Source organism: Canis lupus, chromosome 14 (genome assembly GCF_048164855.1).
Source record: "Canis lupus baileyi chromosome 14, mCanLup2.hap1, whole genome shotgun sequence".
Taxonomy (NCBI): domain Eukaryota; kingdom Metazoa; phylum Chordata; class Mammalia; order Carnivora; family Canidae; genus Canis; species Canis lupus.
Genome location: NC_132851.1, coordinates 36,193,088 through 36,407,399, shown reverse-complemented (window position 1 = coordinate 36,407,399; position 214,312 = coordinate 36,193,088). Strand labels below are relative to the sequence as shown.

At 45.7% G+C, this 214,312-nt stretch overlaps 5 long non-coding RNA genes across 7 annotated transcripts; 2 read left to right on the top strand and 3 right to left on the bottom strand.

Annotated features, from left to right (window-relative positions):
- The first annotated feature begins 21,009 nt into the window (after positions 1 to 21,009).
- Positions 21,010 to 30,254, top strand: LOC140603896 (uncharacterized). 3 transcript variants are annotated; one of them, XR_012006904.1, is made up of 4 exons: positions 21,010 to 21,085; positions 21,295 to 21,875; positions 27,750 to 28,011; positions 28,644 to 30,254. It is a non-coding gene; the product is annotated as an uncharacterized lncRNA (long non-coding RNA). The 3 variants fall into 3 exon arrangements; XR_012006903.1 differs by having other exon boundaries at positions 21,025 to 21,410; XR_012006902.1 differs by having other exon boundaries at positions 21,025 to 21,875.
- A 7,803-nt stretch (positions 30,255 to 38,057) lies between these two features.
- Positions 38,058 to 44,729, bottom strand: LOC140603436 (uncharacterized). The gene is made up of 4 exons (XR_012006421.1): positions 44,564 to 44,729; positions 41,237 to 41,415; positions 40,354 to 40,628; positions 38,058 to 38,150 (listed from the first exon to the last, which is right to left on the bottom strand). It is a non-coding gene; the product is annotated as an uncharacterized lncRNA (long non-coding RNA).
- LOC140603435 (uncharacterized) lies at positions 40,344 to 99,964 on the top strand. Its single transcript, XR_012006420.1, has 3 exons — positions 40,344 to 40,456; positions 98,361 to 98,521; positions 98,748 to 99,964. It is a non-coding gene; the product is annotated as an uncharacterized lncRNA (long non-coding RNA).
- Positions 76,355 to 115,590, bottom strand: LOC140603437 (uncharacterized). Its single transcript, XR_012006422.1, has 3 exons — positions 115,421 to 115,590; positions 85,384 to 85,602; positions 76,355 to 76,449 (listed from the first exon to the last, which is right to left on the bottom strand). It is a non-coding gene; the product is annotated as an uncharacterized lncRNA (long non-coding RNA).
- A 68,740-nt stretch (positions 115,591 to 184,330) lies between these two features.
- LOC140603434 (uncharacterized) lies at positions 184,331 to 189,439 on the bottom strand. The gene is made up of 4 exons (XR_012006419.1): positions 189,327 to 189,439; positions 188,667 to 188,965; positions 184,589 to 184,678; positions 184,331 to 184,509 (listed from the first exon to the last, which is right to left on the bottom strand). It is a non-coding gene; the product is annotated as an uncharacterized lncRNA (long non-coding RNA).
- Positions 189,440 to 214,312: the final 24,873 nt, after the last annotated feature.

The window sequence follows — 214,312 nt, the reverse complement described above, 5'->3', positions numbered from 1 at the left end:
AGTCTCAGCCCTTCTTCATTCAGAGGCTGGTTCCCTGACTAAAATAGCTGTGTAAAGTGTCCTTCTGTTTAAATGTTTCCAGGGACAGGAAAAAAACATTCCATATTCTATATTTCCAGAATTGACTGTTCTTTATGGCAGTAAGGATTGTAGGGTGAAGTTCTTTCTGTTCAGTGATGACCACCAACTTGAGCATTGGAAGCAATGTAGACCCTCATGCTCCCAGATCCCTCCTGGTTCTCGGTCCTTGGCTACTGCTCAGCCCACCTAAGGGCAGTCAGTGAGTCTCCTCTTCCAAAGCTAAATATCCTTGTTTACGCTTGAGGTCTTCAGGGCACGGTGGTGAACCTTGGTTTGCTTCCTTTGGGATATCTCGCCTTTTCTCAGATGGCCCTGGTGGTTCCCAACTCTGGTCTCCAGCCAAGGAGTCCTCCACGCACCCCAGTAAGGTGCTCTCATGGGGTGTCAGCGAATCGACAGCCTCCAGGGTCCCTTCCTCCTGATGAAATAGGGCTGGGGCATCTGCATCCAGAGAGCTGGCCCCCTGAGATGGCTTAGTCAGCAGGAGAATCCTCAAAAGCCAAGAGGAAGCTTTAGTCTGAGTCCACCTCCCTGAGCTCCCTCACTTTTGGGGGAGGAGACAAAGGGGCCAGGAAGGGGGAACACCAAAATCTCAGATTAGCCTGCCAGGCCCTCGGTCTTCCCATGTGATTCTCCACCTGCCATCTTCCTGGCTGTGTGGTCACCGCTGTTGCTTGTACCCCGCAGGTCCCTCCATGTCTCAGGCCAGGTCTCCGCTCCTTGCACAGCCGATGACTTCTTTCCCCAGTCCGGTTTCTCAGCCCCCTTCTTGTAGGTGGCAGCACCCCTCAGTGAGGGGGACAAGTCACTCTAGATTGTTGGGACACAGATTTCAGCTTCAGTCAGGGCCACGGCCCACCGGAATCCCAGGGGAGTGCCTGGCCACCCAGTTCTAGAAAGCAGCATACCTCACAGGTCCTTAAAGAGCTTTCGGACTCCCACTTGAACGTTTTCCAGCTTAAGGGATCTCCATCCATTCACGTCACCAAAGATGGGAGGAAGGTGGGCAGTGGCACGGATCATCCTAAACAGGCCTGGGTGCTTTCTAGAGACCTTCCCTTTTTCACCACCCCCATGCCAGCTGGAAGGTGCTATCGTGCCACGGGACCGTTGGACTCTTGTGTACCTAGAAGTGAGCCCACCGTCTGGGTTTTGAGGTGCATGGTTAGCCCCAAAGCTGGAGTCGGGTCTCTTCTTCCCACCCACAGCACTCCGTCTTGAAACCCAGGCAGCAGACCCTTCAGTGCAGCGGGCTGCCTGGTGCTCTCTGAAGCATCTGTTGTGTTCCTGCCGTGCATCACTGATTGGGAGGTGCCGCTTGCCCTTGGCCGTGAGCACAGCAGGTCGTTTGCAGCCCAGAAACCTTGCCCTGGGAGAGGAAGCAGATGGACCCACACTGCTGCCTGGGAGGCCCGCCTTTGCAGGTGCTCAGACCCCATCTACAGAAAGGGGAGAGGGACTGCAGAATTTGGCTCGCCGCAGCTTCTCTGCACGCGGGGCCTTCAGTGGGGGAATGTCTGGACAGCAGCTCAGAAGCCCACAGTGAGGTCTAGGAGGTCACTTTTCTCTGCCTCACTTGATCCGAAAGCCTCACGGATCCCGATTCCTAGCAACGCTCACCAGCAGCTGGAAGCTGGAGAGAACGGGTTAGAGGCATTCATTTGTCTGTGCACATGGAGTCGGAGAGGGAGGTGAGAGAGCAAACAATGATCAGAGGAGAAAAACCACCTGCCGCTGAGGTCCATGGCCCTGTTTCTTTCTGCAGTTTTTAAAAATAATCGGCCCTAATTAAGCTACCAGTTACGGGCATCCAGAGAGGTGCAAGGTCTGAGGCCTGTGCTGGAACATGTCCATTCTATTAGTGTGATGGGGTACCGTCCTCTGAGGTGCGCTAGTGCCTGTGGCTTCACCCCAAAAGGGGTGCAGACAGGGGGCCTGTCCTGGGGAGCCTGCGGCTAGGACTCTAACAGGAGTTTCTTCCAGAGTCCTGGCTTACCTGGGGGTGTGTCCGGGGTCCCAGACAAGGAAGGGTTGGTAGGGCCATGCCTCCTGCCTCCCTGGGCCCCCAGAAGTCCTCTCCCCTCCCTGGCCTCTGTTGTGGTCCCACGACACATGGGATGGGGTGGAGGTGGGGGAGGTTCAGGAATTTGACCCATGAAGACATTTGGCCTGGATGTTCCAATCAGTGGGTACTTTTGAAGGTTGGGCTACCAGGAATACCAGAGACCATTTCATTTGGCAGGGTGCTGGGGAGATGGAGGGAGAGGGGGCAAGCAGTGGTGCCAAGAACAGAGCATCATCACATGATGATGGGTTGCCCAGAGCCCTGGGCGTAAATCCATTCTGGATGGCCCTTTCTTGATGACAGCTTGGGACATGCCGCTGTGGGGAAATCCTATTCCCATGATTCAGGGGGAAATCCTGTTTCCATGATTCTCCCCCCACCAACTTTGGAAAATTGTAGATTCAAGCAAAGTTGCAAGAAGAGTAGGATAAATCTCTGTATACCTATCACCCAAACCCCCCACCAGCCTGTAGCACTTTGTCACACTTGCTTGACCCTCCTCCCACCCCAAGGTACTTGGAGGATGAAGTGGGGTCTGCAGCTTTTAGGTGGTTCAGCCAAAGCAAAAAAGTGATCTCCTGGGGCCAAGAGCATCCTAGAGAACAGCGCCACAGACACTGCAGGAAATTCAGCATTCATGCAATATCATTATCTAAAATATAGTCCGCATTCACATCTTCCCAGCTGTGCTCCCAGAATGTCCTCCAGAGCTTTCTTGTGAATCCAAGAGACAAGGTCACCTCCACCTTACTCATCTGGTTGCCCCAGATTACTCCAATCTAGGATCTTCTTTCTTGCCATTCATGTCTTTCAGATGCTGCCCCTTTGAGGGGTCCAGGCCCCTTGTCTTGGGGGGGGTACCCCATGCTCTGCTTCTCTCTGGTTTCCTCATCTTGGAGACGTTAGGCAGGACCACATGGTGATGTGGTGTCACCAATTGATGTATTTGAGGTATTTGGCTTTCTCGAGCCCTCTCTGGTTGCCTCCCACTGTAGATACATGGGTTACACTAAATGTCACTCTCCTCTGTTGGAGAAATGAGTGGAAGGTCCTAGGGAGGTGTCCACGAGACCCTGGGTGCCGGGTCTCATTGCCAGAGCTGAACACTCTGCTATTCCTGACTCTACGATCTTTTCCCTAAACACCTGTGGGGCCGACCCAGCTATAAGTAGACGTAAGGCACAGAGCTGGGCTTCCGTGGCCTACGAAGCTGGCCGGCAGGGCTGAGCCGGTAGGCTTGCCGTGGGACCCCTGCAGGCTGGCTGGGGCGCTCTGGCCCCCGGCAGCTCCTCAATGGGCCTTTCCTCGCATTAATAATCCTAAAACCGTAACCGGCTGTCGTGGCCGTGCTCTTGGCCATCAAGGACCACAATCGGGACCTCTGTCTTGGACAGATTTGCACTGGCAAGTTCTGGGGCATGGAGTTTCAGTTCTGATAACACAGAGCAGCGTTCCCACCCCCACCCCCACCCCACCCCCCCGGCTGGGGCTAAGCAACCTTTCATCTTAATCAAGAAAAGACCCCCGTGCGGCTTCTCTGAGCCCCCGGCCGCCCGGAAAGTCCCCCTGCTATTGTCCATCATGGAGATGGAGAGGGGAGCTCCCCACTCCTCCACCCAAGGCCCCTGATGCACTCAGGGATGCCTTCCTCGGGGCTCTCCTGTTGTGTCACACGAGGACATCCTGGGAAGCACACCCTGATGGCTCTGCCTCGGGAGCGGTCAGCGCTGGGCAGCGCCCAGAGGGGGATAAAGGCAACCAGAGTCCTAGCTGCCTGCCTGGGTGGCCTGGGTGGCCTAGGTGGCCATGCGTATCTTAACTTCAGTACAGGCGATTGCCCCATCCCTGGAGCTCAACGCCCGTCCACGTGCTGAAAATCCATCACCCACTGTTGGCGATCCAGGGGCACTTGGCTGCTGGAGTTGAGTGTGCCGCGTGCCACAGGCCGCGAGCTGCCCACAGCCGGCCTTTTCCCGTTAAAGTGGGTAGTTGGTACATCTTCAAGCTCCAGAAGCGAGCTTGTGACATTGCACCCTGTCACCCTGCATGGGGAGGGGGCCCTGTGATGGGAACGTCACCAGGAGCCAGGTCAGTGCCACGTTGTCCTGCTAGGTGAGGCTGGGTGGTGAGTGCCAGGGACCCCCAGCCTCAGCTCCACACCCGCCTGGCATGGGCTCGGGGGCCCTGGGCCCGAGACAAAGGCAGGCGCCCCCGGTCTCCATGGGGGCAGCGTGTGGGGTGGAAGCTGCTCAGGCTGTGGCACCTCGCACACCTGAGACCGGTGGGTGCTAGCTTTGCCCCTCTGAGGCTCAGTTTCCCCAGCTTTCAGTTAGAGGTTATAAATAAGCCCTCCCGCACGGAGTGGCTGCGGGGATCGTGGGAGACGACCGTGACTGGGCACCTGGTCCGTGGCAGGTGCTGCGCTGGTGTTCTCAGGCGTGTCTGCAGTTCTCAGGCCAGCTCCAGGGCTCCTACAGGTTCCTGCCTGGCGTTTGACTCAAAATGAAACCATGGAAAGGAGGGGATTGCATCTGGCCGAGGAACTTGGCTTGGTGGAGGAAGTAGCTTTTGGAAATCTCTCAGGGGAACCTTGACGGAGCAAGTGGGTGCTGTTTTAGGCGGAGACAGAGAGTGCGCCGAGGCACCGAGTGTGGACATGGCGGAGCAGGATCAGTGGAACCCTGCCACAGGCCACACCTGACAGGTGGCGGCGACCGTCCAGGCCTTTGACAAGCTCATCATATTCTAAGTCGTTCTAGTCATTCTCATGCTCAAGAACCTTCTCTGGCTCCCCGTTACCCACACAGTTAAGTTTCTTTCAAGGCCCTTCCCTCTCACACCTAGCTTCCGTGGAGGACCTGTCCATCCAGACGTCTCTACCTGGGGTCTCCAGTCATGACAGCACTCCAGAGAGATCCTGGAGTCTCACCAAACCTGAATCCTCCGGAGTCTTATTGTTTAGGTGGAGTTGATGGGTGTGTGTGTGTATTGTTTGAGTCTTCTGGATGTTAGCTAGGATTTGCACAGGGGAACATTTCTGGATAAGGTCCGCTGGGTCTTTCACTTGAGCATCTGGCGACTTGTCCTGATGAACAGATACCAAAGATTAGCAGGGAGCTAACAAAAAATGTTGTCTAACTGTTGGGCTCTCTTGGCACAAGGATGTGCCGGTTTCCGATCTATTCTACGAACAACAGATTCCGTGACTGCCTGTGACCAGGGGCTGCACTAAGACCCCACGGGAGCTTTGATGGCTGGTCAGGGCTCCTGCCCTTATTCCATGTTTCTCCCCTGGATGCTGAGGGCAGGGTGTCAGCAGAAGAGCCAGGGGTGTCTGCTGTCGTGAGCGCTGGAGGCTCAGGTCTGTTCTTTAGACCTTTCCTCCTACTGAGGTGTCTGGGGTTTGCACAGGAGGTATGGCCAAGGTCAAGGAGTGGCATCCAGTGTGGACCTCTCCCCCCACCCCCCACCCCCCATCCAGGCAATGCAATGCGGCTTTTGATTTTGACATGAGGCCTCTGGGTGATGGAGGCTGAGGGGGCCCGGGCTGGGTGGAAAGCAGCCAAGCCTAGGAAATGTGGGTTGAACCAGGATTCAAACCTTGCCTTTGTAATTTGCTGTGTGGCCCAGGACAATTCACTTCACTTCTCTGGGTCTGAGTTTCTTCCTTGTGGCCCAGGTCCCCACCCTTACCCCACCCCGGACCAAGTCTGCCTCATTCTCTGCCACCAGCTCCAGCCCGGGGAGGACTGGCTGGGCTGACGTCAACCAGCATCTGGACGTATTTACTCAGACACCTTCTGTTGCAGGTGACTCTTCCCCAATTAGATTTTTTAACAGCATATGGCTCCTTAATTAACCAGTAGCTTCTTGCAGTGGGTCTCTGCTTAGTTTCCTTGACTGTGCAAGGCGCCCTAGCTGCGCAAGGTACATCTTCTAAAGAGAGCGAGACTGAGGCTAGGGGAGCCAGGGACTCTGTATCTGCAGCACTTACCTGCCCCTATGAGAAGATGGGTTTGCCGCCCCCACCTCCAGGAATTGCCTTCCCATTAATCCTGAAACCCCAAGTCCTGCCCCTCCATCCACCTCTCCTCTTTCCTCCTGCGTGCCAGGCTTGTCCTTACATCACAGTTCTCTATGCTTCCTGGGAGGATTCAAGGCTGCATCCCCTACCTGCAGAAGCCACTGGCTCGGGTCAGTGTCTGGCCAGCCTCGTGCCAGGCCCCATCTGACTCAGGGCCCCCATCTTTGCTCCACTGGGGCTGAGCTATGATGGGTGGATCTTAGGCCTGCGTGCAGAGCGGCACTCTGAGAATGAAGCCCTGACTTCTGCTGCTTGTCCACACTTATGCAGGTGGGACACGGGGAGACTGGGCTCAGAGGGGACATTGCTGGAAAGGGATCCAGGGCTCAGACTGCACACTTCTGGCCCTTCTTCCCCAGGCTCTGTGCTAAGGCTCACAGGGAACCCTGCTTACCACGAGAAAGGGACACTGGGGGATGGCCTCGGGAGGTGGCAGGAGGGGAGGCCACTTCCAGGCAAATGGGATCAGGGGTCTTCATGATGGAGGAGGCAGCGTTGCACAGGGGCAGGCAATGGGCAGGAGAAAGTTCCAGGCCCTCAGGAAGAATATGTACTGAATTTACCAGTAGCTCATGTTGTTTCTGGAAGCCCAGCTCTGTGCAAGTCACCAGGGACAAAAAGCCTGAGAGGAGAGAACGGGACTCCAAGGTGCAGGCCTCTAGAATGGCTACAGGGCCCCTTGCACAGGGCCCAAGGCCCAGCTCTGGGAGATGGATGAACCCTGGTTGAAGCCCCTCCATTGTCTGCTCTGTCACCCATGGGGGAGGGAAGGGAAGGGAAGGGAGGGAAGGGAAGAGAGGGGAAGGGAGGGCACCCTCCCTGGGGGGTGGACCTGAGAATGGCTTGGAGGACAACTAACGTTCGAATCGGTCATCCTGGTGGACATGCCCCATCTGCCTGGGCCTTTGTCTCCCCATCTGTGAAAGAAGGATCTGGAAGGGTGGGATTCTTTCAGAAGGACCAGAGGTAGAAAACCCTATAGGGTAGATGTGGCCTAGGTTCTGGTGCTCCCTGGGACACATGGGCATGGCTTTCCTGCCTGGTGACCGTGGGCTCCAGCACAGGAGGAATCAGGGCAGGAAAGGGGGAGAGGAGGCCGTGCCCGAGGGCGAGGGAACCACTCGGGGAAGCTTCTGTTCTTCACTCTCCCGTCACTCCTGGATCCCAACCGTAGCCTCTCCTCCAGAGGTCCCAGTTCGTGTTTGTGGAAACCTCTAGCATCCAGAGAGCAGGTCTTGGTTTTGTGAAGTTTAGCCATCAGCCCCGGTCTCAGCTTCACCTCCTCCAGCTCCTCAGCACTGGGGGGGGGGGGGGGGGGGGGGGGGCTGGTGGCCTTGGGGTCCCTGCCTTCCCCATTGTAATCAGGCCATGTGGCCTCAGGCAAGTCACCTCTTACCCTCTTCTGTGAAGGAGATGGCCAGGTGAGAAACAGGTGTCCCCAGAGAAGTACGGCAAAGATAACGTGTCATTATGTCTGGGGCTCTTGGTTGAGATTTTGGTGGGGGGGTGGGGGGGGGTGGGGGGGCAGGCTTGCAGGAGGGGGAAGGGCCAAGAGCTCCTGACAAAGGGTCTCTGACCTGGGCCAGCTCCTCGAAGCTAGGGACAGCACATTTTCCAGGTACAGCTCTGTAGTACCTCACCCCGATGCATCGTGTCTCCACCCGCTTCCTCCAACCCTTCTGTTGATGGGCTCTCCTCTGTGGCCCCGTCTCTCAGTTCCCAATGGACCAGATGCTTGGTGATGGTGTGGGTGGGATGTCTCCCTGGGGACCCAAAGCCCACCATTTCCCTCCCACCTCCGACACACCCCGTGGAAAGTCTCACCTTTCCTAACCTGGGAGGATGGAGCAGCTACGAGATGGGAGCTGCAGCCGTGGTGGGCCTGGTGGCTCCTGAGGCTCCTCCGTGTGGCGGGGCCTGCTGCTTATTTCCAAGGCACACGGGGCACTGTGGTGAATGGGGCCGTCGCGGTCCCCAGCCCCGAAGGCCAAGCTCCAACGTACCACGTGCCTCCAAGATGCCCAAAGCCTAGAAACTGAGTCAGGTGAGCAGCTATGGGGATCAGAACATGCCTCAGCAATCCCTACAGTTTTGTGAGCAGAATTTTCAGAGTTGGGTAGGGAAAAAAAAAAAAAAAAAAAACACAATGAAAGGGAAATTGTGATATTGGGAACCCAGTGAAGCAGAACCCACAATTACCAAGATTTCTCTATAATTTGATGGCTCCTCAGAGACTCACACACTCCTGAAAAAGGCTAATTATATATTTGTTTATTCAGCCTACAAATAGCATTTTGACAGCCATTTGGGGCCGGAAGGGACCTCCAGAGGTCACGTCAGCCCACCACCCTCCACTTTATCAGAAATCTCCGTGGAGTAGATAATGCACTGGATTAGGTGAAACTATTGGTGCCACCCACCGAGCAAGCTTTAGACTGGGGAGACTGGCTTCCCCCCAAATGAGGCGGTCTCCGTGCCCATGAATATGCGTCGGGTGTGGGGTGGGGGGAGGTTTGCAACTAAAGCATCAGACAGAGGCTTTCAGGGAGGAGGAGGATTTAAACCACTGATCTGGTTAACAAGGAGGAAGAATTTCTAGTCTGTTCCCAGCAGGCCAAGAAATTACAGATGCTCCCTCTAAGATGTACAATTTTTAACGTCAGCCAACTGTGTGTCCTTGAACCTCAAAACTGCAACAAGACAAGAAGCATCATCTGTGACCCTACGCGTAGGATAGTTAAGCTTGAATTAGTTCCACGCTCACACGCATTGACACGATGGGCATAGACGCACAGGGAGCGCTCTCTGGGGTGGGGGTGGGGGGGTGGGCGCACAGAGATGCGGATCCTCACGTATTCATCCGGGGTGGGGGTGTGTGTGTGTGTGTGTGCTCGTGCTGACTGGGTATCTGGATTATTTTCTTTGTCGGCATTGCTGGACACTTTCACGTCTGCGTGGCAAGAGGACGTGGGTCTGGTCCTGAGGGCGTGGATGCGGCTGGAGGCCCTCCAGAGCGCTTGCAGGGGAGGGTGTGGGAATTCGGGACGTTTCTACCAGAAGCCGGGGCAGCTCGGCCTCGCTGCGGGTGGATGGGATGGCTCGTCCCAGAGCCCCAAAGCTGGGACCTCCCTTCCCGCCCCCCGGTGGGGGTTTGGGATTGGACCACAAGCCTCACTGCGGTCCAGGCGTCGGACCCGTGGTGAGAAGCCACCCCAGCTTGGGCAAAACCAGTGATTCCAACCAGACCACAGTGAACCAAATTCAAAGAAGCCTACTGTTTTCCTTTTCCTGTGTTTCCCTTTTGTTGATCTTCTCCGGCCTTCTCCGCCTGTGGGGAGGGCGCCTTCACAAATGGCCTTAGCATGCCGTTCTGAAGTTTAACAGAATGAGACAACCATCAAATGAAATCAGAGGTATTTATTATCACAGCTTACCTGAAGAATGACAAACAAAACTGTATCACCAATGTTTACAAGTCCAAGTAGACATCCAGCCCGTGTAAAATATGTAATTTATGCAAGGGATTGCATCTTTCTTTTGTAACGAATGCACTAAGCAACCCTGTATATATTTTACAATGTCTTTACAGAAAAAAAAATCATTTACTGTAGTGTTGTAAAATAATGCACTTTTCTAATTTTTTCATTAAAATCTCTATGGCACGTTTGCAAATGTGTCTTGGTCTTCCTTCACTGAGAAAGCTGCATCCCGAGTCCCCTGGATGCAGCTTCCCCCACCCCACCCATCAGCCACCTTCCCACACCTTTCTGGAGCGAGGGGAGCGGGGCCTGAACCAGGCAGCCCTCTTGCTTAAGGAGCCTTTTTGCCTAAAAACCCCAACTGCACCGAGACCTGGTTTGCCAGTTTTTGTTTTTCTCTCCTGGCTGAAGAACCTTAGTTCAGAACACCAGACGGCCCCTTCATCCTTTCACACCTGCTGTCCCACAGTGGAAGGCAGAAGGACAGACAGGTAACAGGCGCTCAGGCTTCACTCGAGGGCGAGGGCACAATCTGCTCCTGGTGACCTGTAGTAGCTGCTCCGAGGTGAGGGGCCTCCCGACTTCACTCGTGTTCCAGAGGCACAGACATCATGCAACTTGCCCGGGGATGCCAGGGTCAGAGCTTCCCGGCGGAGGTGGGGGGCGGAGGGACTTGGCTCTCAGGTTTGGGCATCACACTCACCGGTGGGGGAGCAGCTCCTGAAAACACAGATTGCCCAGCCCCCACCCTCAGTGTGGGTCCAGGATGGCCCGAGAGCATGTGCGTCTAACAAGGCCTTGGGATGTCGATGCTGCTGGTTGGGGCGGGGGCTCCCTCCCCTGCCTTGACCCCAGACAGGGGTCCCAATTCTGAGATGCAGTGGAGATTCTGGCCAAAAGCACATTCTGGCCACGGGGGGAGCCCCACAGAGCCAGGCTCCTTTCTGCCTGCCTTGTAGGAAACGTGCCCATCCCTGGCACGCCTGCTGCCCTCTGCCCTCTGGCTTCCCCGGTGCTTGCCAGAGGCTCGTGTAGGAAACATACGGACCCTGGTGAGAACCCAAGCTCTTGGTGGCTCACATCGCATTACTACGGTCTGTCCCCCAAACGAACACCTCGTTTCAGGAGCTGAGGCTTCTAAGCCAGGGGTCAGCAAACGTTTTTGCAGAAAGAGCCAGCTGGCACATAGTTTAGACTTCATGCAATAGGCCAACGCTGCCGGTGTGGCAGGAGGGCAGCCAGAGGTGCGGGGGGATTTTCCAGAGGGCACACAGCTAGAACATGGCAGAACTGGGTCACGAATCCAGGCAGCCTGGCTCCGGAATCTGTCCTTGTAACCCTTCTGTGGCTCAGAGGGTCAACCGGAAAAATAAATATGGGATTAGAGCACCCCAAGACTCAGGGACCCAATGAGATGCAGCTCCCTTTATCTGGCAGGGTCCTGTAGGGGCTCCTGAGTTGATGTGGGGCTTGGGCCTGAGCCAGGAAGTTTCCTCGATGAGGAAGCCTGGGTCCCCTGGGCCTTGCAAGGAATCAGTAAAGGGACCTAAGGGATTATGTCCAGAAAGCCTTCACTGATAGAGACCGAAATTTGAATTTCATGTCGTTTTCATGGTACCGAAATATTCTCTTTTAATAACAAAGTCATTCTGAGCTGGTGGGCCATGCAGAAATGCTCGTTAACCCCGCAGTGATCTGTGTAAGAAGTCAGGGAGGAAGCCAGGGTTTGAAGGCTATCGGGGGCCAGTGGCCCCTGCTTTTCCACTAGCACAGGGGCTGGCATCAGTTCAGGGGTCGGAGGAGTCCTTATTTTATCCACCCTTCTTGGCCTCCCACTTCTTGGGAGAGCTCAGATTATTAGCCCAGCCCTCCCCCCTGGCCCTCGCCCTGTGCTTCCTTTACTTTTTCTCTGTGCCAACCACACCTTCCACCCTGACGAGGGCCCAAACCCAGGTGAGGGCCAGATGCAGCAACCCTCACCCCCGAGGAGGGGGCAGGGGCCCGAATCCTGCACCGTGCAGGCAACCTGCTCATACCTGGTCTCCATGTCCTGCCTTCACAAGGCTATGAGATGACGGGACACAACACCTGTCAGAGGGGCTGTGCTATAGGTCGTTGATGTTTTTAGAGACGAGGAGCTCGCCTCACCCTCCAGGGCCTCAGTGTGCGGCAACAGGCCTCCACCTGCTGTGGGTCCCAGCATCTGCTGGCGCACATGTGTTCTCCGACATGAAGATGGTTAGCTGTGGATCCCCCCTTTCCTTTCCATCTCACAGTGGTCCTAACACTAGCACCTGTGTTCCCACTCGCCAGCTCCTGTGGCCACGTGGACCGCGGTAGGCAGCTCAGACATCAGGTGTGCAACAGGAACTCCTGACCGTCCACTCCCCACTGCTCAGGTCCCTGCTCATCTCACAGTGCTCCTCTAGGTCACCTGGATCCTTCTGGCCATTCAGGCTAAAGAAACTTGGGACTTCTTCACTCTTTCTACCCTCAATCCTACCCCCTAAAAGATCCTGTTGGCTCTTCAACATTTGTCCAGAAGCTGGCTGCTCCTTACCCCCAAAGTCCTGGTCCGCAGTGCCAGGTGGAGCCTGGACTACCGTGTCATCCACCCCTCCCCCACCTCCACCTCCCCTCCACTCTGCTCCATCACCTCTTCTGGCCCCTCTCTCCAGCCTGATTTTTCCTAGGGCCCGATCACCTGCCATCCCATTATATATTTTGCACCTTTGCTATGTGTCCATCCTCCCCACCACCCCCCCACATGAATGCCGGCCCCAGCAGGCAGGGACTAGGGACCCAGGGCAGGCCTGATTCTTGGCCTGTGGCCCAAGGCAGAGCTCCATGGGAGGCATTTTCTACCCCCCCGTGGAACGAGGAGATTAGCGCCTCCCGAGAACAGTGTATGTGTGCCAGGGTCTGGAAGGGGGCCTGTAACACGGGCAGGACCCCTTTCCTGGCTTTGTTATTGAAGCGGATCCCTGCACAGCTCAGAGGGATGCCCAGAGCAGTGGCCTAGAGGAAGTGGCTTGAGTTGTGGTTAAGAAGTGGAGGAGTCAGGACTTCTTCTACGCACCTGCTTGGAGCTTGCAGCGCAGTGAGAACACTGGGGTTCCCACTCCTGCTCCAGGTGCCTCCCCCCCCCCCCCGCCCACCTTTGCTCTCAGCTGCTTGGCATTAGGGTGCCGTGCTCCTGACTTAACTGGACTTCAGGTGTAGCCCCCATAGGTACAGGACAGGGACTTCAGAGCCTATTCAGGCAATCCATTCAGCAGCACTAATCATTGTGGTTGTCATTGTGCACTTGTTAAAAATGACCATTCAAGTTACAATTAAGTTCTATGTGTTTTTCTGTTTCTGTATCACATGGTTAGATCTTCACCAAGTCGTCGGGCTTATTTAGGATAGCTTGATATTAAGTATAGATATATGAAATATTCACTTTGAGGCTCCCTGAAGAGGACCCCGAAGGCAAGAGCAGTTCTACGCCAGGGCGACTGGAGACCAAGGTGACAAGGAGGCCCTCGGACTCCTGACTGGGGCAATAGGCCACAGCGTAAAGAATGGGAGATTCTGAGGTCTCGTTCTCTCTTCCCACAGATAAGAAATCCCATCATCCAAAGCCACAGGGTGGATGTTCCAGATTGCAGGGGCTGGATTGCAAGCAAGCTGCTTCTGTGGGCACCTCTGTGTGTCCTCCAGAACAAGGAGTAAAAACTTCATTTTATGATGATTAATAACTCTTTCAAGAGGGCTGGATAAGTCAGCACTGCCACTCAGCGTCTCGGTGTCCTTGGACACGTTTCCCAGTGGCACGTGGGCAGGGGGACACTATTAAGAATGTAATTGTCACCACTTAGTAGAGGCGTGTGCTGGGCACCACGTGCAAGATTTTATTTTTTTATTATTTTTTTGAAATCGAGGGAGGGCTCGATACTTTGTCATTTGTGTCTTTCTCATTATTTGTCACCTTTAAGAAAAACTTAGAGAAGCTTAAAGTTCACAGCAAAATGGAGAGGAAGGTAGAGAGAGGTCCCCTGTGATCTTGCCCACCCCCCACCCCAAGCCTCCCCATGATCGGCATCCCCCGCTGGAGTGAACCTACACAGACACCTCAGTAACACCCAGAGCCCAAAGTCTACGGTAGGGCTCACTCTTGGTGGCGGACGTTCCATGGGTTTGGACAGAGTGTCACACATAGGTTTGCTGCCCTAGAACCCTCCGAGGCTCCACCAATCCACCAAATGCTTTTTGTGTAAATAACAGCATTTCTCAAAGTGTTCCACGGAATGCTAGCTCTGTAAGGGGTTCCTCCCAACCCCCCCCCCCCAATAGGTTACATGCCCACTAGGTTCTAGGTTGCTTTCCTGGAGACTCACGGCCCACCAGGCCCCAACTTCTCACAGCCTTTATTGTCCTGAAGAGACTTTTGAGCCCTGTTATCCCAGTGACTCTTGAGCACATCTGACCAGGGAGCCCTCTGCCCCCAGCAAGCCTGCTCACGGGCACTACAGCCCCGTGCAAGCACACCCTGGTGGTCAGCCGTGCGGTGCACACTCCTCCTAGCCTCCCCTACCCTCCAGGCACACAATAGGATGCCTCTTGCTGGTCCCCGGGGTGAGTGGATTCCTAGGACTAGCTCTGGCCAATGCATCATGAGGGAAGGGACATGGGTCACTTCCCAGCTGGACCACTGACTGTCAGTATGAGAACTTCCAGACCTTTTTCATGCTGACAGGTTTCAAGAGTGACTGCTGAGTCTGGTTCCTGAAGTGAGGTGAGGCATAGACTTCCCAGCTGGCCAGTGGTGGACACAAAATGAAGAAAAGCACCTTTCAGTGACTAAGATGCTGGGATTGGGATAATCCCAACTGGTCCACGTTTCCCAGGACCCTCATTCTTAGGACATTTAGCATCTGGCACATGGTTGCGCTCAATCATTCGTCACGTTAGCGACGGGTCCGTAGCATCTTCCTGGGGATAGGTGCATGCAATGAAATCTCACTTTGGGTCTTATTGGGTCTTACTTGTCTGAGTCCAGCATTGCCCACTCCAGTCCCATCCCCATCCCAGCAATTCATTCTCTAATACACCTAACTCCTGGGCATGTCCAGCACCTTCTGACACCTGGGAGGGGGGCACTTTGGAGGCTGGCGACTCTCTCTACGAAGAAGTCAAGCAGCCACTTTTCTGAGTCCTCAGCTTCCTTAAACCATTTGTATGTAGCAGAAGGTGACTGGGACACACTGGCTGTGGATGAAAATCCAGACCTTGGTTTCCATGATGGGTCTAGAGCTGCTGGTGGGGGAGGACAAGCGGAGCCATAGCCATGATGCCGGGCCCACCAAGCTCTCGTGAGAGCCCGAGTTGTTTATCTGAAGAGAGATGCAAGCTGTCTGGCTGGAGCTCCAGGCGCCAGGGCTCAGGCGAAGCCTGGACGGCCTTTGCACGGCCCAGCTGCGCAGTTGGGGGGTTTAGCAGCTTGGCAGTCGAGCTCCCCCCGAGCTCACGTCCACGGGCCTGGCAGTCCCTGTCTACTCAGCCCCGGGCAGCCCAAGCACAATGTGGAGAAACAAACCCAAAGAGCTCAGAGCACGGGGGTCCCGCAGGGTGTCCCCCCCAGTGGGACAGGGTCAGCTCCCCCGCTCCACACCCACAGCGTCGGGTGGAAATGCGCTTACCCCCCTACATACTGCGGGTTTCTCATGCATAAAACTGGGCTCTCTTGAGGAATTATTAACATCTCCCTGTGAGCCAGGTACCCACTGCGATAATGTATGGAATGCTCGTCGGCAGCGCTAGCATGTGCCAGCCGGGTTCTGAGACGCTGCTCTCTGCGGCCGTTACTGCAGCCCAGCCGTGTGCACTCCACGCACGCACCCTGGGCCGTCTAACTGTGCTGTCCGCCTACCGTGCGGGAGTGGCTTCTGGGGTGCTTATTTGCCCTGTGCCCCCTTTGGCCCCTCCTTCTGGTAGCCGTCCAGTCTCGAGCAAGTCTCCTGCTACAGAGCTGCTGTGCAGAAGGGAGGCCAGGTCCCCCTTGGGGGTTGGGAGGGGTGGGGAGATCCTGCGACACCACCACCAATTGATACTATTAGTCTTCCTCCGAGCCCTCCCTGAAGGGACCTATGGCCATTTACCAGGGTGACTGTGGGAATGGGGGTGATCGGACTTTTGGGGAATGACTGGTCCTTGGCTCCGAGCTGACCCTAATTCCAGAAGACCCAAAGTGTCACGTGGCCCACCACCAGAGTAGGGGCTGGTGGAGGTCAGGTGGTCAGTGTGGTCTGGCTCAGTCTCCCCATGGGCCCTCCCAAGGTACCCTGTGTTGCTTAAGTTCTGGAATACACGATTGGGATAGCCGTGCTCAGCAGCACCCCCAACACTGGAAACAGACCTTGCCCCCAGCCACAGGCTGGCTCGGCCTCCAAGCTGCGCTGATTAGAGCACCACGTCCCCCGGGCCACCAGGGTCACTGCTCCAGGAATGAACAGGTGACCCACAGCAGCCAATCAGAGCCCTCCTTCCCCTCCCCGGACAGGAACTGGCCACCAGCTGTGGGGTGGGGCCTCTCCCAGGCTCATCCTACAAAGCCTGAGAGTATAAGTTCTGAATCAAGTGGTGTCTGAGGCCAGTCCACTCCTGCCCTTTCTCCTGATGAGGTCGACAGCTTTCAATAAGCCAGTGACACAGGCTCTAGCATCCCAAGTCAGAGGCTGAGCTGGGGGGCTTCTCGCTTCTTCTCTCCCTACCTTTGTGTCCATGGAAACCAACCTGTGGTTTCCATCTAGATTTGTCCTGTGAGGAGCTCGGTTGTGAAGTCTGGAATTTGAGGGGGGGGGGGGGCGGGAGCATTTATTCCATTTGCCCTGTGGAGACTCTAGAGTCTGGGTGGTTTCTAAAACAAGGGTCCCAACCTCAGCCTGGTGTGGCCTTCTCCACATAGTCCCTGGTTTTTCAGGTTCTAAATTCCCACTGGCCCGGGGGGTGGTAACAGGGCCCTGCCATTCACCCCTGCACTATCCTTTATGGTTTTCTTCTAATGCATTTTCAAAAACTCAGCGGAGTAAAGTATTCTCAAATCATCCAACGTAGGTGGTCTCTCCCTCCCGGTGGACCCTGCCTGCTGCACACACTACATGATCGCCATCCTCAGACAACTCTGCCTTAAGTCGTCAAAAGGTCAGGAGATCCTCTCATCGTGAGGGCTGGGCACACGTCTCTGGCCCGGCCATGGCCTTGGGAAAGCCGACGTAGGCCACCTAGGAAAGGAAGGCGATCGCTCAGGACAGGAGCCGGCAGTGGTTCTGTTGCTCTGCATGGTGTCGGGTACTCCTGACGCCAGGTCTCCCATGGGGACGAGCCCAAGAACCCTTCAACAAGTGAGGATGGCCCTCTTCTAGAGCAGAGCTCTTGTGTTCACGGCGTACTTTAATGGTTCGCTCTGGACCAAGTATTTGTGTCTCCCCTAGATTTGTAGGCTCAAACCTAGCTCCTCAGTGATGGTATCAAGAGGCGGAACATTTGGGAGGTGATTAGGCTGTGAGGATGGAGCCCTCACAAATGAGATTTGGTGACCTTACCAACGAGACCCCCCCCTTATACTTTTTGCCAAGTGGGGACATAGTGAGAAGACAGCTGTCCGTGAACCATGAATTGGGCTCTTGATCTTGGACCTCCAGCGTCCAGAACCATGACAAATAGGTTTCTGTGGTTGAGAAGCCCCCCGCCCCCCTAGGTGGGGAGATTCTGTGATGACCACTCAAGTGGGATGACATGGGCCATCCAACAGGGGCTCAACCTCTGCTAGAAACAAATCTGGATTTAAGATTCTTTTTTTTCCCCCTCGATTTAAGTGTTAAGGAATCACAGCAGGCCTTACAAAGAAAGGCACCAATCTTAAGTGTTCGACTTGAACCATCACAGACCGAACCACCCACGTCACCGAAGTCCGAAGTCCAGAAGCAGAATAGGACGGGCACGGACTCCCCAATGCCTGACCTCGGGTTGCGTGGTTTAGGTTTTCAATCAGCAATAGCCACACCTCAGCTAGAGCTCGTGGGCTGTGATGCTGCTACTGCACAAAACTTATTTAGGTTTTATATAAATGGAACCATGAGTGTGGACTTGCTCGTGTCTGCTTTTGTTTACACCCAAACCTTGCCCACGTCGCTGTCACAGGGCACTCTAGGAGCGTGCCAGTCCATCGTAGTCGGACAGTCTTTCTAGTTATCGGCTGCTATTGGTTATGCAGGTATGAACATTCTGGAATGGGTCTTGGCTTACAAGAGCAGGGGGATGGCTGCACCACTGGAAGCATCTACGAAGGGACAGTATGCTTATCCCTATCAGTTTTCCAGAGTCCCACAGCCCCACCCACACATGAGGTCCAGCTCCTACGGTGAGCCTCTGGCGTCCACAACACATGTATCATGCCTACACCCTGCAGCCTGATGGATGCGGCTGCCGGGACTGGGAGTAGGTCCAGGGGAGCAGGGATGGAACTTGGATGTGGATCCGCCCTGATGTAGGGTCGACAGGGATCCTGCACAGCAGCTCACCACGTGGCGGGCTGAACTACAAGTCGAGTCACAGCTCTCGGCTTCGTCAAGTGACATTAGGGCTCCACCCAAGCTCCCACAGTTATCTGGGTCTGTCACTCTGGCTTCCTATAGTTCATTCAGTCTCTGGGAGAGAGAACCTGGTGGGGCAAGCTCGGTTTGGGTTTATACATCTGGGGCCAGCATTATGGTGCCCACTTAGGGGTGAGTCAGGGTGGCCTATGGTAGAGAAAATTTCTGCTCCAGGAAAAACAGTACAGGTTTGTGCAGAGATGACTACACTCGTCCTGCTTTCTCTATGAAAGGTTTACTACCCCCCCCATATCCCCATTAATAATCATGGTCACTGTGTCTTCTCATTTTCTTCTTGGAGCCTCCGTCCTACACCCCACCTCCCGTCCTTCCACCAAGATTTGTTCTTTCATAACGCGGCCAACCATCTGTCCAGGTCATGCGGCCACGTTTCCTGCAAGAGTGGCATCTGTTCTCTGCTAAGAGAGAGGCAAAGAGGCGGAGGTTGGGAGCAGAGGAGCAGCCAGTGGAGCAGGTGCAGGGAGGACTTGGGTCACATCAATACTCATCTGTAAAATGGGAATCAGGCTTCCCCAGCCTGTGTAGCATGGCTGTTAAATTGAGACTCGGCCCAGTGGGCAGAGATCTGATGAGCAGATGGCACTTTCCAATAAAAAAAAGGCAAATTCACCCTTTCCTTTGCACGGATACAGTCACTGGCCACTGAAGCGCAGATTGGTGAGGGTCAGCCTTATTTCCACTCCCGTGTGCCACCTTGGTCCAGCTTGCCTGTGCAGTGCACAACAGGTTCAACTGCACGTAGCCGCCTTCATTGTTCCATATCCCAGGTAAAATAGAACATGCCAAGGGCCATACAGGGAAGGGCTAAACCAGAGATCCTAGTGCTCACCCAGTGCTCAATCCCAAACAGGCCAAAAATATTGAACTAGAGTATATGCTGCAGTCATGCTTAGCATGTGGCTACTCCCTTATGTACAAAATCATGCATTTGAGTTTTCAGTAAGGTGAGCTCAGTTTTGAGCTATTTTTTTCCCCCACTTAATTCATTGAAGAAATAGTTACTAAGAGTCTGTTAATACCAGGTAGACACTACGGGTACCGGGGAGCCCTAAGTGAACATTAGACACAAAGACACCTGCGGGAAGCTTACAGGTAACACTGGATGAGAAATAATGTCAGAGAAGTGATGCCATTCGTTTGAAGGTGTGGTCAGGGAACGGAGGAGGAGAGGGCTGGAGCTGGGGTGCTCGGAGGCTGATGGGAGGCGGTGGCCTGTGTGAGTGGCGCTCAGGGCAGATCTTACGGGAAAGGTGAGCTTGAGGGAGGACTGGGGCCAGCCAGGTCAGCCAGTGCTGGCTCTCCCTGCCCTTGCACGGACCTGGAGTTGCCACAGGATGCACAAGGTTAAGGAGAAGCAATTGGATTCCTCTCCCGCAGGGTCCCGGCTGACAGAACTAGCATGGCCGCGGGCTGGGGTCTGTGGGGCAGAGGGGGGTGGGATGGTAATGCGTAGCCCTACAGCCCCCTGCACCTCTCTCTGCCCCTGTAGATGGTGGGGGGATCTGCCCTCACTCCCCTGGGTAGTGCCAACTCAGACCCACTGGTAGATCGGGGGTGGAGAAGGACCCTGAGGGATGGGGTGTTGACCTTGGACACACAGGACACACATCACCCTGAGGCGGCACCCGGGCCCTGCCCTGCCCTCCCAGAAGGTCCAGCTGCCTTGCTGCTAGCCACTCAGCTTCAGGAAGGTCGGCCCCCTCCAGCTCCGGTCTGAGGTGGCAGGGGGAGGTCAGCTCTGGTTGCTCCCCTTGGAAGCACCCCCCCACCTGGCAGGGTGGCTTCACGGGCAGCAGCACCGAGGTTTCCACCCAGCACTGGTGGGGCCAGCCCAGCTCCAGGCTTCAGTGTCAGGATCAACTTGGGTTTTCTGCTCTTCTTGGCCAGCATTTCTCCTAGGCCCTGTGCCAGGGAGCCAAGGTCCCAGGCCTGGGGCGAGATGGAGTCCAGTGAGGAGAGAAGGAAGAAGGGGCCTGGAGTCCCAGCTCAGAGCAGATGGCAGCGGCTTGCATAGCCGCTCTGTGTACCATGAGGTCCCCACAGAACCATCAGAGAAACAAGCCGGCTCGCCTGGCCTCTCGTGTTGTCCCGTTGCCATGACAATGCCCCAGTGCAGCACCAGGAATAGACAGTTTCTGAAGGGGGAGTGGGTGGCATCTTGTAAAAGGTGTTAGCAGGTGGGGGGAGGGGATTTTCCCGGAGGGATTCTCTGAGTGGGCACAGGGCCTGCTCCCTCAAGTTGCAGGGCTATCCTCCAACCCCATCTTCCAGTAGCAGTGGCTGCTCCTCCATTCTTGGGATAAACATCCACCACCTGCACGGTGTAGGTTGCAGTGCTGGGTATGATGGGGGAGCCAGGTACGAAGTCCCTGGGACACATGGTGGGGGGCATAACCAGTGTCCTCTTATCCTGGGCCTTGTGACCTCTCCCGGTTTGAGCAGATGCATAGGGCTTGGGGTCAGATGGGCCTGGGTCTCCACCGCTTGTTGAGCAAGTCCCAGGCAAGTCCCTCAACCTCTCAGAGGCTCAGGTGCTGGACCAGAGCAGAACCAGGAAGACTGAGGCATGAAGAGATTTATCTCAAGGAGTTGGTTTACACAATTGTGAGGTCACAACTCTGGCTCAGCAAGTCTAGAATCCATGGGGGGGTGGGGGGGAGCCACCAGGAAGGACAGACTGGTATTCTCCATTGCAGGCTGGTGCCGCTGTCCACGGCTGGTGGGTCTTCCTTGGGGACATCACCCAGTTATGGCCTTTCATTACACCTACAAAATCCCTTCCCAGCAGCACCTGGATTAGGGTTTGGCTGAGTGGGAACTGGAGCCACGTTGACCACAGGTGGCTCCTCCATAGAATGGAGCTAGTAGAGGCTTTTGGGAAGCTTGCTATGTGCTGTATGGGAGGTTTTCATTCTGGCCTCATACTAGGGATCAGAACAGAGTGGTAACTGCCACAGCCCTCGCAGAATGCTCTCCGGATGCCAGGCACCTTCTCAACACTTCCAATCCTAACCATGCCCCATCTGGCACATGAAGATCAGAAGGTACCTGTCAAAGACGGGAGTCAGTCAAGTTACCTAATCCTAAGCTCTTCCAGAAACCAGCAGGGTCCAGAAGTCAATATTTTATGGCAGGTGCTCTGCTAGGCTTTACATGGAGAACAGGTGGGACAGGAGGGACTTCAAGGTGAGGAGAGTGGAGTAGAGGGACGTGTTCACCTACCCCTGTCATTTGGCAGACAGGTTGCAGGCCCCTGTCCCCTCGCCACAGCCCTCGATACCCTTCCCCTATACAGCAGACATCGTTAGCCTCGTGTGATCGCCGAGGACACGGAGAGTGGGTAAGGCAAGGAGTCACTCCTAGGTCTGTGTGGCTTGGAGGCCCATCCCCTGTCGGCTACTCACAACCTTGGAAGAAGTACAAGTTTGGCTTTGGGTTCTTGCACTCAAGCTCCGAGGCTGGGTTCTGGGACAACTTCCTTCTGGAAATGTGTGCTGGCCGTTCCCCAGGTTTGTTTGCCACGTACCCTTCTCTGCTCTGTGCCAGGGGGCCGGCCACCCTGTGGACTGCATCCCCTGGGCTCCTGTGGGGGGACATGTGGGGTGGTAGGACTGAGTGGGCACAGGGCCTGCTCCCTCAAGTTGCAGGGCTATCCCTGCAGTGGTAGGACAGTGGTAGGACATGGAGGGTGGGGAGAGAACAGGATGTAGGCTGACCCCTGAGCACACCCTGCCTGGCCGTGGAATGGTGGTGGTCTCCAGTAGCCCCCCTGCCCCCAGGCCCTCCGAGGCCCCAGAATGGAAAAGATGTCCCCGCAATCAGACCCTGGTCTTCCATCTGCATTAATGGCTCCTTTGCTGGACTCCAAGGAAACCATTGGCTGTTTAGTCCATCCCCTACTGGAGCCCCATGGACAGGATAGGTGGACCTGGGACCCACCTAAAAAATAGAAGATGTGAGACAGGAACGGAGGCAGGGGGCAAGCAGGGCCACTCTGGCCTCTGCAGAGGGACAACAGGTTTCATGAGCCTTTGAAAGGATTGCTGGGTCTGGCCCCACTGGTGTTGTGGGAGACAGCAGACGTCATTCCGGTTAGCCCGTGACTTCCCGGATTTTCAGCACTGAATGTCCTTCATCCTGGGACCCCCCAGTCCCTGGCCGATGGGCACCCATGGAACCCCAGGGCGAAGTCACCTAGGTTTACCATGCAGGATGCTCCATGGCCTCAGCACTCTGGGAGATGCCCAAACAGGTCACCAGGTCCAGGCTCTGGGGAGGAGGGGAGAGCCACTTGGGCCCTCCTGTCCCTGTGCCCTCTTCCCGACCCTGTCGTACTTTGGGGAGCTCACAGCCTAGAAATACCATTTCCCCCTCACCCCAATGATTCCCTCTGAAAGCCTGGCTGAGTCTAATTGCTTGACAGATTGCACCCCCAGGGCCCAGCACAATTACTGAACATTTAATAATAATTAAAATAGGAGATAAGCGCTCCTCCTCTGCACCTCTCGGTAGGGTCTGTATTTCCCGAGGCACGCTTAATTATTATAATGACAATGTCAACTCACAAGCCACCTCCTCTTAGAGGCCTGGCAGGAAAGAGTGAGCAGAAGCCTATATTTAATCAGTGATGCCAGGCAGGGGATTGGGGCCGCACAGTCCTGCCTTTGCACACATTGTTCCCTTTGCCTAGACATCCCTCACCTCATCGACAATAAATCTGGTGTCTGCTTTCACTGGCTCAACAAACAACCTATTGAGTATCACTGTACCAGGCAGCCTTCAGGAGCCGGGCAGGCAGCTCAGAACCAAACCAGCAGCACAGAAGTAGTAGCACCAGGGCCCACCCTGAGCCTGTCACCCTCCCCCTGCCCCTAGGTGAACCAGAGCAATCAGAATGAGGTCATGCAGCTAAACCTCTCCTAGGGGCTCAGGCCCTGAGGTCTGAAGGGGACTTGAAAGACTGGCAAACTCTGCTTACCTAGCATCGGCTCCTGAGATTTGAGAGGTTACTGATCACTGCTCTAAGTCAAAGCTTCTTGAATCAGACTGAGTGACACAGTAGTACATGCCTTCTCTGGTTGATGACAATGCACCACCACCAGCCAATGAGAAGCCATCAATAGGTTTTTGCCCTGAGCCTTTGCCAGGAACCCTGTGAGGCCTGGCCCAACCTCCGACATGCTCCTCCTGGCTCTCTGCACCCCGGCTGCAATCTTCTCTTGGCACCTTCAGGGCACCCGGTCTTCTCCTACTCTAGGATCTGGGCCCTGTTTTTTGGTCCACATGGAACATACCCTCCTGGGGCCTGGTCAACCCCTACCCATCCTTCAGGTCTCAGAGGGCTTCCTTGACCACGCCCTCCCACTCCCTCAAAAAATGGTTTCCTTCTTGTACTGTTATGCTGTGATCTGTCATAACACTCATTTGGTTAATATCTTCTCATAAATGTTCATAAGTGGACAACATGCCCTGCTCCCGAGAGCGGAATCTGACTTCTCATCACCAGGGCCCTGTGCTCAGCATCAGAGTGCCCATCACGCAGAGGGCACTGAATGTTTGTGGATTCAAATGGCTAAATGAAAAAAGTAGGACTTCCTTTCAGAAGAGAAGAATAGATATTTGGGGAATCGTCCTTTATGGCAAACCATTTTCTCTTACTTCATCCACCCCTGAACTTATATAGCAAACACGTCGGTGGCACTAACTAGGTGTTGGGCCTGTTCCAAGTGCTTTATATACATTATCTGCTTTAATTGCCACCATCTGAAGCAGGTACTATTATCATCCCCAATCTGGGGCACAGAAAGCTTAAATAATCCTCAATAACAGAAGGTACCGAGATAGTCCGGGTGGTCGAAGACAGTAGGGAGTTTCTTTAGATCTTGAATTCAGGGACCTACAATAACGGAGAGAAGCCTCTTCCAGTCTGTAGACAAAGCCAGGAATCCATCCAATTTTGCTCGAGTATCTGACTTCTTCAGGAGTTCAGAGGTCTTTACAGACACCAGTTTTAGACGTTTTTGTTTACAAAAAGACAAAGCAAAAAATAATCATTGAGTTGTAGATCTCACGTGTTTGCTTTGGGTAGAAATAGATCCTCATAAGCACTAGGTTTCCTCAATTGTACCTTGATTAAAATGTGATTGAAACTATAAACCACAATATTCACCTCAGTTAATGAGAATATCTTCAAACTTTCATAATGAAGCTGTTGACACAAAGCACCGAGTTAGCCAGTGAATAGCTTAGTTTAGAAAGGACCCAGCAAATATTTACATAATAGTGTCCAAAACATTTAAGCTATACTTGTTCTATTTTAAGAGGGTTTGAAGGAAAATTATTTTCAATTTAGGATGGCATACTGGCAAAACTAACAATCTCGTGGGACAACAAAGACATTTTCAGACAAAAATGAGCCCAGGATCTTTCCAACAATGGAAGTAGGTCTCTTGTAGTGACTATGCTCAAAATTTTGTTTGATGCATCCCTAGTCAACCCAGGCTGCTTGGTACCCAGCAGTAAGTCATTCTGTATCTTCACCTTTACGTGTGTCACGTCTGGTGTCCCTAATCTCACTTTCACTATGTGCTCCATTGCTTTGTTGGAACAGACCCTGTGGGAGCTTTCTGCAAAATTGTTCCATGAGAGGTAAGTTTTGAGACTTCTTTCCGTATAAAAGTCTTGACTTTAACATTTTGAATAGGAATAGAATTTGCTTGGAAATTATTTTCCTTAAATTCTTAAAGGTGTTGCTCTAGAATTTTTCTTCTAATGTTGCTGTTAAGAAATCTAAAGGCCTTCTAATATCCAATCCTGTAGGTGAGTTTGTTTTCCTCTGGAAATGCACGGTCTGTTGTTCTATATTCTCATATAGAGATAAATATGTGCGAGGGACTTAGCAAATCCTTGAAGTCTAACAAAGTGTGTCTTTGATTTCTGGAAAAAACGTCTTAAAAACTTATCTAATACCCTTTTCTGGCTTCCCTTTCTGGGTCTCTTACTGTTCACATTTTCTACTTTCCGGGTGGTCTTTTACTATTTGCATATCTTTCATTATTCAGCTCTTTGTTCTTTGCTTACTTCTTGGAGATTTCCTTAACCATCTGAGAGCCCTCCCATTGAAATTTTTTTGTGTCCAAATTTTTCAGATCCCAAGAGTTCATTTTTGTTCTCTAACATTTTCCACTTTAAAAAAAAAAAAGCATCCCACTTTATGTCATGAATGCAGCATCTTTGAGGATATTAATTTTCCCCAAATCTCTTCCTACTTTGTCTCAGTGATTTCAATATTGGTTTTTTTCCTGCTTGTTTGTTTTGGCCTCTGCTTTTTGTTGGACGTTTCTCTCAGATTTCTGGTTACCTCTGCTTGTCTGTTAATGTTTCAGGGTAGGGAATGATGAGCCGATGGGGTCTCTGAGCACAGGGTGGGCAGAACTAGAAGGATCCCCTTATGGAGGGGGTCCCTGAGGCTAGTCAGAGCTCCTGGGCTGTACACTTTCTAACTCATGCCTGAGGAAGGAGGTTAGGCTGCCACTGCTTGGGAGCAGAGAGGGGGAAAAAGGCAGAAACAGCTCACGTTCCATGTGTGCATGAGCACTTATCACCCTGGTTTTCTAACGGTACTTCTGTCCCTAAGTGATCAGGGGTCATCTAGCTTAGAGATCCAGTTTGACTCACTCATTCCAGCAAATAAACCTTCAGTCTTCCACCAGAGAGAAGGGAGAGAGGCCATCAGGGGCCGGGGCTTCCAGGGCTGCTTCTAAACAGCAATCACTGAATCCTCCATATCTGAGCCTCCATTTCCACCTCTAGATGTACACAGTGTCACTGACCTTGGAGTCTTCTGTGGATTCCGTGGTGTATGTCTGGTTGGCTCCTGGTTTTGCCTACTGTCTGCTTAGTATCCAACTTCCTCACAGAAGGAAGTACTGCTATCCTGGCTGCTTCCTGAGATCTGTGGCTGTCTATTCCTCTTCGCCTGGATTAGAGCTTAAAAAAAAAAATTATATATATATCCTTTTCTGCAGTTTTAGTGGAGATTCAAGGGAGAAAAGAACCAGAGACATCTGTAATATGCTGTCTTTAAGAGGGACAATGTCTCAGGTGGAAGATTCTCAGAACACACTCCTATTGCCCTGTCTCCGCCCAGGTCACACAGCCAGCTGTGTAACTGTCTTTGTCCTTGTCCTTTCTCTCTTCTAGGCCTCAGAGTATCTGATTTTTTCACTCCTTTGTCCACATGAGGAGATTAGCACTGGTATGCTCTGAGTCTCTCACAAATCCATGCTGATAAAAGCTGTAGTTTCTGATGGGAATCAAGACGACAGGTGTGTGTGGAGGAAGGGCTAGGTCATGTGACGGGACTTTAAAAATTTGGAAGAGAAAGCAGGAATGGTGTGGGCTGAGGGCCAAAGTCCTCTTAGAGTATGATAGCCAGTAGTGGAAGGTCAGCACACGGCAAGTAAAGCTTTCTGGATAAGGCCTCCCAATGGGGCCAGGCCCAGGGATGGCCAAGTGGAAAGCCCAGAGCAAGGCCAACTCCTCCATGCTCAGGTGGGGGCTGGGCCTACAGGGACAGCATCTTCTTCATATACACCCCAGATACCACTGGCTGAGGGAAAGTAGGAATGGGGGGCTGCAGGAAACAGACCATGAAAGAAAAAGGATTGCATGAGGTTTGAGGGAAAATACTGGTGACAAGGAAGAAGCATTGGACAGAGAAAACCTTAAGATCATGAGTAGATCTGACCAAGTTTTGGTCGACTTAATGAGGAGCTCCAGAGCAAAGATGGCTGGTTGGAGAAGTGGTGTTGGACATAGCCAGGCCATGGTACCTCCCATTGCTTAGTCATTGGCTGCTGGCTGCCTGGGAAGAATGAAGCCTCAGACCAAAAGAGATGGATCCCAAAAGCACTAACAGCTGGGAGCTGCTGGGGGAACAGCACTATTTATAGCTGGCTGTCCACTTCTTGCTTGAAGGGAGAGCTGGGGTTGCAGCTCCACGGCTCAGGAGATGGCCTTAATCCTCATTCCCTGATTACCTAACCCAGAGGGGAGGGCAAGGCTTCCCAAAGCCCTGCATGTTCATATTGTCAGGACTGGGACAGCACAGTGCAAAGGCTTAAGGACCTTTCAAGGAGGGAGTAATGCCCAATGGGTGATCCTCCATTACACTGGTGGTCTTTCCCCTCAGGCAGACCAATGCCCAAATTCAAGACAGCATTCAAAGAGGTCCTGGAAATAGCCCAGAAAAAAGATATTTTTATAGGCCTGCCAGGAAAATGAAGCAGGGGCTGGGATGGAGAAGGCTTAGGGGCGCAATGCTCACTAAAGTCGTCTCCAATGGCAAATATACTCTGTGCCAGGTACTTTGTGTTTTACAGGCACACCATCTCTACCATTCCTGCGATATTCTCACATGGCGTGGGAGAGACCCGGATCAACCAGGTTGTCGGGTGGGCAGAGCTCGGATGAATTATCAGGAACTATGAAGGTCCACACTTAGATGGAGGACACCTTCCAGCTTCTTTTCTGCTAGGCCCCTTGCCCGAGTAAACCCCCGCTTCCACAATGTTGCTCGAGGATTCCAAAACCAGAAGGCATGTTCCGCCTGGACAGACATGGAACTTTCTTCTGCTTTGACAGGTTGTACTCAAATGCATGGTCTACATGATGTCACCCACATCCCTTCTTGAGTTCAGACACGGTAGCAGGTTCTGTTCCCACTGAGCACAGACCGTGCTTGGCCAGGCATTGACCCCAGTGGTCTCTTCCACTCACTGGAGATGACTTTAAGGGGTACTTGGATGCCCAGTGCTCCATGTTCCCAGGGAGTTCAGTCCTCCTGTGGCAGAAGATCTGCTCGGCACGATCTTAGATGGATTTTTTTAGTTGATTGACCCATCCCTTGGGTTTTTAAGAGTTTTTATTTTATTTTTTATTTTAGAGAGTGTGCAAGAGAGGGAGTGAGCACACACATGAGCAGGGGGAGGGGTAGAGAGGGAAGCAGGCTCCCCACTGAGTAGGGAGCCTGACATGGGGCTTGATCCCAGGACCCCAGGATCATGACCCGAGCTGAAGGCAGATGCTTAACCGACCGAGTCACCTAGGTACCCTCCCGCCCCCTTGGATTCTTATTGACAGGGGTTGAAAAGGCCAGTTTGTAGAGGCTTAAGGCCTCTCAAAGCCATTCATGAACAGGTCCTAGAAAGACACTTGCTACTCCAATCTCTCATCAGCTCTGTACAGTGTTCACAAAGTCCTGCCCTCTCTCATAGGGGAGACCCAGCTACTCCTTGTGGAGGCCCCTGGATGCCTCAGCCTGGAGGATGGTGGAAATGGCAGATGCAGCTGGTGACACAGGCCCCTAGGCACTGTGGGAAGAGGTGGTGGCTTCTCGGCTGGCCCATCCAAATCCATGACAACCCTAGCTCTGTGCCAGGGACACATGCTCATTCACCAAACTTCAAAGAAGTCAGGTCCGAGCCTGACCCCGACACCTGTCTGGCCACCAGATGACGAGGCTAGAAACTCAGGATTTTTTTTTTTTTTTAAACCACTCAACATAAAAGCCTTGGGTTTTTATTATTTTTGTTCTCCTCTCAATACATTCCTGGAAACACAGGAAAGCAAAGGCTGGATGCATGCTGTTGTTCTGAGGCAACACCCGTCAGTCACATAGGAGTGCAGGCTTGGTGGCGGCGGTGGTGGGGTGCTCCGGGGCGGCTCAGTCATCAAGAGTCAGATGCTCAGCTTTCTGGCCACAAGCTTTATGTGGGGCTCTGTGCTCAGCAGGCAATCTGCTTGAGATTCTCCTTCTCGCTCCCTTTCAAATAAATCAATTTTTAAAACTTTAGGGAAGTGCAAGCTTGGGAGACAGACCTGGACTCCAATCCTGGACCCCCTTTGTGGTCTTGTACCTGGAAGATGGGGGTAGGGGGGCTTACTCCTATGATAACCTCACTAGGAAGAGCCTGACCCTGTGCCTGGCCGATGGGGGAACATTTGGCTTTATCTTCAGCTGCAGGGATTGGTCCGCTGCTCCCCAGAACAGCAAGCCCAGGCTGGCCAATGTGGGGAATGAACCAGGATGCATGTGAAGACTTAATACCAGTCTACCTAATTGAGTTTCCTGGACTCTAGATCAGTGGTTCCCATGGGAGCTAAATTGGCCTCAGTTGAGATATTTGACCATTTTTAGTTGGCACAGCTCCCAGAGTGGGAGTTGGCAGGAAGTTGTTAACTGGCATCTAGTGGGGAGCAATCAGAGATGCTAAGCACCCTATAATGCACAGCACAGGCTCCTCTACCGCCCCCACCTCCTCCACATACTGTTCTAGAATGTCAATACCAAATTGTGACACCAGGCTCTGGAAGATACCTGATTGACAGGTGTAATCACAGCTATTATTTATCGAGCATCTACTATATAGGAGACACTTTACATACAGCATCTCCACTTGGACAAGCCCCCAAGTCTGGAATTAACTGCCTGCACTCTGGGAGGAGGAAACCCAGCAGAGTGGCCATCAAGCTCCTTATGGCTCCCTTTGTCAAGGGCACAGATGCAGAGGGAAGTCGGGCTGATGCCAAAGCCCGCGCGTTTGATGCCTACACTGCTGGGCACACGAGCCACACAGACCTGCTCACAAAGCTGTGGTGTGGGCTGTGTTAGGAATCTGGTAGTAAGGAGCTGCTGGAGAGAAGAACAGGCAACTTGGTGCCTAACACAATGAGTGGAGGGAGGGGAATGCCCTTGGGACAGGAAGAGTCTCATTTAAATCTTTGCATGCGGGGAATATAAAAAAAGATAGTGAAACGGATTATAGGGGCAAGGAGAGAAAATGAGTGGGAAATATGAGAGGCAGACAAAAAATGAGACTCCTAACTCTGGGAAACGAACAGGGGGTGGTGGTAGGGGAGGTGGGTGGGAAGATGAGGTGACTGGGTACGGAGCGGGGGGACTGGATGGGATGAGCACTGGGTGTTATATGTTGGCAAATCGAACTCCAATAAAGAAATCTACAAAAATTAAAAAAAAAAAACCATTGCATGAACAATTTCATGTGATCCAAAATTCAAAAAGGTACAAGAGAATTCAATAAAAAGTTTCTCTTCCATTCCTGTCCCCCACCGACCAACCGGGTCCCCAGCCACACAGGCAGTCAGTTCAGCTAGTTTCTAATGCATCTTTCTAGAAATAAGGTATTCGAAAGTTCTATTTCTTTTGTAATTTTTCTATAGTGAACATGTATTGCTTGCTTAATGAAGCTAAGCCGACAGAAGCCAAGAGAATAAAACCTATCCCCAGAAAAAGTCCCCAACACATGCTCTGGCTTTCTATTCATTAGGTCTATAGAGAACTCACTCTACCTATGGTTAGGAAAATTTGGTATGGTAGAGACTTTCCTTAGCAAGGCAGGAAACCCAGAAGCTGTACAGTAAGGACAATTTGACTCAAGAGTTTAAAATTTTGAGTAATAATAAGCACTATAAAGTTAAAACACAAATAGCAGCCTGAGGGAATGTTCGTCCTTTTAATAACAATGAGCCAGAGTCTTCTGTAACCCACAGGGAAGATGAAAGTTAGCATCCTTAATATGCAGGTGGCTCACTTTCCTGTCCTGCTCATAAGATCTTCAGCACACCAGGCTTATTAGAATTTTTCCTAAATGTTCTGCAAACAGATTCATTATTCATGTTTACTCTTATACTTAAATCTTTGCATTTTCACATTTGTACATTTAAGCCTTTAACTCAGAGCTCACTTTCGCACACGGTGTGCTCTAGGCGGCCTCGAGTGCGCTCTTCCAGATGGGAACCCGTTACACCAGCAACTGTCACAAACCGGGCAGTCCTTTCCCCAGTGAGTTGAAATGCAGCCTTCATCCTAGGGTGAGCTTCCAAAGGTACATTAGTCAGGACAACAAGACAGTATTAGGACAATTTCAGGAAAAGGTAAGTCATGATGCTCACAGATGTGGAGATGAAACCTTGAATATTTTCACTAAATGAGAAAAATGGAGGCGGCCTGCTATGGACAGTTTGAGAAGAATTCAAAGAACACTCACATTTACAGATCAGAAACAGTGCAGGGAACATGCACATCGTGCAGAAATGGTGTTTTGGGGAGGGTGGGGGCTTATTTGCATTTCACAGAATTATTTTGTCTTTTTAGAGGTCGACAAATTTGGGGTTGTCCAACAGCTCCCATGAAGTCAGAATCCAACTCAGAGGGAGTGCTATGGATATAACCTTTCATTTCCCACTGAGGCATACATTCCCCCTGCCCCAGTGTCTCTCTACTTTCACTCTTAAGTGTACCTTAAAGGGATTCTTGATTACAGAGTAAGGCTGGTCTCATTAGTTCCAACCTGATTATGCACATAGGTGCACCGAGGGGAGTCACCTACCTTATAGGCCTGAAGTTTACTTTTTTTTCTTACCACATTCACGTAAATAGTCTCAGATTGGACACAACAGTCCAGTCCTCAAGAACTCTGAGGAGCGTTCAGGGGTTTGGAGAACAAAGAAAACACCCCGGACACAATGCTCTGGGTCAAAATTACTCTCATTTGCAAAACAGAAGCATAGTTGTATTTCTCTGAGACCATTGCTCCCAAGTGCAGTCTCAACAGACTAGTAACTTTAAAACAAAGTAGTTAGCACATTCACAGAGACAATGAGGTGGAGGGTAATAGAACTGCCGGCCGTATGCCAGCATTTTATCTATCAGAGCTCATGAATACGCATAACACAGCTTTTGCTATATTCCTTATACAACTTCTCAGCGTCAAAGACGAACATATTTTTAACAGACTCAAAGATATAGCCTCTCTGTAGCATATAAAATAAGCTTAGTAATGCCTTTGTCATGATTCTATTTTACTTAGAAAGCATCCAGGCACCCAGGGAGTTCATTAACTCAGTAGAAGACCAAGGTTTTACATCATCTAAAGATCTTGAAGTCATTTGAGTTGACAAAATACAAAATAAAGTGTTGAAATACAATATCATCATAACGATTCAGGTTAAAAGTGTATAGTCTACTCGTGTATATTAAGTTGCTATAGGTTTCCTGCTCAAAAGAGCCATTATTCCTCCATGATTAAGATCATGTAAAATGTAAACATTATACTTAACACTAATAAATCCAAGCTATAGCTTTTTGAGTTGAAAATATTAGTCTTTGCTGAAGATTAAGTTATGGGAACTTAAATTCTTAAAATATTTGGTTTGGCTTTTTAAAAGTAGCTTGGAGATGTACATAAGAAAATTCAGTGTTCCATGTATAATGCAATTTTGAGTATTTATAGTTATGTAAAAAAAAAAAAAAAAAAAAATCAAGTTTTGGACCATTTCCATCACCCCTAAAAGCAATTACTTCCATCAGCCCCAGGCAACCACTAATCTTTGTCTCCCGTTGCTTTGCCCATTGTTCATATTAATAAGCATGTAAGTTTGCCTTTGTGTTTGGCTTCCTTCATCAAGCATGATGTTTTAGGTTCACCAAGTCATGGCATGGATCAAGCCATCCTTCCCCTTTATTGCTCACTGCATTCCATTGTATGGATAACCAGAGTGTTTCACATATTCATCAGGTGATGGACACCTGGGATGTTTCAGCTTTGAGGCTATTATAAATATACTATGAACATTCATGTAAGTTCTTATGTGGATAGAAGTTTCTCTCAGGTAGACACCTAGGAGTGGAATTGCTGAGTCACAGGTAACTCTGGAAAAGAGTTTGTGTTGAAGATTGAGAACCTGCCAAAGTGGCCTTGCCATTTTATTTTCCCGCCAGCAAAAGTAGGAGAATTCCAGTGTTTCTATGTTATCTGACTTTTGGAATTTCAACTATTCTGGTGAGTGTGAAGTGGTATCTCTGTGGCTTTGTTTTGCATTACTCTAAAGAGGATTTGGGGCAGATTTTCATGTGCTTATTGACCATGTGTACATATGCTTGGGAGAAATGTCTTAAGTCCATTGTCCATCTTCGAGTTGTCTTTGTTGAGTTCAAGAGTTCTTTATGTAATCTAGATACAAGTCCCTATTCTCAGACCATAGGGTTTGCGAACTTTTTTTCCTCTAGACTATGGATGGTCTATTTACAGAGTTGGTTTTGTAATAGGGATGGTTTAAGGAACTTTTAGATTCAGCATATTTGATGTATTGTCATTTTCTCATTTTCTCAGAATTAGGAGTATTCTATTCATGAGTGCTTTTTTAGGTTGGAGATAATCAGAAAAGAGCTCATTTGCTTTGAGATGCTTTATATTATTATATTAATATAGTTTATTAATATCATTTGGACATAGAAGAACATTACTACTTAGAGGTAAAAGGCTTTCTGAATTACAGACATATAGGGAGCTTAGAATTCTGTAATTTTAGTCACGGGTCAAGGGTAAACAGACCCACAAAACTTACCAGTCTGAATATTAAAGAGATGTTCTCCTTCCTGGTGGGCACACAATTACCAATTGAGATCAAAATAGGCAAAGACTAACAAGATTCTCTGCCTTCTCTCATTCAATAGAGCATAATCTCTATAAAGCATTTGTCAATTTATCACGATCACTCAATGGTGAGATCATAAAACCAAGTTTCCAATCATTGCTACTAGTAAGAAGTTGCTTATAAAGGCCACAAATATCCAATCATGAAATGGGCAAAAGACATGAAGAGAAATCTCACAGAGGAAGACCTAGACATGGCCAACACGCACTTGAGAAAATGCTCTGCATCACTTGCCATCAGGGAAATACAAATCAAAACCACAATGAGATACCACCTCACACCAGTGAGAATGGGGAAAATTAACAAGGCAGGAAACCACAAATGTTGGAGAGAATGCGGAGAAAAGGGAACCCTCTTACACTGTTGGTGGGAATGCGAACTGGCACAGCCACTCTGGAAAACTGTGTGGAGGTTCCTCAAAGAGTTAAAAATAGACCTGCCCTACGACCCAGCAATTGCACTGTTGGGGATTTACCCCAAAAATATAGATGCAATGAAACGCCAGGACACCTGCACCCCGATGTTTCTAGCAGCAATGGCCACAATAGCCAAACTGTGGAAGGAGCCTCGGTGTCCATCCAAAGATGAATGGATAAAGAAGCTGTGGTTTATGTATACAATGGAATATTACTCAGCCATTAGAAACGACAAATACCCACCATTTGCTTCAACATGGATGGAACTGGAGAGTATTATGCTGAGTGAAGTAAGTCAATCGGAGAAGGACAGACATTATATGTTCTCATTCATTTGGGGAATATAATAGTGAAAGGGAATCTAAGGGAAGGGAGAAGAAATGTGTGGGAAGTATCAGAAAGGGAGACAGAACATAAAGACTCCTAACTCTGGGAAATGAACTAGGGGTGGTGGAAGGGGAAGAGGGCGGGGGGTAGGGGTGAATGGGTACTGAGGGGGCAGTTGATGGGATGAGCACTGGGTGTTATTCTGTATGTTGGTAAATTGGAACACCAATAAAAAATAAATTAAAATAAAGGCCACAAATAAGCCAAAAAAGCAAAACAGAGAGGAAAATTAAAATTAGAAGAACAGCGATGTTTTATTGCCGTTTTGGATTTAGCCATGTGACCTAAGAGACAGATGGGCTAAAATAGCCCATGAGGGGCATTTCTCTGGTGGAGTTTAAAAGGACTGTGAGGTGTGTCCATCGGGCATCCTGGTGGAAGGCCTCAAATTGTTTAACTTTTTAGTCTGAATCAGAATTCTCATAAAGGTGAATACACATTATTCATCGAATGAATGGAGAAACTGGTGAGGTATTACAACTTGTTCAAAAGAGGGGGAAAAAAAGAAAATAAGCCTAGACCTAGTTGTGGATCAGGATGTTGAAATGAACGTATAAGTGGAGACCCAAGTTTTGCCCAAACCTGGGGCTGACGGCAGAGGGGAGGTTGAGTCCTTTCAGAGCCTTAGTAACCTCAGTGAAGAATAGCTCCCCTCTAGAATCAGCAGATGGAGTGTGTGCTGGACAGTGCATATGCATGTTCCTTGGACAACATCTTGCTGTTTCCTCATAGGTTTGTGATAAGTCTTAATATCTGGCAGGGCAAATTCTCCACGAGTCTGTTTATGAATACTCTGAGTTTGAGTATTCATTTGAACATTTGTTCATAAAAATTTCAGTGATTTGATTAAATTTAAGAATTATCCTTGGAATTATGATTGAACACACTATGTTGCATTTATAGGTTTATACCAAGAATTTGATAACAAAACTATAAATCAATTTTCAAAAGTTATGTGCAAGTCATAATTATACATATTCCCATTTAGGGACATAATAGATCTTGTCATTTGTTCAGGGCTAGTTTTAGATCCTCCCAATAAGATTTAGCAACATTTTCCATATTAGTCCTGGACCATTTGACAAATGTCTAGATATCTTAGAGATTTACCACAACTGTGAATGGATTTTTTTCTTCATTTCTAGCTTTTTGTTAATCTAGAGAAAATCTATTTTTGGACACAAGCATGTAAATGTTCTTCACTATAAGACATTAAAGTTAGGTTAAAAAAACAGAAACAAAGCCAAACCCCCAAAATTTCAGTGAGATCTCCAGGTTTTTCTGGATTTATGGTTATGCAGTTATAGTGTCTATAAATAAAGATGGTCTCCCTTTCAAATATTTGTTCTGAGTATTTTTGTTATCTTATGCTTGTTACTACTTCTTACAGTCTTTATATATTAGCAAGTACTATAGCTACCAGAGCTTTGAGATTTTAAGGGCAATTTCATTAAAGCCCAGGACCAGAAGTCCTTTTAATCCTGGTTTAAACAATTTTTGTTAGGAATCACTGCTGACTTGTATGAAATACCAGTTTGATAGCCATTAATCTAGTTTTCATGTAATTCATTGCATTACCAGGTTAGAATTCCTGATGTTGAATTTTTGTATTCTTGGTCTAAAACAGACTAGTTCATTGTCTGGAATGTTGCAAGTTGGCTTCCATGGAAATGGGCTCCAAGATGGAGAATTATATACAGCAAGAACTGATGATCCATCTAGGTCCAGAGCTCCCCACGGGGCTGGAAGTCCAACCTCTCCTGTCCAATACTCTTTCTTCACTCTATCAGAATCGTTGGTTTGAGGCAAGGAGGCTGGTTTGTGCCCCTTACAATCCTGGAGTGGGGGGTGGCGGGGAATGTAACCTTAAACCTTGGTGAAGTAACACTCTTCAGCCAAGGTCAATGCAAAGAGGGACATAGCTGAGAGCCACCACCAGCACTCCCATCAGCTGGAGCAATTCGTCAATGAAAGGGGTGAGATCATAATGGGGCATTATGTCACTACTAAAAATGACATTTTGATGGCTACAGTGTTCTATCATTTACGATCATTATACTATCTATATTTTTGATTCTCAGAAAGTGCACTTAGTAAGGTTCCCTGAGATACAGAAAACTATCAAAGTCCATTTCTGGTATTGGAGATCCTAAATGAGCTCACCTAGGAGGCTGCGCATAAATGAGAAAGGAGACCAAGGAGCAGAGCTTGAGGCTGATGCGTGAAGGCTGGGCAAAGGGAGAGGACACACAGTGAAGAGGCGGGGAAGGGAGGAGGAAAGTAGGAGAGGGGTGTGGAGTTCCAGATGTGCCACCATGGCTGTCATTTTCCCATGTGAGAGGAACATTATGGGGAAATTTTCTTCCTCGCTCCAGATGCTTCCTTCTAGGTAGAGTTCAGTGAACATGAACTCCTGGCTTTGTCCCAGGTCTTCATGCATTTTGCATCAGTGAGAAATTTGAATGGTAAATTTGGGAATAAGTCATGCATGCTCAGTTGGCCCCTTCCTTCTTTGCTCCTCTGGGCACCATCCTTCCAGGGAGAACACCAGGCTCTCCTACACTTCCAGGATGGAGTGGGTGTATTTACTTAACTTGGGACTGTGAAGTAGCAGCTTTGTCACTGACAAAGGCAAAGCTAGAGGTTGTAACTTCTTGTTAGAGCCAGAAGTGTTTGCTGAGCCAGCCATCTTCTGACTCCTTCATTGGCATGCTGCAACCATCTGAAATGGGTGGATAACCAGGTAGGGCGTTATTAGGTGCTCTATCAGAAAGCCCGGGTACAGAAGCCCGGCACTGAGGGGGGTACTTGGCAGGATGAGCACTGGGGATTATGCTATGTTTTGGCAAATTGAACTCCAATTTAAAAAAAGCCCAGTACAGATCTAGTGTGTTTTTCCTACTCTTATAATGAAACTCACTTCAAGCTTCTGTGATAGTAGACTCCAGACTTCTTAGTTTAGTAATGGCAATTTCAGTTCTAGCATATTTGACATTATTATTCTCTGAACAATGGATATCGTCTGAAAACTTAAGTATTGGAATCCCTGGGTGGCTTAGTGGTTTAGCACCCGTCTTTGGCCCAGAGCCTGATCCTGGAGACCCGGGATCGAGTTCCACATCAGGCTCCCTGCATGGAGCCTGCCTGCTTCTCCCTCTGCCCGTGTTTGTCTCTGTCTCATGAATAAGTGACATCTTTGGAAATAAAAGTATTAATACTATGTTTAGCTTGTAGACATGTGGAATTAAGGATTCTATTCATGCATGATCAGATTTACTACTTGCAACAATACTGTGATTTACTGGCTATAAGTAACTCATTTATAGCAATATAATTGGCCAAAATATGGTCGTTTTTTATACTACTTCCCTGTTTGGAAGAAAGGTCTCCAGGAAACCACTTCTAAGCCATACGTGACTGTGCTGGTCTTGCCCCCATCGATGAACAGTAGAAAGCACTGCACTTTATTGTGAAAGACAGTATTAGCAAAGATGAAGGATAACCAGTACTTTAAACCCACTTAAGACAAAACAAATGCCCAACTCTCTCAGACTGGGCTTAAACAAAAAATAAACAACAACAACAAAAGCAAAAACAAAAAACCCCCTCACTTCACCTACATGTTACTTAAAAGGATAAACTACTGAGTTTCTTAGGTCTTTAACCTTCCATTTTGATTTCAGGGCAATACAAACAAAGGTGGCACGGAAAGACTGATTCCAGGCACAGGAAGGGGGAAGAAATGTGTGGGAAATATCAGAAAGGGAGACAGAACGTAAAGACTGCTAACTCTGGGAAACAAACTAGGGGTGTTGGAAGGGGAGGAGGGCGGGGGGTGGGAGTGAATGTGTGACGGGCACTGGGGGTTATTCTGTATGTTAGTAAACTGAACACCAATAAAAAAATGAAATTGCTGTTTTTTATATTGATAAGTGATGATCCAATTTGCAATAAGGAGAAAATAGCTAATGCTAAATTAACACGTTCAGTATACCTAGATTCATAGGAAAGATATACTGGAGCATAGTTAGGCATTCTTAGCGCTCTGAATTTGTGACTGCCTTTCCCAAATTCTATCAAACTAACCAGTCTGATAAGGTAGTGAAGATTCTAGCACTAGTGTCCTCTTGGGAGGAAGACAATGGTTGCAGCAGAAGTTACTGCAGAGTCTGTATTGAAAGGGACATTCCCTTCCCACTCTTATGAATGGAGAACCTCCACAGACCTAGGAAGGCCTCAGGGGGGAAAAAATAGAAGGTTAGCCTGAATGAACAAATATTCAAAGACCTCACGGGAAAAACTTAACATTTGTGAAGTGTTTTTTTTTTTTTTTTTTTTTTTTTAATCGGGAGCAAAAAGAGCCACGTTAGCTTATTGCTTATCTGTTGCTGTGTAATCAAAGCTCATCCCAAAGCTCAGTGACTTAAAACAAGGAGGCATTATGCTCTCTCATGGTCCTGTGGGTTGACTGGTCTCAGCCGGGTGCCCTTGCTTGGGGGGTTGCTGTTGTATCTGTATAGTTGTGATTAGTATAAACCAGAGGCCAGCATAACTGAAGACTCCATAGGTATTCCAGAGTTCTAATCCCCAACGGGTAGCATCGGGCCAGGTAAGTCTTTGCAATGGGGCTGTTCTGGGCAGTACACCTTGCTCAGCAGCATCACTGGCTTTTATCTGCTGGATGCCAGGAGCAAGGTCTTCCACCTTGTATGTGACCAAGACTGTCTCCAGACATAGCCAAATGTCCTGTGTTAGAGATACTAATCCACCTATTTCCCATCCCAATTAACTACAGGGAAGAGTCCTAATGATGTACTCTCCAGTGTGTCAGGCATTGTAATCCTCTACTTATACCCAATCACATATAGCTGACTAGGTTTCAAACTAGAGCCAATCCAATAACTCCTTTGAATCCATAGCTTCCCCCAAAGAAGTCTTTCCACTGGCTCGTGTCTGCAGAGTACACTTAACTACTTCTGGGCTGGTGTCATCCGATTCGAGATTTTATGTTTATACAAAGTGTTCATTTTAATGTGTCAGTTTTTTACCCTAGATTTCCATTCTGAGCATCTGCTTAAGATCGTTTGCAGTAACAAGTATCTTAAAGTTGCATCTAGAAGTAAATCTAGAAGTCCTGTTGCCTTTCCCTCCCTTACTTCCCCCATTCCTTTGCCAGGATTTCCCGGGATCTTCCAAATACGTGGTACATTATCAAACACATTAACGCTTTGGGCAACCAGGGCTTAAAAGGCTTGGATAACTCTGGGAGCTAACATAGAACATGAGCTCACGAGTATTCCACTCAAGTAGCTGAGGCAGTGGGGTATTTGTACACAATGGTCAGACCCAGGCTAGGGTGGCTTCAGGATGTGAATCCTCAGGCATTTTCAGGCCTGTGTGCAAGTAGAGTGGCCTCCAGTGGCCAGGAAAAGCCGTCAGATGAAGACAGAAGGATGGTGGCAGCAACCACACATACAATGGGAAGGACCCCGAGGGGCACTGCTGGCATCTGCTTGTGGTGAAACCTGGAGTCCTCACTGCTGGAAACTGGGGCTAACTAAGCACTTCTGGAACCCTCTGAGGGAACCACTTAGAAGGTGCCATATGAGGCACAGAATAGGAGAATTCTAATATTCCAATCACACTCTGGCCAGAGGGTAATTACCTTAGCAACTCTAGATTGGTGCCTGAGCCAAAGTAGAAGTAGAAGTGGACTCACAGGTCTTCATCCTGGGGGAGAAAGCAAGGTAGATGGTGGTGCAATGGAGGTGAGCAGTTGTTGGGCCACACACGTAGGTAGCTGCTGACACCAGGAGTGTGTGAAGTGGGACAGACTACTAAATCCAATGCCGTACACGTAGGTCTTTTGAAGTCTTTGGGTTCTTTCTTCTACATGAGAGGTTCTGGCATCCTCACTTAATGTAGGCCAACACTGAACTCCTGTTTAGACAAATAATGGATTTACTCCTACTTGAGACTACACAGTCCACCTGAACCTCTATAGTAAGGGCTCTATCACTGATGATCTTGGACCAATGTAATTCCATTTCTTCTTCCCTAGTTTAACACCCTTATAACCTATTCCCATACACACCCTTAGGTTTCAGCTGATAGAATTGCAACTTTGGGTAGTTATGACAGTGTGTAAAAGCTATTGCTCCCTATGCTCCACTATTGTTCCCTTGGTGTGTTTGGATGTAATGGTCTAGGTGTCCACCAATCCTTAATTCCTCTAGAGTCCCCACGAGGTAACTTCCTCAGGTCAAGTCAGTATAGGATCTCTAGGCAAGGGGAGGAGGGGCTGCTTTGACAGAAGTGGCACTCCATGGAATTTGGAGGTTTGTGATTGAGAATAGGATCCTGGAAATTGGAGAGGATTTGAGTGCATTGGCCTTTCACATAAAATCCCTGATGTGAATATGAAGTTTTGTAGTTGTTTTGCCACTTGAAGACTAAAAAACTGAGTTCTTATATACTGACCCTATAGCTGTAAGAGAAGATACATTCTTTTAGGAAAGTCTTAAAAACTCCGATGCTCTGAATCTCACCGGATTTTCAGTGCCTTGCACCAAAAAAGGTCTGAGTGTCATTTTTTGTTCTGGAAGCTCTATCAGTACAATTTGAAGTAGCCACCTCAATTTCTGGCATCAAATGCCATGTAATTCAGGATAGAAAGTCACCAGAATGTTTTCCTGTATGTGAGTCTGATATTTGTTGCTTGAAATACCTACAGTGAGGTATAAGGAACAAGATTAGAGGGACCACATCTTCCAGACTCTCTGCTACAGATAAGTGCTTCTCTCCAGAATTCAAGTCCCCACGAATGTCACTCCAAACTTAACAGCTCTTCCAGAGGGTAACAGAATATGAGAGGATGCCGCTCAAGCTTGCATATTTGGCAAGCGCGCGCACTAGAGGTAAAGAAATGTGTTGTTTCACTTTTCCAGGCTTGCAGAATAGAGTTGCCAGAGTTACCTTGCCTCCGGGGTTCTAGATTTATATTCTGCTAACGAGAAATAGTTATTAGTTATCGAGCCCCCAAGACACAAGGGAGAGCAAAACAAACAACTACCAGCACAAAAATAGTTTTAAGTTTGCTTTGGGGAAAGAAATCAATGACTATGTTCCTGCATTTGTTGGCTTTAAAATGTGGAAATTCTACAGTGGTGGTGGCTGCAGTGGGGAAGGAGGAGATATCCCAATTTTAGCAAGGAAATTGGATAGGAAGAGAACGTTTTTTACTGAAGAACTTTGATCTTGGACTTGGATTTGTTCAAAATATATGTAGAGATAATTGGGTTAAAATTAGTGCGTGGCAATTGCAAAGTTTCAAAAGTAATTGTTTGGAAAGATGCCTTCTCAACAATCAATTATGATACTTAATTGGAGACACGAAATTTCCATTGCTAAATTTGTCAGACAGTTATTTTAGAATCCCTTATTTATAATACGTTTGTATCTTGGCCAAGTTGGATGCTGGAGAAATCTTAGAGTTTCTTCACTATTTACTGAGATCAGTGATTCATGGCTTCCAAGTATCCTAGAATGAATAAACTGATAATCCAATTTTAAATATAAAGGCATAGGCTTTAGCTTAAATTTTTAGTTCTCTTAGGAAAAATTCTTTCCTACAACAATTAGACTTGGACTTAGAAGCTTTTGGGTTCAGCATAAGCAAAAACAAGCGTTTCTAAGCCTTAAACTCGTACTTGAGGCTATGGGTCTTCCAGTGGAAAGGAGGTAGAGGAGGAATGGGCAGTTCAGTTCTCTTTACCTTTCAGAAATCTCAGATTTATGCTATTTAGTAGGTCTTTGATTAAATGGGAAAGAGATTAGAAATATGTAGTGTAATACAAGTGGGAAATTTAAAGTTTCACTGACAGCAACATCTGTCAAACTTGACGACAGCATTGGGGAAAATGTTTTTTTGTAGTAAAGTGCTAATAGGCTTTCATAATTGAATGGCAATTCATGTTTCCCATCTATCTACAAGATTGCTAATGCAAAGTTGAGCTATAGCTATGCTCTACTATGAGCCATATAAAAATATAAATATTATTCAGTAAGAGATTTAGAGGTTTGCACTAAAGTTGAAACAACAGCCAATGATGTAGATTTCAGAATTTGAATTTCTATAAGAAACTCAGGTTTATATACATTACTTCCTTTGTTATTAGAAGTATGTTGATAGACCTTTTGTACATGGTCCTGCCAAAGATGCCATCGGGTTATAGTATTTTTTTGTGGACTTTTACATATTAAACAAGCCTAGTTCACCTGAACTTTGGGTAATTTTTAAGATAGCAACTTTTGCTGATTAAAATTTTTCCATCTTCCCATGTTCCCTCCTCCAGAGGACACTGAGAAATTGTGGTTTAACACCAGAATTTCCTGTGAAAAAAGTAACATATTTGAAATAGTGGATTTTGTTCACGATGTGGGATAATCTGTAGATAACTGTTCCAGAAGCTTCAGAAATGCCAATGTCATTTTTTAAAAAGATTTATTCGGGAGAGACAGGCAGAGGGAGAAGCAGGCTTCCTGTGGGGAGCCCAAATGCAGGACTCGATCCTAGGACCCTGGGATCACACCCTGAGCCAAAGGCAGACGCTCAACTACTGAGCCACTCAGATGCCCCCGCCAAAGTCACTTTTAAAAAAAAATGCAACTTTTGGGACCAAAAGCAACCATCGCAGGAGATCCTTTCTTTGAGGAACATCCTCTGAAAATTTATTCTTCTAGAAGAGCAGTGAGAACACCGGCAGAAAGGTATCAAACTCCCCCCCCCCTCTTTTTTAAAGAGCTTTTGAGATCAAAGGCTTATAACAATCTGAGGAGATTTAAGAAAGCTGGCTCCATCTCAGGGGCAGCAGTGAGCTTCAGTGCATTTTCCCCATCCCCTTCTCTCCCTAGCCTCAAGGTAGCCCAAGCACTGAGAGCTTTACCAGAATGGTGGCTGTGAGGACAGAAGCCACTGGAGGAAATAGTTTGGAGCTTCCCCACAGCCCTATCCAGTTGGGAATTTCACTATTTGGTCTGAAACACCAGAAAGCTCCATTCTCAGGATTGTGACTAATTCCCTACCAGAGTGTTTGTTGATAATCAGTGGCAATTGTGAACCGATATCTGAGGCATTACCAGTTGAGGATAATAAGTTTTTGTTTTTGCATGAGGCTTTAAGAGAAAGGTTTGGGAATGAGAGGTCTATAGGATGATTTTTAAAAGCTCCAAGAGCTTAAGAGCTTCCTGGGAATCTAGATGGTCACACAGGTGAGAGCTGTGGCATACCCAGAGAAGACCCAAGAGGACCCTAATCTCTCACCTCTAGTTGACCTTAGCCCTGTGCTAACAGGAGGCGAAGGCTGAGGAAAAGTTGTACATTGACTGCCACCAGAGCATTGATGGCTTGATCCACCACACAAATATTCACTTAACACGATCTGGAAGACTTATGGGCTCAGGCATTTAAAGAAATCTGTCCAATTATTAGCTGATTGGTGGCTGCACATGACAGCTTAGTGAAGCCTGGCTCAAATAGTGCTTATTTTACAAATTTAATCCAAGGAAGAACAGCAGGCACAGCAACAAAAAAAGCAACAAAACTAGGGGGAGAGGAAGATCTGACTTCCAGTTAACATGTCCAATTGAACAAAAAATTATGAGACTCGCCAGTAAGTATGAACCATATATAAGGAAAAGGTAGCTGACAAACGGTCCCAGAGGAAGCAAAGAGGTCAGACATACTAGATGTCGGCTGTTGTAAATATATTTAAAGACCAAAAAACAGAACAAGAATGAGAACAAGGTTTTCTATTGTGGAAATAAAAGTTAAAAGAACCAAATTATGGAGTTGAGAAATAACTGAAAAAGATTACCCACTGCTGAGCTCTTGGTAAGGTTGTAGAAGCATCAAGCAGACTTGAAGACTGCGACTGAGATTACCCAGTTTAATTCACTCAGTGGAGCTCTAAAGTCTCCAACTATTACTGTCAGAATGTCTATTTCTCCTGAGTTCTAACAGTTTAATATATTTTGTCATTAGAGTTCTAAGTGTATTTTTGCATTGAACTTTTAATGGACATGTTGTGTCCTTATCTCTTATAACCTTTGATTTAAAGCTATTTCGCCTGATATTAGTATAGCCACTCTTGCTCGATTTTGGTTACTATTTCAAAGTGAAAGAATAGAAACTGATTTCGCGCAATCTATTTAGGTCTTTGGATTTAAAGGGATTCTCTTGTAGGTACCATTTAGTTGGACTTAACTCCATTCTGCCAATCTTTTTACTGGGGATTTTCTTTTTAAATATTTGAGAACATCCATAAGAGTGCGCATGAGCATGTGAGTAGGGGGAAGAGCAGAGGGAGAACCTGACGCAGGGCTCCATCCCACAATCCAAGAGATCATGACTTGAACCAGAACCAAACCAAGAGTTGGGTGGCTTAGTTGGTTGAGCATCCAAGTGCCCCTTATTGGAGTTTAGCCTATTCACATTTAAATTAATTACTGATAAGGAGAGACTTGTCGTTTTCCTTTGAGCTTTTTAATTATTTTTTATTGGTGTTCAATTTGCCAACATACAGAACACCTAGTGCTCATCCTGTCAAGTGCCCCCCTCAGTGCCTGTCACCCATTCACCCCCACCCTCCTCTCCTACCACCCCTAGTTCATTTCCCCAGAGTCTTCATGTTCTGTCTCCCTTTCTGATATTTCCTACACATTTCTTCTCCCTTCCCTTCTATTCCCTTTTACTATTATTTATATTCCCCAAATGAATGAGACCATATAATGTTTGTCCTTCTCCGATTGACTTATTTCACTCAGAATACCCTCCAGTTCCATCCACGTTGAAGCAAATGGGGGGTATTTGTCATTTCTAATGGCTGAGGAATATTCCATTGTATACATAAACCACATATTTAGACAGTCTTCAATAAATGGTGCTGGGAAAATTGGACATCCACATACAGAAGAATGAAACTAGACCACTCTCTTGCACCATATACAAAGAAACTCAAAATGGATGAAAGAACTAAATGTGAGACAAGATTCCATCAAGATCCTAGAGAACACAGGCAACACCCTTTTTGAACTCGGCCACAGTAACTTCTTGCACGATACATCCACGAAGGCAAGAGAAACAAAAGCAAAAATGAACTATTGGGACCTCATCAAGATAAGTTTTTGCACAGCAAAGGATACTGTCAACAAAACTCAAAGACAACCTACAGAATGGGAGAAGATATTTGCAAATGACATATCAGATAAAGGGCTAGTTTCCAAGATCTATAAAGAACTTATTAAACTCAACAGCAAAGAAACAATCCAATCACGAAATGGGCAAAAGACATGAAGAGAAATCTCACAGAGGAAGACAGACATGGCCAACACTCACATGAGAAAATGCTCTGCATCACTTGCCACCAGGGAAATACAAATCAAAACCACAATGAGATCCCACCTCACACCAGTGAGAATGGGGAAAATTAACAAGGCAGGAAACCACAAATGGAGAGGATTCAGAGAAAAGGGAACCCTCTTGCACTGTGGATGGGAACGTGAACTGACGCAGCCACTCTGGAGAACTGTGGAGGTTCCTCAGAGTTAAAAATGGACCTGCCCTATGACCCAGCAATTGCACTGCTGGGGATTTACCCCAAAGATACAGATGCAATGAAATGCGAGGACACCTGCACCCAGATGTTTCTAGCAGCAATGTCCACAATAGCCAAACTGGAGCTTTTGATTTTATAGTACAACGTTGGAATTTCTCATTTCCTTTTGTGTTTATTTTGTAATAGTTTTGGGATTACCATGGGGATTAATTTAGCATTCTAGTGATATGACATTCTAATTTGAATTTATACTGGTTTAACTTCAATAGTATACAAAAGTTTTGTTCCCTTTGGGCTGTTCCCCTACTTCCTTTTGGTTGTTGTGGTCACAAAATTACATCTTTAATACTTATCTAGGGGCACACATTGTAATTTAAGCAATGAGTGCATTTATATATGTAGAAAATGTAGAGTCACAAACCATTGTTATAACACTAGCTTTCATAGTTACCCATTCACCTTTAAGATCTTTATAGGACCTTGGGTTACAGTCTAGTGTCCTTTCATTTTATCTTACAGGACAGATCTTGGCTGCAAACTCTAGCTTTTGGCTTTCTGAAAAGGTCTTTATGCCTTTTGGAGGATAGTTTTGCTAGGTATAGGATTCTTGGCTTAGAAATTCAAAAAAGCTGTGAGGAGAAAAGCACTACAAAAGACAAAACAAAACACACACCACCCCACACAAAACTATCAGCCCACTGCTTTTATCTTCTAGTTTTCTGTGGAAAAAAATCTGATCTTATTTTGAACATTGGTTTAAAAAGATATGTACCCGTGTTCATTGCAACCTTACAATAGCCAAGTATGGAAGCAGTCCAAGTGTCCACTGATGATAGCTGAATGGATAAAGATGTATATATACCTAATGGATTATTACTCAACTATAAGAATGGAACATTGCAGTTTAAAACAGCATAGCATTATACTCTAGTTCCATCTAAGTGAAAGGAGTTAGAAAAATATCACAGGATTTTACTCATGAGGAACAAGAGACCCCCCTCCTCTCCAGCCAAAAAAAAAAAAAAAAAAAAAAGTCAGCATTTTTAAATACATAGAACAAACTGGTCATTGCCGGAGGGAAGGTGGGTGGGTAGATAGGTGAAATAAAAGAATTAACATTATGAGCACTGAGAAACCTATGGAATTAAATATTTTATACTTGAAACTAATATGTTAACTATCCTTCAAGTACTGCACATAAATGCTTATAGCAATTTTTTCCAACGGCCAAAAACTGGAAGCAACTATAATATGAAGTAAATGAACAGTGTTCTATCCATACAATAGAATATTACTGAGAAATAAAGGATCAAGCCACAAAAAGGCATGGAGTAACTTTAAGTACATATTGCTAAGTTAAAGAAGCCAACCTTGAAAGGACCATAGGATCCCAATTATAAGATTAAGATACTATAGCTACAGTAAGAATATTAATGGTTTCTAGTTTGGGGGAAGGGAGAGGAAGAGGTGGAAAAGGATTTTGTGGGAAGTGCAACTATTCCATAGGATACTGGTGGATGCATGTTTGTCAAAACCTGTAGAACTTTAAAACAGACAGTAAATCTAGGTACACAAGTCAGAAAGTCACTTGAGAGGTTAGAAGAGCCTGGGCAAGGTAGCAGACAAGAATCTTAGTATAGGTGTATGAAGCCCTCTCTGGAGAGGACAAGGGGAAAGGTCATGACCCAAATACCACAGATGGAGGCTTTAAGGATCAAGGAAAAAGGAACAGCATAGGAATATGCTCTAGTCAAAGTGGTTTCCCATAGGGGTATATGTCACAATCCTAATGCTGCTACACATGTACTAGAAGTGAACAGTTAAATGGACAGTGAGTGGTGGGAGCTATATTTCTCGCCAGATTTCCGGCCACCAGGGTATACAAGACCAAGAGGCAGGGGAGGATAGGCAAGAATGGCACAGACCCTTATATTTCACAGTAGGTTTGTTCATGATTAGCATATTGGAACATGATGAAATAGAGCATGGAAAGCTGAAGGTGTTTGGGGCAAATAATCAGGTCTTCGAGTAGAATTACTGAGATAGGTGGGAATCATGTACAGGCAAAGTTTTAGTTGTTTCCCTTTCCATTTGTCTCCTGGACAACCATGATGGGACGCCTGGGTGGGATGGTGGTTGAATGTCTGTCTTTGGCTCAGGGCGTGATCCTGGAGTCCCAGGATTGAGTTCCACCATCAGGCTCCCTGCATGGAGCCTGCTTCTCCCTCTGCCTATGTCTGTCTGTCTGTGTCTCTCATGAATAAATAAAATACTAAAAGGAAAAAAAGAAAAAAAGGAAAGGGCAACATGTTGTATATCCTGAGTGAGGGCTTAGTAAAATTTAAGATGCCCCAATTATTGAAAATTAGGAGGCCTCCGGTTGATTTCTCTGGTCCTAGGATGCATCCCAGTGCCTGCCTCTCTATATTGCTGATGTTTAAAGTTGGAGTCATGAGCCTATACTTCATAGTCCAGGGTGGTCTTGACCATCCATGTGATCAGTACCAAGGAGATGTGGCAGAGAAGGACAGCTTCTAGGGGGTTAGACTTATCTGAGTCCCTCCCCCCTTGCTGGAACAGAGCCAGCCGTGAAATCACCATCTGTCAGCATAGCCTCTGATCCTAGGTTCTCGTACATATCTAGAGGCATAAATCTGGGTTTGTTATTGGTATTTTTTAAAAATTAAAATGTTGGTTTGAGGAAAGCACTGTGAGAAGCTGCAGAAATCCTATCTTCATTGCCTTATAAAAAATATAGGATGCCAAGTTTAAATGAGAAGTGATTTTTTTTATAGCATGATTATGTCTCGTAATATTTGGGACATTCACTTCTATTAAAACAGCTGTTTTTCTGAAATTCAAGTTTTACTGAGCACTATTTTATCTGGCAACCCTTTTGAAAGTAGATTATGAAACAAGCAAATAAGTCAACAAGTGGAACTTGTAGTTCAGAATAGTGTGGAGTAAAACATGCAGAAACCCATATGACCTTCTGAGTCCAAAGGGCTATGCTAAAATGGACACTTCTATTTAGCATCAAGTATATTGGACATTCTATTAATGTGGACCAAATTTAAGTGAATATAAAGAAAATACAAGCCAGTGAGGTACAGCATGAATTGGTGATCAATTCCCTACAATCAAAAATCTCCACTTGGAATGGGGCTTTTTCATCCTACTAGTCTCTTTCTAGCTTTTAAGTTTGGCTTGGACTCCTTGTCAGGCCACATATCCAGCCTTCTGTTATTTTTTTAAACAAATTCCAAACAGTCAACATAGTACAGTGAGTACGTTCTTTAGGAGGGATATAGCAACATGCAAAAAGCTGGGGATGAAGCTGTGTTCTGTTGGGTGTTAAGTCTGGAAATAAGCAAGTCTGTAGATAACAGGCCTTCAACTCCACAGTAGAACCCTGTAAGCTAGGCTCACTGCATGAAATCAGGGCTGTAGGAAATGCAGGTTTTTTTTTTTTTTTTTTTTTTTTTTTTTTTTTTTTTTTTTTTAGAACTATCACCATGGGGGCCCTTTCAACATTTACACTGAGCCTTAATATACAGGACCTGCCCAGCCATACTCAACCAGTTCCAGTTCTTATTCACTCCAGCTGTTCTCCCTCCCTTACTCTGTCTCATGCTAGAGAGATCACAACACAATGAATCCCCCTCCCATCTAAGTTCAGAGATGGAAGTCAACCTTTTTGTAGGTACTTGAAATACCTACAGGGCTTGTCACAACTGACTAGGCCCCACTCGCAGTTTGATTCAGCAGGTATGGGATAGGGCCCATGAGCCTGCATTTCTAGAACATTCCCAGAAGATGCTGATGCTGGTGGCCTGGGGACCGCATTTTGAGAACCACCACTCTAAGCTTTACCATTCCTGTCAATCCACTTATCTCCAGGGAGGAGATCCTGATCATTTGACTGGTAAGCAATTCGCCTTCAAAAGATCCATTCCATAAACCCTCCTTCCAAGGAGGGCTTCTGGTAGCAACTGCCTTGCATTTATTATCCCAGAAACTTAAGATCATGCAAGTGGTTTATGAAGCAAAGTGCTTCCATAAGGAAGTAACAAGGGAGTGGGGATGAGCAGCATAAGAAAGAGGAAGCCAAGCAAGAATAAGATTTCACATAAAGCGCCATTGTAGTGGCTGTTACTCATGCCCCACATGTACAAAGGGCAGAGTCCAGGAGATATCAGCCACAAGTTTCTAGTTGTCCTCTCCCAGTGGGGTCAGATATTTAGCTCTCCCAGTAATGTGTGAACATTCACATGGAACCAGGGCAACTCATGTGAGCCTTGGCATCCAGATTTTTTTTTTTTAATCGGTGGTAGGCCTGGGATGCCTACTTCTGTGTGTAGTACCTAGCCTTCTCCAGAGGTCAAGCTGATACCTCATGGCCCTAGTCCCCCATAAGTCGCATTGTTAACAGACTGTTTCACGTGGCTCATGGGCTCCAAGTAAATAGCAAACCACTCATGCGGCAGAACATCCCAAGGTGTCAGATTCTTAGGAGCCAGGCAGGGGCCAAACCCTTATTTAGAACATGTAGGGAGTAGACAACTCTGTACTGGGTTAATCTTTCAGTACATCCGTACAATTCCTCAAAGCCGAAGCACTGGTTTGCAGGCAATACTGGTTCCCAGGCCCATGGCAGTATTAATCACAATCCATCCTTTTTATACTTAAAACCCACTTGTTTGAATGGTACACCCCTATAGATAGGTTCAGCCTTAAAGTATACTGCATCAGGGGGTGGTCACTCAAAAGGCTTCCAAGTAGGCATGCCTCCCATTTGTCAGCACTCCCAGTGACCCTATTGTGGTTTTGTATTTCTTCCTGATCCTACACCTCTGGGACTTAGAGTTACTGGTTCCCAAAAGGCACATGCTTGTATCAAGGGACAAGCAAAGACCTACTTTAAAAATGAGCTATGGTTGCTGCCTCAGCCCTCAAGGCTCCTTGAGTTAGCAGGCCAGCAGACAAGGACATCATCTTGACAGAGGTAATTGGCTTTAGTCACCAGGAAGAAGCAGGGTTGCTCTTATACAGTGGGATAGGAGACAACCTATTTGTGGGTTTCTTGGTGATCTGATTTGATGATAAAGTACACAGCATCCAAGCCTGAGAAATACAGGATTTCAGCTCAGGTCCAGGAGAGAGGAGGACCTTGTCATGCCACCAGGGAATCCACCAAAACCCGCAGAGGTATATAAGGGTAAGATAAATCTGGAACAGAGGAAGGGGCCACTATGTACCAGTTGAAACCCCAACAGAACTCCTTCACAGGATTTGTCTTTCCAGTCTTTAGTTTCCTCAGGAAGAAACCTACTTGAATTTAGGGAAACTCCCTCTAGAACTTATTCCAAGAAGTGGCTCTGGGTGATGCAGAGGCTATAGTGGACATGGGTATATGTTACCCACATTCCTCTTTAGATGCAAAGAGCTGGTCTCTCCCCCCACCCCAGCCACTTGAAGTGCTACGTGAGAAAAATTCTGTACTCTATGGGATTGCCTCAAAGATCTACTTAGCTAAGGCCAAGCACCATTCCCAGGGACACATTCCAGTGGAGTTGAGAGCTCTGAATCACCCCAAGATGCTTGAGAGGACCAGGCCTTTATGTTCCTAAGTGATTAACTTCTCCGCCCAGTCCTGCTGGATCACTCCTTTTATAGACCTTGCTCCCAATAGCACTCCATAGTATGCTTTTCTGTATATTCAACTCCCTCTCAAAAGCTGCTTCCTGAAAAGCTCAGTCTACAACAGCTTTCACCGTTAAAGACTATGGCCAGACTACTTCAACCTCCTAAGCTCAGGCTGTAATAATTTCCCCCCAGATAGAGAACCTGTACTCCCAAAAACACTGCATAGAGTGCAGATATCTCCTATTCAGGAATGATCCACAACAGAAGCTACAACAGTGACCAAAGAGGCTTCACCCTGGCATAAGAGAATAAAGGGACCTGGTCTTCAGAGATTCTGGTGTGAAGGAGAAGGAGACCATTACTGCCAAAGAATAGATGGCTCCTGCTGACCAAGCATCTCCAGCCCCCCTCTAAGACCAATACAATTAAAGAGGGGTCAATTGGTTTACTGGAAGTCTACTCTTCATTCTTCAGTCCTGATATTAAATCAGATCTGAAAAGATGGACAGCATCTGACCTTTTTCAGTGTCTGGGGAATTTCCCAGGCAATCTCAGTATGGGTCATGACTGCATCCATCTGATACTGCTATTGAGCCAAAACTTTACTATCAGCTCATTAAGGTTGAGAGTTGAAGCCAGTTCCACCAAAAATCATCTATTATGCACACATAGTCCTGCCAAACACATCTTCTAATACTCCTAGCTGTTCTAGAAGTATGATTATGTGGTTTTAACATCTTGGTTTTACTGATAGATCCTTTGAGTACACAATAGTTCATTCAGATGGATCCTATATAGCTCTCCAGTTGATCTCCCAGAAGACATTTCAAAGTTATGAAATTTAACAAAATTCACCATTTTAAAATATACGATTCCATGGCATTTAGATATCCACAATTTTGTGCAGCCATCACTGCTCTCCAGTTCCATAATGTTTACGTCATCCCTAATAGGGAACCCATACCAATGATTTCTTTACATGGAGTTACGGTCTAATGTCCTTTAAGTCTGAAGGACTGTTTAGGATTTGTGTTTTTTGTATTTTTTGTGGGCTAACTAATGACAGACCTTCTCAGTTTTTATCTGGAAATACTAATCTGACTTTGTTTTGGAGGATAGTTTTGTCAGATATAGAATTCTTTGACAGGGCTTTTTTCTTCCTTCCCTTCAGTACTTTAAGTATTATCCTTCAGCCTTCTGGCCTTCTTAATCTAATAGAGAGTTGTTGATCTTACTGGAGGATACCCTTGTACATGATGAGTGGATTCTGTCCTTGGTCTTGAAAATTTGATAATACATCTTGATACGGATTTGTTTGGGTTTATCCTCCTTGGGCTTCATTGAACTTTTTGAATAGATTTTTTCTTCATCACATTTGGGGGTACTTTGGTCCTATTTCTCAAAATAGTGTTCGTGCTCCTTGCTCTTAGTATGCTTGAGCAAAGAATCAAGCAGGCCTGAAGGTTGACCAGGTATTTCTTATGGTTCCTACATATCTGAGACTGAGATTAGGCTTTCAAGAGATTTCCATGAAGCACTTGCTTGATTCAAGATAGAACAAGACCAATTCTACTACTCACTCCTCTTCATCTGAGGAAGATGCTAACACTTGAGTTTTCCCCTCCCTCTAAAGATACCATTTTAATGCAAAAAGACAGAAAAATCCACCTCTAGCTCTACGATCCATTAGTATCAGCTCCTACTCTGCATTGTGGGCAATATTTAAAGAGGCCTTTTTAATACCTACTACTTCAATCCTTAGTGGAAATACATGGTCAATCCTCCACCATGTTCCTTGAATCCTCCTGTCAAGTTCTATGCACCCTGGGCTGACATCCTGAATCTTCTTTGGAGGCAGCCCTTGGGCTGCAGAACCCACATTGTCTAACATGGTAAGCTTAGAATTAACAGCTCACCAGAGGTACTCTAAGTGACTAATAAGTGTCAGGAGTATACATAACCCATATTTCTCAGTCCAGGATAATTCTGAAGTCTGTTTTATACTAATTCCTAAAACTTTTCTGGAGAATTAGTCTCATTTATCTGCATAGCAGCTGGTTTATTAGGAACCTCCGTGTCCTGCTTGCTGTCACCTCTTTCTATATCACCTCACTGATTTCTTTGCCAGCACTTCTTCCCACTCAAAGTAAGCCCTTGTCTCAAAGTCTTATATCTTAGGACCTGATTAGGGGGGAATCCAGTAGAGACCATGGAATAAATTTTGCTGAAATACAGTAAAACATTTGATGCTGGCTATTGATAGAACTAATGTCTGATCTTTAAGGCAAAAACCTTTCTTCAAGTGTCACATGTGGTGAACTAGGTAGGAAAAGCCAAAGGAAAATTGCTTCTGCTCAAGAGTGTTACCAAAACTCAGGTTTGATTGCAAGTGAATTAGAATGGCATCAGTCATTACTGTAGAAGCAGCAGACTTGGAGTGGAAGGGGCCTACCCCAGCTAAGATTTATTGAGTTTATACAACTTGTATAGAGGCAAAGGGAAGATTTTGAGGGGGAAGGTGTTACAGCTAACCAAAGCCTACTCCTCACAACCCCATTAAGTCATGTTGCCCTCCTAGGCTTCCCTTCACTCTAGAGCAGAAGCCTTGTCCATCTTGTTCACGGATGCATCCCTTACACTTAGTGCCTTGGTAGGTAGATTCATTAGCCATTTGGTTAATTGATCCAAGAAGTCAATTGTGTAGACGACCAGAAATATTAGAACTTCCCAGGGGAAGGGGAATGCTAGACTCCGCATGAAGGTAAAGAGGGACATGGTATCTTTTCACCAGCTTGTGGCAAAACACTGCTTTCAGAAGGCTCCTCACTTACCTGAAAGAGCAAAGATCTAAAACCGGGCATCAAGCAGTGTTGCTTTTGGTAACAGCCACATAGCTAAGCTGATGGCCAGGGAAGGTAGTGTTGAAAGCTTCAGCTGAAGACCTCCAGTGTCAGGTTTGCCTTTGTTTTAGCACATACATACCCAGTCCCCCTCACCTACTTGAGGGGCTGGTATAAGCTATTCCCCATTGGAAGTAAACTCTAGACACGATCATTCGTGTTTGAAGCTCAATGGCTCATTCATGGATTAGATGCTTAAGTGATCAGAAGGTCAGTTGTCGTGGTCTTACATTCATGTGTTCTTAAAGCTCATGTGGCAATCAGACTAAGGCTCCTATAGAAAATTTTACTGTTCCTAGCACTGATCCTCGTATTGTTTTTGTTCTTCCCAATGCTGCATTTTATAAGCAAAAGTATTCAGTGCCATCTATCCTAGTGGCAGAAACTACCCTTAGGGCCAAGCTTGGTCTCTCCCCAAAATGTATTGGTCTACTCATTCACCCTGGAAACAACCTTAGGAGTCCATTAGCTCCACCAACCCCATAAAACAGCATATTATACTAGACTCTGACCTCACAGAAAAGCCTGGATGTTACTGGAAAATTCCTAGAGACCTATATATTCTTAAGTGGCCTGAGACTTAGGTTTCAAAGCCAAAATGTTTTTAATTTGGGATGACACTGGGTTATAGACTTTTTGATAAGACTAATAGTACCACCACCTCTTCAACATTTCAGAATAAGGATGCTAAAGCCTTTAAATATGGTGGTCTTATTCAAGAGTCACATTAACCCATCTTATGGAGTAGGAGGGAGACTGTGGCATACAGGCAGAGGGTTGTATACTATTGTTTGAGAACCACCATTTTGGCAAACATCCCCTGATATCACCCTTATGGACACTGAATTCTAAACTGCTAGTTGCAAAGACCATGAAACCAGAATAGGACCCAGGCTGTGACCATCATAAAAGGACTTTTAGGAATGTCCTCCAATTAAGCTACAGGCAAGGTGTTAGGACCATAGCATTTTCTACTCCATGAGAGAGGGCTTTAGTATATATGATAGTATCCTCTTACCTAAGTGGATCATCTCTAAGATTTTTACTTACGGGCCATTCTCCACTGCTGTAGTTCAAATTTTCAACTAGGAACACAAGACCTCATTCTAGAGTATTTAGACTTGGCATGGGTGATGGCTAACTATGTTCATTTAATTGGGTCACTGGGTGCCTAGATATTTGGTCAAGTATTATTCTGGGGGGTAACCGTAAGCATTTTTGGAGGAGATTAACACAAATTGGTGAAATAAGTAAAGCAGAGTGGATGAAGGCCATTCACACTAAAGAGGGCTGTTAAAGACCTGAGTGTAAAAGACTGACCCTCTCTGGGAGATAATTCTTCCTGCCTTGCCTTCACACAGGGAGGTCAGTTTTTCTGGTTTTGGACTCAGACTGGAACATTGGCTCTTCTTGGATCTTGAGCCTCATGGCCTTATGGATGGGAACCACATGATTAGCTCTCATGGGTATATAGCTTACTAAGTCACCCTGCAGATTTTGGGACTTGTCCACCGCCACAAAATTGCATGATCCAGCTTTTTATCTGATTTATCCCGTTTCCTCAGAGAACCTGAACACAGCAAGTCTAGTTAGTGGCATTTCCCAGGAGTTCAGTTAGCATTCCAGCAGGATGCCCATCACATCATTAGCTTTCAGTCACTTAGTATCCTCCATATCTACTCTATCATCCATGGAGGAGACTTGATAAAACCCCAGGAGGTCATCCTTGTATACAGGTGCAGGAAACTTAGCATCACAATCTGGGAGATTAGCCCAAGTGTACCAGGTCTGTGGTAAATCTAAGGCACAGTTCAATTCTTGATCCTCAGCATCAGGTAGTAAAGGCATTTAGCCTAATGGGGTATGCAGCCTCCCAATTCCTTCTGTACCAGTAACTAGTTGTGTTGCTTTGAGCAAGTCGAGCACCAAGCCCATTTACTCCTCCTAAAGTGGGAGGATGGCTTCTGTATACTTTTGAGTAGAGAGATCTTCTATATTACCTCCTCATACACAAGTTGTCTAGGACCACAGTACTCCCATCACCATGAATCCTACTGAAAGATCCTAAGAAAAAAAGATGGACTAACCAGAATTGTTTGTAAAATTGAGTCTTAGCGGACTGATACTTACTTAAGTCGCATAAGCAAATACTGTCTATAGTGGAGATTGGGTACCAGACTTCAGTACTAAGACAGTGCTTTATGAACATTTATGAAGTTTAGTTGCAGGTTTCCTGGGATCATCAGGAGCTACTGATGGTCTCCTAGGTTATACTGGAGGCTCCATCCACCTCTTGCATCCCAGGCATAGTTAATGAGATCCCTCTAGAGGGATCTAGAGACAAGCTTCATGTTTATTCAGTTACAGCTAAGAACTAGCATCAGGAATTTTATACTTTTACTGGAAGCATCTTGCCTTTCTCAATCCCTGGAAAAATCTGTTCAATATGGGTTTATTTGAATCAAGCAAGTGATACACTGAAGCTTTACATAGAGTTCTACTAGTTAATGAAGGGAGCATCTTCTACCTATCACCGTTTAATCCTCAGAGACCACAAGAACTATTGATTTAACATTCTAGGACAGAGCCTGGCTCTCTATGGGCACTGCAAGGGCAGCTATTTCCCCCTCACTCTGAGGAGGAAATAGAGTTGCTAATTAAAGACCATACTGTATCTCCCCATTTAGGGATCGACAGGACTGCTTATAATCAATAGAGAACTACACGAGGCTTGGCTGTCTAACAATTGCCAGGTTAAAGTAGAGATTAGGGAGTTCAACAAAGAGTATGAAGAGTTTCACTGCTTGGCTCTCCCACGTGTGCACAAGGCTCCACCCCTCCAGTATTTAGCAGCCCTCCACGGCTTCCCCAAGCTCCCTGCCAGGTACTGGTTTCCATGGTGATGTCAAATCCCTCTGTCCCTCTGCTGCTGCTCTTCCTTGCCCTATCCTTTTTAATCTGTAACCCAATTCTCTCCCTGGCTTCCTGAATTGGAGATACTCAAGATATTTCTGAAGGATATATAGGAAGCTTCCAGAAGAAAATAAGGCTCTTCGAAGGGGCAGGGCTCTGGCAGTCCCCTTAGTCTCTGGATCCCCTGAGAGGCTCGCATTCCAGCAGCCCTGCCTGTCATCCCCTTAGGATGAGCAAGTAGTAGCAGAGAGAGGGCAGGAGAGCTGTTAGGGAGACAGCCAGAGAGCTTGGAGGACCAGTTTCCTAAGAAAACAGCCCTTGCTTTTGTGCCCTGCCCTATATTGTTGCTCAACATTAGAAACATGACAAATATAAGGCAATTAAGTGGAATATAGCTATGACTATGTAGAATTAAGTGTTGTAAGGAGGTAAGCTTAAAAAGGAGGATTAAGTTAGAATGCTGCTGTAGTGAACAGGGAGAAGGAGATGGAGACTAATTCAAACCAATCTTTCACCTGTTGCTTAAATCCAAACTCCAGAGGATTAGAATCCAGACTCGGATTAGATTTATGTGCATGGCAAGGTGGAGAGAGGAATCCAGCAGAGTGGTTCCGACCTGGCCATCTTCCCTTTCTGATAGCATTCTGCACCTAGAAGATAGGTAGGTTTGGGGAGAATGCACACTAGATCATTTTTGTGATGGGAGAGATCATGAAACAGGTAGATAAGTATACATGGGTCTGAAGCTCTGTTAAGGCTGGACATTTGCAAGGTGGAAAAGAGATCTATAGGTATTAGGTCACTGCGGCTTTCGTTTTTGTCATCCTGGAGAGAATTCTCCGGATGAACAGAGTCCCGGGGAACAGAACCGTTAAGGAGAACATGGTAGAAAAAGGGGCCAGCAAAGGAGATGAAGCAGCAGCACAGAGGGTGAGGGTACAGAACAATCAGGGGAGAGTACCTAAAGGAGAGCAGAACCCAGGCAAGGAAGCAGCAGGAGGATCAGACTCAAACTTGAAGTACAGGAAGACAAGTGGCACCTCAGCCCTTCATGGAAAGGTCCAGGATGACCTGGTAGGAACTTGGATGTTCCACAACCCACAGAAGGTTCTCCTTGAAGTCCTGTGGTGCTCTAGCCTCCTGATTTAAGAGAAGTCAAAAGACTCACCTAGAGCCTAGAGGAACAGAAGCTCCAACCCAGGGTTTATCAAGAAAACTGACAAGAACATAAAAAAGTGAAAGACCAGGAGAGTCTATATTCTAAAAACATCCAAAAGTATTGGTGAGGGGATAGCCCCTGAAAGACTTTTCTGGAATGCTGTATTCGACATAGAATTCAATGTGCCTTCTAGTTTTAAAAAGCAAGCCTGCCTGGGCTCTGTCCTACAGGGGACAGCTATTAAGAGACCTGGCTGGGGCTGCATGAAAATTCAGGCATGCACCCAACCACCCTCAGCAAAGAAAATCAATGTGGGCTTGACCCGCGGCACTAAGCCTGGAGCCAAGACATGGAATTACACCATTGTTCTAGTCCCAACCCAAGGATTCCTCCCTAGTGCCTGGTCTTGAATTAGGTTTCTTAGTAGTCAAGAAACCAATTGTTTCCAATAATACTCTCAGCAGAGCCCTGAGAACAGGTGTGGAGGCTCGTCTAGGCCTTCTGGCTTTCTGAACCACCATTAGACCGGGCCCCAACCAGCTGTCCCTCTGGCTCCCTGTTAGTTATACTGGAAGCTGGACCCACCTCACTCCATAGCCCAACCCTGGAGTCCTGTGGCATTTCCCTCCCCCCCGCTTACATGATTGGGAAGGAAGTCATGGCATGCTAGGTAAAGATGCCCAGCCTAACTTACTACAGAGGATCTCAAAACCTACAGTTCTACTTCTCTAGGGCCCAATAAAGTCTGAGACACTTTCTTCATGTTCCTGGGAAATCACACCTCTTAAGGTCTGCTCTCTCCCTCCTGAGAGGGGAGGAATTTGAACTGAGAGGGTTTTGAGGTAGGAGGAGACATCCTCAAGCCTTGCCTTCCTGCCCCTCAAGCTTTGTTGGGAACTGGGGAGATGACAAGGGGAAGTGAAGTGCCAGTGATGCAGTAGGAAGCAAGATCTATCCTCTGTGGCTGGCCACTCCGTGCTTCCAGACTGGTCCATATTCTGGTAGCTCATGGAACAGTGAGCACTAGAAACATCTTAACAGATTCAGGTTCTGTTTTTATTAGTAGCATTGTATACTTGAAATAGGAGTTATAGCCTATAATATACAGTTGCATCAAACTTCAGACACATTAAGAAAACAGTGATTTTGAGTAAAAGAGATCACTTAGTCTTTTGTTACAAAGGATACACTCCTCTCCTACATCTCCATCAGCACAAAGGAACCCATCAGAAACTGAAAGCAGGTGGGATGGTTTGAAGAAAAACCATTAGTCACAAAAGACTGAATCATTTTCTTCAACTCCTATCAAATAACATGGTTAGTGTCAATCCAGGGCCTCTAGAAGAGAGGGCCAGGCTCACAAAGGGTCAGAAACATCCTGGGGTCCCCTTCTTACTGGTTATGTAAGGCAGAAAAAGGAGAGGGGGGCCTCACAGCACAACTGAGTCAAGCCTGTACCTCAGGAGCCTAAGTGTCCAGTTTCAAGTTTGGGGGGACCCTTCCCCTCCAGACAGGTTGCTCCTCTAACTTCACCCTCACATCAGTGGTCAGATTCAAGGTACTTCAAGCAATCACCAGAGCTCTAGTGCTGGTGAGGACTCCAGAGGAGCATCAGTTAAGGATACTGCCCCTGTGCGGGGAACAGCTCTCAGAAGAGCCCCATCAGGTTTCATCCATGGCAGCATTTTTCCGTTACTTCAAGACCTAAGAGCATTTGTTCCACCAGATGGTTTACTTCATTTGAGATAGGGCCCTTTGCACCATTTGATTTGGAGGAGGATATATTGTCTAGAAGTTCAAGCAGCAGTTAGAGGCCGTGGCCAAGACGCAGTGGTAGAGAAGTCTGTTTGGGAAGCTATCAGAACCATTCCCAGGATAGTCCTTCTCATCCTGGAACCAGTTCTCCTGGGCTTTTATTCTTCATGCACATGAACTTGCCGCTATCCATGGCAGCTTTAGTCACCAGTGTGGCCTGGTAGCCTTTTCCTCGTGACCTCCTTACTATCAACCAGGTCAGTATTGCTATATCCTAAGGAATCTCTGGCCCAGGCTTAGTTGGAAGTAGAGAAGCCGCTTCTAGCCTCCTAGAACCATCTTGGGATTACAAGACAAAGGACTTTCAGAGCTGATGACACCATCAGGCCTCTTTCCTACTGTTCCCAAATCAGATGCCCATCAACAATTGGAACCCTCCAAATCAGAATCCACTGGGGACATCATGTAAAAAAACAGAGCCTGGGAACACAACACCCTTTGGGATCTAAGATAATTTCTTTTGGCCCACAGTACAAAGGCCTTTCATTCAAAGCTCCAAAAACTTGTGCTTTCCCAACCCTAGATATTAGTTGGCAATGGGAAGATGTGTCACTATTTTGACAAAAAAAAATTAAAATCAAGGGTCTGTTAAGGACAGACAAGGACATTTTGTCCTTGAAGGATACCCAAAGTTGGCCAAGTGAGTTATCCATACTCACTTGGATATATTTGGGGAATAGGTCTGCAGCAGAGCAAGGAGCTAGCTCTGAACCTTTGGGATTTTTGTCACAGGACATGGGAGAAAAGTACCTCTTGCTTAAGAGCCACTAAACACAGATTGGAGCATGTGGTGGGGGCAGAGGTGAGGGTATATGTGGCAAAACCTCGGGTTCATGCTAACAGAGGCCAAACAAGGAGTTCTGGTGACAACATGGTGACAGGTCCTAGAGACCCTGATGATACCAGGAGAGACGGTGGTATTCAGGACCACCAGCGATAGAGCTCTACTACTTTCTAGCAGCTTTCAGGTTCTCCAGTCCAAGCAGCTATGCCATGGCCTTTCTGGAATCCATTTAGAACTCAGCCCTAGGACACTGGACACAGTTAAGAGTTAGAGGGGACCACGGCCTGGCAGAATGGTTCCTTAGAAAAAGGGTCACTATCTTATGCACAATATTGAGATATTGTGAGCTACCTTGGGGGTTGGCTCTAAGGTTTCCTCTCTGGTGGAAGATGCTGAGGAGACAATCCTGGGATCTAGTGGCCAAAGCTTACGCTAGGCCTTTTCAGAGGGTGCTGGCCTGATAGAGCATTGGAACAGCTTCCTGAAGACACAGCTATAGCACTGGCTCAGAGGCAATCCTCTGCAAGGACAGGTATTATCCTCCCGGATGCATGCAAACAGAGGTCTCTAAGGGGCTAGGTCTCTAGGGGAAGGGACGCATGGGTATAGAAACCAAGAGGTTGAAACAGCAGAGCAGCCCCCACCCCCCGTCCCCCGCCTTGACATAACTGACTCGCTGGGGGACTTCGTGCTTCCTGTCCCTGCAACTCTTGCTTCTGCAGGGTTATAATAGATTCTGTTCAAGAATAGCACACTCTTGCCATAGGATCCTGTTGACCTTCCAGTCTTAACTGTTACTGGGGATCTTGGGTTCCTTGTGTCTGAAACCAGCAGGCAAAAAGGGCCACTATTCTGGTAGGGGCATTGGCCCTGATCATCAAAATGCAATAGGGCTTCTGTGATACCAGGCAGCAGGAGTGTATCTAGGGCATGGAATAGTCCTCTTGGATATGTTGTCACACTTGAGTGAAAGAATGACTAGTACAGCAACACCAGCCTGAGAAGGGAGGAGTATCAGGCACTCAGACCTCTCAGGAATGAGAGTTTGAGTCATACCATCAAGTTAGTCACTGAGACCAGGGGAGGTGTGGGTTGGTAAAGAGAATTTAGGATGGATAATGGAGGAGTAAAAGTGAGTGCCAGTTACCCCCGGAGTGCCTGCAGTGATGGACACTAGTTCTTTCTTCCAATCTCCCACTAGGGACTGGGAAGCTGCTCCTCTACACATGTGAAGTGGACTTAAATAGGGCAAGTGAGGGCTAGGGCAGCTATGAAGTATAGGCCTTGCATCTTTAAGGTTTACCTTAAAGGAGAATACTTGTCTGACAGGCTCCAGTGGTCAGTGATTTCAGGAGTCATCCCATCATTTGATTGGATGGTGTATTCTTCATAGGCAGCCCTTGACAGTGATTTTGCAGCTCTACCCCACACTGGACCTCCAGTGGCAGTGCCCTGGAAGTCCCCCATTTGGTTGAAGTGGCCAGATCTGTACTGTGACTGGGCCCTGCTAGGGGGAGGAAGTGGAGGAGGAAATGAAGTGATGGGAGGCCATACACTCCTCTATCTGGTCAAGAACTACAAGCTGACCTAGGTGATGCTTAGCAGGTCTGTTCACTGGGACAAGATTACAGAGATTACACTTTTAGTCCATTGAACAGAGACCAAGTTTGGCAGCCTGTTGTCTCCTTTCTTGTAGGTCAGGATTTGGCCTCTGTGGAGCTGGATATTGTATTTTGGGCACCTTCAGTATCTTCTTAGGAACCCAGATACTATATGGGCAGCCCAGGTGGCTCAGCTGTTTAGCACTTCCTTCAGCCCAGGGCCTGATCCTGGAGATCTGGGATTGAGTCCCATATCAGGCTCCCTACATGGAGCCTACTTCTCCCTCCACCTGTGTTCTCTGCCACTCTCTCATGAATAGAAATACTAAAAAAGATTTTATTCATGAAAGACAGACACAGGCAGAGGGAGAAGTAGGCTCCATGTAGGGAGCCTGATGTGGGACTCGATCCTGGGTCTCCAGGATTCCACCTCGGGCCAAAGGTGGCACTAGATGGCTGAGCCACTGGGGCTGCCCAAATAAAAATCTTAAAAAAAAAAAAAAAGAAAAAGAAAAAGGAGAACCCAAATACTATACCCCATGTCATAGGGTTTCAACTAGCTGTGAAAGTAGGTCAACCTTCAACCGGCCAGCTTGGGGGTGGGGGAGTGGGAGGAACTTAACAGGCCAGCTTGGCACTTGAGAGGGCCAAAAAAAATTCTGAAGTGTGTACAAGATTATCACCAACACACTCTGTATCCTTAGAATAAGCTGTTCCATTAAAGTAGAAGTGTTCACACTGGGAATTGCCCATGAAACAGCTTTCTTTTCAAGAGGGAGTTAACCCTGCTTCCTACAGTGAGCAACTGATGTGCTGGCAGTACACTTGCCGACATGGGTCTAGCTTTGGAAGACTTGACACTTCCTGGCATGGGATTCTGGAGAACTTAGGGAGTGGTCATGAAAGATGCCATGTGGAGACTTGAACTCCAAGGAGATGCCCCAGTCAGAGGTAGTGGGAGGGAGACAGGGCCCTGATCCAAAGGGGAATGTGGGATTTCAAGACCTAGAACACAACAAAACAGAGAAAGGTACAGAGATTTTTCCATATACCTCCTGTCCTACATGTGCATAGGTACCTCCATTATCAGCATCCTCCAATAGGGCTGTAATATCCACATCATCCAATAAAGTTGTAATATTTATAATATTGTAATATCTGGGGATGTTTTAGGTTCATTAAGAGTTCATAGGTCTTCAGGGGTCTACTCTTGGTGGAATAGGATTTTTAGGGTAGTGAAGACATTCTATGACCTAAGTACATGCTGCTGTGTATTTGACATAGGATGTACAATGTCAAGTCTCCATTTTAATTTCCTCCAAGAAGCCTCCTGCCAGCATCCTAGTATTAACTTCCACTGGTCCTTTTCTCTGAAAGGCTTGGACCCTGAGAATCATTTGTTCCCAATGATCTTGATATACAGATTATTTTAGGACAAGGAGATCTGGCAATGCAAGTGTCGGGAAATTCCACCCTCCACTAGAGGCAGGGGAGTTCTTGAATATCTGCTCCTGCAAAGTGTCTTCTAATGATTAGAGGGGACATTCCTCTCCCATTGTAAGGGCTACCCACATTGAGGCATGTGCTATTTTCTTTGGGCTCATGTTTAATACCAGTAGAAATTCAGGTAAGAAATTTAGGAGGTTTTCCTTGGACTACGGTCCTGAGAAAGAACAAGTCTACTTACTGGTAGCTTCCATAATTGATTCCTATTATGGCTGTGCCTGTGATCAGATGCACAGATGCCACAGGAAAACAGCTCTTCAAGTTCTGGGATGTCTGAGAACAGCAACTCTAAGTCTGGTAAGCTGACCTATTTGACTTTTGCTCTGAGTATACAACCCTTCAGAATTCCATCAATCTACTTCATTTCCAAGGCCACTGAATCATCTTTCAGTGCAAGCACCTCTGAGCCTCTCCAAGAAACATTGGCCTACATCCTACTAAATGCTGTGTTAAGACTCCATTTGTGAACAGGTTGGCATGTTTTCTGTGATCAGGTGGGGGATAGACACCTTGCTGTGAGGGGAGTTAAGAGCCTCCAGATTTTTTTGAGTATTAATGAGAGAGAGAGGTACAGAGGGAAAGGCAGAAGCAGGCTCCATGCAGGGAGCTTGAGGCGGGACTTGATTCCAGGTCTCCAGGACCAGGCCCTGGGCTGAAGGCGTTGCTAAACCGCCCAGCCACCCGGGCTGCCCCGAGCTTCCAGATTTCTTAGAGTGGACCAATACCCTTCCAAGGAAGAAAGGAGCATTTCTGGAGAACTTGTGGACGGTCAGGAATTCCAGGAATTGGAGTCACGTTGGCCATGGTCTGAAACTTATCAAGCAGAGGGCAGAGTGACACCTCTTTGGTCTGAGTTTTGGGGAACAGCTCTTCCTAGGCCCTGGTAGGCCCCTTCTTCCTGAGCTCAGGAAAGGGCTAGCAATATGATGCATAGCTAGTGTCACTGCATTTGGTCCCAGGACCTGGTCTTCTCCCATCTCCAAAGATTTCCCCTGACCCTCAGCCACTACCTTTGCTGCCCTCACTGGTTTAGGGGAGAATTAATCCTCATTCCTGAGGAGTCCCCAGTAGACTTATTCTTCTCAGGTTGGATTGCTAAACTTGTCCATTCAGTCACACCTGGGAAAGGGAATACAGTTGTTCAAGTGGATCACTGGGCTACCATACTTCGCCCACTGCCCTCCTCGTATACTGGCAGCTCCACACCTTCACCTGATCAGCCAGGGTCAGCCACCCCTACTGCAGTCATGACTTTTCCTGCCTGTGGGTCCTGGACACAAGGAATCCAAGTTGTCTGGGCTGCAGTCATATCCTAGGATTCAATGGGACCCTTGCTGTGTCCCCTGGCAAGAATGAGCCCTCCCTCCCATCCTTTCCCCCAAGCTCTTCTCTTGGAACTAGGCCTCTAATCCTGCAGAGCCAAGTTTGAGATAGTAAACACAAAGTCCCCCATGGGTCACTGGCAATGGTAGTATTATCACACCTACTTCTACCCTTTAGTTTCTAGACCCATGTTCTCTTTATTGGTATAGACCACCACAGAAGAGTTCTGTTCAGGGTTCTCAATCCTGAAGGATGGCACCCATCCTCACAGATCATTGCTAAACTGATGCTTCAACTGCTTAAATAGCAGGCTAATATTTTGCTTCATTAGGACCAGTCTCTGTGGGGCTATATGCATATGGCATACCTTTAGGTAGGATCTTGGGAACCCACAATCTGATTTTCCCTGGACAGTGTGCTATGAATGCCACTGGGTACCTTTTCCCTCATCGAGCTCTCTACCACCCCTGGGGTTTGCTGGATTATGCAGCTCAAGTTTCACATCAAGGCCATTTGCTCCACAGCCTGGATGTGTTGTAGAGCCCTTTTCAGCTCTCAACCGCAAACAAAGCTGACAGCCTCTTCCAGGTCATCGAGTATGTGGGTTAGAACAGTACATGCCTAGATCTAGAGTATAGCCTCTAGAACCTCATGGTACCGGTCGGGCACTGGGATTCTTTGCAGTTGTAGATGCAAGATGCCATGATTTTTCCTACAAAGGGATGCCCCATTGTGCCTTAAGCTCTTGAATTCTACAAGATTTTGGGAACTTATTTCCAGAAGAACTGGAGTTCGTCTCCTACCCTCTGAGATACATGTGTTTTACCAAGGCCTCCTACATACTAGCCTCTTCTTACTCTGCATGGTCAACATGACACTGAACTGGCTGAGCATCCTGAAGGGAAAAAACAATTATATTGACAGTCCTTCTATAGTATGGACATAACAAGTTTACAGTCTTGGAAAACCATGCATATGGTGGTCAGGCCCAGGAGTTAGGCAAGAGATCTTGAGTATTATGTCCCTTACCCTTTAATCTTTTCTTTTGATGCTAATATTCAGCCAAGTGTGCTGCTTAATATCAGACATGTTCTCTTGATCATTTCTACAGTTCTTTGAACGGGTATGGTTCCTTGACTACGATAGTCAACTGCTCTGACCACTCTGCTTGGGTCAGTATAAGGGTGTGGAATAATCCCCATTGCTAATTAGGGAGCCAAATTCCATGAACACTTCCCCTGCCTTTAACCTAGTCCTGCAGGAAGCATACTTAGGGTTGCCCTGTCCCACTCACTAGTGGGTCCCCGATAGCCTTCACAAGTGCAGGATCTTCCATTCAATTTCTGGACTCCTGTAATAGATTCTCCCCAGCATGCGTACTTCACTGGGCCCCATCGTCCCTTTCTGTGCTGCCAAGGTATTTCATTTAGAACCTCAAGGAAATTTGTTGAGTAAGGTTCTGCCTGGTGAGTTTCTACTGTCCTGGAGGTCTTGGAGTATATTCCAAGAAAGGGACTCCACGTTGACAAGCCCCTTTAATCAAGCAGCTTCACTATCTGGTCCTATGAACTATCCTGGCTCCTAGAGCCACATGTTTAGATGGCTAGCTAGCCATTTTTGGCAGAGACCAGTTCTGGTTCCCCTGCTTTATCTTCTCCTGGACCATACCATAGAAACCTGATAACTTACATCAGAAGAGTGGCTCAGTTTCTTGGCTGTGAAGGCACCACCAAGGAAGCCAAGATGGTCCCACCAGAGGACCCTGGGACAGGTGAGATTCAGTACTATGCTCCAGGAAAGCCTGCTGCAACTTCTACAGATGTTGGCTTTGAGCTCAGCTGCATATCAAGGCCAGAGGATTCCCAGGAGTAGGAATTAAGGATCCTGGAGCCTGTTCCACCACAGAGAATTCGAACTCCTAGGAGGAGCCCAGTTTTTATAATGTTTGGTGCTTCATAACCATGTGGCTGGCTTCCTTGCCAGGATGAGGCTCTTGGCTTTTGGTAACCATAGGTAGAAGTGACTCCTGTGGACATAGAGCCTCAGGAATGGTGTTCCTGCAGCCAGACTGGCCATTCACCTGTTCCTTCTCCCTCCCTGTCCCAGGGGCTAACACTGCCTTATCAGTGCAAGTAAGATTTAGGCTCAGTCTAATCCTGGCTGCGTCAGGGGCCTCTTAGACCCTAGCCTGAGAGCAAGAGCCAGGCTTTGGGGGGGGGGTGCGGGTAGTTGAATATTTAGCCCCTGCATATTTCATAGAACCAGAGAATGCCTAGATCTTCTGTTTCTCAGCCTCAAGCCCTAGCAGGGATATGGAGGATGTACAGGCATTTCAGAAGCCCTAGAAGCATCATCATTTACTTAGGAATGAACATGAATTATGGAGATGAACACTCAGGTCTCCTACTGGCTCTGAGGTTTTCTCCTATTGGAGACTTCTTGGAGGTTTCTCCAAGCTGTGATGAAACCAGGACCCCCAGGTTCATCCAGAACCACACATGAAGGGTTTATTTTTACATGTGAACTGATTTCTTTCAACACTAGTCAGAACTCCGACAAAAAGCCTCCAAGACACAGGAGACCCAGTTAACGTTAGAAAGATAGGAGCATCATGGTAGACCACCACCTCAGCCATGCTGGTGGAGCCCTTACTTTGGGTTCTGTACCCAAGGCCCTGCCTAGCCACATACCCCCACTAGTCCACTCACCCCTGGCTTTTTACTTCCAGTCTCTTTAGCATTCTGCAGCTTTTCTCTTTTGGCAATCTGGACTTTTTCACCATTTCACAATACTAATTTCTACCGAGACCTATACAAGTCAGTTATTTTGTTTAGCACTATACCAAGTTTTCCTTTTTGCTACAAATTAGCAGCATAATCACATCTGAAAGGTTTATAGAAAAAAATAAACCAGAACATAGAATTATAGGAACTTTCTGCATCCTGGGCATAATGAGCCTATGATAGTTCTCTATTTCATGATGTTATACTAAATTTGGAATTTTGAGTTTCTGAAGAGTATTATGATCAGTTGAGAGGCTCTGAGAAAACACTTTAGAAGTTCGGGGGGAAAAATGATCTGTTCCCAAGACAAAGTTATACTTAAGTCCAGATCTATCAACTAAGTGAATCCTACAGATGGATTTTTAGTTGGAGTTGTTAGTCTTAATTTAATTTGAGGCTTAACCTAAAAGGTCTATGTGAGTAAGGTGCTGTTTGGGAGTAACAGCCTATAGGTCTGAGAGTTAAGACAAAGGGTCTTAAAAGAGCCACTTAATTGGTAAGTACTTTAGAAGTTCCTATGATGATCGAGGATTAGGGTTTTCTTGTACACAAATGAATTCCCTGTTTTCAGTAATAGGATAGTAAAGTATGGCTTAATACAATCAGTTGGAAAAGAACTATGGGACGGCCCATGAGATCTTGTTTTTCTGTAAGTGAATAAACGCTAATGTATGAGGAGTTAAGCTATCAGCTTTTGACTTTCAGGTTTCCAGGTATGTTTTTACCTACTTCCCTACCCCCATGTTAGGAAAAAACTTAAACGTATTGAAAAGTTGAAGTTTTAGAGTGCTGCACTACTTAGTCACTACAGTTACCATTTTGATATTTGCTTTGTTATGTATTTTTTTATGTATTTCTGTTACAGGCATCAGCTGCGTTTGCCCTAAGTACATAGAGTAATTAATATGCATGTTCTAGTTCGATATTGGTTTACAGCTTCTTTCCTTTGAAAGAAAAGGCACTTAAGATCTGTGCATCTCATCACAAGGGTGCCATTTAAGCCATGTTGGTAAATGCCTCTACCAGTAACCCAAATCCTGATCACAAAGTCCTCACTACCCCAGAGATCTCCCTTCAAGTCTGCTCTCTTTTCTGTCCTGTGTACAGCTCAGGACATTGAAGACCAAGAGTAGAATTTATATTCTTTCTGGATCATTATTTTATACAACCTCTCGCTTTCACTTCTTTGACTAAATCTATTGGCAGAAGGGTCTTGACCTTCACCAATAGTTCTATCCCTTTAACCTTATAAATTTAACAGGAGCTATTACTCCTCCAAGGCTTGGCCATTCCTGAGGGTGTCTGGGTCTAACAGGACCTGCACCTTGGACCTTCCCTGGTCTCGGCCCATCATACTACTTCAGCATGCCCTAATGTATCTTACTAGTTCAGCTAAGTCCTCTTGTACAAATTTAATCTTGAGACCATAAACTGAGACAACACAAAATAAAGCTGGGTATTTGGGTTGGGTTGTTTTTGAGAAAGATGGCGTAGATATCGCCAGTCATCCTGGATTTTCTCAGGCTAATAACTCCTAAGAATCTGTTCCCTAGCCAGTACACAGACTGGTCAGCTCCATGAACTCAAGTATCAATCACCATGGATGTAGAGGTCCTTTTACATAGCCTTATTTGCCACAGGTGAAGCAAGACCCTAAGTCATTTCAGCTACCAGCTCTTGCAGAATCCGCTTCATTTGAGCCACTATCCGCCCTCCCCCCCCCCATCCCCGCCACAATCCTCCCTTTAGTATTCAACAGCCAGTGACCAAACAGATGTGAGTGTAGAATACCTGCATGCTTTGACCTAAGGCTTTTTTTGGGCTTGGATCCGAGTTCGATCGCTCTTTTGCCCTTGTGTGAGGCTTAACACCCATACATCCTGTCAGGCTATTTATCAATATCTTATGGAAAAATTGAAACAGGACAGAAATACAAGATTCAGGGGAAAATCCTGCTGGTTACGGATACTTGGTCATTGGAAGTTTATCTGCATGTAGGCAACAGGGGTCTTAATGCCCTCATTCCATCATTGTGGGGTGACAAATTTGCTGGTATTCAATAGAACTGCTAGGAGGACCAGCACTATAAATATTCTTTCCATCCCTGTCCCTCTTGTTGGCCTCTCGGTCAACGGAAGAAATAAGACCATCCAGATCCTAACTATTGTAGCAATTCCAATTAGGGAGCTTTCCTGGGAATGTAGCCTGTAGTTAGACTGAAGTCACTCCTACTCCTTAATTGCCAAAGATGTAGAAACATCTGACTTAACAGATGTACAGTTGAATCCTAACCAGAATCTTCAAAGCATCATCCAACTCTAATACAAAGTTATTGGAAACAGAGCTTGTTAGTTCTTATAAAGACCTAGTAGCCAGGGACCTAGGTTACTAAGTGCTATTCATGTTGAAAACTGGTCCAAAAATCCAGCTGGTTCTGTTCTAGAAAACCAGGTGGTTTTTGTTTTTGACCTATTGACTTGTTCTTGACCATATTATAGTTCCAGTGAGAAGCATTTGTACTAGCTCCAATTTCTTTGCCCAACGAAGAACCAAGTATGATGTAATTGCTCAACTATAGCTGGTGAATTTAAACTATATTTTTGGGCCTCTAGACAAGTAGCTTTTTGTTGGAGAGAAGTTACTGACCACTTTCCACTTGTATTATTCCTATCATGGGAATCTATGCTTGTGTATCATGCAGGAGGGAAGTATTGGTCTTAGAAGTTCTCAAATAGCCCATACTTGCCTTAATTTGGAGGTTTTTGGATATCCTTAGGGAAGGACAGTCTACTGGAGGGGAGAGCTTTTTAAATATCTGGAAGTCTAACAATCAGCCCCAATAGAGGGTTAGTAGGGAGCGGGGGGCAGGGGACAGGCAGATTTAAGCCTGGTATCTGCATAGCAGTAGTACCCGACTTGGATACATCCCGTTTTGAGAGTACAAGTATTGTTTATCAGACTTAGCTTCAATCTTGACATTCCAGGTAGGCAGACTGAGTGGATTAGAGCATGTTAAAAAAAAAAAAAAAAATCCTTCCATTTCTGCAATGGTCTATTTGATTCCTTTGAACTTAGCCCACCACTAGCATATATTCCTGATGAACTGGCTTTGGCTGATAGGATTGGAATGAAGTCAGCAGCAGTCCTGATATTGCAAGAGGCTTAAAACTGGAGATCGTATTAATGATAGGAGGGGAATCGGGGAATTGAAGTATTAGAGGAAATCTGTAGAAGGAAGTCTGCCTTCTGAAATGTTTAGAGGTGGTGCTAATTGGCCTGAAGCATAAGGGTAAAGACCATGGTTCTTCCAGAGTGGCTTGAGGCCTAAAATAGAGACCCTGTGTTAAGAACTGTCTTGTTCCCTGGGGAAGACCAGAGGTCCTTGAATGGCCTTACAAGTTCCCCACTAGACTCTGCTCCTGTGGAGAAGGCCCCCCAGCCAGACAACCTTTCCTTGTTAAGGGACTAGGCACAGCTTCTGCTTATCCCTGGGTGTCTGGTTTCCATTCCCTGCTAGCTTATAGAATTAGACAAAACCTAGGACATCTTTCATGGGAACCAGAGAGCACCCACCTCCTTGTCACTACAGAGCCAGCCTTCTACAACTTCTGGTTGTCCCTGTTCCATATGGCCCACATGGCATGTCCTACATACAGTCTAGGTGAGGACACAAGTTTCTGATGTCTGGTTATATCCCCGTAGAGTGGTAATTGTTTACTTGCTCATCCATGGGTGAATAGGAGATTAAAACTGTTATATTCACAGTAGTCATGGTCTGAGACAACACATTCAGGATTGCTTTGTTTTTGCTTAAGGGTCAGAAGATGGGAATGGGGGCCAGAAGGATGAAGATAAGCAAACCAAAGGGTTTTGTACTTTGATAATACTTAGCCGCCGACTATAGTTAGGAGTAAGGAGAGATTCTGGGAAGTATATATTAAAAGAAATTCAGTGTTCTTTCACGGTCTTGAGTAGTCCCTGTTGTCAGCAGCTTAATTTTAGAGTGGTGGCTGGAAGTGACCTACTCCCTGAAGAAGTCCCCTACCAGAAGATTCTAGAATAGAGAAATCAGCATACTTGCTAGGGATCTTGAGAGATGAGCAACAAACCAGCAAAAAAATTTCCTGGGTGATCTTCTGAGCTCCTAGACGCCCTTGCCTGGGCACTGCAGAGGTCTGCAGCCAGGAGATGCCAACAGGCACAGATAAGAAATAGCCCCAAGGAAGAACTCCAGCCAGAAGCCTGAGGCAAGGACACCCAATAGGACAAGAGTGGTTTATTGGCACCTGCCCATTCTTGGTGAGAAGAAAAAAACCCAAACTCTTTTCTGACCATGATGAGCACTACCACAGCAGTTCATGGAAGAAGCTGTTCTCTTTACAGTTATCAGGAGGTGCCCCTCTCCTAGAGTCTGGGGGGCAGCAGCACACTTCTCCCTCCAGCTAACATGGAGGGGATGACTGGAGAGTCTTGCCATCTGGGCAACACACCTGGAGATCGACCAGGAGAGCTCTGCAGGTGCTTAACTGAATTGACATTTGATCCACAGCTCATGAAAGTGATGTACATTCTGGGCTAACTACCTGCTCAAATGGGGGCATAGGCCTGTTTTATAAAAACAGACTTATAAGCCTGATTTCTCAAACAGCCTAAAATTACTCCTACTGAGAGCCAGGAAAATTTCAGCTTGAAGGGGGAAGACAGACAAGAAGTGAACACTGAGAACAGATTAGAACGATCAGAGAAGGGTTGTCAGATGCTCCAGTGAACAGTTATGAACACTTGAAACAAATGGAAGATAGAAAATCTTGAAATAGAAGACGTACATTTCAGTTGGAGAACTATTGGACTTTACCAAGTTATAACTCACTGGCTGGACTCTCCGAATAGAGGACAGAAAATTCATGAACTTGAGGTAGAGCAGAAGTAATCTGTTCAGATTGGGTCAACAGAACCAAGTGGTCTGCAGAACCAGGGCTCCCCTTGATATCATTGAGGTACCCCTACTCTAGCAACATTCAGGAAATTGGGTCAGCCTTAAGCTTCTAGGTCTATTCTCTAGTTCTACAGAGAATTTCATCTCCCAGGAAGATTGTAGAACAGGCAGGTTAAGAAAGTCCCTTCAGGAGAGTTTGACTGTCCTAGGGATACTGTAGTAAGAGCAGGATCATTGGAAAGAACATCTTCCCCAAGCTCCTGGCATCCTGTGTCCCAGTCTTGGTTACAGACCCAAAGACAAGCAGATGGACTTAGTATAGTACTGTCTACCACCTCTACTCAAGGACAGAACAGTGACAGAAATAGCCACATCCTTAGAGGCCTGGGGTAGGCAGTAGGGAAGGAGTCCCTGAGGCAGCCCTGACCATTAAAAGCCCAGCTCTAGGCAAGGGCTTTCCCAAGCTGACCTAGTTCATGGAGCTAGCACCTCTGGCTGGTGAGAGGTCAGAGCTCTACTTGGTCCATGTCAAAAAGCCAGGGGACCTCTGCTTTTTGGGATGGGGTGGTGGTGCTAAGAATCTGGCTGTGCTTCAAGCACATGCAAGGAGGATGCTCTAGGGAGAGATGTTCCTCAGGGTTACTACAGTGGTCAGGGATCTGGTCAGGAGATCCTTTAAGACAAGGGCAAGTTGCTGCCTCTGCGCTAAATGAATTGGAAGATCCAGCACATTGGGTCTTGGAGGGATACTGCTCAGACCTGTGGAACAGTTCACCCTTACAGCTGCTATTTTGGAGTAGGATGCAGAGCCACGGCAGCTTGGCTTCATGCAGGCCAGGATAGGGGTGGCCATGCCACGTAGTATACAACTCAGATAACATGGGAGGATCTAGGGCAGAGAGAATACAATATGGAGCTAATGAAAAGCCCCAGTTGATTGATCACAGATTCCTAGAGAAGCAGCATGCCTAGTCCTGCTAGTTTGATAGTCAATTCCTCTCATGCCAGGGTCCTAGTAGTGATACATGCCTAGAGAGGGGTCACTAAATGCCTGCAACTTTCCAGTGACTGAACTATCAAACTGGACACAAGTAATCACAAGCTCATACTGCATAGGTCAGTACAACAAATTTGAGACCAAGCTAACCCGGAGGTCTAAAAAAAAAAAAAAAAAAAAAAAAAAAAAAAAAAAAAAAAAAAAAAACACAACAAAAACAAAACACTCCAGTTTCACAGGTTACCATCTTGAGTCTGAGGATTATTCCCATTTAATCTCTGGTCCTGGTTTGAACCTTGATCATAAGGCTCATGCTGACTTAGTTTGTGCATGAGCGTCAGGCCTCAGCAGCTCAGCCTGACTTGAAGGCGTTTGAAGAACTTTGGTTAGACTCCATCCTCTGTACATGTTGTGCTGAGGTCTGTCACCTGGGGAGACCTATCAATGTCCTTCAAACCTCGGGGAGGGGTGAGTAAAGCGGTATTTGGGAGGATTCGGTCATTTGACCTAGGCCTGATGCATTCTTTAGAAGAACACAAGTTTGGCCTTGTGTGGCCCTGGAATCTCCTGTGTTAGATGCCTGTCTAGAGGCCCACGGAGAATCTGGTTTCACTGGACATCACCGGGGTTACCAGTGTCCTAGGAGTGGAGTCTATCCTGGTGGTAGCTGGTTTCTGACTAGAAGCCCCCCCCCCCCCCCCCCCCCCCCCCCCACACACACAGACACCATACTTGGTTTGCAGACATGAACTTCCCAGCTTCTTTGGGCTTCTGGCTAAGATTTTTTTTTTTTTTTTTTTTTAAAATGGTATCCACCAACTTCCTTTCCCTCCCTCTGGGGCTACAGGCTCTCTCCCTGAACAGAGGACTTCAGGTCACCTTTTTCTATTTCGCATTGGCTCAGCCTTCTTGGACTCTTCTTGCTAGGGTCACTTGTCACCACAGACTGTTCTCTGGTTAACTTTCCCTTGTCTTGGTTCCCTGTAGGAACCTGTCAATGGTTTCTGGATGTGTGAATTTATAAGAATATTCTTGTTTTGATCATGGTAATAGTTTATACATGTGCCCAAACTCAAGGTATAACAAGCATGTGTAGTTTTTACGTAAGATACACCCGAGGGGAAAAAAAAAAAAAAAAAAAAAAAAAGCCTTCTTTATACCTGACCCCTAAGACCCAACTATCTTGAATTCCAAGGTACTTTTCACGTTAGCCAGTTAAAGACAGCATAGGGCTTAAGAGGCACACTTCTCCTTGACCTTGCCAAGGAAACCAAGGGTTCTTGCAGAACACAAGACTGCTAGGTAGGATGCTCCTACTTCATCTACAGATGATTCAAGCAGTGTCCTGCCCCTAGTGAGCACAGTTATGATGTATGAAGGTCAAGGCCTACACTGCAGACCCAGAAGGGTGATTGGTCAGGTTCCTGAGTGAAAGATGGCTCTCCACTCCATCTCCCTCGATCTTTGGAGTGCTTTCATGTTTGATTGTACCAGGAAACACTGGGCATTTGTGGCTAAAGTTCTTGTTCCCTGATGGTACATTGGGAGGTCCTTTGTTTGGAGTTGTGGTCCATGCTGGTGTTCTAGAACAAGACCACCTAGCATGAGGCGCAAGGAAAGGAGAAGCTCTGAGCAGAATTTAATGAGAATTTAAGCTTTAAGCAGTTTCACTGTCAAAGCTATTTGCTCTTCTTGATCAAGCTTGGTACCTCACTTCACTTTCTTGAACTTCTTTTTCATACCAGCCTCCCTACCTTGAGTATCCAGCAATTGTTCATCCTTCCTGGGGAAAAAAAAAAAAAAAAAAAAACGAAAAAAAAAGTTTTTGGGCCTATTCTCCCTTCCACTGTCATGTACACCCTGGGCCAAGCCACATCTTGATTTCTACATGGTGCTCTTAACTGGTCTCTTCCTCCCCTACCACCCATTTTCTACAACAAGGACTTAAGGCTCTTAATGGCTATTCCCCCCCCGCCCCCACATTGAGTGAAATGTGAATCTAGTGGTGAGCTTTAAGTAGATGACCAAACACAAAGTCCTTGCATGATCTCTGACCTGAGACTTTCCTATGCTTACTTGGCTATATGGTCTACCCCACTGACTAGAGAAGGGGCTCCTTGCTGGTAGAGGCACACTTGCTCCCTTAGAATTACTACTACATTATAGGTACTCCATATTTGTTCATTTAGATTCAGTTTGTCAACATATACTATAACAACCAGTGCTCATTCTATCAAATACCCTCCTCCGTGGCTGTCACAGCTACCCTTATCCTCCCACCCACCCCTCATTCTGCAACCCTTTGTTTCCCAGAGTTAAGAATCTTTCCTGGTTGGTCTCCCTCTAATTCCAACTCCCCTCAGATCCCCTTTCAATCCCTTTCACTATTTCTTATATTCCATGTATGAGTGAAACCATAGGATTTGTCCTTCTGATGGACTTCACTCAGTATAATACCCTCCAGTTCCACCCACACTTTGAAGCAAATGGTGGTTGTCATTTTTAATGGCTGAGTAATATTTCATTGCATATACAGACCACATCTTTATCTAGTCACCTGATGAAGGACATGGAGACTCCTTCCATAGTTTGGCTATTGTGGACATTACTGCTATCGTGGTACAGGTGTCCTGGCATTTCACTACATATCTTTGGGGTAAATGCTCAGTAGTGTAATTGTCGGGTTTTGGGTATTTGACTTCGAGGAACCTCCAGTTTTCCAGAGTAGCTGTACCAGTTTGCATTCCCACCAACAGTGCAAGAGGGTTCCCCTTTCTCCTACCTCCTCTCCAACATTTGTTGTTTCCAGTCTTGTTCATTTTCACCATTCTCGCTGGTGTCAGGTGGTCTCATTGTGGTTTTTGACTTGTGTTTCCCTGATGGCAAATGATAGAGCATTTTTTCCACATGCTCGTTGGCCATGTGTAGGTCTTTGGAGACCTTTCAGGTCTTCTGCCTCTTTCATGACTGGATGGTTTACTTGGGTGTTGAGTTTGATAAGCTCTTTATAGATCTTGGATACTAGCCCTTTATCTGATAGGTCATTTGCAAGTATCTTCTCCCATTCTGTAGGTTGTCTTTTAGTTGGTTTCTTTTGCTGTTCAGAAGCTTTTAGTCTTGAAGTTCCAAGTTCATTTTTGCTTTGGTTTCCCTCACCTTCATTAGATTGGTCTTGCAAGAGGCTGTGGACAAATTCAAAAAGGTTTTTGTCTGTTCTCTAAGATGTTGTATTCTTGTCTCACATTTAGATATTTCAGCCATTTGGAGTTTATCTTTGTGTATGGTGTAAGAATGGTCCAGTTGCATTCTTCTGCATGTGGTGGTCCAATTCTCCCAGCACCATTTTTTGAAGAGTGTCCTTTTTCCAGTGGATATTCTTTCCTGCTTTATCTAGTATTAGTTGACCAGAGTTTAGGGTCCATTTCTGGGTTCTGTTCCACTGATCTAGTGTCTGTTTTTGTGCCAGTGCTATAATGGTCTTAATGATCAGCTTTGTGATACAGCCTGAGATCAGGCATCATGACTCCCCAAGCATTGGTTTTCTTCTAGATTGACTGATTTGTTGGCATATGGTTGCTCATACTTTAAAAGTCTTGTATTTCTTCGGTATTGGTGATCTTTCATTCATGATTCTTTTTAAATAAGGCCAGACAAGAACAAGGACTATTGAAGTGAAAAATTTTAAACTAGTAAAAGGGAAGAAAGGTGGAGTAGATGATAGAGTCTCCCAAAGGGGACCCTAGAGGGTGATCCTCTTGCTTTAGAATGGATTTCATTATATGTTAGAAGATGCTCAACTCCAAATTTAAGTAAACCAGCAATACTCAAACTCAATATCAACTACAAAAATGTAAAGATAAAAGAGGGGGGGGCAGACTGGGAAGAGACTGTAGTCTCACAGAATGAGCCAACATGGTGTTCCAATTGGTTTTGGTGTATCTTGATCCAGGTGTTAGAAGGTATTAACTTTTATCATTGGAAAACAAAATGAGACCCCCCCCCATATTCCATGGGTCTACCAGAATTCAGCTGACTACATTGAAGGGAATCCAGAAGTAAAAGATACATCTAAAACATGTAATTGTAGCAATATGAGAGTCCAAAAGGAAAAAGCTTAGAAACAAGTTGGTAAAATGTAGCTAAGGTGGGAAGAGAAAAATCTTGGGAATTTTTAACTTTATATAAAAACAAGTTGTGATTAATGAAAGAGGGTGGGTTTTTTGTTCAAAATTTATTCGTGAGACACACACAAAGACACAGGCAGAGGGAGAAGCAGACTCCCTGCAAGGAGCCCAGTGTGGGACTCGATCCCAAATCCTGGGATCATGACCTGAGGTGAAGGCAGATGCTCAACTGCTGAGCCATCCAGACATCTCCAACCCTCTACTTCTTTATGCTGTTTTCCCCTTCAGCCCTGGAGCTTTCCAGCGCTGCTTGTCCAGTGAACTTGCTTTTCCTTTATTCTTCTGGTAGTTCTGGGGAGGGGCCTGTTGCACGGATTCTCAGGTGTCTGTGCCTGAGAGGAGATGCCCTGCCTCTTGCCAGGTGCAGGACTCCGTATGAGCCATTTGTCCTGTGATGCCTTTGTTCCCTAGGTCTTGCCCCTTCCTTATGAAAGTCGAAAAGAAAAATGGAGGCAGCCAGATCTCCAGAGCCAAGAGCTCCCTGCGAGTACTGAACCGGGGCCTCCTCGTCCACACTGGTCCAGATGCTCCCGGGGACAGGTGAAGATGCACTGATCTGTACAACTTGCAGGGTGCCCAGTGGCAGGAAAGCTCTTGCTTTCCTGTGCCCTCCGCATTTCCACTGGTCTCCCCGGGGAAATAGGATAGCCAGCTTTGTCCGTTTAGGTGTCCTTGGATCCAGGGCCCTGCGCTCCTGGACCTATGCTCCCAGGGACCCCCCTCTCCCTAAGGGAATGGAGGACAGCCGCCTCCATTGCTGAGCTCTAGGGCAAAGGGAGCTCTGGAGCAGGCCCGTGTAACTGGCAGGCTTCTCCCAAGTGTCCAGGAGGGTTGTGGTGCTCTGGCCCTTTACCGAGATCAGGCCACGATTTGCTATGAGCTTTCCTCCGGGTGCTCCTCCACTAGGGTCTTCAGGAATTTTGAAGCTTCACTGCCCCCTCCCCAAGTCTGCTCTACTTCCCTGCTAAGCACTTTTCAGTCAGGGAAAGCTCAGGCATGGATTTTTTTTTTTTTTTTTTTTTTAAAGTTCCCACTTGCCCATGGCTGAGTTTTCATGCCTGGAAGCTTTTGGGGGCTCCACTTTCACCCAGGCTTGTCATGGTTCCCCTCTTCCACTTTTTTCCCTGCCTTCCTACCTTGTCAGGAGCAAAAACTGTAGTATTCCGGCTGTTTACATCTCAGGTTGAATTCATAGGTGTTCAGGATGTTTTGAAAGTTATTTAGGGAAGTTTGTGGGAGCAGGAGTTGAGGACCCCTACACTTCCCCCATCTTGCCTTGACCACTCTAGGTACTCCATATTTGAATGGACTGGCATCCATTAGTTCTAGGCCACATTGTTTCCCCCTGCACCCCCCCCCCCCACTAGTGTTCTATAGGATACGAATGGGTTTTTCCTTCTACTGAAAATACAAGCAGAAAAGTAGGTCAGTGGGAAACCCTGGTGGCTTTAGCTTTACTGGTTTAGTGGTTTTACACTGGTAAATAAGTCTTAAGTTACCTGCCCAAACATGGTTAGGGCACCAAGCTGGGTTGAGACCCAAGAACCACATACAGAAACCCACTTGTATAGGTAGGTAAAGCCATATTACTAGTTGAACTGGTTGGAAGCCCCACCTGGCCAGGCTTCCTAGAGCTCCAACATCAACCAAATAGGCAAGGACTTGAATGGAAACCTAGGAATTGCTTATTGGGCAATTCCTGAGTAGGTACCAGCCTCCAAGGTATTCTTTGAACCAGTCTAGGCCTAGGAGCCAGAGTCTGGGGAATGAGGTCTAGAGGAAAACAAGCTGAGGGAGTTGTACTGCCTGTGGCTTTCTCTGAACATTTTCAGCTTATTTCCTAGTGTCATTGGAGGCCCGAGTCCCCTTCAGCTCTATACTTCTGTAGACTTCTATAGTCTCTACCATGGTGGTCTTAAACTACTAAACATAGTTCTGAGGATCCAGAGAGCCACTTTTTTTTTTTTTTTTTTTTTTACTACCCACGATGTGCCACATGGACAAGAGTCCTGCTCAGAAGACCGGAGAAAGCAGGATTCCATTTGCTCAGGTTCCTTAGGCTGTACCAGAAGGTCACACAGTCTATTTTAGGACATCACCAGTGAAGCCTTTTCTTTCCGCCTCTGAACACCCTGGTCTTATCAGGCTGCAGACAAGATGAGAGAACACTCGCCATTATCTTGTTCTAGAGGCAGCAGGGATAGTCCTTAAGGAGTGAGGTGGTTAGGATAGTTGCCTTAGGCTCTTTGATCTTCACCTCCATCTTCAGAGGTGGGGACCTGTTGAGCTGGAAGGAAAGGTGACCTCGTTTTCCTTGAAGTATCCCAGGAACCCCTCACTCCCACACCTATTTCTTAGCATGAAACCTCTCCAATGCGTTTCCATCTTGAAAGATATTATACCAAGTCAACAGCAAGGCAGGATTATAGATCTTACTAAGCCTCGGCAAATACATAGGAGTGTTCCAGTTGCTCTATCCACTATCAAGTGAATTACTTTTTGAAAGGCCATTCTGATGTGTTCCCCTCACCACTTCGCATCCCAAAGCCAGGCATGAAGCCTAGAACACGGGTTTTACAGCAGAGTGCATAGAGTGCATTTCTGTACACCAGTTCCCATATTCGACATGACAGCTTGGGGACGGTTACAGTTAGTGCAGCCAACTGAGTGTATGACACTAGAATGGATAAGCCATAGTAAGTTTATAATGAAATACCATACAGTGGTGGAGAACTGCTACAAATAACATGCAGAAGTTTCAGACAAGGGTGAAAAACCACTATATAGAAATGGAGTCCTGTAGTATATGAAGTTCAAAACCATTTGTGTTTTCACTTCTATCACTTGATAAATCTTGCCTTTGATAAGGATCAGAGGCAGCACAAGGAAAATGTCTGGGCTTGTCAGTAATGACTTCATCTTCCTGGAGCAGTTTCATGCAGGGGGTTCACTTTAACACTTCACCAATGCAGTAGAGTAATATTAGAGGAAAACCACTGGAAAGCACATAGAAGTTCAGGCTCAGTCCAAGCTTTGCAAATTTGCCTCTCAAGGTTTTTGCCCAGTTCCCGGTAATTGGGTCTTTGCAATGGGGCCCTGGAGAAGAACATGGCTGGAGATCCGGACTCCCCCCAGGAACCTGCTGGTTACAATGGAAAACACCTTTGGCTGGGCTGACCTCAAGGAAGTGGGGTGGAAAAAAAAAAAAAAAAAAAAAAAAAAAAAAAAGGAAGTGGGGTGGAATTCCTAAGGCTGCCAGAACTATTTTGCAGTGGACTCAGCACTACAGGTTTGTTTCAACAACTTGAAGGAAGACTTGGCCTGTCTTCCTGGAAGAGTGGTCTTGTCTACTAGTTTGCTGAAATCTAGTATTTTTCAGCAGTATTAGGAGCTTGAGAAATTGCTACTAGTTGAAAGAACAGACATCCTATGTGACCACACAGCCGGTCATATTGACGTGATGTGACTCTTTCCTGGACTCTTGTCTGCTTTGGACACTGGTGATGCACCAAGGAGCAACAGTGAGGACTTGTGTTATACCTATCTCCTCAGGCCTTGTGAGCCTGCTTTCTATGGTCCAGAAGGCCCTGCAGGAGGGGGACTCCAAGTTGTTGCAACTTCAAGGTCTATTGGAGCTTGGAGTATAGAGAATGCTACCTCCATGGCCCCCATCCCAGTATAGTCAGCAAGTTGCACTCCTCTGCTCCTAGTCTGCGCAAGACTAGCTCCTATCCACCATGCTCTTCAATTCTGCTCCTACCTTCACCTCCATCCTCTAGCACAGATTCAAAGATCAGTTTTATGTCTGGAACACACTTCCTTACCTCTTTCTCAGCCCCTTGTTTCATGTGCTTTTAGGTCTTTGAGCTTCTGCTCCTTGCATGGATCATGGTAAGAGTGTGAAGGCAGGTCTGTGTGGACCAAAGCCTGGTCACATACGAAGGAGCTCAAGAGGTTCTCCAACCAAGGCCCCCCCCTCAATATATTAGGTTTGAATTTGAAAAAAAGTACTCCATATTCTTAGGGCAGAATATTCAGGGAGATACCATAATAGTGGTTAGGTCATTTGTCTAAGCCCATTAACCATGTACATGAAGAATTAGCCCCAATATTAACTATGGGCTTTGTGGGAGATGTTTGGTCCATGTAGGTCCATTGATGGACAGATGTACCATCTAGTGGTATGTATTCACAGCAAGGGAGGGACACTGCATGTGAGGGAAGCAGAGGGCATGTATGGAAGTCTACAGTTCCACTCAAGTCCTGTGAACTAAAACTGCTCAAGGTAAAAAAGGAAAAAAAAAAAAAGCAATGCCCAAACTATACTCCCAGAACCAGGTATTTAGAAGACTGATCAAACTGACAGGCCTTGCAGCATTTTCTAGATTAGTCTCATTCAACCATCATTGATCACTTCAGTAGAGGGTTCTCTGGAGACCATGTTGGAGAAGGGTCTTGGGCCAGGATTGCCTTGAAGTCTAGTAGTAAAGATCATCAACATCTCCAGTTTTGATCAAGGGTAGTGCCCATCCTCTCTACTATCTAGTCATTCAACCAGGTGAAGTCCAGAACTGAAGGCTCCCGCCCTTATGTGCTGTGACCACTTCCTCGATTAGACCCCAGTCCTGTGGCAGGTAGCCAAGCCATCCCCTAGTCTGGCCTATGTACTGGGTACATGGAGTATGAGACTCTAAGGCATCAGATATCTAAGGTGGGAGCTCTTTTGGTGACAAGAGTTGGCTCTTTCTAAAGCAACGTGGTAGTAGTTCTACAGAGACTTTTACCAAGATAGCATTAAGTCTAGTTATCTGATAGTCCCTTGCTAAAGTTAGAAACATGGAGAACGTTTTGTAGGGAGGATGACTGGAAATGCTAAGTTTCAGTAGCAAAGTTGGTACTCAGGAAAGCCCCCTGGGGAACATCTAGGTACCACTGAATGGCTGCTGGCAGTGCCCTTTGACATGTGGAGCTTCACAGTCAGGATGCCAAGGTAGTTCTTTCCTAGCACCAAAAAACCCTGGTTTCTACTCCAATCCTGGGTTTCACATGCTTTTGGGCATCCAGATTTTAAGTAAAATGTAATATAATAGCCAAGAAGCTAGCATATCTCAAAGATGGTCATCCTTTCAGGTCAGTATCAGGAGTATCATTTGCCAAGCTTGTTCATCTGATACAAGTCACCATGGGCTTAAGTTCACACATGGGCCTAGCTTTCAATCCCTTAAGCTCATTCCCAGGATTCTCCATCAGACATGGATTTTGGAGGATTTGTGGAAGGGGTGGGGGGCCTGCTAGGAGAGGCCACTGTATTTAGAAACCATGGCGGCAGCACCATTGCCCAATTTATAACCCAACATGAAGGGGACACCAGCTCTCCCTCAGCCCCTTCTAACTTCTGAATAGCTCCTAAACCCCAAGACACCAAGAAAACCACCAGTGCGAGGACAGCAGGAACCTAAAGCAGCATCAGTTTTAGGCTTTCTAAACAAGTGTGGGATGGGGAATTGTGGAGATATAGCTGGTTTAAGGAAGATGGTGAATCACACAGAATCCTCCAAGTTTGGAGCACCTAGGAAATTCTAGTAGGGACCAGTAGTAGTAGGTATTACAACACGCTGAATTGCAGCTCAGAAGAGTGCTACTGGAGGAGAGCGGGGGGTAGAGGGCAGGGAGAGCAAGCACCTAGCTGCTAGTTGAAGCTATGAAGTCCTGAGACCAAACCTAGAGCAGGAGTGATAGGGACCAGCTAAAGAACAGCTTGCAAAGGAGACATGAACGAAATAGCTGGAGACTTGTCAATCCCTGGGCCAGGTGTCAGCTGGGCCAGAGTCCCTTTAGACCTAGATCTGCCAGGGAGATTTGAAGAGGTTGAAGTCCATTTGGGAACATTCAGACCCCAGAAATTTAGGAAGGTCTTGCAAACGTGGTAAGGCACTAGTATTAGTGGGGAAATGGTTTTCAGGATAGAGATTCTGGTTTTGTGATAAGCTCCAGGTCTAGAAGGAGTTGAAATCCCTCCAGAAGATGGTGGGGGTGAAGGGTTAGAGAATCCTAGAAAATAGATGCATTTCTTCAGGGCAGAGAACTTCCAGTGAGTGACAGATCCCTTACAGGCTTTCTACAACTGAGAAGTTACCCTTGAGGGACCAGGAGGACCATGAAGGTATTGGCAGAACAGATATGGGGTCCTGGCAGGACTCCCTGAACTCTCAGGCAACCAAGGGCTATTCATCCAACCCAGAAAACTACCGTTTGGATGCACCAGGCACAGGATGGTTTCCAGGTTCACCATGACCTGTACAATCGGAAGTCTTGTCAGCCACACTGGACACGTTTCTCTAGGCACACTAGTACATGAAGTCCCCAGCGAGCCGCTGGTTTCCTGACCTAGTTCTCTGGAGGCAGAAAAGAGAACCCGGGAAAATACTATTAAGGAAAGATCCAAGATTTGTCTGGGTCCCTAAGGTAGAAACTACGGCTCACCCAGAGCCCTGAAGACCTCGGCCTTGATAGAGACTATAGCACAGATTCACCTAGATTTCACCTCTGGAGAACAGGGAGGCCCCGGCGTAGAGTGGTGTCCGGTCCTCCATTCACAGGAAACGGCACAGAATTTAGGGTAGGAGGCAGCCAGCCCTGTTCTGCGGCAGTTGTGCTCCAAACCCTTACTTCAGGCAGGTTGCCTAGGAGGATAATCCCTCCATGCTTTTGATCCCCTGAAAGGGATTGCAGATAGGATCTGCTTCTCGATCCTGGAAGAGAGAAAGATACAAATGGAATGTATTAGGAAGACAAGGGCTTGACCTTTGCAGACTGATCTACAAGGTTAGGGCAATAAGGTTTAGACTTTTTGCTTCTCACCACCAGGATTTTTTTTTTGAGCTCGAGTGACTGATGGAGATACTGCTTTTGACTTATTCAGGTTGAGCAATTACCTTAATACTCTTCATCCCTTCATTCCTTAAGACCTTAAAGCCACCTGTGGCTCTTAAAAGTCAAGAAGGCTACTTCACCAGCTGTGCTAGGAATGGAGGAATCCGTTAGAATAGGGAGTCAGCTTTGTAGGTTTTTCCTGGTTTTCCCCCAGTTTGGAACTTTTCAATGCAGTCAAGGCTGCACAACTTTGGCAGCAGTACTTCCAGCCCATGTTAGTGGGACCACCTCCCCTCGGAGGTCCCTAGTGTTGGGGTCTACTCTTGAACTCCATTCTCAGTACAAGCAGATCTTGTGAAGCCATTTATTCCCCCTGACTGCTTGGCCATAGGCAGTTTGTTTTTTTTTCTTGTAGTTTTAAGAACCAGGTACTTAAAACCCAGCCCAAGAATGGAACAGCAGTCTATCTGTACGTTCCTGATCAGCACTTGTGAGGTAACCTGGTTGATGAAAACCTTGCTGCTCACTCCCTCACCCCCCAGAAGAGATCCTGGCCTAAAGTCTTTTGTTCTGATTTCCTCACCCCACCTTCCTGCCTAGAAGACCATCCCAATTTTGTACAGATCTTCGGAGCAGCTCTCTACTTGTGTGGAATAGCTGCCTATTCATGAATGGCTTAGTAAAGCCAGTTAGACCACATCTTTTGTTGTTTGCTTTATGTATACAGTGGAATATTCCTCAGCCATCAGAGACGACAAATACCCACCATTTGCTTCGATGTGGATGGAACTGGAGGGTATTATGCCGAGTGAAATAAGTCAATCGGAGAAGGACAGACATTATATGGTATCATTCATTTGGGGAATGAAATAGTGAAAGGGAATAAAGGGGAAAGGAGAAAAAAGTGGGAAATATCAGAAAGGGAGACAACATGAGACACTCCTAACTGAGAAACTAGGGGTGGTAGAAAGGGAGGTGGGCAGGGAGTGGGGGTGACTGGGGGACGAGCACTGAGGGGGCAACTTGATGGGAGGAGCACTGGATGTTATGCTAGATGTTGGCAAATTGAACTCCAATAGAAGACAAACAAAAACCCACCAGAAGCTGGGTGAGTTACTCTTAACTAAAGTCCTCATTTGAGGAAGAGCCACAGCTAGGCTCTGGAAGTTAGCTATCAGGATAGAGGGTTTAACAAGATCCCTTCATTTTAAAGCCTGGTCCTGATCACCCTCCATCACAAAAGGTATGCTCATAGTACTACACAGTAGGATACTATGCTCACAAAGAGCCTCATTTTCAGATCTGTCCTGGGATGGCACTGGAGATCTATTGGGCTCAAGTTCGTTTTCTGCTGCCTTGAAAAGCAGCTTCAAGGTATAGTCACCTCCTCCAAAATCCAGCCACAGGGCTAGGCTTTGATGGATACCATGTCATCTGGGACCCAAGCTAAATGACCCAAGCTAAATGCCTGTAGGGATCTATCCATTTAAGTAGATCTTAATTCAAAAGTATCCTCCAAAGCACAGCTGGTACTAATATGGCCACATGCAATATTTGTCAGACTGTCCCCTGACATTAGACCTTAGGGCTATAGTAGAAAGGCCAGCTAGAAGTCAGAGCTCTGGACCCTGATATTAGGGAAAATGCTTTGAGTGTGGTTACTCAGTGGAAGCACCCAGGATTCAGAGCTCCTGTTATTTTTAAGCAGGCAGTTGCCTACTGGGCATACACGCTGGTCACATTTAACTCCACGTTCAATTTAGTCCACACTTAGAGCTTCATACCACTGTCTTATCTGTGGTGCATGTTATGGGAATACTAAATTCTCAGGTCAGGAATCTGAGAGCTCCCCACTTCCCCTCTTCACAAGTAGCAGAGGTAGGGGGTGAGTGTGGTGTCTTGATATAGACTACAGAACCTGGTTCCTTAGCTTGTGTCTAAATCTGGTCAAGTTCATTAGGCACGGACCAAGACCGACCGCAGGATTTGGTAGTGTACAGCTGATAGCCACCCCAACTTCCACAGCTCTCCCAGGGGACTTTAGGATTGGCTAGGACAAACCCTGTAAGACCTGGAAGTTCAGGGATCCTTACTTGGCTTTAAACTTCATTGCCAATCTCCAACCACACCTGTCAGGAAGAACAGGGATGCTCCTATCTGGAGGCTTTTCAATAGGCCCTTGCCTTCTTAGGAAGGCTTTTTTTTTTTTTTAGAAATAGGTTTATTCATGAGAAACAGAGGCAGAGACAAGCAGAGGGAGAAGCAGGCTCCCTGCAAGGAGCCTGATGCAGGGCTCAATCCCTGGATCTGGGACACAGGATCACGCCCAGAGCTGAAGGCAGATACCCAACTACTGAGCCACCCAGTCACCCCCTAATGGAGCCTCTGTCTCGCAGAAAGTAGACCAGAAGTTGCTAACCTTTTCTGCAACCAGCTGTTCACTTTATTGCTGCAGTATAGTCCCAGCCCAGGGTACAACACTGGGTATTTGGGCCAACATTTGCTAGTTTTTACCACTTGAATTCAGTAAAGACTTTCCCCTTTACAAAGTGAATTCTTATTAGATACTAGGCTACACTCAAGCCCAGAACTGTAGAGCCAGAGGAACAGTTCTTGGGAGTCCCTGAAGGTTTTCAAACAGCAGTTAAAGAAAACTCAAGACCAGACAAACCACAGGTAAGGAAAGCAGAAACAAGGGAGCCTGAAACTTCAGGCAAACCCAATCCATGGAGATCTGAGCACATCTAAAGGGCTACCCTGAGTGCAAACTTGCTCAGTCCAGTCTACTCTGCTCCTGTTTGGAGGCCTTCTAAACTTTGCCAGGAGTATAGTCTAGCTGTGATTCATTCATCTGGAGCCCGACCAGATGGATTCATCTTAGAAGCAACCACTATTCTGAAACTGAGTATAGTTCAGGGCAGATCCCCATGTCAGAGGCCCTCAACAAAACCCTGTGTCTAGGAGAGCTGGTTTTGTACTCTAGGATCTGGAAAGTACTCAGTTGGGATTTTCAGAGTATTCTTATGGACCCAATGCTCAAGTATTTTGAGAAGCTCCCCACACCCCCTCTTGGGAGGAGACGGCACAAGCTGCTCTACATCTGAGCCTGTACAAGCGTACCTTGGGTCCTTGCACTTTTAAGAAAAAAAAGTTTGTGGCAACCCTGCACTGAGTAAGTTTATCTGCCATTTCCACTCCCCTCCTGTACCATTTGTCTCTGTAGCACATTTTGATAGTTCATGAGATTTCAGAATTATGATCTGTGATCAGTGACCTTTGAGATTACAATTATGGTTTTAGGTCCCCATGAACCACAACCATAGGATCGGAAACTGATAGGGGTGTTCTGACTGGTCCACCCACCTGGTACTCTCGTCTCTTGTCTGTTCAAGCCTCCCTGAGACCAGATTAAGCCAGTTAATCTACAGTGATTTCAGAGAGATAGAATTCTTCCTTCCACTTGAACACTTCAAGTAAAAAAAAAAAAAACAAGCTTAGTGGAGAAGGTACACTGAATGCCGATAGGCCAAAATCTGGGCCTTGTGACAGTTACACAAGTTGTGAATGCAAAGGAAAAGTTCTTGAAGTTGGTACTTCACCAGGGACCACAGGAAGGTTAAAGCCAGCAGCCTTATTGCAGACATGGATATAAAGTTCGAGTGATCGAGCTAGAGGGTCAAGTCTGGCTCAAAATTCCTTCAAACTAAAGCTTAATCCAGAGCAAGGCCAACTGTCCAGTTTTGTGTGAGTGGAGGGACGCGGGGATGCTCAAGTTTGAGGCCGGCAGAGGTCCGTTCTTGAGGTTCAAGAAGTGGTCTCCATAATAGAAGCACAAGTTGATACAGTAAGTTCTCTAGAAGATCTAGCTAAGATAGTGAAGATTTTCACTATAGCAAGAACAGCCTTGTATCGTAGGACGCCATCTAGGGACTTCTAGTAGATTGAGGTTTGGGGCCAGGAGTTCTGAGAAACAAGCTGTTACTCTTGTTAGGGGCAAATGCAGCTGGTGACTAGATTGAAGCCTGTGTTCCTTGGCCATTCCGAAAGTCCCAGGGCCCTTAGGAATTACGCTAAATCGACCTTGCCTGTGCTCCAACAATGGAGCAACAAAGCCTGGATGGCCGTTAACATGGCTTAGAGTATTTCAAGCTTACTGTTGAGACCTGCTACTCAAAAGATCCTTTTCTAGTTAACTGCTCATTAACAATGCATCTGGTCACTTAAGAGCTGAGGGGGGGCCTACAGAGAGATCGAGGTGTTCACGCTAACAACCTCTATTCTGCAGCCTACAATTGGGGAGTACTTCTGACTTAAGTCCTCTTAGGAAACAGTTTGTAGACAGGGAGCCTGCAGGTGGATCTGGGCAGAGGAAGTTGAAAACCTGGGAAAGGATTCACGGTTCCAGAGGCCATTAACACTCAGGATTCATGGGAAGAGGTCAAAATGTCAACAGGAACAAGAGTTCAGAAGTGGATCCAACCCCCATGGATGATTGAGGGGCTCAGGACATCCGTGGAGGAAGTCCCTTCAGATGTGGTAGAGGCAGAATTAGAAATGGAGCCTGAACATGGGACCACACGGCCATGATCTCGTGCTAGAACTAGTGGAGTAGATGCTGCTCGGGGAGGAGTGAAGAACATGGTTTTTGAGATGGAATCTACTCCTGGCGAGGATGCTGTGAAGACTGTTGAAGTGACAGTTTGAACTCTTCCATAAGCCTACTTGATAAGGTAATAGCAGGGTTCAAGAGGACTAACTTCAATTTTGGAAGTTCTGTGGGTAAAATACTGTGGAACAGCAGCGCATAGCCACAGAGAAATCGTGTGGGAGGAGAGTCCGTTCATGCAGCTGAGTTCATTGTTGTCCCAAAAACTTGCCACAGCCCCCTTCGCCCCAGCAGCCGCCACTCAATCAGTCGGCATCTGTCAGCACTGGGGCAGACACTGCACCAGCAGAAAGACGGACCAGCTGAAGGTTCAGGGGACAGCATTTTGGGGAGATTTAGTTCAGGCATTTTAGGAAAAGTATCGTACACTTAGTAGGCTACAGTGTAGTATAAACGTAGCTCTTACGTGCTCTAGGCAAGCAAGAGGTTCATTTAGCTGCTTTATTGTGGTCTGGAAGAAACCATGGTTATCTGAGGCATGCCTGTCTGAACAGACTTTTCATCTAGGATTACAAGTCGTAGCTCACTGGAGACTAAGGGGGCTGTACGGCAGGCACCTAGAGCCTCTCAAGGCCCACCACAGAGGCCACCTGCCCTTTATAGGGTGGCATCTAGAGCCCCAGCACAGATCTCAGGGGACAGCGTGCAAGTTGCCAGAGAAGTTCACCTCCCAGCTGCACAGGACTTCAGGGAGCAGCCTCAACACCTATACTTTACATGCACTTGATGGTTGCATGAGTGGAGGGTGTAGTATGGCTGAGAAGATCCTTAGGATTGGATCTTAAGGATCCATCTAAGATGGATACATAGAGACTAGAACCGAGCACCTTCTACTCCACATTTCCGAAGGCAAGGTTAAGGCCAAACCACAAAGGCGCTTAGGGGCTTAGCTTTGCAGTAGTCTTCATGGTGTTCCTCTAGGGAGGATCCTAAGCGGTGACCCACCCACTTCATACTGTTTGAGAAGGATTACTTCGGCATGAAGTTAAGGACCACTTTTCTGCACAATGATGGGTGGGGGAAACGGCAGCTTGGACACTATAGTAGGACACCGGGCTGGGAGCAAGGCAGGAGAATCCATAGTGGCTTCCTCTAAGCTCACAAGTGGGACTGCGGCATTCTCTGCACAAGGGGGACCTAAAGGCCTAGCAATGTTTATAATAGGACAGCAAAGCTAGACAACGCTCCATGCAATTTCACTCACTGAGCTACAGGCTTACAAAGGCTTCCGCATCCTCTGCATTTCCCCGTTTCCCACAAGGAACGCCAACATCACCTGCATTTAGAATGAGCCTCATCTGCTGGCCGTTTGTGGCGGTGTTGGGGGCTGCCTTACACAATCCAGCTAGCATACCACTTCCAGCTGGAGGCCCACGCCAGTACCCACAGAAGTGTTGCAGCTAGTGCCCGGACTTTGGGCACACTCCATGTTGAGGTGGGGTCTGTGAAGACCTCAAGAGCTAGCTAGTCCCTATTCCTTGTTTCACAGGTGAGGGCAGCAGCACCAAAGCAAACAAGAAAGCTCAGCTTCACAGGCATAGGAAGGAGTCAGGCTACAACTAGATTCAGGTGGTTCCCGACATCATGAAACAAGATCTAATGAATTGATTAGAACTGGGCCCAAATGCCTTTTCAAACAGACTTGTGCTTTGAGAAAGCCCCAGCTGATAAGACTTTCCCTCCCTCCCGAGGTGAGGATTAGGAGTTCTGTAGGAGAGTGTAAGTGTACAAACAGGTCACTAGAAAAGACAGGAACTAGGATCAGGTCACTTCATCCTTAGGGATTGAAACCTGACTAGAGAAGCAGAACTAGCAAGGAATGTTGAACCCCTGCCAGGTTAAATGGGGAGGGGGGGAAAAGCTTTGGTTTATTTAGTTCTAATGAACTAGTAGCCAGATAACCCTCGGAGAGGAGCAGAGGTCCCTATCCCTCACGAGTTAGAGGTGGCCTTAAGGTTTTCTGGAGGACAGTTACAGCCTATAATGGCCCCCGGCACCCCCCCCCATCATTGCAGGACTGATCCTTGACAACATTAACAAGATTTGAGGAAGAGAGCCTATTTTAGTCACAGCCCAGAAAAGGAACCAGCTTCCTGAAGCTCAAAGATCTTTGCCTGTCTCCATTCTGCTGAGCACCTCCTTAACCTGGTGCCGTGTGGAGCCAGCATGCAAAGGGGTTGAGGGCTTTATCATCGCAAATGCAGATTTAAGAAGCCACCTAGACCTCCAGGACCACAGAAGTAAATGAAGCATCTAGAAGACAATGCCTAGTGCCCAGGGCAGCCAGTCCCGGTACTGGGGAGGGAAGATGCCTGCTGCTCGTGGGTTGGGAGCTCAGGTTCACCTGCTCCACCATCACTAGCGCTTTGTTCTGACCTAGTTAATAATTCCGCTCATGAACGACAGGCACGGATAGCTGCAGACTGCTGTACCGCAGACTCCAGGCTTCCCAACTTCTGACTCAGAGGCTTTGTGAGGCCCTGCCTATGGTTCGCCCACCAACATCGGCTTCCGCGTACCGGGGGTTGCTTTTGAAAGGCTGCTTTAGCATTCCCTCCCAGGCTGGGCCATTAGGGACCCAGCAGGCTCCTTCCCACCCTGTTCTGCTGGGTGAAAGAGAATTTGCCTTAGCCCAAGAGCCAAGGAATTGCTCCTACTATCTTCTTTAGAAAAGGAAAGGTCTTAGAGCAAAGGAGGCCTCAGACATGCCGGTGGAGGTGCGTTCGGACAGGTTTATTGCAGGCTAGAACCTCCTTAGGCTTCAGCAGAGTGAAAGAGAGCAAGAGAAGACAGGAGCTTTCTCAGGAGGAAGGAACCCAGAGAAAGAGCCGACCTTGCCAGCTTGAAAACAAAGACCCAGCAACCCCCCCCCCCCTCCTCCTCCCTCGTGTCAGAGAGCTCCAGCAGCCTGGCTAGGACCACCAGGATCTGACCGCTCAGGGCTGGACCAACAGCTCACACCAGCCAAGATACCCATGGGAGGGAGGAGGCCGCAACCTGCCTCTTTATAGGTCTGCCTTCTCCCCACCCCCGCTATTAGCTGGAAGGACAGCCACCTGTGCCAGCAGCCTCTCACCTGCTCTGCCCCCACCAACCTCCTGTTGGGTTTTGGGGGCTAATGAGGGGCAGCTGGGGTCTTCAGGGTCAGAGACGTGAACACTGTTAAAGCAGGCGGAGAGACTTGGCAACAGTTCTCTGCAGCTCAGCAGCTTACTGTGAACGAGGAAACCACTCTTGGGAGGTCCTCCCTGGCCCCGGGGACAGCCATCGGCGGGGCAGGGGTGGGGTGGATTTTCCTTGGAGAGCTGAGGGTTCAGGTAGGGCACCCAACACATCCCTGTCTGCCTGTGACTGTCCCACTTTTACCACTGGAAGTTCTGTGTGTCCTGGGAGATCTCCTAACCTGGGCAAATTGGGGGTTGGTCATCCTTTTTTTTTTTAATATATATATTTATATTTTTTATTGAAGTTCAATTTGCCAACATACAGTCTAATGCCCAGTGCTCATCTTGTCAAGTAGTCATCCCTGCAGAGGAAGGTACAGTGACTTTCCAGGGTCTGGCCTCCCGTGGTTGGTAGGGCTTGGGCTGGGAGCTGTAAGGGAGGGAACACTTTGCTTTATTTAAACGCCCTTGAGTGTTTCTAAACCACTTAGATTTACAAATCACCCTAGACATATTCCAACTCTGCCTATTTAAAGACCCGAAGCATTTCCTATTACTCTTAATTCAAATTGTTTTAATTTGGGGGTAGAAAGGCTAAGAGTTTTGTGAGATTTGTTAAATGTGTACCTCTGTGTCTTAATTATGAACAAGCTCACCAGTTAGGCCCACGGAAACTTTTTTTAGAAGTCTGATTACCTCCTATTTAATGAGTTAAATGTCAGGTTTTTACTGTTAGGACCCCTTAAAAGATGGCAGGTAGTTCCAAAGGTGAAAACCTACAAACAGAATGTATGATTATAGTTAAGAATTTGGAATCCAATCACTCTATGGTGGTTGTAGGTTTATCTCATTGTATTTATCCTCAGGACTGGTCAGCGCAATGAGTTCAGTGGATTACACGGTTTGGGGTTCGGTTGCCAGTTTTGATGTGAGATCGAAGCTTGAAATTATTTCATTTGTGATGCTTTAATTGATACATGTGTTGATGATTTTCGCTAACACATTTTAAAGTTAATATGTAGACATGTGGCAAATTGTCTATATGTAGTTTAAATAAAAATATTTCAGTATAAATAGCATAAGGTGTTTGTATACCTTTAGTCTACACCCTTGGGGCCTCTAGGTAACTGCAGTCACTTAACAAGATTCTAATCTCTAGAGAGGACCACCAACCTCTTTAAATGCCTTCATCTGTTTCTAAGGGACATTAGAAGTAACTTCAGCACCGTGAGCAATGGCTAAGCCACGTGGCCGGCTTGAAATACTATGTGGATGCCACTGCCGTTGGAGGAACAGGGTCTAAGGACCTCAGGACTGAGTGGCCCATCAGCCCAGCATCTTCCCTGCCCCCTGTGTGGAGAGCAAATTGCGGGGCTAGGTTCTCCTTCCTCAGCCTCTCTGCTTTTAAGGAGGTCTCAAATCCCCTGAAGAGATGAAAGGCTTGGCCCATCCTGCCTTCAAGATACTGCATTTGCTCAGTGAAAATTACACGCCGTTTTTGCAATGCTCGGGGACAAAGTGTAGGGAACTCTCTGAACTTGCAAAAATAGAGTATAGGGCTGCTTGGTGCTGATTGCTAATGCACGCGTGTGTGCTTTGTCAGAATGGGCTCTGAGCCTCATCCTTGTGACACTATTGGGTGCGGGTTGTGAGCGATGGGACGTACCTCCCACCTTTCGCTATTGCCTGATTATTCATTCAGAAACAACAATAAGTAGCTGGCTATCGTGGACTAATCAGATTGCTTGGAGTCATTTCGCAACAGCATTTTCAAAGTCCTGTTCCCCTTCCCCACACATGTGGATGCTCTACGCATTTGCAAAAGAGATGCTTTCTGCAGATGGTTCCTTGTGCCTAGGGCTCAGGGTGATTTAATTCCAGCATTTGCAGAATGAACGAATGGTGCCGCGCCCAGCGGTGTCTGGTTAGGGCAGCTCCCTGTCTGTAAACTCCTATCCCACACATTGGTTGAGCACCTCTTGTGTGCTGGCAGAGGATAGTCCCACTGTGAATAGAAGTGGGTCTGATCAACGCCAATCTCCATGCTCATGGAACTGCCAGTTCAGTGGGAAGAGGTAGACAATAAGCAATGATTTATTTTCTTGCTTGTCTGATGGAGACGGTGCTGCAGAGCAGGTCAGCGGGGGTGTGGCAGGGGTGCATGGTGCAATTTAAAATTGGGTCAAATGTAGAATTATGCGATGGTGGAAGGAGGGCCTGCATCTATTTAGGGGAGAATCATTTAATGGAGGAGGAATTATTGGTGCAAAGGTCCTGGGGTTGGACCCTGCCTGGTTCAAGAAAGAGCCCTGCAGCCAGTTTCTGTACAGAGCTGAAGGGAAGCAATTAGGGAGCGTGGCAAGAGAGGTTATTGCCAGGGGGCCTGGGCCCTTACAAGCCTTTGTCAGAACTTTGGCTTTTCCTTTACGGTGATGGAAAGCCCTAGAAGGGTTTGAGTGACATTTACATTCTTAGACGACAAAAGGCATTTTGAGCATGTGTGAGGTCCCCCAATCAGCAGAATCAGCTAAACCTGGGAGGTTCATAGAAGGGCATATGCACAGACCTCATCCCCGATCTCCCGAATCAGGGACAACCTGCTTTCACCGAGCCCCCCCAAGGGAGGAGACAAAATACAGCACGCCCAGGTAAATTTGAATATGTTTGATAAACAATGAATAATTTTTTATGTAACTATGTCCTCTGCAATGTTGCACACTTATACGAAGAAAGTACTTATTTATCTGAAATTCAAATTTACCCGAGTGGCCTATATTTTTATTTGCTAAACCTGGCAACCCTCCCTCAGATGATTCTGATGCATGCTGATGTCTGAAAAGCACTGTTCTAGAAGCTGTAGCTGACCCACCCCAGGTGCCCTCCGCCTGGGTGGCAGGGTGTCTCCCACCCAGTGAGTGCTGATGGCTGAGGGCCCTTGGCTGCCACCTTCTGTGGGGCATCGCCCCATGGTTGACCAGATCTACACTTGGTCCCTAGCACATGACCAAGACCGCTCTTGTGTCGAGGGCTGATGGCTCTGTTCATGGCTTATTCTTCAGTCCTCCCTGCTGTGGGTCAAGCTAAGGCCAGACTTCACTGAGACCCCATCCTGGCTCTGCTCTGTCTCCTTGCTTATTCTGTGTCCCCTACTTCCCTACGGATTTTTTTTCCCCCTGAGAGAACTCCTTCAGTATTTTGTGAACATCCAAATCCCTTTTGGATTTGGGGGCCATGCCTGAGCTCAAGGGTCACTCTGTCGGCTACTTCGAGGATAGCCTCTTGAAGCAAGTGTGAAGCAGGGAGATGTTGATGTTAACTAACATCTTATTGCACAATCCGGTGGTCTAGAAGGGTGCTGGCAGCAGAGGGGTCAGGTTTGGGGTAAGTTTGCAGGTACAGTCAACTGGACCTGCTGGTGAGTTGGAAGGAGGATGAGAGAAAGACGCCAAGGTGACTCCAGGGATTTTGCCACTTACCACTTCCCCAAGGTGGGTAAGATCAGGAGCGGGGATTTCTGGGAGGAAAGATCCAGATTTTAGCTTTTTTTTTTTTTTTCTTTTACATGGCAAGTTTCAAATACCTTCAGCCCAGGCGAGCAGGTGTATTGAGTCAGATGGGATCACCGGGTTGAGGCCAGGAGAATTTGAGCATTTTCAGTGGGCAAACAGCCATGAATGCCAGCCATATTGTGGGTCAAGGTCACCCATGGCGAAGGGAGGAGGTGTGGTTAGGGAAGTCCAAATCGAGAAGGTGATAACAGATGAAAGGACACGGAAGAGGAGCTGAGAAGGAGGCAGGAGGATAAACCAGGGAAGTGCGCACTCGTGCTGGATGGCAGGTGAAGCAGCTTTGTCTGACGAAGAGAAGAGTCTGGGTAGGTGGCTTCTTACTGTGTGGAGACCACACGTGCTGAAGTTGGCTCGCTCCACCATGTGCACTAGGATGCACTGCCCACCTGCAGGCTTGCACCACCCTCAGTCTCACACACTACTCATGCACTCACATGCTCTCACATCCACATACCACACTACACACACCGTTTACACACTCATGCCCTCATGCCACTTACTCATGCTCTCACATATGGTATATCCTTACACTCACATGCTCTCACACACCATAATTACATTCTCCCCACTTACTCATGCTTTCACTCACCCACATACCACACTACACACTCACATACTGCCTACACACTCACACCCTCATATGCCACACACTCATGTTCTCACCACAGTTACGCATGCTTTCACATTTGGCCACATTACACACACTGCTTACATGCTCACACATTATATACATTGTCTCACACACACACACATTTCTCACACTCTCAATGCTGATGCCCATGCCATGCCCAAGAGCACCTCCTCAGGTGGCAGTGGCAGAGGAGGAGCAGTAACAGGACATCTGGGGGAGAGAGGAGAAAAGGGATGGGGGGCTAGAGGGGGATTGAGTTTTGGAGATGCTCTGCTGCTGCCTTGAAGACCAAGGAAGGAGCCACAAGCCGAGAAATGCCAATGGCTTCCCAAATCTGAAAGAGACAAGGACATGGACTTGACCCTAAAGCCTCCCAAGGGAGGACAGCAGGTGGATCAGTCTGAGAAGAAATTTGCTGTCAGAAGTGCAGATTAGAGTGTTGGGGCCAGGAGCCAAGGAAGGCAGGTGCCTTGGAAAGCTGATAAAGGCAAGGGAGCCCCCAGAAGGAAGGCAGCCTGCCCACACCACAATTCCAGCCCCCAGAGGGTACTAACGGGATTTCTGACCCCCCCAGAACTGTAGGAGCATAATTTTGTTTTGTCTTAAGGAACTAAATTTGGAGTTGTTACAATAACAAAAGGAAGCTGATCCAGGAGGAACAAGATGCATCTCAGAATGTCTTCTCCATCTGAGGGGAAAATGGAGCAGGTGCCCCGAGTCGGGGCGTGAGGCCCATCTCCTGCTCTGCTCCACTGGCTCTGTTCAGAGGTGAGGGCCTCTCCACCGTCTCTAACTGGAGGTACTGCTCCTCCGTGCACGGGCGGGTTGGCAATCTGCCTGAGCCAGGAGCTGTCCTGGACTTTCCCTCCGGAGAGGGCATGAACGTGGTTTGCTTTGTTGTCTTACAAGGTTGGGCCCCAGCTTCTAAGTGGATGCCCTTTGGTGGCTGTTTGATGATTCCCTGTGCTCATAACATAAATTATTTCTGCTTCAGGTATTGCAAAGTTGCACTGCTTCACCTCTGAGGAATTCAGCCTTGGAAAAATAGCCAGAATGCTAATTATCGCCAATTTCTGAGGAGGATTGTCTGTAAAATAACCCAAGAAGACTTTGCCTTCATTAACACATTGTTTCCTCAAGTTTCCAGAGCTCCACAGCATGCAGAGGAATGTGTTTAGGGGCAGATCCGTTTCCTCACTGGTACATGTCTACAGTGATAAAGGGCCCAACGTGGAGCCCACGAGGATTCGGGACACCATGGAAATCCTGCAGATGGCAAGGAAGTCAAGATGGTACCCAAGAGGATCTAGGCTGTAATTCTGCATCCATAAGACCCACCAGTTTGGGGCCTGTGTGTGTTTCCCTTGTCTCTAAGTCAGACTTTTCTCCTCTACAAGGGAGGGATACTGAGTCTCTGAGCACCTCTGCACACTTGTGCAAGGGCAGCAGTGGCATGTGCTGGGCAGCCCTCCCTGTAAGAGGGACTCTGTCTGCGGTCAGCATCCAGCCTCTGCACCTTTAGGACCTGCTTCCCAAACTGTTCCCAATGAAACTGAGCAGGATGGGGAAGCCAGAGCTAACATGTTTCTTGTCCCACGCAGACTGGGTGCTCTGGGTCTGTTGATGGCCCCAGTGAGCCTTTCCCGGAGCCACATGGTGGTGTCTTTCTAGCCAGTGTCCTTTCCTTCCCTGTCTCCTTCCACAGACGTCAGCCTGTACTGCAGTTCGAAAGCCCCACACACTTGCGGGGGGTCCCTCTGCCATCATCCCTCACAGACACTCCCCCTAGAAACCCTGCACATTCCTTCTTAGTGTCTTCTTCCTAGAGACCAGGCCAGCCACACCTGCATGTGGAAGAGTGCATATTTCATCGGCATACAAATCATGAAACTTCATCAGGAGAACGCACCCAGGTCAGCAGCATACAGATTAAGCGAAAGGCCTTATAGTGCCAGGCAAGTCCCCTTGCATCTCTGGACAGTTTCTACCCCCACCCAAGATTAACTGTCATCCTGATAGTTATTTGCATAATCGTGATACTAAAGCCTGAGAAAGAAATTACAAGAAAGAAAAAAAGCAACTAGAAGCCAGTCTCATGAAAATAGATGCAGACTCCTTAACAAATATTAGCAGATTGAATCCAGCCATGTAGCCTTTTTTTTTTTTTATAGCCAATAATACATCTGGAAGCTTGGCATCTCTTGGAACTATTCTCCCATTATAAATAAAATTTGAAAACTTTGCCTTGGACTTGGAGCACTCTCACCAGAGATCTGTGATGGTTGTGATAGCTTCTTGGCTCGTCACCTTGGCCGGGCTGAACAAGTCACCGATCATTCCGTAGAGCACTATTCTAGATGCTGCAGTGAAGGGGTTCTACAGTGTGGCTGAAATCCATTATCAGCTGCCTTTAAATTGGGGGGATTATCTTGAATGGGCCTGACTTAATCAGGGAAGGTCTTAAAAGAATGCTTACACTTTTCCTGGGGGGAGGGAGGGAGGCTCCCATCTGTGCACAGGCCTGTGGGGCTCCAGCTCACCTGTGATCTTCTCTTCCCTGTGGCCTGCCCCACAGCCTTTGCACCTGCTGGGCTGGCCCCCCTCCCTGCCACCTTCCTCTGCCCCTACCCCTCTCCCTCCCTCCTCTCCCCATCTTCCCCTCCCTCTCCTTCTCCTATCCTCTTTTCCATCCTGCCCCCCTATCCTACTGGCTCTGTTTCTCTAATTGTATCTTGACTGATACAATGACTCTGTGGCAGGTGCCAAGTCAATTATTCTCCTTGTAGTTTTTCCAAAGCCTTTGGGCAGATCCTTTTATTTTAGAGAAAGTCAAACCCTGAGTTGCTGGCTTAACAAAGTGGGGTTGTAGAAAGCACTAGCGTCAGCAGAGAGAAGTTCCCAGCCCACCAATTTTACCCACCGAACGTGTGATCACAGACAAGTCACTTAAATTCTCAGGTCTGTCTTTGGTGGCAGGCCCTGAGGGGGTGTTGGCGGAGCCTTCTCTCTAGCACAGCACCTCCCCTGCCCCCGTCAGAGCCTGTCAGAGGACAAAGGGCAGAGAGAGGCAGTTTTGCAATTTTACTTGCTCAGTTCAAGGTTTCAAGGTTGCTCTTTTCTTCGATGAACCTTTCCATTCATCATGTCATTTTGGACTTTTGGCTTTTTGCCCAAGCCAAAAAAGAAAAAAAAAAAAAAAAAAGAGGTTTATTTCTACAAAGGTGAGTAGAGTAGGGATCCGTCTGGGGATGCTAAGTGTGTGTCAATGGCTGGTGACAAATAGCACATTTAACACAATCGATGACAAAGCTCTTGATCTTATTATTTCATACTCTGGATTCACTTCACTTGCTCAGAGTCTCCAGAACATGAATAATGACCCTTTTAGAGTTTAAGTGTCTAACCTTTATTTGGTAAATGAGATTACATAAAGAATCTTAAGGATAACTTAAGGGACAAAGTAGAAATTTTTGACTCGAGCTGGTGACCCAGGAAGGCAACAAGGTCATCACTGCTCCACGCTCCAGTCCTACCTGGATTTCCAGGAACCTGGTCCATCTGGGGTTTTACTCAAGCTGTTCCTCTGGCAGTGTACCTGTCCCTCCACCCCCCTGACTCTGACTTTGGCCAAATGAGTTAACGTCCCCCAGCCTCTGATTAGTCCTCTGTGAGATGCAGAGCTAGGATCGATGATCCCCGTGGTCCCTTCGTTCCAGCTGGGAAATTGGCTGAGCATGAAATCTGAATATGAAATTTCAGCATCACCTTTCTTTGAAAAGTGGAAAACAGAGTAATGAGAAAACTGCTTGGGCTATTATTTGAGAATGAGGGATTGGGAAGATTGATGTGCTTGCCCAGAAGGAAAATAAGCTTGGATGTCGGGTCTGTAAAGTGTACCCTTTATGAAATTGTGAATTTTTCAAGAGGAAGAAGTGATGTGCTCTGGGGCTTGTTGCTTAACTTGAGGCATAGGATGTATTTCTGGCCCCTGGCAGGACAGAGAAAGCAGTGAGGCAGGGTGGCCCGCAGTCCTGTACACACCATTCCAACACATGCACACCTGCACACGCGCACACATGCACGCACGTACACACACACATGCACACATGCGCACACATACTGCACTCCTGCTGTCATGACCATCTTGTTCCGTCCCTTGCCATCTGGGTCGACCCGCTCACCCCTATACTTGACTCTCCATCCCAGCTAGCCCCTTCGTCCTGTTGGCTCACACTCTTCACGTTCAGGCCAAGTGAATGCTGCCTTCTGCCAAGAACCCCAGAAGTAATGGCATAGGGAGTGAGTAAAATGCCAGCTGAGTCTGCAGAGATGTATAAATGGATTTAGATTCAACCACTATTTATCACATACTCACTGGGAGCTGCACTGCGCTGGGATTTTTAAATACACTGCATCGCCACAGCCCTGTAGTTCGGGGTCATGGCTGAATGGTGACACCTCTCCCCCGCCACCCCCACCACCAGAAAGGTATATCCGCATCCTAATCCCCACAACCTGTAAACCTTATCTTATTCAGAGAACGGTTGTTGCAGATGTAATGAAGTTAAGGGTCTCAGGATGAGAGCATCTTGGGTTATCCAGGTGGGCCCTAAACCCAATAAGCGTGTCCTCAGGAAAGGGGGGCAGGGGGACGCACAGAGTGGCCAACAAGGCAGAGAGCACTGAGGGAGCCACCAGCCCAGGAATGCCAGGGGCCTCCAGAAGCCAGGAGAGGTGAGCAACAGGTTTCCCCCGGAGCCTTTGGTGGAAGCATGGCTCTGCCAATACTTGGATTTTTACTCTGGCCCCCGTAGACTAGACTCTCTTGTTTTGAGCCACATGGCTGTGGCGACTTATTACAGCAGCCCTCGGAAGCTAATATTACACAGATGCCCTCCGCGGAGGGCATGACCAACAACAAGCTTAGACGTCATGGGAGTTAGTGGTGTCCTGTTATTTATTTGCAATAGGATCACTTTTCCACGTCCCACTTCTTTCCTGATGGAAATCTGTTTTTCTCTGAGTGGCCGTCCTCCTCTCAAGCTGCCGTGTGCCTCAGGGACAGCCGACCCCACTGGGCTTGTCTTGTTTCTTCTCAATGAACCTAAGGCCTTCCCTGGCTGATGAGTTACCAGGTAAAGGCTGCTCAGCCTTCTGGGAAAGTCGTCTTTGATCCTAACAGTGAAGCAGGAGATGACATTTTTTTTCCCACAAGGTGTCAGTGGATCATATGTGAAGCTTAGAAGGCAATTGTCCTCCAGCTTGAGGGTGAAGTCAACCCTGAAATGACAGAATGGAAGGACTTGGTCCTTGTCACTGCTTAAAGGCACTGAAGCCATGTTACCACTGGACTTGATGATGAGTTGATAAATGTCTTTAGTTTTTATGTTGGTTTGACTAGAGATTCCTTTATGGGCTGCCAGACTCTTCCTGACTGGTCCGAGCCTCCCCACTGGTCTCCCGTCTCCTGTCCTGCTTCTGCTGATCTTCAGGTCAACCCCTGAAGTGACTTTAAGGATCATTGAGGATCCAAGTAATATAGCTGGAAACCAGGCATTGAAGACACCTTTTAGAGATGCAACAAGATGTAAAAGAATTAGTCTCTGGGTCCAGAGAACTGTGTAAATTATCCAGCTGCATTTTATTTTATTTTTAAATATTTTATGTATTTGAGAGAGAGAGAGAGAGAGCAAGCAAGAGAGCACAATCAAGGGTAGCAGCAGAGGGAGAGGGAGAAGCAGGCTCTCCCCATGTGGGGCTGGATCCCAGGACCCCAGGATCATGACCTGAGCCCAAGGCAGATGCTTAACCGACTGAACCACCCAGGTGCCCTGAGGTTCTTTTGACTTGCCATTCTGGACTTTATCTTTATCCAATGACATATAGGCTTAACTCAAGACGGTCTACTTACTAGGAATTGTACAGAAACCACTTAATCTCCCTAATAGCCCAACAAGGCATTAGCTGTTCTCCATGTGGCAAGATTTAGGTTCAGCACTCTGGTGTCTCGTGCAAATTCACATAGCTAATAACTCATGGGTCCCAGAGTCAAGGCCAGGTCTTAGATTCCCAGGGCTTTCTGCTAATTAGCTGAAGTAAATAAGGTCGGTGCTCCTCACTTTCTCATCAGACATTTGCAATTTGTCAAATGTTTTTTTATCTTTCTGAGTATTACTTTATGGGAAAACATTTCAGAAGAATGGAGAGATTTCCATCAAGTTCAGTATTCCACTGAGAAAAATCAGTGAGGACTAATTCAGTATCTAGCTCAGGTTGTGATCTTAAAATGGCGGCTAATAAATCTTGAAAAAGTGTATCTAATGAGGGGCAAATTGAATCCTGGAAATAGCTAGGATTTGGTTCTGTAAATCTTGCTGTTTTTATCTGAGGAAGGGGAAGCTGCCTAGAGTGATTTCTTTTGTCATTGTTCTGCGAAAGCGAATTCCTACAAAAGTGCTTTGCGAATGACAACAAATGTCAAGGGGAGTCACCATGTTGGGGTTTTGAGTGCTTCAGCCACCTGGGACCAGTCAGGAGACAGTTCCTCAAAAAGTTAAAAATTGGGCTACCCAATGATCCAGCATTTGCATTAGTAGGTATTTACCCAAAGGATACAAAAATACAGCTTTGAAGGGGTACATCACCCTGATGTTTATAGCAGCACTATGTATAACAGCCAAATTATGGAAACACCCCAAGTGCCCATAAACTGATGAATGGATAAAGAAGTTATGGTCTATACAGTGGAATATTAGCCCTCAAAAGAATAAATTCTTACCATTTGCAATGATGCCGATGGAGCTAGAGGGTATCACGCTAAGTGAAATAAGTCAGAGAAAGACCAATACCATATGATCTCACTCATATGTGGAATTTAAGAAAACAGATGAACATATGAGGAAGGGGAAAAGAAAAAAAGGAGAGAGAGAAACAAACCATAAGAAACTCTTATTAAGGGCACTTGGGTGGCTTAGTTGGTTAAGTGTCTGTCTTCGGCTCAGGTCATGATCCCAGGACTGGGATCGAGTCCTGCTTCAGGCTCAGTGGGGAGTCTGTTTCTCCCTCTACTCCTCCTGCCTGCTTGTGCTCTCTCTCTCTCTCAAATAAATAAATAAAATCTGAAAAAAATTCTAAAAAAAGAAACTCTTAATGATAGAGAACAAACTGAGGGTTGATGGAGGAAGGTGGGTGGGGGATGGGCTAGATGGGGGATGGGGATTAAGGAGGGCACTTGTGATGAGCACTGGGTGCTGCCTATAAGTGATGAATCATTAAATTCTACCTCTGAAACCAATATTGCACAGTATGTTAACCAAATAAATTTAAATTAAAAAAAAAAAGTGCTCCTGGGTGGCTCAGTTTGTTAAGCGTCTGCCTTTGGCTCAGGTCATGATCTCAGGGTCCTGAGATTGAGTCCCTGAGCAGGGAGACTGCTTCTTTCTCTACTTGTGCTCTCTCTCTCTCTCTCTCCCTGTGTCAAATAAATATATAAAATCTTCTAAAAAATAAGCAAAGAAAGGAGATACTAACCACACACAAGATAAACAGATTTTAATAGAATTGCTAGTTAGGTAAACAAAAGAATAGAAAGGAAGCTGTAAAGTGTACAGAGGTGGCAATTTTAGGGCTTTGGGATCAAAGGCCGAAGGCTAGAATGATTTCCATTAAAATTTAGACATTTACAGGAAGGGTGGCATTGCTCAGAAACTTCTGAGGAAGGGGGTGCCCCACTGGTGCTGGTGGGTCTGAGGGGCTCTGAAGAACCGGTTCTGTGAGTGTTTGGAAAAGCTGCAAAGTGGATCCAACCTCTCCCAAAGGAAGGGAGAGCCCGTCCAGGGTGGGGAAGCCTGGAGCTGCTCTGCTCACAGGAACAGGAAGTAGGCGGGAAGCGCATGGGGAGCCAGCATCCTCGGGCTCCCCCAGCCTGACATTCCTTTCTAGTGTCCCTCCCACCATCTCCAGCGCTTCACAAGGAACCGGCATCACAGAGCAGGGCATTGACTTAATAGTTGGCACTTGGTTCTCATTTCCAAGTCCTGCAAGTTCCCTGAAAAGTAGCTATTGTCATTTCCATTTTATGTTGTCGGAAATCATAGTGAGAGACATTACAACTTTGCTGGAGTTCCGCCAGAATGTTCTAGAACCAGGATTATAATCCACTTGTATTTGACTCTGCAAAATCTCTGAGGGTGAGCTTCTGACTCATTTTACTTCATATTCGATGACAATATTCGATAAATATTTATCACGCTCCTAGATGCCAAGCACTATTATACGGAATGGGGATATGGTGGTGAATAAGTCATCACCCTTCTCCTCTTGGAATTTATAATCTCTATTAAGCATTACAAACACATACACAGAGGCGCGCTACTTATGGTAGGAGTCTCACAATTTTAGGAATTTAGTAACATTTTGAATCTATGTGTAGAAATAAAAATAATGATATTTTACAAATGATGGCAAATAGGAAGGGGATTTTGGAACAAAATATTAGTGGACTCTAAATTCCAAATTTTCAATAGGCTTCTCTGCTATACACTCCATTCCTATAAACTATTTTTTTTAGGTTGTTGAACACTAAACTTGCTCATATTTACTCTTTCTTACTTTTTTCCTCTGATTTCAAAGTACACATGGGGAGAGGCTTCTATTTGTTCTACTCTTTTACTATTTGTTTCTAATTTAATTATATGCAGCAAGAAATGGTGAACTATCAACTCAAATTTGTTGAAACATATTTATAAAGTCTGTGAGGTGGAGTGTGTGTGTGTGTGTATGTTGCAACACTTCTGAATATGTATATTTTATGTATATTTATGTATATTTTACAATAAAATATACCATTATTGTGGATTTGCCCATTTAAAAAATTTTTATTGCAGATACTTTGAGGTTATGTTTTGTGCCCAAAGATGTAAGCAAGGTCCTGCATATGATATATTTTTGGTGGGTAGTTTATTTTATCCTTTTCTTGGGTTGATCCTTTTTATTCTTTTAATATTTTTTCTTTTGGTTCTTTTTTTAAAATCTGATACTAAATGTTACTAAAATAACTTTTTGGGTTATAAGACTGGAAAGCTGTTTTCCATATTCATTGTCAAATGATATCCCTTGAATCAGGAACTAACTCTTAAACAGTGCTTCTATACGTCATGCATGTTCTGAGCACCATTATATACATACACCCACAAGCTCACTCACTACCCACAGCTCCCTGCGTGGCATTATGTTCATGTGGCAGAGCAGGAGACTCAGGCAAGCTATGTCCCAGGCCACACAAAGAAGATGTAGCAGAGCTGGGTGTCACATCCGTGCATCCTAGCTCCAGAGTCGTGCATTTATCCATAATTTTCCACTGTACGTAAAGTATGACTAAGTGGGAATTTGGGGTTGAAAGTTACTTTCCTTTGGCAACTTGAGGATACTAATCCATCTCTGCATCTTTTTTTTTTTTTTTTTTTTTTTTTTGCCAAAAATCTGTCCTCAAAAGGATTTCTTTGTAGGTGAACTAATTCTTTCTGGAAACCTTCTAGGATTTTCTATTTTCTTTAAATTTTAAATCTCTCGAGATATCTATGCCTTTTGTTTAGAATTCAGTGTATCATCTTTTAATGGGAGAGTCTGTGTCTTACAAGAAAAAAAGCCAAACACCTTCACTTCTGGAATGGTTTTGGTTATTATTTCCATTGTCAACATCCATTTCTTGCCTTCTTCTGGCACTATTATCACGTGGGTGTCACAGGCTCCCGATCCAGCCTTTGTGCTTCTTGCCAGGCCCATCACTTTGCAATGCCACGTTGCATTCTGGGTGATTTCCTCAGTGCTATCTTCCCATGCACCACCTGTTTATTCCACTAGGTCTGGCCAGGAGCTCATCCTAATGGGATGACGAAGTCACTTTATTGTGATTTAATTCACATACCACAAATTCAACCCACATGAAAGGTATATGTCAATGTGTTTCAGTAGAGTTGCATGACCACCACAGTTTAACTGGGAGACTTTTTCATCACTCCAAAAGGAAATCTCGTGCCCATTAGCTCTTACTTCCCCATCTCTCTGTTCCTTTCAGCCCTGAATTCCCTTGAGGGGTGCTGATCTTTCTGTCTCTGTACATGGGCTTGTTCTGGACATTCTGAATTAAGGGAAACATAGACTATGTGGCCTTCTGTGTCTGGATCTTTTTACTTAGTATAATGTCTTTAAGATTCATTTATATTGTAACATGAGTTACTACTTCATTCTTTTCACAGCAGAATAATTTTCATTGTCTAAATGTACCACACATTGTTTATCCATTCATCAGTTGATACACATTTGGGCTGTTTCCACTTTGGGGCTGTTATGAATAATGCTGCTATGAACATTCATGCACACACATTTTTTTTTTTTGTGGACTCTTTCAAGTCTTTTGGGCATAGACCTTGCAGTGAAATTGCTGGGTAACACGGTAACTCTGCATTTAACTGTTTGAGCGACTTCCAGCCTGTCTTCCAAAGTGACTGCACTATTTTGTATTCCCACCAGCAGTGTGTGCATCACTCAGTGAGCGCCATGCAATCTCACTGTGGTTGAGATTTGCATTTCTGTAATGACTAATGAGGTTGAGCATCATTTCATATGGTTGTTGGCCATTGGCATGTCTTCTTTGGAGAAATGTCTATTCAAAATTTTTTGTCTGCTTTAAGTGCCCCCCACACATACCTTATGATTGTCTGAGTTTAAAAAAACATTTTAGGTATAAGTCCCTTATGGCTACATGATTTACAAATGTTTTTTCCCCACTCTGGGTTGTCTTTTAATTTTGTGTAGAGTGTCATTTTCAGCACAAAAGTTTTTAATTGTATTGAAATCCAGTTTATTTTTTAACTTGCTGCTTTTCTTTGGTGCTGTATCTAAGAAACCTCTGTCAACCCCCAGGCCATGAAGACTGACTCCTCCTTTTCTTCTAAGAGTTTCATAGTTCTAGTTCCTACATGTAGATCTCTGATCTATTTGGAATTTTGTGGTATGAGGGAGAGGTCATTATGACTATGGTCGTAATGGTGCCATTTGTTGAAAATACAACCTTTCCCTCATTGAATTTTTCTGGCACTTTTGTTGCAAATCAATCAACTGTAAATGTAAACATGTATTCCTGGGCGTTATGTTCCATTTGTTGGCCTACATATCTCCACCTATGCCAGTACAATATCATTTTCATGACTGTACCTTGTAGAATGTTTCAAAATTGTGAATCATCTAACTTTGTTCTTTTTCAACATTGTTTTGGTTATTCTGGGACTTTGGAACTTCTAAATAAGTTTTGGAATTTTCTTACCAATTTCTACAGAATAACCCCAGCTGGGATTTTGAAAAAGATTAAATAGAATCTATAGATTTCTTTGGGGATTATTGTTGTTTTGCCAATATTAGATCTTCTGATCCATGAACACAGGCTTTCACTACATTTATATTGATCTTTAATTATTTTCAACAACACTTTATACTTTTCAGTTTGTAAGTCTTGCACTTCTTTTTAAAAATAATTTTTACACGTTTCAATCTTTTTAACACTATTATGAATGGAATTGCTTTCTTAATTTCACTTTAGGGTTGTTTATTGCTAGTGTATAGAAACAATTAAAGCTTGGGTATTAATCTTGCATCCTGCAAAGTTGCTGACTTCATTTATTAGTTCCAGTGGGTTATTAGTGGATTCCTCCAGATTTTCTATACATAAGACAACATCATTTACAAATAGAGATAGTTTCATGTCTTCCTTTTTTTCTTTTTTCTTGCTTAATTGTCTTGACTAGGACCTCCAGTAAAATGTTGAACAGAAGTATCAAGAGAAGACATGCTTGTCTTGTTCCCGATCTCAGGGGCTAAACATTCAGTCTTTCAGCCTTAAGGATGGTCATAGTGGGTTTCTCACAGACAGACTTTTGTCAGGCTGAGCGGTTTCCTTTGTATTCCTCATTTATTGAGTGTTTTTATTATGAAAGAGCATTGGATAGTTGTCAAATGCTTTTTCTGCATTGAGATGACTGTGTGGTTTTTATTCTTTGTTCTATTAATATAGTGTGTTACAGTGATTGACAAATTATAGCCCTGATAATAGTTTTATCAGTAGGATTTTTAAGCCTATGTTCATGGCCTCGATGTCCCAAACCCAACTGTGGGTCTGAGCAGTGAGGCTCTTCTGGCCTTCCTAGGGGACTGGGAATATTCTTTATTTTTTTTCTTTGGTAGGAGTATTTTATTGTATTTTATTAGGAGTAGTAATTTTTATTTTTTACTTTATTTAAAAATTTTAAAACTTAAATTCAATGTAGTTAACATATACTATATTAATAGTTTTAGGGGTATAATTTAGTGATTCATCAATTACGTATAACACCCAGTGTTCATTCCATCACATGCCTTCCTTAATGCCCATCATCCAGTTACCCTTTCCTCCCACCCACCTCCCCTCCAATTCTCTTAGCTTCTTTTTCGTTGGTGTCCCCAATATCTGAGAACAGGGTTTATGTGCCATATATTTAACCAAAGAAAATAAGGATTTTTGTTCATTTTTTAAAAGTTGTATTCTAATCACCTAGAATAATGAAGGAATGTTGAAACAAATCAATGAAAAATTGAAATTAGGAAAAAAAATGTTAACGTAGATCAGCTGTTCCTGACCTCACTCAGATCTCCTTGTCCTCAGGATTCAGTTTCTTTCTTTGAGCTGAGGAAAATTCTTATATATGGGCTGGCACCATCAGCATGAGTGGTGCTTCTCAGCTCTTGTTTCTGCAGCGATGTCGGGTCTGTTTTACTTCACCTGGGCTCACCTAGACTAAAGGTTTCAAAGTGCTGGATCTCTGTCTGTCCTAGATCCTCTGGAGACATGGAGAGTTTATTTATATGCACAGAAGTGAAGTGATCATCCTGGGGGGTCACGGTGTAGAACAGTGCTTCTCAGAGTGAGTCCTTATACCACACCAGGGAACTGGTTACAGATGCATAGTTGGGATACCCTACCCCAGACCTACCAAAGTTGGGTAGATACCCTACCCCAGACCTACAGGATCAGAATCTGGAGATCTAGGTCTCACAAAGCCCTCCAGGTCTCTCTCCGTGTAGGCCAATGTGTGAGCACCCCTGGGGGAAAGGAAGAGAGGGCCCAAAAAGGCCAGTGAGCTGTTGGAGGTGGAGGCTCTATTTTAAGTCTGGGGAGATGAAACCAGAGAGGAGGAAGAGAAGTTTAGGAAATTAAGAAGGAGGCTGTGGTGACTGTGCATGTGGGCGGGGAGAAAGGAGACAAGAATCGAGATGGTTCTGGTTCCGAGCGGGGGTGACTTGGCAGTGCCATTGGACCAAAATAAGGAACAAGTAAAGGAAGAGGAACAGGTTAGAGAAAGAACAGGATAGGCTGTGTACCTGACTCACCCATATATTTTGGAGTCAGAGGAGCTTGTTGAAAATCCCCAGCAAGCCACTCTGGAGCCGTATGACTCCGCACTGAGTCACTTAAGCTCTCTGAGCCTCTGTTGCTTCAGCTGCATAGAGACTATTAATAGTAACGTCTTTGTGTTGTCTTGAAAATAAAAAAATAAAAAAATAAAGCAAACTGCCGCCTGCAAGAGGTCATGTGAGGTCTAGAACACCGTACATATTTGCCAAGTCTAGAGAGTCAGAAGGAACGGAGGTCAGTTCCCTGACTTACCACTTGTTATTGGGAGCCTTGCTAAGCTCACTAGCACTTCTGGCTTTGGCTTTCTCTTAGGTTACTCGAGGATACTAGAGTCTATCTCCGTCGTTGTTCCAAGAATTAAATGAGGTCACATGTGTAAGCTGCTTAGCATGGAGCCAGGTGCTGGGAAGTGCTCAGTAAATACCAGCCATTATTATGATTACCGAAAGTAACATTGAAGACAGCTTACTTTTAAGTTTACAATATACATTTCCAGAGCTCAAGTTCTTACCGAAGACTCAAGTTTAAGTGGAGTCAGCTTGACACTGACTTTGAGAGTTTTCTTTGGAAGGTAGTAAGACCAGAACACACAGAAAATGCCTCAAAGCCCAAGTTGAGGCCTTTGCGAACAGTGGGAGTCTTCTCTTTTGAGAAGTGTGTATGCTTTTGGATCCTGTGAAATAGGAATGGTAGTGTGAGTACATGAGTTCTATTTTTGGAAGGTATCCGAAAAATGACCCTAACATTAATTATGATTATTTTTTGCCAGAAACAGGTGCAGGAGGGATTGGATCACAGGTCTGCATTGCTGTGGTGGGAGCTGCCTTCCTCCAGAGCTCTGTCCTTGAGGACCCATCCAGAAATCATGCTAAATCATGCTACGCCCATGACATCTGTCGTGGAAATGTTCTGTATCTCTTTCTCTCACCACCATGGTGCTGCTGCTAAAAGTCGCCCAGAGAGCAAAGCTAGAGCCCCTTGTATGAGCTTCTAACAGAACATAATTGTGTCTACAGCCCTGAAATTTTCATTTAAGTTCATTGTTAAGCTGCATTCCCATCAACACCACAAATGCAGCCCTTTATTATTCCTGCTATCTGGCTGTCTCCTGATCCAGAAGAGGCAGGCAACAGGGACTCCCAGTCACCCTGTTGGGGAGCACCGAGTTCTGTTGATGTTCCCAGGAGCCTCTCCCCTCCATCCTGTCCCTTTCTGTAGCCCGGCTGGGCTCTGGCTCTTCTCACCTGGATCCCCAACAGCCATCTCACTGTGTGGCCACCTCCAACACCTCTTCCCTATGAGACACACATAAGGCCGCCAGCAGTTTCTCTGAACCTGGTTCTGATTGGACCACTGCTCCACTGTAATCTCCAGAGGGGGTCTGCACTCCTTGGGGAATCAAACTCAACTTCCCAGAGAGTGTTCTGGGCCCCCAGCAAACTACTTCTCCACTCTCACTTCCCTACGTCCTCTTTTCTTTATCCTCTGCTTCTACCACTCAGATGACTCCATTCTCCCAGAACATCCACTGCCAGAATCAGCTCTGCCCTCTTTCCTTGTCCTTCCACCATCCAGATCCCCACTCTGTCTCTGGGGAGTGTGGCATTCCTACAGGCCTTTGAGTCTTGGCTTAAATGCAGCCTCATCCACAAGGACTCTCCTCATTCCCATCAGCACCACAGTCCTTCTCTGTCTTTACAGTACCAGGGAGAAACCAGATAGGCCATAAAACAGTTACACTCACAGAGTCTCAGCCACTTGCCAAAGCAATCTGGAAACAAGAACCGAATTTCCTTCCACTCCCTATGGCTCACAGCTCTGGTGGCATAGGACCCCTTTACTTGCACAGACCAATTATATCTACATCCTCTTCATTTCAACCTTTACCTCCATTTAGTTTTTTAGTGAATATTGCTATGATGAAGAGTAGCAGTAAAATGGGCCTGTGACACCCACCATCTCCAATGTTCCTCTGTGTAGGGGTGGGGTTCTGATACAGAGCAAGGCTATGTTGGGAAAGCCTGAACCCTACCCAGCCACCTGGTCCCAAGATTCACTCAAACAGACTGGGCTTCTGGATATAAACAAACTGGCTCGTGGATGCAGGACTGTGGTCCAGGCCAGCATCAGAGGGATGAGGGGCATCATTTCTATAAGAGCCAAGTATGCCTGTGCTGGACAGCAATGGTGGGGACATCAGGGAATCAATGCTTAAGAAGGAAGCCCTGCAGGCAAGACAGTGACCCAGCAATGACACTCCAATTGGGTCCAGTGTGGGGTGGTAGGCTGCTCTATGGGCCTTTTGGAGCCAGCCTGATCCGTTTGCCCCCAAGCTGTGGAAAGGGATCCTGAGGCCTGTATACTTGTCTTCATTTAATCTCATAAGGATCCCATAAAGCAGGTGCTGTTGGACACCAGTGCCTTTCTTTCTTTTTTTTTTTTTAAGATTTTATTCATTTATTCATGAGAGACACAGAGAGAGGCAGAGAGATAGGCAGAGGGAGAAGCAGGCTCCCTGTGGGAAGCCTGATGCGGGACTTGATCCCAGGACCCCAGGATCACAAGCTGAGCCAAAGGCAGACACTCAACCACTGAGCCACCCAGGTGCCCCCACCAGTGCCTTTTGAAATCCAGGCCCTGACTCTCCCCACATTCCAGCTCCAACCTCAGGCAAGAACAGGGGTTAAAGGCAGGAAATTAAGGTATAAATTAAACAATAGGCATCTTTCTGGCCCTGACTAATATAAAATATTTAGAGATGAGTAGGCCCGACTCTGCCTGAAATGCAAATGAACAAGCAGAGGTCTGAAGACTTGCCATTTGGTCAGTGCGGTGGGAGCTGGGGAGGGCTCTTCTGCTCTTGGGAAGCAACTTCCTGACTCCAGCGTGGCACTCGTCAGGCGAAGCAGCCAACCGCAGACGCACCAGAAGGGCTGCAATCTGGCCCTGACGTTGCAGAGGTAACTTTGGCACCTCGTTCGCCACTGGCAACGAGATCTGTGTTTGCATGAAAGTGATCCCTTTGCTAACACTCAGTACTTTTCAAAGTCATTTCTCAGTCTTTGAGCCTTATGGCCACTTCTTATCTGAATTAAATGCATACCTGCCTTGTCCATGCCTTCTGGCCTCTGGACGCTGACTCTCTGGGTTGGCATCTGCCTTCCACCAATTCCTTAATGGGAGGACTTGAACAAACTACTTAATCTTTCCTTGTCTCAGTTTTCTCATCAATAAAAATGGGTTTGTTTTAGGAGCACCTGGGTGGCTCAGTGGTTAAGCATCTGTCTTTGGCTCAGGTTGTGATCCACGGGTCATGGGATTAAGTCCAGCATTGGGCTTCCTGCAGGGAGTCTGCTTCTCCCTCTGCCTATGTTGCTGCCTCTCTCTCTGCATCTCTCATGAATAAATAAATAAAATCTTTTTTTTAAGGCTTCTTTTTAGGATTAAATGAGAAAATACAGGGTAAGTGCTTACTGTGATGCCTGGTCTATGGTAAATTTTTAATAAATATCAGCTTTTATTAAGAAGTTTGGATTGGCGTAAAAGTCAACTTGGAAGATGTATCTGGAAACATTTTGCAAACACAAGTATGTAATGAATCCACTACTGTGATTTGTTCTGTTTTCTTCTTCTATAGAGCTGGCCCAGACAGGACAGGTCATGTTTCTATAGCACATACAAAGTACCTGTACGTGGAGAGATGCAGGAACCCACCCTAGGTCACCTGGTATCTGATGGAAGGGTGATTCCTACATTGTGGCAGGTTCTCTCAACACATGACTGTGGGGCCCAGGCATGACACGGCGCCTCCCGAGGGCCTGAATCTCCAAGGCCAGAGGCTGGGTTTGGTGTCCTCCCCCCACATCAGTCATGTCCTACTTTCTCATGGCCTCCTCTGTGCACACCTGGACACACCTATGGCAACAGACCCCAGCCCTTTACCATTTTTCTCAACAAATTAATTCCACTCAAGAGATGTATTGTGGAAAACTTTGCTATGTGTCTGAGAAGTCATTGGGGACGCTTGTATAAAGTAGCTCATAGGTTTTTCCATCTCCCTGGCTCTCTAGCCCTGCACAGGCCCACCTCTGTGATGGCTCTGACACCACAGAGGTGACATTCCTGCCTCCTGCAGCCCCCTGGGAAATGGATTCCAGCCCAACCACCAACCCCCTCCCCGCCTCACCTGGTTGAAAGTGCTTGAGAAAGTCAGGGCTACTAACCTGAGCTCTGCTTCCACACTCTTTGGGTTCAAATCCAGGCTCTTCAGCTTACTAACAGTCTTGACCAGGATGGTGAACTTGTTTGTGCATCTTTTTCCTCATCTGAAAAATGGAAGATTATTTTTTTCTCTGAAAATGGAACCAAAACCTAGTATAGAGGTAGAACCCTGCTTCTCTGTTTCTTCTGCTTGACATTGCACCTCTGCTTTTTATTGAAGACTAGCCGAAATCCCTCCCATAATCTGCTATTACCTTACAAACAGAATTGCATTCCTTCTGCATGACAGACCATGAAAGCAGACACATTCCCATGTTAGGGTAAGTGTAATTAAAATCAGAGAGTCTGCAACTTGTTCTCAAGCATGTAAGTGTTATGTGTTGCAACCACAACCAGAAATCCCAATTTCTGCCTCCTGACTCCAAGGCTAGTGCTCTTTCGTCTAGAGAATATAACACAACAGGCACATTCCCTGCAGCTACTAGATAACTACAGCAGACACACACACACACACATACAGACATATGCACGTACATATACACACCACTCACTTCTACGGGGGATGAGAGGGACCAGTTTTGAGAGTAACAGTCTACTCAGGGTAACACTTCTTACCACTTGAAGTATCTCACTTAAAAGGTAAGTGTTTTGCTTTTGGACTCCTAAGATTCCAACTGGCTCACTTTAGGTCTCAAAGACTTATTTCTCATTCCCTTTTCTGTTGGAAATTTATCAGTTGACTTTGTGTGTGTGTGTGTGTGTGTGTGTGTGTGTGTGTGATGACCTCATGAAAATAATCCACCTTTATTGGACCCATTGGAACTGGGACTAGTCCAAGTGCTTTATTACAAATCAAATTAATCCTCAAAGTACTTTGAGTAGGTATTTTCATCATCCTGATTTTGCAGATTTGGAAAACAAGGCAAAGAACTTTGAAATTCTAGCTTAGGGTCACAGAGCCAGTAAGTGAAGGAACCAGATTCCAAATCCAGGAAGTCTGATCTCGACGACTAAGCAATGTATCCATGATCACTCCCTGAGTGTCAGCTTGATACTGGCTGACATTGTAGTAGATACCTTCATATATTAACTTGGCCACTATACAAAACCCCAGAAGGGTAATGTGCCACTTAGGGCAAAGAGCAGGAATGAAGATGCCATTCTGTCCAAGAGAAGGTCATGGAGAGGCTGTGACCACCACCTGGTCTGGGAGTTCCTCCTTTGGGAATATGCTCTCTGCACCCCAACCCCATGCCAACCCCCATCCCACGGGGCCAGCCCCACAGTGGGACCCATTTTTGGGCACTCCACCTTGAGACAGCACAGTGTTGTTGAGAGAATCTGGATAGCCAACATGGCTGAACCCTGTTAAGGTCTCTGCAACCTGAACATTCCGGCAGGTGGGGTGCAGAGACCTCCTCCTCAGGTGGCGCCCAAGGCAAGCCTGGTAAGTCTCCTTGCTTCTTAAACCTACCACCTACTGATCTGGAGTGGCCCACCTCTTCCATCTATCTCTCCCTGTCCTGCACATGTGGGGGGTGGTTTGGGAACCCACAATTCTGAATGTCTGAAAGAGAGAGAATTTAATGCAGGGCATTGGTCCAGAGGGTCACAGAAAAGCAGATGAATTGGCAGACAATGTTGAGCTAGTCCAGATCCAGTAACACCAGAAACGCACTTCTTTTCAGGTTTTGGAGTGAGGAGGTACTGTTTCTCCATCCCAGGGGCTAACATTCCTTGACAACAGCGGGAACCAGCACGGACACTGCTGGTGGCAGGTTAGCTGTGTAGGAGGCAAAGCCGCTGCGGAAACACTGCCTGAGCTACATCACAGGGGAAGACAAACGTGTGTGATAAGATTGGCTTTTTGTAATCAAACTTTCTCATCTTTGTTACTTTATAATGCACCGGGACCTCCTCCCTTATGGATTATGCAGGCCTCGGATGGCTGTTTGCAAAGCAGTGCAGTGACTTCCAGCCCTGCTATTCTTTGACTCTGGAGAATAGATTCAGGTATGCAGCTGGCAGGAGATGTGCCTCTGCATGTGTTTGTAGGCTGAGCTCTTGATGAAAGATGTGTGGGACTGCATTACCAGGCGCTAAGCAAGCAAATCTCTCTTTGAGCACATTTACTTAGCTTCTGTTTATACCTTTGATAAAGCACAGATTAATCCTATTTGCATACCTCCTCCTTCACTTTGAACATTTGCCAGCATTCATTAAGACCATGTCTTGGAGCTAATGAAAGATCCTTTACTGAATCATCAAAGCTTACAAATATCTTCTTATCAGGTAAGAGGGTCTAGTAGCTCCTCCTCCATCCTTAGGAACAACACCGGCTGCTGTTTAGGCATCGCGTTTACATATATGTTGTTGGAGTGTGCACTGGAGGCGCTGTGTGTGCGTGGCACACGTGGCAGGGGACGTCTCCCTGACCCTAGGATCCATAAAAGATGGGCTCTAGCTCCATGTTGCATGCTCTAGAAACCCCGTACTTAATATTCTATACATTTCCAATGGTGATGTGGGCGGAGTGGGGGGTGGCTATCTTATACCTTCATCTGTTTCTTTGGCTCAAGACTCCTGCTTCTGCTGAGTTAGTTGAGTTGATGCACCACCTGCTGTATTCCTCCTCTCTCTGTTGCCACATGCACACTTGCACACACATAACTGCACAGTATTTATACCTGGTGGCAACTTTCCTGAGATTTTGGGAAGGAGGGAACTTGGTTGCCCTGCAAAGTGCAATCATGACCCAATCCCCTGAGTGTAGGACATGCTCTGGCCAGTCAGCCCGACTTCTCAGTCCCTCCATTCCCCCCCATTCCTTCCTGATGCTCCACACACCCCGCCTTTCCCAAGATTAAGCATTTTCCTTCTTTGTGTGCTTCCTGGACTCTGTACCCCAAGACTTCATGTCGGAATGTTTCCTTCAAGCAGATTTTCAAGGTTTCTATCAGACCAGAGATCCTTTATTTTGGGGTGCCAGCTTGAGGTCCTTCTTCCCACAGATGTTTGCAATCTAGTTGGGGGAAAGGAAAAGTAGAGGCACAGGGATATCTATGGATATTATGGGAGCATTTTTCTCACCTCTATGGAAGAGGGGAGGGGACTCAGAAAACCAGAGGAAGTTCTGTGATGGTGTTGGGTGTAGAGGAGGGACAACTACTCAAGTTTGAGATTGACCATAAATAAACGCAAACATGTTGGAATGGAATAAACGATCTTTCTGAACTCTATTCCACTTATTTTAAGGGAGCTTAATTCTGGTGGAGGAATGGAAGGAGGGAAGAGCAAAGATGGATGTGGGATAATGCACATGTTCTTATGTACATTCTGAGCATATTCACGCACTCCTAGCACAAAGATGAGAACCCTCTGAGGGTGATCATGGTTGACATGGTGAGAAGTGTGAAGCTTAGGGATTAGTTTTGAAAAAAGAGCTGGCAAGACCTGCTGACAGATTGCACATGGGTCAGAGAAGAGAGCAATTAAGGATGGCAACTAAGGTTTTGGCTGAAGTCAACTGGTGGCGCTCATGACCTAATTGGGTGAAACTTTGGGAGGGAGGAATCAGAAGCTGTGCTTCAGCCCTCGGAACTTTGTTTCTACCATGAGATATCTCAATAGATGTTGAGGCACAGAGAAACCGGAGCTCGTACCTTAGCATTTGTATAAATATAAATGATGAGCCCTAGGGCCACCGCCATTCACATGAGGGAGACAATAAGCAAAAGAGTGACCGGAAGGGCAGGAGGAAATATCAAGAGAGCACGGTCTCCCAGAAAATAAATTCAAGCATGCCACATTCAGTTGTGTCAAATGCCGACCAGGGATGGAGTATGATGAGTCTGCAGAGTTGGCCACTGGCAGAGGGGTTCCGTCAGGATGCTGAGGGCAGGAGTTTGAGAAGAGACTCAGAGGTGGAGAAGTGGAGAAATGATCAGAACAGACAATAATGTTGAGTCTTACCGCAAAGAGGGTGTGAAAGTTATCTTTGTCTTCTAGAAATGGTTAAAAATATTAATGATAATTAAGAATCCATCCTTTCATTCTGAAATAATACTTTATGACTTTAATTTTATTTTACTGCTGGGTTTTATTTGCCTGTAATTTATTATGGGCTTTTATAGCAATATTTCAAAGTGAGACTTTGATTTTTTTCTTATGCTATCTTCATGCGGGTTTGGAAACAAGGTTATATACTGGGTTTAAAGCATGTCTGGGAAACGAACAAAGGGTGGTGGAAAGGGAGGTTGGTGGGGGTGATTGGGTGACGGGCACTGAGGGGGGCACTTGATGGGATGAGCACTGGGTGTTATGCTATATGTTGGCAAATTGAACTCCAATAAAAAAATAATAATTAGGGACTCGGTCAATATTTTTTAGCAGCAGTTAAACATACATATATGTATGCATGTATGTAATGGATTTTTCTATATTAATAAATTAAGAGTCTTTAAAAAATGAAGCACGTCTGTACTTCTGTGTTTTAGTCCTGTTTATAAAAGATAAGAATTTTGAAAAAAAATTCAATTACAAACTGCCTTGGCAGAGTACTTTTCCAGAAGTAATTCCGTAGCCACTTTTTTTTTTTTTTTCTAGTTTGGTTCATGGCTACTGTCCTATTCAGGTTTTCTAATTATTTCATTGAATTTATTACATTTTTGTATTCTAAACATGTTTATATTCAGATTTTCTCACAAGGCAACATTTCTTATATTGTAGTCTTCTCTGAGTCCATTGGTATATTTTTAAGGTACAAATTTATAGCTCTTCGAATTTTTGTGTTTTCATCTTTACACTTTTTTCTCTGCAATGTGGCGTGGCTTTGCAAATTTGTTATCCATATCACTTAAGTTATTCTATCCCTTTTTATATTCACTTAGAAATGATTTTAGGGACTCCGGTATGATTCTGAGGATACTTATTGCTGGTTTTCCATTTTTATATCATCCGTGTCTTTCCATGTTGCCTCATTGACTCAACTTGTTTTATCTTTATGGTTTTCTGGTGCTCTTTGCAAAAGGATGTATTTCATTGTACCTTTTGATAATTCCAAACAGCACTCCGGAATTTTCTTCATCGCTGAACTAGATTATTTTCAGGGGAATACTCTGTGGATAACCTTGACTCTCTCTGCTCATTCCATACTTCATAGGACCAACATATATTTTTTTCTCCATATTCATGATGGAATAAAGGTTGGTATTTTTGCAAATTATATTTTTGCCAAAAGAGTGTCCACACAATGGTCCTGTTGGCAGGACCATTGGAGTGATGGTCAGAAACTTCCCAGACCTGCAGCTGGTGTTGGAGTGACCTGTTTCCAGCAAGCAGGCTCTCAGGATGCTGTCTGGGGCACCAAAGCTCCTCTGCCTGACCTTCTCTGCTTACCTTGGCCAGAAACCCATCCCCATGCAGCAGTTCTTTCTTTCTCTCTAAGTAAGACATCTGTCCCGGATTGTGGCTGCCCTAATTATCCTCAGCTCCCATTGAATCTTCCCTCATCAGCCAGTATGGTCCCGAAAAATAGAAGTTTCAGCAGTCTGCCTAGACCCGTGTACTATAAGTCTAGACCACCCCTGGTACTCAAAACTGACCCTGGTTGAGGTGTGTCCCTGATCAATTTCCTGGGTAAAAGAACTCCCATTTTGGTAAAGCCAGCTGTATTATAAAAAGAAAACTAAATCAATATTTGATGACAATATCCTAGTGCAGAAGTCCCTTACACTGATTAAATCCCCCGTGGGGACATCTTAGCACTTACTCTCTACCATGGAGACTTGAATCGTGTTATTTATGGCTAGCGCTTCAACCATCACATAAATATACCAATTCATATCCTACCCCCTACAAGAAGTTTTCCAAGATTACCCTACTCTAATTGCTCATTCCTTAAACCTCTAAATATCTACAGTTTTATTCCCTTAGAGGCGATATTTAAACTGGATATATTAACTTTTGTTTGGCATTCTATAATTTACAGAGCAGATTTTGCATATATTTTAATCTTAACACAGCATCTCTTTTAAGTAAATAGTATAAATCGTATTTTGCATTTGAAGAAACTAATAATGAAGAAATTGCCCAAGTTTATCCAGTTAGTAAACAGCTGAGGGGATAGAAAGAAATAATTTTGCCAGGTTCTGGATTATTAACATTTCTGTTTTGTAAATGAGGATATCGAGACTCATAGAAGTTAAATAAATCACTCAAATAAACACAGATATTTAGTGTGGAAGCCAGACTTTGAATCTTAGTCAGTGTGTGGTCAAAACTCCTGGTCTCTTCTCTGTGTTGGCAAGAACTTGGCTGTGCACGAGGCAGGGCTGGTTTGTATGTCTCTCGTGGATTTGTCTTTTTCTCTCAAAAGAAAAACATAGGAACAAAAGGGCGATATCATTATTATTATTATTACTATTGTTACCACCACCTTCAAGGTGTTATTTTGAGATTTTATTTATTTATTCATGAGAGACACAGAGAGAGGCAGAGACACAGGCAGAGGGAGGAGCAGGCTCCCTGTAGGGAGCCCGATGCCAGACTTGATCCCAGATCCCGGGATCATGCCCTGAGCCAAAGGCAGACGCTCAACCACTGAGCCACCCATGCGTCACACCACTTTCAAGGGTTGACTGAAAAGGCACCCACTCTGGATTTTGTGGGATTCTCCAGGTCAGAAAGAAACACTTGCTCATGGGGCCTCAGGCCCTTTGCACATACACAGCTCTGCGTCTTGAAGCTGAGTCTGTGTGTGATTGTGTACCTGTCTCCTCTGGTGGGCTCCTAGAAATCAGATTCTGTGATTCTTGTCTTAATAGAATACCTCTAACATCTAACATCTCTAGTGCTCATTAAATGTATATTGAGAGGATTTTTATTTATAATTTACAGAGAAGACTTGCACACTTGCCCTATCTTTTAAATGCCAGACTTAAATGGTATTTTGATTGATGCTACCATATATTGGATTTCTGACCACCAATATGATTTCATATATATGAGAGTGTTTTAATTATTCTCAACTTAGATTGTTATTAACAATTAATGAGTTGGCAAAGTTCTTGTAAAAAAATAGACTTGGGCATTGTCCAAAGAAATGTATTCCAGAACTTGGCGTCTGAATATCTTGGACCATTTTTCTATGGTTAAATATTTAAAAAGCCTCTTTGCTTGACTCAGGTTACTCACCTCAGTAGGTAAGGAATTCATCCTGTTTCAGGGCTAAAATATTTTGTTTTGGTCTCTGAATGGTGAACTAAGTATCATGTCTTTTGAGGAGGAGGTATTCATGGAACACACAGTTTTTCTTGTCAGGGATGTAACCTCTTCTGCTTTGTTGAGGTCTTCCAACCCTGTTCTTACTATGGTGCTCCTAACAAATGTGCTGCGATTCCCCAGGAGGGGCAGTACCTTTTACCCATATGCTGGGTTATGTGTCTCCCATATACTCAGCCAGGGAAGATCTTTGCCAAAGCTCTTAATACTCTCCCATGTGTACTTATCAACTGGCATGTGTGCATGTGCATGTGTGTCTACGTATGTGAGCGTGTGGTGTTTGCATCTTTGTGTGTGTGCATGTGTGTGCATATGTGTAAAACACCCTTTGCCCAGTACAGTGCACAATATGTAACGAATCGATAAATATTTGTGGATGAACAAGTGCATAAGCTGTTGAGCATGTTGGGGCCTGAGTGAGTCCCCCATGCATCCAGGTCCTGATTCCCAGAACATGTGAATGTCCCTTCACATGGCAAAAGGGACCCCGGAGAGGTGATGCAGGTAAGGGTCTTGAGACAAGCCATGGTCTTGGACTGTCCCAGGTGGGCCCTGTGTCATCCCAGTGTCCTAACGAAGAAAGGGGAGACATCGTGGTCAGGGGCAGTCATGTGATGGAGGTGCAAGGCCCTAGTGACACGAGGGAGGGGTCAGGAGTGGAGGTGTGGAGGTGGCCCACAGAATTCCCCCACTCAGAGTCTCCAGAAGAAAGCTGTTCTTGCCAACAGCTTGCTTTTAACTCTGTAGGACTCATTTCAGACTGCCCTCCAGAACCGTGAGAGAATGAATCTGTGTCGCTTTAAACCTCTGCGTCTGTAGCATCGGTCACGGTGACAGGTGAATGTGCGATGCTCGTCAGTCTGCTCGTTCCCCAGATCACGCATCTGCTCGTGCTGCTTGCTCCAGCATCATTCTCTCCATCCACTGTCATCCCTCAGGACTGAGTGCGGGGGCACCGTGCAGTTCTCCATCTTCTGAGTTCCCCAAAGACACCTCTCCACCAGGCTCCCCATAGGATGGTCCTAACCTAGAAATTACTTATTTGTTCCGTCCTCTCTCATGTCATTTGCTCTGTTCTGCACTGGATGCTAATCGCTTCTCCTGTGTCCTGCTCAGAGAATCTTTAGCCCAGCAGGCCTGGCACTGCTATCTTGTAAGGGGCTTCCGGAGAGGTTGGTCCTTGGCAGGAGGTGGGGATGCGGACTTTGGGAGGGTCCCCACCACTCCCAGAAGGGAGAAGAGTGACTCCCATGCCTACGCTGTCTGAACAATGTGGTTGATGCTGAACAGATGCTTTCCTTCTGGGCGTCTGCAGTTTGGCGTGAGGCCTGCAGGGTGCCTACACCACCGGCTCCCGGGGGAAGCCGTGGGCAGTGAGCTTCCCAGGTGGACACTTCACACATGTTCACACCTCACTGCCATGGGAATGAGGTGCCTCCACCGAGAGAAAACCCTTGCAGCTTCTACTTGGTTTCCTCTGGATTTTTGCCCCATGTACCTTTCCCCTGTGCTGACTTCGCTTTGGATCCTTTCGCTGTAGTAACGCTGAGCCACGGGGCCAACGGTAAACTGAGTCCCCGGGAATCATCCTGGGGGCTTCTGTCAAGAAGCAAAGTCACAGACGGGGACTGCATCCTGGGCACCCCTACATATCACCCAGCACAGGTTGCAGACAGATACGCAGGCTTCCTCCCTATTCAGTTCACGGAGTGAGGTGTTGTTTTCCACTGGGGGAAAGGCTGGGGCCACTGGGAGGACCAAAGCAGCAGAGGAGGCACAAAAAATCGGGTGTGCTCGACCTCCATCCATGTGCACCTCGCAGAGTCAATATAAAGAGAACAATCTGTCTCATCATCACATACTAAGCACGTCATGCATATTCATGTGCCCACACTTTTGCTTATGCAGTTATTCTGACTGAAATGCTTTCCTCTTTTGGCTCCCATTCTCAGCACTACACCAGAACAGAGCTCACGGGGGCCTCACCCTCTTCCCCACGTTGGAACACTTTACAAAAAAAAAAAAAAATCCTGAGGCTTTGGTGCAGGTTGCATTCAGAGCATTTGCTGACCACACACCATTAACGGATCAGGTTCTCCTGTGGCCCAGAGGTGATGGGAAGTGAGGTCATGGGGAGTCGGGGCAGATGAGGGGCAGCAGGAAAACCGCAAAGCCTGCATGAAGGGAGCTCAGGGTGCCTGGGATGAGCAGTCATCTCCTTGACAAAAATATTTAAAATCATATTGGAGACATTAAAAGCGTATGAGACTAAGCCCAGAAATGAAATGTTTGGGCTCATTTTAGATGAAAGGGGACATATTTTTGCATCTGTTCTTTCCAACTCATTATACTATCTCCCACAAGTTCAACAAATTAAAACCTGGCTTGTTTCCATCTCATTAGGGATCAATTTGCATGAATTATAGGTTTGCATTATTCAAGACTTGTGTTTAATTACAAGAATTGGGAAAGAAAAAAAAATAAAAAGGAAAAGAAGTAATGGAAAAAGTAGCCTTCACCTTTAAGTGCTTTAAGCTGGTTTCTGATCTGGCTTTAGTACCCAAATACGGAAAGTACCTCAGGGTTCAAAGCAGCTGAAGAAGGGAAGAACCGATCCATGAGGTCAACTGCAGTCTTCTCTCCTGTGCATCACCAGCCCCGCCGGTCTCTGGAGGCCTGGGTCAGGTGCCTTGTCCTCAAAGGGTTGCAGAACGGCTGAAAGAAACAAGAGGTTGTGAATTAAGGGGACTTGAATCTGACTCCCAGCCACGCTCCTGTTCTGATGAGCACCGTTCTAGGTGTTTCCACACATGCTACACTATTTCATCCTCCCCACAAGCCTGCAGTATGTGCACCTGGAGGTTTAGAAGGTGAAGTGACTTCCCCAAGATCCCCGGGGCCCAGGTGGGAACCTGTGTCCATGTGCCTGCAGGAGACAGATGTTTGTGCCTCATTCTTAGTAATATAGCCCTCTCCCCCTTCTTGTTCCTATTCTTGCTTCCTTCCTCTTTGCTCCTATATCCCCAACCTCTGTGCCACTGTCCCCTTCTTCTTCCCTCCTTTCAGACGTGGCCTTATCAATAAGAAGAGTAAAGTTGAAACTATCGTCTGTCTACTGGTTACCAGCCAGATGGAAGCAGCAACAAGCTCGTAATAGCAAGGAAGCGTTCCATAGCTTGCTTGCTCTTCAACCTCAGACAAATCAATTATTGAAACTCTCTTAAGTCTCAGATTTTGCACCTATATGTTAGCGTCAAGAAACTGACCTCACAGGGCTTTTGTAAGCAGTGACTGAAATGATATATATAAAATACTTAGCATAGGAACTGCTCAATAAATAATAGTCAGAGCTGATAAGCACAGGATTTCAGCTGATCACTCAAACATTACTGGTAATTGGTACTATCATACTCATTTTACAGACTAAGAAACGGAAATTGAAGGGTGTTTAAGTGATCCAGTATCATGCCCTTAAGTAGATGGTGGGGCAGAGATACAAGGTCAGGCCCACTGGGCTTTGCAGCCTCTGCTTTTCCCATTATTCTTCCTCCATGGGCTTCTGCAGTAGGTTTCTAACAAGACCCAGCCCCTCCTCCTTGTTTGCAGGTGCTTTGTGCTACAACATAAACCTGACTTTATCATCCTTTTCCTCTATGGGCACCCTTTGGTGTAAGGACTAAGGCTGATTTCATACAGTCTCAACTCTAAATTTGGGACCATATTTGTGTGTGTGTGTGTGTGTGTGTGTGTGTGTGTACATTTATACGAGTAGACTTAGTCACAATGAAAATAAACATAAACATCTCTATGGGTCAGAAATCAGAGACACCCTGCCATAAATAAGGAATTGCTATGCAAGCCTACTGCACACATGGGCAATTGTGTGTTCAAACTCTGCAGTGGAACCACTGATATGGGGGACTCAGGGGTAGTACATGATACTGGGAAGCACTGGGTGCTTCAGGATCATTGCGTGAAATAAGGGGCTCCTGGCTGGAGGAGGCTTGCCATTATTATTTTTTTTTCTCCAGGTGCAGTACAGTGTTATTTTTTTAATAATAAATTTATTTTTATTGGTGTTCAATTTGTCAACATACAGAATAACACCCAGTGCTCATCCCGTCAAGTGCCTCCCTCAGTGCCCATCACCCAGTCACCCCCACCCCCCGCCCTCCTCCCCTTCCACCACCCCTAGTTCATTTCCCAGAGTTAGGAGTCTTTATGTTCTGTCTCCCTTTCTGATATTTACCACACATTTCTTCTCCCTTCCCTTAGATTCCCTTTCACTATTATTTATATTCCCCAAATAAATGAGACCATATAATGTTTGTCCTTCTCCGATTGATTTGCTTCACTCAGCATAATACCCTCCAGTTCCATCCACGTTGAAGCAAATGGTAGGTATTTGTCATTTCTAATGGCTGAGTAATATTCCAGTGTATACATAAACCACATCTTCTTTATCCATTCATCTTTCGATGGACACTGAGGCTCCTTTCACAGTTTGGCTATTGTGGACATTGCTGCTAGAAACATCAGGGTGCAGGTGTCCCGGCATTTCGTTGCATCTGTATCTTGGAGGCTTGCCATTAAATAGAGGCATTAAAAACCTGATATCAAGGTCCAAGACTGTGGCAAGAAGGATGCTACTTTTCCAGAGGAGCAGAAATGAACAGAGGCAACCCAAGTCAAGGATTTGAAGAACACCATCCTGACCCACAGACTGAATCTAGTACATCCCTGTGAGATGACAATATTACATGTGGTTTTGCAGTAGGAATCCTAGGAGATCATATGGAGAGACCAATCCTAAGAAACGACTGCTAGAGATACGTAATATGATTTTACATAACATTTTAAAAACCCTAAAAGAAAACAAAAATGAAAGTGTACTTGTTTGGAAGTAAAATGAGAGGAAATCCAAAAGGAAACCTTCTATAAAATTGTGGAGCACTGTATGCCAAAAACAACAGAGGAAAAGTGGGAACAGGTGGATAAAGAACTAAAGCCTTTAGAAATTCTAGGAAAAAAATTTAAATGAATCAAATTAAAAGTCAGCAAATGGAACAACTCTAAAGTGGACATAATCAAAGAGAGACCTAAGGATTGGAAGGTGATTGTGACAAATTCGCCCAGACACAGGGCGAAGTGTAGAATGAAGGGATTTGAAGCAGATGTTACAAGACACTGGGGACACATTGTAGCATAGTCATATGCTCCTGATACTAGTTCCAGAACTAGAAAGTAGGTGGAGTAGCACGTGTAGTAATATCCTAAGAGAAACCATTTCCAAAGTGAAGATAGCCATCAGTCATGCTGAACAGAAGAAAATAAGACCATTCCTAGTCACCCTGTGGTAGAACTTCAGGACATTAGGAATAAATGGAAACTCTTTCAAGTTACCAGATAGAGAAGCAAATATTAGGCACAAAGGAACAATAGTTAGACTTGCTACAGAACTTTTGATCAACTATCCTAGATGTTAGATTAACATCTTCAAAATGTGGAGGGGAAATAAATATCAACCTGGAATATTAAGCCCAATCTACATTATTGTTCCAAAGTTGGGTGAAATGAAGTTGTTTTCAGATATAAAAAGAGAATTTACCTCAGTTTGAATCTTGATGAAGTACCCAGATCTGAAAGGATCTATTTGAGCAGGAAAAGAGATGAATGTAGAAATTTGGCTGGGATACAAGTTAAAATAAAGAGAGAAACCAGTAAACTATGTGGGTAAATGTTACCTTTCAAAAAACATAACAGATAAGAATATCACGTGTTTTTATTTTTATTTTTTTATACAGCAGAGGAAAATGATAGTGGTAATAAGAGTTGCATTAATGCAGATGGGATCTGTGGGATAATTAACACGTGCCAGAGTTCTAGAACTTTTGGTGGGGGAAGAGAGATGGTGAAAAACAGTGACATTGAATAACTTCACAAGTGGTTAGAAAAACGTATATATTTTGAAATCTGAAGAGTAACCATTAATGGAAAAGGCATAGAATCAGTAATCTGTGAGAGTGAAAGACAAACCATAAATCTCTATCAACCCCAGAGAAAGCAGAGAAAGAGAAAGCATACTGATAAAAATAATCAAATGTTATCAGTAATTACAATAAAAGTAAACAGATTGTGCTTATGTATGAAAGGATATTAGATTTGATAAAGAGGAATAAAGTGTATCTATGCCGCTTACGAAAGTCACATCTATGATAAAAGCAGCATGCAAAAATAAATAAAAGTAGTTGAAATTAAAATGATGGAAAATAAAAGAGAGCACATGATGTGATGAGCACAGGGTGTTGTACACAACTGATGAATTATTGAAAACTACATCTGAAACTAATGATATGTTGGGTAATTGAATTTAAATTTAAAAAAAGGAAAATGATGGGAAATAGTATCAAAAAACGAATGTATCAATGCTATTATCAGGTAAAGTGAAAAGGGGTGCTACACAATGATAAAAGGAATAACTTGTCAAGATATAATAATGAATTAGTATGCACATAGTAACACAGCATCCAAATACATATAGCACAGTAAGAGTCAAGGCTTTAATATGGTCCATCACATCCTCTACGCTGTGGCTAAATGGAAACTGTCCAGTTTACTTCTTCCTGCATACTGCATTCTCCACACATATAAATACTTGAATACATTAGGCAGATGTTTTTGCCTATCCCTTAGTGTTCTAGGCCTCTAAATTGTTAGGCCACCAAAAACGCTCAAATCACATCCACTGTGAGAAGATTCCTTTAGCCAAAATACCCTCTCCTTTAAGTAAAAACTTGTTTAGAAGTTGATTTTTTTTTTAATGAACAGATATGGACTTGTCTATTTGTGGCAGGAGAAAAAGACCTCAGTTCACTGGCCCTTGAAAGCCACCTGGGAAGCTCCTCCTGGTCAGGATAGTCCAGAGCCAAGTAAAGACCCATTGATCTAGTTCAAGTCTCTTACTCATGGTTAAACCAAGACCTATAGAGGGAAAGTGAATTTCCCAAGTTCACACGGTGATGTAGATACAGCATGAGGATTAGAAATCCCATTTCTTGCGGCTCAAGGTTCTTTCCTGCCTGTCGTTCTCACCCCAACCCTCAAGGACTGTGAAATATATAGACATTTATAGATGGAAAAGGCCTTGAGCATCATTTCAGCCAGACCCTCATTCTGTAGCTGAGAGCACCAAGGTCCCGAGAAAGGGATCCTTATAGCTCACATCACTTAGCCGTAATCAATTATTGCCACTGGTTTTGGTATAAAACTGCAGAAGCTTCAAGTCTATATAACCTTGTTCACGTACTGAAGTGCAAAGTGACCCTTGCTAGATATTCCTCCTCCCTTTATTGTTTTAAAACATTCCATTATTCTCAATATAAGCCAATATATTTTCATTGTAAGAAATCAACAATGAAGACTTGTATAAGAATCAGAAGCAAAAGTTCCCCTTTATAACTTGTCTCCAAAATGAATTCTTCAACTCAAAGGCAAATGCTATTAATTGTTTTTGAACTTTCCAAACATCACCTCTTGCATTTATGAACACCCTACACATTTACAAACACCCATGCACACACACATGGATGCTCCACATATATGCGGGGTTAATGTCTATTATGTGCTGAATTGTGAACCCCAAAATTCATATGTTGAGGTCCTAACCCCCAATATGTTGGAACATGACTGCATTTGGAGACAGGATCTTCAAAAAGATGATTAAGTCAGAGTGAGGACATTAGGGTGGGCTCTGATCCTGTGTGCCTTTCCTTATAAGAAGAGGAAATTTAGACACAGATCCACACAGAGGGAAGACCACATGAAGAATGGGGGGAAGACATCCATCCACAAGCCAAGAAGAGGGGCCTCAGGAGCAAACACCCTGCCAACACCTTGATCTTGGACTTGTAGACTCCAGACCATGAGACAATAACTTCTGTTGTATGAGCCACCTATCCTGTGGTAGCCCAAGGTGACCAAGACACTGGATTTGGGTTATTCTGGTTCTTCCAACACAGGACAAGTTACTGAGCTTGAGTTTCTACATCTGTAAAATGGAGCAATGATGTCTACTCCTTGAGTTTCTGTAAAGGGTCTTCAACCACACTTTGCAAAGTTCCTTGCATGTAGGAGGTATACTGTCTAGCTGTGGACTCTTTCCCCTATAAAGTGCAAAACTTATCCCTCCCATCAGACATGAAGCCCACTGAGAACAAAGAACGTGTATGAAGGATATCAACATATCCTTCAGTATATCTTGGGTAAGGATTGATACATCAAATACACCAACTACATTTCCAGATCATCTCTTCTAGCACCTGACTTCATACCATGGCACTATTATTTACACTCCCCCTTAACATGCTGATTCCTGAAAAATCATTCCAAGCACTCTCTTTCTGCATAACCCCCAGCTCACTTGCTATGCACTATCTTCTTGGAAAAGCCCCAAACCTGTAAAAGAATTTTTCTCTACTCTGTAAGTCCACAAGGTGGCCAAATATGGCAGGAGGAGTCCAGAACACCATGATCTTATTTAAATTTATGACTGAATCTCTATGATGTGGCCCTTTGTGAAATCCCACAATGGTCCTACCTTCCCTGGTCCTGTCTCCCCAACTTGGGATAATAGCATGCTATGCTTCTCTCTTCAGACCTCCAACATTCCCCACACCCCATCTTCACTCTCAGGTGATGGTCTTGCCTCTTGTTAAAAAAAATAGAAGTGATAAGAAAAGAAACTCCACACGTTTCTGCTCCCACACGTCCCCACCTGTCAGTGTCTGTACCTGCGCCTTCTGCCTTCTTTCCCAGTACCGTAGATAAACTCTCTAAGAAACATTTGGGGGCCAGCCCCCTCTCCCCTGTGCAAGGAGACACCCGCTCTCTCCTACTCAAGGACATGACAGCAGTAACTTTCCACTCCTTTTTTGCAGCATCAATTTCTCCCTGTACCAAGTCATTTTCATGCACACGGAAGCATGCAGTCAGTGACTTCTCCCATCTTAACAACCTAGCATTGGTTTCACTTTTCCTTCCCTGTTCTGCTCCATTTCTGCTCCTGTTTACAGCAAAACTCCCTAAAATAGTTGTGTACTCTTGCTTTTCCAAGTCCTTCCCCTCTTTTTCTCTCTTACGCTCCTACCAACCCTTTGTCATCACCTGCTGAAGACATCACTCTTGAGAATATCAGCATTTGTTCAGGCTGTAAAATCCTTGTGACCACGTGTGCCGTCCACAGCTTAGTGAAACTAAGGGCTGCACTCGACACAGGTGATTTCATCCTTTCCTCCAGGACAACACTTACACTAGTCAGGGTCTTGACAGATGCCGATGAAATACTCATCAGGAATTTTTAAAGAAGCATTTTAATAAATGGACTATTTGGAGAAGTGTGACAGGTAAAGGGATATAGATTCACACGGAGAATAACCACCCCAGGAAGCTATCAGCACTCCTACACCCCACAGGGCAGAGGATGGAAATGTTATTACCAGGACCTGGTTGAGAGTTGGGACCAAGGAAGCGGGAGCTAGGCCCAAAGTTTGGTCATAGAGGGATGCAGTACCCCCTAGAACTGCTTTGAGGAAGGATGGCATGGGAAGAATAAACACCCCCACCTCTCTCTCTGCACCCTCTGATGTCCTGTCAGTGACTCCTACTGGCTAAACCCAAAGGGAAGCCAGAGGGCAAGGAAGCCCAGGGGATGCATCAAGTAGATGACAGTCTTCTGGGCCACGTAACAGCTGGAGAGGACAAAGAATGACAAGGGTGGCGGTAGCAATCAGAAAACAGGCAAAACACTAAATGTTCTTGCTTCTTCTCCTGTCATTGACCACCCCTCCTCTGTCTTCTTTGCTGGGTCTTCCCCACCTAAGAGCTGGACTTCCCCATGATCCAGTGCTCAGACCTCTTCTCTTCCCTCACATTTCCCCCATGACTGTTTCCAGTCTGACAGCCTCTAATAACAGTCTACCTACTAATGACCCTACTTACATTCCAAATGGATCTTTCCTTAGAAACCAACCCTGGTATATCCAACCACCTGCTCAGTATTTGTCTTTGAGTGTCTACTAGGCACCTCCTATTTAGCATATCTAAAATTAAACTCCTGAGCAGCACCCCAAAACCTGTTCCTACAATAATCTTTCCCATCTCATTTAATGGCAACTTGATCTTTCTAGCAGCAAGATCAACAGTCTTGGCATCATTCTGGCTGACATTTTTAATCTCAAATATCCAATTTGTCAGCATATAATTTTTACTCTACCTTCAAGATGGCTCAAGGATCTTGAAGGTAGAGTACTTCCCCTCACCTTGACTGCTAAGACCCTTGGCCAAGCACCATTACTGGTTGCATAGGCTATTGTAATATCCTCTGTGGGGGCTGCTGTGGTGTGCTCCCAAGACCCCTGACCCCTCAGAGCTGAGCTTACACTCCCAGCTACTGATAGGGTTGGTGGCTGAAGACTCTCAGTGGATCTGTCTCTGGAAGTGTCCTCCATGGATGAGAGCTGCTCATCCCAAGTCATATCTTCACTGTGGACTCAGTATGCATCCAGTGACTGGCCGCTCTTGGAAGAAAGGCCCAGCCATCTCATCTTATAATGGACAACACTAAAGGGCCATCCCAACTTCAGAGTGTCATGGATCACATGAGATTTTTTTGCACGTGCACCTCTGTTCAAATCCTCCCTCTGCCAAATCCTACTTTCTTCCCTCCTTGTGTGCATCCCTCCCTTCAAATGTAATCCCCGTATACTTTCCACATGCAAATTTCCATCTTGGAATCCAGGAGGGAAACATATCTAAGATGGTCTTCTCAGAGACCTCTTGCTATCCTTCTTGTCTGCCTGTGGTGTATCCCTAAACACTGTAACACGAGTGCCCTTTTAGAGCTTAAGTAGACACTATGGATAACAGTAGAGCAGTTTCTCAAAAAAATTAAGCATAGAATAACTATATCCAGCAATTCTGTTTCTGGATACATAACCAAAAGAATTGAAAGTACAGTCTTTTTTTTTTTTTTTTTTTTTTTTTTAGGAGAGGGAGAGATTATGGGGGGGTGCAGAGGAAGAGAGAAAATCCTAATCATGCTCCACACCCAGCGCTGAGCCCAACTCAGGGCTCGAATCCATGACCCTGAGATCATGACCTGATCTGAAATCAAGAGTTGGATGCTTAACCAACTGAGCCACCCAGGCACTCTGAAAGCAGCATCTTGAAGAGATATTTGTACACCCATGTTCACAGCAGCACTATTCACAGCAGCTGAAAGGTAGAGCCAACCCAAGTGTCCATTTACAGATGAATCAACAAAATGTAGTTAACCTATACAATGGAAAATAATTCAGCTTTAAAAAGGAGTAATATTCTGACACATTCTACAATAAGGATAAGCTTAAGGACATAATGTTGGCAAAATAAGCCAGTGACAAAACCAAATACTGCATGATTCCACGAGTGCGAGACACCTGGAGTAGTGAAACTGGCAGATACAGAAAATGGAATGGGGATGCCAGGGGCTGGGGGTGGGGGACACAGTGAGGGGTGCTTCATATTCATAGAGTTTTAATTTTGCAAGATTAAATGACTTCTGGAGATGGGCTGCACAACCATGTGAATGCACTTCACGACCACACTGAACTGCACACTTACAAATGGTTAGGACGGTGAATTTTATGTTACATGTATTGTACCACAATTTAAAAATGTAAAAACACAACAAAAATACTAACGTTGGATTATGTCACCCCTACTCAAAATTTTTTAGGGATTCCCCCTTTCACTCAAAGCATGAGCGAAGTCCTCCCAAGCCAAGTCTCCTGGCAATCTGGCCCCAGTTACCTGGACTCTGGTGTCCTCAGCCTTGTGGGCTCCATGAAGACCCTCCAACACGGCTGCCCTGCTGCTCTTCTGAACACCGCCGTTCTGTTTTCCCCCACAGGAACCTCCTTTCCCACTGATTCCCACATCTCCTCACTCCCTCCAAACCAATGCTCAAGTTCACCTTCCCCTTCACGTGGGCTTTTCTTCTCTATTTGATTACAGCTGCCCCTTTCCCAGCACTCCTGACTCCATCCCCAACTTGACACTCCTCCTTAAAACTGAGGATTTTCTCATATGCTTTAAAACTTAACTTATCGTAAGTATGACTGGTCAGCTCTGCCCCTCCTGAACATCTTCTGTAAGGACAGTCATTTTTGCCTCTCCTTTCATGGCTATATCATCAGTGCTGGGAAAGTGGCCAGCACATAGCAAGTGGTCAACAAATATTTGTAGAGTGTGTTGGGAGCTGGCTATGTATCTTGTTAATGAAATAGAATTTGTCTGCTCCTTCTTCATATTTTTAAAATAATTTAAAACAATTTATTTACGAGGGGATCCCTGGGTGGCTCAGCGGTTTGGCGCCTGCCTTTGGCCCAGGGCGTGATCCTGGAGTCCCAGGATTGAGTCCCCTGTTGGGCTCCCGGCATGGAGCCTGCTTCTCCCTCTGCCTGTGTCTCTGCCTCTCTCTCTCTCTCTCTCTATCATTATTAAATAAAAAAAATATTCATGAGAGAAACACAGAGAGAGATAGAGACATAGGCAGAGGGCAAATCAGGCTCCCCATGGGAAGTCCGATGTGGGACTCGATCCAGGGACCCTGGGATCACGACCTGAGCCAGAGGCAGACGCTCAACCACTAAGCCACCCAGGCGTCCCCCCTTCTCCATATTTAGGAGAGTTAAGAAGGATTTTTTAAAAACATGATAGTGTTTGGAATATGTTTTTCTTTCATGGAATTAATTTTGGGAAATATTTAATAAACACGTAGTTTATTTTCAAGAGGGAATGCTCCCGAGGGTGGATGCTTCTGTGCCCAGTGTGAAGATGTTCTTTGATTTTGCTTCATGGGATTGAAAGAACACAGCTTGCGATGCTTTTGCCCCACTTTTGAATGCATTTAGGCTAAGTTCTTGGAAAGGGAGATGTCCTAGTTAGAAAGGCATGAGTGATGTATCTAGCAACATGGGAAGGCTTCCAAAATGAGTGATCCAAGTAGGTCCCCATGAGGTAGAGTGAAGGGAAGAGGTGGCAGGGATGAAGAGCTTTACCTCTTACCTCTGGGCCATTGCAAGACCACAAATCTACTCTTACCCATTCATTCAGCCAATAAGAGCATAGAGGGGACTGCTACTAATAGGGGAGCATTCCAGTCATGCTTTCAAGACTAGAATTCAGTTAAAGGACCCACTGAAGATTGCACCATGATTTCAGCTTATTATATATCTTCCAAGTTGTAGGGCTGAGGGAACAAGGAAGATGAATTATTTATTTTAACTTCAAATTATTGGGCCATTTATTAAAATAACTGTAAAGTCACAATCCATTATGCATTCCAGGTTATTGCATGCAAAGGTGTTAATTGGTTTTCCTGGGTTCAAGGAATTTTACCTCTGTGGCCTCCAGTGTTCAGCCCATGTTTCTGAACTGAAACATCTGCGTTCAGGCTTCATTCAGCTCACAGACCTATGCAAATAGGACTATGCTATTTGCTAAAGTGGGCTATCTTCTTAGTGCAAAGCCTTTCAAGTATGTTGAGTGATAAAATATTACAATTTCATATTTTGCCCCAAATTTGTCCCTTTATAATCTTTTTTTTCTCAAATTCGGATAAAGGAGAAATTTATCTTCTGTGTTTTTTTTCTTTCTTTCTTTCTTTCTTTCTTTCTTTCTTTCTTTCTTTCTTCTTTCTTTCTTTCTTTCTTCTTTCTTTTTTTCTTCTTTTTTTTTTTTTTTTTGCTAATGAAGACATCCAATTTAATTTATCAGTGTTCCAGACCCTTCTGTTGTAGTCAATAAGGATAAATACAGGGAATGAAGATAATGAACAAATCCATCACGCCCCAAAGCTTCCTTGTGTGTCCCTTAGTAAGCTCTCCTTACGTTCTTCCTCATTTTCTCAGGTTCCCAGGCAACCACCAATCTGCTCTGTCATTAGAGAGTAGTGAATTTTTAAAATGGACTCTTGCAGCTTGTACTTCTTTTGTTTGGCTTTCTTCATTCAGCATAACTATTTTGAGATTCTTCTATGTTGTTGAATGTCACAATGCTTATCTCTCTTTGTTCTAAGTGGTATTTCATTGTATGGACATGCTAAAAAGAGTCCATCCATTCGTCTGTTGATGGACATTTGGACTGTTTCTCAGTGTTCACCTATTACAAATAAGGTGGCTAGGGCATTTTGTGTACAAGTGTTTGTGGGGACATATGCTTCCATTTATTTGGGGCCCTGACCTGTGATTAGAATGGATTGTAAAGCGAGCAAATGTTTATCTTTTAAAGAAACAGCCAGACTATCTTCTACAATGATCACACCACTTACTTTCCCACCTGCTGCTTCACTGCCAGGTGGAGGTATAAGTGCAGGATCCTCTCTTAGCTTCCTTCTGATGACACCCAGGATGGGGTCTCATACTTCCTATTGGGTGGAGTTGGGAGTCCTGGCTCCTCACATGGTCAGTGCTGACCAGACAAGGGGAGCTTGTGCCTTGTTCCAAGTGGGAAGGCCATGCCTTCCCTACTTGGCCTTCTCTGAGCCACCACGAGAAGGTGAGAAACTCATCAGATCCTCCAAAGGATGGAAAAGGTTCAGCTTTACTAGTTGGTGGGGGTGGGGCCCCGTTTTTTTCCTGTGTTGATTGCATGGAATCAAGTGGTTATTGTTTAAAAGTTTCTGTCTTGCAGGGCTGCCTCTCTATTGGCCCTTCAGCGAGAGAGAACAGGCTTTCACTGGGGTCATTTTGAGCTATAGCCATTGGTATTTCTGACTTGCCATTTTCTTTGGCTCCAAGTCTGGGATAAATGAGGCAAAGAGAAAACCCAGGGAACTCACCACTATACCATTCCTTGGGTCCCGAGTTTCCTGGATGGTCTACCTTCTTCCCTCTGCTTCTGAGAATCCTGCTTACGCATAAGGTGCAAGCTCTTCAGGAGTCTTAGGGGAGGGATAGGGCAAAGCACATGTTCTCCATCTTCCTGAAAGTGAAAGACTCATTTTGCAGCCTGATTTTAAATTATAATTTTTGATAGTTTTTTTTACTAGCATATATAATCGTGATAGTTAAATGTCTATCATGTATCCTATAACCCCGATATACACATATTAATTCTCAGGTTGAAAAAGCACTATTCTATATCTGGTTTGTTGAGTGTTTTTATCATAAAAGGGTGCTGGGTTTTTGTCTGATGCTTTTCTTGCCTTTGTTGAAGTGATCATATGGTTTTTGTCCTTTGTTCTATTAATATGGTATTTTGTATGTTGAATCCTATATTCTTGGGGTAAATCCCATTTGGTCATGTTGTGTAATCCTTTTTATATGTTGCTGGATTTGGTTTGATGGTAGTTTGTTACGATTTTGCATTTATATTCATAAAGGATATTGCTCTATTGTTTTCTTGCCATGTTGTTTGATTTTTATATTAGGAAAAACTGACTTCATTGAATGACTTGGGAAGTATTCTTTCTTCTACTTTTTGTAAGAGTTTAGGATGAATTGGTTTTACTTCTTTAAATGATTGCTAGCATTCACCAAGAAAGCTGTCTTGTCCTGGCTTCTCTCTGTTGGAAGTGTATCATGCCTGGTTCAGTCTCTTCTTATTATAGGCCTATTCATATTTCTTTTTGTTTTTTTTTTTTTATTGGAGTTTGATTTGCCAACATATAGTATAACACCTGGTGCTCATCCCATCAAGTGCCCCCCTCAGTGCCTGTCACCCAGTCACCCCATCCACCTCCCCTTCCTACTACCCCTTGTTCGTTTCCCAAAGTTAGGAGTCTCTCATGTTGTGCCTCCCTCTCTGATATTTCCCACTCATTTTCTCTCCTTTCCCCTATAATACCTTTCACTATTCCTTATACTCCACGTATATGAGTGAAACCATATGATGATTGTCCTTCTCCGATTGACTTATTTCACTCAGCATAATACCCTTCAGTTTTATTCATGTTGAAGCAAATGGCATCCAGAGAGCACTCCATCCACCCACAGAAGAGTGCTTTCAAGTGTATATTGGCTGAGTAATATTCCATGGCATATATAGACCACAGCTTCTCTATCCATTCATCTTTCGATGGACACCAAGGCTCCTTCCACAATGTGGTTATTGTGGACATTGCTGCCATAAACATTGGGGTGCAGGTGTCCTGCCATTTCACTGCATCTGTATCTTTGGGGTAAATCTCCAGCAGTGCAATTGCTGGGTCTTAGGACAGATCTATTTTTAACTCTTTGAGGAACCTCCACACAGTTTTCCAGAGTAGCTGTACCAGTTCACATTCCCACCAACAGTGCAAAACTACAGAGCAGTTCTGAAGGCCTATTCAGCTTTCTATCTGCTTGAATCAGTAGTAGAGATTTGTCCATTTAGAATTTAGAATCTATCTTTTTAGAAATTGATCCATTTCAGGTAGGATGTTTCATGTGTTAGCATAAACTTTTCGTAGTATTTCCTGATAACCCTTATTTCTGTAAAGTCCACAGTGACATCCTCTCTTTCCCTCCTGGTTTTAGTTATTTGAGCCTTCTGAGTTTTTTCTGGATCAGTCTACATAAAAGTTTGTCATAGTTGTTGATCTTTTCAAAGGACCAGACCTTGGTTTTTCTATCGTTTTTGTATTCTCTATTTCATTCATTTCTGCTCTAATCTAATTTCCTTCCTTTTTCTTGTTTTGGGCTTAGTTTGCTCTTTATTTTGTTAAGGTGAAAAATTAGGTTATACTTGAGACCTCTCCTTGTAAAGACAGCAGTTACAGGAATAAATTTTCCCCTAAGCACTGCTTTGGCTGAATCCGATAAACTTTGGTATGTTGTGTTTTTGTTTTCATTCATCTCCGTGTATTTCCCAATTACCCTTGTGATTTTTTTTGACACCCTGGTTACTTAGGCTTGAACTGTTTGATTTCTATATATTTGTGAAATTCCCGAAATTTCCTTCTGTAACTGATTTCTAATTTCATATAGTTGTGGCCAGAGCACATACTTTGTATGATTTCACTACTTTTAAATTTATTTGGATTTGTTTTATTGCCTAACAAACAGCCTGCCCTGGGCAATATACACTTGAAAGCACTCTTCTGTGGGTGGATGGAGTGCTCTCTGGATGCCATTAGGTTGGGCTCTGGTTTATAGTGGTCAAGCCTTCTCTTCCCACATCGATCTACTGTCTAGTTGTTCTGGACATCACAGCAAGTGTGCTATTAAAATATTCAACTGTTTTTGTTGAATTGCCAATTTCTGCCTTACATCTTGTCCATTTTTGGCTGTGTGTTTTTGGTTTGTTTGCTTTGGTTCTTGTCTTAGTCTCTGCTCTTAACAAGATTTTTCTGAAGATGAGGCTCATAACTATACATTTTTAACACATTCACTGAAGTTTGAGAACCCTAGTTCAAGTGACAATACCTTATTTCAGATGTTGAGTGGAGTGCAGATAAGGGAAAGGGCTTCTTGTTTTGACAGCTGATCCAAGGTTAGCCTAGTGAGCTGCATCAGAAGTGGAATCTGTGCAGTTAAAGGCTCTGCTCTTACCCTGAGAGAATAACCAAACTCCCTTACAGGGCAGCAGAAACACAGAAAAATTATAACAGAAACACAACAAAAACCACAGGAAAACAGTAAAGTTCAAAGTGACAACAGTAACATGATGGATAATGTTATTTTGCAGAAATGAAATATCTGATTTTTGCGTGGAGGACCATGGCCCCTACTGGATAATTTCTGGTGATTTGTGTACCTTTACTTCTCATTGCTATATGGACACTTAATTTCCTCTCATACATCTCATTCTAAACTATCGAAAAACTTTATATAATTCACTCCAATATCATTTTCTTTAACTTGTCCAGACACAAACACATCATTTACATGTTAATCTGCTTTCTTTCATTACCGTGAGACAGTTCAGGCAATATTACTAGCCTCTCAGTGCCAATGACATCATAAATAAAAATGATTATGCCTTGATAATAGGTTCTAGTAGAATATATATTTCAAAAGTATGCCTGCACCCTCATAGTATTTAGTAGGAATAATCTAATCTTAAATATATTCATGTAGTCAAATCTCAAATCAAAACAGAAGAACCCAGTTGAACCAAGAAGTCTTAAGAACAAATGTACAAATGAAAGTATAGCTGATTTACTAACTGTTCTTTGTTTTGGAAAGTCTACATTATAAAATAAGTTTGTTTACATGTTTAAAGGTGGAATGGTTTTAATTAGCATTGGCTACATACAAATCATCCCAAAATGTAGTGGCTTAACATAACATCTTTTGTTGACTTTATGAGTCTGTTGGTCAGTAACTTCTACTGGGCTCAGCTAGGCAGTTCTGCTTATCTATCCAGACCTAGCTCATCTTGACTGGGGCTTGTGAGTCTGTTCAGAAATCTATCCAGAAACTCAGCCAAGTCTCCTGGGGTTCTCTTCCACATAGAATCCCATCCTCCATGAAAGGAAATCAGATCTGTTGCCGTGGGGATTGGTTCTAAGCCTGAAAGGAAGCTTGCATCTCCTCTTGGGGCGCAGGCTCCAGCTGACATGACATCACAGCATTTTACTAACCAAAGCAAGTCCAAGGCCAGGAACAGTCTTCAGTCTTGATGAGAGAGCTGCAAAGAGGTGTGACTTTTTTTCCAACCCAGTCTTCCATGTCTTCCATAGAGGTCTACCTAAGAAGTCTGAACGGTTCTGAGTTCCAGGATAATTTGGACGTGTACATTTTGAATTCTAGATTCTGGATAACTACCTTAAGGATTGGATAACTGGATAACTACCTGGGCAAGACTAAGCCTGCTGCCTGTTTTTTTTTTTTTTTTTAAAGCAAAGTTGTATCGCAGAACCAGATCCTCATCTTCTATCGTCTGTGACGGCTTTCATGCTAGAAAAGCAGAGGTGAATCATCACACCTAAGATGGGATGGCCCACCAAATCTAAATATTTATTATCTGGCCCCTTACAAAAATAAAAGGCTGACCCTTGTTTGAAACCATCATGCAATATTAGGCCTTACATGCATTTTTGTTCATGACCACATTGGTACCAAGTGGCTAGTAAGATCGCATAGCATCTGATTAAACTATTTTCCAGTTTCTACCAGTATCTGTCCAATCTACCTAAGACTACCAGGAAAGTCCTAGCCAGTATTATTTTCCAAAACATTCTGGCTAGTATCCTATGCTTACTTGTTTCCAGATGAACTTCTATTTAGAACATCATTGTGAAGTGTTGCAGTATCACACAAAGATTCAGTTTGGAGTTGTAGAAATGTAAGTTGATTTGAACAGAACTGATAATTGTATGATGTTGAGTGTGCCTGAGAAGAAGTACAGCTCTCTCTTCAAACATGCTGTATGCCCATCAAGAAACCTTTGTCAGATTTTAGTGTGTGGGTTTTTTTTTTTTAATTTTCATTATTTTGTTTGTTTTCAGAGAAGTTGTGTTAATTTATTTTAAGCTTGTTGGGGTAGTTCATCCTTTTTATTGCTCTTATGAGAGAAAAATGTTTTAATGTACTTAATAGTGAATGTTCAGGCACATTAGAAGAAGCCATTAAGAAGCACTTAATGGGGTAATTTAATTAAAGCCAGTTCTCTCAGGCTCTGTGATGCATCCCGTATTTGCTGCTTTTGCATATCTGCATGCATTTGAAAGTAGAAAACTATATACCTCTTAAAAGTATTTAAAAACACACATCTTCCACTGCTCTTGTCATCAAATAGCCACAACTAATTACTACTACTCTCCAAAAACGCCTGTGCATCACTCACCCAGGCTTTTCCTTTCTGCCTGGCACTTACAGCCATTCTCAGTCTACCCTGCAGTCCAGGTTTGCACCTTCTGGTCCTTTTGCTGAAGGTACTCAAAAATTTTTAGTGACTTTTATAGAAGCCCTGTGGTCACCAGTCCCTTTTTGGGCTCCAACTTGGCTGGGGAAGCAGCACCTTCCTTTCCTGTCCTTGGCAGCGATCTCAACGTGGCCTTGACAATGATTTGGAATGACTGGAACCTTGGGGTGGAGGGGATGACAGCCAGGGAATGGGAGAGACAGGGAGGGTGCCACATGTCCCTCCCCACTGTTCCAACATGCCAGCCAGAGCCAGCTTCCCCAGGAACTCTAGCATCAATTTGCAGGCTCTCCCGTCCACACCGCATGCTGGAGCGTGTGGTGGGGACCAAGCTTCCTACTGGACTCTTCCTTCCTCGCGGCTTTGCTTTGAGACATGATGCGGTCTCTGGGTTCCTCTCAGGTGCACTCATTTCCATTTAGCAGATGGTGGTTTCCACTTCGCTGCTTTGTACATTGGCAGCCCAAGTCCACGCTCAGGCCACTCCCAGTATGTCTTTGGCTCAGGGAAAAGGCAAACTGTTGGTGAATAATTTCCTGTGCCTATGCATTGGTAAAGATGCCAAATTATACTCATTTCAAATCATGCTTGTCCATTTTTAAAGGATGGTTTTACTAATTGGACTAGGCAACTCTCAGTTAACCCAATTTTAGTGTAATAAGGAGAGAAATCGGAATTATTGTCATATGTATAAAGATGCTTTCATGGTATTATAGTTGCTCTGTCTTGAGAAGGTGTGATATGGACATGACCGTCCTCTAACAGAACTTGAAGGACATTCTGGGGATCCAAAGAAATACTTCTCCCATGCTGCTCCAAAAACAAAACTATAAAGAACTGAATGAATATTCTAAAATAACATTTGTTTTCCATGTGAGGAAAACTTATATTTACAAACTCAGATGTTCAGAAATGGAAATGGCTCATTTGAAAAGTGGTGAGCTCACCGGCAGTGAAGGTATTTAAGCAGAATGAGAGGCTTGCTGAGAGAATCATTTGCTTGGGATTCCCTATTATTATTTCCTCGTGTTGAGCATGGCATTTCACGTTTAAGAGACAGTGTGGAAGGGCAGAAAGAACACAGGCACTGTGGAAGCAGACTCACCTGCTTAAACTTCTATCATTTACGTTGAGGCAAATCACTTAATCTCACCAAGGCCTGGGATCTCCTTCTGTAAAATAGAGATCATTGAGATGTCACTTCTCCGTGTCCATTGGCCAGTGCTGCCATAACAAAATACCAAAGAGCAGGTGGCTTAAACAACAGAAATTTATTTTCTCATAATTCTGGAGGCTAGGAGTCTAGACCAAGGTATTGGCAGGGCTGGTTTCCTCCTAGATCTCTCTCCTTGAATTAGAGATGCTGACTTCTCTCTGTGTCCTCAACGTGGGGTTTCCTTGGAAGGACACGGGTCCGATTGGATCTGGGCCGACCCTATTCCCCTCACTCTCTGAAGGCCTTCTTTCCAAGCACAGAAAAGCTTTGGGTGAAGATTTCACAGGATGGAGGAAGGGCTTCAGGTTTACACCCCCTACGGCATGTGACTCACAGTCGTGAGCATACTTTTTTCTCTTTGTAAAGTAGGGGGGCACAGCCAGTGCTTCCTTCAACGAGCTTCCCCTCCCACGGCAATGCTTCCGCAGAGTAACTCCCACCTTTGAACACACAAGTGTGTCAAAACCAATCTTCCTTGGATGGCAAACATCAGCTTAGACGTTGCAGGCAGTTTCTTGCAGCCTGCCGTTGGAGCAGCAAGGAGGGAAGGTTTCCTTCTAGCATCTGTTTTGTTGCATATGCTTGTCCTGAGCTCTCACCACCTGCCGCCTCAGGAACTATAAGCTTCCACACCCTTCTCTCTGTAGATTCCACCCCCGATTCCATTTCCAAAGGCACCCCCTTCCCTTAAGCAGAGACGAGCATGTCTCCCACACTGAGGTGTACACATGCACCAATGCTCTGCAAACACAGGGGCCACGGCTTAGCAGCACACCTCCTTCTTAGAAAGCAATTTCCAGAGATCTTCAGAGACTCCCTGACTGCCTCTGCCCTGTTCCCCCACCCCAGGAGGCTCGCCTTGGATTTCTCCTGACTCCACGCCCATACTGGGAGGAATTCTACTGAATAAACTTCTCTATCTTGATTCAGCAGCCTAATAATTGCATACGTCTCAGGTGGGCAGAGGCAAGGGCAGGAGTGTTAAACCATGCAGGGTTTTTTTTTTTTTTATTTGAATGAATCTGTGCATAGATGAATGCTATAAAAGAAATTCGAGAATTCAAAAGGGTATTGTACTATGAGTTGGTCCTGAGATTACTTTGATGTGCTTCCCTCAAAGGGTGTTGTGTAATTCAGAATTGCTAATTCCCACTTGCTTTCTTCCCATTTCTATAGAATCCTATTTTTAATAGCAAGGGTTTACAAATGCTCACTCTGGGCCAGACACTGGTCCAGGTGTTTTAGTTACGTTGACTCGTGTCATGCTCCCAGACATGCTGCGAGGACAGACTCTTGCTATTGCCCCTTTTATTTAAGCAAAACTGAGGCAAAGAGAGGTTAGTCACCCATCCAGGTCATGCAGCTGGTTAGACGCACAGCTGGTTCACGGGATGCAGAGCCTGCAGGTGAAGTCCCATGCCCTTCTTCCAACAATGGTGTGTCCTGAACTCACCCAAAGGTCCGTGATCAGGGATGTCTTGAGTCCAAACTGAGAGATGAGCTGATCAAGCAGCAGCCAAGAGGAAGCACAGCAGCCCCAGGGAACAGATTTGAAGTGGGAGCTGGTTGGCAGTGACGTCCACAGAGGCTGGGAGCCCAAAACCTTTTGGTTCCTTGGTCCAACCATCCCACTGGCTGCTTGGCCCTCTTTGCTCAGCATGTTTCCATAGACTGCGACCGATTCAAATGTCCTGCAGTTCCTTCCCTCTGACTGCAGGATACTACATATAGCTTCTAGCCTCAGCTCCACCTTTCTCATCATTAATACAGGCAGATTAATACCTGAGTAAGAGTCATGGCGAGTTTGCAGAATAAAGCTATTAGCACAATGTCCAGAATACAGTATATGCTTGATAATTGTTAGCTGTGGTTAGCATCATTATCCTCATCGTGTGGCCAACACTTCACAGTTACCGTAGAACATTCACACGTTCCAGTCTCATAGGAGGTAAAATATAAATAGGTTTATTATTCTCATGTTTGAGGTAAGTTATCTGAGTCTTAGGAAGGAAAGGGCTCAAGGTTATACTGCTGATAGAACACATTAAAAATATAGGTTTTGGGAAGAGCACTGTCCTCCCCCCAAATCAAATCAATCAACCGGTCAAAAAACTATATTGTGCATGAATATTTTCCCCATTGTGAGTGGTATACTGAGTCTCAGAGAATTACTTTTTTCCAAGGAAAACTAAGCTTGTTAGCGGTAGAGCTTATATGCGATTTTAGGTTCTCGCTCTCAGCGTCTGAGAGCCCTGTGCTCTACGTTACTTCCTTCACATGTTACTTGCCTTATTCATTCACTTGACTCCGTGCCACCATGCTCCACACTCTTCTAGATGTTGGAGACACAGCTGGGACGTGAGCGGTGGGGAGAGTTGGGCAGAGAGGGTCTTGGCTGAGTGGGAAAGGCCTGCCATAGTCCTGCGGCACATTTGGAGCAGCAGACAAAAAATGCCGGTCTCGGATTTGGGTGAGCGAGGTGAGCTAAGAGGGGCGGAGGAGCCCAGAGACACAGAGCCTTTCAACTGAACAGAAAGGACTAATCTAGCTGCTAAACTCTTTATATGTTTGTCAGACATTTATTTTTGAGGATCAGAACCCCAAGTCAAAGGGACTCACTTTTTTTAAAGAGGAATTTACTATTCTTTTTTTTGGAAAGCCATCTGGGGCAGCTCAGGGAGCCGAGGAAGGGCTTCAGGAACCAGCCTCAGGACCTCGCCTGAGGACTTCACACTCACCAGGCCCTTCTCTCCGTCCACTTCTGAAGCTCTGCTTCTCTCTGCCAGTGGCCGGTGTCCCCCACCCCTCCACAAGGCGAATCCCAGTTTCCATTCTTGCAGGAAAGCAGCTTCTCTCCCTGGCACCCAGAGGCGCACCCTCAGGGATGAACTCTGGGCCGCTTGGGTCATGTGACCTGTCCTCCAGCAAACCCTTTCAGGGCTGTTAGTTAAGAAGCCCAGATAAGCGCCACCTGTGTGGCTGTTGGCAGCAGGAGGGAGGCCAGGTGCGTGGGCACTAAAGAAGGATTGCTGTCTTTGCTGGACAAGTGGAAACTGGTCACGGTGGCAGTCCAGGCCACAACAGACCTGAAGAAATCCACGGCCCACGATGAGCACTGGAGCAGCCACAAAAATGACTGTCCCTTGGTCACATACTTTGCATTATGGCCTGTCCACCAGAGGCACAGCTTGCAAGTCCCAGGAAGGGAGGAACTGGGCCCAGCTGTTCCCTCTCCTGCACCTGAAGCTGGCACTGGGGAGGCCACCTGTAGAAGGATGCGAAAGGGGATTGTGCAGAATGTGATTGGAAGTCCCTCTGTCTGTTTCCAGTGGCTCATATTCAAGCCTCTAGTATGTAAATGTGTCTGGGGCAGCTCCCAGAGGGAGTCTGCGCTTCATCAAGGGGTGAACACCTCAGACTGGAACTAGGAATAAAGTTACAGCATGCCCAGGAGATTGGTAATAACCAGGGAGGTGTGCAGGCCCGAGTACTGGCGGTGGGATTTGGGGCCATCAGTCTGGCAGGGGCAGGTGCTCTCAACCTGCCCATTTGAGGGAGTGTGTGCTCTGTCTGCTGGCCAGTGGGACCTTGAGCAGGCCTGTGGGTTACAGCATGATTTGATGTGTGGTCTGCAGTGTTTTAAAATAATGTTTTCCTCTTCCTGGATCGATATCGTTTATGGTGATTTCTTAATTTTCTGCATTCTAGTGGTGCATGATTTGCCTTAAAGTGGAAGGGAAGAATTTAAACGTCTGCCAGTGATTAAGGAAAATCCACACTACAGGACTGGTCCTGGCTTACACGTAGCAGAGGGATGCTGCTGACATGGGAACACAGGCAGATGTGTTGGAAAGTGGGAAGAACACAGTGAGGAAGGACAGGAATAGGAACTTCCCACTTACTATTCTGGAAGGAAAAGGAAATTCGGGAATAGGGAAAGGTATGGAAGGGAATGTGGAAACCACATGGTTGGAGTTTCTGGGCTCCAGATTGGGCCCGTGCCTGGACTGCTCATGCCAGCCACCCAGGAGACACGGAGGGCCAGGGGGCCAGGATGGTCTCCAAGGGGCCGTGAGCTCCGGAAATCGGATACGAATCAAAGGCACACAAATGCATTTTTCTGGGAAAGAGCTCTTTACATCCATCCCGTTTTCCAAGGTACCGAGAAAGGCACAGACCCTCAAAGGAGCTCCCAAGTAAGGCTATTGGGGAGGGACGCTGTCCTAGTCCTAAGGCTGACCCCTTAGAATGCTAAGAGGGCTGATTTTTTCTCTGGAGATCTGGGGACAAGGATATGATTGTGACAGTCTGTGGCTGCTATGCAGCGGCCCAATAATCGGATTATTTTGGCAGAAGGATACTTCACTGCTAATTGGCACAAGGGAGGGCGCCAGGAGCCAAGGTGTCCAGCTAGAAGAGGGAGGGGAAAATTAGAGAAAGCTTGAACACTGAGAGGTGCCTTTGGAGGTTATTAAATGGGTCTGAGCGGGAGCCTGTCACATCTGGTTGTTGTGATAATTAGATTAGGAAGCAGAGAGAAGCAGGGAGCTGGAGCCCAATGTAATCTGCGCAGACTCTGCCAGAGGCCCGGGAGGTGGATCTGAAAATAGATGGTCTGCAGAGGTGACCTCCAGACCAGCCCCAGCCCAGAGCCCAGGCTTGCAGGCCCCAGGACTGGAAGGCATCTCATACTGCTGCCCCTTCCACCCTTGTCCTGGAGCCATCTGAGCCTTAGAATCCCCCGGTGTGCTTATTCACAAATACAGGTTCCCCGCTCCTGGCCCTGCACACTCCAGGCCAGGAGGCCTGGGCTTGGCCCCAAGGGTCACCACGGTAAACAAGTTCCTGGGTGATCCCGAAGCATGTGCGGTTTAGCCGTTGCTGACCTAGTTTGGCATCCGCATCTGACAGACCTGGAAACAGAGCGAGGACGTTTGCCCGGATTCACATCACAAGCACACCAGCATCCACACCGCGCCATGCGCTCTACCTGTGATATGTCTTCCCCCGTCTTCCTGGATGGCTTTGCAATGGTGACTTTATTACAGTTGGCAGATAAGGGTATACTGAGGTTTTGAGAGGACCAGAGACTTGCCCAAAGTCACACGGCCAGTGGGTGATGAACGAGAGATAGCACAGCTGCCTCCCAGGACCCCATGGGGCACTGTTGTACCGACTCCCTGCCACAGTCCACAGCGCCCCCACCTGTGAAAGGGCAGGGTAGCCCCTCACCCAGTGAGGATGTCCCCGCTGGTCCCAGCCAGTATTATTAGGCACTGCCTCCCAAGCAAGGTCTAGGCTCTTGGCTTCAACCTCAGCCTCCTCCCACCCCTCCCCCAGGATACATGTAGTGGCTCAATTCTTGTTTGTGGAGAGAAGTAGAAACCTCAAACTCTTCATTTCTGGTTTATGATTGTCCCCATGAAATCATGCAGCTCCCCGTCAATAGCGTCTTGACCCAACTCCTGTGCTCTTGGAAGAGAGGCTTCTCATTCAGGGTCAGTTTTTCCAACTAAATCATGATGGGGCAGTGGGGTCTTGGTTTACGATTGAGAGCGCTGTTTCTTTCCAGGGCTGATATTCATGAATTCTAGATTTGATATTTCATTGTGCCCAGGTGTTATTAAAAATTATTGCTAATAATTTTTAAATTATTAAACTGTGCCATGTGTAGTACAGTTGAAAGGTTGGAGTTTACCCTTTAAAAGATCTTTTTTTTTGTTGTTCTCATGATGTTCATGATATAGGATGTCGGGTTCTGGCTCAACTCTGTCGGGTGAAACCAGATTTTACAATGAAATAGGCTGAGACATCTGTTATTTCAAAAACTTTGGTGGTCCCAACAGGAAGAAGATGGTGCACCTAATTTTTTTAAACAGCAGGTTTATTGAGATGTAATCTATATTCCATAAAATTCACCCTTCTAAAGTGCATACCTTGGCAGTTTCTAGTATATTCACATGATTGTACAACCATCACTACTATTTGAAAAGAAATCCCACACCCATTAGCAATCATTTCCCATTTCCCCCTCCCTCCAGGCCCTGGCAAGCACTGTATGTATTGATCTGTCTGGACATTTCATGTAAATGGAATCATATAATATATAAATCATATAATCTGTGATCTTTAATGACTGGCTTCTTCATGTAGCCTGATGTTTAAAAGCTGGTCTATGTCATAGCGTTCATCATACTCCACTGCTTATTGCCAATATTCTGTGGTATGGACATGTCCCATTCTGCTCATTCACTCATTAGGTGATGTACATCTGGACTGTCTCCACTTTTTGATTTTGATGAATAGTGTTGCTATGAACATCATGCACAAGCTTTCGTGCAGCTGTATGTTCTCATTTTCCCTGGGTATAAACCAAAGAGTGGAATCGCCGGGTCATGTGGCAACTCTGTGCTGAACCTTTGGAGGAATGGCCAAACTGTTTCCAAAAGTGGTTGCATCACTTTGCATGCCCCCAGCAGTGTACAAGAGCTCCAGTTTCTCCACCTCTTCATCAATACTTAATATTACTCTTCTGCTTTATCTACCCTAGTGACTGTGAAGTGATATTCCACAGGGATTTTGTTTCCCATTTCCCTGATGACTAGTGAGGTAGAGGATCCTTTTGCGTGCTTATGGACAGTCTATATAACTTCATTATAGAAATGTCTATTCAGATGTTTTGCCTGTTTTTAATTGGGTTGCTTGTCATTTTAAAGTTGGGTAGTGAGATTTTAAAATATATATGTGTATATATATATATTAAAAATCTATAAGTTTATATATATATTTTAAAATCTTACTAACAAAAAAAATAAAATAAAATCTTACTACCATATATATATTCTGGATACTAGGCCCTTATCAGATATGCAGGTATTTTCTTCTATTTTGTGAGTTGTATTTCCACATTTTTAATGGTGTCTTTTGAAGCACGAATATCTTACATTTTGAAGTCCAGTTGCACTTCTGTTATCACCTCTAAGTAGCCATCACCTGACCCGTAGTCACAAAGGTTGGCTCTTATGTGTCTTATATTTTCAGCCCTTTCATTTAGGTCAATAGGCACCTTTAAAATTCAGGAGAATTTGCTGCAGTGAATACTTACAAAGTGTGGGCAGAGTGAAGGGAAGCCAGCAGGAGTGGTACAGGGCCCCAGGGCTGTAGATGAAGATTTGACCATCCCAAGACCTGCAGGACAGTTGCAGGAAGTAGAACATGGAGGAGTTCTGAGGAGAGGCTGACCCACGGGAGCTGTGGCTATAGGTTGGGTGATCCTGAGTGACACAGTAGCACAAGGGGAAAACCAGAGAATGCACCCCCTGATGCACCCTTCCTTCTTCTGGTCTCAGCTGCTCCCCATTGACTGACCCCATTCAGAAGCCAGGGGAGCAGAGTCACCATGAGATGATGGAATAAAGGATTCATTATTGGAATTAGGCCTTGTCATTTGTTGGAGCAGGTGCAGAATGCGAGTCCAGAAGTCAGAAAAGGCGGCACTCACTGGTCAATCTGAGACTTGTTTGCCAGCTTCCAAAATGGTGCTGAAGGAAGGAGCCCACAGAGCGGTCTGTGTGGACCACAGCTGAGCTTCTCTTGGTGGCCCTGGAGTCGCTGCAGGTCAGCAGAGTGGGAGGAAGAGCTGGACAGAGCAGAGAGGAGTGTGGATGGCCTGGAATCTAAAGAGCATCTGTACATCTCTCTGTTATACCCACAACACCTCCAGAGAGTGGCTCATGTGCTTCTCCTTCCAGATCTTGAATATATTTGTCTCTTGGACTACTTGAACCTGGCCTCATCCAGGGAAGAAAATTATGGGAAATCCAATCCCCAGTTCAGCCAAATCAGCACAGCACAATTCAACACAATCCATTTCTCATCAGCAGGACATCCACCTTGACGGCGTCTCTAGCCACATTCATTCTCCAAGGGAAAATGTGAGCAAATCCTGCTTCTGCCTAACATGAAGCAACTAACCTTGTGCAAGCGAAAACACACCAACTCTCTCCCCAAAGGAGAATTCAAAGTCCCACATGTTCACTTTATCCATCTGATGGTATTCATTGCCATTTTAGCTGAGTCATACTCCCCTTTGATAGCCTGTATCTCACTTCCTGAGATACAAGGTTAACCACTAATAATATATCTTATGCTAAATAGTTGGAAAATGGCAGAGAGAGACAAAGAGAGACCTGGTTAATATTATACAAATATGTTTGAATAACAGCAAGAAAGAAATTACTCAGAACTACAGCAATCCTCATCTCTGCAACTGGCCACAGGGTTGTTGCTAGCACATACAGCTTTCTGTCATCTATAGCCTATTACATAGCCCCCTTCCCCTCAGCAAGGACCTCAGGTGGTTGTGGTTCCTTGCTTGGTGGGATGATCCAAACCTTAATTTTTGAGGGCTCTATCATTTTCAGTTTTGTCAGTGTATTTTGCAATTTTTTATCGACTTCCATTACAGGATGTAAGAATGCTAACAGGTACCCAGATCTCTTGCATTCCAGACATACCTCTCCTTGACCTTGTTGATTAATAGCAGCCCCCAGATCTCCTCAGAGTCAGGGTCAAGCAGCCCAGTCAATGCAGTAGCCCAGATTTGCTGGTGTCCAGGTAGCAACCTAATTTCCAGGTCAGTGGAATGAATGGTGGCTGTGTCCCCTGTGGAAGCTTTCCTCCCTTGGGAACTAAACTCTTTGAGCAGAAAAGTGGAAAGTTGCAGGGATCAGTTACAAAAATGTTGCTAGTGGATCACTAAGGGAAAATATGAAGAACTACTCCTATTTCCATCTTGGTGCCCACACCTGGCAATCCTGGCAAGGAAGACACTACTGGATACCAATTGCTGATTCTGAGCATATACCTTATCCTTTCAAAGTGCTACCAGCCCCCTGGCATCAAAACTGAAATTCCAAAAGGCTACATCACCATTCTATAGAGACAGCTGATCCATGGGACCATGGTAACACTGGTAAATTATATGCATAGGAGTCCATTGCTATACTCCATTTGCTATGAAATCTTTCTTGGTCAGAAGTAATGAAGTGTGAATTACTATGATGGTCAATAGGCATCTAATAAGTCCAAAGATGCTGGTTTTGGCAGAAGCACTGTAGACAAAAAGGGCAAATCCACACCCAAGGAAGTCTCTCTTTCAGAGAGAACAAAGCACTGCTTCTTCCACGATGGAAGTGGTTCTGTTAATCAACTTGCCACCAGGTGGAGGTCTGGTCCCCTTCAGAGAGGTGCCAAATCCGGGGCTCCCTGTTGGTCTTTGCTTTTGGCAAGTTGGATGGTCAGCAGTGACTGCAACCAGATTGGCTTTGATGAATGTAAGTCCATGGTGCTGAGCCCATACATAATCTCTGTCCCCACCACCATGCCCTCTGTTCATGAGCCCACTGGTTAGACAGGATGACTGGGGAAAGAGATGAACCAACACCCACAGAATTAGTCATTTCATCCACCTGATTGTGAAGACCACTGGAGATTGCTCTTTAGTGAACATTCACACATGACACAAACATCCTCACAGTGGTGCAATTCAGAGAGGTATAGCCACATTCCTTTCCATCGATCCTCCTTGGCAGTGACTTTCCCACCATCTCACTTTCATGTCCAGCCAGACTCAGTCAGTGTTCATGAACCAGTTTATTATTTTTTTTTAATTTTTATTTATTTATGATAGTCACACAGAGAGAGAGAGAGGCAGAGACACAGGCAGAGGGAGAAGCAGGCTCCATGCACCGGGAGCCCGACGTGGGATTCGATCCTGGGTCTTCAGGATCGCGCCCTGGGCCAAAGGCAGGCGCCAAACCGCTGCGCCACCCAGGGATCCCCATGAACCAGTTTAGACATATACCTCTGCACATCTCTTCTTTCAGGCAAAGTGAATGGCCAGAGGTGCATTGCCTGCAGTTCTGGCGACTGTGAGGACCTCTTTGTTGTTCTCTGGATCTGCTCCTCAATGTGGCAGAGATGCTGCTACTACCACCCATTTTTGGATAGTGCTAGAAGCTTGTGCAGAACTCTCTGTAAACTAGGCTTGAATTATTTTCTTCCTCAGTTAACTGGTCATAGGGGATTCCCCATGAAGCAATGGATGGTAAATTGAAAGAGAGGAGGGAATATTGTAAGAATGGGAGATATGGGAATCAGAACCACTTGAGTTCAGATCCCTTGAGGCCAGTCTTGTATATACTATTTCCACTTGATGGTAGAGTGCTGCAGTGCATGCCAAACATTGGAACATGTTGGATTAGACAGCATCCAGTTCATGATGGGTACCTCGGGTTGCTTAGTCATTTTGTGGATTATGAACAAACATTTGCTGCCTACTAGGGCCTGTCCAAGACAGGAACTGTCAAAACAATAGTATCTGGAACTGTGCTGGGATTCTTCTATGAGATCTGCTCAGGGCTCCACAAAGTATCTCTCTGAAGCTACCATAGGCACTTTATTTTTTTTAAAGATTTTATTTATTTATTTATTCATGAGAGGCAGAGAGAGAGAGAGGCAGAGGGATGAACAGGCTCCATGCAGAGAGCTCGACATGGGACCCAATCCTGGGTCTCCAGGATCACATCCTGGGCTGAAGGTGGCGCTAAACCGCTGAGCCACCTGGGCTGTCCAACCATAGGCACTTTAAACACCATCGGATTTGCTGGTTATAAGGCCTAAGGGCTAGAGCAGCTTGAATGACAGCTTGATCAGTGCTTTTCTTCCTCTGGTTATTAATTAAAATGGGCCGCCTCTATGTTACTTGGAAAATGGGTCAGAGCAGTTTGACCAAACATGGTATATGTTGCCTCCAAGATCCAAGGAGACCCACCAGCTATTGTGCCTTCTCATAGTGGTAGGAGGGACCAGAAAGAGCAACATGTAGTTCACCTTGGAAGGAATACATCATTGCACCACACACCACTGGCCCCTCAAAGTTGCACTGAATTTTCTTGGAATGTAAGATTCTGTAGGGCAGCAATTTGGAACGGGCTCAACTGGCCAGTCTTCTCCTGCTTCCATCTGAGTTTGCTAAGGTGGCTGCAAGCACCTGGCAGCTCACCTGGGGTGGGATAGTCCCTGCTCGACCACAGCTGGGTCTTGGTTGAAGCTCTCTTCCTACACCAAGGCTCCCATCAGGCAGCTCTTCCCTCTAGCTTCAGTCCTTGTTGGCTTCCAGGATTAGCCTTTTCCTTTCATCCTCTGACCTCCAGGGTCATGGTGACTTCTCCCCATTGTTTGTACCTGATTTTCCACAATGCTTCCCTCGCCTTTGTAAAAGCTACTTTCTCCATGATTTTCATTCACCTCTTCTGAGTTGAGTCACCATGCTCCCGGTTTAACCTTGACTGATCTGTAAACGTAAACATCCTTACGTGATTAAAATTCATATTTCTCAAGGAAACACTTTCAAGCCTTGAAATCCAAATGTCTGGAAAAAATTGGTTTTGTTTGTGCTGTGTGCATATTTCTGCTGCTTTCCCCTTTGTGTAGTTTGTGTGAGTGGTTTGTGTTCCATTTCTTCTCGTTTTGATCTCCTCTAGATGGTTTGATTCTTTCTATTTCCTCTGACACAGTGAGGATGGTTTCTGGACTCACTGCTCATCCCAGGGGAGGCAACACTTCCTCTCTAACAGTTGGAGAACAGATTCTGCCTACTTTGGTGACTTATGGAATTGCTGGAGGTTAAGTCATCTGAGATGGATTGCAGGTCAGCATTAGAAAAAACTCAGTTCAGCACTTTCTTTTGGGATTTGATTAAATGTCTGGTGCCAGGTTTCCCTGCACCTGGTTGGAGATAGTAACTAATTCCATAGAGGGTGCTTTGGGCTTCATATTTTCCTCTCTGTATAGCTTTGCTATCCCAATTTCTATCAGAGAGAGACAAGAGTGAGTCACCTCTGTGGCAGATTAAAGATCGGCATGAAGTATTTTATACTCTTCCCATTGAAAACGGGATCTATTTCCATCTTCTTGAGCCCATCTGGCCTGGTACTGCTTTTGCCAATAGAGTACATGAGAGGTAATCCAAAGCTTGCTCTGGGGCTACTTTTTAAGAAAACTAGCAGCTTCTGCCTTGTTTTTCTGGAAGACAGCTGCCATATAAGGACAACTCTCCTGAGATCATCATGCTGTGGGAAGCCCAAGCCACATGGTGAAGCCCTGGCAGACGAAATGTCATGTGGAGACAGAGAGGCCAGAGAACACAGAGATGCTGAATATGAGAGTGAAGAAACCAGCTCGGAAGGGGGGCCTCCCACCCAGCTGCACCACTTGATGCCACAGGGATAAGAGTTAAACTGCAGAGTTCAGGACTTCCTGAGTTCCTGACCCACAGAGTTGTGAGAAAAACAAAATGTTTTTTTTTTTTTTTAAACCACCAAGTGTGGGGGGTAGTTTGTGATACAGCAATAGATAACCATAACAACCTGCTTCAACAATTTTGCCCCAGTAATCATTTCCAGTAAGATGGGAAGAAAGAGTAGAATCCCCACTCAGTTTGGTTTCTTTCTGGATTTGGGGTTGACTCGGCAGTCCTGCTTTATGGTTAAGGGTGGGATTGGGTGTGGTGCTATGCTGTACTTCTCCCTATAGGGCAGATCTGGGGGACATGGCAGGAAGTTAAGGCTGGAAAAGTCAGTGAGCATGAAGGAAACATGGGTACCCAAAGAAGGTAGGGAAGATCGTTTATTAACTCTTTTCTTAGCTGGCCAACATTTATGTACCACCTGTCACGTGCTAGGCAGTGTAGAGGCATACTTCGTTTTACTACACTTCACTTTATTGTGTCTCACAGATCGAATGTTTTTTACAATTGAAGGTTTATGGCAACTCCGTGTCAAGCAAGTCTATCTATGCCATTCTTCCAACACTGTTTGCTCGTTTGGGGTCTTCGTGTTACGTTTTGGTAATTCTTGCAATATTTCAGACTTTTTTATTATTATATTTGTTATCGTGATCTGTGATCAGTGATTGCAACTTGCTGAATGCTCAGGGGATGGTTAGCATATTTTAGCAATAAAGTATTTTAAAAACAAGGTATGTATATTTTTTCTAGATGCAGTGTTATTAATAGACTTTGGTATAGGATAAATGTAACTTTTTGATGTACTGGGGAAAATTTTCGTTTGATTCACTTTATTGCAACATTCCTTTTATTGCAGCAGTCCGGAACTGAATTCACAAGATCTCTGAAGTACTCCTGTACTAACTACAGGGATAAATAGATGAATAATGACAAATGCATGCATTTTAGAATCTTGCAGATTAAGGAGTACACAGATACAGAAACCAATGACTAGGTATCATATAATAAATGCTTTTCGTAGAAATACAGGAAAGAGGGATCCTGTGCTTCGTTAGGTGACAAACATGGAACTGAATCTAGGCAGTGGTCCATTTTGGCTGAGGAAAGGAAATACATTAAAATAAGAAGGAAGATAGTGTAAAATCAAAGAAGTATAAAACCTCTTGGAGCTATAGTTGGACTATGGCGTGAGTAGAGAGAGAAACTTGATTATGGACTATGGTCTTCATCTCATGGGTAAAGGGTATATTCAGCAATGTGCTGGAAAACTGGCTTTCAACAACAAAATTCACTGATTTGTAGAATGTACCCTTTTATTTTCTAGAGTAAATAGTCCCATCAGGGTCATTTTCAAGCAAACAACAGCTTAACGATTGGCTTGCAAGATTCCTGAGTATTAACAATTCACTCAGAAGCCAGAATGAACAGACTATAGCACACCACTGGGCCAATTGAAGGATTTGGGAGTGACATAAATCAATTTGTAGTTTACAACAACACTCTGAGTGACTGCTTGGGAGCCATTGTGTTAATTTGGAAAAAAGATTCTTGGGTCACACTAAAGAATGTGTATATATCATATATATATATATATATATATATAATTAAATATATTTAAATAACCATTATTAAATATTATTATTATATAATAAATATGTTAAGCCATTGATGACAGGTCAGACACAATTAACAAAGAAAAGGGACCAGAGAAATAAGCAGAGAATTTGCAACTTTTGCAACTTAAGGATCACATCATGAAGAACCTTGCATGAACATCAAAGGTTCATGTCTTTAGTAGTCAATAGAGAGTCATTGAAAGATTTTAAATAAGAAATGGAAATGATTGGATATGTGGTTTTATCCTGAAAACAAGTGATATCCCTTAGGAAACACTTACAAAGAAAGTCTCTTGACATAACCCTATATATAATATGTTAGGGTAATTGGTTTTATTTTTTAAAATCAATTTGGAATGAGAACATCTTATCTCAGAAATAAAATGATAGTGATATATACTATGTTCATGGAAGAATAGATTTACTATAAGATTCTGATTATGTTTAACCTAAAATGTTAATGCCAAATAGCCTACCTTTTTTTCCTCTTGGAACTTAAACTTCTTCTAAAATGCAAATGGAGAGGAAGGGCCAAAAATGTCAGATATTAAATCTTATTACAAAGATGGGGAAATAAGAACAGAGTTTTATTAGCACAAAGACAGGAAGATAGACTAACAGTGCACACCTCATACAATGAAGTGAGAGAGCCCAAGTAAGTGCTTAGAAGAACAACTTGACAAATGGGACTCAAAGCATAGGTAATCTGTCTGTCCATCTATCTATCCATTCATCCCCCACCCATCCTTCCATCATCACTCCATCTTTCACCCACCCACTTGTCTGTCTCTCCATCTCCATGGCACAGTTAATACAATCTTTATGCTTCCCACCTACGCGTCTCCCTTGGTTGCACTCACCACTTCTTCTTCTCCAGCTCCTGGGTTCACTGCAAATGGGCTTCTGCCCTCACTAAGGTTGTTCTTGGGAAGATCATCCTTCACTTCTCTCCAGCTCCATCCTGCCTGGCATCTGTGCCCGCTTTGCTTTTTGGGCTACTTTCTCCTTGCTGAAAACCTTCCCCTCCTACTCCTTAGGCTGTTACCCTCACCTGTCTTCCTCATACATGCCTGTCCTTCACCTGTCCCCACACCTGCCCAGCCTCCTTTCCATTCTCAACCCTGGGCTGCTCTTTCCCTGCCTCAACACTCTTAAAATGTCAGCATCTCTGTGGTTCCTTCTTCAGTCCTTTTCTCTTCTGAAACTGTTTTGATTGCATGCTTAAATATTTGACTGGTCATCTCCCCAGGTGACCTCATCCACAGTATAGTTCCTTCCAATACACTGTTGACTATCAGGTCCCTAATATCTCCAATCTCGCCTGGACAGTGGCCCCAGAACTGTCTACCTTCCGTGCAGACCTCCTTCTCTCCCTGCACACCTGCTCCTCTGCTTCACCACTTGGTCTCTACAAACGGCCTCACCATCCTCCTCATCATGTGTACAATCTGTTACCATAGCTTCTTGATTAAATGACAAACATCTCTGCAAACATAGTGAAAACAATAAATCTAATAAGGTTTGGCAACAAGGTACTATTTTCCAGGCATTGTGCTAAGCATTGTACCTATTTCAACTTTTCATTGACGTAAGAACCCTGTAAGGTGGCTGCTATTACGACCCACAATTTTTCAGATGTGGATAATGAGGTTAAGTAACGTCATTATGGGGTGTTGTGTGGCTGCAAGGAGGTGAGTCCCTTAATAAGGCAGCGTCTCCTCTGCAGCCCAGTTGCCTGCATCCTCCCTGCAGGCAGAGGGAGTATCCTAAACCCATCAAATCAACACTTGTGTAGCAGCACCTGGAAAGCTCTTTGCTGCCCCCTACTGGCCAGAAACTGGGGTGAGGACAAGACAATCTATAAATTTGCTCTGTTAGGGGTTGGGACTTCATACCACGATTTCTGTAGATTTTATACAGCATTCCTGTGGTGGATGCTGTTGCTCTGGCCACTTCAGCACTAAAGGATCTATTTCTCCAGCTCCTGGGGAGGCTGTTGGCTAACAGTTCTCCATTCTTGACATTTTGGGAATTGTGTTGGCTGAAGAGTACTACCTGGCCCCGGGGCACGCCCAGGCCAGCTCACACCTGTGATTGCTCAGGCAAGCGTGAAGTCTGGCCCCTCCATCCAACTCAGGCCACTTCTGATGGATTATCCCAGCTTCAGAGTTCCTAGTAGGTACCACTGAATCTTTTCTTTCCCACAGGTGAGGATCCTGAGAGTCCTTCCCAGTAAGTGTCCTGCAGTTTATTTCTGCCACAGAGTCTGCTTCTGGGGACCTGGGCCTGGGGCCACTACTTCTGGGGCAGATGGGACATGCTGATCATTCCCAGCCTTGAGTCAGACTGCCCAGAGGACCCCCCCCACCCCAGAACCTAAATTTTTGTATGCACCTCAGGTGATTCTTGTATTCAGGAAGGTTGATAAAAGCCTCTTGGGAAGAGATCCTGAGGTGGATGTCAGCCAGACCTGGATCTCAGTTCCAGTCCTGCCACTGCCTTGCCACCCCCGGCAAGTCACTTAACCACAATGCTCTCCCCTTATTTGAAAAAAACAAAAAGGAAAACAACCCTGCTCCCTGTGATTTCTTAACACTTGGCTTAGAGGCTTGTTGTAAAATCTGAATAAGATAATGCTTACTAATCATATATGTTCAGAAGCTTAGCAACTCACTGACTTAGAGCCAGTGGTCTCGGTCTCTTGCCCTCATGAGAGGCAGAGAGAAGCCAGTGCGGAGAAATTTAATCCGAGAAGTACAAAGCAGAACACACCAAACCCTCTTGTCCCACAGGAACTAGGCTCAGGCTGCTTGAAATTCCTTCCTTCAGTTTAAGACCTTGCTTTCACCCTTGTTAACATGCGCATACCCTCTGGGTGAGATCAATTGTCACTCAAAAAATTCTTGAAACTTTTGAAAGTTTTAACATCTTAGCCACAATTGTGCTAATCAGACTTTCTCCAGGGCTGGTTTGAGAGGAGCTGGGATACAAAGGCACTTAATGCAGGGGAGAGGAGAGAATCTGAATTCTCAAGGCACTAGTGGGCCCTGGGGAAAGCTCAGGGAGAGGAGATGTGACAATATTGTGGTTGAAGTTCCACACCTGTCTTGGTTCTTGGTCCTGGGAGCACCCGGCTGCTAAGACTTGGAGCTCCTTCCCTCTCACCTCCTCCTGACTCCCTGACCAGGTCAGCCCCAGGGACTCTGGGATCCAGATTAGAGTCTAAGGGAATGACCTCAGTGTCTGAGGTGCCATCACCACCTTGAAAGGAGAATGGCGTTGACAAGCAGGGTGGCAGTAGTCTCCCGCTGCTCAGAGCATGGCCACCGCTCGGTGTTTTCAATCCCGAGATGACATCTCTGCAGCTCCTGAGGTCCCAGCTGGCCAGCCCTTCCGTCACCAGATGGTGTCACTGATCTGCCTGATGGGGGTGCATGACCTACACCTGTGGTGAGCACCACAGCTGATGTCCAGTAAGAGGAGATGGAAGGAAAGCAGGCTGAGGAGGAAAGTGGGTCAGTTCAGCAAGGAGTGCTGAGGAGTTCGGCACACACGATGCTCACGGGGGAGAACACGTGAGAGGTGAGTGGGGCCAAACACGACTGGGAAGGAAAGCCTCCAGGCCCCAGTGCAGGTCTGACACCTGAGACAGGAAAGCAGAGGATGCAGACCTGAGCAGAGAGCATCTCTGCGGACAAGGCAAGTCTTGATGGGGCCTCAAGCTGTCCACATAGGGGTCCAGAGCAGTGATGAGCAGGGGGCAGGCACAGGGTTGGGGTGGGGAACTCACCTTGGATGGAAATGCCCAGGCCCCACTGTCCTGCGACACTCAGTCACAGCCATCTGGAGATGCCACCATGGGTGGCTGCCCAGAGACAGCAGCCCTTGCAGTGGATGGAAAGTGCCCCTAAGCTGCGCACCTCCATGACGGCGATAGAGAAGTATGAGTAGGAAGGAGGCAAATGGTAAATAAGAAAGCAATAAGGACATGGAAGAAGGAGAAAGATGAAGGTGAGGAACAGGGTTAGGAATGATGTAGGAGTGCAGAAACGCTGGAAGATGCTCTCTGTCATATTTCAAAAGGATCAAGTCTGATTCTTACCTTCAGGAGTCAAAACTCTTCATTGCCCACTTAGCAACACTGCGGCCCTTGGGAAGGGGCAACCAGCCCTTTCCTTGGGTCGTAATACTAGCAAGACCTGATGTATGTACAATGTCTTCATTTTCCCAACAAATTCTACCTACCTTTTCACGCTTAATAACCATTATGTTGCTGTGTCCATTAGAGGGTCCCAGGTCCCTTGTGAAGTTCTTTTTAGATGCTATTTAATGTTATTTAAGATCTACCAGAACTTGGAGATATGAACAGTACCATCATGTGTATCCATTTTGGAGTCAGTAAAATTTAACCAGAGAGATGAAAGGATTTGCCAAATGCCACATACATGTATGTAAAGTGGCAGAGCTAGGACCTGAACACAAGTTCTCTTACTATGAATCTTGAGTTTCAGTTTGTGGAAGCAACTGCTGAAGATCCCACAACATGGGTCCTATATCTTCAGGTCAGCCTGTCTGTGCCAAGGTTGGTCTCAGTGACTATCAGGGGCTGCCCCACCCCACCAACAATCATGGAAACCATCCAGAGAGACTTATCTTAAGTCTTGTGCTTGAGTATCATAAAAATGAGACTTTTTTTCCTGCAAATTAGCAAATGTTGCATTTCTAGTTCCACATGAAAAGAAAAACAGTCATAAAACCATGGTGAAAAAGACACCCATGATATCAGATCAGTACAAACTAGCAGAGAAACTCAAAATAAAAACAACTCCTTAGTGGGGAATCTTAAAAAAAAAAAAAAAAAAAGTCTTCTGTCTTTATTGTGCTTCATTCTTTCCAAAAAAGAAATTAAATAGCACCTGATTTGCTTAGAATAAATTTGTGAAAAATATGTGTTTCTGTTTCCTTCCATGCTAGTAGGATGCCACCTTCCAGGAGGTGTCTATCCCTCCATCTCCATCGAGAGGCACTGTCACCCTCTCTCATGTCATCCTCTGCCCTCGTGAGCACAAAGCATTCATTTACTAACTTGTTCTGAGCCAGACATTCAGAATCTCACTGGTTGTTGGCCAGAGACACGAGTTCCTCATTATGTGGGCCTCTCTGTGGGCAGCTCACAGCATGGCAGCTGGCTTCCCCCTGACTGAGGACCCAGACAAAGAAAGTGTAAGTAAAGACAAGCAAGGCAGAAGGCACAGTCTTTTTATAACCCAATCTTGGAAGTTGCTTTTGCCCTGTTCATTTATCAAAAGTGAGTTGCTAAGGGAGAAGATTATATCAGGGTATAAATATCAAGATGCTGAGGTCCCTGGGGCCCATCCTGGAGACTCTGAGTCTGACCCAATACCAGTGGAGCCCAACTGAGTTCAAGTAGACCTGGAACTGAAGCTGACCTGGAGACCCATCAAAGAGAAGTAAGTGGTTGTTCTTGTAAGTCAACAAGATTTGGCAGTTGGTTCTTGCTGTATGTTCTGGATGGAGAACTTCCTATCTGCCTTTTCTGATTTATTATTCTCCACAGAACCTATAAAATATCATTAACACAATATAGTATACACTATATGAAATACACTGTGTATTTTCCTAACCTTTGGGTTGTTTATTGTTTGGCTTTCTCTTTCAGAATGTACATCCTCTGAAGGCTGGGGCTGTTGACCATTTTGTCTGCTGCTCTATCCCTAGTGGTTTCCACATTTAGAAAAATGTCTGGAATACAATATCCTCCTGATAAATATTTGTTGAATGGATGGATGACTAAAAGCTGAGGGAAGAGACAGGCCTGGGGGATTAATTATGTCAAAGAGAATCTATTCTCAGAAAGAACAATGACTGTGTAGATGGTTTGCGATTGCTAAGGAAATACTTTGGGGAAAATTATGGCAACTTCTGTTCTCACTTGAATGAGGTGCTCCTTCCCTCCACAGGCTTTGGGGTATTAGCTGTAAACTTGGTGGGCGAGAAGTTTACATCAATGGTCCAATGTGGTAGAAGAAGTTTTCATCCAGGAAGAATAATTGACATTTAGTTGAAACAGTCACAAAAAATAGACAGACATGCAAGGAAGCCCCTGTAACATGGCTGGGGATTCAAGGTTGACAGTGAATGTCCTTTGATTCCTAATGTTTCTGCAGTGTTGAAGATGAATAGCTTGTGTGTCCTGTATAGACTCCTAGAGCTGCATAAACTAAGTACCACAACTGTGTGGCTTACTACAATGGGAATTTATTCTCATAGTTCTGGAGATGATTATCCAAAGTCCAGGTGTCAAGAAATTTCTTTGAGAATGCCCTAAGTTCCATTCCAGGTTTTTCTCAGCTTCTGGTGGTTGTGGCAATGCTTGGCTGTCCTTGGCTTGTAGCCACACCACTCCAGTCTCTGCTTCTGTCATCATGTGGTGTTCTCCCCGCTACATCTCTGTGTCTCTTTTCCTCTTCTTAAAGGGGCATAAGTCATTGTGTTGGGACCCATTCTAATCACCTCACCTTAACCTGATTTTATCTGCAAAGACCTTAATTTCCAAGTAAGATCACAGTCACAGCTTCTTGAAGTTGGGACTTCAATATATTTTTGGGGGAACACAATTCACAATTCTGCTGTTCTGGAGTTGAAGCGTGGTTGATGAGGCAGAAAGAGAAAGGGAAAGTTCCATGCTGCAGCCACAGGCAGCATATAGTGTGTGTATGCCCATGTATATATGTGCACACATAGATGCATGCTCATACACATACATACACACAGGCATATATATATATATATACATGCACACCTATGCGCACACAAACACACACACACACTATAACTGAACATTGGCTCTTATTCCTTGCTTCAATTCTGAGATTGCAAATCCACCATATTCACCATGTTCTTAAACAGCGTTTTCCAAACACAAGTCCTAGATTGCCCTAAAGGGCAATGAGAGGAAATGAGAGGAGAAGTCCAGGACAGAGAGCTCCTTCTGCATCTAGCTTGATCCAATCCCAAGGACACCAGGGTTTAATTAGTAGAGAACATAACCGGGTATGAGGTGGGCAAGGCTTTGGGGATGAACCAAAATCAATATGGCATCTGTGCAGAGACCATTGCCCTTCAGCGTGTTGTTAGCAAACTCCAATTAGACAAGGCAGCTGAGTGGCTCTGTGGACAAGGCTCACTTGGCTTTGCAGGCAGGGTTCCTAACAAGGCCGCTCACAGATAGCACCCACAAATGACCACTTGGAAGATGAGGCTGCCTTACAATGGAGAGAAAGCCTTGTGAAGGGGCAGGAAGTAGATGGGTTGAGAAGACCTGCCCCCTCCTCCCATAGGGAAGGGGCTCATTGTAAGTTACAACTATAATGGCATTGTTCTTTAGGTTGCTGCTTAAATACCCAAATTCACTGTATCCTTCAAAGCACTGCCGTTAGGACACTCAGCCCTTATTCTAGTGAAGGGGCCTTGGTGTGGAAGGCTGGGGAACCCCTCTCCAGCCCAATGCCCACTCCTCTGGGCTCCTCCAGGTCCCACTTCCTCTCAGAAACTTTTCTGGGTGACTTCGGTATCTATTTTCCTCTCCTTCTTGTAAAACCTTATGAAGTACAAAGTCTACAACTCAGAATTTATTTTCAAGGAGATATTTAATTTATATATCAGCCCTTGATTCTATTATAAACCAGGAGGATTTGGTGAAGGGAAGAGTGAGGACATTGAAGGCTGTAGCGCTCTCCTGCCGAACACCTACCAGAGCTTTAATAACTGCCTGACCCTATTCTACTCACTTGGACTAACTCAGGCAATTCACCTCAAGCATCCTTTGGAGCAGCCAAAGGCCAGTTACATAACTTGTTCAAAGTCACAAAGCTGGTGAGTGACAGAGCCAGGATTTGAACATGAGCCGGGTGACCTAAGAGCCCAGATTCTTTTTTTTTAAATTAATTAATTTATTTATTTTTATTGGTGTTCAATTTACCAACATACAGAATAACCCCCAGTGCCCGTCACCCAATCACTCCCACCCCCCACCCTCCTCCCCTTCTACTACCCTTAGTTCGTTTCCCAGGGTTAGCAGTCTTTACGTTATGTCTCCCTTTCTGATATTTCCCACACATTTCTTCTCCCTTCCCTTATATTCCCTTTCACTATTATTTATATTCCCCACATGAATGAGAACATATAATGTTTGTCCTTCTCCGACTGACTTACTTCACTCAGCATATTACCCCAGATTCTTAAAACCTTCATGCTTCTGGGTTGTGACCTGTCATAGTCCATCCTATCTGTCTGGCTCTTTCGTGCCTTTGGGTTGCAGACCTGTACCAGGCATGTCTCTCAGCCTATGTGAAAACTTCTTTTAGTGTAGTTATCTCTGTCTGTGACCATCCCCAAGCCATCTGTTGGGTCGCAGAGTCTGGTGAAGAGCTAATAAATTGAAGGGCTCTGCCCAAACAAAATCAGAACCCCTTCCATGTGGGCACATGATCTAAGATACAGGGCAATTGAGGCTCCCACCTATTTCCTTGGTCTCTAACCTAGGCTGGGAATTAAGGGATTGAGAGTCAGTCTGGGAACTAGAGGTCCACCCTCCCTGCTTTCTCGTACAAAATTCAGAGGAATCTGAAAATTCTAAATTTAAACTGAGCCTGGTAGGTGGTTATGACTGCATATTTGTCAATGTAGGAGAATAGAAAACATCTTACTAACAGCTTGCCAGCTTGACTTGTAACTTGTAAATAATCAGATACGTGGGCCTCTGTTTGCATCCTTGCTCTGGGTCTTGTGCATATTGGGGGCTGGACTGTGTGTAAGCCATGAGGAAAAATAAACCGGGCTGGGCAGAGAGTAGTAGAGTGAAGTGGCTCTTTTAGACGTGCTGGCCAGGAAGGATGTCACTCTCTGAGCGGAGTGAGCCACAGAGAGATCTGTAGGGAGAGACCCTGGCAGAGCGAGTACCAGGACTTTGAGATAAGAGAATGCTTGGCAGATTTGAAAAGGAAACACCAAAACCAAAACCAGTGAGTGTGGCCAGGACAGAGGAGCACAGGGGAGGGGGCAGGAGATCAGGAGAAATGTGTTCAGGAGCCAGCATGACTTGCTGGTAAGAATGTACTTGTAAGAAGGCAGTTTCTGCATTTATTCTGAATGAGGTGGGAAGTCGAGGGAGTGGTTTTTCCAATTGAATTTCCCAGTCTTAAGTCAGTGAAGGAGAGGTGAACAAAGTAAAAACAACCCAACACAACAAAAAAACCAATTAAAGAATCACAAAAGGTGTTTGAAACCGTGGCTCCAGCAGGCTAGTTTCTCAGTGGTTGGAATAGAAATGATTCCTACACACATTATGAATTTAATTCCGTATGTCGCATTTTCTAAATTAGAGGCAAGAGCTCTGAGGCAGGATGGTTTGGGATTTTTCAGACACCCCGCAATGTGGAGTCAGAACCTTGGGTTGTATGCAGTGAACAACTGAGTGACCTTGGGCAATGGGTCCAGGTAAAAAAAGACTTGACTTGTGAACACGGTCTGTGACTCTTAAATTGTTTTTCTCGTAAAATTCTTTAAACATGCAGGAAAGAGTAGAAAAAAGCATAAAAAACAGGTAAGCATCACCACCCAGGCCTACCATCTACCATCCCGCCATACTAGATGCTAAGAACCGTTATGGATATGGTTGAGCCCTGAGCTGTTAACAGTGGTAAGGATGGATGGCCCCAAATCACTTCCTACGGTCAGCTCTTCCTGTTCTCACCGCAATCCTCTGAGGTGTGGACTAAAAATACCCTCATGCATAAAGGGTGACAGTGAGGCACACGGAAATCACGCGATTGACGAGGTCAGTCGTTGTTGGGAAGGAAGTTGATACCTGAACCAGATTCTCAGTTCAGACCTACCACACTCTACTGACTTTAAGACATAGAGTAGATTTGGGAGATCTTTCCAAACTTTATAAAATTGGATCATATTGGACTTATCATCATGCAAATGGTTCTTCTTACTATGTTTTTTAGATTCCTCCAAGTGAGCATATTTGGGCATTCATTCATTCATTCATTCATCCAAAAATGAACTGAATAGTATCCCAATACTGAAAATTTCCAGATTCATTATTAATGTTTCTGTTGATGAATGTTTATCATCTCCTTTTTAATTTCTCTCTTACAGATAGGACAAAGAATATCCTTATCTCCGTATAAACATGTCTCCTTATGAATATTTATATGGGTTTCCCTGCAGGAAATGGTTCTCAGCTCTGGTTGTACATTAAAGAGAATTGAAAACTGAGAGCATTTTTAAAATGGGCGAGTACATGGCCACTCCAGCGCTGGATATTCCAATTTCATTATCTGTCTGTTTGGTTTGCTTTGATTCACAGCTTGCCGGGAAATTCTAACGTACGTACAGATTTCAGAACCATCAACTTAATCCACATCCCTCCAACAGAATTACAGAATCATCAAATTTTGTACATACCACCAACTCGTTCTTCACCATAGTTTTTCCCAATTTATACCTCCATCAGTGATGTGTGAGGATGTGTAGCAATTTCTCCAATTTGTTGCCTCGTGTTGGTAATACGTGTTTATTGCCTCCCTCTTTTTTGATTAATATTGCTAGGGAATTACCAATGTCATGAATATTTTTAAAGAATAAATTTGTGGCTCTGATGATTTTTCTATTTTACATATTCCTTCTAATCCATTGAATTGTCTTTTTAAAAATTACTTTATTTCCTCCCTTCAATTCTTTTTTTTTTTTCTAGTTTTGTGAGATGGAATTAGGTCAATACTTTTTATCGTCTCTCCCTTTCTAATGTTTGGACTTGAGGGCATGCATTTCTCTCTAGGAACTGCTTTAGCTGCACTGCAAAAGGTTTACTATATCATATCTTTACTGTTTAGTTCAAATGTTTGTACTTTTTGTTGTGTTTGTTCAATTTATACTTGAAACTGAGATCTATAATTTACCCTTTGGTAAATTATCTTAAAATGTATTGCTTAATTTACAAATTGCTTAATTTACAAATTATCTTAAAATGTATTGCTTAATTTACAAATTTGGGGATTTTATTTATTTTTTAAAAAGATTTAATTATTTATTTATTCATGAGAGACAGAGAGGGAGAGAGAGGCAGAGACACAGGCAGAGGGAGAAGCAGGCTCCTCACAGGGAGCCTGATGTGGGACTTGATCCTGGACCCTGGGATCATGCCCTGAGCCAAAGGCAGATGCTCAACCTTGAGTCACTCAGGCGCCCATAATTTAGGGATTTTAAAATGATCTTATGATGTGTACTTCTAGCCCAATTTCACCATGATCAGAGAATATTATCTGAATAATTGCAGTCTTTTTGACTTTTGTTAAGGCTTGCTTTGCAGTCCATTATATGGTCAACTTTGGGAAGTTGTCATGTCTACTTGCAAAGAATGTATATATGGTCAGTGTGGGCACAGTGTTCAATTTATGTCAAATAACTTTATTTTGGTGTTTTGTTTTTATTTTTTTTATCTGTATGGAGGTTTTCCCTGGATGACCTATCACCTACTATGAGAAGAACTTCCAGGGTCATTGTGAATTTCTTCAATTCTTCTATTCTCCTTTTGGTTTTGATACATATGTTTTGAAGCTACACACAGGTTCAGAATTGTTGTTTCTTCTTGATGGTTTGGCCCTTTTTTCATTAAGGAAATGTGGTTTTTCTTTAGTAATGTTTTTTTGCCTTAAAATCTATTTTGCCTGAATCCACATGAACAGATGCTAGTATGGTTAAGCTAGGTGTTTGTTGTTTTTTTGTTTTGTTTTGTTTTGTTTTGGTTAGTATGAGCATGATATGCATATTCCACCCTTTGTATATTTCTGTGTTTTTATAATAAAGGTACATATGACTCCTATACACAAAAATATTGTTGCATTTGCTATTGTATCTATTTTGATAATCTCAGTGTTTTCACAGAAATAGTAATCATTTAAAATTAAGCACTAATATATAAAAAAGTTCTATTTATCTTCTTACTATTTATTCCCTACTTGACCCATACATTTGTTGTATGTTTTAGTTTCTCTTCTTCTTTTTTTTTGCTTTCTTTTAAATGAAAAATATACTTGTTCTCTGTATCCTGACATTAAATTAGTTATGCATCTGTTACTATTCTTTAGAGGTAACCCAGTGATTAGATTATGGGTCCTCCATCTCTGGTAGTCTAAAATAACCAGAAAAACATGAAGGTAATTATTAGAATTTGAATATTTGAAGGTCCTAGCATTATGAGAGAACTGGTAAAACTAACAATCTGTGTTTGATTTGTAATAAATCAAAGATGCATGGGTAGCCACTAGAACCCTGAAAGGAAACTAGTATCACCCTATAATTTGATAGCTAGCAAAAGCAGCTTCAAAAATGAAGGCAAGGGACACCTGGGTGGCTCAGTGGTTGAGCGTCTGCCTTTGGCCCAGGGCGTGATCCTGAGTCCCAGGATCGAGTCCCACGTCGGGCTCCCTGCGTGGAGCCTGCTTCTCCCTCTGCCTGTGTCTCTGCCTCTCTCTGTGTCTCTCATGAATAAATAAATAAAATCTTTTTTAAAAATGAAGGCAAAATATAAATACTTCAGAAGGAAATAAGAGATAGTATTTCGTGCAGATATGCTGATAATAAACTAAGAGCAGAGAAAATGAACCCATATAAAACATAAAGAAATAAGGGGCACTGAGGTGGCTTAATATGTTAAGCATCTGCCTTTGGCTCAGGTCATGATCTCAGGGCCCTGGAATTCAGCATTGGGCTCCCTCCCTGCTCAGTGGGGAGTCTGCTTCTCCCTCTCCCTCGGTGTCTCTGCCCTCTCTCTCTCTTTCTCTCTCTCAAATAAATAAATAACATCTTTAAAAATATTTTAAAAATTAAAAATAGAGAAATGAGAGAAGGAATGAAGAGCTGAAATGTAATTTATACTTGAAACTGAGATCTATAAAAACAATGCAAAAGATGGGAGGGGTAAAAAGAGCTAGAGAATTTTAAATTTCCATGATCAGGATAAGGTGGAGTACAAATCATTTAGCATTTTAGCCCTTCACATCATGCAGCTGTAGTATTCAACAAATGTCTTTTTTAAAAAAAAGATTTTATTTATTTACTCATGAGAGACACAGAGAGAGGCAGAGACATAGGCAGAGGGAGAAGCAGGCTCCACGCAGGGAGGCTGATGTGGGACTCGATCCCGGGACCCCAGGATCACGCTCTGGGCTGAAGGCAGGCACTAAACTGCTGCGCCCCCCAGGGATCCCCTCAACAAATGTCTTGAGCAGGGGTTGGCCAATGTTTTCTATAAAGGGTCAGCTCATAGATACCTGATTTAGGCTTTGCAGGCCATACAGCCTCTGTTCCACTCTACTGATACAGCAGTAAAGCAACAGCAGACAACTGGTAAATGAATTGGTGTGACTGTCTTCCAGTGAACCTGACTTGCGACACCATTTTGGGCATATATAGTTTGGAAAATGTATCTGAATGTGAATGTGTCTATTTCTGGAGTTCATAACTGTGCCTTTGGACTGTTCATGTCTTCATTACCATGGTTTTAAAATTAATCTCATACCTGTTAGATCAGATTCTCCACTTGCTGCTCCTCAGCATTGTCTAAACTCTCCTTGACCTTTTGCTCTACAATGTATATTTGCAGATCAGTCTGTCAAGTTCCTGAAAAGCCTCATGAGACTTTTTGGGCTAATGGAGATATTCTAAGTCTCTAGTTGGGTGGTGGTCACACTGACGTAGATGTTTGTCAAAACTCATCAACCCAGGGATCCCCAGGTAGCTCAGTGGTTTAGTGCCTGCCTTCGGCCCAGGGCGTGATCCTGGGGTCTTGGGATCGAGTTCTGCATCAGGCTTCCTGCATGGAGCCTGCTTCTCCCTCTGCCTGTGTCTCTGGCTCTCTCTCTCTCTCTCTGTGTGTCTCTCATGAATAAATAAATAAAATCTTTAAAAAAAAACCTTAAAAAAACTCATCAATCTGTACACTCGGAAATAAATGCATTTTGCTTAATGGAAATTATAGCACAAACATTGATTTAAAAAGAAAAGCCAACCAACCAACCTTAAGAGGATTTTTCCTAGAATGCCAATGTCTGTGTGTTTAACATGTGGGGAGGACTGACTTATTTCTAATGAACTCACTCCAGCCTGGATATATGGAGCATCTACTATATGGCAGTCCATTCTGCAGGCCTTGATGGCAAATCTTCCCATGCTTGACCATGATATACAGTTCTTCATTTCTGCAGGTCTTCACTTTATATTTGGAAATTTTTCTTATATTCTTTGTGACTAAATTGCACACATATTTCTCTTAGTTAACTGAAGTTTTATTGCGATTAATACTTGAAACTATTAAAAATGTAAATGTCTAATTGGTTTTTATTATTGTTTAGAAATGCTCTTGATTATTGAGTGGATTTCTCTTTGAAGTTCTGTCTCTCAGAGCATCATTTCCTGTAGTTGTAAAATATACAAGTTGGGTTGTTTGAACTCTAAGGTCTTTTTCAGCAACATGATTCTATTTTTTCTTTTCTTTGGGCTTGCTGAAACCTTTAAGAATGTCAAGGACACTTTTAAAATTACATCATCAAAAGACCTTTCTATTTATGTTTAAAGTATGCCCAGTCCCAGTCTGGGTCACATTAGGGCAATTTCCTTTGCAATTTATTCCTATTGTCTAAAGAAGGCATTGTCTGCAGAGATTTTGCTTTTTAAAGAAGGGAAACAAAACTATTTTCTTTTCAGAAAAGGCAAAATGTACTGATGTAAAATATTTGTAAGATACAGAAATATATAATAGGAAAAGCAAAAACCTTCTGAAATCCCTTCTCATGTAGATGACCATTCTAATCAGTTTGTTCTCCATTTCTTGCAAGTTTTGGTGCTTATACTGTTTATATGTGTTTATACATTCAACAAGCATTGTTGATTTCCTGTCTTGAGAGTCAGATTTCTTTTTCATTTCACAACATAGAGTGCATGGTTGTTACCCTCAGTTAATGCCTCCAGTGCCCTCCCATGACTTAGGATGAAGGAAGCCCCAGCACTCAGCTCCCCAGCCTCATCTTGCCCTACCAGCCTGCTCCCTCACTCTTGTTCTAGCCTCCCTGGCATCTTCTTAATCCCTTGGAAGCACTATAGTCCGTCCTAGCACTGGGCTTCCGCATATGCCTTTCTGTCCCTTAGCAACCTTCCTCTTCCACTTCTATCTTTAACTCATGCCAATCCTTCAGATCCCAGCTCAGTTTCCCCCAGATTATGCTCTGGTATCCATCTTCCTGAAGACATGCCATTTGATTTCTGGACTCTGCTGGAAACTGCCATACACTCCACTTGGCCATCATCAGCCTCAGCCCTACACTTCATTCATATAGACACATGTCCTGATACCTATCTGAATGTCATCCCCTTGTAGAATGCCCAATGCTTTTGCCTCTTCTGGACCAGGATGTCTGGCTTATTAGTGCAATCACTTGCCTATTACCACCATTATTATTTCTTCCCATCAGACTAAGCTACCACCTTATGTGGATTATATGCAGGATCAGGGGTCAGCCCTTGTTACGTCAGCCTTTTTTGTTAACTCTGATAGCCTCCCATAATATGACATATCATCCAAAAGCCAGGTAATCCCAGACCTTGGCTTTGGAGATTTGTGTGTGGTACTTGCTCTAGAAAGAGGTACAAGGGCCTCTCAGGAGGCAGAATGACCAAGTTGGGAGTGCCTGGGAGTTGGCAGATCATGGAATCATTTTTATATGTTCTGGTGACTTTGAAGAAAGGCTGCAGACTGCACACACTCCTGGAGTTTAAGAAAACAAGTCTAATTGATTTCAGGGGCAAGGCGAAAGATTAAATTAAACGCATTGCCAAGCCCTTGAGATATTTCTGGGTCTATGTCTATTCTGCAATGACGAGGGCTTCTGAGGTCCATGAGGCAGCACTCATTCCCTGCCTGCAGGGTAGAAGCTGGGCTGAGAAGCAGGTAGGGGTGGAGTGAGCTGTGCTCAGGAAGTCTGGGGTCCAATCCTTAGGCCATTAGAGACATTCAAGCCATTTAGAGACAGATTCTTCAAATCTAAAGCTACCTTGGAAATCCTCTCAATGTATCCTCTCATTCTTTATAAAGAATGATTTGAAAAACAATTTGACAGAGATGGCTGGATATTTAATTAGGACGCTTTGCAGATCACTGTACTGGAATAGCAAGGGAGGGAAGTATTTAAACACAAACCTTGAAGGTAAAAATTCTGCATTAGATCTTGGTTCTACTAAATTCTAGTGGAATTTTTTTCTTCATTTATTCAGTTCTTCCTGCCCTATTTGTTAAAAATTTGTTTTCTCCAGTAAAATGTAAAATAACAAATTACGTATATGACTTGGTCTATGCCTTGGATCCATTCATGTATTTGTCATAGTTATACCATCACCACACTCTTTTGGATACTGTAGGTTTCTATTAAGTTTTGATATCAAGTAGTATGAACACTTCAGATTTTTCTTCTTCAGGATCATTGTATCTATTATGGATCCTTTGCACTCCCATTTTATTTTAGTTACAACTTGTCTCTGGGACACCTGGGTGGCCCAGCATTTGAGCATCTGCCTTTTGCTCAGGGCATGGCCCGGGGTCCCGGGATCAAGTCCCGTATTGGGCTCCCCACAGGGAGCCTGCTTCTCCTTCTGCCTATGTCTCTGCCTCTCTCTCTCTCTCTGCCTATGTCTCTGCCCCCCCCCTCTCTGTGTGTGTGTGTCTCTCATGAATAAATAAAAAAATATTAAAAAAAACTTGTCTCAACAGTAAACTTAATAGCACCAAATATGGAAAACCAGAACTTAATGGATATATTTACCATGTGTTGAGTAATATGTCAAGTACTTCAAATCCATGAACACATTTAGTATTCAATACAATCCTAAAGAATAAAGGGAAAGGGGTGCCTGGGTGGTTCAGTCCATTAAGCATCTGACTCTTGTTTTTGGCTCAGGCCATGACCTCAGGGTCCTGGGGTCAAGCCCCGTGTTTGGCTCTGCTCTCAGCACAGAGTCTGTTTGTCCTCTCCCTCTGCTCCTCTACTCTCTCTCTCTCTCTCATGAGTAAATAAAATCTTTAAAAAGAGCATAAAGGGAATGAAGAGGTACAAACTTCCAGGTATAAAATAAATAAATCACAGAGATGAAAAGTACAGTGTAGGGAATAAAGCCAATAATACTGTAATAACTTTGAGTGGTGACAGATGGTGACTACACTTACCATGGTGAGCACTGTGTCATGTATAGGATTGTTGAATAAGTATGTTGCACACCTGAAACTAATGTAAAATTGTGTGTTAATTATACTTCTATTTTTAAAAAGTCAATTTTAAAAAGTATTCTTAAGAACATAATTTTATAGATGTAAAAATTGAGAGTTTAGAAGTTTAAATGACTTTGAAGTTTTAGACTCAGTTCTCTCTTTCCTGAAACCCAGTGGTCCTAACTTGTATTAAAGGATGCCTCCAAAGTCCTCCACCTTTTCCATGACTTACTATTTTCATAAGGGCATGGTTTTATGAATCTCAGGTAAATGGGGGATCCACAGCCATCAGGGATAGATAAAAAGTTAACCAAATTAAAGTCCTTTAAGGATCTTTAAAAGTTATAATAAACAAACAGGTACCACCAGTGGTAATTAGCACACCCATTGCTGGAGAAAGGCAATGATTATGGTTTGTCAACTTCACCATGAAGATAAAATGTCTTCTTTTTCTTTTCTATTTTTTAAAAGATTTTATTTATTTATTCATGAGAGGCAGAGAGAGAGAGAGAGAGAGAGAGAGAGAGAGGCAGAGACACAGGCAGAAGGAGAAGCAGGCTCCCTGCAGGGAGCCCGATGCAGGACTTGATCCTGGGACTCTGGGATCACACCTTGAGCCAAAGGCAGACGCTCAACCACTGAGCCACCCAGGCATCCCAAAATGTCTCCTTTTCCTCTCATGATTTTTGCTCAGTGTCTGTTCCCTCATGGCTGTCATTTTCACAGACCTCAAGACCACAGCTAGAATTCATCCCAGATCCAGATCAGGGAAAGCACTTTGGTGATGCTTCCATGGAATTGATTGAGGGTTTAACAGGACAAACAGTAGTAGAAAAACCAGAGTTCTTGAAACTGATTTAAATTCAAACTGATGTGTAAAGATTTGGATCTCTTTGACCCCAAATTGGTGACTCATACCCAGACCTCTATTCTGTCCTGAGTGTGAGATGAGTAAGGGTTTTTGGAGAACCAAGTGCTGGTACCACAAACATATTTTCTCATGAGCTATTTTGTAGTGTGTGTTCCTTCTCCCATCAGCTGTGTGGGGTATTAGAGGCCATATGGTGCTCTGAAACAGGACACACACTGGGAGCCCAACAAAAGACAAGCCTCCCTGAAACCTGCAGTAAGTGAGGGAAGCCTATTTCCTTTTTTTTTTTTAAGATATATTTATTTATTCATGAATGAGAGACACAGAGAGAGGCAGAGACACAGGCAGAGGGAGAAGCAGGCCCCCCACAGGGAGCCTGATGCAGGACTCCACTCTGGATCCCATGAGCCAAAGGCAGACGCTCAACCACTGAGCCACCCAGTCATCCTGGGAAGCCTATTTCCAAATGTGCACCTGTTTGGCTCAGTTTGGAAATATGCTATTGATAACCAAGAGCTCTCCTCTACACCTGAGGAGCCAAGAAGCGACACCAAAGCCTTCCCGTGTTCTGAACTTCTGTTTTTGGGACAGCTCAAATTATAGGAAATTATCCTTCCCACCACCTATGATGTGCTGCCATAAAAAATTCCTTCCTTACTCTGCCTTTTTGGATGAAGATGACAAACCCGTCTTCTAGGTGGCAGGTCTTCTCCATAGTGAAGAGCATGATTCAGGCTTCTCTAAGATATTTGTGTAATATCTCATTGTGCAGCACACATAACCATTCCTTGGGCATTTTATTTCATACTAAAGGTTTATGGGGGTGTACAGGTAGTATAATAATCCCCCGCATCTATATGCAACCCAAACACTCTCTGCCATCCATATAATCCTCTCCATGTATAGGCTGCGTATAGGTGATATTTGGGGAAAAAAATCTGGGTTAAATATATAGATTTGTAGGCACATAGGGTATAGAAGCTGAGAGAACAAGTGAAACCCAGCAGTGATTACAGACCAAGGGTTTGAATTCCCTGCAACTGTGATCTGCATTCCCACATACTTGTTTATGGGACTTTTCTTGGGGAAAGAATCAGTAATTTTCATCAGGTCCCCTAAGAGGGGATCCACGACCCCCAAATGGGAGACAAGAATGCAAAGTTTGGAAGCCTGGGGGAACCTCAGGATTAAAGGACCAGCTAGAGCAATGGTAACTTATGGATAAGACTGAAAAGATCAGTTTGACTCCAAAAGTATTTATTAAGATATTTCTCTATACATAGGAGTTGGAGGACACGGGAACATCCTGTTCCTCCCAGAGCTACAATTCGCTAAGTCAGGTGAACCCTACATTCCTGATACTGGAGTGCTCTCTCCTATTTGTTCCTCTTCTCCCCCACACTTCCCTCCCCCACACTTCCCTGCAGCCATTTCTAGAGGTAGAATCAAAGCTGCCTCTATTAAATAACCCAGAACTGAATGCAGCTCACCACTCAGTAGTCACAGAGCTGTCTGGCTTAGGAAGATGGAAACTCTTTCTACCCATCCACATGCCACATGGGCTGCTGATCCCTGCCACCAGCGTCTTCTTTATCAGCTGGGGAGAGAATTGGATGCAACTGCATTGTCTTTCCTCCTCACCCCGCACGGCCTGACAGATATGTGTTCAAGGGAAATGAACGGGCTTCTGAAGGCTTCGTTCAAGCTGCATCTTCATTATTGGCAGGCACATCTGAGGAAGAATCTGAACCTGCTGGGCCAGGCTGTCTCTGTGGGTCTAATATTGGCTCTACACACCATTGCGTGGGTTGCTTAGAATTTAGAGTCCTAAGACTTCTGGGATCAGAAGTTAAGTCCCTTCTCCTCCTCGAAAACTTACCTTCATCATCTTTAAAGTCAGAAATTGGACTCGATGTTTTCTAAGACTCTTCTCACTCTTAAATAATATCTATTCTAGCCACATCTTATTTGAGATTAAAAACAATAACAACAACAACAACAACAACAGAGAGGATGAGCAATTCTTGGGCATTTTATTTCATACTAAAGGCTTATGGGGGTGTATAGGTAGTATAAAAATCCCCCGCATCTATATGCAACCCAAACACTCAAGTTAGTAGAAGTTAGTAGAAAAGCCAGTTAGTAGAAAAATTAGTAGAAAAGCAAGTTAGTAGAAAAGCCAGTATTGGAATCTAGGTATATTAATAAGTCTGACTTCGGCCAAGAAAGGGAGGATGCGAATCACTTTGAAGGTGAATTTTCAAACCAGCTGATAGTGCTTCTCTTTTCATCTATACTTCCTTGGTATGTGGAGAAAGAAGAGGGGCAATGAACACAAATCTTAGCAAACTAATGTCAAGCCTGGCTGCCCACAGATTGCCTTTCCCCAGGAGATGGGATCAACAGTGCAATTTCATTAGTGGAAAGTCCTTTATTCAGGTGAAAGTGTCTTTAAGGGAGTTTCTTCCCATCCACCGGTCTCTAATTCCATTATTAAAGGGAAACACCCCTAAAGCCTGAAGGCCTTTCTGATCATCAACTGAAATGTACACTTATCCCCGTCGGGGGCAATGCCATGAGCCACCTGCAATTAGCGGTTCATCTTTGACTGTATGGGTCTGTGCCTGGTTCTGTGATAGGGGCTCCCCGTGGGTTGTCTTGTTTTGTCCTTGTAACAGCTCCCAGGGATGCTCTCCCAACCACAGACACTGTGCTAACCAGTCAGAATAGATGCCAGGCTTTCCTGGAGGGTAGAGGAGGATTACCAGGCCTCCTCACCCCTGTATTTCAGATGGGGAGACAGGGTCAGAATAGGGGAGCAAAGCCTGCCAAGCTCCCATGAAGAGGCAGGGGAGAGGTCCAGCTCAGGAGAATCAGCTAGGCCTGTGCTATCTGCACGGCCCTACCTGCTGCTCTGGGCAGAGAAGGTGGCAGCTGTTCCGCTTCAGGCTTGGAGCCAGGCCAGTTCTTTCTGGAGGATTCGGGGCAGAAGAATGAGCTTGTAAGCCTCCTCTTTAGTAGTGTTCAGTTTCTCGACCTAATGTGGTCTTGCCTCCACCAAGGAGGAATTTCAAACAGCCCCTGCTCATAAGTCAAGGGGATAATGAAGAGGGTTTTTCCAAGCCAGCTCCTACCGGCCCTTGTCAGTGTCTTTAGGGGAGAGAAAGACCATCTGCAGGTTCCCTCTGATCCTGGCCCAGCCTTACAGTGAAGAGCAGGGGTTAAGGGACGGGCACGGAGCTCCCCGCTTCCAAGAATTGAACAGGACCGCCTAAGTGGGATGCATTTTCAGTGGCTGCTGAAGAAAGGCTTCACTTAGAAAGTCCCAGGGAGCAAAGACCCAAAGAAGGTGAGAGAACATGACAAAGGAAGTGGTGCCTGGGGTGGCTCTGAAGAATAGCCTGTTTGCAGGAGGAAGAGCTAGGAGGCTAGTCTTGCAGGCAAGGAGTCAGGGGAAGAGTGGTGCAAGATGAGCAGAGGGCCTTGGGGGCGGAGGGCTGGAGGCATCTTCCCTCCAAGCACAGCAGAACGGGGAAGCCCTGGAGGTTGCATGCTGTGCATCTACATGCAACAGGGTGGCTTCTGCTGCTGTGTTGAAACCAGTCTGCTGGGGCCAGTGTGCACGTGGTGGTGGCTGCAGGGGGTTGAGGGGCACAGCTGGGAGGCTATAAGTTAACAAGCCAGACGATTTGATGCTTAATCAAGTTGTGCAGGTGTGCTTATAGCCCTTGTTACATCTGATGTGGGTGAGGCCAACCTCCTGCATATTTTAGACCAACCACCTCAAATACAGGGCTTGAAGTTCCACCAGAAGGGAAAGAGATGCAGCAGGACCCCTATCTGCTCTTCCATGACTCTTCCTGCAAGTGGCATCATTCCCCCTCACAGCCTGCCAGGCAGAAGCAGTCACTGGTGCAGCTCCTCCAATGCCCAGGAAGGAGCAGAGACCCGGCCCCGCCTGAGCCCCTGCATTCCCCGCCCCACACACCACACATGCATGCAGAGGGCCCGGCACCCAGTGCCCACCTGCAGTGGGTACCTGCCAGTGGCTACCCCTCCCCCCCCCCCCCGGATCGCTCCTGACATCTGGTCCCTCTGTGCTTCCTGCCCCGCACTGCTCGGGGCCGTCCTCTACCCTGCTGCCCACCCAGCCATGAGCGAGTCTTAAACCTACACAGCAGCACACAGCTTACCACCCACAACTCTATTTCATCCGTGCAACAACCCTTTTAGGAAATCAGGGCTGGAGTCACCAGCCTTCACCTCACACAGCAGGCACTTAGTGAATGTCTGTGGAATACATTTGCCCCCTGAATGTTTGCCTGGAGGAATCAGAAACAGAGAATAGGGTAGCGGTGGGTCCATGGACCCACGGGATTGGATTAGATATTGGGATTGGAATAAGAATTTCTAAACAACCACAACCCTCAGCACTTAAAGTGAACTGTGTGGTGGGCACTCTCTCAAGTTTCAAAGGTGTTTCTTCCTCATGGGCATGCACGGAGGTGAATTTGGTGATCATTCCTGTTTAGAGATGAGGAAATGGGCACAGAGTGGGCACACACAGGCTGAAGGTCACAGAGCGAGAGGGTAAGCGGAGCCTGGATTTGGCTCCAGGGCTGGTCCCTCACTGTGCTGCAGCCAGAGCTCCCCGCACGCCTCGGCTGCCCTTGGGGAACTGGCACAGAGTCCCAGGCCTGGTAAAGGGTTAGTGCCTATGACCACAGCACTTCGCCTTCTCACCCTGGGCCTCTTCCGTCATGGGCTGCATTGCACACATGCTCCTGCCTCCCAGGATAAGCGCCTGACCTTGAGGCCCAGGCCTGGACCAGAGAGGAGCTCAAGCTTTGGTGCCTTCTGTTTATCCAATATGGCAAACAGCTGTGCATTTATAGCAAGTTACAGAAAGCCCTACACTGGGTGGCATGGGAGGATGAATTGTGCCCCCCCCCCAAATTCCTATGTTGAGTCCTAAGCCCCACTACCTCAGAATGTGACTGTGTTTGGAGATGGGGGTCTTTAAAGAGGTAATTACGGTAAGGTAAGGTCAGTGGTGTCCTTAGAAGAGACCAGGACACAGACACACCCCCAAGGGTGACCATGTGGGGGACACGGGCAGGAGAGAGGCTCCAGGAGGACCAGCCCTGCCCACACCTTGACCTCAGACTTCCAGGCTCTGGAGCTCAGAGGACATGCATTTATGTTGTTGACACCCCAGCCTGTGGCACATGTCGCAGTAGCCCTGGGCAGAGCGAACGCAGGTGTATTCCTACTTGGAGGCAGGTTGTCTGAGGCTAGGGCAGCCTGTTCACCTGTTCATCAGGGACCCAGAATATTTCTTTTTTTGTAGCTTTTATTTCCATGTTTGCAGATGGATTCTACTTTTCAGGTAGACAGGAAAAGAAAAAAACAAGAAGGGATTTCTTCCCACGTGGCTTTATCCCCTCACGGTAGGCTTTCCCGAGTTGAATGGTCCAGAACTGAGTCACACGGCAGCCCCTGCTGTGAGGACCTGGAGGGGTGGCTTCAGCTGTGTTCATTCCCTCCCTGGATAACATGGGGCTTCCACAAGTGGGTAGGAGGGCAGACGGATGGACAGTGGGTAGACACACCACAGAGTCTCCCGCATAGGCTAAGGGCACCTGCTAAAAACTAAGCCACGTAGCAAGACCTCATCTTGGAGTTAGGGTCACCTCAGCTGAAGGACCATCTGCCTGTGAAGCGGATGCAGGTGTTCACATGAAGGAGCCGGAGCTCATCTAGTAGGGCTGTCTGCCCACTTGCCAGGACATCTCTTCATATAATGTTGTGACAGCAGGATCCTTTAATTGTGTAGGATGTTGAGCCATGTTTATTTGCAAACTAGCAACCCAAGCCTGTGTGAGCTCCTCTCTGGACTTGCAGAGAAGAGGCCAGGCATTCGGTCTGCTTTTTAGGGAAGGAGAGTCAGTTCCTAGAGGGTTTTTGGCGCATCAATTTCCCATTTGGTCATTTTTCTTCCCGAGGTATATAACCACTCATCTCTGGAGATGGGGGCAACTGCTCGAGCAGTGGGTGCTAGCCCTGGCATGATATCCAGACCCTAGGTGTCCCCTGGACTAGGAAAAGCTCCTCCCTAAGCTCCAGAATCCTATAGGATTGAGTCAGGGAAATAGCCTGGGATAAGAGGCATTCAGTGCTGTGCCTACTGCTGGCCAGATGTCCGGGTCTGGGGAAGCACCCTGGCTGGTGTGGAGAGGGGCAGAGGGTAGAGGCTGGGATCCCTACATGCCTACCCGGAGCCCAGTTTGAGGACTCTGTGCTCACCAGTGCCTTCATTCAGCTACCTTCATTCAAGGGATGTTTGCTCCGAGCGAAGGGCAGTAGCTGTCTGCTGGTCCTGTGATATTTTGTCATAGGGCCCAAGCAGAGGGACATAGGAACTTGATCTTGCCCTCAAGTTCATGAAACACTGTCCCATCATTACCATCACTGGTGCATGCGGTAACTGGCTCTCATGTTTTATACATAGACTGCTGACTCATTCATTCATCATTTGCGTCCCTTCTGCAGTGAGAAGCTGCCTGAATGAGTTTCCTAGGTATCCTTGAGGAGCCCATTCATACGTCAGAGTCCATCCGTTTCCACCCTGTAGTCGGAAAGTAGGACCATACATTCTTGCCCGCAAGCCATGCTGCTTCTACATCTCTTACCACAGTAGAGTCTGAAGGGATCTGGACTGTTTGGAAAACCCCCAGAATATTACGTTATTGATTACATATCTACGACATCAGACCAATTGGAGTAAGAAGTGGCAAGTATGTGGGCGACCTTGGCATATGCACTCTATCCGGTGTATGTTAAAGCAGTGATAGTCGGGGGGCCTGCTACATGAGTTAAATTTTGGGGTGCAGTGTATGCCCCAAATTAAGATTTTTCACTGTGAGACTATCACTTTCAAGGGCAGATAAGTCTTTGTCACAAGGTGCTGTCTTGTATTTTGTATGGGTATTTAGCAGCTTCCCTGGCTTCAGCCCACTGTATGCTAGTGGCACCTTTTCCCCAAGCTGTGACAACCAAATATGTCTGCAGATATTGTCAAATGTCCCCTAGGGGATCAGACTGCCCTTTGTTAAACACCATTCCCCAAATCAACTACCATTATAAGGTTTTATGAATCAACAGGCAGATGCGAGGGTCTGGAAGTCAAACAGAGTGGGGGGCATGGCCTTCCTGACCATCACCCTGAGTCCAACTCTGAGATGTGTCCATGTAGAGGTCCTAGTTCCTGAAGTGGGAAATGTTCCCATCAAGATGCATTAGCAAGAGTCTCATGTTTAAACTGGGGTTGCTGTTTGTAGGACCAGCTTCATGTGTGTAAAACCTACACATTCGGGGATCCCTGGGTGTCTCAGGAGTTTGGCACCTGCCCTTGGCCCAAGGAGCGATCCTGGAGTCCCAGGATCGAGTCCCACATCAGGCTCCCGGCATGGAGCCTGCTTCTCCCTCCTCCTGTGTCTCTGCCTCTCTCTCTCTCTCTCTCTGTATGTCTATCATAAATAAATATTAAAAAAAAAACCCAAAAAACAAAAAACCTACACATTCACACAGGGCTCCATTCTCAGTAAGGCTTTCACATGGTCTAAAGCTCTTTGGTTGCAATCTTGAAATTATTTAAACATTTTTAATAAGGGACATACATTTTCCTTTTGACTGGATCCCACAAATTAGATAGTAAGTCCTGCCTCCTGGTCACTTTAAGATCCTCAAGCCAAAAAAAGTTTCTGTTTTCACTACAGGTGTCTTTGATTTGGTTTTAAGAATATGAGAAGAGATCTCACTTTCTCTTTTGATATGCTGCATCACGTCAAGACCTTTGGCATGAAGAGGGAAATGAGAGATTATGGGATTTTAAAATCTTTCTTTCTTTCTTTCTTTCTTTCTTTCTTTTTCTTTCTTTCTTTCTTTCTTTCTTTCTTTCTTTCTTTCTTTCTTTCTTTCTTTCTTTCTTTCTTTCTTTCTTTCTTTCTTTTTTTAGATTATGGGGTTTAAAGAACTTGCATCACCAGTGGAAAATCCAAGGACCAGAAAGGGAACGTGAGTTGTCCAAAGTCACATAGCAGAGCCAGGACAAGGTTGCCATTTTTCAGGCTTCTTATCAAAGGGAACTTCCCTTCATTCATGCAAACACAGAGGCAAGCATTTTAAACCTTTGACCAAAAATAAATAAATAAATAATAAATAAATAAATAAATAAATAAATAAATAAATAAATAAATAAATAAACAAACCTTTGACCATGGGGACCCCCCGTTAGATGCAACCCATGGAGACTGAATTGGCCAGTAGCAAAGTGGATAAGACATTATCTCAAGAGATTTATAGAGACACATGGGAGAGACACACACACACACACTCAACTAACAACACACATGATATGACATGCCCCGGGGTGATACACAAGACAGGCAAGCTTCAAATTTGGAGTCTGTCTCTTAGTGCCAGATAGATGAAGCAGGTTGATTCAACCTCCATGAGCCTCAATTTTTTTTCTCTTCAAATGAGCCTGGTGAGTGCTGTGGTCCTATAAGGAAACAATGTGAAATAAGCTCATGAAAGGGTTTTATAAAACCTGAAAGGTGTTTCCCAGGGGTGGAACTTACCATAAGTGTTCATTTTGAGAGCAAGCCATAAGTGCTTGGGACCAAGCAGATGCCTCTCAGCGGGGTGAATGCACTATTGGTGTCACATGCCTGGGAATGAAGCAAGGTGGTATTTGGTCAGACTTCTGACCCAAGGGAAAGTGCTTCCAGTCCTTTAAAAGTAGCCATTATAAAACTAATATTGAGTTTTTAAAAAATCTACTTATGAGCAAAGTCTTCCTTGGAAAGTCTTGAAATTTATGTATATGTTAACTTTTTTAAGAGAGAGCATGTGCTTGAGTTGGGGAAGGGCAGAGGGAGCTGGAGAGGGAGAATCTCAAGCAGGCTCCCAGCTGAGTGCAGAGCCTGATGCGGGGCTCGATCCTAAGACCTGGAGATCATGACCTGAGCCAAGATCAAGAGTCAGATGCTTAACCGACTGAGCCACCCAGGTGCCACCTGAATAGTTTTAAGAGCACATTGAATCAGTTTTCAATAATGTTTGCTGGTCCTCCTTCCCTTTTACCACCCACAGTCGTTTCTTTCAAAATGTCTGTGTTTCCCTTTTGTGCTTTGGTTAGGGACCTTGGATCAGCAGAAGAGGAAGGTAAAACGGGACCCGTCTTCGAACCTGTCTGTGAGTCCAGCAGCTCTGAGACTGTGGCTCAGACATCTGTCCCTGGCAGCCACTGCTTACTGGGTCTGACCTCAGGAGTCAGCTTTTGCTCAGCTTCTTGGGGAACTTTATTGTTTTCAGAATCCCAGCTATAAAGAAGTTAGAGGTTTGGCAGTGGGCACAGACACCTTCCAGCGCATTCGGCTGTTGTGGCCTCATTTAATTAACTGACCGTCTGTGCAGGCTTGATTCTGGAGGTGCAGAAATCAGAGGAGCTTAGGGGAAGAAACGGGATGAGTGAGTCAGGGTGGAGGAATGACAACACCTGTCTCCCTGCTGTGCGTAGATATGATACCCCACACCCCTGCCCTCGATCCCCCAAGAGGACCTATGCTCGGCCTGAAGGAGCTCAGGGAGCGAAATGTGGGCCCTGGCTCTGCCTCCAGTGAGACTCTTGACCATCCATATATCTTCTTGCCTCTTTGGCCTTAGTTTCACAGATATACCCGGAAGGAGCTGGACTCTGATCTATAAAGATTCCTTCAACTCTTCTCTTGAGGACCAGACACTGGAGAGGTTCTTAATCCATGCCAGGTCCTGGGCTCAAGGCTGGGAAACTACCATCATGGAACTCACTTATCAACGGGGAGACAGAAAATGCAGGAGTAGGTGAGCAGAGTGAATGGCCTACTTCCTGGGTGTAGGGTGTGCTCTGAGTGAAACACATGAATGAACAAAGAAACTGGAAAACGCACACCTGACCTTGGTCACCTTCCCCTCCTGACTCCTCCCAGTGAAGCCAGGGGGCCTTGGAGCCAGCTGCTCAGTTCACAGCTGTCAGCTCACTGGACAGGACAGAAGAGGGATGGAGGACAGCTCTGGAGAGGAACAGCTCACATCTTTCACATCCTCAAAAGAATCTGAAATGATGTCACGTTCTTAACAATGCATTCAAAGAAGAATTTGTAGTCAAAAGTGTCAATATTTTGTACATTGAAATAATGAAATTATTGTACACCAAACCATGATATTTTATGTTGGGGGAAAAAAGACAGCCTAACAACTGGTGAGTTAAGCATCAAGGAGTTTGAGAAAGGACAAGACAACTCTCCCCTGCTTCCTCTTAATGAATAACAAATAACTACATATAAGACTAGAAAGTAGTGACTTAGAAAACAAACATGGAACAGGTTGTTATTTGTTTCTTCAAAGTGCTTATAATTAGCATCTTATAATACTGATTGAAAGAAAATAATAGTGGGTAAACATAAATGATAGGAATTGAAATGGGGCATATTGGAGTTGTAAAGCATTAAAGATATAACTGGATTATAAATGCAGTATGTCAATAAATTAGACAAATTGAAAAAATATATATATATGCAATTTCACTTTGATACAAATGCTGCCACAGAACAGAACTCAGTCCCAATGCATCTGTGAGGCTCATGAAATGTAACCTCAGTCCCCAAACCAAGCAAGGACGATATACAAGAAAGAAAGAAACTAGACCACTCCCTTGCACCATAAACAAAGATAAACTCAAAATGGATGAAAGATCTAAATGTGAGACAAGAATCCATCAAAATCCTAGAGGAGAACACAGGCAACACCCTTTTTGAACTTGGCCACAGTAACTTCTTGCAAGATACACCCACGAAGACAAAAGAAACAAAAGCAAAAATGAACTATTGGGACTTCATCAAGATAAGAAGCTTTTGCACAGCAAAGGATACAGTCAACAAAACTCAAAGACAACCTACAGAATGGGAGAAGATATTTGCAAATGACATATCAGATAAAGGGCTAGTATCCAAGATCCTTATATTCCCTTTCACTATATAAAGAACTTCTTAAACTCAACAGCAAAGAAACAAACAATCCAATCATGAAATGGGCAAAAGACATGAACAGAAATCTCACAGAGGAAGACATAGACATGGCCAACACGCACATGAGGAAATGCTCCGCATCACTTGCCATCAGGGAAATACAAATCAAAACCACAATGAGATCCCACCTCACACCAGTGAGAATGGGGAAAATTAACAAGGCAGGAAACCACAAATGGAGAGGATGCGGAGAAAGGGGAACCCTCCTGCACTGTTGGTGGGAATGTGAACTGGTGCAGCCACTCTGGAAAACTGTGTGGAGGTTCCTCAAAGAGTTAAAAATAGACCTGCCCTACGACCCAGCAATTGCACTGCTGGGGATTTACCCCAAAGATACAGATGCAGTAAAGCACCGGGACACCTGCACCCCGATGTTTCTAGCAGCAATGGCCACGATAGCCAAACTGTGGAAGGAGCCTCGGTGTCCATCGAAAGATGAGGATAAAGAAGCTGTGGTTTATGTATACACTGGAATGTTCCTCAGCCATTGGAAATGACAAATACCCACCACTTGCTTTGACAGGGATGGAACTGGAGGGTATTATGCTGAGTGAAATAAGTCAATCGGAGAAGGACAAACATTATATGGTCTCATTCATTTGGGGAATATAAATAATAGTGAAAGGGAATAGAGGGGAAAGGAGAAGAAATGTGTGGGAAATATCAGAAAGGGAGACAGAACATGAAGACTCCTAACTCTGAGAAACGAACTAGGGGTGGTGGAAGGGGAGGAGGGCGGGGGGTGGGGGTGAATGGATGACAGGCACTGAGGGGGGCACTTGACAGGATGAGCACTGGGTGTTATTCTGTATGTTGGCAAATTGAACACCAATAAAAAATAAATTTATTATAAAAAAAAGAAAAAATTCAGGCCAGGCTACTGAACATAGATCTAATAATCCTAAGCGAGATGTTAGCCAATTGAATCTAGACAAGGAAGTGGGGTTGAGAAAAGCTAAGTGATCTGTCCAAGAGCTTTGGGGTCGTAGGTGGCTGAACCAGGACTGGACCCCAGAGCCGGGGGCCTTGATTTCAGCCTCTGTCTCTAGAGACAGGGTCCTACTTGTCTGGTGATTAACAGGACGGGGTTGAGAAGTCTAAACTTTTGCAGATCAAGAAAAATCAGCATATTCTCCATACTTAGATGGGACTTTGAGTGCCTTCGTGGCTTCTGTCATGGGTTGTCCTCCAGGCCCTATGCCACCTGGGGTAGGGTAACCGGCTCACCGCGGTTTGCCTGAGGCTGCTCCTGTTTTAGAACTACAAGTCTCGTAAGTCAATCGGAGAAGGACAAACAGTGTATGTTCTCATTCATTTGGGGAATATAAATAATAGTGAAAGGGAATATAAGGGAAGGGAGAAGAAATGTGTGGGAAATATCAGAAAGGGAGACAGAACATAAAGACTCCTAACTCTGGGAAACAAACTAGGGGTGGTGGAAGGGGAGGAGGGTGGGGGGTGGGGGTGAGTGGGTGACGGGCACTGAGGGGGACACTTGACGGGATGAGCACTGGGTGTTATTCTGTATGTTGGTAAATTGAACACCAATAAAAAATTAATTTATTAAAAAAAAAAGAACTACAAGTCTCACTTGCTGGGTAATCCCCTCAGTCTTGGGCAGATCAGGACCATCTGTCACCCTGGATGCGGGCAACCTGGCGTCCTTTATGTTCCTGATCACTCCCCGCAGCAAAGAGGATGGGGTCAAGCAGAAAACTCAGCTTGCTTAGTGACAGAAGAAGACAGAGACGCAGAGACAATTAGAGGCTAACGGAGCCCTTCCTGGTGCCGGAACTTGATGCAAGCCCCCACAGGCCGTGCCAGTTACCGTGACGATGACTCCCCCAGTCCTGTCTCATCGGCCCCCACTTCGAATGGGAAAAGGAAAAGCTAAATGGACATAAGGCAGAAGGGAAGAAAGTGTGAATGAGTTAATCAATTAATAAAGTAATAACTTCAGTGCTTCCACTAAAGTGACATCCTTGATTAATACGGTGGCACCTGGCCTTACCCCGGCTCACAGAGCCCACTGGAGCTTGAACAAGTCGCCGCAGGTCCCCGCAGCGCGACACAGCCTCCCTCCCCGGGCCCGGCTGTCACCTGAGGCCCTGCCCACAACCTCCCTCTGCTCTCTCCTGAAGCAGGCATGTGGCCTGGCCTGTTGCTGGCTGCAAGTCAACAGAGAACAATTCCTTCTCCTTGGATGGGAGAGAGAGGTGGCCAGGCAGCTCTGGGGAGGCTCCAAGAATACCTGGGACACCTGGCATGAGGACTTCCGCATTGCAGACTAGAGCATTCAGAGCCCTCACAAATACTGGCATTCAGACTGGCATTCAGAGCCCTCACAAATACTATTTCTAGAAGTGCTGGGCTTAGAATTTTCCAAGATCATCAGAATTCCTTGGAAACTCGAGATGGTGTTCTCAGAACACTGCCGGGCACACAGCAGACGTTTAATGGGATTCAGGGCTGTCTGGCTCCAGAGACATTGCTTTCCAAACAAGCTGGTCATTCATCGCTTTCTACTTCGAGATGGTGAGCACCCTCAGAGCAGGGGCCACTGTCTTAGCGTCTCTGTACTCTCTGGGCCCAGCACAGTGCCGGGCACTCAAGGATATTCAGGAAATGCTTCTCTTTCCTTCCCCTCCTGGTGTCACTGGCTGTGCTAGCCTGGAGAGCATCCTCCACACAGTGAGGGTGAGGCAAAAAACCGTCCATGCAATCACGGACCATGCAAGTCCATGCAAGTCCATGCAAGTCCACACTGTTTAGGTGGAGTCGTGGACACTGGCAGCATAGACTTTGAAGCCAAACGGATTTGGATTCAGCCTCATGTTTTCATCTGTGATACGATAGCTACCTAGCTGAGTACTTTTATAGTTACAGATTGTGTTGACTCGAACTGTTAGGCAAATACTCCACAAATGAATCCGATTGTCAAAAGAAGTCTGGACTTCAGTTACTTTTTTATAAACTGCAGGACCTGTCAGAGCTTCTCAGAGTCCACTGGATATTGTAAGACTCCAAGAGTTGCCTATGGGAGCCACATATGCCGAATGCCCTGGGTCGTTTTGTCGAGGGGCGTCTTACAGGGCTAGTGCTCTTGGAACCCACCTTGGGGGAACGCTGACAAAACCATAAAGCAATAGGATTAGTATCCCCTCTCAGAATTGTTTTCATGATCACTACTGTTGCTTTTTTACTTATTTATCTGTTGAAACAATACAGGGGAGCTGGATCTGAGCAAACCCAAGATCATGTTTCAAAATTCGCACACAATTTTCTGAACAGAATCTCATGCTGGATTTGGTCAGGCCCATCTCCTGTGAATTTCGCTAGCTTCAGAACATACCAACTGAAAGTAGACAAATCCCTTCTCTCCTTGCTAATTAGGACGACGGATCCTAGAGAAGGGATCATCCCATGTCACAGTGGAGATGATGCCATTGCTTTTAATTAACCATACAGGGACTTGAAGGATAGTCGTCCAAATGCACGCGTGCTTACTCACACCCCAAACATCCCAAGTCTTCGAGGACTGGTGACAAGGGGAACATCAAGATGCAAACACCGCTTGGCATTTTGAATTGTCTCTTTTTCTAGGAGACGAGGTAAAGAAATGCAGACAGAGAAGAAGTGGCAGATTCACAGCACTGGCCTTTCTCTAAGACTTCTTTGGGGACGTGTGTTCTTATTCCTTAGGTGCTTTCAATCCCAGGTAGTCATGTAAGTGATGGACAATTTTCCATTACTTTCACACACCTTCCTGTACCTGGTGAGCACTGTTGGTCTTTAAGCCTGCTCAACATCTTCAGACTGGGGGCCCACTCCTGGCTCTTATCTGAGGTCTGCTGTTGACTTGCTGGGGCAGTTGTGAAGGTTCCTCCTCTGTTACCTGCTCCCCACCCCCACCCCTGCTTTCTAAGAGGCTGGATCCATTCGGCCATGAGAGACTTTGGGCTTGGCTGGCCCTGACTGCTTTATCCCAATTCAACCAACATTTAATGATCACCCACTAGTTTCTGGGCCTTGATTATATGGAGGAGATCACCTCCGATCTTAAGGACCAAACAGTCTAGTTGGGTAGGGAAACACGGACACGCAAATATAATGCATGTCCTATGTAAGTAACTCAAGAGGGGCTGGAGTCCTGGTGCCAACCACTGGGCTTGCCACCTGCTCAGAGAGCCACCTACGGCTGCCCACTGCCCTCCTTCTCTTCTTCCCTCCTCCCCTCCCACTCCCCTTCTGCCCTTGGCCTTCCCAAGGGTCAGGCCCCCCCATGACTCTATATTTCAGGGTGCAGATGACAGGCTGTGGCTACAGAGGAGAGAAGGTGCCAGTCTACACTATTGCAGGGGCTCAACTTTACTGGGACTGGAGACCATTTATAGCCACATGGAGGCTCAGAGAAGTTAAAGCTTTGTTGTCACTTAGCTAATAAGCAGGAGAGATTGGTTTTGCACCTTGTTGGCTTGTCTCCTCTGTGAGGGATGGTGCTGGTCCTCACCTGGCAGGTACACCCAGCCTCCACAATGGCTCCCCAGTACCCCCTTCTCCTGACCTCTGTTCTCCACGGAGAGAGCATGCCCCAACCCTGAGGACAGCCTGCAGCCAATGACTGGCTGATAAGGAAGGCTAGATGGCCAGCCCCCTGCCTGTCAGAGGTGGGGGAAGCAGCTCTTTGGAGACCCTCCTCAACTGCCACCAGGCTCAGCAGATTCCCCTCCCCTGCTCTGCCTCCCTTACTCCCTTGTGCATCACCCCCTCAATAAGCCAGGTGAACCCCACCCCTTTCTCAGGCTCTGCTTTTAGGAGCCAGACCTGAGATATTTTCCCAAACCCAGACCCCTCCCTGCTGTGTTCAGATTACCACTCAGGTTCTCTGTCCTGCTCTGTGCCCTGAGATGCTGGCCCATGACAGTGAAGTAGGTCATGAGGTGTCCCTGACTCCTGGCCTTCAGGACGTTTGGCCAAGGGCCAGCTGGAAGTGACGGGCAGGGGAGAGAGGGGTCAGGGCATCTGCTCCTCTGCTGCTGCCCTGTCAGGACCCACACCCATCTCTGCCGGGCTTTGAACCAGCTCCCGAGTCTCCCCCACCCCTCTTCTGTAGGGGTGGCCGTGTCTCCACCACCCACTGCTGCTGGCCCCAGGGCTTGGCATCCTTTGTCAGGGTCCCTTCTGTAAAGGATTCCTTTTTTCCAAGTCTCTGCAACATTTCCGGCCAAGGGGGACATCTGTTTCCTGCCAGGCACCTGACTGCTTCAGCTGTTGTCTGACTGGTCGAGTCAGATTGATGGCCATCGGCGGCCCGAGGTGCTGCGTTTTGAAGGATTTGGGTGCTTCCCCAGCAGGGAGAGTGCTGTGATCTATTAGTGATGCCTGTCGGTGTGCAGCAGGAGAGGGTGACATCAGTGCCACAGGCTGGCGGTTGTCCCTGAACTATAGGATGAGCCCCTGAGCTCCCTCCCAGCTCAGGCTTCCAGACCCATTTATGGACAAAGTGATGAGCCTCCCTGACCAGAGCAGCCTAAAGACCATCCCGGCCAACAGGCCAGCAGCTAATTGTCACAGGAGCCCATGGCACTGTGGGGAACAGGGTTCTGCGTGGCTGGTTAGCCCTGACCTTGTGGTTTATGGCCTCAGGTGCTGCTGACAGCGGCGGACCGCCAGGGGGCGGCCTTTCACAGGCTGTTGGTGGGCAGGTGAAAAAAGACCAGGTGGTCCATTCAATGCAAACCCTTCCCGCTGCAGGTAAAGCTAGCGTGATGTCATTGCAGGGGCACCATTGGAGTCAGGAACTTGTCCCCAATTCTTTCCTCTACCCCAATTCTCTCCCATAAATTCATACTTTCATCTAAAATATTTTTTGATTAGCTATTCTGGGCCAAATTTTGTGGTATGATCTGAGGCGGAATAAGACTAACCCTACGAGGGCAGGTGGGAAGCCCTGATCATGTGGATCCATTACCGAATTCCATTTAAATTATGAAGGTGGAGAATGAAGTGGTTACTTTCAGTAGAGGGATGTTTCCTCTATCGAAGGAAGGATGGAAGACCTGAGCTATGTGGAGGAGTCAGTCAGGTTAGGAGCTGGTGGTTTGCTGGCCCAGGCAGTCAGAAGCAGAGCCACCAAGTCCCCAGGGCAGAAAGATGAAGGGTCTGGGAAACGGGCTGGAGAGATTGGTGTCCAGGGGCGGGGAGCAGATCAATGAAGAGGAAGAGGAGAGGGAGGAGGGCGCATGTGGCCAGCAGGGAGTTGACCCAGTGAGTCCAGCCACCATCCCTGCAGCTGGGCGATGATGAGCAGGAGGGAGCTGGGAGCAGAGGGGGAGGGGGAGGCATGGTCCTTGGATCCTCAGGTCCTTGTGCGTGACACAGACACCGCAGCAGGCGTGTGTCCTGGGCTGTGTGAACCTCAATGGGGGTCTGTGTGGGAGCGTGTTTGGTAGACTCCGGCAAGGAGGGCATCTCACTGTGGTCAGCAAGCCAGTGCCAGGGCTGTTGATCTCCTGCATGGCAGCAAGTGCACTCTCCCTGGTGCCCACCCACATTCTCTCAGCCCTGTGGGGCAGGATGCCTTCAATCGGTAAAAAAGTGTGTTTCCCCTGCCCCCATCCACATGCATCCAGCCTTTGACATCCTGTCTCTTTCAAGTGCCTGCATCTCCCCTTCCTTCTCAACCCAACCCTGGCAGTGGCTTCAAAACTCCCCTTTTCCTCAGGACCTTCTAGGCTCCATCTACCCTGAATGCCCAACACCTAACGACTCTATATGCAACTGAAGGCCATTTAGGAGGGATGGCAGGTGCTGGAGCCCCAGGGACGTCCTATCCGGGCTCCCAGGCTCTCCTCTGGGATGTGTTTGCCTTCTTCTTTACCCTCTGATCTTCGATTTGCCCTTCTGATCTCGGTAGACTGACCTTCTCTGAATCCCCGGGACAACCAACCTGCCCTCTTTCGTGTTCCCAGAGCTCCTGTGCTCATATCTGAGGGAACATGCACGTGGCTTAGGGCCTGCTTCTCCCTGGCGTGGTCAGCCCCCTCAGGGCTGGAGGCGTCTTATACCCCACAGGGCCCAGCACAGGGCTCACACTTAGTGGGGCATCAACTAAAGCTCATCCAGATATGAATATGTGAGCCAAGGAATAAATGACTGGACACAAGTCTATGGGGACATGTCTCCCAAAAATGCACATTGGGAGAAGCCCCCTCACCCCCTGCCAAAGTGTGGAATGCTGAGGGACAGGCCTACCACATTCTAGGAAACTCCTCTCAGGCTGCAGAGAATAAGAAATAGATACAAATATCATTTTGTCTTCAGCTCCCTGTTCCTTTATGAGGTGCCCATAGAGAATAACCCCAGATTCCAATTAGCGGCCCAGGGCCCAGGAACTGAAGGGTGGCTCTGCTCCTTCCCATTGTGAGCAACTGAACCAGTAATAAATCCCCAATTAGCAAGAAGGAACATTGATTGAACTTTCTCTTCTTGTCCTCCACTTTTGTTTAGTGCTCCCTGTAAACAGGCTGTGTGGCTGGCGTTCAAGAGGAAAGAAAATTGAATTTAGAGTTATTTTAAGCTTGCCATGATTAATGTCATGCCAGGTAAGCCATGGAAAGGGATATTCAAAAACTAGAAAAATAATTCTACTCTTAAAGCAGCAGAAGTGATCTTCCTGCATGCATATGTACATATCACATGGACCCCGTCTGAGCTCGGGCTGCCATAACAACAGTACCATGGACTGGGCAGCTTACACAGCAAACAGCTGCTTCTCACAGTTCTGGAGTATAGGGAACCCACGGTCAAGGTGGTGGCAGATTTGGTGTGTGATTATGGCTGTCTTCCTGGCTCACAAATGCTGCCTTCTGGTCGTGTGCTCCTGGAGAGAATGCTCTTTCTCTTCTTCATTTTCTTATAAGGGCACTACTCCCAACATGGGGGCCCCACACTCACGGCCTCATTTAAAACAAATTATCTCCCAAAGGTCCCACCTCCTAATACCATCCATCACATAGGGGGATAGGGCTTCGACATATGAATTTTGGATGTGCACAAACGTTCAGCCAAAATAATCCTTTCACAGTAAACAGATATGAAAACATAAAGCTTCCATACAGATGGTAGCCCATGGTCTCTACGCAATCATGTGATGGGTTTGTATGTAACGTGCCCTGTAAAGCATAAATACATGTGGGCATATCCTTTCCTATGGAGCACGGCACATAGACACATTCTGCAGACTCATGACAATAGGCATCATGGTCAAAAGTCAGCTCAACTCTGTGAGCCTAGAAGCCAGGTTAGGATGTTTACCTTCACCAAATCCACCATCCTTGTTTTTAAAATGGTGATGCCAATCCTAGATTTGGTAGGATGTCATGAGATGTTTATACACGAAACACTAGAACAGAAGCTGACACTTACTGCATATATATACACACTAAGATGTGAATACTATAAGGACATATGTTTCCACGTTGCATGTAAGGAATTAAGATCCAGTTACCTTGTGTGTGTGTGTATTTGGTTTAGAATATTATTTTCGTCAGTTTTCCCCCAAATATTCTTATGTTTGTTACTCATCTTGTTACGATTCAAAACCAAGTTTGGGATCTGGAGTTGGATCTGGGTTCACATCATGTCTTTGCAGTTCTGCAAGATCCTTGGCCTTCCTGAGCTTCAGGCTCCTCCTCTGAAAAATGGGAAAAGTAGACTTGCCTTAGAGAGTTCGGGGATGGAACAAGATAACTTGTGAGTTAGTTCATTTATTCTAAAAACATTGCCTTAGTCCTCTTGTCCTCCATGGGTAGAGGATGGAAGGCAAAGTGCAATGGAGTCCCAGCCCCCAGGACAGCCCTCTTCCCCACAGAGGGCAAAGCAGACTTGGGGAAAAAGCCATTCACTCACAGTCCTGCAGGTGCTGGGGTTACCATGAGAGGGGGCCCTAATTTATGCTGAGGCATGGGGATGGATGAAACTCCATGGGATGAGGGCCAGCCTAGCAGCTTCCTTCTTACAGTGGCTCCTTCCTACCAGTTCTTAAAGCCACCTACTCCCTGTGTCCCTTCTCTGTAACACTAGGGAAGATGTTAAGAGTGACCCTGTAAGTAGCAGAAGATTCTCATCTTTGACTACCGTCTCTCCGGCATCCCTGCAATAGCACGTACTGGCCCCTGCAGAGCCTTGCCCTGCAGCCACCTTCAGCCCAGCAGCTAGAACAATTTTCAGAAAATATAAGTCTGATATTGTGTAACTCCTCTGGTTGTACTCCACTGGGACTTCTTAACTCTCTTACAGTGGAAGCTAGCTCTCTTTCCCTCGGGCTGTCCCACTCCCCCCTCTCTCCTGTTGTCTCCTACCCTCTATGCTTGCTTGTTTAGCTCCAGCTATGCTGGCCTCTTGCTTTGTTCCCAGAACAAGCTGGGCTCACTGGTCCTCCGGCAGGTCGCTCTGTCCTCTCTCCTGCTGGGTCCTCCAACCAAAGCACCCTTTCTTCCAATCCCACAGAGCTGGCTTCCTCTCTTCCTTTAAGACTCTCCGAGTGAAATAAGTCAATCGGAGAAGGACAAACATTATATGTTCTCATTCATTTGGGGAATATAAATAATAGTGAAAGGGAATCTAAGGGAAGGGAGAAGAAATGGGTAGGAAATATCAGAAAGGGAGACAGAACACAAAGACTCCTAACTCTGGGAAACGAACTAGGGGTGGTGGAAGGGGAGGAGGGTGGGGGTGGGGGTGAATGGGTGACGGGCACTGATGGGGGCACTGATGAGCACTGGGTGTTATTCTGTATGTTGGCAAATTGAACAACAATAAAAAGTAAATTTATTATTAAAAAAAAGAGACTCTTCCAAGTATAGGGATGCCTAAATGGCTCAGCGGTTGAGTGTCTGCCTTTGGGTCAGGGCGTGGTCCTGGAGGGCTCCCTGCAGGGAGCCTGCTTCTCCCTCTGCCTGCCTTCTCCTTCTGTCTCTGCCTCTCTCTGTGTCTCTCATGAATAAATAAATACAATCTTTAAAAAAATAAAATAAAAAAGACTCTCCGAGTGTAGAGAATGCCTGCTGTAGGTCCTGTTCCCCAGAGGAAGACATTGGTAGGGAGATGACCCTCAGGAGGGTGGCCTGAGCCTGCTCTCGGGAACAACACCTCTACAGCATGAGGGAAGGTCGTTGACAGAATGTGTTTGCAGCAGAGGCCTCGTCGGCCCCAGAGCTGCAGCCAGGATGGTTCTTCCATTTAGAGGCATGGGGCCAAGTCTTTGTACCTGGCACCGGCCAGTCACTGGGTGTGGGCTGCAGCTGGGGAGGGTGTGTGTCTGGGGGGAGGCAGCTCTCTCTGGGTGAGGAGGAACAAATGCTCCATGAGCCTTGTGACAGTGGTTCTGGCCGAGGGCACCACAATCCCAACATGTGTCACCTTCGATTGTGATGATTTATACTCCTCCCAAGAAGGAAGAGGTCCAATGCAATTTTACTTGACAACAAGTGGGTGGTTGATGTCTTTGAGAAATGATGCTATATTGGAGGCTCAGTGTTGATCTCACTTGTTGACAGGGTGGGCTTTTGTGGCTACAGAAGCCAGGGCACCTTTGGTACGTGGAACTCATGCTATCACTTCCATCCCTGCCAACGGTTATCATGGTTATATTGATGGGAAATTCTGGCCACGTGGTCAGTTGATGCCCTGTGATCAGGGGTTCTTCATCTACCAAGACCAAGCTTCACTCCGGTAGCTGTTCACAGATGTTCACATGGACTTGTTCCAGACAGTTGGGTCCACTTTATGATTCTCCTTAGTAGGGTTTGCTGTAAACCTCACATGGCATCTCTTCCTACCATAGATACTTCTATTACCCTTGGGTCTGTCACTTCACAGGGTCCAAGTGGCAGTGCGTTGGCACTAGAGCCTGAACTTTGTTATGATCTAGCTCAGAGCTGGCAGCCTCTGTGTCACATAGCAAATAAACTGGAACAGAATTCCAAAGTGCAAAATATGTACTTCCTATAGAACCCAGTGAGGGCTACCAGACATAGTGCTTCCCTCCTTCTGGGCGGAGGGAGGTGTGAATGCTATAATTTGGCATTTTCTTTGGTGGGAAAAAAGTCCTAGAATACCCCAGACCACTGGATCCTTAAAATATTAATGTTTTTTCTCCCACCCTTTGAATCACATGTTTCTTACAGAGATCTTATTCGACTTTCTTGCTGTATCTTGTGCAGTGAGCAATATGTCACTGATGTGTTAAAGCAATGTGATGATCTGTAATCCATCCAGGCAATGTAGGTCCCTTCAGAATATAATATTTTCAGGAGGAGAAAGTTAATATAGCCCTGGGCAAGATTGCAATCATATCCAGGTGTCCTTCTGAAAGGAGAAAGAAGTGGTTTGAGAGGTCATTCCTTCTAGGGCTGGAAAGAATGGCAAAAAACCAGTGACTACACCATGTGCCTGGAGCCCCATGAGGGAAGGAAAAGGCAACATAGAATAGGAGCAGATATTTGTAAAGCATTCACCTAATAAAGGACTCATATATGGCATGTTAAAAAAAATCAATGAAAACAGATATGGAATCTAGTAGAAACCTGGACAAAAGACTTGAGCAGAGACTTCATAAGTGGACAATAAATACAAGAAAAGATGATCAACATTATAGAATTAAAAATCAGAGACACTGTGAGATAATACAACATACCAATCACAAATGGCTACATTGAAAACGCTGGCAGGGATCCCTGGTGTCTCAGTGGTTTAGTGCCTGCCTTCAGCTCAGGATGTGATCCCGGAACCCCCGGATCTGGTCCCACATCGGGCTTCCTGCATGGTGCCTGCTTCTTCCTTTGCCTGTGTCTCTGCCTCTCTCTTGCTCTCTGTGTCTCTCATGAATAAATAAATAAAAATATTTAAAAAAGAAAAAGAAAAAAAAAACTCTGGCAATGCCAGGGGCTGGTAAAGGTGCAGAGCCAGGGAACTCTCACTCTGTAGGGATGAGCCTGTTCAACCACTTTTTACCCCTGCTCTGAGACTCAGCAATTCCATACTCCTGTATCTTCCTGAAAGGTTTGTGCACATACATTCATCAACTCATACAAACACGCATGTTTAGAGCAGCAATTTCATAATAGCCCAAAACTGGAAACAATCCAAATGTCTGTCTAGAGTAGAGAAAATAAAGAAGGTGGTACTCTCAGTTAGTAAATACGCTAACAATGAGAAGGAATAATTGCAACTATAGACAATACCGTGGATGAATTTCACAAACTTTTCTGAGGGGGAAGAAAAGCCAAATACAAAAGAAATCGTACTCTATAATTCCATTTGAATGAAGTTTAAAAAATAGGCAAAACTCACACATGATGTTTGAAATTAGCCATGTGATCACTCTCAGGAAGTAGGCAGTAATTGGGAGAGGGCATGAAGGCATATTTGGATTCTGCTAAGGATCTATTTCTTTATTTGGTTGTTAGTAACCTAAGTGTGTGTGGTTTGAAAAAAATGTCATTGAGCTGGATCGTGTTCACTTTTTTGCATGTATGTTATACTCTGATAAAATCCACTGTGCAAAAGTGAACTTCACAAAATTATCATGTACTCCCCTGCTCAAAACTTCTCAGCGACTTTGTCTTGCCCTCAAAAGAATATCTGAACCCATTGGCCAATTCTCTTCAGCCCTTCGTCCCACCTGTTTCTAAGGAAGGTGGGATAATGAGAGGTGTCACACCTGGAACACACTACCTGAGGTGGAACTTGCAGCATTTTGTACTCTGTTTCCTCTACTTAGAATTCTCCTGCCCTCATTTCAAGATGCAAATCTTGTGAAAGAGTAGTTCCATGTGACATAGAGTTCATAGAGGTTAAGTGACTCATTTAAGATCACCTGGTTCGTCAGTGGGAGAATTCAACCTTGAGTCCTCATCATTGATGTTCTAGTCTGGGGCCCTTTCCATAGTCACATGTCAACTCCTTGAAGGAAAAGACAAGTCTAACTTTTTTTTGTAAATTTTCTTGTGTCTTAAAAGGCTTACAAAGAATTTTGATGAATTGGATGGCTTTCCTGACATGGCTCCTGGATGAGCTTTCAGTTTGGTTTCAGGGATAATACAGGAACATTCAAAATGAAATAACAGATGTAGGTTTTAATGTCAGGCGAAGAGCTTTCGTGAAGCATGATTAATTGCCAAATGGCTAATGTAGGCAATGTTGGAATTCGAGTTTGAGAGATCTTTATGGCTGGGTTATGTGGGGAAAGTTCTGAGAAGGGCTGGGGCACTGAGCTGCATGGCTAGGAGGAGCTAGAAAGCCACATGTGGGGGAACTGTTCCCACATGGTGCGTTGGAACAGCATGATCCAAATACTCCCAGGGGTGCATTGTTGGACAAGTGAAGAAACAGGTTTGCTGGAGGCAAGCATTCACCAGGAATGAAGAGGAAATGTGATGAGGTAGCAGAGGAGGTGTAGCTTTTGGAGAAAAACTTGGATGCTGGAGAAAGATGTTTAACTTTATTGATGATTTGTAATTTCTTTTGTTTTGTTTTTCTTAAATGAAACTTGAAATAGGCTGGCCAGATTACAAAACCTGGTTTCAGTGTTAATGGCAGAGTGGAAATGAACTGTGTTGAGTAGTTTTTCTTGGTTTCATACCTAGACCTGCCCCTGAGCACCACAAAAGAAAAGCATAAAACAACAACAGCTGATGGGACATGGGCACAGTGCTTCCTAGCTTTCTATTTTTTTTTTTTTTTAACCCTGCTCCTGCTCTATGAGATTAGGTAGTGCAGCTATGCAGATAATTGAACTGACTTTGGGGCCTGGTTGCTGGTGTCAAATCTTGGCTCTGGCGCTTCCTGACATCACCAGCGTCTGCCTCCTGGATCTGGATCTGCCTCTTTGTGCTGAGGCCACATTTCCCTTGAGCCATTCCCAGCCAACTAGTGAGTGAGTGTTGCAGGGATTCAGCTGCAGATAAGCACTCCTGCAGGGGATGCCATTCCTCCCTTGGGCAGTGTTGGCTGAAGAGCTCCTGCAGCCTGGACTGTCCTTTCTCCTTCTGGAAGAGGGTCTGGGACCCCTCCCAGAAGCAGTGGTGGGGGGCAAGTGGACCCTTGCACTTTCAACGACAAAACACAAGAAAGAGAGTATAAGAAGATCTAAATATGAAAGATATGCTATATTCACCATTGGAAAAAATGGCGACAAACTTTGCCATTGCCAAAAACACTAAATCTTTAGATCTCCCCAGATAAATCTAGAGATTTATTGCAATACCAGGCAAAATCACAATTTATGTGAAAATGCAAAGGACCTACAATAAACGAAGACAAATTTGAAGAACAATACAGTAGAAGGACCTACTCTACATTATTGAAAGACTTCTTTTAAGTCCATAACATAGTAGCAGTGGCACGAGGAAAATCAAATATACAAATGGAAAAGAAGGGAGTATATAAAACTAGACCCACATATACATCGTCACCTGGACTTCCTACAAATTCACTCCAGTATTTCAGTGGGCAAAAGATTATTTCATTCAAGAAATGGTACTGGGAAAACTGGCTATCTATATGGAAAACAGTAACCCTTGACTCTACCTCACACGATACATGAAGATAACTTGAAGTATATCATAAACATAAGATGTAAGACATTAAAGCTTTCAGAATAAAACAGAAGAGAATGTTTTCATAACTTTTGTGTTTCTTGAACAGGATGCAATAAGGCATTAACCAAAAATAAAATTATAAAACAAATATATAAAGCATATATATGTATATGTGTACACATTTATATATCATTGTAATTATGCATATATATAAAGCATATATATATATACACACTATATTCATTTTTATGATATAATTAAAAGTGAGAACTTCTGAGGTGCTTAGGTGGCTCAGTTGGTGAAGCATCTGATTCTTGGTTTCATCTCAGGTAATGATCTTATGGTCATGGATGGTCATGGGATCAAGCCTGCATCAGGCTCTGTGCAGATTCTTTCTCCCTCTCCTTATGCTCTTCCTTGCTTGCCCTTTCTCTCTCTCACTCTCTCTCTAATAAATAAATAAACAAATATAAAATCTTAAAGAATAGTAAAAAGTTCTGCTCATCAAAAGACATCGATAAATGAGAGAGAAGGACAAGCCACAGATCAAGAGAAGATTTTCATAGTACATGTATCTGACAGGGAATTCCTTTTTCAAATAAATGAAGAATGAGTACAAATTAAGAAAGACAACAATAAAAAGTAGTCAAAGACTTAAATTGGTACTTCACAAAAGTACAGGATACCCTGTATCCATATGATCGGTAAGATTACAAAATGTCAAACACCATTATTTTTCAGGGAAATGTAAGTTAAAACTACAGTGCCAATTGGATCATCTAAAATGTATTAAAAAAGTGATAATGCCAATTGATGGTGAGGATTTGGAGCAACTGGAATGTCCATACGTTGCTGATGGCAGTGTCAGTTTGTAAAATCACTTCAGACAACAGTTTGGTATTAGCTATTAAATTTAAGCACATACCAACCCTGATTTAAAAATATTACTTCTAGGTATACACCTAAAAAAAAATAAGTGCAGATGCTCATATGAGAAGAAATGTGTAGGAATGTTCATAGCAGCTTTATTCATGTCAGCCCAAAATTGGAAGCTGTGGAGATGTCCATGCATAATAGAATGGGAAAAATAAATTGTGGTGTGTTCATGCTTTGGAAAACCACACAGGGGGCACTGAGGGATGGAGGCTGCCTGCTGACTCCAGGCTAGGCTCTGGGTGTCTGGTGGCAGGTCCTCCCCAAATTCTCTGCTGGTTCAGTTCCATGTGACCACAAGTCATAGATCATCTCTGTCCTTGGAGACTAGAATATAAGGTTTGTGGAAAGGAAGGGAAGACCTATTACCAGCACTCTGAGCCCACGGCCCTACTGCACCTCTATCTGTGCACCGTGGAGGGAAGTAGGGAAGGTGTGAGGCCATCAGGAGCAAGTGGAAATCTGGGAGAACGTAGGAAATCCCTTTCTTCTCTCCTTCCTCTCTTTCTCCCTGCCTCCCTTTTGTCCCCCTCCCCATCCACTTCTCTTCCTTCCTTCCATTCTTGCTCTTTCCTCCTTCTTGTTGTCCCTTCCTTGAAAGGAACCAATGCAAAGTGTAGATAACCTGGGAAGAAGGCTAGGCAGGAGCAGGGGGCACCATGAGGTGGAAATATCACAGAAAACAAGTCACACTTGACTGCAGGTGTTCCTGGCAGCCCACTCCCAGGTCACCCAGGGTGGTGGCTCTGTGGCTGCATGTCCTGAGGCCCAGGAAGATGACAAAGCTCTTTGGAGAGATGATGAATTTGAATAATGCCTCATCTAAATGCAGGCAGCAGCATGTGGCATAATTATCCACCACCTGAGCTCTCTTCAGCCCCCAGGCCTTGGAGCATGAAAGTGCCAGGCGGAGGTGAGAACGCTTCCAGGCATGACAGCCTGCATGTGGCTCTGGATCCCTGAGTGGCCAGTCCAGAGCTGCTCTCTGAAATTCAGCTTGAAAACTTTTTTGGTTGTGTGTCAGAGTGAGGGATGGCCAATATAGCTGCCAACTCTGCCCAACAGACTGGACACGTACAGTGACCTTGGGTGGCTCAGATGTGGTGGCAGAGGGCTGGAGCCTTGGAGCAAAATCCTGGTAAAGATGATATAAGCAGGAATAATCCCTGAGCACTTGGTCCATGCCAGGCTCTGGACCACACTTATAAAGCTCTCTTCATGAGAGTTGTTAAGATGGAAAACAGTCATTTTAAGATGAAAAATATCCAGTTTATTGAGTGTCTGCTACTAAGACACACTATGTTTGCACTTGACATGGATCGTCTCAGTACTCATAGCTCAACAATGCAGATGCTACTATGACCCCATTTTAACAAGATGAGAAAACTGAGGCCTAAATATAGTAAATATCTGTAACTTAAGTAGTGTCTGGAACCAGGTCTCCTGAGTCTGAGCAACTGGCTGGAACAGCAGGGGTGGCAAAGGATGTCACTCTAGAATCTGCTATCCTGTGGCTGAAAATGGCAGGTGGAGCTTTGATTTAAAGGGAACCTTGAGAGGGCCAGTTCATCCTTTGGTCTCCCACTTCCTTGCATCTTCAGTGAGAGCAATCACACCTGCTCTGATGTCACCACCATTACCAGCAGAGAAAGAAAGAAAACACGGTGAGTTCCAAAAGTGATTTTTGGTCCTTTTTGGTGTTCATGGCAGTGCACTGGACTCCTTAAAGGAAGAAAAACCCCAACAAATAACACCCTACAGGAGAGCATGGATCAACAGGGAGACTGATGCTATAAGGCCTCTGCTCTGGGTCAGCCTGTGTGCAAGGGGGTCTGACACATTAGTTCCCCACTTAAAGATGGGGTAACCAAGGGTCAGTTGAGGGACTGGTCTTAGGAACATTTTCACTGTGAGGCAACCAGGACAATAAAGGCTTCACAGGCCAAATCATATGAGAAAATGTGGAGGGATCCAGGGTTGTTACCATTTATAAGAAAATGGTGGTGATAATGACGGTGATGATGATGATGATGGTTATGATGGTGGTGATGATGGTGATGATGATGGTGATAATGATGATGATGGTGATGATGGTAACAATGATGATAATGGTGATGAAGAAGATGCTGATGGTAACATTATTAGCTACCACTTACAGAGAAGTCACTGTATACCTGGAGCTCTTATACACACTATACTGTGCATGCGTTATCTAATTGAATCATCACAAAACCTCACAGATGAATACTGTTATCATTCCAATTTCCCTAATGGACAAATTGAAGCTCAGAGAGGTATTAATGACTTGCCCAATGTCACAAGTGCCATTGCTCCTCAGAGAAGGGAGTGGGGGTGGGTAGGTCTCTTGCTATGCACAGAGGAAGGGCCATCTTGGAGAGTGTGTAGCAGACATGGCCTTCAGAGAGGAGGACGGGGTTAGAACAGGCAGAAGGAACTAGTCCTTGACAAACAACAGCTGTCTTTGCAGCTGCAGTTGTGCAGCAAGGGAATGGTCTTCCAGGGAGAGGATGGGCACCCCACTGCTTGGGGAGACATGAATGCAGAAGGCAGGTCAACAGGCTAGGATGCTGGCAATGGGCTCCACAGGGTGGAGACCGAAGACTGTGCTTCTTGCTCTCTGCAGTTCCGTGGTAATGTTTCAAGTGTCTTCAATCCAACTTCCTGTGCTTTTTGCAAGAAGCAAGATTGAGGTTAATCTGCTACCAAGTAAAGGCAACCATTTGCATGTTCTCTTGGGGAAAATGCAAGATTTGCAAAGTCAAATCTGATTAAGATACACAGGCTTCCTTAAGGAACAGTGATTATGCATCACAATGAAAGGATAAACAGAGCCCAGAGTGGTGAATTCAACAATAGACTTTACAGCTGTGAGCATCAGTTGCCTTTGATAGGGAGCTTATTGTCTGTGCATAAATTCTCCCAATTCTCCCCCAGTGGCCTGGCAGAGGAGTAAAAAAGAATCGTTTTTCTAACCTTCTGAAATGAAAAGGAGTCCCAGTCCTCCTATGAATGTTGGCTTCGCAAACCTTCCTGTCTAACCACCACATTTGTTGCCCAGGGTCTCCCCCCTGGGGAGCCAGGTTCAGTTTAGAGGAACTCACTATCCTCAAAAGAGGAGGAACAGGGGCTCCAGCTTAGGTGGAGAATAGCTGTCAAATGATGGATGCCCCAAATTAGATCAGCAGCATCAGAATCGACACAGAGGCCACATTCATCCCGGATACCTCACCAGGACAGAAGACATAGACATGGCCAACACGCACATGAGAAAATGCTCTGCATCACTTGCCACCAGGGAAATACAAATCAAAACCACAATGAGATACCACCTCACACCAGTGAGAATGGGGAAAATTAACAAGGCAGGAAACAACAAATGTTGGAGAGGATGCGGAGAAAAGGGAACCCTCCTGCACTGTTGGTGGGAATGTGAAATGGTGCAGCCACTCTGGAAAACTGTGTGGAGGTTCCTCAAAAAGTTAAAAATAGACCTGCCCTATGACCCAGCAATTGCACTGCTGGGGATTTACCCCAAAGATACAGATGCAATGAAACGCCGGGACACCTGCACCCTGATGTTTCTAGCAGCAATGTCCACAATAGCCAAACTGTGGAAGGAGCCTCGGTGTCCATCGAAAGATGAATGGATAGAGAAGCTGTGGTTTATGTATACAATGGAATATTACTCAGCCATTAGAAATGACAAATACCCACCATGTGCTTCAACGTGGATGGAACTGGAGGGTATTATACTGAGTGAAATAAGTCAATCGGAGAAGGACAAACATTATGCGTTCTCATTCATTTGGGGAATATAAATAATAGTGAAAGGGAATAGAAGGGAAGGGAGAAGAAATGGGTAGGAAATAAAAGGGAGACAGTACATAAAGACTCCTAACTCTGGGAAGTGAACTAGGGGTGGTGGAGGGAGAGGAGGGCGGGGGGGGGGTGAATGGGTGACGGGCACTGAGGGGGGCACTTGACGGGATGAGCACTGGGTGTTATTCTGTACGTTGGCAAATTGAACACCAATAAAAATAAATTTATTATTAAAAAATAAAATAAAATCCATTCCACGAGAAGAAGGGGTAAGGCAACAAGAATGGACAAAGGCATCCTGTATCTTTGCACCAGTGTTCACCACCCTAGTGGTTTGAAGTTCAGAGGAGGAGGAGAATTTTGTATGCCGGAATGTTGCTGGATATAGCATGTGGGCATGCAGATGGCCCTTGAAGGAAAAGAAGAACTTATAGAAATAATGCTTTCCATGCTGTGTGCCACACACTAGGCCCCACTCCCTTCTGACTTCTGGGTCTTGGTTTCTCCATCTATTAAAAGAGAGGGTTGTCTTCAAGTGCAGCTAACAAATTCAAAAGATGAAGAGGTTGGTTGGGTTACAAGCATGAGAGAAGCAGCCTTGACTACAGGTGCCAAGTATCAAATATAGGCCCCTGGTTGGGAAGGCAAAGGGCTGTGGTCAATGGGGCTCATATGCCTCTTCTCCAGTGGCAGGAGCTCCAGCCCATGGTGACCAAGTGGGAAAGTACAGAGTGTTCCCAGATGGTCTTGCTTCTAAAAATGAGCTTGAAATCTGGACTCTGGTGAGAAACATTTTTGCTATGAAGTATTGGACAGTAAATTAATTTATCTCTAAATACCCAGAACAAATGGGACATAATCTGAGAGGCCAGTTTGACCTTCAGACTGCTGGTTTTCAACTTCTATCCTGGAGGATAAAAAATGAGGTTCTATTAAGATGGTGTTATGGACTGCGTGCTTGGTCTCTCCCACACCATATGCATATATTGAAACCCCAACCCTCAATGTGACGGTATTTAGAGGTGAGGACCCTTGGGGGAGCACAAGGGTAGAACCTCATGATGGTATCAGTGCTCTTATAAGAAGAGGAAGGAAACTATCCCCCCTCTCTCCACCATATTAGGACACAGCAAGAAAGTGGCCATCTATAAACTGGGAAAAGATCCTCACCAAGAACCCAAACTTGCTGGCACCCTGATCAGCGAAACCTCCAGAACTGTGAGAAATAAATGTTTGTTATTGAAGCCACCATAGGGTATTTTTTATGGCAGCCCCTCTTAAGACAGAAGAGTCAGCTTTGGGACCAGCAGATCCCTCCATGACCTCCAACTCATCCCCTCTGCCTGTGGGCAAGGGCTCATCTGTTTTCTGCTTTTGCCCTTCCAGAATGTTGTGAGCAGATGTGTGCATGTGTATGTGGTCTCACTGGAGGTTGAGGGATAGACTCAAGTTGGAGAGATTTTGGCTCTTCCCTGTGTTTGCTGAAGCTCCACAATGTGTCCAAATGGCTGTTGAATTTTTCTTTTGGCCAGCCCCAGAGAAGGCCTGTTGGAAGTACCACTCGGAGGGTCTTTGAGAGGGTGATGTACAACGAGCGCTGATGTATTTAATCACATGGTACCCTAGGGATTCCCTGGGCTTGGGCTGCACAATTAGAGGACTGGTATGAGGATGGAGAGGGCTAGCAATGGAGCAGAGACTAGGAGAAGAGGATGGAAAGTGAGTGCAGGTGGCCTGAGCTACTTGCCCCAGCTTCCCGAACTTGCTGGGACCATGATGCTAATAACACCAAAGGGAAGATTAATATCTTACATTTGCTGAGACACCTCTCCATAGGCAGGACTTGACAAGTTATCATAATAAATCTTCACAACCACCCCAAGAACTAAATGGGATCCATGGTGGGCTTACAGCCACATATTAAGCCATCTGAGCCACGAATCAAGCTTGGGCACCTTCCTTCTCCCTCAGCTAATTGGCAGGAACTGCCTGCTGCTGCTCCTGTGCACTGAGGGAGAGGCACCAGGGGACGTCATCCCCATGGACACTGGCAGATGCTCCTGCTCCTGGCTCCTGCCTCCAGTCTCGATCATTTCATTTGTCATTTGGTTCAGAACAGGGGATGGGAACCTGCTCTTCTGGAGGCCAGGAGAGCTGAGGACTCTGAGTGTATAAAGTGCTACTTTACAGTGGGTGCTATTGCAGGCACACATTGAGCACCCCTACCCCAGCATCCACTAAAACATGTGAGTGGGACTACACAGGCCTCTCCTAGGACCTGCAATATGCCTGGAGTTGATCACCTACTGACACCAATGCCAGGCAAACTGGGACCCAGATCCAGAAACAGACCTGCCCTCTGGATGGACCAGATCGAGGGAGATATAAGCCTTGACCCGGGACACAGAATAGGGGTCTTCTGGTTAACAGACCACATGTCTTTATCAGCCTTTGTTTGTTTCTGGCTACCTAATCGATGACCTCAAAATCTGGCTTTGAGCAGTCAAGATGCCTATTTCTCACATACTCGATTGAGGGCCGGGTTTGGCTTTGCTCCAATGTCTCTGCTCCCAGGCCAGCAGCTTCCCAAGGCTGTGTCTGCTTCTTGAGGAGGGGGCATGAAAGGAGCAAAGCAGACAAGGAGATGGAGCACCTCCTGACACTTGGTGTTGAAATGGATGGACCTCCATGTCCCTATTGTCCCCTGGCTTATTAAGTCTGATTCTGGGCAAGGCTCTTCCCAGGCCCCTGGGCTGTGGTGGCAGGTCACATGGCAGAGTGGGATGGTCATTCTGATATAGGGAGGGTGTGGAAAATCAGGACCAATGACCACTTTCCTGATACCCTAACATGCAAAAATGACATGGCCACTTCTGAAAGACCTCGAGCCTGCTGTGGGCTCCCTATAACACACCTCTCATGCCAGTACAAATCTCTAGCCTGCTCTTCATCTGGCAGCTCCTCAAGGCAGAAGCTGAGGTGGGGATGTTTGTCCCCATGGCCCCAGAGCCCAGCACTGTCACAGGAGAGGCCAGTGTTGTGAGCATTGCATTCCTGCCCTCAGACCATCTGGTTGTATTTGTCTCTTTCTCTGTTTCTCTTCTCCAAACTGTGATTATTCCTCTTTGCACATATTTTGAACCACCTACTCCAAATGAGATTTTCATGCCCAGATCCATGCATCTTTGGTTGCTACCTAATCCCAAACAAACAAAACAGCAAAAACCTGCAAAGTTGTATTTGCAATGGCTTGGAACACCTTGAAAGAAAGCCCTGAGTATGTCCCTGCTGTGTTGCCCACGCACCCAGAGGACGTAATGAAGTCTTGACAAATGTGACCATGTACACAGGCAGTGACTCTCAGACGTGTTTCAGCCTCTTGTTTATCAGATGCTGTGAGTCTCTACCTCCCCATCTGTAAAAAGGGGGCAGTGCCTATTTTACCAAATAGAGGGTAGTGAATAAAGGAGCAGAGCACTGAGGGGGTGATGTTGGAATCAGACATAGAGTATGAACCGGACGGGAGGGCACTTACATCTATTCTCTCTGTGCCTTGACTTCCTTACCTAAAAAAAATGGGCAGAAGAGCCTCTAACTCATAAAGTCATCCTGAGGACACAAGCACAGGACAGATTTGGAAGGGATTCTGTAAAGCATTAAGTATAAGGCACTTCTGATAAGGCTTAATGATATTAGAATAATCGTCCCTGCCAAGAGTTCAGAAAAAACAGAAGTAAAACTAAGCAGTAATCACTAAGTCTTTACGCATACACCAAAAGACAGTGTGTAAATCGGGATGACTCAAACCAAAACACAGAATGAGGCTCAGGTGTATAATGTTATAAAGCAGCTTAATATGGTGATAGTGGGAAAGTATTGACTGCTTATTCTTCACAGTGATTGGTTATATTAGAACTTTCTTACGTGATGGGGAATTGGCCTTATACCTCAGACCAATCTTGGGAAAATGGTATAAGTTTTGCTTATGATTTCCAGAGGCATAAGTAAGAAATGACCCAGATCAAGTTTGTCTTGCAAAATAAGCTAAATTATAAGCTTTGCTTGTAGGACTAAACTGGTTTTGTCTGCTCAGGGAATTCTCCAGGCTGGCTTCCGTTTGTTTTTGATTTTAACATCCCTATTGATTTATTTAGACCAAACAATAAACTGTTGTTTGCTGATCTGTGGTGAGTAGTGGGGGTATTTGTTTTGCCTTTTTTATTGACCCAGCTGCTGGGACAATTTTGCACCAGGCGGGGACTGGTATGGTGAAGTCCTCAGGCTCTCAGTTACCCAGCACAGAGCCTGCTCTCTGCCACTTTACTGTCTTGTGATGCCAGACTTCTGGAAGTGCACGAGGGTTGTAGTGCAGTAAATTATAAAAATGACTGCAAAGCCTTCCCTGTGTCTGCACCTTGGCAATGTGATGGCACAGAGTCTGCTTCTCTACCCCTTGGATCTGGGTTGACCATGTGACTGGCTTTGGTCAGTGAATATTAGCGATCCACTGATGGAAGTGGAGTGGAAATCCAATGATGGAAGCAGAGGTTTAACAAGTGCTTGCCCACTGGGGCTTGTTCTCTTGCAGCTCTTGGAATCCCACTGCCATGTGACAAACCAGAATAAGACTTCTGTATAAAGGGAGACAAATGGTCCAGTCTTCCTCATTGCCCTATCTGGCATCCAGCTAAATCTTGAAGCAGAACCACTGGGTGATTCATAGTCGGCCACATGCATGAGTCCAGTTGAGAGCAGAACAGCCTGGCTGAGTCCAACCCACATTGAAACCTATAGGATCATGACTACAGAAAGAGTTAGGTTTTTATTGTTGTTGTTGTTTTCTTTAAAGTTGTAATTATTTATTTCAGAGAGAGAGAGAGAGCATGAACATGGGGAGAGACAGTGGAGAGGGAGATAAGCAGATTCCCCTCTGAGCTGTGTGAGCCCAACGACATGGGGCTTCAGCTCCGGACTCTGAGATCATGACCTGAATCATAATCACGACCCAAACCAAGAGTCAGGGGATTAACCAGCTGAGCCACTCAGGAGCCTCCAGAAATAGTTGTTTAGGCCACAAAGTTTGGGTTTATTATATAGTTAAAGCTGACACTATCAGTTCACCCAGTCCACACCATGTGTTTTCTGTCCTGATAGGGCATCCTCAACTGGCATGGGACACATTGATAAATGGAATAGGGGCCGTGTCTGGCCGTGTCTCTAAGACTATAATCATGTTCAGTGATTCACTAGAAGAACTCACTGAGTCCTTCATGGAGATGAGCTGTTATAGTCATGGTTACAGTTTATTACAGGAAAAGGACACAGATTAAAATCAGCAAATAAAGACGCAGGGGGAGGAGTCCAGATGAAGCCAGACACACACACTCCCAGCTGTCTATGCCCAGTGGAGCTGCATGGACAGTGATTAGTTCCCTCAGGACCATGTGTGACATGTGCAAAGTGTGCCCTGGTTAAGAGTAAGAGCCCATCAATGGTAGGAAAGTAACTCAGCTCAGATGTCTCACGCTCAGAAGATGTCAGCCATCGGCTGTGGATAAGAGCTTCATGTGGTTGGAGCACAGGTTGCTGTGAACATCACAGAATCCTGTCATTTAGGGGAGAGCTAGGAAACCAGTCTCTAGCACAGGTCTTTTAAAAACTTTTTTGGCTGAGTCTCCTCTCCTCTTGGCCTCAAGTGATCCAGGATAGAATGAATGCGTTAGATGAAATCACCTCCATGGCTTCATTTAATTCCGTGATGCCATGACCCTCCAAACTTGATAATGTCACCTGCAGGAGTCATTGACTCGGGGGTCTGGATCCTGCCAGTGCCCTTTAAATGTCATAGATTGTATTTCCTTCTCATTATTCTAATGATCCATTTGCCTTCTTGTTCATTCAAAATGGAGATGCAATCTATTTCCAATCCTCAAGATAATCAAGATTTTAATGTAATTGTGGAAGAATGACCCAGTTAGCATAAATAACTCCACTGCTTGGCCATCCCTTGATAGTGTGAGACATGTGAATCTTGTGTTCATTCACTTAACAAACACATAGTTAGCTCCTACTGTGTGCCGAGCACAGAGTCGTGTGTAAGGGGCATGTAGGCAAAGAGAGTTGACTGTGGAGCTGACAGGTCAAAGACAGAGAATGACAATAAGGGGTAGCCACAAGGCAGGATGGGGAGTACTTAGCTAAAGAAAGCATGGTGTGATTAAAGCCCGGATGGGCCACCCTCCCAGGCTGGTCACCCAGTCAAGGCTCCTTAGAACAACAACCTGAGTATTTAAGATCAACAAGGATTGCCGTCGATGGAGGTTGAGTGTGGAGGTGGCTGGGCAGGTGCACCAGGCCCAGAAGGCAGCTTATGGCAGGGAGAAAGACAACAATATCCACCAAGCTGCATGTGAATTGGGTGCTTACAAGGAGCCATGCACCACTCTGAGCTCCTTACCTGCACTAATTTAATCCTCCAAAGAACTCCAGGAGACTGGTGCCCTGGTGCCCTTCTTGTCTCCTCCTCAAAGAACCATAAACTGTGGTAGGGGCATGAATCATAGCCTAAAGAGACCAACTAATGTTAGTTCAGGGCAGAACCTGATGGTGAGACTCCAAATGAGAGCAAGGGGCATATTTGGGGAAGTGCTTCCTGAGGCTGGAAAGGAAGAAGAAAAGTAGGACCCTGTGGGTCTAGGGAGACTGGGAGGAGCTTATAGGAGGGGCTGTGTTTGGTTTGTAATTTCATAGAACCAAGGAGTGATGGGAATGGGCCTCGAGCCCGTGGGTGAGACACCTGCCAAAGGGACCCTGGGGTGGGGCCAGGGGGCATGGAAGGCCACAGGGCAGGGGGACAAGGGTCCTGCAGCAGGACAGCCAGGCTGTGAGAGCTTGTAGTCACTCAGGCAGGGCTTGAATATGGACTTCACAGGTCATAGTCTAGAAGGATTCCCAGACTCTAGTCCCAGCTCACAACACACTGGCTGTCTGACCTTCACAAAGTTACTTGGATTTTCAGGCCTCAATTTCCTCACTGATAAGTGAAGCTAATGTGATCTGCATAGAGGTTTGGAAGTGTAATTTCTCTAATGTAGATTAAGCCAGATACCTGTAGAATAGCACAGTGATAGCAGAGGACAATGGAATAAGTTAGCCAATGAGTAAATAAATCAGGGAATGAAACGTCTTGAAGGGAAGAGGGCCGAGGATAGAGCCTGACTCACACCACTGGACCCCTCCCCCTCCAGGCCGCTGTGGTGTATTATTCAACATTCTACTTTTAATTTCAGCTGCCGTAGTCAGAGGCTGCCAGCATTCACCCCTAGACTCTAATGCTCCGCGGCTGTGTGAACCTTGGGCAAGTGACTACCATTGCTCTAAGACTCGGACCACAGGAAGCCGGTGGCCACCTACTCATAGAATCGTGGGGAGGATTCAGTGACGTAATATATGTAAAGCACCAGCACACTTAGAACTTAAAAATTCACAGTCCTTTGAAGACCTAAAAATGCTTTTCCCACATATGAACTCATGTGATTCTCGCGGCTTCTCCTTGGTGTATGTGGGTCAGAAATTTCCATAGGTGAAAAAACAGAGGGACAAATATAATCTTATATTTTTCTGAGGTCAGGAATATCAGGATTAGATCTGTGGCTCCTTGACCTCACCTCGTGTGCCTTCCTGGCAGGGCCAGTGCACGCAACCACGTGTCATCTCTGACAAATTCTTACTAATCGTCCAAGATTAAAGTCCCAGGATGTTTTCCTTCCATGACATCCTGGAAAGAATCACATAAGTCATTCTGAGTTCACACAGATGAACTAGGGCGTCCAGGTCTAGAATTCCTATCTTTTCCCTCCAG